The 288358-nt window shown below is 48.7% G+C and overlaps 1 protein-coding gene across 1 annotated transcript; it reads right to left on the minus strand.

Moving 5' to 3' along the window:
• Positions 1 to 19244: 19244 nt before the first annotated feature.
• LOC144791610 (matrix metalloproteinase-17-like) lies at positions 19245 to 237473 on the minus strand. The gene is made up of 10 exons (XM_078666338.1): positions 237301 to 237473; positions 94024 to 94156; positions 84237 to 84366; positions 58075 to 58358; positions 50191 to 50367; positions 36742 to 36841; positions 27938 to 28020; positions 26970 to 27122; positions 25411 to 25668; positions 19245 to 19582 (listed from the first exon to the last, which is right to left on the minus strand). The coding sequence occupies exons 1-10, from the start codon at positions 237421 to 237423 to the stop codon at positions 19251 to 19253; spliced, it is 1773 nt and encodes a 590-aa protein (XP_078522464.1). The 5' UTR covers positions 237424 to 237473; the 3' UTR covers positions 19245 to 19250.
• Positions 237474 to 288358: the final 50885 nt, after the last annotated feature.

Here is a 288358-nt window from a genome sequence, read left to right on the forward strand (position 1 = left end):
TTTCATCATATACCTGTAGGTGTTCAGGAAACACTGCATTAGACAGGATTAAACCATGTCACCAGACCAGAATAACCATTTCATCAAAGATCAGGCATCTTCTCATTAGGCAGGGGAATTAACATCTCATCAGGCAAAGCCAACATTTCATTAGGTCAGAATAAAACCTTTCATCTGGCCAAGATAGGCATTTCATCAGGCGAGAATAAACATGTCATTAGGCATATAAACCTTGGCTTAGGCATGGAACGTTTCTCTTTAGGCATAGAAAACTTTCCTTATACAAACAAAACATTTCCTTGGGGCCACTAAAATAGCCCAATACCAGTATCACCACGGCGTGTGGGGGGGCACTCGTGCACTTCAGGTGTCCCGCGCGAGCTCCGATCCCGGTCCCGGGCCTCCAGAGGCTTCCTGGGCCCAGGACCAATCGGCAGGCTTCCCTAGGGGGGGCGTGCCCGCGGCCGCTAATGGCAGTGCGGCCTGCCGGGGCGTACCTGCCTTCCTTCAGTCGATGTCAGCAAGGGCGGGGGCTCGTCCAATGACGAGGCCGGGCGCCCCGTCACGTGAGGAAGGGACGGTGAGTTCAGGCCCAGCGCGGACTACAGGACTGCGGCAGCCCTCCCCTGATTTCGGGGGCCTCCGCACTGGTACTCCTAGCAGCAGGCTCGTCCCACCCAAGCGCGGGGAGCGCGTCGAGGACAGCCAAGCCCAGCGCTGCCCACAGAACTCGGGGGCAGCAGCGGCACCTACGTTATGTGGCTCCGTGCCGCGGTGGTGAGTTCTCAGCAGCGCCTCAGCAGGGGGGCCCTCGGGGGCGACGGCGCTTCTAGGCACAGCGCGGGCAGGGCCCAAACAGCGCTCGGGGGACACAGCGCTCAGGGGAACAGCGTGCAAGGGCCTCGGCGCTGGGGCACACGTGGGACCAACGCTTGGCAGAGATAGCGCTTGAGGTAGATCACATCGCTCTGAAGGACACCACAGTTCTGGCAGTCTCTGGCGCTTCTCAGGGGCAGAACAGGAGAGTGCTGGGTAGGTAGGACAGACAGCTTAGCAGTCCAGACAGTTTTAACAGTGGGGATGAGGCAGGACAGCGCTGGGGGCACAGGTTGAGGCACGGGGCGCAGAGGTATCAAAGCCCAATACCTGGTTGATCCCCCAGTAGTCCTGTGGGCAGTTAGGTTTCTTCTTGGCGCTTGGTGGTTCCTGCGCCCTTAGTAGGTAGTTTCTTCAGGGGGGGTTGAGTTGGAGGCTGGAGGCAGGACAGTCTCAGTAGGTCACTGCAGGTGGTCCCTGGGTTCCCCTCCCGCCGGGCCAGATCAGTGGGCTAGTTCAGTGTTCCTCACACAGCTTGGTGGGCAGCGCCTAAACCCTGTCACCCCCAGTGGTATAGGTTCCTGACTAGGCCCTACCGCCTAAGTCTCCTGCGTAGGTTCCCCCAGGTCAGTGATGTCCCAACTGACTAAAAAGTTTCCCTCCCTTCTTTATATATGCCCAGGTCAGGTGACCACACTCTAAGGCAGCAAAAGCAGACCCCTCCCCTATTCTGGAAGGTTCCAGGAGGTTCCCTACTCTAGCTATGGGCAGGCAAGGCAGGCTGGTGTTGCAACAATGTCTAAGGGTCCCAGCCAGCTCCTGGCAACTAGGGTGCTACTAAAAAGACTACGCTGCAGTAGCAGGGGCCTGTGGCATCCATATTGGGAGAAGAGAGCACCTGCACCTTTGCATTGATTAGCAATGGGAAGGCACTCGGAGACCTAAGGCCAACCAAAACGAAGGTTGGAAAAATGAGGCAAGGGCGAAAAAAAACAGGGAAAGACCACCCTAGGGCTGACAGGTCTAACAGATCATTACAGGCATTGACTCACATAACGGCTACTTAACTTCTCATGGTAACAAATATTTAAACATGTATACCTGCTGCCGCTTTTCTTCAACTGCATAATATTCCTTACCTCAGCATATCCTGCCCTGGTGTGACTGTATTACCTGTGTCATTATGTTAAATTCTGCATGCATTCTATCTTGTTGACAGCATATTTCCTGTCTCAGGTCATTTGGGGTACATTCTGTCCCAGCACAGTGTATTCCCTGTCCCAATGTCAGAGTATTCTGTCCCGGCATCGGTGTATTCCCTGTCCTCGTCTCAGGGTATTCTGTCCCTGTCTCAGTGTATTCCCTGTCACAATGTCTGAGTATTCTGTCCCGGCATCAGTGTATTCCCTATCCCTGTCTCAGGGTATTTTGTCCCTGTCTCAATGTATTTCCTGTCTCATTGTATTATGTCCTGGTCTGAGTGGACTCCCTGTCTCAGAGTAGTCCCTGTCCCGGTGTTAATGTATTCCCTATCTCTGGGAATTCTGTCGGTGTCAGTGCATTCCCTATCCCAGGATCAGTGTACTCCTTGCCCATTTGTCATTGTATTCCCTTTTTCTGTTCTAGTGTATTCCTTGCTTCAGTGCTTTTACAGTTCTATTGTCATAGTACTGACTGTGCCAATGTCGGTGTTGGTTTGCCCCATGTCCCAGTGGCAGTGTTGGTATATTCCTCGTCCCAGTGTGTGAGAAATTGGGTTTTTGATTGACCAGGATAAAAACACTTCTCGAACAATAACCACCTTAATAGGGCGAACCACAAAAATCACTAAATTAGCCTGTGCTTAACCCTCTTGTAGCTGGGCATAAAAGCGGTCAGGCTTAACTTAGAGGCAATGTGTAAAGTATTTATGCAGCACTTCAAACAGCAATAAAATGAAAAACACAACACAAGAAACATTCCACACCAATTTAGGAAAATAGAGTACATTTTAAGAAATAAAATGACACCAGTCATTGATGCCAAGCATCAAAAAGACGAGAACAGGAGGTCGTTCCTTCTCCCTCCTCATGGCCAGAGCATGGAACACCCTCTGTCTCTACTTCCGACAGACACCAACACTCTCCAAGTTCTTGAAGGACCTCAAGACCTGGCTCTTCAACAAATCATCATGATCATCCAGGAGCTGCCACCCCCCCCCACCCCCCCCCCCCCCGCCCAGCGCCTTGTGATCCTTGAGGATGAGTAGTTGCGCTAAATAAACCGGTGATTGATTGAGTAAGACAAAACTCCAATCAGTAGAACTGGAGATATGCAATTTAAAAGTCTTAGATGGCTGACTGCGACGGAGTGAGGACCGAGTTCAGTCCGCCGGGCAATGAATCTGGTTGTACTGAGACTGAGATGTGGGGTTCTTGGGGATCAGGACTCACTCGAGCAGACATCATCAGCAGGGCACGGGCAGGCCTAGTTGAGTCTGGGCAGCTGAGCAGGTTCAGAACAGGTCTCTGGAGCTTGTTATGTCCCTGTAGCTCAGAACAGGAGGCCAGTCAGCTAGCCCTTGGAGTCACTATGGTAGTTCTGGGTGCAAGAAGCAGGTCCTATCTTCCTTCCTCAGGCCCAGAAGTGATCTGAAGAGTTGGTCTTAGGGTCCAATATTTATACCTGGTGCCAGCTTTCGAGTGGGAGAAACTTCTAGACTTCACCCAACATCTGGATTTGGAATTTCCTTCCTTCCCACGCCCTGGCTCCGAGAGGCGTGTGGTGTGAATATACAACTGTGAAATCCTTTGTGAGTGTGCTGAGGCAGCCCTTTTGAAGGGCAAATGCGGTAGGAGATAGGGCCATTTTGCCAACTTCTATTCCTCCTATTGTGTGGCTGTGTGGGAAGAACACACAAAGGAGAGCTGCCAACTACACCTAGTCATGTGACCCAGGTTACAGGCTGCAGCCACCAAATGGTTAGGACATGAAAATGCAAACTATCTAAAAGTGGGATTTCCAGAATTGTGACTTCAAAATCCAACTTTACAGTTAATGAGGGTTTTAAATTAGAATTAATTTGAGAACAAACTTGATATTCCTCCCTGCTCCCAGTCAAAATGTATCACTTATTAAATGTAATATGGTAACCAACCTTATCCTATAGGAGAGATAAGTCTTGGAGTAGAGAAAAGAAAATCGAATAGTTTTTTTCTACTAGGAAATGTAAAACTTACAAGTATATGTCTAACTTTTTAAATACACTGGCCCATGAATTATGGACTGGTTGGGACCTACTCTAGGGATGACTTATATGTATTAAAAAAGGAAGGGGTTTAGGCCTCGCAAAAAGTTTATTTTGCCAGGTTGAAATGGTATTTTAAAACGGACCACAGGTTGCCATGGCAGGCCTGGCACATGTTGTGAAGGGCTATTTAATGGGTGGTATGCTAAGTGCTATATATTTATTTACTTTTTAAAGTTTTATATAGCGCGAACAAGATCCCAGAGGATATCAGAGCGCTTTACATTAGGAAGGAAAGGAAGGACAATAATGCAAAAACAACAACAGGTAGGGATAAAAACAAGAATGATCACAGGTTACACTCAAAAAGCCACAAGGTGGGTACATTAAACAATAGTTAAAGGTGCATAGTATGTCGTAAGGAAGCGTAGTCATAAATTATGGTACCATGAAAGTAGGCACAATGTCATCGGGCAGGAGAGCATAGCCCACTTACGGAAGGAATTTATTCATGAGGAATCTTTTGACATCCAGTTTGAACACTGTGGCCTATTAGTAGTATTTAATTTACTGCCACTTTACTAGGGACTTACAAATAACTTAAATGCGCCATTTGGGTGTAAGGCACTTTTATAACATTTGAAAAAGTGAGCACAAGCACTTTAGCACTGGTATAGTGCACAGTGTCCTAAAGTCAAGCAAAACAAATTGTGCAAAACAGGGGTGAAGGCATCATGTTTGGGGTATTCCTGCATAGACGGCCAAGTCCAACAGTCCTTTCAGTGTATTCTGTCCCAGTGTTGGTTCCCCATCCTAGTGTCAGTGTATTATGCCCCATTGTTAGTGAATTCCATGTACTAGAGTCAGTGTATTCTGTCCCAATGTCAGAATAATATATTTTCCAGGGTCAGTGGATACTGTCCCAGTGTCAGTGTATTCTGTCCCAGTGTCCGTGTATTCTGTCCCAGTGTCCATGTATTCTGTCCCAGTGTCGGTGTATTCTGTCCCAGAGTCAGTGTATTCTGTCTCAGTGTCAGTGTATTCTGTCCCAGTGTCGGTGTATTCTGTTCCAGAGTTAGTGTATTCTGTCCCAGTGTTGGTGTATTCTGTCCCAGTGTCTGTGTATTCTGTCCCAGTGTTGGTGTATTCTGTCCCAGTGTCGGTGTATTCTGTCCCAGTGTCGGTGTATTCTGTCCCAGTGTCGGTGTATTCTGTCCCAGTGTTGGTGTATTCTGTCCTAGTGTTGGTGTATTCTGTTCCAGTGTTAGTGTATTCTGTCCCAGTGTCGGTGTATTCTGTCCCAGTGTCGGTGTATTCTGTCCCAGTGTCGGTGTATTCTGTCCCAGTGTCAGTGGATTCTGTCCCAGTGTCGGTGTATTCTGTCCCAGTGTCGGTGTATTTCATGTTCCAGTGTCAGTGTATTCTGTCTCAGTGTCGGTGTTGATAGATAGTAATTTTCCTGTTGCAGAATGTTCTAATGATGTTATGAATATGTTAGCCTAATGTGTCTAACCAATATGCAGTTACAGCTTATTATTCATGTGCTGCAACCCACTGAGCTATTTTTGTAATATGCAATCTTCAACTTCTCTCATAAGAGAGAGAGGCTTGTCTATGGCAGAGAGACTTCTGATGCTGACATTTGCTCTGCAGCTCCAATGTCTCATGGTACAGTTTTCCCCCCTCCCTTATGAGCAGAAAATCCCTGGTTTCAGCATCTCTCCCCTTGGGTATTTTTCTTGCAGAAATGTTTCCATGCTCTGGAGAAGCCGAGTCTCGGCTCCGTGGCCTTGAGAGAAAATGTGCTTTTGCAGGTGCAGATGCTTCTTGTGTAAGCCTATTGTTCGCCCTCTGCTGAGCCCAGTACTTTTCCAGTCTGGGCGTGTCCTTACCCTGCCATGCTATGTTATAATGTATTGTCATGATGGGATGGGTCAGTCCTCTCGGTGTACTCCCTGGGGTGTAGACCTGACGGGGCCCATCTGCAGATGAATCTTATGTCCTAATAAATATATTTCTAATTCTTCTCCACTGTCCGGCTGGCTTCTTATATGAGAATGATAGATGAGTGAAGTAAGTCGCTCAGGTGGATTTGAGCCACGCTTATCAGATGGCGCCCGAACAGGTACCCCGCGATAAGGATCTTTCTCACCCGTAAGTGGGTAGCAGAAGGCCGGGGACCCTCTGGTCGGCACAGTGGGTCTGGGTACCCACTTTAATGCCGAGCTTGGTTCTCGCAGCGCTGCCCCACCCTGCTGATCGGGAGAGGTCCCGGTTCATGATCCTGCGCCGGGGTCCGGAAGGCGGGACTTTGGAGCTGACCGTGTTTGTCCCAGAAGCCGGCGGTGGAGAACGGTGGATGTCGGTTCTGCGAGCGGGAGGTGAGTGGTCCGACTGGTTATTGAAGGAGCTAGGGTGCTCCAATGACTAGTGTGTCCCCAGTGGTTAAGGGAGCTAGTGTGCTCCGGGACTAGTGTGTCCCCAGTGGTTAAAGGAGCTAGTGCGCTCCTGGGGCTAGTGTGCTCCGGGGAACTCAGAGTGCAAGTGGCGCTCTGACAGACTATTGGTGATGAGGGTCTCGGGTGGATGTCTGTTTTAGAGCATCCGACAGGGTGGTACTGAGACTGGAGTGTGGCTCATCACAGTTGAATACTGGGAAAGGACACAAACCCCTAGTGTGAGTGGTTTGATGGAAGAGTCCCAGATCTTCCGGGGTAAAGTGCGCAACGGTCTGTAGTGCCGCCCGGGTGGCGGATGTGTCCTCCAACCTCAGAACAGTTAGTGTACTGTACGGTCTGCGGTAGGGTCCAGGTTCCCCAGGACTTGGTTGACGGGCCTTGTCCCATTATGGTAACACGTGTTTGGCAGGGACTCAATGCATAGGACGTGCGTGTGCGTGTGCGGTTGTAAGTGATTGTGTGTGGAGATAGTTGCTTGGTTCTTTTGTGTCTGGGTATGTGTGGGTTCTTTGGCGGTGTCTGATTGAGTGAGTTTGGTTGTGTTTGATTGAGTGTGCAAGATGCCGCGTTTCAGTAAGTTGCGATGTTTTGGGTGTTGCTGCAGTTCAACTGATGTCAGATTGGCCAAGAGCCAACCCGCTCCTGTAAAAGACTCTTTTAATTTTGAGATGTATGTGAATATGGATTTATCCCGATCTTTTTGTTTAATATTTTTGATGCAGCTAAGATAGATTACTTGCAGGAGAGATTGTTTGCTAGGCACAGCTGTCAGCGCATGTTTGATTCCTTAAGGTTGTGGCAGAAAGAGGTTCAGCAAAGACAGATAAGAGGATAGCCCAGAATATGGACAGATCAAAAGTTTAGTTTTAAAAGAAGACAAAATGTGTATATTTGGAATTTGTAGGTTGTTCCCATTTAAAGTTGCTTTTAATGGCTCATTGAGCCAATGTGAGCAGTGATTAAGAGGATGGGGTATGTATTTCATGTAATATGTTTGATTTGGTTATAATTGGTTTGGTTTGAGAGCAGTCTGTGGGCTGCCTTTTGTTTGTGTAAATGTTTGTTTGAATGAAGTGAGTGCGTCTTGTTGCATGAGTTAGATTGTCTGGTACTTGTGAGCTACCTGAGATGGTAGTGCCTGGCTCTCAGAAAAGAAAAGAATGAGAAGAAAAAAGAAAAGAAAAAAAAACACTGTGGCCTTTTAAAAAATAAAATGTGTTTGGAACTTATTTAATTTGGTTTCTTTCATCCCCTTAATTTGTGAACAGTAGAAGATGAAGAAAACAAAAATGATTTGATTACAGGTATTAGAATGTATATTAATAGAATGCAGAAAGAGTGTAAAGTTAGAAAGAAGTGAAAAAAAAGGGAATCCACAGATAATTAGAATTTTTTGCCGTGTGTTTTTCATGTAGTTTAAAAGTGCATGCAGAGCTGTGCTCTATGGAAAAGGGAAAAAAGGAGGGAAAAAGAGAAAAGTATTTGTTAAAATAGGGTTAATTATTGCATGTTAGAAAGAGTTAGGAAGGCTGGAAGGCTGGCTAGCAGCCCAGAATTCTTAGCTCTTGGAAGACTGTGAGAGTGAAATGCATTTCTGAACGGCAAAAGCGGGCCTCAAAAGGGGGTGGAGAGCAGGAGTTGTTTAGTTAGTTTTAAACATGACCTGTTGAGTGGATGTGTTTCAGTCCACAATAAAAAGAAAAAGGTTGTAGAGCTCTGGGCTGGTAAGGTTTAGAATAACAGTGTGTGAATATTATTAAGTTCTGGAAGGGTTAAATAGAAAAGAGAGAATGTGAGCAGAGCTAGGAAGATTATGTAGAATGGAAATATAGATGCTTGCAGACGCAGAGCAGAGCAGATGTGACCTTGGTGTGATAAGAACATTCCAAAGGCAGAGCACAGACAGCAAGAGAGAAGACAGGCAGCAGATTGTCAAGTGGGGGGGGGGCTAGGAGGCTCAGCTCTTGGCACAGACAGGCAGAGATACACAGTTGGAGCCATGTGAATTGTGAATTTGGAGCGAGTCTGCATAAATGCAAGTGCAAAACACTGCTGGTTTAGACGAAAGTATAATGCAGTTGGTCAGAACACATGTGATTTAGTATTAGGAACAAAATTATGAATAACTTTCAACAGATTATTGTATTTGGACATAGAGAATTACACTTTAAAATGGCCTAGTCTGAGAAAAGATGGATTGTTTTGAGAAAAATTAATTTACTGAATATGTTAGTGAGTGTTTCAGATGCAATAGTTTAAGCACATGTTACTCCTATTGTTTGAATAGTATTCAGAATAAGTGACTGATTTGTGTGCAGTTTAAAGGCAAAGAGAAAAAGAGATTTATTGGTTGTCTGTTGTGTCCAATATTTGTTGTTGATTTTTTTTGTTTCACTGTTGGTCCATGTCATAGTATAAACGTTTTCTATTTAAATAAATATTGAGTTGGGGGGTCTCTGATCGGCATACTGATTAGTGACTTTGCTAGTGGATCCCTAGTGGAGAGTACTGATCATGCGAGGGTAGGTAAATGCATAGCGCCTAGTAGGTAAAGAATATTGATTGTGTTGCTCATAGGAGCGGCCTGGTGGGAATGTATATATGTGTGTAACAGTATTTGTATGCAGTTTTTCCATGGGACACCATTGCAGTGGGCCCAGTGCCCCACCCGCTAAGTGGAGGTGCAGAGTGCGTGTTTTGTGCAAATGTCTGCTAGTGTGCACTGGAGTATTTAGTATGTTCTGGGGGGGAGAATATACCTTTGGCAACAGGATTAAATGTAGTGAGATGGCGCCCTTTTTGTTTAAAGATGAGAAATTGCATTGGTTATAAAATGGCCCATTTAGACAGCGAAAGATGTCTGTGCAGAAATATATTTGGTACCTTTAATAACAAGAATAAAATTTTTACGCAAATATGGAAATTCCGGGTTCATGACAAGTGAAAGATGTGAAAGTAAATGTATATCTTTTTCCTTTTTTTGATGCTGCATTAAATGTCATTACAAGATTGTCATGTGATTTTCAATGCTGCTAAATGTTTTATCTTTTTGGCTGACGGTTAAAAGAGGTTAGGTCTGTTTCTTGTCTAAGACAGCAGACAGGGTTTTTAGAACGGAAAGTGAACAGTTAGTATATATAGGGTGATGATAGATAATATAGATGAACTGGTGTGAATGAGCTCCAAGCATAGGTTTTAAAGTAAGTATTTGTAGAAGGTATTTTTACTAAGTGGTTGCCTTTTTGTCCAATATTTTGTGTGTTGTTGTTTTTTGTGGTTTGATTTGTTTCGTTTCAGTGCAATGGGAAATATTTGTATCTGTGTGTTACGGTGAGTATTGTTGCAGCTTTGTGCTAGACAGATTAAGTGTGCCCTGACACCGCATGATGCATGACACGCATGAGAAAAATATAGTCCTTTGAGTAACTAATATTGTGTTTTCCTTTTGTGGCCTTTGTGTTTGGTATATGTATTATTGCGTATTATTTTATGGTATACGCATGTACCTATATTGTGTGTTTTATGTTTTCTTTGGCTTATTGTGCATTGCGTGTTCTGTTCTGTGTGATAGGTATGCTGATCGATCTTAAGCCTGACAAATTAAGCAGGCCAGCATGCTGGGTTTTGGGCCGCAGGCTCACTGTGCATGAAATGTATGGCATTGTGTTGTGTGTCACAGCTCATTTGCATGTGTTACTGTGATTTGTCTTTGCTTTCTGTGCTTAGCACGGCAAGTATACCTGCTGCCTTGGTATGCTTGTTTTTATTTTATGTATGTTTCTGTTTTGTATTGTTTTGACAATTCTTTTTTTGGTACTAGTACAAGCTCCTCTGTGGAGAATTTGTTCTGGTCTCTAAATTTCACAGACAACACTTCAGCAGTGTATGTCTATTTGGTCAAATGGTATAGAAGAAAAATACAAGAGTTCTACGGTGTAGTCATGGTGTTGTGTCACAAGCCTGACCATCACGTAAGTAATTTTTGTTCTGTTATAGATTTTCCTTTTGCTGCCATTTCCCTAATGAATGTCGCATAGTGCCTAGTTATGGGGGACTTTAGCTGTGTCCCAGTCCCATTTCCTTTTCCTTACTCCTTCATGGGAATAAAAGGCCTCAAAAAGAAATAGTGTGTTTTGTAATAGATAAATAATGATAATGGATTTTCCTTAGTTACATTGTATTAGATATTAATAGGCACACACATCATTTTGTGGCAATGACATTTGTACATGTGCTAAAAGATGTTCTAGCCCTCTCAAAAGTGCTATGTATCTCCTAGAATTTTGTCTATGCTCAGTGCTACACCCGGGGGTTAATGGTGTTGACTGAAGTGAAATATGTTTCAGATTTCTTCCTGTCAAACTGGGGGAGGAGGCTAGCTCACCCCTGGAAGCTAGCTCCCTGCTAGCTCTCTTATAAATTAAAACTAGGTTACATGTATATTGCTCCCTCCTCTTCTCAAATTTTAATTAGCCTGTCTTGCTTTGATCTAAAAGGGGAATTAGATGTGGGTAGTTTTGTTCTACACGTGTTGGGTGATAATACCATTATTGTAGTCTTGCAAGTACATTGCTAGTTCTTTATTAGCTAGTCTGTGAAAATAAACTGATAGTCTTTATTAGAGGATTATTTTAATTGGATAGGGATGAAAGGGATGAAAGGACTGGTAGCCCCAGACTAGTGTTTCCTTATTTGACCTTTGAAGGGAACAGCCCAGACTAGTGTTTCCTTATTTGACCTTTGAAGGGAACAATAGGTCGGTACTTTTTTGTTGTTGTTTTGCTTCACATTCCTAGGTAACAACATCATTATTGTGCAGCACTAAGTAAAGGTGTACAAGTCTCTTATCAGTTAGCCTGTATAGTTGAGCTGACAATCCCTATTAGAGCTGGTGAACAGGTTTTCCCCTAAACAAAATGTTACATGGTCTAAATAGTGAGAAAGGTGAAAGATGCTTGTGTGATCCTCAGCAAAATATTTTTTAGAAATTAAAGCTTTGTAGAAGTTAGTTTCCTGCTGCATCTATAATATGTGAGCATGGTCATGAGCAAAAATATAGTTGTTTTGAGTAAGAAAAAGAATATTAGAAGTGTTTGAAGTTTTGCACAACAGTGAAGGTTCACAAAGTAGACGCTGTGTGCTCGCTATAGGAATAGCGGTTTGAACTTCCCTTTTTGCTGTTTCTCAAGTGCAAATGCGGGAATACAACATGTCTGTTTTGTTTTATTTTTTCTCTTCTCTTAGAATTCAGTAAATGCATACGTCCGTCCACTGGTAATACAGCGAAAAAGTCAGATATGTAATGTATTACCAATTGTCAGTGCACAAATTTATTGATAGGCCTGAGATGTGTTCACCTTCAAATTGACATTGGTAGAGCGATATGAAAGCACAGAATAAACCTCATTTGGTTTCTTTGAAATTGAATTTTATTCATATGCCTTGTCTAAAGATCTTTGTTCTGTTCATCAATAGAAATGTATCACACCGCCGGAGCCAGAGGGGACCCAAGCATCAGATCCAACTTCAAGACTCAGTGCAAGTCAAGTCTCGTCGTCAGAAGATACCAACGGAAGTCTTGCTTGGAGCCAAGGTACCGCTGAAGCTGCTGTAGGTGTGTGATTCCTGGGTAAGAAAAGGGCAGGCCTGACCGAGATGGAGAACTCACTTTTTGCTTTTGTGCCATTTCCAAATGGTTGGAAACAGTTTCTCAGAAATACTTGAGAGGGGCAGTTCCGTCTGTGCAAGAGGCTGCCGCCAGTTCTCCAGTGGTTATGCTTCAGGTTTCCCTGTTCCCATCTGTTTTGGAATCTACAGTTTTGTCTGCTGATAAGGAGGTACCTGGTCACACTTTATACAATCTATGGCCTCGACAGAAGAGCGGTGCACCAGGAGAAGAAAAGTAGGAGGTAGAGAGAGATTTTAGTCTTAGGGTACAGATACAGTGCTCTTAATATCTGTTAGATTCATATCTGGTGTACTGAGCGAGACACTGGACAGAATTTGTGGAGGGCACTACCTGGATTGGTGGTTGCTAAATTCTGCAAGAAAGACTTTGCATCATTGGCCAAGATTGTTTTCCATTTGAGTTGCTAGCAAGTGCAGCTCCATCGCAGATAATTATTGAATTTTTTGATGAGTTGCTAGCAAGTGCAGCTCCAACGCAGATGATTTTTGAATTTTTGATGGACAATAGGAGCCTGCCTGTGAGGCTCGGACGGACACAGGGAGAAGACTCCCCTCTGGCTGGCTGTGTTGCAGATTGTTTCCTTTAGATTACTTTGGACTTTTAGCTAGGAAAATGAGTCCCTTTGAATGTTCCTATTCCCCAGGAGGAGCAGCCTCTGCGGCTCCTTGTCCAGATGTCCCTGATCTCATTTGGTTCTCATGGTCTACAAATTTAATATTGTGTTTGTTTGTATCCTAACTATTGCTTTCATATTTCTCTTTAGAGAATTAGTTTCTTGTTGCTTGGCGCATACCCTCATGAGTATTATTCCAACACCACCTGAGAATGTCATTGGTACCCTAGCTCCTCACGAAGAGGAGCACTGGGAAGTTCATTAGGATGATGTAGTATTCAAATGTTGCACCTGACACATGTTATTTATAGTACTGCAAATTATTGGGTGTGTGGGTCATTGCCTTCATACACACACAGGGGTGGAAAACTGTTGCTTGTATTCTTGCCCTATGGAAGTAGCTGTGAGGGTTATTATACTTTGAGTAGTTTAGTAAAACACATTTCTCAGCCCGATACACATCTACTTCATGGATGTTAGATATAGGTCCTCGCTGATAATGCAAGTGAGCCCTCAGTATAGAATTCAATAGGGTTTTTTCCCTGATAATGACCGTTTGATCTTATTTGCATTAATTCCTGCTCATGACTTAAACTGTGATGTATTTTTAAGTAGTCTGATCATGACAGTGTTATAGAGAAATGGTACCCCGAGAACATATGCTTAGATTAGTCAAAAAGGAGGGTGCCTCACACCCAGAGAATAATTATTGTCTTAGTAGGTATTGCAGGGGTTGTTCTTTTACTTGTTGCCTCTGCATTTCCTGCCCTATAGTATGCTGCACTACTTCTGTGATCATGCTCATCCTAGTATTCCATTTCCCGATACCAGATATCTTTTATGATGATATACTATTGGTTATTCTTGTGTTTTTTTTTGTTTCCCTTTGATTGATGAGTAATGCCTTTAGAATTGTATAGTCCTTACCTTTAAGCAATAAAGGCTGCACTTATGTTAGCCACAATAGGCTAAAAGGAGGGTCTGATAGTTAGTAATTTTCCTGTTGCAGAATGTTCTAATGATGGTATGAATATGTTAGCCTAATGTGTCTAACCAATATGCAGTTACTGCTTATTATTCATGTGCTGCAACCCACTGAGCTATTTTTGTAATATGCAAGCTTCAACTTTTCTCATAAGAGAGGCTTGTCTATGGCAGAGAGACTTCTGATGCTGACATTTGCTCTGCAGCTCCAATGTCTCATGGTACAGTTTTCCCCCCTCCCTTATGAGCAGAAAATCCCTGGTTTCAGCATCTCTCGCCTTGGGTATTTTTCTTGCAGAAATCTTTCCATGCTCTGGAGAAGCCGAGTCTCGGCTCCGTGGCCTTGAGAGAAAATGTTGCTTTTGCAGGTGCAGATGCTTCTTGTGTGAGGCTATTGTTCGCCCTCTGCTGAGCCCAGTACTTTTCCAGTCTGGGCGTGTCCTTACCCTGCCATGCTATGTTATAATGTATTTTCATGATGGGATGGGTCAGTCCTCTCGGTGCACTCCCTGGGGTGTAGACCTGACGGGCCCATCTGCAGATGAATCTTATGTCCTAATAAATATATTTCTAATTCTTCTCCACTGTCCGGCTGGCTTATTATATGAGAATGATAGATGAGTGAGGTAAGTCGCTCAGGTGGATTTGAGCCACGCTTATCAGTGTATTCTGTCCCAGTGTCGGTGTATTCTGACCCAGTGTCAGTGTATTCTGTCCCAGTGTCTGTGTATTCTGACCCAGTGTTGGTGTATTCTGTCCCAGTGTCAGTGTATTCTGTTCCAGTGTCGGTGTATTCTGCCCCACTGTCGGTGTATTCTGTCCCAGTGTCGGTGTATTCTGTCCCAGTCTCGGTGTATTCTGTCCCAGTGTCGGTGTTTTCTGTCCCAGTGTCGGTGTATTCTGTCCCAGTGTCGGTGTATTCTGTCCCAGTGTCGGTGTACTCTGTCCCAGTGTCGGTGTATTCTGTCCCAGTGTCGGTGTATTCTTTCACAGTGTCGGTGTATTCTGTCCCCATGTCAGTGTATTCTGTCCCAGTGTCAGTGTATTCTGTCCCAGTGTCGGTGTATTCTGTACCAGTGTCGGTGTATTCTGTCCCAGTGTCAGTGTATTCTGTCCCAGTGTCAGTGTATTCTATCCCAGTGTCAGTGTATTCTGTCCCAGTGTCAATGTATTCTGTCCAAGTGCTTGTGTATTCAATCCTAGTATTGGTGTATTCCCTAACTCAGTGTCAGTGTATTCTTTCCCAGTGTCAGTGTATTCTGTCCCAATGTTGGTGTATTCTGTCCCAGTGTGAGTGTATTTTGTCCCAGTGTGAGTGTATTTTGTCCCAGTGTGAGTGTATTCCCTGTCCAAATTTCAGTGCGCTCAGTCCAGTGTTGGTGTATTGTCTGTCCCAGTATTAAATCATTCTATCCCACTGTCAGTGTATTTCCTGGCCCAGTGTCAGTGTATTTGTTCCAGGGTTTATTTATAAAGTTTTATATAGCGCGAACAAGATCCCAGAGGATATCAGAGCGCTTTACATTAGGAAGGAAAGGAAGGACAATAATGCAAAAACAACAACAGGTAGGGATAAAAACAAGAATGATCACAGGTTACACTCAAAATGCCACAAGGTGGGTATATTAAACAATAGTTAAAGGTGCATAGTATGTCGTAAGGAAGCGTAGTCATAAATTATTTCTACCATGAAAGTAGGCACAATGTCATCGGGCAGGAGAGCATAGCCCACTTACGGAAGGAATTTTTTCATGAGGAATCTTTTGACATCCAGTTTGAACACCGTTGTTGAGGAGATGCTGCGTGCTTCCGGAGGTAGCGAGTTCCATATCTTCGGGGCAGCGCCAGAGACGGCTATGTGACAAGTTCTCTTTTTGCTAAGGATAAGTGGTTTCAAGAGGAAAGTAGTGGTGCTTCTTGAGGCTCTTACACCACAAGATAGTTCAAGTTTTTGTCCCAGGTACCTGGGAGTATTGAAGTGGATGGCTTTGTGCATCATAACGGAAATCTTTAACTGAATTCGTGCTTCGTAGGGGAGCCAATTTAGAGATTTTAAGACTGGCGATATGTGCTCATTGTATTTGGTGCCTGTAACCAATCTAGCAGCAGCATTCAGAGATGCCCTTAGTGGAGCCAGGGTGAATTTGGGAAGGCCACAGAGGGTAGCGCTGCCGTAATCTAGCCTCGGTAGGACAAGCTCTTGGACCACCTGCTTGAAATCATTAAGTGGAAGGAAAGGTTTGATATTTCTGAGAGTCCTCGTCAAGTGGTTTGCACCCTTACATATATTGCTGATATGTTTTTTCATATTCAGGTGCTTGTCCATGGTGACTTCTAGAGATTTGGTTGTGTCTACGATGAGAGGAGTGCAGTTGAAAGCAATGGGGTGACTCAGCCAGAGGTCTATCTTGGGGGTGTGGTTCGGGGGAGATGAGCAGGAATTCCGTTTTTGAGGTGTTGAGAAGGAGATGGTTCTCAGTTAACCAGTTTTGAGTATACGTTAGGGTAGTGTTGAGTGAGATGAAGCTTTCCGGGGGTGAGGTTTTCAAATAGAGTTGTGTGTCGTCGGTATACATGTGGAAAAGAATACCCGTGGAGTTTAGTGAGTTTGACAATGGTTCCAGGAAAAGGTTGAGGAGGATAGGAGATAATGCAGATCCTTGGGGACCCCCATGAGAACTGGAGAGGGCTGGGTGAGAGAGGGATTTGCCTTGACTCTTTGAGATCTGTGGCGGAGGAAGGACAAGAACCATTGTAGCACCTGATCACAAAAACCCATCCTGTTTTGCAGAATGGATAGGAGGTTGTCATGATTGCCCGTGTCGAAAGCAGAGGAAAGGTCAAGGAGGATCAAGAGGCAGGATTCGTTTTGATCGAGCATTTTTAGAATGTCATCCATAACATGAGAGAGGGCCGATTCGGTGCTGTGCCCCTTCCAAAAACTGGACTGTTGGTGATTTCCCTGTCCCAGTGTCAGTGTATTCCCTGTCTCAGTGTTGGTGTATTCTGTACAAGTGTCAGTGTATTTTGTCCCAGTGTCAGGGTATTCTGTCTCAGTGTCGGTGTATTCCCTTGACTCAGTGTTATTGTATTCTGTCCCAGTGTCGGTGTATTCTGTCACAGTGTCAGTGTATTCCCTGTATCAGTGTCAGTGTATTCAGTCCCAGAGTCAATGTATTCCTTGTCTCTGTGTCAGTGTCGGTGTGTTCTTGTCTCAGTGTCAGTGTATTCTGTCCCAGTGTCAGTGTATTCCCTGTCTCAGTGTCGGTGTATTCAGTCCCAGAGTCAATGTATTCCTTGTCTCTGTGTCAGTGTCGGTGTGTTCTTGTCTCAGTGTCAGTGTATTCCCTGTCTCAGTGTCGGTGTATTCAGTCCCAGAGTCAATGTATTCCTTGTCTCTGTGTCAGTGTCGGTGTGTTCTTGTCTCAGTGTCAGTGTATTCCCTGTCTCAGTGTTATTATATTCTGTCCATGTGTTTCCTGTCCCAGTGTTAGTGTATTCTGTCCCAGTGCCAGTGTATTCTGTCCCAGTGTCAGTGTATTCTGTCCCAGTGTTGGTGTATTATGTCCCAGTGTTGGTATATTATGTCCCAGTGTCAGTGTATTCTGTCCCAGTGTTGGTGTATTCTGTCCCAGTGCCAGTGTATTCTGTCTCAGTGATCGTGTATTCCCTGTCTCAGTTTCATTATATTCTGTCCTAGTGTTGATGTATTCCCTTTTCCAGTGTAATTGTTTTCTGACTCATTGTCAGTATATTCTCTCTCAGTGTCGACGTATTCTGTCTCAGTGGCAGTGTATTTTTTCTCAGTGTCAGTGTATTCCCAGTCCCGGTACCAGTGTATTCTGTCCAAGTGTCGGTGTATTCCCTGTCTCAGTGTTATTATATTCTGTCCATGTGTTTCTTGTCTCAGAGTCAGTGTATTTCCTGTCTCAGTTTTATTGCAGTCTATCCCAGTGTCTGCGTATTCACTGTCCCAGTGTCGGTGTATTCCCTATCCCATTGTCGGTGTATTCCCTGTCCCAGTTTTGGTGTATTCTGTCCCAGTGTAGTTGAGTTCAGCCTGTCCCAGAATTCCTTGCATTACAATGCATTGACTCAATGCTCTGTTACCTCCTCAACTGGCGCTCTTGCTCCATCTTATAATTAATGTCAATACCTGCAGAGCGCCTCTTCTGGCTGTGGAGGTGAGCGCACTCCCAACAGCCCAGTATTATTTTCTGAACCTGGACCCAGGTGACCTGGGTAATGTGTGACTCTTACACGGATGGCAGAGTTTCTTCCGTATCATTGACTCCACTCTGGTGGGTTTCTATCCCAGAGCTCCACTCACCCTTCTCTGCACTCTGAGATGCAAACATTGGTGCAACCTCACGGTGTTGCACCAGCGGCTTTATTAAGAACTCAATCACACAACGCCGTATTCACTACCCAGTAACAGTGCCAAAACCTTATCACATTTGTACCTCTTACTCTCACTGCGCTTTCCTTAAGTTCTGTAGAAAGTTTACCTGAAAAAGGCTAAAGTTATGAGCTCCCCAACTTTTTGTAGAACGCCACCCCTGAACTGTAGAAGTTGTGTCAGAATATTGTGGACAGAAATATCAGCCTACAAAAATATTTTGCTCAAAATATCGACATCCAAAATATCAGAAATGTAAGCATAAATAGGCAGGCATAGGTGTATTATTCTTAACTCTACATAAACCTGCACCGACGATATATAGTCATGGTGCATATACTGAGTAAACCTAAACTACCTATATACTTACCTCCAAGACATTTTGATAGTCAATGTTTAAGCCATGATATTTTTGCATAACAATATTTCATCCACAGTATTCAGGTACTGTCTCCTGAGGAGAAGTAGGAACTGCTGTAGCTCCTTTGGGCATGATTCACAAAGGTAATCTTACAATTTTGTGAACGTTTACATTTTTTTTGCTATTCACAAACTATCAGTTAATAGAAAGTCTAGGACAGCAAAGAGCCCGCATTTGGGCAGAGAACTCGACACACAAAAAAGATAGGACAGTTCTCCGTCCTGACAGCATCGCAAACGTAAAAGTAACTCATAGTTTGTGAATAGCAAAAGAAATGGTTAACTTACACAAAAGTGAAAATTTACCTTTGTGAATCAGGTCCTTAGTGTGTAATAGTTGGTGGTAAATTGTAACAGACCAATCCAGTCTTACATATAATGTGCCCTTTATTTTACAAGTGCCTGTGAGGAATCACAGAGAGCTCACATATTTATATCTATAACAAAAAAACAAAATAAAACAGAACAACTCTCTCCCCCCCAAAGAAATAAAACCCCTGTAGTGCAGTCTAATTCTCATGGAGAATCTCTAATGCTTCCCTTCGGAGTCCTTGGGAAAGACCTGCGGTGGCGTCGTCTTGTGGTGTGAGAAGCTGGATTTGGCCCCAGAGTGTTCGAAGCCACAGTGAATGCCTCAACATATGTCATAGGGACCTTGTCCGTAGCACTGTTATCCACAGGCCCACAACCAGAGTGAAGCTTGGTGGCACAGGTAGCCACCACTCCTGCGGTCGCAGTGACGACGTGGACGAAGTGCAAGAGCAGACCTCGTAGGCATTTTCAGATCGACTCTGCTCGTGTGGCCCCTGTCGGCTCCGTGCCCCAACTCTGTTGTTCTCAGACTCTGGCGCATCTGACAGCATATCGCCACACATCAGCCAGTCCCTGGCGATGGATTTTGGGTAACCTAGCTCCACCTCCATGCTGCTGTCCACCACTTTCCAGTACTCCTTGCCTCTGAAGAAGTAGGTTGCCCCTGAAAGACATAAAGGAGTGAAAACATATTTTTTTATGAAGTACTGTAACAAATTATTCTGCACTTTTAAGTGGCAGTGCGTAGGAGATGTGGTATGTGTCATTTGTGGACCCAAAATGACTGTTATACCTTCTTGTGCTGTCTTGCTTCCAGGCTCTGTGCCTTATTTAGATCTCGGCGGATGGAATACTCCGGCACAAATACTATAGAATATAATGGGATCGTAATACGGCGGACGGGATCTACGTCACGTTTGTGACTGAGGATTCTCCTCTGCCAAGATCTAAATCAGAACTTCTGTCTTTACCCTTGCACCATGACTCTTGCAACAACAGGAGTGAATGTTGGCTGTATGGACAGGCTGATTATTCTTTTTAGCCTTTGATATCAGTATCTTGAAGGAACTCATTTGAACCACAATGTCCTGTTGGGGGTTATTGGGCATGTGCCTCGCTTTCAGCAAAATTGGATATGTCTACTTTCCTCTGCCCTAGAGATCTGTGTTATGCAAGAATCACATTAGGAAGAGCTCCAGCAACACCAGCGATTTCTTAACCCACACGTGATGTCCATGTTCGGGCCAGAGTTGGCCACCGGTGTGTTTTGACTGCATTCATAGCAAATGCAACCTTCCCATGCCACTTGCTGTGAGCTGCCACGGTTGAGGCACCATGTGATGTGTAACACACCTGGACTGAGCTTCTACCCAGTTTGTGCCAATGGACTGATTCAGAACCAGACCCAGTGGATCAATAACCTCTAATTACCTTGTAGGGTAACCTTTAGTAATCTTTACCACCACCCAGGGGTAAAAGGACCAAAATACACAGTGTAGCTCTGTGGTGTTGAACAAGTGAGATTTTTCTAATCTGAAGGTGAGTGTGTACAGTTCAGCTTGCCCCAAAAGCAGCACCTCTGAATAACCAGTCTAGTTCTACATGTCCTTTGTCTGATTTTACGACAGTCTCTGAACTGCATGAACAACCATCTTCTTCCCAGACGATAACATACACTCCACAGTGTCATGTTATGTGACATGTCAAGACACAAAACATTTCTTAGTGTGCCAAACTACTTATGTAGATTGAGTGGGTTGAATTCTGACCAGGGGAATTTATACAGAGGATTCCTCTCTTCATTTCTAGGGATTTTAGACAAAAAGTATGATCTTTATATATATATATATATATATATATATATACGGATGTGGTATTTGTATATCAATCAAAAACGGGGAGAAGGAGGATTGGGCTAAGTTCACTCGTATGTGTTCAAAGTGTAGCAAAAAGGATCTGTGGATGTCGGATCAAAAGAACCTAGCCAAGGACATACAGGTGGTTCACCAATTGGGTGGAAACCAACCTCTGTTAGCCGAAAAGAAAAATTTCTTTTCTTGAGTCCCATCACTCACCCAGGGTTGCCCCTAGGTGACATGCTTCATCATTGGGGCCATCCCAAACATCTACTGCTTGGGGCGTGCTGCGACATGTTTCGAGGCATCCCCTAAAGCTCTTCTTCAGGACAACAAAGGGATCAGCCCCTTGTGTACCACTCCGTGCAGGACCTATAGATAAGTGAAAATAAAGATAATGAATGCACACCGATTGTGTGAGCATTTAAAAAAAAAATACATACGGTTGATTCTGAACACGTAGTATTTGTTTTATGGCCAAATTGCGCCTTAGCAACCCTCCGTCAATACGACCTACTCGTTCCCAGGGTGGACCGTATCTTGTCGACACAATACTAGGGATTATAATTACATAACAGTTATTTTTCCCTTTTATTAACCCCTTTTTATCCTTGCCAACTGGGAGCTGGAATAAAACTTTGGCTCACTAGTTTGGTAAATTTTTAAATATCACTTACACCACTCTCCCTACACTGCACTACACATATCCTCACAAAATAAGTGGTCCTAAGTAACTCTGCAAGTCGCAGCACGCACCAGACAGTAGCTGTCTGGGATGGCCCCAATGATGACGCATGTCACCTAGGGGAAACCCTGGTGAGTGAGGGGACTCAAGAAAATACATTTTTTTTCGGCTAACATAGGTTGGTTTCCACCCAATTGGTGAACTAGCGGTATGTCCTTGGCTAGGTTCTTTTGATCCGTCATCCATGGATCCTTTTTGCTAGTATTTGTATAACACCAATGTAGCCAAAAAGCAGCGGAGCTCTGTCCAGGGTCAAAGACAAAGATGCAGTCAACAAGTGAATGGAGCAGTAGTTGGTTTTTTGGGAGCTGAAGTGAATTGTGCTTTAGTGTTGGGTTGTATGACAGAACCCTGCATGCATTTATCCTGCATGCCTTTACAACGCAGTCACTACCCCGACTGCGACGTTTCCAATGCGTTACTTTACCACGTAAGTCGTTGCAACAACTTGCTTTACGGGGTGCTGAACTTTGAAATAGTATAAACTTCTATTCCAACTCCAGTCTACACAACAGTAGGGAAGGTGTTGGACTTAAAAATCCAACACCTGTCCAACAACGCGCCACCTAAAGCAAGTCGTTGTAATGGCTTGCGGGTTAAAGGAAATTATGGAAATGTCGCAGTCGGGTAGTGACTGCATTGTAAAGGCTGGTCGTTATTGAGACTGCGGGGTAAGGGATGTTTCCCATAGTGTTTTTTAAGAAGTGGGTCTTCTTTTTCATAAATAAGGGCAGGATTAGGGTGGCCCTGATGGATCCACATGGATGTTGTTCCAAGAAATTCACCCATACTGGCTCGGCTCTCTACATACAGGGTGTAGAGGGGATGGAACACAATGACACATAGATCCACTATATTATTGATCAAGCTTTGTCGAGACCTACCCAAACTTCTGGTCTGTGTCACATCTTAAGAGTGGAGCATATCCTTGGCCTCGGGGAGCGTGAAGGACATTAAACGTATTGGATTGTATAGGGTCTGTGACACTCACTCTTTGCCTTCCTATGACCTCATAGACAACTTGGTGGGGAAAGTTCAAGATCCTATCTATACCGGTCACCTGCTAGATCATGAGGACTAGTGGTCAGCACCTACCAAAGACTAAAATAGAGAACTGCCTGGTGCCCAGACTCTCCCACTGATTTGGGTACCTGCTGCGATGAGCCAGTTTGTCTGCTCAGCTACTGCCCTCCTCCTGAATTCCAAGGTGCCAAGGCACAAACAGGTCCAGGGCCACTCCATCCAACGAAGTAGTTTGGAAGACCAGGTTCACTCGGGAAATAAATACTCGAAAGCAGCTCATGCTGCACCGATTGCCCATACACTGGCTCTTGCACTACTCATGTAGACTGTGCCATACTGAGATGACTGTTTCCAGGCATGATCTTACCAAGGCATGCACTACCGAGAGTACAGAGCACCAGCTTTTAAGTCAGCTTTTTGCTCCTCAAGCCCCCCAACCCAATCTCTTGAACCAACTCTAGGAACATTCAGATCCAAGGAGTCTTTTGCCTTCTCCCTTGCAAATCCTACCCGGCAGCCTGGCTACTGGCCAAGAGGTCCATCAAAAGGCCCTCTCCTGCTGTTAGGGCAAACCTGCGGTTATCTCACCTTCAACTTGCCGGGTGCAGCACTGCCAGCTAAGGAGGTAATATAAGCTTAAACATCAACCGCACCATCCCATGTAATGGCACTGTGACGATAGAGCCCCACAGAGGTAAACAACCTTTACAACGCAACTTTTACCACGCAGTGCCTTTACAACGCAACTTTTACAACGCAAACCATTACAACGCATTGCTCTGGAGGGCGCTCTAGGATAGGGAATATGTTTAATGTACTATCCAACACCTTCCCTACTATCCACGTGGGACTGGAGTTGGAATAGTAAATTAAACAATTCACTATCCAGCGCCTAAAAGCACTATGCGTTGTAATGGTATGCGTTGTAAAAATCGCGTTGTAAAAGTATGCGATGTAAAAGCATGCGTTGTAATGTCATACATCCCCCCACAGAGATGAGGCAAGCTTAATGCCCAGAGTTGCCGAGTGTGTTCCCTGGTTAGAGTAGGCACTGAGGCCAGAATTATCGAGTCCGTTGACCCAGGATCTTGGACCAGGGTCAACGGACTCGATAATTCTCGCCTCAGTGCCTACTCTATCCAGAGAACACACTCGGCAACTCTGGGCATTAAGCTTGCCTCATCTCTACAACGGCCCCCCACAGACGCCGGGATGCCTGGTTTCACCCTGGAGATACCCAGTAAGGGACCATCTCACAGGGAAAACCAGGACGGGTTCCCCAGAGGTCTACAGCGCCAGGACACTCGGTTAGAGTAACAGTGCGCTTTACAAGTATCCCACATTTACATTTAGAAATTATCTGCATTATTGCTGCACCTACTAACTGCACGGTTCAAGGGGCATTCCTAGGTGTTTGAGAACCTCTAGAACTCCTGGTCATGTTCGCTTTGCAAATACACACTCGCTAGCAGCTACACACACATGCAAACTGCAAATTCTGTAGTTAAATTAGTTTGCACCTCTCATTGATAACCTCTGGAGTCTTACCCCTAAGCCTGGAATCTAGGTTGAAGGCTTCCATTGCATGGCAGCAAGCTTCTGCATGATGAAATATTGTTATAAAGAGAGTACCTCTTTTTATTGCTGTGTTGCATGCTGGAGTTTTCCCTCTATCTTGTGTTTGTCATAACTTTGATAATTCTTGCTACTCAATCTGTTATTGGAGTGTGTGAATTGATATACTTGGAGTAGAGCATGCATGTCTTTATTCTTCATTTTTTTTTTTTTTTACGTTTTATATACAGCTGGCTGGACCCGGAGGTATCAGAGTGCTTTGGAGCATCACTGAACGAAGATCCATCAGAGATTTTGTACATTTCCTCTGGGTCACAACGGATCACAATGACCTAAATGTTGGACTTGTAAGGTCTTGCATCTTCTTTCAGCTATGATGCCCATGAAAGTGCTTGGGCAATGAGTTGGTGACATCTAAGTTACAGTCATGATCTCAGCAAAACGATACTCACCATCTGCCCACCGCATGACGCCGGGATGCCTGGTTTCACCCTGGAGATACCCAGTAAGGGACCATCTCACAGGGAAAACCAGGACGGGTTCCCCAGAGGTCTACAGCGCCAGGACACTCGGTTAGAGTAACAGTGCGCTTTACAAGTATCCCACATTTACATTTAGAAATTATCTGCATTATTGCTGCACCTACTAACTGCACGGTTTAAGGGGCATTCCTGGGTGTTTGAGAACCTCTAGAACTCCTGGTCATGTTCGCTTTGCAAATACACACTCGCTAGCAGCTACACACACATGCAAACTGCAAATTCTGTAGTTAAATTAGTTTGCACCTCTCATTGATAACCTCTGGAGTCTTACCCCTAAGCCTGGAATCTAGGTTGAAGGCTTCCATTGCATGGCAGCAAGCTTCTGCATGATGAAATATTGTTATAAAGAGAGTACCTCTTTTTATTGCTGTGTTGCATGCTGGAGTTTTCCCTCTATCTTGTGTTTGTCATAACTTTGATAATTCTTGCTACTCAATCTGTTATTGGAGTGTGTGAATTGATATACTTGGAGTAAAGCATGCATGTCTATATTCTTCATTTTTTTTTTTTTTTTAAGTTTTATATAGAGCTGGCTGGACCCGGAGGTATCAGAGTGCTTTGGAGCATCACTGAACGAAGATCCACCAGAGATTTTGTACATTTCCTCTGGGTCGCAACAGATCACAATGACCTAAATGTTGGACTTGTAAGGTCTTGCATCTTCTTTCAGCTATGATGCCCATGAAAGTGCTCGGGCAATGAGTTGGTGACATCTAAGTTACAGTCATGATCTCAGCAAAACGATACTCACCATCTGCCCATCTCATGGCGTCATCCAAGGTGCCCGGGATGCCCTTCCACAGCGTATTCTCAGCAGGATACCCCGGGTCCATCCTCCGATCGTGGTCATCAAAGCGCCAATAAAGGTGGTCTTTGAAAAAGTAGGTCTTCTCGTTGTGGGCCCAAGAAAACGCTGCATCAATTCCACCGAGGGGCAAGCCGAAGTCTGTGATCTGGCGAGGGAAGCCTTCTTCCACATTGTTGTCCTTAAATAACCAATACCGGTCTCCTGGTGGAGGGAGCCAAGAAAGAAAGAACAGGGCATTAGGACCAACCATGAGTAGGTCAAAGTCTTCGGAAACAGAAAGCAGACTGGGTCCGACAGCTGGCGGTTGTACGTCAAAACAGTGAGGTCAACAAAATCCCACTGCACATAGATTTAATCCAAAATCCTGACTAACAGCAAATTGTAAACATACTAAGGATTATAAATGTACCTTCTTAACTCCTACATTGAAGATATGTTAGATGTTAGTAGTCACCATTGTGGTGTCAGTATAATTGCAGGTTGATATCAAAAACAAAATATTTTGGTAGAATGCTCAGATTAGTTACCCAGAAGGCCATGGCCACAAGCTGAGTGGCCATAGACGTCTCTATCTATAGGTCACAGAGGCAGTCGACTATGGCGCCCCCTGCTGGGGCCATCTATGAACACCGATGTAGCTACATGAGTCTCCACAAAGGTGTTGCTTTAACAGTGCAGCTTGGCTAGGGGATCAAAATATCCAGGGATGGCCGTGACAGTGTTTGTTGACTGGTGGTTATGGATGGAACTAGCATGGGTTGTGGTGAGACTTCTAAGTCCAAGCCCAGGCGCTGGACGGTGTGATCCTGAGCAATACCAGTAGCGCCTATGACCCTATTTACTGAACTGAAAATTAGTTGCGTTTCCTAACATGAAGTGCTGTACATGTACCAATCGCGCCTTGGCTGGTGAATGCGAAAATTAAAATAAGGATGTGACCGGTGCATTCCCTATTAGAACAGTGAAAATGTTTAAAATCCACCCAGGAAAGAATGGTCTGTAAGTGAGCTTTTGTAAATAATAGGGTCAGCGCGGAGTGACCAGGGTCAAATGACCCTTTGGAGAGGCTGTCTGTCTTTTATCAGAAATGGAGATGGAGGCAGGGGTGGCTGTGGCCATCTTGGTATGGTACCAGAAAACCCTGACCACAATGCCACCTGACTGAAATATTGTGACCTAAACATCATTCCTGCAAATATCCCCATCAGGGTTAATTTTAAAAAACCCACCCCCAATAAGCTGATATTTTTGCCATGGTATTCTGGCATATGACTGTTGAAATGCAAAAGTCCAGGGAATGGCTATGCCTACCCACAAAACCACCTATCAGAAGGCTCGCCTCATGCGTTCATCAACCAACCACAGATATCTCTGGTTCCTATTGGGGGAACTATGGAGGTCAATGACTTGGCCAGGTGCCATGGGGTGGTCTTGTCAGAGAGAGTCATGATTGCCAGTCTATTCTCACAAGGTGAAAACCCAAAGCGGGAAGGAAACCTCACCTTTGAAGAAGATAATCTTGTGGTCAGTGGTCCTCTCGTAGACAGCATCCACGCTGTCCATGTTGGGGGGCAGACCCCTCCAGAAGCGGTGGATCTGTGCCGGCTGTAGTGACACTAGGTGCTTGTTACGCGTCAGTCGCCAAAAGTACTTGCCTAAAGGAAGAGGTGGAAACCACAGGTCAGTCAATCACAGTCAGAGCGGTGCTGCTGATGGAAACTGGAACTGCCCTGGCCCATAAAACTGATGCTTCTAGATGGAAGTTGCCTCTTTGAGGCAGTGAGTACCAACAACTACCTCTGGAAAAACTCTTCAACAGTGTGGCTGAGTCAGGAGAAGGTTAATGAGAAGCTAGCACCATCATGGAGCTGCTCATACAAGACCTGGCCTCCACTGTAGTGTGTGTTAAACATGACCACAGAACATGCTTAACTTCACAGGAACACATGCTAACATCTCTGCAGCACGTGATAACTATTATCATGGATACTAAGGTAAAAAAGACCAGAACTGCCCAAAGTCAGGAAGAAACCCCTGGGAAAAGGTAGCCCACCCCCAATTATGTCCCTCACCTGCAGGGCAATCAACATCCAACACCAACATCAATGCCACAATAAGATGAGGTGAAAAGCACAAGATGTTGTTGGTAAGTAGGCACTATTTAGATACCACTTATTAGCCCTGACGAGGTCGTTGACACCAACAGAACGCTGAACAACACTCAAGAGTTTTTCAGAGACAAGTCAAACACATTGCTGCCAACCCCTCCTGGCCTTGACCAGTGCTGACACAAGGGCACCCAGTCACTGACACCGCTGCACACTCAGTCACACCGCCGCCACTTCAGACAATCCCACCAGTGCCATTTGTTTGATAAACCTGGTACCACTGCATCGATCACATAGGTGCCGCGCCATTGGACCGCTAGTACCTGCGATGCACTTTGCCGGAGAGAAGGAGCCATCCTCACCTTTGAAGAAAAATGCTTCCCCTCTGATCTGGGCGACCGCATCGAAGTGAGTGTTGCACCTCTCGGGTTCATCCTTCCGGAGCCTGAGGACAGAGGTGTGAGGACATGTGAGGAACATTGTACCACCTACACTCAATCACCAGACCACCCCCGTGCACATGCTGGTATCCTCATTTGACCAAGTGAACCCTCCTGCTAACCTCTCAAACTACACCCACCAAAGACCTCCCATACCCTGGGGAACCCCACCCAGTGAGTTATGGACCCTCAAGTAGCAGCTAGACAACTCTTGACTAACCACTAGCCCTTACCGAATCATTCAAAAGACCCCAAATCGAAGGCCAGCACCCGCCCAATCACACCCCAGAACCTGGAGCCCTGGCTAGAGAGCACCTCTCAAAGTCTTGGACAGATCCCACCCAGACACACAAAAGACCTCAAAGTCTCAGCTAATCCCTCTGTATCAAACACCCAACTGACTTCAAAATCATGGTTACACTCCAACCAGCTCACCACAAAAATACCCCTAACTGTGGCTAAACCAACCTAACCAACGCACAGCCTAAATACACAGCTAGAGCTCGACCCATCAGACCTCCCCACACCTTGACTGGTAAGCAGCCAAATAACTTCAAGAAAGAGAGCCACTGAAACATTGAAGACACCTTGGGCCCAATTCACAGAACTAACTTAAAACAAAATCCTAAACTTACTACCACTTTGGTATTCACAGAAGGTACTTACTCATTTTGGTATTAAGGCACTTACTCATTTCGGTATTCACAGAAGTTAGGAGTCCTAACTTTAGGACTCCTAAACTGGGAAAAATCCTAACTTTAAGACTTTCGGTATTCACAGAAGGCATTTAGGAGTCTTAAAGTTAGGACTCCTAACTTCTGTGAATACCGAAATGAGTAAGTGCCTTCTGTGAATACCGAAATGGTAGTAAGTTTAGGATTTTGTCTTAAGTTAGTTCTGTGAATCGGGCCCCTTAACACCAAAACTAGATCTAATCCCGCCACTAACTAGATCAACCCAAACATCACCCATCTAGTGCAGCTAGATCTCAACCAGTCTCCCACCACTCGCAATGCAGTGTTTAACACCATGTTCGTCGGCAATCCACCCATACATGAACCACAGGCCCCATACCACTATTCACCGGAAGCGGAAACACAATCAGAGAAGCCGCTGACCTGGGCTCTGGTGCAGACAAAACAAGGACTCTGGTCTGCCCACACTGCCGTAACATATGTCTGCATCGTTCTGCCTGGCATGGCTTTACTCTTGTTTTTAATTAGTCATACAGTCACTTCCAAACCAGGCAGTATCTCGTTGAGACAGCCTTTCAGTCAGTTCGCTTTACATTGAGCCCTTGTATCTGTAGTATTTCTGGGAGGTTTGACAGTTAAGCTGCAGACTTCGGAAGTAGGATACGTAGGGGCTTATTTAAAAGTCCCTTGCGCCACTTTTGCGTCACTTTTAACATGGGAAAAGTGATGCAAAAGTGGTGCAAGGGGCTTGTAAATCTGCCCCGTAGTTTATATCCTGGCTTCTCCACTCAACGATACAGTGTGATCTTGGACAAATCAATTTATTCTTCAAGCTATCGGGCAAATCACTTAATCTCTCCTGTGCCCTATCTGTTAAACACTGAGAGCAGAGCCCCTGTGGGTGATTCAGTTTTCGGTATGTGCTACAGAAGAGCATTCACTCATTCTTTTTGTCAGTGCATGACTCAGTGCCTGCCTGCTGTGTGAGCAGATGTCTGTCCCCTTGAACCTGCCTGTCTTCTATCTTGAAGCCTATACCTGTGCTTGTCACCTCATCAAACAATGCAGCAATCTGAGCACTACTGCTCACGTCCAGTGACGGCACAAGTGATATATGAAGCAGTAAACCCTATAGTTGACACCGGGGTAGAGGAATACAGGGTGAGGGGCATCTGTGCTTATGTCCTTAAAGCCCCCCACAATATGAGCTCTGCCCTATGGCATCGACAGTCACAGCCAAGGCAGCAGCTTGGGCTGACGGTGGCAGGAACCGCGGTGTAACATGGGAGCCTCGTGTCATCAAGGGAAATGGGTATCCTACCCACAGTTTGGCAGTAAAACATGGCCATCATTGGGGTCCAGAGAAAGCCCCAACACCCCTGGGTCTCGGCGCCACTGCACCTTCTGCACTACTGTTAGCTACACATCTGCGTGGCACCTCAGCAGGGTCTCACACTGGTACTCAGGAGCTGCTGAGCTCTCCTGGCCAGTCAAGAACAACTGGAGCTCACCTGTAAGATCAGCAGCAGCTGGACCTCACCTGATAGATCAGCAGCAGCTGGAGCTCACCTGGTGGATCAGCAGCAGCTGGACCTCACCTGGTAGATCAGCAGTAGCTGGCCCTCACCTGGTAGATCAGCAGCAGCTGGAGCTCACCTGGTAGATCAGCAGCAGCCGGAGCTCACCTGGTAGATCAACAGCAGCTGGACCTCACCTGGTAGATCAGCAGCAGCTGAACCTCACCTGGTAGATTCGCAGCAGCAGGGCCACCCTTGGTATATCAGCAGCAGCTGTACCTCAACTGCTAGATCAGCAGCAGCTGTACCTCAACTGCTGGATTAGCAGCAGCTGTACCTCACCTGGTAGATATGCAGCAGCTGGAGCTCACCTGGTAGATCCGCAGTAGCTGGAGCTCACCTGGTGGATCAGCAGCAACTGGAGCTCACCTGATAGATCAGCAGCAGCTGGCCCTCACCTGGTAGATCAGCAGCAGCTGGAGCTCACCTGGTAGATCAGCAGCAGCTGGAGCTCACCTGGTAGATCAGCAGCAGCTGGAGCTCACCTGGTTGATCTGCAGCAGCTGGAGCTCACCTGGTAGATCTGCAGCAGCTGGAGCTCACCTGGTAGATCAGCAGCAGCCGGAGCTCACCTGGTAGATCAGCAGCAGCCGGACCTCACTTGGTAGATCAGCAGCAGCTGGAGCTCACCTGGTAGATCAGCAGCAGCTGGATCTCACCTGGTAGATCAGCAGCAGCTGGAGCTCACCTGGTGGATCAGCAGCAGCTGGAGCTCACCTGGTAGATCAACAGCAGCTGGACCTCACCTGGTAGATCAGCAGCAGCTGGAGCTCACCTGGTAGATCAGCAGCAGCTGGACCTCACCTGGTAGATCAGCAGCAGCCGGAGCCCACCTTGTAGATCTGCAGCAGCTGGAGCTCACCTGTTAGGTTGTTATGAAAGGGAACATCTTTCGTATGGACAAGTGAGGCTGATGAGGCATTCCAGACCCTGAAAAGAGCTTTCACCACCGCACCCGTGTTGGCACACCCTGTACTAAAAGTCCCTTCATAGTAGAAGCAGACGCTTTGGATGAAGCAATAGGGCCAATCCTTTCCCACAGAGATCCACACAAAAGTCAGCTCCATCCTGTAGCTTACTTGTCAAATAAATTGAGCCCTGCGGAGGTCAATTACACCGTAACAGAGAAAGAACTTTTGGCTATAAAGAGGGCATTTCAAGAATGGAGGCATTACCTCTGGGGGGCTTGTCATGCTGTGACAGTATACTCCGATCATAGGAATCTCCAGTATATGACCCCAGCGAGGCATCTGACGCAAAGACAAATGCGTTGGATGCTTTTCTTTTCTGAGTACAATTTTGTGGTGACCTTTAGACCTGGCATAGAAAACAGGAAAGCAGATGCTTTGTCTAGGCAAGTGCTACCTACAGAGCAGCATGAGGAAGAACCTCAAGCCATCATCCCCTCTGCTAAGGGTGTGTGTGTGGTTCGTGCTGAGAGATTTTTGGAGGAAGTCAAGGGCTCCCGGTCTTTGGTGTCTTGGGAACGTTGGGCTGCTAATAAGCCTGGTAGGGAGGTGAGACAGGGTTTGCCTTTTCAGGGGGAGTGTTTGTTTTTGCCTACCATTGAGATACGGAAGAAAGCCTTTCTTTGGTGTCATGTAGCCCCGTCGGCTGGACACCCGGGGGTTACCAAAACTGTGAGCCTGCTTAAGAGACACTTTTGGTGGGAGTCTTTGGTTAAGGATGCTACCCAATGGGTAGGGCGCTGTGAAGTATGTGCCAGAGCAAAGGGGGAGACTACCAAAAAGAGAGGACTATTGATGCCTATGCCCACACCTGATCACCCATGGCAGAACATAAGTCTAGATTTTATAACGGGCTTACCTTTGGATAAGGGGAATTCAGCTATAATGGTGGTGGTGGACAATTTAACGAAAATGGGACTATTTATACCATGTATAAATCTCCCCACGGCAGGCCAAACCGCCCAGTTACTGGCTTCTCAGGTCATACGGTTACATGGCATTCCTAGAGTAATCGTGTCTGATAGGGGACCTCAGTTTATCGCTCGTTTTTGGTGAATGTGGTGCAAGGCGCTGGGTATTGAGTCAGCGCTCTCTACCAGCTTCCATCCCCAGACAGATGGGCAAACTGAAAGACTAAACCAGACCTTAAAGAAGTATTTGCGCTGTTATTCTAAGGAAGCTCATGAATCTTGGGTGGAATTGTTATGGATGGCTGAGTTGGCCTATAACAATTCATGGCACAGTTCTACGGGTATGTCTCCATTCAAGGCTAACTTCGGCTATGATGCTAACACATTGCCAATCAATATCCCTGCTGATTTGAGTAATCAGCCTACAGTGAGGGAACACATTCAGGCTTTGAGGAAGGTGCATAAAGGAGTACAAAAACACCTGTTAAAGGCAAAAGAGGTATACAAACGATGGGAGGATAAACACCGAGATTCGGGTCCTCCTTTCAAGGTAGGGGACAATGTGTGACTCTCGACAAAGTACATTCGTTTCAAGCTGAGGAGTGTTTTCTACCCTCGCTTCATTGGACCCTATCCCATAGTGAGACAAGTCAACCCTGTGGCGTACAAATTGAAGTTGCCCAACACTTTGAGAATTCATCCAGTGTTCCATGTGCACCTGTTGAATCAAGCCCTCTCGTCTCGTAGAAAGGCACCGCCCCCTGTGGACTGTGATGGGGATCTGGAGTACGAGGTGAGGTCTATCCGTGACTCCAAACTACGTAGGGGGGGTACTTTAGTATCTGGTCTCGTGGAAGGGGTATTCGACCGAGGATGACTCTTGGGAGCCGTGGTATAACGTACATGCTCCTAGAGCGGTCTGTTCCTTCCACTTGAGGTTTCCTGCCAAACCAGGTCCTATGAGGCGCTTGGGAGGAGGGCATACTGTCAGGGTTTAGACACGGTGTGCGCCTACCTGGACTACGTTTCCCATGTTTCTGGGGCCTCGAACTACATTTCCCATGATCCCTTGCGGTACCGCCGGATATAGCGAGGCGGGACTGGGAGGTCGGGGCTCGTGATTGTGGAGTGTATGCGGGAGCGTCTTGTTCCCGATTCCTTTGGACCCTGTCTTGGAGTTGGCATGGACGAAAACGGATTCTGGTAGCTCAAGGAAGGACTCGCTTGGGGTAACGCTTGTTCGCGCTTGCCTTGCGCGTTTGCATTTGCATTAGAGTTGGCTCGGTGCAAGTTGCACGAGCCCGCCAGTTGCCTCGCGGCTGTGAGGACTGGATCTGAGTTGGACAAAGCACTCGTGCAGAGGGATCTGTTGTTTGGTCATCGGGGGTGTTACTTTCTAATAATCAAGTGGCGGAATGCAGGGGGAGAACCTCCGCATTGCCGTCATGAAGACATGACGAAGTATTGGTGAAAGTTACTTTGTGGATTACAAGTGCCAAAGCGGATGGCCGTAGTGTAGGAACTACACCATACCGTGTTTGGTTTGACATGGCTACCTGTTGGGAGGATTTGGGCACATTTGTAAATATTATAGCAGAGAAAAGAATCTGCTTACAGTGACTGAAGATTTCATTCTAGAACACTGTTGGTATTGACGATACTTTATCATTTCATTTTGGATTAAGCTCTGGTTTCCATGCCAGTTGGATTTGACTTCGGGGGTTTATCTTTATACCTTCAGGGTATGTATTTAGTATGAGCTTTTGATTTAGTAGAGCAGCGTTTTCATCATACATGTTAATAGAGCTCTTTGTGTTGTTTAGAGCAGGAGGGAGTCAGAATATACAGCTGTATGGAGTTTAAGACACAGACTTACTACAGGTGAATCCTTCTGCCCTCCTTTAGCGAGAATGCAATGAGAGTAGGGTTAAAAATATTATTAACCTGTTGTGTGCTTTCTTTTTCAGCTTCCTTGTCCCTGCTGTCCCTTCCATTTCCCTTTTCCCAGGTTTTTTCCCCTTTTGGGGTTTTTTCGCTCACCGTATCGCTTGAACACCCTGTGATACTCATTCGGGGTGTTCGGAAGGTCCGGAGGTGGAGCATTGCTGCTGCATGCGGATCCTGCGGAGAGCAATCCTGACAAGATCTGCAGCACCTGGAGCTCACCTGGTAGGTCAGCAGCAGCTGGAACTCACCTGGTAGATCAGCAGCAGCTGGACATCACCTGGTAGATCTGCAGCAGCTGGAGCTCACCTGGTAGATCTGCACCAGATGGTCCTCACCTGGTAGATCATCAGCAGCAAGACCTCAGATGGAAGATCAGCAGCAACCATAGCTCACCTGGTAGATCTGCAGCAACTGGAGCTCACCTGGTAGATCTGCACCAGATGGTCCTCACCTGGTAGATCATCAGCAGCAAGAACTCAGATGGAATATCAGCAGCAACCATAGCTCACCTGGTAGATCAGCAGCAGCTGACCTCACCTGACAGATTGTCAGCAGCTGACCTCACCTGACAGTTTGTCAGCAGCTGGACCTCACCAAAGAAGCTTGGCAGCCACTGGCTACCATAAGCCTTGGGGGGCAGCTAATCAGTAGACATGTCTCACCAGGCAACTCAGCAGCACCCGGGTCTCATCTCACAGATTTGCAGCAGCTGGATATCACCTGGCAGCTCAGTAGCTGCTAGGCATCATCCAGCAGACAAGCAGCAGCTGGACTGCCTACGTTGAGCTTGGCAGCTGCTGGGCCTCACTGGGGCATCACTGGGGCAGCTCAGTGGAGGCTGGGCCACACCTGGCAGCAGCTTGGCCTCACCTGGGGCTTAGGGATCCAGCTCAGCAGCAGCTGGGCCTCACATTGGCCTCACTGTGACAGATGAGCAGCAGTTGGGCATCGGGGGGAGCTCAGCAGCAGTTAGGTCTCACCTGGACAACAGTGTGGCAGCTTAGTAGAAGCTGGACCTCACTTTGACAGACAGGCAGCAGCTGGGCCTCACCTGTCAGCTGAGCAGCAGCTGGGCCTCACCTGTCAGCTGAGCAGCAGCTGGGCCTCACCTGTCAGTTGAGCAGCAGCTGGGCCTCACCTGTCAGCTGAGAAGCAGCTGGGGCTCACCTGTCAGCTGAGCAGCAGACGGGCCTCACCTATCAGCTCAGAAGCAGCTGGGCCTCACCTGTCAGCTGAGCAGCAGACGGGCCTCACCTGTCAGCTGAGCAGCAGACGGGCCTCACCTGTCAGCGGAGCAGCAGCTGGGCCTCACCTGTCAGCTCAGCAGCAGACGGGCCTCACCTATCAGCTCAGCAGCAGACGGGCCTCACCTGTCAGCTGAGCAGCCGCTGGGCCTCACCTGTCAGCTCAGCAGCAGACGGGCCTCACCTATCAGCTCAGCAGCAGCTGGGCCTCACCTGTCAGCTCAGCAGCAGACGGGCCTCACCTATCAGCTCAGCAGCAGACGGGCCTCACCTGTCTGCTCAGCAGCAGATGGGCCTCACCTGTCAGCTCAGCAGGAGACGGGCCTCACCTGTCAGCTGAGCAGCAGACGGGCCTCACCTGTCAGCTGAGCAGCAGCTGGGCCTCACCTGTCAGCTCAGCAGCAGACGGGCCTCACCTGTCAGCTGAGCAGCCGCTGGGCCTCACCTGTCTGCTCAGCAGCAGACGGGCCTCACCTATCAGCTCAGCAGCAGCTGGGCCTCACCTGTCAGCTCAGCAGCAGACGGGCCTCACCTATCAGCTCAGCAGCAGACGGGCCTCACCTGTCTGCTGAGCAGCAGACGGGCCTCACCTATCAGCTCAGCAGCAGACGGGCCTCACCTGTCTGCTGAGCAGCGGCCGGGCCTCACCTATCAGCTCAGCAGCTGACGGGTCTCGCCTGTCAGCTCAGCAGTAGGTGGGCCTCACCTATCAGCTCATCAGCAGATGGGCCTCACCTATCAGCTCAGCAGCAGACGGGTCTCACCTGTCAGCTGAGCAGCAGCTGGGCCTCACCTGTCAGCTCAGCAGCGGATGGGCCTCACCTGTCAGCTGAGCAGCAGACAGGCCTCACCTGTCAGCTGAGCAGCAGCCGGGCCTCACCTGTCAGCTCAGCAGCAGATGGGCCTCACCTGTCAGCTCAGCAGCAGACGGGCCTCACCTATCAGCTCAGAAGTAGGTGGGCCTCACCTGGCAGCTAAGCAGTAGACAGGTATCACATGGCAGCTCAGCAGTTGTCTGCTGAAAATGCTGGCCTGGTGCCAGGGCCCTCTCTAAGTCTGGACCACTCCTCCTCCACTGAGACCCCTCAGGCCTACACTCAGTTGCTGTTGCCAGTGCATTGAGCAGTGATCTGTGCCAACCATGCCCAGGCAGACCCACCATGCCAGGCTGGTAGATGTGGGATGACCTAGCTAGTGTTCTCAAGTAGACCACACCAAGGTGGGAATTCCATGCTAGGAGGAAGAATGCTGGGAACCCTAATTGGGTCAGTTGAGAGTTGTCTAAGGTGCACTAAAGGCATTTCCTAAAGATATCCCAGTGTGTGTCCTCCTTGGCATCCTCAGGACACCACAGCGGATGAGCCAAGAGAGAAGTAGAACTTACTGAGTGGTGGAGCGGTTCTGCGGCAGCTCGGGCAGCAACGGGTGGTCCTCGGGGCTGGTGGTATCCGGCCTGTTGGTTGGGGACACCGATTCCCGCACCCCTGTGACAAGACAAGACACAGCATTAATTAATGACATCCTATGGGTTGAGGTGGTAAGAAAATAACACAAATACATTAACATGATATTGTGTGTACCCTTTGTTTCTTATTGATTCTCTCTTTCAACCAATTACACCTGCACAGTGCCAAGACTCAAACAGTGCAACATGTGATGAAAAAGGGTGGTCTTAATAATCTTTCTGAACTCCAGCAGAGAGATGGAAGTCTTACTTCTTAACAAGGGGGTTCCACATACTAGTGGCCTGAGTTTCTTTAATTTATTGTAGGAAAACTCCCTGAAAACTCTGGTTCTTGGATAGCTTGAGAGACTAGAAACAACTGGGCAGAAGGAAGGAGCGAATTTGGAGAACACACTATGATCCTAAAAACAGAGGTTTATAAGCAAAAAAAACGCAAAATATAGAAGGATGATATTAGAAGAAAAGACTAAATAGTTTTCTAGTAGGATACTACAATCTAATAATTCAGCAAAGGAGCTGCTTAATATTGTAAAAAGCTTGGTAAAAATGCCTATGCCCAACTGTAACAACTTCAGTCAAAACTTTTGGAATATCTAAGCCAACTTTTTTCAATTAAAAGTAAAAGAAGTGTATGACTCGTTTGTAACTAATAATCAATCATCTAACGCTGTTTTGACAGGCAAGGAAGGGCAACCCACCCCTGTTTTTTTTTTTTTATTCTCCATGCTTAGTAGAAAGCAGGTCTCTCATCAATTAATAGCCATTATATCGAGATCTCCATTTGCTCCCTGGCCTCCAAAAATTACTCATCGTGTCCTGGAATTTCTAAGTACTCAACTGACTGGGATTTTAAAGAAAATAATCAGCACTGTCTATTTCCCCTTTGAATGGCAGAAAGCTTCCATTCTACCTTAAAACAAACGGCCTTGGTCCACAAGAGCCCAGTAGTTATAGGCCCATCTTGAAATTACTTTTTGCAGTCAAGGTACTGGAGAAAGCTTTGAATATGGAACTCATGTCATTCTCTGATACTCACATCTTGCTGGACTCCACTCAATATGGTTTCAGAAATGCACATAGTACGGAGACAGCGTTGGTTGCAGCTTCGGAGGAGCTGAGGTCAATCCTAGATGGAGGTTGCCGGATGTATGTTCCCGGCAAGGCCGCGTTGATACTATTGGATCTCTCGGCGGCATTTGACACGGTCGATCATACCATTTTGATTGACCAGGTCGCTGAGTTATGAATAAGCGGCCTTGCTCTCAGCCTGATGAAATCCTTTCTATCAGAGAGATAGAGAGTGCAGCACGTTGCATTAGGAGAGATCATTTCTAACCAGTTCTGCCTGCCATTTGGGGTGCCTCAGGGCTGCTCCCGGAGCCCTCAGCTGTTCAATCCCTACGTCACCACACTGGCCAGATTGATCAAATCATTTGGGTTCTCGGTGATGTCTTACGCCGATGATACCCAAATAGTGGTATCAATATCGAGCAACCCCGAAGACACCGCCTCTAGATTCAACGCTTGCATGTCTCGAATAGGTAACTGGATGATGTCAAATTGTCTAAAGCTTAACTCCAGGAAAATGGAGGTCCTTCTCTTGGGCTCAGACACTTGATCTTGGTCGCCAAGCTAGTGGCCTCAGGAAATGGGGGCTTTTCCCTCGCTAGTTCGGAAAGTGAAGAGCCTGGGGATTATCTTTGACAATAAACTTAACTTTGAAGATCAGGTCAATGCCCTTGCATCATCAGTGTTTTTCACACAAAAAATAACCAGGAAAAGTTGCCCCTTCCTACCCGCATATCTTCTGAAAAAAGTGATTACCTCTCTTGCCCTATCTAAACTAGATTATGGGAATGCCCTATACATGGGCATCCAGAAAAGATTTCTTCATAAATTTCAGATTCTGCAGAATACATTGACCCAACTTTTGTCAAGAATCCCAAATTATCAGTCTGTGTCTCAGGCCCTGATCAAGCGACACTGTCCACCAGTGACAAAGGTGATAAAGTTTAAGGCCCTCTGCTTGGCCTTTAAGGCTCTGCCCAACATCGGCCAAGGCTCTCTCCAGGAAATAATTATTTTGGTATGCTCCATCAAGAACACTCAGATCCTCATTGGCCAAGTGTTTAGTGCAACCAAGGACCAAGCGAGCATCTTGGGGAGGCAGAAGCTTTCTGCTGATGTTGGCAAAGTTCTGTAACTCCCTCCCCATGGCCCTAAAGAACTGCTCAGACCTTCTGGCCTTTAGGAAATGTCTCAAGACCTGGCTATTTAATCATTGAGCAGCACTGTTTTTAGGGTTCCCATCTACGTCATCTAGAGCACCAAGATGCCCCCTGGCATTCAAGCGCTATATAAAATAAAAAAACAAATCAAATAGAAAAGGAACAGCCAACCTTAGTGCCAGGGTTATAGTGTGGAATAATCTTAACATCCTATACAAACCCTACAAGCCTTCCCAAGGTCAGCATCTTTGATAACAAGTCCACAACCTCACCACAAAGGCATGTAGACCATTTTGGATGGAATACAAAGACCAAATCCTCATCATTGCAGAGTAACTCACGAACACTCACATTCCACCATAAGCAAGACTCTGAACTCAACTTTGTGGAACTTTAAGAGACCCAATGGGCTCATTACAGTTTCAAATATGTATGTTAAGATATATTAAGAAAAGAAAAGCAGATATCACCCTCCTGACAGAGACATATCTTTAACGACTAGAATCAGGGAAGTGAGACAAGTATGGGCAGAGGAAACAGGCCATACATTTTGTTAGGGGAAGTGTTTGGTACTTGTGGAGCAACTTTGTGCGTGCTGCTCTCTGATGTTCTAGAAATATTTAATAAATAGCACACTGAAATAGCATTGACACAATGTCCTAGACACAATTTACAAGAACATTGTCCCATTGGTTGCAATTTTTCTATTATTCACTCCAAATGGACAGTAATGTTTGTATATAATATTTGGGTCCCATTATTTATGTTGGATGATACTCTGACAACATTATTATGGTACCACACCAATCAATCACAAAAGGTTACAGTTACCTCCTAGGAAATTGACAGCAAAGGCTATATTTTACATGGCTAGTGTGGGACATTATTCCAGACAACCAATAACACAAAACACATTTGCTTTACTACCAGGAAGCCGTATTGGACATTTAACTCTGCCCACCCCCCCCCCAAGTGAAGATCTTTGAACTTATACTAGACTTTGTTAGACCTGACATCTTTGGTGTGGTATTCCCCCAAACGTGTTGCCTTCCCCCTCCTGTTTTGCTTATTTGTTTATTTTTGTTGGGTTTAGGACTCTGTGTACTTTACCACTGCTAACCAGTGCCATTGGACTGTTACGAGGACTCTCTGAGTAATATTTCATAGCTACAGCCCACTGGGGCATGATAGAGTGACTCCAAAATGTCCGAACACTACAATTATGATTTCCTGTTTATTAATAAAACCTTGTTTTTGTTCAACAGGTACTGATGCCATGAAAATGTACATATTTACATATGATGTATTATGGTGCTCCATGTCAAATGTATTTTATTTTCGCAACACCAATGTTATACAAACTGCGAGTTAAATATCTTTCACTCGTACTATTTATGTACTTTTGGAGTTACGAGATCCACTTCAAAATTAGGAAGCTTTGTTAGTCCTTTGTGTTTCACTGCAGCTGTTTTTTTTATCACAAAACTTTTGAAAGTTGGAAGTGGGTGGCACTCACCCACCTGTGAACAAGGTAACTTGCTCGCCGAAATGTGTCGGTTGTGGGTTGAGCCTTCCTATCCCTGATTTTGTGGTGATTATTAAAGCAATGAATTGTGGGGCAAGAATTTGGATTGTGTGTCTTCCATTCTTGCTTTGGAACTTGCTTGTGTGTGTGTGTGTGTCTCTGTGTGTGTAAATATATATATATATATGAATATATATATATATATATATATATATATATACACACACACACACACACATATATATATACACACACACACATTACCTACTGGCGGTCGCCAGTAGGTATATATAGTTAGGATTTTTTCTCTATGGGATTTTTGAAAATTCTATGTCTAATAACTTTGGCGTTTGTGGACGGAATTGGCTGAAATTTTCAGGAAAATGGCACATTTTGTTTCTGAGCAGCCCCTGAAAATTGGGGGGGGGTTTCGTCCAGGGGGGGTCGAGAAAAAAGGGGGGTCCCAAAACGTGTTTTTAACATTGAGTTTTCCAGAGGGCGGTTGGCCTCACTTTTAGCCCGAACGGCTGAATGGATTTGCACGAAACTTGGCAAAATTGTAGGGACTGGTAGCCCGATGTGCCTTTTGTAGGTCTCAATATATGTGCTCCAGTGGATTTTGAGAAATTAACGTTTAAAAAAAGATATATATCTGTAACAGCGGACCGGGCAGCGTCCCAGGACGCGTACTTTTCGCGCAACGGAGCTTTGTGAAGCGAAGCTGATTGGTTCTCCGGCGTCTGTCAACATTCCAAACAGTCCGTAGCGGCCGCCATCTTGTCTCTCGGTAGGATCGAGAGACAAGAGGAGGCGAAAGCGAAGGGGCAAATGACCATAAGGGGGAATAGTAGATCCTCGCTGACCCCCTAGGTTTGATGTGGAGGTTTTAAAAGGGCCCCGCGGGGCAAAAAAAAAAAATAATATTAATAATCGAACGGCTGAATGGATTTGCACGAAACTTGGTAAAATATTAGGGACTGGTAGCCCGATGTGCCTTTGCTAGGTCTCAATATATGTGCTCCAGTGGATTTTGAGAAATTAACGTTCAAAAAAAGATATATATCTGTAACAGCGCTCCGCTTCGCGTACTTTTCGCGCAACGGAGCTTTGTGAAGCGAAGCTGATTGGTTCTCCGGCGTCTGTCAACATTCCAAACAGTCCGTAGCGCCCGCCATCTTGTCTCTCGGTAGGATCGAGAGACAAGAGGAGGCGAAAGCGAAGGGGCAAATGACCATAAGGGGGAATAGTAGATCCTCGCTGAACCCCCTAGGTTTGATGTGGAGGTTTTAAAAGGGCCCCGCGGGGCAAAAAAAAATAATAATAATAATAATCGAACGGCTGAATGGATTTGCACGAAACTTGGTAAAATATTAGGGACTGGTAGCCCGATGTGCCTTTGCTAGGTCTCAATATATGTGCTCCAGTGGATTTTGAGAAATTAACGTTCAAAAAAAGATATATATCTGTAACAGCGCTCCGCTTCGCGTACTTTTCGCGTTACGGAGCTTTGCGAAGCTGATTGGTTCTCCGGCGTCTGTCAACATTCCAAACAGTCCGTAGCGGCCGCCATCTTGTCTCTCGGTAGGATTGAGAGACAAGAGGAGGCCAAAGCGAAGGGGGAAATGACCATAAGGGGGCATAGTAGATCCTTCCTGACCTCTTAGGTTTGATGTACCATTTTGCCAAGTTTGGTGTAATTCCGTTCAGCCATTCAGGCTGTAGACGTATGTAAATGTCCTATGGAAAATTGCATGGGGAAAACACATTTGAAAGTGTTGAAATTTAGAACCAATTAAAATGTTACTTTGGTTTTGTATTTGTGTGTGATGAAAGTTAATTGGTTATGTATATATGTCAAATGAGAGGAAACCACAGCCATTTTGTGATACTACTGTCTGAGGTACATTTGTGAGGAATTTTTGGTGGTGAATTTCTGGTGTTTGATTTACACAGTACTAACACTTTTCCTACTTTTAAAAAGGTGAGTTGTTAATTTGTAAGGGGAAATATGTTGTACACTTGAAGATAATTTGAAAAATGTTTTCTGTTATTTATTTGCAGTCCTTCTGTTATACTAAATACTTGATAAAGTTAGTTTTATATTATGTATTACTAAAAACGATAAATGAAAGTGATTATTTTTTTCTGCAATTTACAGCAAGCAATTTCAAAATAAAATGGCTCACAATGAAGAGACCGTGGCAATTTCTTTTGAATTGTCCACTACATTGATTGAAATTGAGAGCACCAATAATGAAATATTGTCACAAGGAGGACATGACTTGTATGATTCCATTAGATTGATTGAAATGGACAGCACCAAGAATGAAATATTGTCACAAGGAGATGACTTGAATGATTCCACTACGTTGATTGAAATTGAGAGCAGCAATAATGAAATATTGTCACAAGGAGGAGATGACTTGTATGATTCCATTAGATTGATTGAAATGGACAGCACCAATAATGAAATATTGTCACAAGGAGGAGATGACTTGAATGATTCCACTACATTGATTGAAATTGAGAGCACCAATAATGAAATATTGTCACGAGGAGATGACTTGAATGATTCCACTACATTGATTGAAATTGACAGCACCAATAATGAAATATTGTCAGAAGGAGGAGATGACTTGAATGATTTTTTTGATCAATCTCTTGATGGCGAATTTATCGAGTGTTTGGAGACCATAGAGTTACAAGAATCATTATTGCAGACTTTTCATGAGGACATTGCTGATGAGGACATGTTACTAGTTCTTTCAAATTTAGAAAATCCTGAAGAATAAATTTATATTTAGAAATCAAAAATTGTTTGAGACATTATTCATTTTTATTTTTAATTTATGAGGTTGTAGCGAAGTGATTGTAGTATAAAATGAGACTTATAGTATAGAGTGCAACATTTTTATGTTACATGGTAAGTTTACTCATATTTACTTCCCTTCTGCCACTATATTATCTCCAATGTGTATTTGACATCTCTTCTTCATCTCCGGCCTCCTTTCTCTCACTGTGTGTCTCCGATGCATCTTATCGCTGCTATTTTGTGTAATTACAGAAGAGAGTAAAATAAAATAGTTCGGAACGTGAAAAGGGGGCAAAGTAGAGTACTCCTCACCCCCTAGGCCTTTTTAGGCGGTCCCAAAAGGATCAGTTTCTGCTTTCCTGAGAGATTATGGTATGAGTTCCATATACCACAATAACTTGCATTACAACATGCAAGATATCTATCTCCTATTACCAACTTTTGGAGATGTTCGCGCTAAGCGCGAATATCTCCAAAAAGTAACACCTGCCCTGAGCAGTTCTTAGCCATGTTATCCAATGGGAGGTGGATAACATGGCTAAGAGCATTAGCTCGGTAATGTATGAATATCGCTGAGTTTTTAGCGATATTCATGCATTGCGGCTGTTTATTATCGCATTTGTGATAAACCTTGATAATAGCAAGGTTTATCTTCGATAATTTCTGACGATGCTTAGCGGTAAAAAATTCGTTGGTAAGCATCGTTAGCGATAAATATCGCTTAACTTTGGTAATATGCCCCAACGTCTGTTAACGTTCGATTCGAAGGAAATGAGGAAGTGTTGAAAAACATTGTCTGCGCCATCTTGCCTTTTTTGAAATGCCACACTTTTGTCGTGCACGGCAGCCATTTTAGATGCCTTGACCAGACCCACTCTCTGCACGCTGTTGATTCGTAGCATGGCTCCTCACCCTCGCAAGCATCTTCCCCAGGCACTGGTCACCCCCGCTCTCTGTCTTATGCATGGGCAATAAACCTCCCCCCATCTGCGCTGCTCTTCCCTGAGAATCACACTGTGCCCGCCCGACACCTCCCTTTCGCCCTATTCACTACTGCACCCTCTGACACTCCTCTTCCTCTGTGTCCGATTGTCCAGGCTATCAGCTAGCCCTGCAGATGTAGTTTATGGCCCCAGCTGTAAAGAATCACCCCTCTTCAAAGGAGTTATAGTAGATCAAGGCCCACACCCGATGAGATCCGTCACACCACACGTGTTCCTACTATCTGAAAACTATCCTGTATTGTGATTGGGGAGGGGACCGAGCCTGAAGCGGAAGATTCCAGGAATGACTCTTTGTACATCAAAGTTTTTACAATTATGTGTCACATTAAAAATATATAGCACTCCAACAAAGTAGTAGGAATATAAAACTTTAATAACATATAAATATATACAACAAAACAAAAACAGTAAAAACATTTAAACAACGAAGAGACCGTGGCAATTTCTTTTGAATTATCCAATAGATTTATTGAAATTGACAGCACCAATAATGAAATATTCTTGTCAGTAGCGGTCTGTTGTGCGAATAGTTCCAAGGCAGCAGAACGCGCTGAAATCTAGATGGCACGAAAGTGATGTCTAGCAAGTTGCCGCCCAGCAAATAACGGCGTGGGGCGCCGCGGGGGTGAGTGAGTCCAGTAGGCACCACAGCTATTCTTACCGGCATTGCAGAATTACTGCTGGGGACAATGCCTGTGCTGTAGCAGGGTCACAGCAGAAACAAAAAGGATTCTGTTGAAGATGTTGTTGGTTTTCAATTTGAAAACAGTTCTGGTGTCAACTGCTATGCTAATGTAGTGGTTAATGTTTTGTTTTCTCTAGAAAATGTAAAAGAGGGGGAGGCAGTCCAAAGTTCCGTTAAAAGGGCAAAGGAAAGGATCGGTGGTTTGAACTATCAGTCAAAAAGGGGAGGGGGTGCAACAATTTTTCCTACCGGGTCACACTGTGCTTTCACCGGAAGTGAGGTCTGCAGGATTCTAGTAATTCAAAGTGAGGCTGGCGCCGACGTCCCGCGGATACAGTTTCGTCACTCCACGGGTGATCATGGCAGTCATTCCCCATCGGGGGTCGGAGACTCCCGCGGCTCCTCTAGAATCTTCAAGGTCGTGGAGGACTACGGTGGTGGAGTCAACCAGTGACCGGGCCATTTCTTTATGCTGGGCCCGCTCTTGCCAGGTCGACCGCCATTTTGAGAGTTCGGTAGCTACTGGCGATCGCGGGGTCAAATGAGCGGACGGGCTCCACCCTGCCGGGCGAGACGTTGCAGCATGGCCACAGTGGAAGAACTCTTTTCCGGGCGCCTGGAGCGCTGAGGGTGCAGCTGGGAAGCCTCCACTGGGGAGGCGGGAGAGGCCTGTTCGCACCGTCTCTCCCTCCCAGTGCACCCCACGGCGTCTCGCTTGAGATTTGTTATGGCCGGACCAGGCGATGAGGACGAGGGGGGGGGGTCGGAGGCATGTGCAAGACATCCCCCCCAAGGGTTGTTGCAGCAATTATACAAGAAAGAAGAAGTGTCCCGTCCGTCTTCGGGCCGGGCTTCCGGTAGATGTCGGCCGGACGCCCCTGGCTCTGGCCCCATGAACGGGTTTCTTGGTTTATCGGCTGCAGCCGGATCCCGTCGGCCTCGGCCCCCCGACCGTTGGTGGCCGGACCGGAAGAGCATGTGGCGGGACTACCTGCAACTCTCAAGGGCCACCGCGGCCGGACTGGGAGAGAGAGGGGAGGGTCGAGGAGACATTCCACCCCCCTGCAACTGTTCAGCGTTGTAAAGGCAATCCCCTGGCCGGGTCCCGCTGGTCTCGGCCTCTCCTCCGGCTACACCCTACGTTAGGATCTCCTGGCCGAGGCGTGGCAGCAGGACCTGCCTTATATGGGCTGCTCCCGGCTGGGCGTAGCCGGAACCCTGCCCCACCTTGGAAGTTTCCAGAGTGGGGGCGGATGTTCTACTGACTTGCATTTTCCCTAGTCTATCGATTTTTTTGGCGTGGCAGGCGGTGGGACAGCGAGGGGTGATTTGGTTTCTCTTACTGTTTTTCTGGTCTCTCACCACTGGCATATTTTAACGTTTTCTTGTTTCTAGGACATTAATAGGTTTTATCATTACGTTAAGTTATCGTTTCTTTGTTCGTTGTTTAATAAAAGTTCATGTTCATCAGTGGCCTACTGATTTTCGATTTCCTATTCTTTTCTTTCCAGGTTGTTTCATGCTAAAGTTTCTGTTAACAGGATACAGTGATCACTTCGTTATTATTGCATATGTCCTTTTCACTAGGGGTGCTCTCTGGTCGGGCCAGATGACGTATGTCTAGTAAATGGTCCGGGTGAAACAGGTGCATCAATCAGTGGGGAGTAGATAGGCATGACAGATTACAACGGGGGAGAAAGGTCCGCATTACGTACCCTTTCACTACTTGCAAAGATTTTCCTACGTTTATTTGCAAACAGGGAATACCTCCAAAAAGAACTAATTCCCAAACAGTCAATGTTCGGACAATCAATCAATCAATGAGGAATGAAATAGGTACGACGTGTTAAAGGCTTGCGTTACCTACCCTTCACTATCTGCAAAGGGAGAGAGAATATTCCTATTCTTCCTCGTTTGCAGGCAGAGAAGATCCTTAAGAGAACCAACTTCGAACAATTCAATGCTCGATTCAAACAATCAACAAGGGGTACTGTGAACACAAATGAACGCCGCTTATGTACATACGCATTGCTATTTTCAACAGGTTGTTCCTAATGTTTCTATTTTAGCGAGGTCAAAAAGAGATCCCATTAGTGGCCTACTGATTTTGCTCGATTCCTTTTGTTTTTTTACACGGTTTTTCGCTATCTGCAAAGACTAAACAGAGTATTTTGACTCTGTGCTTGTTTGTAAATAGAGAATGAACGAAAGAGAACAATCAATCAAATGGAGAGAGAAGCAGGCACGACGGATTACAAAGGGGGCAAAGGGCTGCGTTAACTACCCTTCACTATCTGCAAAGAGAGAGTACTCCTAATAGAAATGAGGGGTGGGGGGCAGCATTCAAAGCAGATCAGTGTGCATAAACACGAAAATGTTTTTACTTACCACGTACTTGACATTCGACAGCTTATGATATTTGCTATTAAAAAACCATTGAAATTCACTGAAAAAACCATAGGTTATAGACCATATATAGTTAGGAATTAGCATTTACAAAACCTTGAAAATTCACTGAAAAAACCATAGGTTATAGACCATATATAGTTAGGAATTAGCATTTACAAAACCTTGAAAATTCACTGCAAAAACCATAGGTTAGAGACCATATATAGTTAGCTGGACATTTTATTGACATAAAACCAATGAAATTCCATATATAGTTAGTTGCACTAACTATATATCGCGCACCCGCAATCCACTGCTGATGATGTCACATATTACATCATTCATGACATGGTCAGTGACATCACTGATGACATCTCAAATGACATCACTGATGACATCACTGATGACATCTCATTTGACATCAATGACCACATCACTGATGATATCATTCATGTGACAATACAATGCATCTCCTCACATTTTAATATAACCTCTGTTTCACCCAGTGTTAAAAAGAGTATAATTTTTGAAACCATTGACACACCAATACTAGTTACTACATACGCACTCACTGATTGCTACGTCTACACACACCTTCACTCATTCACCCATACAATCATTCATACATACAATCACTCATCTTTACAACACTATCATATGCACTCATACACCTATACAGACACTCACAGTCTGCCACTCATCCATGGAGTTACTTACACACCTAGTCAGTCCTGTAAAGAATCAATGAGACTTCCATTTTCTTGTCTATACAGTTAAACATAGAGCACCTTACATTTTCAAACATGTACTAACACATACTTACTTTCTTATACAATCATTGATACAAGTACAGATTGATCTGCACAGAGTCACACACCTCCCAGCTAGCCACACACACACTCAGTCTCCCATACAAATACTTGGGCAATCAATCAATAACCCATATAGTTACTCATATAGCTACTGATCAACACATGCAGCAGTTTACAGAACAACAGACATAATGATGCACAAATTAAGACAGTTTAGTCACTAACCCATGCACTCAGTGAGACACATTTAATCACTCACTCATACATTCAGTCATGCACCTACTAAATCCTTCATCCAGACACTTATACATCCACTCATTCTTCAATATGTAAGACATATTTTAACTTTACAGAATTATACAGTCACTGGATGTAGTCATCAGTGATGTCATTTGAGATGTCATCAGTGATGTCATCAGTGATGTCACTGACCATGTCATGAATGATGTAATATGTGACATCATCAGCAGTGGATTGCGGGTGCGCGATATATAGTTAGTGCAACTAACTATATATGGAATTTCATTGGTTTTATGTCAATAAAATGTCCAGCTAACTATATATGGTCTCTAACCTATGGTTTTTGCAGTGAATTTTCAAGGTTTTGTAAATGCTAATTCCTAACTATATATGGTCTATAACCTATGGTTTTTTCAGTGAATTTTCAAGGTTTTGTAAATGCTAATTCCTAACTATATATGGTCTATAACCTATGGTTTTTTCAGTGAATATATATATATATATACATAGTACATCTATCTTTGTATTCTTATTTTCACAATATTGTGGTACTCACAAATTCTGGACACGATATTATTGCAGTGTGATATTGTGTCAGTCAGTATTGTGATGTACACTCAGACAGCAAAGTCTGAAGCTATTGGCGGAGTGATGTTGTGATGTATAGGCAAGGGGTGCTCTCTTCAGGAGGGGGAGGAACTGACTTTCATAATGAATCCTCTTTTCTAACATTTTTAGTGGTTAATCCTTTAACAAGTAATGCATTCTTGTAGCCCTGCTTCATTTAATCTATATTCAACTAATACAACTACATTCAATGATGCCTTACGGATACAAAAACAAAAAAACTACAGAACATAAACTAACAGCATCATTTTATATTGATAACAATATTGGTGTAGATGAGTAGTGAAGTATAATAACAATCACTTTGACTCAAATGGGGTGCCATGCTACATATTGTTTCCCCTTCTCCCCTAATGTCCTTTCTATATTTTGTCTCGAGGAGCCCCAAATTAATCTCTACCTTTAAAAGTGTTCTTGATCTGCCCTGAATCTTTTTTTTATTATAAACGTTAAACAATTGGTTCAGTTAAAGCATATAATCAGTACAATGATCATAACATATTCCAAATAATCCAATAAAGTCTGTACCATTCAAAGTTCACAAGCAGAATACATTGTTTTATATATATATTTTAAATTTCATGAAAATTTGCCCAGCACCCAAAATTCATAAAAATTCAATTGTTACTCGCAGCACATAATCTCAGTAATTTAGTCCGATAATTGCCCAGTGTATTGTATTGTGGTTTGATTTCTTTATTACATAATTTCTGCCTTTCCATGTTGGTGAAGTACAGCCTTAAAGTGATATTTCATTTTTGATATATCTATTTTAGAAACAATTTTTTCTCAGACTCAATTTGCAAACATCAATTAGTTGCCTCATTTTTGATTGCTTCATTTGCATTAATAATTTTTCCTCCCAGACCTATTTTTCTGAATCGGCTAACCAGTTGATACAGAATCCTTTGGTCTCCTAATCTATAAGCCATGTAACACTAGTTTGTAGTCAGTTTTCAAACTTTCCTCACAGAAGGCAGCACACGCACCCCAGAAAGCTTTCCCTGTACCCATGCAACATGATGATTTTAGGGAGCTCGTACTCACCGTAGAGTTGCCAAATCCTGACTTTGTCTTCATACGGAAGGTCATATTTCAGGGGGTCTCCCACTGGACCCTGGTAGTAAGGCCGCATGATGGACTCGATGGCAGAGATGTGCGTAAGTCCTATGGAGTGTCCGAACTCGTGAACAGCCACAGCGAACAGGTCCATCCCATGGGCATCTTAAAGAGAGACGTACCACATTATCACTTGGAGGGTGGAATATCTTAGGAAGAGTCCTACCATGTTATATCCTCAACAGAGAGCATCTTTAACAGAGACTAACCACATTATCACTTGGAGGGTGGAATATCTTAGGAAGAGTCCTACCATGTTATATCCTCAACAGAGAGCATCTTAAACAGAGACGTACCACATTATCACTTTGAGGGTGATATATCTTATGAAGAGTCTTACCATGTTATATCCTCAACAGAGAGCATCTTAAATAGAGACGTACCACATTATCACTTTGAAGGTGGAATATCTTATGAAGAACCCTGCAATGTCATATCCTCAACTGAGAGCATCTTAAACAGAGACGTACCACATTATCACTTGGAGGGTGGAATATCTTATGAAGAGTCCTGCAATGTTATATCCTCAACAGAGATCATCTTAAATAGAGACGTACCACATTATCACTTGGAGGGTTGAATATCTTATGAAGGGTCCTACCATGGTATATCCTCAACAGAGAGCATCTTAAACAGAGGCGTACCACATTATCACATTGAGGGTGAAATATCTTATGAAGAGCCCCACCATGTCATATCCTCAACAGAGAGCATCTTAAACAGAGGCGTATCACATTATCACTTTGAGGGTGATATATCTTATGAAGAGTCCTACCATGTTATATCCTCAACAGAGAGCATCTTAAACAGAGGCGTACCACATTATCACATTGAGGATGGAATATCTTATGAAGAGTCCTACCATGTTATATCCTCAACAGAGAGCATCTTAAACAGAGGCGTACCACATTATTACTTGGAGGGTGGAATATCTTATGAAGAGCCCCACCATGTCACTTCCTCAACAGAGAGCATCTTAAACAGAGGCGTATCACATTATTACTTGGAGGGTGGAATATCTTAAGAAGAGTCCTACCATATCACATCCTCAATAGAAAGCATCTTAAACAGAGGCGTACCCCATTATCACTTGGAGGGTGGAATATCTTATGAAGAGCCCTACCATGTCATATCCTCAACAGAGATCATCTTAAATAGAGGCGTACCACATTATCACATTGAGGATAAAATATCTTGTGAAGAGTCCTACCATATCACATCCTCAATAGAAAGCATCTTAAACAGAGACTTAACAAATTATCAAATTGAGGATGGAATATCTTAAGTAGAGTCCTACCATGTTATGTCCTCAAGAGAGAGCATCTTAAACAGAGGTGTATCACATTATTACTTGGAGGGTGGAATATCTTATGAAGAGTCCTACCATATCACATCCTCAATAGAAAGCATCTTAAACAGAAATTTAACACATTATCACATTGAGGATGGAATATCTTAAGAAGAGTCCTACCATGTTATATCCCCAACAGAAAGCATCTTAAACAGAGGCGTATCACATTATTACTTGGAGAGCGGAATATCTTATGAAGAGTCCTACCATGTCATATCCTCAAGAGAGATCATCTTAAATAGAGACGTACCACATTATCACATTGAGGGTGAAATATCTTATGAAGAGTCCTACCATGTCATATCCTCAACAGAGAGCATCTTAAACAGTGGCGTATCACATTATCACTTTGAGGGTGATATATCTTATGAAGAGTCCTACCATGTCATATCCTCAACAGAGAGCATCTTAAACAGAGGCTTATCACATTATTACTTGGAGGGTGGAATATCTTAAGAAGAGTCCTACCATATCACATCCTCAATACAAAGCATCTTAAACAGAGGTGTACCCCATTATCACTTGGAGGGTGGAATATCTTATGAAGAGCCCTACCATGTCATATTCTCAACAGAGATCATCTTAAATAGAGATGTACCGCATTATCACATTGAGGATGGAATATCTTATGAAGAGTCCTACCATGTTATATCCTCAACAGAGAGCATCTTAAATAGAGACGTACCACATTATCACTTGGAGGGTGGAATATCTTATGAAGAGTCCTACCATGTCATATCCTCAACAGAGATCATCTTAAATAGAGACGTACCACATTATCACTTGGAGGATGGAATATCCTATGAAGAGCCCTGTCATGTTATATCCTCAACAGAAAGCATCTTAAACAGAGACGTACCACATTATCACTTGGAGGGTGGAATATATTATGAAGAGTCCTACCATGGTATATCCTCAACAGAGAGCATCTTAAACAGAGGCATACCACATTATCACATTGAGGGTGAAATATCTTATGAAGAGCCCCACCATGTCATATCCTCAACAGAAAGCATCTTAAACAGGCGTATCACATTATCACTTTGAGGGTGATATATATTATGAAGAGTCCTACCATGTTATATCCTCAACAGAGAGCATCTTAAACAGAGGCGTACCACATTATTACTTGGAGGGTGGAATATCTTATGAAGAGCCCCACCATGTCATATCCTCAACAGAGAGCATCTTAAACAGAGGCGTATCACATTATTACTTGGAGGGTGGAATATCTTAAGAAGAGTCCTACCATATCACATCCTCAATAGAAAGCATCTTAAACAGAGGCGTACCCCATTATCACTTGGAGGGTGGAATATCTTATGAAGAGCCCTACCATGTCATATCCTCAACAGAGATCATCTTAAATAGAGGCATACCACATTATCACATTGAGGATAGAATATCTTGTGAAGAGTCCTACCATATCACATCCTCAATAGAAAGCATCTTAAACAGAGACTTAACACATTATCACATTGAGGATGGAATATCTTAAGTAGAGTCCTACCATGTTATGTCCTCAACAGAGAGCATCTTAAACAGAGGCGTATCACATTATTACTTGGAGGGTGGAATATCTTATGAAGAGCCCCAACTATATCCTCAACAGAAAGCATCTTAAACAGAGACGTACCACCTTATCACTTGGAGGGTGGAATATCTTATGAAGAGTCCTACCATGTTATATCCCCAACAGAAAGCATTGTAGTGTAGTTCCTATTTTCCCAATAGGCTCTGCGCATTGGAATAATATCTTCAAATAGTATAGACGTAGGACTGTGGTTAACTAGGTCTTCTACTGACGATATTAGACTTAAAGTTATGTGTGCCAGCTAGCTCAGAGTTCACTAGGAACTTTCTCGAATAGGCAAGGAGGAGTTTAACCTCCCTGGATAGACAAGAAGGGATTTAGTTTCTGACAACCATAGAACATGACAACTTTGCTCCCCCTAATCAAGAGTGTATCTCTAGAGTCGTGTGAAAACAAAAGACAATCATTTTACTCAGTCAGTACGTGCATACTTAGTTTCACCAGATTGTAGAGAAAAGGAAGAGACGGGCGTGTTCAATAAAAAGGTGTTATTTATTGATCAGTCTCTTTTCTCATACAAGAGAAATGAATCGCTATTATTGCAATACTTATAGTTAAGTAAAGTGCATACAGTAAAAGCAGGATTATAAAATAATACTGTAAAAGCATGGATATGGTTTCTTAGCCATATGATACTTAAAATGGATAAAAGATATACATACATATATACATTGACTAATCGTTCTCAACTGGTGCTTCTAACTACGCCTACCCCGGTGTACCTGACCTAAGCCTAATACGTGGGTGGGAGTAAATAAGTAGCAGTTTAAGTTAAGTTTGCTTTGCCAAGAATCTGACTCAAGAATTCTCTGTAAGGGGTTAGTCAGTTCAGTACCTGGGATTTAGAAGGCTGGAGGGTTGGTATCTCTGTCTCAGGACTCGGTATCCCAGTTACCCGCGAGGGCAAGCCAGGAACGCCGGAGGCTGGATTTCTCGGCAGGAGAAAAGGCAGCGTCTATCTCAGCACGTCAAAAGGGAGGGGCAGCTTCCGTGGGCTTCCTGCATCAGCTGGGCTCTCCGGCAAGTAGCGCTGCTCCAAGCTCGTCACCACCGTGTGTGTGCTTAGGGCAGCTTCGGTATATTTATACCTGAAAGGTGCCGAGTTTGACGTAAGGATGGACATAAGACGTCAGTAAAGAATGTCATAAGGACTGGTCGTTCTTACATTCTTTTCACGAGTTCTCGAACATAATCAAAACAATAGCTGCGGGGGATTTCCGAGGTCTGCTGGAGGTTTGATTTGTTTTGAGAACTCGGTGTGCTTTCTAGGTGGCTGGAGGATAGGGCTTGCTTAGTGACAGCATGCGCTATGACTTAATCTGAAGATGGGTTTCTGTGCCGTTGTATGGCCATTTAGTGAATTAATAACCGGACAAGGGTCAGAAATAGGAGGATCAATATAGGTACCTAGATAAACACACTACAGCATCTTAAACAGAGGCGTATCACATTATTACTTGGAGGGTGGAATATCTTATGAAGAGTCCTACCATATCACATCCTCAATAGAAAGCATCTTAAACAGAGATTTAACACATTATCACATGGAGGATGGAATATATTATGAAGAGTCCTACCATGTTATATCCTCAACAGAAAGCATCTTAAACAGAGACGTACCACCTTATCACTTTGAGGATGGAATATGGAGATACATCACTATTGTACTTTTAACAGGAGGTCATCTCTAGTATAGACATACCACTTTTGATCCCATGGTTGAGCATCTTAGAAAGAGACAATCAGCCAATAACAGACAGTCAATTATCTTGCTCAGAAATATATCTCTTTGTAACTGAGAGCCTAATATCTATGAGGGACTTGACTTAATGTCCATAACTTTTGGGCTACTCAAAAAGAGACACACCCCAATATGAACTTGACAGAGAACACCTTTCTAATAGACATACTAGTTTATGGCCTCGGACAGAGACCATCTCAAAAAGAGAAATATCATATTTTGGACACACCACTGCAGAGGGGGCCCCCAGAAGATCACCGGACTTCAGAGCTGCATATGAAGCTGCAGCAAATGAAACTCCACTGCGATCTCCTGTTGACAAACTTTGCAAGTCATTGCAAAAGGGAGGTGTGAATTTGAGAAGTAAATATTCAGTGAGAGTGATCGATGAGCCGGCACCGGCTGGATCCACCGTGAATCATGAGGGTTGGAACAGGGTCCAAGAAATGAATTATCGGTCCATAATTGCTGCCTGCGTGCACAGTCACAATCCAGCACGCGAGACGTGCGCGTCGCAGAAAATGGGATTTTAATCGCCTCCGTCTGCCTCATTTGTATTGTGTCTCAGTGTAAGGGTGTGAAACCAGGAGAGAGCGGGAGCGCAGGATGGCTCGATAATTTGGGTCAAATTCAAAAGGCATTTCTCTTCTTGGGTGTGGGTTCAAAGCAGGCCAAAATGGAGGAATGTATGACGTTACAAAGCATACATTTACAACGCATTCACTTACAACGCAGTTTTTACATCGCAACATCCACTACAACGCATTCTATTACACCGCATGACACTACATCGCATTTTTAAAAACTACCTTTACAACACATTCCATTACATCGCATACTACCTTTACAACGCATACCATTACATTGCTTTTAAGGTAAATATTGGATAGAATAGGGGTATAAAATACTATTCTAACTCCAGGGGGTGCAATAGTAGGGTAGGTGTTGGATAGTGTAGGGGTAAAAATTACTATTTTAACTCCAGGGGGGGGGGGCAACAGCAGGTTAAGTGTTGGATAGTGTTGGGGTAAAAATTAATTACTATTCCCACTCCAGTGAGTGCAACAGTAGGGTAGGTGTTGTATAGTGTAGGGGTAAAAATTACTATTCTAACTCCAGGGGGGGCAACAGTAGGGTACGTGTTGGATAGTGTAGGGGTAAACATTACTATTCCCACTCGAGTGAGAGCAACAGTAGGGTAAGTGTTCGATAGTGTAGGGGTTAACAATTACTATTCTAACTCCAATGGTATGCGTTGTAATGGTATGCGTTGGAATGCCTGTATTGTAGTGTCATGAGATGTAGTGTCATGCGCTGTAATGGTATGCGTTGTAAAGCCTGCATTGTAGTGTCATGCGTTGTAAAGGATGTTGCGAAGTTATGCCTGCGTTGTAAGTGTAGTGCGATGTAATGGTTGCGTTGTAAAGGTTGTTTCCCGAATGGCGCATTGGCCAAACTACATTCCCAGTCGGTACTGATTCAGGCTCCAAAGGTAAAGCTGTTGGTGGTGTTAGACCCCCAATGACAAGATTAGGCACACCGGTGGGTTACCAGTTAGACAATCACAAGAAAGAGGCCCCAGTCTGGACTTGCAGCAAAAACTCTTCCGCTGACTGAAGGGGATGCACGACACTGTCACTGAACCTATAAGGGCGCAAGGGGCGTCAATATCTGGTGTGGTAAGTGCAGGCACTTACATGAGCCGATCCAGGCGTGTTGTTGATGCACCAAAATACTAGCGATAGGGAATATGTGCTTCTAAGCCATGTAAAATTTATTGTAATAAATCATTTGCTGTGCAATAAAATATTGTTTTATACAACATATTGTTTACTGTATAAGGAACAAAAAGAAGTCTTGGAGTGTTATTAGCAATATTTTTGATCAGAATGATGGCATCACACGATTGAAGCAGTTGTGCCCTGCTGAAGCCCCATGAAATGATTATACAAGGTTGAAACATTGACAGTTTCAACTCACAAAGATTGACTCAAATTTGCATATTTTTGGCACTAGGTTGGACAAATGTCTGATCCATAAGATACTACTATACAAGCATCAACTGTTGAATTTTTGGTTGGTCAAAAGCAGGATGAATGTGTGCACTATAAACTGACATAAGCATTGATGAATCTGTGTTTCTGTCACTGCCTTGCTTATTTACAACCCCCTTGCAAATACGGTGCCTCACATTTAATGATGCTCAAATGGTGCAAAGTGCAGACCCATAGCTACAAGGCCACGCAAAGCCACTTTGTGTGGCTTTGTTATGGCCTCCTAGATATGATGAGAGGCAACGCAGTGCAAACCGCTGCGTTGCCTAACACTGTGTCAGGGAGGCGTTCCATGGGCGTTGTGGTGGAGGTTCACACACAACACCCACTGGTTTTGCTGCAGTCCCAGAATTACAAGGATGTGTACACCCGGGAATGTGTCAAAACCGTACCCCTCCCCAGGGGAAGCAAATTGAGGCGAAATATCTCCATTTCACCTCGTTTTTTCCTCTTTCATTCTGCAGCACACGTAGAAAGGAACACGCCGCTCAGGACTGCTTTTGTGACTCATCCTGCACAAAAACTCTGGTGCACTGCAGAGGTCACAGGGGCTTACAGGGGGGCCGATTCACAGAACTAACTTAAGATAAAATCCTAAACTTACTACTTTTGGTATTCACAGAAGTTAGGATTTTGTCTTAAGTTTGTTTTAAGACTAACTTAAGACAAAATTCTATCTTAAGTCTGTCTTAAGTCTGTCTTAATTCTATCTTAGGTCTGTCTTAAGTCTGTCTTAAGTCTGTCTTAAGTTTATCTTAAGTCTGTCTTAAATCTGTCTTAAGTCTGTCTTAAGTCTGTCTTAAGTCTGTTTTAAGACAAACTTAATACAAAATCCGTTCTTCTGTGAATACCAAAAGTAGTAAGTTTAGGATTTTGCCTGAAGTTAGTTCTGTGAATTGGGCCCAGGGTCACCAATGCCTTTGCACGTATAGTCAGGGGCTTTGCAATGTGCACTTGTAGTAACACACTGGCCTGTAGGTACCCATACTCTCGACAACTCGCGCGCGATAGAAAAGGATGAATTGGTTAATGATGCGATGCTGGGAGCTCAGTGACTCTTACCCGGACGTACCTGATGACCGGAAGGTCCAGGACTCTTCGTCGTCGAAGTGGGTGTCCCCCGCCGAGTGGTGGTCCCCGGGGAAGAATGCGTGCGCCACGGTGCCCCCGGGCCCGTCGAAGGGGTACCCGTCGTTGTGTTCGGCCCGCGAGAAGTCGATCTGGATGTCCGCGTTGTTTCCGGCCACCTCGTGGAAGTTGAGCGGCGTGATGTCACTCCAGACCTTCAGCGCGTAGTACATCAGGGCGCGGACGGTGTCGTGGCCCAGGTGTGACTCGCGCGGGAATGTACGCACTCTGCGGGAGCAAGAGCAAGCGGCAAGGTTTAGGGTTTTAATCCTGTTATTAGCATTTTTTATCATTGCACCATTAATTAATTAAACAGGTTCCATACTCACAACATTATTAGGTACTTTTCAAAGCATTTTACAGTCACACGGCTATTACACCTAATAAACCTAAGTCGAATAACACACCAGAATATTGGTAATATCATGTCAAGAGCTTGTTAATATCTACTGATCAGTGTTTTATCACAAGACTAGCAGCCCGTCCCAACGTTGTCCGGGTATGAATTGCTGCCGGCCAGTAGTATATTGTTTTGTAGGATTTTGTTTTGATAGCATTTCTTATCTGTGACAGGCCTGTGAAAAACTCCGATTCACAGTGCACTGCTGATGCACTTAAGAGTGCGCGTTCAGTAGTGTGTGAACTCGAGTTTCCCTACTTTATTTTTCCTTGAAATATTATATAGCGCAAACTCGACAACATGGCATGAGCACAATTTACATTACAGAAGAACACATTTATTTGTGGTAGGCAAGGGGAGACAAAGCGATTTGCCTGGCATCACAGGATGTTGAGCTGATGCCGAGATTCGAACGTAGCTCCCCAGCTCTAAAGCTCGCAATTCTAGAACTTGTGACAGGAGGTGTGTCTAAAAGTGTATGTCGGTGCTGGCCATCAATGAGAGAGATCTGTGCATTTTTCAAATGGGTCGGGAAAAAATATGAGTATGTTGCTGGAGATGTGGGCCGCCGTGCCACCAATGTACTTACCGGGGGAGGGTAAACACCCATTATTCCGCAACTTTCTTTCTGCATACCATCACTCCGCATACTTTCATTACGAAAGTACCATGACTCCGCAATGCCATTATAAAGCATGGCATTACATTTGATATGCTTTTACCACGCATACATTTACAACGAAATTCGTTGTAAAAGCATGAATGGTAAAAGCATGTTTTTTTTTTAATGTTTGGATAAGGTAAGTATGGGTATAGGGGTATATGTTTTGGGGTACTGAGGTATATGTTTTGGGGTGTTTGGGTATTTTAAGGGTTCAGATATAGTTTTGGGTTATGGGGTACAAGGGTAGTTTTAGGGTTTAGCGATAGGAATGGCTTTTGGGGTACAGGGGTATTTTAGGGTTCAGGGCTAGGTTTGGGTTTTGGGATATAGGGGTATTTTTAGGGTTCAGGGGTAGGTTTGGGTTTTGGGGTACAGGGGTATTTTAAGGGTTCAGAGCTAGGTTTGGGTTTTGCGGTACAGGGATATTTTTAGGGTTCAGGGCTAGTTTGGGGTTTTGGGGTACAGGGGTATTTTAGGGTTCAGGGGTAGGTTTGGGTTTTGGGGTACAGGGGTATTTTAGGGTTCAGGGGTGGTTTTTGGGTACAGTGGTATTTTTAGGGTTCAGGGCTAGGTTTGGGTTTTGGGGTACAGGGGTATTTTTAGGGTTATGGGGTAGGTTTGGGTTTTGAGGTACAGGGGTATTTATAGGGTCCAGGGCTAGGTTTGGGTTTTGGGGTACATGGGTATTTTTAGGGTTTAGGGATAGGTTTGGGTTTTGGGGTACAGGGTATATTTATAGGGTTAAGATGGGTTAGTGTTTAAGGGTGTTGCGGTATTTTAAGGAGTAAGGGTGGGTTATGATTATGGGGTGCAGGGGTATTTAAAAGGAGCAGGGTGGGATTAGCATACAAAATGAGACATGGCATGAAGGGCGGAACGTACCACACGCCCCCAGCATTTGTCACACCCCCAGCACACGCCCACAGCACAATGCAGACACGCCCACAAGGGACTACTTTGCTGGCACGGTTCTTTTACCTTTTAAATGTATATGGTGGGCATCTGCATAGCCTATGTCCTTCTGCTGCAACTGCCCTTTCCAACGGTTATTGGGTGTTGTGATTGGTGCTGTGGTTCCTGAGATTACCCGCCTCAAAGGTTTGGGCTCTCTCTTTATTACATTAGTATAGATATAGATTTCAGTATCGATGGGCAGAGGAGGCACATATCGGTTGGCACAGCAGAAGAGAGAGAGAGCAGTCATCCCGTATAAGAAAGAGACTTGTCTTTCAGTCCTTAGGGGCAAGGCTACCATTGGTGCGGCAGGTGCAGTTGCACCGTGGCCCACAGCCCTGAGAGGAGCACGAACCCTGACAGCCTGAGGCATTCTCGTGCCATCTCTCTATGGGTCTGCAGCAGAAAGCCTCAGCCTGGACAACTCGTGCCAGCACTCTGTCGGAAAGACGTCACCGACACGGAGGGAAACCCCTTCGGCTTTCAAGGGTGAGCCCGTCACGTGACTGACTCCTCCCAAAACATTCATTCAGCGTTCGATTAGCTCAGCGCCTCAACTTTTCCTCTCCTCTTCACTCTAACCCCAGCTTCAACGTTTTCCCCTTTTGATTAGTTTTACTGCTTTGAAGAATATAAAGACAATGCATTTAATCTCAATATTGTTTTTTTTCTTCATTTTCCCCTAAAACGAAGTTACCCTTTTGGGGCTCGTCGTTTTGGGTTCGTCATTTAGTATGTTTCTTTATTATGATTTCTTTATTTCCTTACAATCTCGAATCTCACATGAGCCTGACACTGTCCGAACCATACAAATATTCCTTTAGTTGCAGGAATACGTTGTCTGAATTTAGCAGAGAAAAATGTAATTTTGTTGCACCTGTTATGTGTCGAGATTTTAAATTATGAGGTGCCTATGACGCTGTACCCCCGCACCCCCTGCCCCTTCCCACACGCATCTCTAACCCCCCTACCCCCACCCGGCCTTTCTTTCACTTGGACTTCACCATGACATGGGACACATGTACACATTTTGCCTTATAATCCTCAACCATTCATTTTATAAATTCATGTAACCCCTGCGGTCTGTGTCGCTCTCTCCCTTGTGTGCTCCCCCCTACAAGCCACCAACCCCTGCGGTCTGTGTCGCTCTCTCCCCTTGTGTGCTTCCCCCTACAAGACACCAACCCCTGTGGTCTGTGTCGCTCTCTCCCATGTGTGCTTCCCCCTACAAGCCACCAACCCCTGTGGTCTGTGTCGCTCTCTCCCTTGTGTGCTACCCCCCTACAAGCCACCAACCCCTGTGGTCTGTGTCGCTCTCTCCCTTGTGTGCTTCCCCCTACGAGACAGAAACCCCTGCGGTCTGTATCGCTCTCTCCCTTGTGTGCTTCTCTCCTTCAAGCCACCAACCCCTGCGGTCTGTGTCGCTCTCTCCTTTGAGTGCTTCGCCCCTACAAGTCACCAACCCCTGCGGTCTGTGTCGCTCTCTCCCTTGTGTGCTCCCCCCTACAAGTCACCAACCCCTGCGGTCTGTGTCGCTCTCTCCCTTTTGTGCTTCCCCCTACAAGACACCAACCCCTGCGGTCTGTGTCGCTCTCTCCCTTGTGTGCTTCTCTCCTTCAAGCCACCAACCCCTGCGGTCTGTGTCGCTCTCTCCCTTGTGTGCTTCCCCCTACAAGACACCAACCTCTGCGGTCTGTGTCGCTCTCTCCCTTGTGTGCTTCTCTCCTTCAAGCCACCAACCCCTGTGGTCTGTGTCGCTCTCTCCCATGTGTGCTTCCCCCTACAAGACACCAACCCCTGCGGTCTGTATCGCTCTCTCCCTTGTGTGCTTCCCCCATTCAAGCCACCAACCCCTGTGGTCTGTGTCACTCTCTCCCTAGTGTGCTTCCCCCTACGAGACAGAAACCCCTGCGGTCTGTGTCGCTCTCTCCTTTGAGTGCTTCGCCCCTACAAGTCACCAACCCCTGCGGTCTGTGTCGCTCTCTCCCTTGTGTGCTCCCCCCTACAAGTCACCAACCCCTGCGGTCTGTGTCGCTCTCTCCCTTGTGTGCTTCCCCCTACAAGACACCAACCCCTGCGGTTTGTATCGCTCTCTCCCTTGTGTGCTTCCCCCCTTCAAGCCACCAACCCCTGTGGTCTGTGTCACTCTCTCCCTTGTGTGCTTCCCCCTACGAGACAGAAACCCCTGCGGTCTGTGTCGCTCTCTCCTTTGAGTGCTTCGCCCCTACAAGTCACCAACCCCTGCGGTCTGTGTCGCTCTCTCCCTTGTGTGCTCCCCCCTACAAGTCACCAACCCCTGCGGTCTGTGTCGCTCTCTCCCTTGTGTGCTTCCCCCTACAAGACACCAACCCCTGCGGTCTGTGTCGCTCTCTCCCTTGTGTGCTTCTCTCCTTCAAGCCACCAACCCCTGCGGTCTGTGTCGCTCTCTCCCTTGTGTGCTACCCCCCTACAAGACACCAACCCCTGCGGTCTGTATCGCTCTCTCCCTTGTGTGCTTCCCCCTACGAGACACAAACCCCTGCGGTCTGTGTCGCTCTCTCCTTTATGTGCTTCGCCCCTACAAGTCACCAACCCCTGCGGTCTGTGTCGCTCTCTCCCTTGTGTGCTTCCCCCTACAAGACACCAACCCCTGCGGTCTGTGTCGCTCTCTCCCTTGTGTGCTACCCCCCTACAAGACACCAACCCCTGCGGTCTGGATCGCTCTCTTCCTTGTGTGCTTCCCCCTACAAGACACCAACCCCTGCGGTCTGTGTCGCTCTCTCCCTTGTGTGTTTCTCCCTACAAGACACCAACCCCTGCGGTCTGTATCGCTCTCTTCCTTGTGTGCTTCCCCCTACAAGACACCAACCCCTGCGGTCTGTGTCGCTCTCTCCCTTGTGTGCTACCCCCCTACAAGACACCAACCCCTGCGGTCTGTGTCGCTCTCTCCCTTGTGTGCTTCCCCCTACAAGACACAAACCCCTGCGGTCTGTGTCGCTCTCTCCTTTGTGTGCTTCGCCCCTACAAGTCACCAACCCCTGCGGTCTGTGTCGCTCTCTCCCTTGTGTGCTTCCCCCTACAAGACACCAACCCCTGCGGTCTGTGTCGCTCTCTCCCTTGTGTGCTTCTCTCCTTCAAGCCACCAACCCCTGCGGTCTGTGTCGCTCTCTCCCTTTTGTGCTCCCCCCTACAAGACACCAACCCCTGCGGTCTGTGTCGCTCTCTCCCTTGTGTGCTTCCCCCTACAAGACACCAACGCCTGCAGTCCGTGTCGCTCTCTCCCTTGTGTGCTTCTCTCCTACAAGCCACCAACCCCTGCGGTCTGTGTCGCTCTCTCCTTTGAGTGCTTCGCCCCTACAAGTCACCAACCTCTGCGGTCTGTGTCGCTCTCTCCCTTGTGTGCTCCCCCCTACAAGTCACCAACCCCTGCGGTCTGTGTCGCTCTCTCCCTTGTGTGCTTCCCCCTACAAGACACCAACCCCTGCGGTCTGTGTCGCTCTCTCCCTTGTGTGCTTCTCTCCTTCAAGCCACCAACCCCTGCGGTCTGTGTCGCTCTCTCCCTTGTGTGCTACCCCCCTACAAGACACCAACCCCTGCGGTCTGTATCGCTCTCTCCCTTGTGTGCTTCCCCCTACGAGACACAAACCCCTGCGGTCTGTGTCGCTCTCTCCTTTATGTGCTTCGCCCCTACAAGTCACCAACCCCTGCGGTCTGTGTCGCTCTCTCCCTTGTGTGCTTCCCCCTACAAGACACCAACCCCTGCGGTCTGTGTTGCTCTCTCCCTTGTGTGCTACCCCCCTACAAGACACCAACCCCTGCGGTCTGGATCGCTCTCTTCCTTGTGTGCTTCCCCCTACAAGACACCAACCCCTGCGGTCTGTGTCGCTCTCTCCCTTGTGTGCTTCTCCCTACAAGACACCAACCCCTGCGGTCCGTATCGCTCTCTTCCTTGTGTGCTTCCCCCTACAAGACACCAACCCCTGCGGTCTGTGTCGCTCTCTCCCTTGTGTGCTACCCCCCTACAAGACACCAACCCCTGCGGTCTGTGTCGCTCTCTCCCTTGTGTACTTCCCCCTACGAGACACAAACCCCTGCGGTCTGTGTCGCTCTCTCCTTTGTGTGCTTCGCCCCTACAAGTCACCAACCCCTGCGGTCAGTGTCGCTCTCGCCCTTGTGTGCTTCCCCCTACAAGACACCAACCCCTGCGGTCTGTGTCGCTCTCTCCCTTGTGTGCTTCTCCCTACAAGACACCAACGCCTGCAGTCCGTGTTGCTCTCTCCCTTGTGTGCTTCTCTCCTACAAGCCACCAACCCCTGCGGTCTGTGTCGCTCTCTCCTTTGAGTGCTTCGCCCCTACAAGTCACCAACCTCTGCGGTCTGTGTCGCTCTCTCCCTTGTGTGCTGCCCCCTACAAGTCACCAACCCCTGCGGTCTGTGTCGCTCTCTCCCTTGTGTGCTTCCCCCTACAAGACACCAACCCCTGCGGTCTGTGTCGCTCTCTCCCTTGTGTGCTTCTCTCCTTCAAGCCACCAACCCCTGCGGTCTGTGTCGCTCTCTCCCTTGTGTGCTACCCCCTACAAGACACCAACCACTGCGGTCTGTATCGCTCTCTCCCTTGTGTGCTTCCCCCTACGAGACACAAACCCCTGCGGTCTGTGTCGCTCTCTCCTTTATGTGCTTCGCCCCTACAAGTCACCAACCCCTGCGGTCTGTGTCGCTCTCTCCCTTGTGTGCTTCCCCCTACAAGACACCAACCCCTGCGGTCTGTGTTGCTCTCTCCCTTGTGTGCTACCCCCCTACAAGACACCAACCCCTGCGGTCTGGATCGCTCTCTTCCTTGTGTGCTTCCCCCTACAAGACACCAACCCCTGCGGTCTGTGTCGCTCTCTCCCTTGTGTGCTTCTTCCTACAAGACACCAACCCCTGCGGTCTGTATCGCTCTCTTCCTTGTGTGCTTCCCCCTACAAGACACCAACCCCTGCGGTCTGTGTCGCTCTCTCCCTTGTGTGCTACCCCCCTACAAGACACCAACCCCTGCGGTCTGTGTCGCTCTCTCCCTTGTGTACTTCCCCCTACGAGACACAAACCCCTGCGGTCTGTGTCGCTCTCTCCTTTGTGTGCTTCGCCCCTACAAGTCACCAACCCCTGCGGTCTGTGTCGCTCTCTCCCTTGTGTGCTTCCCCCTACAAGACACCAACCCCTGCGGTCTGTGTCGCTCTCTCCCTTGTGTGCTTCTCTCCTTCAAGCCACCAACCCCTGCGGTCTGTGTCGCTCTCTCCCTTTTGTGCTCCCCCCTACAAGACACCAACCCCTGCGGTCTGTGTCGCTCTCTCCCTTGTGTGCTTCCCCCTACAAGACACCAACGCCTGCAGTCCGTGTTGCTCTCTCCCTTGTGTGCTTCTCTCATACAAGCCACCAACCCCTGCGGTCTGTGTCGCTCTCTCCCTTGTGTGCTTCCCCCTACAAGACACCAACGCCTGCAATCTATGTCGCTCTCTCCCTTGTGTGCTTCCCCCTTCAAGCCATCAACGCCTGCAGTCTGTGTCGCTCTCTCCCCTTGTGTGCTTCCCCCTACAAGTCACCAACCCCTGCGGTCTGTGTTGCTGTCTCCCTTGTGTGCTTCCCCCTTCAAGTCACCAACCCCTGTGGTCTGTGTCGCTCTTCCTTGTGTGCTTCCCCCTACAAGACACCAACCCCTGTGGTCTGTGTCGCTCTTCCTTGTGTGCTTCCCCCTACAAGACACCAACCCCTGTGGTCTGTGTCGCTCTCTCCCTTGTGTGCTTCCCCCCTACTAGCCACCCCTCCTGCGGTGGGTGTCGCTCTTCCTTGTGTGCTTCCCCCTACAAGCCACCAACCCCTGCGGTCTGTGTCGCTCTCTCCCCTTGTGTGCTTCCCCCTACAAGTCACCAACCCCTGCGGTCTGTGTCGCTCTCTCCCTTGTGTGCTTCCCCCCTACAAGTCACCAACCCCTGTGGTCTGTGTCGCTCTCTCCCTTGTGTGCTTTCCCCCTACAAGACACCAACCCCTGTGGTCTGTGTCGCTCTCTCCCTTGTGTGCTTTCCCCCTACAAGACACCAACCCCTGCAGTCTGTGTCGCTCCCTCCCTTGTGTGCTTTCCCCCCTACAAGTCGCCAACCCCTGCGGTCTGTGTCGCTCTCTCCCTTGTGTGCTTCCCCCCTACAAGGCACCAACCCCTGCGGTCTGTGTCGCTCTCTCCCTTGTGTGCTTCCACCTACGAATCACCAACCCCTGCAGTCTGTGTCGCTCTCTCCCCTTGTGTGCTTCCCCCTACAAGGCGCCAACCCCTGCGGTCTGTGTCGCTCTCTCCCTTGTGTGCTTCCCCCTACAAGTCACCAACCCCTGTGGTCTGTGTCGCTCTCTCCCTTGTGTGCTTCCCCCTACAAGTCACCAACCCCTCGGTCTGTGTCGCTCTCTCCCTTGTGTGCTTCCCCCCTACAAGACACCAATCCCTGTGGTCTGTGTCTCTCTCTCCCTTGTGTGCTTCCCCCTACAAGACACCAACGCCTGCAGTCTGTGTCGATCTCTCCCTTGTGTGCTTCCCCCTACAAGACACCAACCCCTGCGGTCTGTGTCGCTCTCTCCCTTGTGTGCTTCCCCCTACAAGACACCAACGCCTGCAGTCCGTGTCGCTCTCTCCCTTGTGTGCTTCTCTCCTACAAGCCACCAACCCCTGCGGTCTGTGTCGCTCTCTCCCTTGTGTGCTTCCCCCTACAAGACACCAACGCCTGCAGTCTATGTCGCTCTCTCCCTTGTGTGCTTCCCCCTTCAAGCCATCAACGCCTGCAGTCTGTGTCGCTCTCTCCCCTTGTGTGCTTCCCCCTACAAGTCACCAACCCCTGCGGTCTGTGTTGCTCTCTCCTTTGTGTGCTTCCCCCCTTCAAGTCACCAACCCCTGTGGTATGTGTCGCTCTTCCTTGTGTGCTTCCCCCTACAAGACACCAACCCCTGTGGTCTGTGTCGCTCTCTCCCTTGTGTGCTTCCCCCCTACAAGCCACCCCTCCTGCGGTGGGTGTCGCTCTTCCTTGTGTGCTTCCCCCTACAAGCCACCAACCCCTGCGGTCTGTGTCGCTCTCTCCCTTGTGTGATTCCCCCTACAAGACACCAACCCCTGCGGTCTGTGTCGCTCTCTCCCCTTGTGTGCTTCCCCCTACAAGTCACCAACCCCTGCGGTCTGTGTCGCTCTCTCCCTTGTGTGCTTCCCCCCTACAAGTCACCAACCCCTGTGGTCTGTGTCGCTCTCTCCCTTGTGTGCTTCCCCCCTACAAGACACCAACCCCTGCGGTCTGTGTCGCTCCCTCCCTTGTGTGCTTCCCCCCTACAAGTAGCCAACCCCTGCGGTCTGTGTCGCTCTCTCCCTTGTGTGCTTCCCCCCTACAAGGCACCAACCCCTGCGGTCTGTGTTGCTCTCTCCCTTGTGTGCTTCTATCTACGAATCACCAACCCCTGCAGTCTGTGTCGCTCTCTCCCCTTGTGTGCTTCCCCCTACAAGGCGCCAACCCCTGCGGTCTGTGTCGCTCTCTCCCTTGTGTGCTTCCCCCTACAAGTCACCAACCCCTGCCGTCTGTGTTGCTCTCTACCTTGTGCGCTTCCCCCTTAAAGTCACCAACCCCTGCCGTCTGTGTTGCTCTCTACCTTGTGTGCTTCCCACTACAAGTCACCAACCCCTGCGGTCAGTGTTGCTCTCTCCTTTGTGTGCTTCCCCCCTTCAAGTCACCAACCCCTGTGGTCTGTGTCGCTCTTCCTTGTGTGCTTCCCCCTACAAGACACCAACCCCTGTGGTCTGTGTCGCTCTCTCCCTTGTGTGCTTCCCCCCTACAAGCCACCCCTCCTGCGGTGGGTGTCGCTCTTCCTTGTGTGCTTCCCCCTACAAGCCACCAACCCCTGCGGTCTGTGTCGCTCTCTCCCTTGTGTGCTTCCCCCTACGAGACAAAAACCCCTGCGGTCTGTGTCGCTCTCTCCTTTGTGTGCTTCGCCCCTACAAGTCACCAACCCCTGCGGTCTGTGTCGCTCTCTCCCTTGTGTGCTTCCCCCTACAAGACACCAACCCCTGCGGTCTGTGTCGCTCTCTCCCTTGTGTGCTTCTCTCCTTCAAGCCACCAACCCCTGCGGTCTGTGTCGCTCTCTCCCTTTTGTGCTCCCCCCTACAAGACACCAACCCCTGCGGTCTGTGTCGCTCTCTCCCTTGTGTGCTTCCCCCTACAAGACACCAACGCCTGCAGTCCGTGTCGCTCTCTCCCTTGTGTGCTTCTCTCCTACAAGCCACCAACCCCTGCGGTCTGTGTCGCTCTCTCCTTTGAGTGCTTCGCCCCTACAAGTCACCAACCTCTGCGGTCTGTGTCGCTCTCTCCCTTGTGTGCTCCCCCCTACAAGTCACCAACCCCTGCGGTCTGTGTCGCTCTCTCCCTTGTGTGCTTCCCCCTACAAGACACCAACCCCTGCGGTCTGTGTCGCTCTCTCCCTTGTGTGCTTCTCTCCTTCAAGCCACCAACCCCTGCGGTCTGTGTCGCTCTCTCCCTTGTGTGCTACCCCCCTACAAGACACCAACCCCTGCGGTCTGTATCGCTCTCTCCCTTGTGTGCTTCCCCCTACGAGACACAAACCCCTGCGGTCTGTGTCGCTCTCTCCTTTATGTGCTTCGCCCCTACAAGTCACCAACCCCTGCGGTCTGTGTCGCTCTCTCCCTTGTGTGCTTCCCCCTACAAGACACCAACCCCTGCGGTCTGTGTTGCTCTCTCCCTTGTGTGCAACCCCCCTACAAGACACCAACCCCTGCGGTCTGGATCGCTCTCTTCCTTGTGTGCTTCCCCCTACAAGACACCAACCCCTGCGGTCTGTGTCGCTCTCTCCCTTGTGTGCTTCTCCCTACAAGACACCAACCCCTGCGGTCTGTATCGCTCTCTTCCTTGTGTGCTTCCCCCTACAAGACACCAACCCCTGCGGTCTGTGTCGCTCTCTCCCTTGTGTGCTACCCCCCTACAAGACACCAACCCCTGCGGTCTGTGTCGCTCTCTCCCTTGTGTACTTCCCCCTACGAGACACAAACCCCTGCGGTCTGTGTCGCTCTCTCCTTTGTGTGCTTCGCCCCTACAAGTCACCAACCCCTGCGGTCTGTGTCGCTCTCTCCCTTGTGTGCTTCCCCCTACAAGACACCAACCCCTGCGGTCTGTGTCGCTCTCTCCCTTGTGTGCTTCTCTCCTTCAAGCCACCAACCCCTGCGGTCTGTGTCGCTCTCTCCCTTTTGTGCTCCCCCCTACAAGACACCAACCCCTGCGGTCTGTGTCGCTCTCTCCCTTGTGTGCTTCCCCCTACAAGACACCAACGCCTGCAGTCCGTGTCGCTCTCTCCCTTGTGTGCTTCTCTCATACAAGCCACCAACCCCTGCGGTCTGTGTCGCTCTCTCCCTTGTGTGCTTCCCCCTACAAGACACCAACGCCTGCAATCTATGTCGCTCTCTCCCTTGTGTGCTTCCCCCTTCAAGCCATCAACGCCTGCAGTCTGTGTCGCTCTCTCCCCTTGTGTCCTTCCCCCTACAAGTCACCAACCCCTGCGGTCTGTGTTGCTGTCTCCCTTGTGTGCTTCCCCCTTCAAGTCACCAACCCCTGTGGTCTGTGTCGCTCTTCCTTGTGTGCTTCCCCCTACAAGACACCAACCCCTGTGGTCTGTGTCGCTCTTCCTTGTGTGCTTCCCCCTACAAGACACCAACCCCTGTGGTCTGTGTCGCTCTTTCCCTTGTGTGCTTCCCCCCTACAAGCCACCCCTCCTGCGGTGGGTGTCGCTCTTCCTTGTGTGCTTCCCCCTACAAGCCACCAACCCCTGCGGTCTGTGTCGCTCTCTCCCTTGTGTGATTCCCCCTACAAGACACCAACCCCTGCGGTCTGTGTCGCTCTCTCCCCTTGTGTGCTTCCCCCTACAAGTCACCAACCCCTGCGGTCTGTGTCGCTCTCTCCCTTGTGTGCTTCCCCCCTACAAGTCACCAACCCCTGTGGTCTGTGTCGCTCTCTCCCTTGTGTGCTTTCCCCCTACGAGACACCAACCCCTGCAGTCTGTGTCGCTCCCTCCCTTGTGTGCTTTCCCCCCTACAAGTCGCCAACCCCTGCGGTCTGTGTCGCTCTCTCCCTTGTGTGCTTCCCCCCTACAAGGCACCAACCCCTGCGGTCTGTGTCGCTCTCTCCCTTGTGTGCTTCCACCTACGAATCACCAACCCCTGCAGTCTGTGTCGCTCTCTCCCCTTGTGTGCTTCCCCCTACAAGGCGCCAACCCCTGCGGTCTGTGTCGCTCTCTCCCTTGTGTGCTTCCCCCTACAAGTCACCAACCCCTGCGGTCTGTGTCGCTCTCTCCCTTGTGTGCTTCCCCCTACAAGTCACCAACCCCTCGGTCTGTGTCGCTCTCTCCCTTGTGTGCTTCCCCCCTACAAGACACCAATCCCTGTGGTCTGTGTCTCTCTCTCCCTTGTGTGCTTCCCCCTACAAGACACCAACGCCTGCAGTCTGTGTCGCTCTCTCCCTTGTGTGCTTCCCCCTACAAGACACCAACCCCTGCGGTCTGTGTCGCTCTCTCCCTTGTGTGCTTCCCCCTACAAGACACCAACGCCTGCAGTCCGTGTCGCTCTCTCCCTTGTGTGCTTCTCTCCTACAAGCCACCAACCCCTGCGGTCTGTGTCGCTCTCTCCCTTGTGTGCTTCCCCCTACAAGACACCAACGCCTGCAGTCTATGTCGCTCTCTCCCTTGTGTGCTTCCCCCTTCAAGCCATCAACGCCTGCAGTCTGTGTCGCTCTCTCCCCTTGTGTGCTTCCCCCTACAAGTCACCAACCCCTGCGGTCTGTGTTGCTCTCTCCTTTGTGTGCTTCCCCCCTTCAAGTCACCAACCCCTGTGGTCTGTGTCGCTCTTCCTTGTGTGCTTCCCCCTACAAGACACCAACCCCTGTGGTCTGTGTCGCTCTCTCCCTTGTGTGCTTCCCCCCTACAAGCCCCCCTCCTGCGGTGGGTGTCGCTCTTCCTTGTGTGCTTCCCCCTACAAGCCACCAACCCCTGCGGTCTGTGTCGCTCTCTCCCTTGTGTGATTCCCCCTACAAGACACCAACCCCTGCGGTCTGTGTCGCTCTCTCCCCTTGTGTGCTTCCCCCTACAAGTCACCAACCCCTGCGGTCTGTGTCGCTCTCTCCCTTGTGTGCTTCCCCCCTACAAGTCACCAACCCCTGTGGTCTGTGTCGCTCTCTCCCTTGTGTGCTTCCCCCCTACAAGACACCAACCCCTGCGGTCTGTGTCGCTCCCTCCCTTGTGTGCTTCCCCCCTACAAGTCGCCAACCCCTGCGGTCTGTGTCGCTCTCTCCCTTGTGTGCTTCCCCCCTACAAGGCACCAACCCCTGCGGTCTGTGTTGCTCTCTCCCTTGTGTGCTTCTATCTACGAATCACCAACCCCTGCAGTCTGTGTCGCTCTCTCCCCTTGTGTGCTTCCCCCTACAAGGCGCCAACCCCTGCGGTCTGTGTCGCTCTCTCCCTTGTGTGCTTCCCCCTACAAGTCACCAACCCCTGCCGTCTGTGTTGCTCTCTACCTTGTGCGCTTCCCCCTTAAAGCCACCAACCCCTGTGGTCTGTGTTGCTCTCTCCCTTGTGTGCTCCCCCCCTTCAAGCCACCAACCCCTGCGGTCTATGTCGCTCTCTCCCTTGTGTGCTTCCCTCTACATGCCTCCAACCCCTGCGGTCTGTGTTGCTCTCTCCCTTGTGTGCTTCCCCCTTAAAGCCACCAACCCCTGTGGTCTGTGTTGCTCTCTCCCTTGTGTGCTCCCCCCCTTCAAGCCACCAACCCCTGCGATCTGTGTTGCTCTCTCCCTTGTGTGTTTCCCATCCTACAAGCCACCAAACCCTGCTGTCTGTGTCGCTCTCTCTCATGTGTGCTTCTCTCCTTCAAGCCACCAATCCCTGCAATCTGTGTCGCTCTCTCCTTTGTGTGCTTCCACCTACAAGGCACCAACACCTGCAGTCTGTGTCGCTCTCTCCCTTGTGTGCTTCCACTACAAGACACCAACGACGCTTGCGGTCTGTGTCACTCTCTCCCTTGTGTGCTTCCCCCTACAAGACACCATCCCTAAGGTCTGTGTCGCTCTCTCTCTTGTGTGCTTCCCCCCTTGAAGTCACCAACCCTGCGGTCTGTGTAGCTCTCTCCCTTGTGTGCTTCCCCCCTTGAAGTCACCAACCCCTGCGGTCTGTGTCGCTCTCTCCCTTGTGTGCTTCCCCCCTTCAAGCCATCAACGCCTGCAGTCTGTGTCGTTCTCTCCCTTGTGTGCTTCTGCCCTACAAGCCACCAACCCCTGCGGTCTGTGTCGCTCTCTCCCTTGTGTGCTTCCCCCCTTCAAGCCATCAACGCCTGCAGTCTGTGTCGTTCTCTCCCTTGTGTGCTTCTGCCCTACAAGCCACCAACCCCTGCAGTCTGTGTCGCTCTCTCCACCTTGTGGCCTCCCCATCCAAGGAAAACAACCCCACCAAGTTCCTTTCTCTCTCATGTGCTTTCCGCAACCCGCCCTTCAAATAGCCTTGTCAAGACAATAGTTCGAATAGGTGAGACCTATAGGCTTTGACATTGCTAGTTTTATTTATTTAAAATTTAATTTTTTATTTTATTTATTATTTATTTTGTATCACGGTCTTTGAGGATAACGCTTCTTCACCCCAAATGCGTCTCCAGTGTGGTGTTCCCCAGGGCTCCTCCCTCAGCCCTACACTATTTAATATCTATATGAGGCCTTTGGCTGAGGTGATTCTGCCCTGGGGAGTACAGCTGGTGACGTTTGCAGATGATACGCAATTGATCATCTCACTATCGTCTCAGAATGCCCCCTATAAAAATCTCTCCTCTTGTCTAACGGATATCCACGCATGGATGGAGACATCCTTTCTTAAATTGAACGGCGCGAAAACAGAGGTAATGTTACTGGGACAGAAGCCTCCGTCCACCATTGACAACTGGTGGCCACCTTGCCTTGGACAAGTCTGGCTCACTGGTTAGAGGAGAAGTGTGGCTCACTGGTTAGAGGAGGCAGACCTGGAAGCAGAGGTCAGCCCGGGACCAGGGTTCAATTCCCGGCTCGGGGGGGTCTTGAGTCCTAAAATGTCCACGGACTCGACAATTCTCGCTCCGGTGCCTACTCGATTCACGGGTTCACACTCTGCGACTCTGGGTAATAGCTTGCTTAATCTCCACAACGGCCCCTCGCGGCGGGATGCCTGGCTTTCACCTTGCGGATACCCTGCCGGGGTTATCTCTCAGGGGAATACCTGGACGGGTTCCCTAAGCAAGCGCTTAGAAACCGCTCGGTGATTTGCGCTATATAAATTCCTGTACATTTACATTTACAGCCCCCTCCACCAAAAAGCCAAATCAAGAGCTTGGGGGTCTGGCTCGACCCTGCCCTTAATCTTGGAGTACAGGTGCGCAAGGTAGCAGCGATCTGTTATGCCTTACTGAGACAACTGAGGAAAACCATTAAACTCCTCCCGTTCAGTTCCAGGAGAATATTGGTACAATCCCTGATATTATCGTGCCTTGACTACTCCAATGCACTCTATCTGGGAGCTCCACAAGGCGCTATTAAAATCCTCCAGACGGTCCAAAACTGTGCCGCACGTCTGTTACTGGACATCCCACGACGGACCTCCGCCAGATCTGGTTTGCGCCAGTTACACTGGCTTCCAGTGCAAAGGAGAGTGGAGTTTAAGTCCTTGACTACGGTACATAAAGCTTTCTACAAGACTGGCCCCGTACTAATTCAAGCCATGTTCTCCCCCTATTGCCCTCAACGGACCCTCAGATCTAATAAGAAGAATCTGTTAGTGGTCCCTAAAACAAAAAGAACACGTACAGGCGGGAGACGCTTTTCGCTACAGGCAACCAAACTATGGAATAGTCTTCCTGACTCCATTAGATTGGAACCCAATCATCAAAAATTCAGGAGGCTAGTTAAAACTCACCTGTCTGCCTAACTTTGTGAATGAATGGGCAAAGGGCGCCGGGATGCCTACGGGTAGCTGTGCGCGTAACAAATGTGTAATTCATTCATTCATTCATTATTTTCTGGTCCAAGTGGAGATTGCTAAAAAAAAATTAAAAAGCTAATTGCGCCCACATTCTAACGCATACCACTGCCTTTATTCTTTTTTAGCGAAGCTGTATCGACAAAAAGTATTGGTAAAGCCAATAGATCAGCAAAGGAAAAAACCACGACCTATTTGGTTTTGTCAGTGCGAGTGGCGTTTTAAAACCTATCAATGGAAACCGTCGTCTGTAGTGGTCAAAGGTTAACAGTGACACTCTGTACAGCTCAATCAACACTAGTTGTGGTAACGACCTAGACCTTTGTGTCTCTCCATCCACCTTGCCTGAAGCGACTCTGATTGCCTTTGCTGCTGTTGTTGATAAAATTGGCCAATTGCTATCTGTACCAATAAAGGGTCACCATGAACACCAACCAGGGTGGTTTTGATCAAGCTTGCTCAAAGGCCGGACGAGATCTAAAAAAAGCACTCAAGGCTACCCCAAGAGACCCTGTCCTTATTAAGTCTCTGAGATTTAACTACAAGACAGTCCTGGCAGCCCGGAAAAAAGAAGTAAAAGCTGGTGTTTGGGAAACTCTATGCGACCCTGCAATTTTGGGCAATAGCTCCAAGTTTTGGAGTATCGTAAATAAACCTATGTTTGATGTCCCATTAACCCTATGGCTGGGACTAACATACCCGAGGAAGAGTGGATATCACACTATAGTACAATTTTTAAAAGTGACAAACCACAAGCAGACTCTGTCTTTAAATCCTTCGATGAAAATGTGTTGTGCTTCACAGTGGGGGAGGTAGTAAAGGGGATCCAAGGACTAACCTGTAATAAAGCACCTGGCCCGGATGGTATACCACCCGATCTATTTAAATCAAATACCCTTTTATGGGCTCCAGTTATCACTGCTGTTGTAAATGCCGGAATCCTGGCTGGTTGCCCAAAAGCTTGGGGGTCCTCGACTATTGTCCCTGTTTTCAAGAAGGGCGATCGTGGCAGTGTTACATGCTACAGACCTATATCCCTGATTAATTCAGTTGCAAAGGTGGTGGGGGGCATCATTCTAAATAGATTAACAGCTTGGGCCAATGAAAATAACATATTGTCATCAATACAATACGGGTTCAGACCAGGCCACTCCACGATAACCCAATGTCTGAATCTATATTTAATAAACAGTAAATACACCCTAGCAAGAAAAGGGACGATCCATATGGCCTTTATGGATTTATCGTCCGCCTTTGACTGTGTAGACAGAGGCAGGCTTTGGGAGGTCCTGCTAAAAATGGGGGTGGAACAAAACTTGGTCAACTTTCTTGTTGACCTCCACTCGAACACAAGAGCAAATGTCCGCTACACCCATGACATGAAGGTAACAAGGGATTTTAGTATAAATCGAGGGGTCAGACAAGGGTGCATCCTCGCCCCCTTTCTTTTTAATCTTTACATTAATGAGTTGGAGGAGCACTTACTAAAAACCGGTACAGACTTTCCTTATATTGGTAAGAAGGGCATACCTGTCCTATTATATGCGGACGATGCCGTTTTAATATCCAGAACGGCGCTCGGTCTTCAAATCTTGTTAGACTCTTTTAATAATTTTATGAACTCCCGTGGCCTGAGTATCAATAACTCGAAATCTTTTACAATGATGACAGGTGTAACTCCTAAAAAAAATACACCCTCACTTTGTAAACGGGGACAAAATACCGACCACCAAGACCTTTTCGTACCTTGGTGTCCTTTTTGATCATAAATTAACCTGGGCACCAGCAATACAAAAGAAAAAGGGTGAGGTAGTGCGGGCCAATGCAGCAATACTGGACTTCTCAAAAAAAAATGGGCAACAGTCCGGTGGCTGCTGTCTTGAAGTTATATCAAGCCAAAAGCAGTGCAATCGCACGTTATGGTATTGAAATATGGGGATCAGAATCACTAGGTGCCCTTGAAGTTACTGAGAATAACTTCCTAAAACAGGTGTTACGGCTACCTAGGGGCACAGCCAACTTTCCAGTACATGAGGAACTTGGTACCCCATATCTAAGTGATAAGCTGGCTGTGAATCCTTTGCTATGCTGGCTAAATAGCTGGCTAAACTCAGCCATACCTCTTACTAGAAATATCCTTCAAGAGGCACTAGAGTGGGACGGTAGATTCAAGATCCCATGGTTAAAATATATAAGAAGATGGCTTTTTGAACTAGGCCGACCAGACCTATTTCTATCCCCTGAGACAATAACTAAAACTGATGTAACCTTTGTTAGGAACACTTTTATGTTGTCCAGGTGCATGGCGCGGGAGGGAAATGAGTACAAGAAAAGTAGTGTGAGACAGTATGTTCTAACCAAAACCTGTTTACACATGGAATCATACCTGGCTTGGCCTCTGTCCGGTTATGACCGTTTTTTACTAACAAGGTTCCGATTTAACATGTTCCATCTTTTATTAGCTGTACCAAGTGGAGCACATAGAGGACAAGTGTTGCCAGCTTGCGGCTGCGACAATAAGTCTCCGCAAGATCTGGCACACTTTTTATTTTTTTGTCAGTTTTATACACTCCCCCGTAATCTGTTTTTAAAACCTTTACTTAAACAGTTGAACTTTGTACAATTCAGACCTGCACTTTGCCACCTCCAAATGCTAAACAGTGAATGTACTATGTTTGTATGTAGTTTTTTAAAACTGGCAGTTAAACATAGAAAAAGCATGGAAGGGTAACTAATTTTGCTGCTGAATGTACTTTCATTCCTACTGTATTTTTATCTTTTTTAACCATATTACTGCTTTTATGCTTGTGATTGTTTGCTGCAATATCACTCTTCCTATTTTTATCTTTATTGAACGGATTAATGTTTATGAAATGCACTTTTATGATTGTTATATGCAAACAATCGAATAAAGATATTCTTATCTATCTTATCAGTGCGAGTTAATTTCGGTGTTAATGGAACACTTTTCGGTTTCTGGGGAAATCACAGATTTTCCAGCAGGCCTCTAGTTGGAGAGTAATAAAAATACCTACATCAAGCATAACTCCCCTCCTAGCGTTGCTCTATTAATAAGACTGTTTGATGTATAGACATGTATAGTTTCCATGTATTCATCCTATCACTGTGTGTTTGTCCGCAGCCGTCAAGAATCAACCGTGCACGACCGCGCCCTGGACATTGCTGCAGAATACCCACCCGCCGGCAGATGGCAGTCGTGCGCCGCGAGCGGCTCTTCTAGTGCTGCGGCCTTAGACAGTGGTGAATGCAGCGCAGAGAGGGGTTCTCATGGAAAGGCGCCAGCGCCTGGAAGCAAAGCCTCACCCAGAGAGCCCAACCCGCACATCACATGCTTTTCACAAATTGGAAAGAATACGTGCAGGGCTTTAAGTGGGTTTAAAAAACAAGGAGACAGGATTCTCTCCAAGGGGCGTGACCTTTGTAATAAAGAACGTGCCTGAAACGTGTGATGTACAACTCTCTGCTGCTTGACTGGCGTTTTACACCTCCCTTCCTTCTTCCTCTATTCTCACTCCAACCTCTTTCGGTCGTACTTCTCTCTGTCTTTGCTTTTCCGCCTCACCCTGTCCCGTTTTCCCCTCATGCCCAGTGTACCCTGTTAACACAAGGAGATGATTTTTTATTTTTTATGTAATGCGATTTTATATAGCGCGAACTTTACCCGAAGGTGTCAGAGCGCTTTACATAAGAACCAGTTTCAATACATATGGATTTAGATTACGTGCGTTACATAAAAGATACAAGCAGGAAAAAAATGCAAATGTACAAGTTGTCCAGTCACACAAGGAAGCGATACAAATGGACAAACTCTAAGCGTCACACAGGAATGGTAGAGAGTACAATGGTCTACTCTACAGCATATACTAGTGATTCGGATGGACGGAGCGCTGAAACTTTTCAGACACTCACCCCCATTCACAGATCTGGGTTGAATCCATCATCGTTCTTTAGCTCACTCCGCCACCTTAGTTCAGACCCAGCTATATGCAAATCAGTCTTGACCCTGTGCCTCATGGGAACAGTCCAGCCCGAGCTGCCAAGCCATGTCTTCCCTGGACCGGAAACAAGCATCCTAGGACCGGCTTCTGGGTAACACCCTTCATCAGCCAGGCTATCTTGAATCCAGTGGCAAAGTGAGCAAGGGGCCCACGTCTGGGCATACCCTGCCAATTTAGGGCGAACAAAGCAAACACAAAGAGATGATGGACGGAGCGCTGAAACTTTTCAGACACTCATCTCCTTGTGATTTCAGTGTACCCTGTAATCATATCTCTGTAATCCTGTTACACCCCAGTTTCTCGGTTATTCTCACAGCTTATACTTTATTCTCTCCCACTGCCCTCTCTCATTCCCTCACTTCCTTTGCTCACTTTTGTATTCAACACATGCACCTCTCGTTCTTGCTCCACTGTGACATTTGTACGGGCTGATGAGGGCTGAAAGCCCGAAACCGGTCCTAGGATGCTTGTTTACCGTCCAGGGAGGACCTGACCTGGCAGTTCGGCTGGACTGTTCCCATTGGGCGCAGCAGGGTCAACACTGATTTGCATATGGCTGGGTCCAAACTGGAATGACGTGGTGAGCAAAAAAACAATGGAGCCCAGATGTCTGTACTGGGGTGAATGAATGACATTGTTCTACATTCTGTCCATCAATTGGTCTTTTTCCTTTCATAACAGCATGTATGACCTCTTTTTAGCCAGTACAGTGCAATAACTGAAATGTAAAATTGACTGTGAGGCCTGAAAAGGGTCAGTCTCGCGTATTGCAGTCACTCGGATGGTGCATTTGGGTGTTGGTGGAGCTCACGGTCTGAGATCACTCAGATGGTGCATTGTGGAGTGGTGAGGTTAACTCTCTCAGACAGTGCATTGTAGAGTCGCCTGGCCTGCTGGCACAGTGCATTCTCAAGTAGCCAGGCTGGTTTATTTGGACAGTGGATGGATGGTCGGGCTCTCTTGGACAGCGCATTGGGGAGCGGATTGGCTACCTGTCTTGGATGGTGCTTTGGGTAGTGGCTGGGTTCACTCGTTCGGACGCTGCATTTTGGAATGGTCAGGCTCACCCTCTCGGCCCTTTTAGGGTGGATCATTGTGAAGTGGCCAGGATTATTAGGAGGCTACATTGTGAAGTGGTCAATCTTGCTTTCTTGGATGGTGCATTGTGGAGTGGTCAGGCTCACTGTCTTGGATGGTGCTTTGGGCAGTGACTGGGCCCAATCATTCGGATGGTGCATTGGGGAGTGGTCACTTTTGCTGTCTTGGATGGAGCATTGAGGAGTGGACAGGCCTACTGTCTTGGATGGTGAATTGTGGAGTGGACAGGCTCACTCGTTTGGATGGTGCATTGGGGAGTGGTCACTCTCGCTTTCTTGGATGATGCATTGTGGAGTGGTCAGGTTCACTGTCTTGGATGGTGCATTGGGGAGTGTACTGGCTTATTGTCTTGGATGGTGCATTGTGGAGTGGACAGGCTCATCCATTCAGACGGTGCATTTTGTAGTGGTCACGTTTCCTGTCGTGGGTGGAGCATTGAGGAGTGGACAGGCCTAATATTTTGGATGGTGATATGTGGAGTGGACTGGCTCACTTGTTCGGGTGGTGCATTGTGGAGTGGTCAGACTCACTCGGCCACATGCCTTATTGTTGCCGTTTGCGATTTCTTAATTGCTAAAATTAAGGAATCGCAATTATGAAATTGCAAACGGCTATGCATCAAGAAATCACAATTATTTTTGCGATTCCTTAAGTTTCCTTAATCGCGATTCACAAATTGCGATTCGCAATTAAGGAATCCTTTCCCATTGATTCCTATGGGCCTAGAGGCCCATAGGAATGAATGGGAAGTCATTCTCAATTTGCGATTTGCATTTTGCGAATCGCAAATTGAGAATACAATTTCAAAGGTGCAGGGGGGTCCAAAGGACCCCCCCTGCACCCCTGAAATATAACTTTAAGTGCATGTGTGTAAATTGAAACTTTCAAAAATGCACTTTTTTGCATTTTTGAAAATTTTCGCAAATTACCATGAAGGTCAACTTCATGGTAATTTACCTCTCCCTATTTGCGAATTCGCAAATTTAAAATGTTCATGCATTGCATTTAAGAAATCTGAAATTGCGATTTCTTAAATGCAATCGCAATTTTAGAAATCGCAACATGATTGCGATTCCTAAAATTGCGAAAAACATGATGCATCCCAATTCTGTCAACTGCATTCGCAAACCGGCAAAAATTGCGATTCGCACCGTTTGCGAATGCAATAGACAATGATGCATGTGCCCGACTGTCTTGAATGCCGCACTGGGTAATGGTCTGGTTCAACGCCTTGGATGGTGACTCACTCTCTCACACAGTGCATTAGGAGCGGCCAGGCTTCCTCTTTAGGGTGGGTCACTCTGGAGAGGCCAGGCCTGCTGTCTCGCGGGGTGCATTATTGCGCGGTTATGGTTGCGTGCTCCAAATGTGATGTGTTGCGTGGCCGACCTTGCTGTTTTTGATGGTGCACTGTGGAGTGTACAGGATTGCTGGCTTGAATGGAGCATTCAGGCTGTTATGAAACTATTTCTAGGGCTGCTTTTCGTGCCCAGTGTGGCACAGGGAGTTTACTACTAATGTGCAGACTCCTATTGGCTGCCAGAGTGTGGTAGCAGCTGGACATAGTGTACAAATGGTCAAGTGCTTGCTGTTGTAGGTCACAATTTCTGGTTCCTAGAAAGCTGTCTCTTACATTTAATACCATTTCATTGGGTGATAATAACACCTGTTAATTACTGCACTTAAGCACAGCAGAACAGTGGCACTAAGTAACATATAAAACCAAGCTGTTGGTGGTGGTGTGCAATTTTCTGAGGGCAGAATGCTTTCCTCTCATTATCTCTATTTTCTCTCTGTAATCCTGGCCTTTTAGGATGGTTTGGCATCATTTATACTGCTTTGATGTGCTGACATTTCGGTGAGTTAAATGGGCACTATTATTAGGTCTGGGAGACGTGGTCTGGGTTAGGACGACTTTGGCTGCCTACAGTACAGCCTTTGTAGAAGACAGAACTCTGGAACTGCAGGGAGGCTGGGTCACTACGCCACCACCAGCCCCACCCCACCCATGCCAGCAATCAGGTGCCACACACACTACGACAGGGTGGCACTGCGTTCGGTTGCTCGTGCCACAGGACACCATACTTCTAGCCTCAGATTTTCTCTTACACATCCTTGGTAACAGGTGTGAAAGTTCAGCAGAGTCAAATGAAGGGGAAACAACCTTTACAGCCAACTTTTACAACGCACTACCAATACAACGAAACTTTTACAACGCAACATCCATTACATCGCATGCCATTACAACGCAACCATTACAACGCATGACACTACAACGCATACCACTACAATGCATGTCATTACAACGCATACCATTACAACGCATAACATTACAACGCATAGTATCCTTACACTATCCAACACTTACCCTACTGTTGCACCCCTCAGGAGTTAGAATAGTAATTTTTACCCCTACCCAATCCAATACTTACCATACATGCAATGTAATGTTATGCGTTGTAATGGTATATGTTGTAAAGGTAATATGCGTTGTAATGGAATGCGTTGTAAAGGTAGTTTTTAAAAATTCGTTGTAATGGCATGCGTTGTAATGGAATGCGTTGTAATGGATGTTGCGTTGTAAAAAATGTGTTGTAAAGGTAAGCGTTGTAAAAGTATGCGTTGTAACGTCATACATCCAAATGAAGCAAACCAGAAGCCAGGTGGCTGTCAGATGGAAGCCCAAGGCTGGAAACATGGTGCCCTGACAATAAGTAGGGAGACGCCAACCCTACGGTGCCCTAACACGCGTTCCGGTGTTCGAGCTTCCGCTCGCCAACAGCACTTTCCACCAGCCCTAGTATATGGTGGTCACATCAAATGGATGAATGTGAAAATGAGAAGGTCCCTGTTCTTAGATATTACAGTCAGGATGCTGTAAAGAAATGTTGTCCAGAGGCCAAACTGACTGACTAGAGATGTGGAACGAGGAAAACATCAAATTCAGAAACCAATAATCACAAGTTTTAGAAGAAATATTGGCAAATCCAACTGCTGCACCAGAAGGTGTTCAGAAGATGAAGGGCCCGATTCAAGAAAGTAAACTGAGACAAAAGTCTAACTTTACGACTTTTGGTATTCACAAAGGGCATTTATGAGTAGTAAAGTTAGACGTTTGTCTCAGTTAAACTTAAGTTTTGGTCTTATGTTTACCTAAGATTAAAAGTATATGGGTCCAATTCACAAAGGTGAACTGAGACGAAAATCTAACTTTACGTCTTTCGGTATTCACAAAGGGCATTTACGAGTAGTAAAGTTAGACTTTTGTCTCAGTTAACCTCTTCGCTGCTGGCCCGATTCCCCCGCTGTGCTGGGGGAATGGGGGGGGCGTGCACAGTGCCCCGGTGCTCATGACGAGCTCAGCTCGTCATGAGCCACAGTTCTCGTGTGCTCATGACGAGCTGAGCTTGCCACGGCCACGCCCGTTTCAATAGAACGCTCAGCACAGCAGGGGAATTATCCCCGCGTGCGAGCGTTCTAACGGCCGTGACGAGCTCAGCTCATCATGAGCACACGAGAACCGTGGCTCATGACGAGCTGAGCTCGTCATCAGCATGGGAGGGGTTAAACTTAAGTTTATCTGAGACCAAAAAGTTAAACTTAAGACCAAAACTTAAGCTTAACTGAGACAAAAGTCTAACTATACTACTCGTAACTGCCCTTTGTGAATACCGAAAGACGTAAAGTTAGATTTTCGTCTCAGTTCATTTTTGTGAATCGGGCCCATTGTCTATCCAAGAGGATCTTATTGTTTATAATCCATCGTCATTATCCTACACATTATGTTTGTTTATTTAAACATTTGGCCCATGTTCTCTGGACCCCTGATAACGGTCCATCTTCCAGAACCGGTTTATGATGTAGAAAAACCCAGGAACAACTACGTAAATAATTATATGCCATTCCACTTACAAACTGTCCAGAACTGAAAAACACTGGCTCAAATTAAGCACTGGCTATAGGCCTTGCAGTGCTCGGAAAGAGTCTGTCATGTTAGGCTCGACAGGGATGGGTTGGAGTCAGTCACAAGGTCACATGGCTCTTATGTTATATTGATTATTTGTATTCTGTTTTATACCACCATTGGGTCGTCTAAAGAAGGGCAGAGGCAGTCACGTGTCCGGCTCGGCTGGACACATAGCATTAGTTTATATCTTAGGTACGGTAGGGCCGGGGCTCGACAGTGATACAGCCAGCGCTGTGAGACTATTGCAGGCGACTCTTGCAAAACTGAATAATAAACATAAAATACAATGAGAATGTGGCATGGAGAGACTGGTACAACCCTGGGGGCAGATGAAGAGTCTAAATATGACAAGAAGAGTGAGCGCGAGAGCATGCTGGGAAGAAGAGCAAGGGAACCTGGGGAGTGTAGTCCAGTGCAACTGTGAAGCCCCATCACATAGCAGACCGTGCCAGAGCACCAGACGGACCCATCTGCGACGTCATGCCTGGCTCTTTAGAGACAGACAACGCCGTGTCTGGTGTTTTAGTGGACTAATGCGCCCACTGTAGGGACCTGTGTGTGACCTCATGATCGGGTTCAAATACCAGGGGGGCCACTCAAACGTTCATCCTTCTGAGGTCGATAAAACGAGTACCATTGAGTTGGGTAACAACAAACATCTGTTATTCAGTGCCATGATACCCGTAGTGGTGAACGTGAGCTTTACAAAGAAAGGGGCATATTAGCAAGAACCTCGTTAAAATTATCACTGTTTTAGCGGCAGGAAACTGCCGCAAAAACGGCGATAATGTCCTGCACATCTAATCTGGGCTTCTATTGGAATTCTAGAACGCATATTAGCAAGCCCATTATCGCCGTCTTGCTAATATGCCCCACAATGTTATGGCCAGGTGGGAAATCTTGAAGTCACATGATAGCCGCGAGGCTCGGACTGGCCTGTGAGGACCACCGAGCCCCTCCCCCGCCACAGGACCTACCTCCAGGACAGGTTCCTCTTGCTCCACTTGGTGCCGGGGGTGGTGGAGCGCCTCCTCCTGGCGCCGTCGGACTCTGCCAGGTCAGGCAGGGAGCAGCGCGGCGTCTTCATCAACCCCACAGTCTGCTCATCTGTGTGGTAAGAAAAGAGCACGTCATGACGTCAGCCAGGAGGTCACAGTGTAGTGTGTTTATCTAGGTACCTAAATCGATACTCCTATTTCTGACCCTTGTCTGGTTAATAATTCATTAATATCCATACAACGTCACAGAATCCCATTTTCAGATTAATTCATAGCGCATGCTGTCACATTAAGCAAGCCCTATTCCTCCAGCCCCCTAGAAAGCACACCGAGTTCTCAAAACAAACCAAACCTCCAGCAAACCTGGGAAATCCCCCGTAGCTATTGTTTTGATTTCGTTCAAGAACTCATGTAAAGAATGCAAGAACGACCAGTTCTTATGACATCCTTACTGACGTATTATGCCCATCCTTAAGTCAAACACGGCACCTTTCAGGTATAAATATACCAACGCTGCCCTAAGCAAAGACACGGTGGTGATGAGCTTGGAGCAGCGCTACTTGCCGGAGAGCCCAGCTGATGCAGGAAGCCCACGGACGCTGCCCCTCCCTTTTTGACGCGCTGCGAGAGACGCTGTCTTTTCTCCTGCCGAGAAATCCAGCCTCCGGCGTTTCCAGCTTACCTTCGCGGGTAACTGGGATACCGAGTCCTGAGAGAGAGATACCAGCCCTCCTGCCTTATAAATCCCAGGTACTGAAATAACTAACCCCTTACAGAGAATTCTTGAGTCAGATTCTTGGCCAAACAAACTTAACTTAAACTGCTACTTACTTACTCCTTCCCACGTATTAGGCTTAGGTCAGGTACACCGGGGTAGGCGTAATTAGAAGCACCAGTTGAGTACGATTAGTCAATGTATATATGTATGTATATCTTTTATCCATTTTAAAGTATCATATGGCTAAGAAACCATATCAATGCTTTTACAGTATTATTTTATAATCCTGCTTTTACTGTATGCACTTTACTTAACCTTAAGTATTGCTACTGTAGCGATTCATTTCTCTTGTATGAGAAAAAGAGACTGATCAATAAATAACATCTTTTTATTGAAACACGCCCATCTCTTATTTCTCTACAATCTGGTGGAACTAAGTATGCACGTACTGACTGAGTAAAATAGTTGTCTTTTGTTTTCACACGACTCTGGAGCTATACTCTTGATCAGGGAGAGCAAAGTTGTCATGTTCTATGGTTGTCAGAAACTAAATCCCTTCTTGTCTATCCAGGGAGGTTAAACTCCTCCTCGCTTATTCGAGAAAGTTTCTAGTGACCTCTGAGCTAGCTAGCACACAAAACTTAAGTCTAATATCGTCAGTAGAAGACCTAATTAACTTCTGTCCTACGTCTATACTATTGAAGATATTATTCCAATGCGCAGAGCCTATTGGGATAATAGGAACTACACTACAACAGGTGCAGGCGACCAGAGAAATCGGGGTGAGACCTTATATTTAATGAGGAGGCACAAACCACTCATTCTGCATCCAATACATGCTTCTGGACTTGATTGTTGTAATTATATCTTCTTTCTAGCTCAAAAATCTAATCACTAAAAACATATCGATCCAATCAGCCTTTTGCATTTATAACAAAAAAAATGTTAACGTAGAAAAATACTGGTTTTTTTCAAGGAATTATTATTATATTGAACTACAAAGAATTATTATTAAACTGCACTAAATACAAAAGACCAGGGTAAACAGTGGAAAATAAACGCAATGTATTCAATCACACAAAGATGACAGACATCACATTAAAAACAGACTATCTGCAAAATAAAATATTCACAAAAAAAAACTCATCATAAAAGGTTTACACTAGTTGTCTGTTCTTTATCAATTTCTTTTGTAAGAAGGCATAAAAATGAATGGATAATTTTAATTTGTTTATTTGCAGGCAGCTTCAGAACCAGGCAAGTGCAAGGGGCGATCCTATTGATAAGAGGTTTCTTTATTAGGAAATTGCAAATATGAACGTTGTTTGTTGACCGTTTTTTGTTGTTGTGTGCACAGAAAATACATTCCTTAGAGAGAAGTCAACATGTTTTGACCCAGTGGTTCATTTGTCCGGTCTTCATCAGGGCCACAAAATGACCAACTGCTTGCTTAGATCGACATAAAAAAGCACCTAAAATATGAAAAAACTAACCAGGGCAGAAGGTTTGTGACATAACCAAGTGTTTCTGAATGTGCAGTTTTGCAGATCACCACTTTTACTGTGACCGATGGTGATTATCAGCTCAATCAACTTCCTGGGAGCCTATAGAACAAGTCTCATAAGTAGGAAGATCCTTCTCCTACCTAGCGGCCAAGACCTGGAACTCCCTCCCGACCCACCTATGGCTGACCCAGGACCATCTCTCCTTCAGGAAACAACTCAAGACCTGGCTATTCGAGCAGTAGCGGCGCCCCCCTCCCAGCGCCTTGAGACCCTAGCGGGTGAGTAGCGCGCTCTACAAATTATGTTGATTGATTGATTGATTGTAGGAAATCACAATTATTGTGAGGACATAGGGGTTCACCATTTTCATAACCGACCTAGGTCCACGTACAGTTAGGGCCCCTGTATCAGTTGTTATCATGTTATAGACCCTAAGGGCCGATAAAAGACTTTATCCAACCCTTCCTACAAACAACAGACAGTTTTGTAATATCCTACTCCAACTGGCTGATTCTAGGTGACTTCAATATCTGGGCCCAAAATCCCCTTCAAAGTCAAACAGGGGACCCCCCAAACGTATACGAATGTATGGGCCTAACTCAACAGGTCAGAGGTCCAACCCATGTATGTCTGTAGGCACCCCCTGGACCTAATTCTAGCTCCCCCAGACAAGATAGTGATAAATACCTATATCCCTGTCGATTGGTCAGACCACCATATGATCAGTTAACCCGTTGACAGCGGCGCAAATTCGGCCGCGATGCGGGCATTTTAATCAGTGGGCGGGGTTTGGACGGTCTCGTGGGACGGCCAGGGGCCGTTCTCAGCAGTTAAACTACCATCAAAAGTAAACAAGGAAAATAACATCCACAAAAATCTAACTCTAAAAAAGACCACGGGGCAAGCTAAAAAACCCTGGAAATAAAACAATATTTGATACTATAACCTGCTTTGTGGTCTCTACTACCCTAGAGGCGAACTACCCACAGTACAAAAAATCGATTGTAGATACCCTAGATAAGGTAGTCACACTAAAAAAAAATCAAGAACCAACCTAGGAATTATGCACTGTGGTTCACAGAATCCTCGAGGGAACTAAAGCTAAAATGCAGAAAACTGGAGAGACAATGGAGGCAATTTTATGAGGATGAGGACAAAATAATATTTAAACTGGCCTATGAGGAATATAAGATAAAAATAAGAAAGGCAAGATCCTCCTACCTCTCCTCCACTATTCTGGAAGCATCCAACAAATCAAATAACGTTTTTGAGTTGGCAAAAGAGCTAACCACCCCTGATTGTATAAAACAAAATATTATACCCTCACAAGAATTATGTGACAGCCTCTCAGATTACTTCCACGACAAAATTGATTGGATTATAACAGGCATACAAAATAAAAATCAATTTAACCAAAACAGAAAAACTGATGTAACGATCAAAAAGCCAGATCGAATCCATAACCGGTCCATTACAAAAAAAAAGCCTAGAAACAGTTGCCCGGTTAGACGAAATAAAGGTCAGAGACCCGGCCTTCTGAATCTCCTCAGGATCCCCTTTATACCCCATTCTAGTAGGGATATAGAAAAATAGAGAGAACAAATTTTTCCCTGCTCTTCGACTAATCTGCAGTCAATCACTCAGTACCGAGATGGTGCCAGCAGCCTGGAAGAAGGCACTGGTAACTCCACTCCCGAAGAAGCCCCTGGCAGATAGTTAAGAGCCAAACAACCATCGCCCTATCTCAAGGCTCCCCTTCCCAATCAAAATATTAGAAAAATACCTTAGTAAGACCATAGCTGGCTTCCTTGTAGAAAACAATCAATTAGAACCAGAACAGATGGGCTTTAGACCTGGCCATGGAACAGAGACTGCACTGATCATGGCCACGAAAGAAATAAGAATGGGAGTTGACAGCGGTCAAAGTACAGTACTGATCCTGCTAGACCTATCCGCAGCATACAACACTGCCAACCACCAATTCCTGATCAAACGCCTGCACTAGTCTGGTGCAAGAGGCACTATGCTTAACTGGCTGAAGTCCTTTCTAGCAAATGGACTACAGGAAATTTCATTTCCCCATTTACCTCGTACTATAAAGAAATTGAACCTTGAGCCCCATGCTGTTTAATATATATCTAAGACCACTCTTAAGACTAGTAAAATTGTTTGGAATATCAGTGGTAAACTACACAGACGACACACTATTAATAATGTCCCTGGACAAATCCGACCCTACCCAACTCAATAATCTTTACGCCTGCCTTAAACAAATGTCTGAAGGGTTGGATGACAACATGCTAAAATTTAATGGGGACAAAACTGAATTCCTATGCTATGCAACGGAGATTATACAACAACTGCCAAGCAACTTCTGACCAGAGGCAAACAACCCAGGCCTGGACACACCGGGACCAGTTTGGAACAGGGGTAGTCAGTTCGACAGCACACTCTCAATGGAATCCCAGGTCAACAAAACAGGAGGCACATGCAACGGACTACTTGGGAATCTGAGAAAAATAATCCCCCTGGTCATCCAACTCTACAGGAAACTTATGATGCAAACCTCAATATTGAGCAGACTGGACTAATGCAACCCACTGTTACTAGGTAGCCCAGATTATCTCCTCAAACAAGTCCAAAGGTTCCAAGTTCTTGCGGCCAAACTTGCTCTAAACAAAGAGAGAAGGGAATCCGCTACGAAAACCTTAAAATAATTACATTGGCTGCCAGTCAAAGAAAGTAGCATCTTTTAGGCCATGTGTATCACACACAGGATCATAAATAATATTGGACCAAAAGCCCTTCAATATATAATTAAACTATAAGTACCGGCACAACCTTAAGGCTGGTGTTATATCGATTCCACCGTTTAAAATATACGATATGGAGGCAGAACCTTCCAGGTCCAGGCTGGTCAACTCTGGAACAAACTCCCACCCTCCCTAAGAACAAATACTAATTTACTGAATTTCAAAAGAACCTGAAAACGTGGCTCTAACCCTGAAAATAGATGAATATCAGAAATGACTCACCAACTAGAACTGATAGGATAGTATAGGATAATATTTATAAAGCGCACTTATACCCAAGGGTGTCAAGGTGTTAAGTGAACAGGGAGGAGAGAGAGCACCAACATCCAGTGTGGAGGCAAATAACCAGGTCTTCAAAAGTTTCCTGAAGGCCGCAAGCGAGTCCACCGTGGAAATGGAACGGGGCAAGGAGTTTCAAAGTTCGGTGGCTGCAACAGAGAAGGATCGACCGCCCCATTTGGACCTGCAAAATCTGGGAGAAACCAGTTTTTTTAGAGAGGAGGATCTCAAGGTCCTCCCTGGAGTGTACCACTGAAACATGTTTTTTAAGTATGGCGAACCATTGCTATGCATGGCCTTTTGTACCAAATTCAGAACCTTGAAGGAAATGCGCTTTCTGATGGGAAGCCAATGCACGGCTCGAATTCCTTCCCTGACTAACTGATACTTCGGGATGTTAAGAATCAGCCTTGCCAAAGCGTTCTGTACCACCTGAAGCTTGTTCAGGGATCCTGTGTTGATGTTAAGGTGCAGAGCATTGCAGTAGTCCAGCTGGAAGGTGACTAGTGCGATAATAGTGGGCCGGTGTAGTTCCGATGGAATATACAGCAGTACTTTCCTCAGGATTTTTAAGATGTAAAAACAGGTACTGACTGTACGGTTAACCTGAGCATCAAGGGACAGGCCCTTGTCGAAGATGAGCCCCAGATTTTTTTGCAGTTTTGACTGGTACAGGAAGGGGACCACAATCTGCAGGCCACCAGGCATTAGACCAGATGGAATTCTATTGTCTAAAAACTAGCACCTCAGTTTCGTCCACATTCATTTTTAATGAGTTGTCCTTCATCCAGCGTACAATGCTGGACATACATTGTTTACACTTTTGGCCAACCGATTGCAAATCATTAGATATAGAAACAATGATTTGTGTGTCATCCATGTAGGAGAGCACCTGGAAACCGAACGATCTCACCAACTCTGCCAGGGGGTCAAATAGAGATTAAAAAGAGTGGGGCTAAGCGAAGATCCCTGGGGGACACCACAGGGAAGGCCAAAGGCCTTTGCTTTAAAGCCTCCACAACTGACGGTGTGAGTTCTGCCGGGCATGAAAGAGTGGAGAAGCCACAGGCCCCCCCAGTGACTCCTGCTTCCCGCAGTCGCTGAATCATGCGCACTGGAGAGATGGTATCGAATGCCGCCGAGAGGTCAAGCAAAATCAGCACTGCAGATCCGCGTTGGTCAACCTACGTGCGGATACAGTCAGTGGTAGCTACCAAGGCTGATTCTGTGCTATGACCGGCTGTCAAGGATTTCCTGGGATTCAATGTGTTTTATCAGCTCAACATCAATGAATTTTTCCAGGATTTTGGCCGGGACGGGAAGAAGGGAGATAGGTCGAAAGTTCTGCAACTCTGAAGGATCAGCCTTGTTTTTTTTAAGAAAGAGGTGAGACAATTGCTTCCTTCCAGGTGGCTGGGTAGTTGCCGGACAGTAGTGTGTTATTGAAGACCTTGCACAGGGAGTTGGCTATTAAGTCCGGGGCAAGTCTGAGTGTGGAAGGCATACAAGGGTCCGAGGGAGCTCCGGACTTTCGACCAAGTAAAAGTTCCTTGGTTTGTAGAGCTGCGATTAATGGAAAGAAGGACAGGGCATACTTCCAGAGAACCTGGCCAAGCTTCCCCTTAGATGGCTCTTCATTTTCCCCTATGGCTACCTCTGTGATCGGTCCATCCTCTGCAGTCGGGGTGAACTCATGAAAGATCTTAAGGACTTTCTCCAGGAAGTAGAGTGCTACTCTGTCACAGAAGTCTTGGCAAGGGTTCAAGAGCTGTGTCCCAGGGCTCAGTTATCTCCTTCATGACTTTGAATAGCATGCTGGTGGAATTGTCTGCCGACACTATCTTATCAGTGAGAAAACGGGATTTGGCCTGAAAGATGGCGTGTTTGTAGCCCTGCAGGAAAGATTTCTGCTTGGCTTTTTCCCTTGGGCAAGGGTCTGCAGGCCATTTCCGTTCTTGCCTACGGCATGGGCGCCTGATAAGAGGGAAACTTCCTTTACAACGCAATTTTTACCACGCAGTGCCTTTACAATGCAGGATTTACAACGCAAGTCATTACAACGAATTGCGCTGGGGGGGCGCTCTAGGATAGGTAATAGTTTAATTTACTATCCAACACCTTCCCTACTATCCACGGGGACTGGAGTTGGAATAGTAAATTAACTATTCACTATCCAGCACCCCCCAACGCAAGTCGTTGTAACGACATGCGTTGTAAATCCTGCGTTGTAAAGGCATGCGTAGTAAAAGCATGCGTTGTAACAACGTACATCCATGATAAGATGTTTCTTTAATTATCCACTGGCAGTTACCAGTACCAAGATGCCTGCTGGGTGATAGGTGCGCTTTACAAAAAAAAAGTAATAATAGAAATAATCTTCACAGTATCTTGCTTGCAGTGAAGTGGAGCCATTGGGTCAGTGAACAATCTTTGTAAATAGCGTCAGGCCCCGGGCATATCGGTAAGGCTCAGCCTTTAAGTGCAGCAGGATTGGTTTCAGTTCCACCCTTCTTAGCTCACACTGTCTGAACTTCTCTCTCTCTTTCTCTAGCTCCCTTCCTTCCTCCCTCTCACCTGTTTGACCCACTTTCTCGCTTTCCTTGCCTCTCTGCTTACCTGCTTCTCTCTTTGTTTATGCAGCATTATCTCTCTCTCTCTCATTATGTGTCTCTCCCTCTAAAGACCTTCCTGCCCCCTTCCCCTCTCATCCTCATCTAGCCCAGTCTTCAGGCTTCTGAGATAGCCTCTCTCCCCCTTCTCCTGTGTCTCTCTTGCTTTCTTGCTCTGGGATGGTCTTTCTCTCATGCTTTCCATCTCCTCCCCTTCTTCTGACATGTGTCTGCCTGTGTTTGTTCTGGGCAGGCCTTTCTGGGGTGAACTAGACTCAGCCATCTTTAGACCTTCAAAGATGATCCTGATTTGTCTTAATATGGCCCAGCCTCACCGGTCATTAACAGGAATGACCCTGCTGTGTGACGACTGTCCCCGCTCTCTACAGACTTACAGGTGTGATGGATTCTTCCCAAACGATGCTTTCCCTTACGAGGCACCGGTCTCCCATGGACTCTAGGATAGGCCAGTCTGCTTCTAAGCACTAGGTCATCCAGTTTGTACAACTGCTTACCATAACTTGTCAAAGACTCCCTTTCTTCCATACTGATCTTCCAACATGGCGGCATTGGTAACAATTTTTGACATGTCGGCAGGTAGACTGCTCTTCTGACATTGATGCCTGTACAGATCTTCCAATGTAGCAGTGCACGTGCCGCCCCTTCACGATGAAGGTGACATACATGGCAGTGGCGCTACTGATCTTCCAACCAGTGGCAAGACTACTCATTCTTCCAACCGGGCTGTGGGCTGATTGATCTTTCAACAAGATGATGCACGTATAGATCTTCTAACTGGTGGTTAGCGTTCTGATGTTCCAACATGGTGGCACACGTACAAATATTCCAACATGGTGGAGAGCGTACTTATCTTTCACCATGGTGGCACGCATACATACCGTTGCACATAATTGTGAGCGTACAGATATTCCAAAATAGTGCCATGCAAGGTGGCGTGGGAACGGATTTTCTAACAAGATGAGCCTTCTGATCTTCAACATGGTGGCAAGCTTACAGGTCTTCTAATATGGCGGTGAGCGTACTAATGTTCCAACATGGCAGTGCACGTACAAATATTCCAACATGGGGGCGTGCGTACAGATCTTCTAACATGGTGGTGAGCGTACTAATGTGGTGCATGAACAGATCTTCCAACATGGTGGCACACAAACATATTTTCTAACATGTTGGTGAGCGTGCAGATTTTCCAACATGGGGCCATGCAAGGTGGCATGGGTACAGGTCTTCTAACATGGTGTTAAGCGTACTGATATTCCAACATGGTAGCGCATGCACAGATCTTCTAACATGGTCAGCATGTCTACTGATCTTTTAACATGATTGTGAATGCACTGATCTTCCAAAAAGGTGGCACGCGCACAGATCTTCAAACATGATGGTCAGTCTACTGATCTTCCAACATGGTGGCTTAAATACATATATTCCAACGTAGGGTCAGTGTAATGATCTTTTGACATGTCGCATTCACACTGACCTTTCTACATGATGGTGTGCGTACACATATTCCAATAAGGTGGTGCATGTTTGGATGGTCTAACATGGAGGCGCTCTTCCTGCTCTTTCAACAGGTGGCATGTGTACATGTGTTCCAACATTGCCTTTCAGCTATGTGAGCTGTGTAGAGTTCAATCAGTATGAATTTGCAATGATCTGATCAGGGTGGGTAATCACCTCTCCCTTAGCTACCATTAATCTGTTGGGGGTCTGGGAAAATTGAATATAACACCATTTGGGAATGCCATGATTTAAGCATGGAAGGAAGACACTGGTGTACTTTTTTGCTTCTCACGGCTGTCGAAGTAAATCCCTTCTGAATCTTACCTAGCACGCCCGTCGCCTTCAGACCCCCAAACTGCTGCATGGCTTTGATGGCCTTCATCAGCTCCTCCTGCGTCTGCAGCCGCCCGCTGACCGGGTCCGGTGGAGGTAGGTATCCGAACCTTGCCAACCAGTCCTGGTGGGAACAAGGAATCAAAACTCACAGACATTAGTGCATTGCCAGACCTGCCATCATCAACACCATGGAAGTCCCACACCCTGTCTGCTCCCACTTGTCAAATTTACCAAACCCTGGTTGACTGTCCCGCCTAGCACTATGCGAATCATGAAACACGCTGCTCCAGTTGGTCCTCTCTTTGGCCATTTAGATACCCCAAAAATGACCCTTGCTCCAGTCACATATTGGTGAAATATTGACAGAAATGTAGTGGTGAAATGTGTTGCCTTCCATGGAGGGGGTGGACAGAGTATCATAAAGAGCCAGAACTATTTTCATTAAGTGCAAAATCATCTTCCCCAGGAAATGTTCAGGTAGTGAGTCGGGCCTTGGGCTCTCCCTCAGTAAAATGCAAGAAATATGGCACAAATTTGGGATTTTATGGCACAATTTTGCAATAAATTTGCTACAAAGCATTAATTTTTACATATTGTTCTGAAGGGGTACTTACTAAATATGTCTATTCGTTTATGGTGTGTCAAAGGAATCTGATCATGCCCAAAAGTGTTGGGGGGGTTTCTTAAAATGCGACTAGAACAACCCATTTCTTTTGTTCAATTTCCCTAAAAATTGACTTAAAAACCATAGGTCTAAAGGTGTCTCGAATCATTTAGATACACTGCTTGACATGGCCTCTTATCATGTTTAGTGACTTCTGCCTTCCACCTCCCTTTACTTTTCCATCCTGTCTTTATAAATATATTTTAGGTTCTAACTCTGAATCAACTTGAAGGTAAGACAATGAAATGCCACATGGGACCAACTACTTATCTATCAGTAGGTGTTATTTACACCTACGAATGGAAAAAACTCTTTTTGAAACAGGCCCACAGTGTCGCTCAGTTAGATATCGGAGCTATCGCTCTTTTTAGCCAGATATTACATGCTCAGATACTCGCACTACCATTCAGGTTACAGAGGGGCCGATTCACAGAACTAACCTAAGACAAAATCCTAAATTTGCTGCTTTTGATATTCACAGAAGTTAAGTTTGTCTTAAGACGAACTTAAGACAGACTTAAGACAGGCTTAAGACAAACTAAAGACAGACTTAAGACAAACTTAAGACAGACTTAAGACAGACTTAAGACAGACTTAAGACAGGCTTAAGACAGACTTAAGACAGACTTAAGACAGACTTAAGACAGACTTAAGACAGACTTAAGACAACTAAAGACAGACTTAAGACAGACTTAAGACAAACTTAAGACAGACTTAAGACAGACTTTTAGACAGACTTAAGACAGACTTTTAGACAGACTTAAGACAGACTTAAGACAAACTTAAGACAAACTTAAGACAAACTTAAGACAGACTTAAGATAAACTTAAGACAGACTTAAGACAGACTTAGGACAGACTTAAGACAAACTTAAGACAAACTAAAGACAGACTTAAGACAGACTGAGACAAAATCCTAACTTAAGTCTGTCTTAAGTTTGTCTTAAGACAAACTTAAAACAAAATCCTAACTTCTGTAAATACCAAAAGTAGTAAGTTTAGGATTTTGTCTTAAGTTTTTTTTCTGTGAATCAGGCTCACTGATCTTAAGGTTCAGACAGAAGAAATGCCCATAAGGCTGCATTAATTTTTTTTTAATTTATTTGTATTCTCTGTGTTAACATAAAGAAACAAACAGAGAAAGACAAACATTATTATTTATTTAAGAGATTTGTATGGCGCTAGCTAGACCCGAAGGTATCAGAGCGCTTTACAGCAGTAAATGTTCACATCAAAGATACAAACTCTATACAGAGCTCAATTGTAGGCATTAAGCGCAGAGCATCAATACTCATTTTGTACGAAACTTTTTTGTCAATTCCACCGTCTTCAAGTTGATGCAACAATGCAAGAGTGCGCCTCCATCCAGCCCGTAAGGCCAGGGTCTGCCATTTATAATCATCAAGTCGTTTTTCATGGTGTCAATACTATTAGCATGATGTATAGTTTGGTGGATGGGAATTTACCCTGTCGTTGCGATGGATGGAAGCACTCCATTGCTCTTAGCAAGTCATCGCCCGCCAAGCTGAGAGATGTTTGCCGGCCCAGACGAAGGAGGATGGGTGGTAGGGGGCAACACCAGAGACAATGGAAGCCAGGAGGGTGAGTGGGAGGGGAGGAAGGGTAGTGGTTGGAAAAGGGCAACACTATGGACAACAGAAGAGGCGGAAGGAGGGTGGGTGGGTGGTACATGGCAATGCCAAGGATGATGGAACAGAAGGGAAGGAGCGTGGGTGAGTGGTAGCGGGCAAAACTACAGCGAACTGAAGGGCAGGAAGGCGGGTGGGTCAGTGGGGGTAGCATCACAGGGAATGGAATGGAAGGAGGAGACGGGTGGGTTGGTGTGAGCGGCCAGCGGAAGGGAAGAATGACAGGTGGGAGGAACCTTGGAGTTGGTACAAGTACACCAGATGCACTTTGGTAGAGTCGATAAACACAAAGAAAAATTTGCACCTAAAATAATGACCATTGATAAGACACAAGTTAGGCATCTCTGCTCCAGTGTTGGGACAAGCACACAAAGAGGAAGGAAGCCTACTCAGCAGTGAACCAATAAGAAGCAAGCAAATGCGAGTGGCAATGAAGACAACCAATGGTAAGCAAAGGGTGGTCTCTAAGTCCACTAACAGAAAACAATATGTCTCTCCATTGAAACATATGCACTGCTTTAGTCGAGACCTAAAAATGGATTTAAAGCCATAGTTGTATTTGTGTGTAAGATTAGCACTAAAGAGCTGAAACACAGGTTCTGATGCTTTTGATTTGAAAATACCTTTTCATTCTAACCTTGCTTTTATGCATCTAGTTGGTGGGGTGAGGTTAATGAACATACATATAGGAGTACGGAGCAAGGACAGTTAGAGTCATTTCAAACCGCTGAATTATGACGGCACCACAAATTGACACAAGAGGGTGAACACCTAACGAGCAAAGTGTCATCTCAACCAGGTCATGGAATCCTTGCAAAGTTCTGTTTTTCACTTGGGATTAGCGCCGGGACGCCTCTTCGCTGGGGCAATTGTGCGCTCTATAAACCATATAACATAACATAACATGACTGGTATGATGCCGCAAAACTCTTCCGTTTTTTTAGCCTGCTGTTTACACATTCATGGCTCATTATTCAAGTGTATAACATCTGCATCTCAAAGCTCCCCAGGCAGAATCTGTGGGTGTTCCTTGCATTCCTGATTTTCAGATGGGCAGTTCTCCAATCCTTGGCACAGACAGGAATAGCAGTCTGTTTCAGAGCCTGGAGGTACTACCCATGGAGAACCAACCGAGTCGTTGGTGGGTGAATTCCCTTGGTATCCAGCCGTCCATCTACAAACATCCGCAGTCCTTCGAAAGCCACCATGGCTCGGAGACGACACCCATCGGGATATTGGCTTCATCAGGCTTGCCAAAGGATGATGGGAAGCTGGGTCCAAACCAAAATGCAGGGGGCCTCATTTATGAAAAGTGACGCATCGCTGCGTGAAAACAGCGATGCGTCACTTTTCACTGCGCCCTCCTTGCGAGACCAATGATGCATCATATTTACAGTATGACGCATCATGGCGCATGGAGTTACAGATACGTCAGTATTTCTGACGTATCTGTAATCGCAAAAGTCACGCATTGCTGCAGTGTGTCACAAAAGTGACGCAACTCCAGCAATGCGTCCTTTTACATGGGGAAAGCCCCATGTGAAAGTGCTTGCGTCAGTGTTACGCCTGCTGTGAGGCAGGCACAAGATTTTGACGCAACAGCGTCCTAAAAGTGACGCATTGATATCTCGTAGATTTCACTGCGTCACTATTACGAGGCTTTTTGCGGGGGAACGCCCCCTCTGCATACATTATACCTGGCGCAGGTAGAATGTAGCGCTGGAGTTTACAAAGTGACGCATCTGCTTAGATGCGTCACTTTGTAAATAGTGCGCAACAGGAGGCATGTTTTACGCCGCCGATGCGTCACAAAAAGTGACGCATCAGAAGCGCAAAACTGACGCAAGGCCTCATAAATCAGGCCCAGGGTCTTTTGGGTTCCTCTTCTGTTTTGGCCAGGTGTGATAAGTGGCACCTGTTTCTGGGTATTAAAAAAAATACTACAGGGAAAGGGAAAACTAAGCACCTGGTTCTGTCTAGTAGCCTGACCACACAAGCAGCCACATTACGAATGAAGCATGCAGGCTTGCTTGCATTAAAATCTATAAATATATGCTGCTGAAGGATAGCGTGACCAAGGCTGGCATTTTAAAAATACATCTTTGGAAATTATTTTAATGTATTTTAATATATTTAAATTAATTACATATTTAATTTAAAATTAAATTAGTAATGTAAATATATTACTACTGACATTTCGCATACAGGCAGAGCTCTCCACTACTGGAGCAGACATCTCCCTTTGGTAAAGTATAGGGAAATAAAAAAACAATTGTAAATAAACATTACAGTAAAATACGTTTATGTATGTGTTTATTTTAAATGTTGAACAAAATAAAAAAAATGCTACAGCACTAGTGACTTCATTTTGAATTAAATGCTAAATTAATTTAAATGTATTACATTCAAATTAGGATTAAATGTAATTTTAAAGATTTATTTTTAAAAATCCAATCCAAAGTACAATGTTTACATTTACTCATGTATTAAAAAGTCAAAACAATATGTAAATAATTCATTTTAAACAATGTGTTTCATTAAATTACAGATATTTTAAATAGAAAAAGGTTTTCAAAATATTTTACCATAAAATTATATTTATTTTGTATTTAGATATATATTTTAACATGAATTTAAATATATTTATAAAAAGTTGAAATAAATTCATTATTTTAACGTTATTGCTGATTGGGTATTATTTTGTGTCATTGCCTCATTATTTGTACGGGAGGGTGTTAAAGTACCAGTGTACCAAAATGCCTATGCACACACACAAAAAGTTTCTTTTACAGTCGTGTCTCCGTTTAGTGACACCCGTAGAAACGCCAAGGACAACAAAACATAATAATGCAATATCTTGGCGTTTGTTGATGTGTTTTCAGATTTTATTCCACAACCAGCCGACACGTGTTTCGTCGCGTGCAAACATTATATTCGCGACTCCTCTGGGCTATGATGCAGAAATCAAAAGATACAAGGTCGCACCACTGGTGATACTTCCGCCCCAGCGGGGCTCGTGACCAATACTAAGTAGTATCTTCGAGAGAAAACTAATTACGACAATACGTCCCGTGGATATGTGTTCCCAACGGAATGTATCCTCGTTGCATCAAGAAGTATAAGCGTGTCTCTCCTCGGAGATCGCACTGGAGATGTGTAGCTCCTGTGCAGTACGCCCGGGATGTGTGGCGAAACAAAGCCTAGAGTGGATAGCTCCGGAATTGTGTGTCTTGGATCAGACGAGTAGTGTAGCCGATCCGTTTCTTCCCGGGTCGCCGTGTTCCAAATTTGGACATTTTGGTATATTATGTTTTTGTGTATGTTAGTTAATTCTAGCACACTATTGGAGCGGTGATAGGGTCTTCCGCTCGCCAGTTGCACCACTCCCATTTCCTACAGCTACTACAAGCATTGCGCACACTGTAGGCAGAGCGCCCGAAAGAATCTGTGTATTAAAAACCCTTCCGTGTATATCTAATTACAGTACCAGTGGTTGGCCATGTGTAGCGGTGGACTTTCTCCAGGTCAGAGCTGGAGTACATTTACTCTGGTGCTGGGTCTTTTGGGCTGTAGTAACTTTAGATGTGCAGTTTCTGAATAGCTCTGGGCTTATTTTTTTGTGGGTTACTGTCTGTCCCTCCCTAAATACCTCCTTCGCCCTCACTATACCCTGCCTTACTCCTCCCTACACCTCTCCCCTGTAGTAGTAAGTATTCCTCTTTTTACCCCCACTACCCTGGTCCCTTCCACATTTACTGTTATGAACTAAACTTACAAGCGTGAGGCTCTCAGCATAGAAAAGATATAAGAAGTGGAAATTTACACTTGTAGGTTTGTGAATAGCATTTTGTGGAAAGTAAGTAGTGCTACTGTAGTACCAGTTTACGTACTACAAAAGGCAGTGTCTGGGTATGGCCGTTCGTTTTGGGCCCATATGTCCCGGCCAGGGCACAAGTCGTAAAAAAAGAAGTAGGGGGACGCTGTCACCGGAAGTGACGTCAAAACAGGAAGTGCCGTCACGAAAGGTGCTGAGCTCCTCGTCCCAGAGATGCCAAAGAGTCCAGCTGGTTGGCAGGGGGGATGGCGTCCCCACGGTAAAATAAGTGGGGGGACGCCGTCCACCGGCGTGGTACCCCGACTCGAGCCCCGGCACACAATGAGGCCGCGCGGCAGCTGCACGGCGCGTGCCAAGGACACCGGCCTTTGCCGCAGACGCCTCTACAAACTCAGTGAAGAAAATAAAAGTAATGATGAAAGCCAGTGAAACATTGTAGAGATGGAATGTACCATAAAGTTTTATGTTTCATTTCAAGCCGTTTAAAAAAAAAATCAACAAAAGAATAGTGGAGGCGCCCCCCTCCCCCCCCCCCCCCCCCCACACAGACCCAATAGGTGAGGCTGGGGCCCAGTCAGACATGAAATCCATTCCCAGCCACAGACCAGGAGGTCTGAACAGCCCTAATTGTTTTCTCGGAAGGTGACCTTGTCCCCCCCCCCCCCTGCCTGGTAGCAGCTCCCTGCCCCTCCCCCGCTGCCCCCAGGTGATTATGCGCCTCCATATTTCATGCTTGGTGGAATACCCATTTATTGCAAGTCTCAGACGCGTTCGTTTAGTGCTTCAGCGTGGAGCTGAGATGGCATTAGTCACCGGCCACCCGGGGTCCTTCAAAGAGCTTCAGCCACACAGAAAGACACACTGGTACACAGAGAGAGACACACCGGCACGCACACGCACGCGCAACTAAGCACACGGCTTCAACACACGCTGGGGCTTGCACGTTCTCACATACACAACCACACAGACACACCGGCAGGCACGCGCATGCACACTCACACACACAGCTTCAACATACACTGATTCTTACACGTTCTCACATACACAACCACACACACACACAAGAACACAGAAAAGGCAAACACACAAACAGCTATGCAGGCACACACAGCACTCACAGAGACTCACACAGACACACACTGACACACACATGGCACGCACATAACGGGTTGCATCCACAAAGGAAAATAGACAACAGCAAAGACACACTCAGACATAGGCAAAGTTGCAGAAATACAGGCACACACTCCTGAATGCACATTCAAATATCCAGCCACGTAGGCACAAACATTTTTAATTTTTTTAATTTTACAGAGTATTATATAGCGCAAACTTGACCCGAATCCGGTATCAGAGAGCTTTACACAGCACCAGTTACGTTACACAAGGACACATTCATTTTTTATTAGGCACGGGGAGATTAAGTGATTTGCCCAGAATCACAGGATGTTCAGCGTTTTTGCCGAGACTCGAACCAGGGGGCATATTATCAAGGGATTTATCTCCGCTTTTTTGGCTTTAAAAGCCAAGAAAGCGGAGATAAAATTATCTCCCTATCAGCAACAGGGTGCTACCACGCAAATTCGCATGTTAGCACCCTTTTTCTCTACGCTTCCCCTTGCATCTCTAATGAGATGCAAAGGGGGCGTTCCAGAGAAAAATAATAGGAGAAATGTTGTTAAGCGACATTTCTCCTATTATCAAGGATTTCGCTAACCCTGTTAGTGATCAAAAAAAAGCAGCGCTAACCGCGGTTAGCACTGCTTTTTTTACACCTGGTATTTTCGTGACTTAGCCATGATATCGTATGGAAGGTGGATATCATGGCGAAGTTTGTGAGCCCCTATCATCAAGCTAACGCCAAACTTCGAGAGATTATCGTTGGTTTTCCAGTGATAATCTCTCATTTGGCAATTAGCGCAAGGATTTTTATCACTTCCGAGATAAACCTTGCTAATAGCAAGTTATCTCTGCAATAATTTCCGGTGATGCTTAGCGTTAAAAAATTTGTTGCTAAGCATCGTTAGCGATAAATATCGCTAATCGTTGGTAATATGCCCTCTAGTTCCCCAGATTCGAGGTCGACCGCCCCAGCCGTTAGGCCAACTCCTCTCCCCACATAGTAACGCTCAGTCATACACCATACACACACCTGTGGACATATAGGTACATACATGCTGTAGGCCTGATTTAGAAGTCGGCGGAGAAAATACTCCGTCACAAACATGATGTATATCCCGTCCACCGTATTACGATCCCCATAGGATAGAACGTGATCGTAAAATGGCGGACAGGATATCTGTCGTGTTTTTGACGGGGTGTTCTCATTCGCCGAATTCTAAATCAGGCCCTGTGCCTCTGTCTGTCCGTCCGTCTCTTTCTCTCTTGCTCGCACACACAACAACAAACAAACAGAAGTGCACACACTGACACACAGACACACAGACTGGCCCAAATGAGGATGGAACAGTGCGTAATTTGAGCCAGTGGTTTCCAGTGTTCAGCAGCAGCACTTAATCATCAACACTGGCACTTTTCATGAGCACCAGTTAAGGACACATTCATATATGGGAGATTATGTAATTTGGCCAGTATCACAGGCTATTGAGCCGACCCCAAGACTCGAACCTGGTTCCCCAGCTTCAAACTACGCAACTCTGGCCGTTATGCCACACCCTCTCCCCACTTTCATGGTTAGTAGTTGGTTCTGTCTTAGGCGGCGCTAACAGGAGAAACGGGCCGGTGCAAGCTGCCTCCTGGCAAGACCCCGGCACTTACTGTTTTACAAATTAACCACGGGGTGGACATGTATTCATGGTGGCTTACGTAGAACACACACCTGCGCCCGTGCACAGGTACAAAGGGAGCACACTGAGACAGCTGTAGGCTTTCGCACACAACCCTATGCACACCTGCAAACACATGTGCACGTGTCTGTGCAAACACGCACAGCTGAACAAACATAGACGCAATCACCCTCCCTTGGCGTTTGTGGGGCCCTCACCTGTGACTCTCCTCACCTGTAACTCTCCCTCACCTGTAACTCTCCCTCACCTCTAACTCCCCTCACCTGTGCTACCAGAGGGCCGGCCGTAAATAAATGCTGTATAAATATATTGCCTGCACTTCTAGGCGGAGCTGCAGTACCCGTGCTTGCTTGCGCCATCCGCCGCGGCGCTTGTCCCCATCACATGTCCCGCCTCTGGTTTGCATCTGTGCAGAACAGACTCGTTGGGGGGGGGGGGGCATTAGACGTGTGAGGGCCCCTGATTGCTTCAGAGGAATCACCTGCCACACACGGGCCCCGCTTCGGCGATCGATTGGACGCGCGCAATAGCGACTAATTCGATCTAGGCGCTCGGCGGCTCCTGGCCGTCACTTGTCTCTTTATTTGTGGGGGAGGCTGCGTCGGGGGAGCGCCTGACAGCGTCGGTGTCACGCACGAGCGCCCAGAGGCCCCGGGGACGAGCAATGGAAGCCATCCATACCAACAGAGGCAACGAACCGAGGCGTCTGGGAGTCCGGGCCTGTGTGGACAGACCCCTCTCGGACAGGAGGGCCAGGGGCACTCAGAGGCCTGTCCCAAGGTGCACCCCTGAGACAGCTGCTCCCCCAGACCCCAAACTGTCACAGAAGACTTTACACTCTTCACTGCCCCTGTCACTCGCGTGAGGAAACACCACTGAGCCGGGGTCACTGGACCGGAACTGAAGGAACCCCCTGCCCTGACCACGGAGAGACTGGCCTGGTGTCAGCCAAGAGCCAAGACCCTTTGAGTTTACGACAACTACAGCTGTATATAATGCGGCAGAAAAGAATAAGACACAAATATACATTCTATAGCATGAAAATGTTTGGACACAAGTAAAAAAATGAACTTTACAACTACTTACCAGAACCCTTGGTCTTACACTGCATCAAATGTTAAAGGACTTTTTAGGTCTAGGTTTTAACAGCAAAGCCGTCAAATAGACTTTTTGTTAACAATGTGCGAAGAGTTGGTTCCACCTCTTTCATCTATTGGCTTTCTTTGACCGGTCTCTTTCAGTCAATGGCTGGAGACTTTGTCAATCAACTCTTGGCTTCGCTAGAAGGAGTATACACCTCCCACCTAATGCTATTGGCTTTGTGGGTGTAGCCTTCCGCCTCCACTCAAGTGCTTGCATTGAACTGCACAAGGGACTACTTTGCAACCATAGCTGTTTCTGTGCACTCCTGCTGGCTCCCTGCTGTGTGTCTCCCTCTAATGCGCTAACGCTGCACGCCTTCGCACATTACACACAGACCTGTTGGCTTTGCCAATGCCTATTTACCTGTGCAAACATTAAGGGGCATATTAACAAGGGCAACATCGCCGCTTTAGCGGCACTTTTTGCCGCTAAAGCGGAGATATTTATATCGCCCTATGAGCAAGCTGTCGCTAACAGCTGTTAGCGACAGTTTACTGGCAATAGCGCCTGTTTTTTTGCCACTTTGCGTTTCAGTGATATTTATCGCTTATGACTTGCAAAGTAGGCGTTCCTCATTAAAAGTAAATGTAAACAGTTGCAAAGACAAGTTCCCCCTATTACCAATGCCTGCGTTGCGATAATAAAAGTCGCGCTAACCGCGATTATCGCTGGTTCCTCACGCCTGATTGAAACCTGACTTAGCCACCTTTTCAATGGGAGGTGGATTGTCAGGCTGAGTCCACCTTGGCTTATTACCAAGGATTTCACTATCGCAGATATTTCATCCCTGGATTTCCAGCGATGATCAGTCATTTCGCCGCTATGGCAGGAATTTTTATCGCCTTGGAGATACGCGTTGCTAATAACGCGATATCTCCGCGATAAAAAACAGCGATAGCCGGCGTTAAAAAAATGAGCGCTAATCGCGCTTTGCAATAATTATCGTAAAGCGTTGCTAATATGCCCCTAAGTACTTTTTCCTCGGAGACGTGAAGAACGAAAGGCTGTATTATTAAATTATGTTTGAGATTCTTAACAGCCATATCATGCAGTCTCCTTCGTCGTTGGTAGAAAGGATTGACCCTTTTCGTCGTCTGCAGAATAAAGGCGCTAATGCCATAAGATCAGAAAAGAGAATCGCACTGATACTGCTACGGTCTGAATGTTTCCAAGTATTGCAGGTAAAAGATCCTGAATCTAGTTGCTTTAAGAGTATTTACACCCTCCCATGTGGCCCTCTTACCATCAGAAGTGTATTTATAAAGTGCCCGGTCACCCCGAAGGGCATCTCAACACTGAATAACAGAGGTGTATTGTTACCCAACAGAATGGTTCTCATTGTATCAACATCCGAAGGGTGAAAGGCGGATGGACCTGGTGGGATTCAAACCTTTCCCCATGAGGTCAGACACGGAGTCTATCGAGACATCAGAGGTGGGTTCTTGAGAGTAATAAGTTTCCTCTGAACTTTGGTCAAGGTCATTTGTGTGAGCTCAACATTGGTACCCAGATGCTTCAGCAAGTCCTTGCTTAAGTCCACAGAGGAGGATGCTTCAACAAGACTTGCTCTTAGGTCCTCAGAGAAGGATGCTTCGACAAGACCTCCACGTAGGTTTCTGAGGAGGATGCTTCAACAAGAGCTCTCCTTAGGTCCTCAGAGGAGGATGCTTAAACGAGACCTCCACTTAGGTCCTCAGAGGAGGATGCTTTGATGAGACCTTCGCTTAGGTCCTCAGAGGAGGATGCTTCAAGATGACCTCCGCTTAGGTCCGCAGAGATGCTGCGATGAGACCTCTGCTTAGGTCCTCAGAAGAGGATGCTTTAACAACACCTCCGCTTAGATCCTCAGAGGAGGTGGCTTCAACAAGACCTCGGCTTAGGTTCTCAGAGGAGGATGCTTCGATGAGGCCTCCGCTTAGGTCCGCAGAGAACGATGCTGGGATGAGACCTCTGCTTCGGTCCTCAGAAGAGGATGCTTTAACAACATCTCCGCTTAGATCCTCAGAGGAGGTTGCTTCAACAAGACCTCCGCTTAGGTTCTCTAAGGAGGATGCTTCGACGAGGCCTCCTTTTAGGTCGTCAGAAGAGGATGCTTCAATAAGACCTCCGCTTAGATCCTCAGAGGAGGATGCTTCAACAAGACCTCCGCTTGGGTCCTCAGAGGAGGATACTACGACGAGACTCCTGCCAACGTAATCAGAGAAGGATTCTTTGACAAGACCTCCGCTTGATTCGGCAAAGGCATGGCTGAGGCTTTTTTTTGCACTTCGCAGAGTTCTGCATAGCATAGCGGAACTCCGCGAACTACGCGCAGGCTTAATGCAGAACAAATCTAGTGCTGCACAGGAGTCTTCAGTACAGCGCCCTCAGCCCACCACAGATCACCATCTTTGGAGATAGTGACGTAAAGAAACAGTTTTCTTATTCTGAATAAAATGTCCCCTGTGAAGGTTCTGTGTGCCCTTTGACGTCACAGAGGCTCTGTGATGTCACTGACTCGTTCAATAACCATTACAGCCTTTTGTGTCCTGAGATATCACAGATCACTCTGTATTGTGTACTGTGATGTCACTGACTCGCCTTTTTATCAGCTGCTGGGGTTCGTTTAAAAACATTATGCTATGTTGCTGATGTCGTGAACAGCATTTTTATCCACTGCTGGAACCTTGTAACATTATGGATCACTCTACGCCATACATGACAATGCCGTTGACTTTCTCACTGGCTGTTACTCCCTCAGGGATTCTGCGACATCATAGTGTGCAGTGTGTCATACCTTACAATGTAACCATCGAATGGTTGCGGTGCTATATAAACTTTAACAGTGACAACTTTATGAATGTTTTATAAACAATTTATTATTTCATTATAAAACATTTATTAACCCAAACAAAATAGGATATTGCATATTTTTATAATTAAATAATAAATATGTACTATTTAAAATATATTTTTCACATTATTTTATATGTATCTATGTTTTTAACTATTTTAAATAATTCAGTGTAATTTAACATTATTTCCTATGGGGTTTCATTTTAAGTCCCTACCTCCATTTTTTTGCATGAGAGGGTTTTGTAGTACCAGTAGGTGGCCACATGTAGGGGCCGATTCACAAAACTAACTTATGATAACATTCTAAACTTACTACTTTTGGTATTCACAGAAGTTAGGATTTTGTCTTAAGTTTGTCTTAAGACATACTTAAGACAGACTTAAGACAGACTTAAGACAAACTTAAGACAAAATCCTAACTTGTCTGTCTTAAGTTTGTCTTACGTCTGTCTTAAGTCTGTCTTAAGACAAACTTAAGACAAAATCCTGACTCCTGTGAATACCAAAAGTAGTAAGTTTAGGATTTTGTCTTAAGTTAGTTCTGTGAATCGGGCCCAAAGTCTGGATTTACTACAAAAATGTAAATTACTACAAAAGTGTAATTTCATTTGTTGAATACTGATAAGTAGTAAACTTACTCAAAAGTGTAAACTTACTCAAAAGTGCAAGTTACCCTGTGAATCAGGCTTGGAGGTTGGATCTCTTGTGTATGTCCATCCATGAGAAACAGAGTTTCAGAACTGACCAAAACAATAAATAATCCTGTAGCATCACAGGACTGGTTTTTGGCCTGTACTCACCTTGCTCAAATAATGTGTAGGTTTGTCGGTAACAGTCCACCAAATTCCTGGCCCCGATTGGTATGTTTCCTAGGCCTGCACTTGTCCAGAGAATTTAGAGTATCTAAAACTGGGCTGTATTTGTTTCTAAAGTTGCAAAAATGTATCAGTTGGTCTTAACAGCCGTGCCATGTTTTGTGATGTCACTGATTTTCCTGCTGCAAATCATAGACCTTCACGCCTACTGGGGGGTCGGTGGCAACCTAGAGCACGCCCTGACACGCTTTGTGATGTCACTCACTGACTATAACTTAAGTGTAAATGGCTTCGGCTCAGGCCTTGACAGAGACTAATGCTCCCTTGAGAGGTCATTAACTGGTGGTAATTTACTGCCCCTCATGGAAGGGCACGAACCAGAGACAAATAGTGCATAATGAGTGAAAGGGAAATTAATGGCTATTAGAACATTGGAATGTTGGGAGCTCCATTGAAAACAATGGAGTGCTCCGGGCTTATAATGGCTGGTTTAAGCCTGGAGCACCAACATTTCAATGTTTCTTTGTTCACAGCTCTGGCTGTCAACAAAGGCTTCAGGGAGTCAGAGGGGATTCCAATCCCCTCACGCTCCCTGAAGGCATTTGTTTGAACATTCTGCCCTATAGTAGCAGAATGTTCTAATAGCCTTATAGCCCTTCATAGCTGGGCTATACCGGCTATTAAAGTCCCTCTCCCTTGTTAAAGGCCCTCCCCTTCCGCTCGGGCCTTTACCGCTAGAGAGGGCCTTTAATAGCTGGTATAGCCCGCTACGGCTGGCTATAAGGCTATATTAGTCTCCAACAGCATGTGAGTAAACACCCGCCCCTCTACGATCATGCCCACCTGCTCTGATTGGTTCATGTCACTGTCGTTGAACCTAGAATGCAGGCACTCAAAATCAGTTAATGCCACCATTGGCTGGGCCAATCTCAGCATTCCATTGAGGATGAGTGACATTGAAGTCTGCTGGGGACCCGTGTTTGCAAAAACGTCCCCACTGCTGGTCTGTTTCCATTGGATAAGACATGCCTGCGGCTCCTGGAAAGAAAAGAATGCCTTTTCTGTCACTATTTAACCATTTGTGTCGTGAAGACGCGGCGCATTCAGGAGCCCTGCAGAGAACGCTCCATCAATCTCCAAAAATGATGCATCGAACACCTTGTGATGCAGGAGCAATAAACCATGGCCGGAGTACGCCTTCCCAGAGCAACCCGCGCGGCAGTGACAATCCAGCATACTGACAATTGGCAATATTAGGAATCCACCAGGGGACCCATGTAATTAAAATGCTGGTTTTGTTTTGCAAGATGAATGTGACAAGGTAGGAGAAAAGCAACACAAACTCAATACCTGGGTGGCTGGGCCTACAAGTGCATCAATCTCTGCGGCCTCTGGTGACCTGCGGTGGGGCGCGCGTGCTGGGAGGGAGCGCAAAGTGGCAACATTTGTCTCCACCGTCTTTATTTATCTTATTCCGTCTTATTTTTTGATGAGAACAAATTCACTCATTAGTGGAGCAACAGATAGAAAGTAATGAGCTCTTGTGGAATACTTCTTTGCAGGCTGCACATAATGAGGTGTTATATCACTTGTCCACGTTCTGCCGCAACCCTCCGCGCCCCGCCTTGGCGGAAACATCTGCTCTTCCCACTGCACATGCAGGCTTTGGGTCAGATCTAAAGTTGTCCTCTCTTCGGCTTATGGTCTTAGATCAGGGTGGAGTAGCTGCCTTGAGCCCTCTCGATCTGTCTGCAATCTTCGACACGGTATCCCAAAAGATACTGATTACAAGGCAGCCGGAGGTAGGTCTCTGTGGACGACATTTGCAATAGGCTCCACCCTTTGGGCCCGATTCACAGAACTTACGACAAAATCCTAAACTGACTACTTTTGGTATTTACAGAAGGCATTTAGTAGGCTTAAGTTATGATTTTGTCTTAAATTAGGATCTTGTCTTAAGTTATGATTTTATCTTAAGTTATGATATTGTCTTAAATTAAACTTAAGTTTAACTTAAGTTTGTCTTAAGTTTAATTTAAGACAAAATCCTAATTTAAGACAAAATCCTAATTTAAGACAAAATTCTAATTTAAGACAAAATCCTAACTTAAGACAAAATCCTAATTTAAGACAAAATCCTAATTTAAGACTACTAAAATCATTCTGTGTAATACCAAAAGTAGTAAGTTTAGGATTTTGTTGTAAGTTAGTTCTGTGAATCGGCCCCTTTGTAACTGACTACAGTTGGGAAATTATGTGCTTCCTCTGTTTGATTGTCTTGTGGGGTTCCTCAAAGCTCCTCATTTAGCTCCACCATTTTTAATGTTTGGGTTGCCCCACTGGCCAAGTTTATCACCGCTCTGATACCCGATACCTTTGGGTCAAGTTCGCAATATATAAAACTCTTGGGGAAAAAAAAATGTGTCACACAGACCATACTCAGCTGATCATGTGAGGAGATGCCAGATCAAGGTGACCCAACAAACGTTTCAAACAAGTCTCACTGAAGCCACAAGTTGGATGAACAATAATTAACTTAGTTTAAATGCGGACAGAAGGGGGAGGTAGCTCTGACAGGGCCTTTCTCAGTCCCTGGCCTGATGGACATATTTCTTTGTTCCTTGACCTATCTGTTCTCCTTCAGTAGGAAATCTTGGCTTCTATTTAAATGAACTTTCTTTTAAACCCCAGATCATGAACATTCAAAAACATTTCCTCTGAGACATTATTCAGGTCTTTGTGGGCTCCCGCCTGGGCTGTCTTGGGCCTTCTATATCTTCCATCCCTTGCAATTGGCTCAGAATGCAGCGGCAAGACTGTTTCTCAAGCGCCCGCGCTTTTCTTCTATTTCTACACATCTGAAGCAGTGCTATTGGTTGCCTGTTGATACGCGTACCACATTCAAGTGTCTGTGCTTTAAAGCAGCGGTTCTCAACCTGTGGTCTGGGGCGTACTCGGGGGTCTGCGACTGCTTAAAAATTGCACAATACTAACAATTTACTAGTGTGTATATAAATAAAGAAGCAAATGCAAAAATAATGTTTAAAAGTATTTCATAAATGTGAAGGTATTTTAAATTGGAGGCTGAAAATTAAGTTGGTGCCCTCAGATTGAGTGCAACAAACAGAATATAGTATGGGTGACGGGCGGCCTGAATTTAGAAAATCCCCAACTTTCCTATTAAAATGCGAATTTTAACTCTTGACACCATTTGCTACTCCTTTTTCTTGTCATCTTAGAGGCAACGTGATAACTGCAATTGATGATATTGTTTTCTATGTGCTGCGATTTTTCAATAAAAAAGATTTAATACTAAAATGCGAATTTTAGTTTTTTATATTTATGAATTAAAAAAAGAATTTCTGTATGTTTGTGTATTGTTTTGAGGGTCAAATCACTGAAATTGTTTGAGGGCCCTGCTTCCAGCCATGACCCAGATGGGAACCCTGGATTCTATACTGACTCCCTGAGGGTCCCCGAATTCTCCGATAATGACACAGTCGGGGTCACTGGATTCCAGTAATGACTCAGTGGGGTCACCGGATTGCAGTAATGACTCAGTGGGGTCACTGGATTCCAGTAATGACTCAGTGGGGTCACCGGATTGCAGTAATGACTCAGTGGGGTCACTGGATTCCAGTAATGACTCAGTGGGGTCACCGGATTGCAGTAATGACTCCAACTCCAGAGAAGCTTTTACTGCTGCTCCTGTGCTCCCACCTGGTTTTATCCTTACCTCATGCTAGGGAAGCTTGCAGTGCTGCTCCCAGGGCTACCACCTGTGCTGTATCTGTTCCTTGTGCTAGGGAAGCTGGCAGTGCTGCTCCCAGGGCTACCACCTGTGCTGTATCCGTTCCTTGTGCTAGGGAAGCTTGCGGTGCTGCTCCTGTGCTCCCACCTGTGCTGTATCTGTTCCTTGTGCTAGGGAAGCTTGCGGTGCTGCTCCCGGGGCTCATGCCTGTGCTGTATCCGTTCCTTGTGTTAGGGAAGCTTGCACTGCTGCTCCCAGGGCTCACGCCTGTGCTGTGTCCGTTCCTTGTGTTAGGGAAGCTTGCAGTGCTGCTCCCGGGGCTCACGCCTGTGCTGTGTCCGTTCCTTGTGTTAGGGAAGCTTGCACTGCCGCTCTCGGGCTCCCAGCTGTGCTGTATCTGTTCCTTGTGATGGAAGCTTGCAGTGCTGCTCCAGGACTTCCATCTGTGCTGTATCTGTTCCTTGTGTTTGGGAAGCTTGCGGTGCTGCTCCCGGGGCTCATGCCTGTGCTGTATCCGTTCCTTGTGATGGAAGCTTGCACTGCTGCTCCCAGGGCTCACGCCTGTGCTGTGTCCGTTCCTTGTGCTAGGGAAGTTTGCACTGCTGCTCCCTGGGCTCCCACTTCTGCTGTACCCGTTCCTTTTGCTAGGGAAGCTTGCAGCACTGCTCTCGGGCTCCCACCTGTGCTGTATCCGTTCCTTGTGCTAGGGAAGCTTGCGGTGCTACTACCGGGGCTCACGCCTGTGCTGTATCCGTTCCTTGTGTTAGGGAAGCTTGCGGTGCAGCTCTTGGGCTCCCAGCTGTGCTGTATCAGTTCCTTGTGCTAGGGAAGCTTGCAGTGCTGCTCCAGGACTTCCATCTGTGCTGTATCTGTTCCTTGTGTTTGGGAAGCTTGCGGTGCTGCTCCCGGGGCTCATGCCTGTACTGTATCCGTTCCTTGTGATGGAAGCTTGCACTGCTGCTCCCAGGGCTCACGCCTGTGCTGTGTCCGTTCCTTGTGTTAGGGAAGCTTGCGGTGCTGCTCTCGGGCTCCCACCTGTGCTGTATCAGTTCCTTGTGCTAGGGAAGCTTGCAGCACTGCTCTCGGGCTCCCACCTGTGCTGTACCCGTTCCTTGTGTTAGGGAAGCTTGCAGTGCTGCTCCCAGGGCTCCCACCTGTGCTGTATCCGTTCCTTGTGTTAGGGAAGCTTGCGGTGCTGCTCTCGGGCTCCCACCTGTGGTGTATCAGTTCCTTGTGCTAGGGAAGCTTGCAGTGCTGCTCCAGGACTTCCACCTGTGCTGTATCTGTTCCTTGAGTTTGGGAAGCTTGCGGTGCTGCTCTCGGGGTTCCCACCTGTGCTGTATCCATTCTTCTTGCTAGGGAAGCTTGTGGTGCTGCTCTCGGGGTTCCCACCTGTGCTGTATCCATTCCTCGTGCTAGGGAAGCTTGCACTGCTGCTCCCGGGGCTCAAGCCTGTGCTCTATCTGTTCCTTGTGTTAGGGAAGATTGCACTGCTGCTCTTGGGGCTTTCAATTGTGCTGTGTCCGTTCCTTGTGCTAGGGAAGCTTGCGGTGCTGCTCTCGGGGCTCCCATCTGTGCTGTATCCGTTCCTTGTGATGGAAGCTTGCCGTGCTTCTCTCGGGGCTCCCACCTGTGCTGTATCCGTTCCTTGTGCTAGGGAAGCTTGCACTGCTGCTCTTGAGGCTCTCACCTGTGCTGTATCCGTTCCTTGTGTTAGGGAAGATTGCAGTGCTGCTCTCGGGGCTCTCACCTGTGCTGTATCCGTTCCTTGTGTTAGGGAAGCTTGCACTGCTGCTCCCGGGGCTCAAGCCGGTGCTGTATCTGTTCCTTGTGTTTGGGAAGCTTGCGGTGCTGCTCTCGGGGCTCCTACCTGTGCTGTATCCGTTCCTTGTGCTAGAGAAGCTTGCGGTGCTGCTCCCGGGATCCCACCTGTGCTGTATCCGTTCCTCGTGCTAGGGAAGCTTGCGGTGCTGCTCTCAGGCTCCCACATGTGCTGCATCAGTTCCTCGTCCTAGGGAAGCTTGCACTGCTGTTCTCGGGCTCTCACCTCTGCTGTATCCGTTCCTCATGCTAGGGAAGCTTATACTGGGGCTCCCGGGGCTCACGCCTGTGCTGTATCCATTCCTTGTGCTAGGAAAGCTTGCGGTGCTGCTCCCGGGGCTCACGCCTGTGCTGTATACGTTCCTTGTGTTAGGGAAGCTTGCACTGCTGCTCTCGGGGCTCCCACCTGTGCTGTATCCGTTCCTTGTGATGGAAGCTTGCGGTGCTGCTCACGGGCTCCCACCTGTGCTGTATCCGTTCCTCGTGCTAGGGAAGCTTGCGGTGCTGCTCTCGGGCTCCCACATGTGCTGTATCTGTTCCTTGTGTAGGGAAGCTTGCGGTGCTGCTCCAGGGGCTCACGCCTGTGCTGTGTCCGTTCCTTGTGTTAGGGAAGCTTGCACTGCTGCTCTTGAGGCTCTCACCTGTGCTGTATCCATCCTTGTGTTAGGGAAGATTGCAGTGCTGCTCTCGGGGCTCTCACCTGTGCTGTATCCGTTCCTTGTGTTAGGGAAGCTTGCACTGCTGCTCCCAGGGCTCCCACCTGGTTTGTATCTTTTCCTTGTGTTAGAGAGGCTTTTGCAGCTGCTCCAGGGGCTCCCACCAGGGCTATACCCGATCATCTTGCTAGGGAAGCTTGCGCTTCTGCTCCCAGGGCTCCCACCTGTGCTGTATCAGTTCCTTGTGCTAGGGAAGCTTGCAGTGCTGCTCTCGGGGCTCCCACCTGGTTTGTATCTTTTCCTTGTGGTAGAGAGGCTTGCAGTGCTGCTCCGGGGGCTCACACCTGTGCTGTATCTGTTCCATGTGCTAGGGAAGCTTGCAGTGCTGCTTCTGAGGCTCCCACCTGGTTTGTATCTGTTCCTTGTGTTAGAGAGGCTTGTGCAGCTCTTCTTGCTAGGGAAGCTTGCGGTGCTGCTCTCGGGACTCTCACCTGTGCTGTATCTGTTCCTTGTGCCAGGGAAGCTTGCACTGCTGCTCCCGGGGCACCCACCTGTGCTGTATCCGTTTCTTGTGCCAGGGAAGCTTGCCGGCCTCCCACTTGTGCTGTATCTGTTCCTTGTGCTATGGAAGCTTGCTGCGCTTCTCCCGGTGCTCCCACCTGTGCTATACCCATCCGTTCCTTGTACTAGGGAAGCTTGCACTGCTGTTCTCGGGGCTCTTGCCTGTGCTGTATCTGTTCCTGGTGATGGAAGCTTGCGGTGCTGCTCCCGGGGCTCCCACCTGTGCTGTATCTGTTCCTTGTGCCAGGGAAGCTTGCCTGCCTCCCACTTGTGCTGTATCTGTTCCTTGTGCTAGGGAAGCTTGCTGCGCTTCTCCGGGTGCTCCCACCTGTGCTATACCCATCCGTTCCTTGTGCTAGGGAAGCTTGCACTGCTGCTCTTGGGGCTCCCACCTGTGCTGTATCCGTTCCTTGTGATGGAAGCTTGTACTGCTGCTCTTGGGGCTTCCACCTGTGCTGTATCCGTTCCTTGTGCTAGGGAAGCTTGCACTGCTGCTCTCGGGCTCCCACCTGTGCTGTATCCGTTCCTTGTGCTAGGGAAGCTTGCACTGCTGCTCTTGGGGCTCCCACCTCTGCTGTATAGGTTCCTTGTGCTAGGGAAGCTTGCACTGCTGCTCTAGGGCTCTCACCTGTGCTGTATCTGTTACCTGTGATGGAAGCTTGCAGTGCTGCTCTCGGGGCTCTCACCTGTGCTGTATCTGTTCCTTGTGCTAGGGAAGCTTGCACTGCTGCTCTCGGGGCTCATGCCGTGCTGTATCCGTTCCTTGTGCCAGGGAAGCTTGCCGGCCTCCCACTTGTACTGTATCTGTTCCTTGTGCTAGGGAAGCTTGCCGCGCTTCTCCTGGTGCTCCCTCCTGTGCTGTATCAGTTCCTTGTGCTAGGGAAGCTTGCAATGCTGCTCTCGAGGCTCTCACCTGTGCTTTATCCATTCCTTGTGCCAGGGAAGCTTGCACTGCTGCTCCCGGGCTCCCACCTGTGCTGTATCCGTTCCTTGTGCCAGGGAAGCTTGCCGGCCTCCCACTTGTGCTGTATCTGTTCCTTGTGCTAGGGAAGCTTGCCGCGCTTCTCCCGGTGCTCCCACCTGTGCTATACCCATCCGTTCCTTGTACTAGGGAAGCTTGCACTGCTGTTCCCGGGGCTCTTGCCTGTGCTGTATCTGTTCCTTGTGATGGAAGCTTGTGGTGCTGCTCCCGGGGCACCCACCTGTGCTGTATCCGTTCCTTGTGCCAGGGAAGCTTGCCGGCCTCCCACTTGTGCTGTATCTGTTCCTTGTGCTAGGGAAGCTTGCCGCGCTTCTCCCGGTTCTCCCACCTGTGCTATACCCATCCGTTCCTTATACTAGGGAAGCTTGCACTGCTGTTCTCGGGGCTCTTGCCTGTGCTGTATCTGTTCCTCGTGATGGAAGCTTGCGGTGCTGCTCCCGGGGATCCCACCTGTGCTGTAGCTGTTCCTTGTGCCAGGGAAGCTTGCCGGCCTCCCACTTGTGATGTATCTGTTCCTCGTGCTAGGGAAGCTTGCACTGCTGCTCTCGGGCTCTCACCTGTGCTGCATCCGTTCCTTGTGCTAGGGAAGCTTGCCGCGCGTCTCCCGGTGCTCCCACCTGTGCTGTATCAGTTCCTTGTGCTAGGGAAGCTTGCACTGCTGCTCTCGGGGCTCTCACCTGTGCTGTATCCGTTCCTTGTGCCAGGGAAGCTTGCACTGCTGCTCCCGGGGCACCCACTTGTGCTGTATCCGTTCCTTGTGCCAGGGAAGCTTGCCGGCCTCCCACTTGTGCTGTATCTGTTCCTTGTGCTAGGGAAGCTTGCCGCGCTTCTCCCGGTGCTCCCACCTGTGCTATACCCATCCGTTCCTTGTACTAGGGAAGCTTGCACTGCTGTTCTCAGGGCTCTTGCCTGCGCTGTATCTGTTCCTTGTGATGGAAGCTTGCGGTGCTGCTCCCGGGGCTCCCACCTGTGCTGTATCTGTTCCTTGTGCCAGGGAAGCTTGCCGGCCTCCCACTTGTGCTATATCTGTTCCTTGTGCTAGGGAAGCTTGCCGCGCTTCTCCTGGTGCTCCCACCTGTGCTATACCCATCCGTTCCTTTTACTAGGGAAGCTTGCACTGCTGTTCTCGGGGCTCCTGCCTGTGCTGTATCTGTTCCTTGTGATGGAAGCTTGCAGTGCTGCTCCCGGGGCTCCAACCTGTGCTGTATCTGTTCCTTGTGTTAGGGAAGCTTGCACTGCTGCTCCCAGGCCTCCCGCCTATGCTGTATCCGTTCCTTGTGCTAGGGAAGCTTGCAATGCTGTTCTCGGGCTCCCACCTGTGCTGTATCCGTTCCTTGTGCTAGGGAAGCTTGCGGTGCTGCTCTCGGGCTCCCACCTATGCTGTATCTGTTCTTTGTGCTAGGTGCTAGGGAAGCTTGCGGTGCTGCGCCCGGGCTCCCATCTGTGCTGTATATGTTCCTTGTGTTAGGGAAGCATGTACTGCTGCTCTTGGGGCTCCCACCTGTGCTGTATCCGCTCCTTCTGCTAGGGAAGCTTGCGGTGCTGCTCCCGGGCTCCCATCTGTGCTGTATCCATTCCTTGTGATGGAAGCTTGCACTGCTGCTCTCGGGCTCCAACCTGTGCTGTATCCGTTCCTTGTGTTAGGGAAGCTTGCAGTGCTGCTCTCGGGCTCTCACCTGTGCTGTATCCGTTCTTTGTGCTAGAGAAGCTTGCACTGCGGCGCCTTGGGCTCCCACCTGTGCTGTATCCGTTCCTTGTGCTAGGGAAGCTTGCGGCGTTGCTCCCCGGCTCCCACCTGTGCTGTATCCCTTCCTTGTGCTAGGGAACCTTGCAGTGCTGCTCCCAGTACTCCCACCTGTGCTGTATCCGTTCCTTGTGCTAGGGAAGCTTGCGGTGCTGCTCCCGGGCTCCCACCTGTGCTGTATCCGTTCCTTGTGCTAGGGAAGCTTGCACTGCTGCTCTCGGGCTCCCACCTGTGCTGTATCTGTTCTTTGTGCTAGGGAAGCTTGCAGTGCTGCTCCCGGGCTCCCACCTGTGCTGTATCTGTTCCTTGCGATGGAAACCTGCAGTGCTGCTCTCGGGCTTTCACCTGTGCTGTATCCGTTCCTTGTGCTAGGGAAGCTTGCTATGCTGCTCTCGGGCTCCCACCTGTGCTGTATCCGTTCTTTGTGCTAGAGAAGCTTGCACTGTGGCGCATGGGGCTTCCACCTGTGCTGTATCCGTTCCTTGTGCTAGGGAAGCTTGCACTGCTGCTCTTGAGGCTCCCACCTGTGCTGTATCCGTTCCTTGTGATGGAAGCTTGTACTGCTGCTCTTGGGGCTTCCACCTGTGCTGTATCCGTTCCTTGTGCTAGGGAAGCTTGCACTGCTGCTCTCGGGCTCCCACCTGTGCTGTATCCGTTCATTGTGCTAGGGAAGCTTGCACTGCTGCTCTTGGGGCTCCCACCTCTGCTGTATAGGTTCCTTGTGCTAGGGAAGCTTGCACTGCTGCTCTAGGGCTCTCACCTGTGCTGTATCCGTTCCTTGTGCTAGGGAAGCTTGCACTGCTGCTCTCGGGCTCTCACCTGTGCTGTATCTGTTACCTGTGATGGAAGCTTGCAGTGCTGCTCTCGGGGCTCTCACCTGTGCTGTATCTGTTCCTTGTGCTAGGGAAGCTTGCACTGCTGCTCTCGGGGCTCATGCCGTGCTGTATCCGTTCCTTGTGCCAGGGAAGCTTGCCGGCCTCCCACTTGTACTGTATCTGTTCCTTGTGCTAGGGAAGCTTGCCGCGCTTCTCCTGGTGCTCCCTCCTGTGCTGTATCAGTTCCTTGTGCTAGGGAAGCTTGCAATGCTGCTCTCGAGGCTCTCACCTGTGCTGTATCCATTCCTTGTGCCAGGGAAGCTTGCACTGCTGCTCCCGGGCTCCCACCTGTGCTGTATCCGTTCCTTGTGCCAGGGAAGCTTGCCGGCCTCCCACTTGTGCTGTATCTGTTCCTTGTGCTAGGGAAGCTTGCCGCGCTTCTCCCGGTGCTCCCACCTGTGCTATACCCATCCGTTCCTTGTACTAGGGATGCTTGCACTGCTGTTCCCGGGGCTCTTGCCTGTGCTGTATCTGTTCCTTGTGATGGAAGCTTGTGGTGCTGCTCCCGGGGCACCCACCTGTGCTGTATCCGTTCCTTGTGCCAGGGAAGCTTGCCGGCTTCCCACTTGTGCTGTATCTGTTCCTTGTGCTAGGGAAGCTTGCCGCGCTTCTCCCGGTTCTCCCACCTGTGCTATACCCATCCGTTCCTTATACTAGGGAAGCTTGCACTGCTGTTCTCGGGGCTCTTGCCTGTGCTGTATCTGTTCCTCGTGATGGAAGCTTGCGGTGCTGCTCCCGGGGATCCCACCTGTGCTGTAGCTGTTCCTTGTGCCAGGGAAGCTTGCCGGCCTCCCACTTGTGCTGTATCTGTTCCTCGTGCTAGGGAAGCTTGCACTGCTGCTCTCGGGCTCTCACCTGTGCTGCATCCGTTCCTTGTGCTAGGGAAGCTTGCCGCGCGTCTCCCGGTGCTCCCACCTGTGCTGTATCAGTTCCTTGTGCTAGGGAAGCTTGCACTGCTGCTCTCGGGGCTCTCACCTGTGCTGTATCCGTTCCTTGTGCCAGGGAAGCTTGCACTGCTGCTCCCGGGGCACCCACTTGTGCTGTATCCGTTCCTTGTGCCAGGGAAGCTTGCCGGCCTCCCACTTGTGCTGTATCTGTTCCTTGTGCTAGGGAAGCTTGCCGCGCTTCTCCCGGTGCTCCCACCTATGCTATACCCATCCGTTCCTTGTACTAGTGAAGCTTGCACTGCTGTTCTCAGGGCTCTTGCCTGCGCTGTATCTGTTCCTTGTGATGGAAGCTTGCGGTGCTGCTCCCGGGGCTCCCCCCTGTGCTGTATCTGTTCCTTGTGCCAGGGAAGCTTGCCGGCCTCCCACTTGTGCTATATCTGTTCCTTGTGCTAGGGAAGCTTGCCGCGCTTCTCCTGGTGCTCCCACCTGTGCTATACCCATCCGTTCCTTTTACTAGGGAAGCTTGCACTGCTGTTCTCGGGGCTCCTGCCTGTGCTGTATATGTTCCTTGTGATGGAAGCTTGCAGTGCTGCTCCCGGGGCTCCAACCTGTGCTGTATCTGTTCCTTGTGTTAGGGAAGCTTGCACTGCTGCTCCCAGGCCTCCCGCCTATGCTGTATCCGTTCCTTGTGCTAGGGAAGCTTGCAATGCTGTTCTCGGGCTCCCACCTGTGCTGTATCCGTTCCTTGTGCTAGGGAAGCTTGCGGTGCTGCTCTCGGGCTCCCACCTATGCTGTATCTGTTCTTTGTGCTAGGTGCTAGGGAAGCTTGCGGTGCTGCTCCCGGGCTCCCATCTGTGCTGTATATGTTCCTTGTGTTAGGGAAGCATGTACTGCTGCTCTTGGGGCTCCCACCTGTGCTGTATCCGTTCCTTGTGATGGAAGCTTGCACTGCTGCTCTCGGGCTCCAACCTGTGCTGTATCCGTTCCTTGTGTTAGGGAAGCTTGCAGTGCTGCTCTCGGGCTCTCACCTGTGCTGTATCCATTCTTTGTGCTAGAGAAGCTTGCACTGCAGCGCCTTGGGCTCCCACCTGTGCTGTATCCGTTCCTTGTGCTAGGGAAGCTTGCGGCATTGCTCCCCGGCTCCCACCTGTGCTGTATCCCTTCCTTGTGCTAGGGAACCTTGCAGTGCTGCTCCCAGTACTCCCACCTGTGCTGTATCCGTTCCTTGTGCTAGGGAAGCTTGCGGTGCTGCTCCCGGGCTCCCACCTGTGCTGTATCCGTTCCTTGTGCTAGGGAAGCTTGCGCTGCTGCTCTCGGGGCTCCCACCTGTGCTGTATCCGTTCCTTGTGCTAGGGAAGCTTGTAGTGCTGCTCTCGGGCTCCCAGCTGTGCTGTATCCGTTCCTTGTGCTAGGGAAGCTTGTAGTGCTGCTCCCGGGCTCTCACCTGTGCTGTATCAGTTCCTTGTGCTAGGGAAGCTTGCAGTGCTGCTCCCGGGCTCCCACCTGTGCTGTATCCCTTCCTTGTGATGGAAGCTTGCAGTGCTGCTCTCGGGCTCCCACCTGTGCTGTATCCCTTCCTTGTGATGGAAGCTTGCGGTGCTGCTCTCGGGCTTTCACCTGTGCTGCATCCGTTCCTTGTGCTAGGGAAGCTTGCGGTGCTGCTCCCGGGCTCCCACCTGTGCTGTATCCCTTCCTTGTGATGGAAGCTTGCGGTGCTGCTCCCGGGCTCTCACCTGTGCTGTATCCGTTCCTTGTGTTAGGGAAGCTTGCGGTGCTGCTCTTGGGCTCCCACTTGTGCTGTATCCGTTCCTTGTGCTAGGAAAGCTTGCAGTGCTGCTCTCGGGCTCCCACTTGTGCTGTATCCGTTCCTTGTGCTAGAGAAGCTTGCAGTGCTGCTCCCGGGCTCCCACCTGTGCTGTATCCCTTCCTTGTGATGGAAGCTTGCGGTGCTGCTCTCAGGCTATCACCTGTGCTGTATCTGTTCCTCGTGCTAGGGAAGCTTGCGGTGCTGCTCTTGGGCTCCCACCTGTGCTGTATCCGTTCCTCGTGCCAGGGAAGATTGTCGTGCTGCACCTGGGATCCTACCTGGACTGCACCGCACTGGTGTAGCTATGCTGTGATAGTTATGGTTGGTAAAATAGTTTAAAGGGAAGGCTTGTTTCCTTTCTCATTGACTCAGTAATTACCCCTGATTTTTAACTTTACCAACTAGGGGCGGGAATAAAAGAGTGGCCCACTAGTTAGGTATTTTTTATTTAAATTTTTCCTTTTCCACTCCCCTTCACTTCCCTTAGTTTACACCAGTAAGTGCTCCTGCGTAATCGCTAGTCGCAGCACGCCTCAATCAGTATAGGACTGGGATGAACCCCAGTGATGAAGAATGCCACCTAGGGGTAACCCTGGTGGATGAGGGGCTCTAGAAAAAAAATATCTAGAAAAGCGATGGCAGCGGATTCTTGCTTTATCCTATCACAAATCCTTTGGGCAGGTTATGTTCGAATTATTAGATTTTTGTTTGTTACAGTACTTTAACTACAGCACATCTCCCTTACACACATTTAAACAGAACCACATTCACAATTGGAATATGCATCGATTTCTCTGTGTTCTCTGTAGAGAGGCCAAGGTTTGGATGAGCATTTGTTTTGAACACCTATTTTTGAGCCACGGACAGGTGCTGTGGGACACTTACACAGCCTTTTGCCTCAACTTTAGAGGTCTCAGAGGTGGGCCATTATAAACACCCAGTGCTAACTCAGTTGCACCTACAAGAGTAATATGCTACATGAAAAATATACAGAAAGACAACTTCCTGGAAACAGCAAACACTCCTAGGAAATTTATTGGAATAGTAGGTAAAATGTGAGATAGAAAGAGGAACTAAATCGCTGACATGTATTACCTCACTGTTTTTTACATTCATTGTTCAGAACATCGAATTTTTTGCCAGTAAAGTTAAGAAGATGAATATAGGGCCTGAAAGGGACCCGTTTCAATGTCCGTTTTTAATTACTACCGGGTCTGAGACCCAGAGGGACCCAGCCCACTTAAAGCTCAGCCAGGATCACATAAAGAGTGTCAGATGAAAGGGGTGACACATTTGCCACCAATTTGCTTGATATAACCGCGTTCTGAGTCAGCCAAAGCAGAAATAACATGGGGTATTTTAAAAATTTTGAGATTTTCCATCCATCCTTTTTAGTGTGTAGAAATGTCAATAACAAATGAAAACAAGGGAAAGCGAAAGCAGGAGCTGTGTGAGCATGTATATGTAAGAGCGTCTGCGCAAGCTTGTCTCAGAAGCGCGTCCACAGACCCCAATCGGCGCTTGCCCCGGTCTGTACCACTTGGCAGGCAAAGTCCATAAAAATAGATCTCGCTGGCGACAGCGCTTTCGCGCTGCATCGCCAGGCGAGACCTAACCAGTTATGTTGTGAGTAACGAATGACGCAAAAAGTGATTAGGTGAAAATGGCTAGGGCTGTGGGGAGCAAGAACTCCCCCAAGACTCCAGAGCGCGGGGCTCATCGTTCGATCCCCGTCACCAGCGGCAGCTAAGCTCAGCATCATGTGACTCTGAGCAGTAGCTCACTACTCTCCCAAAGCCCCCCAGTGCCTAGATACCTTTAAGGGTGATACGTTGTGCTTAACACATCTGGAACTAAGATATAGGAGAGCTCGACATGAATTTATTCCCAAAGACTTAGGCAGCCATGATTGTATCAAATTTGCCAAAAATGGTGACCCAAATATATGAACATATACATAAGGAACAGATGCAGCAGTGTTCAGCATGCTGGTTCTGTGTGCTCTATGCACAAGTACACGAAGTAAAAACACACAAAAACATTTTTTTTTAAGCCAAACAATCTGCTGGTATGGCATGTGGACGTTTCGGCCCTATGGCCAGAAATGAAAAAGGTCTTCATAAGGACAAACATATTCTCTGAGATATGGTTCATCAAACTGTTGTAGCAAGGGTTATGAAGAGGAGTCATGCATGATGTGATCCATTTGAAATGGATTATTTGAATGTATAAAACTCAAGTGTAGGAGTGGCAGCTCCAAATAGGAAAGGAATAGATAAAATGAGCAAAAACAGAGGCATAGAGAATGAAGCAAATAATGGAGAGAGACAAAATGAGAGAGAGAGACAGCAAGAAAAAGAGGATGGGGCAATGGGCAAGAGAGGAGGAACAGAGAAAGAAAGAAGGTAGGAGAGAGAAAAAAGAGATGGGAGCGGGAGCAGATGAGAGACAGAAAGAGCGAGACGAAGAGCTGGAGAAAGAAGGAGAGAGAGAAAAAATGGAAAGAAGGAGAGAGAGAGAAAATGGAAAGAAGGAGAAAGAAAAAGATGATAGGGAGAGAAAGAGCAAGAGAGTTAGGAAGGGAGAGAGAGAGAGAGGGGAGAGAGAGAGAGAGAGAGAGAGAGAGAGAGAGGGGAAAGTGAGAGAGAGAGAGAGAGAGAGAGCGCGAGAGAGAGAGAGAGAGAGAGAGAGCGCGAGAGAGGGGGAGAGAGAGAGAGAGAGAGAGAGAGAGAGAGAGGAGAGCGCGAGAGAGAGGGGGAGAGAGAGAGCGCGAGAGAGAGAGAGAGAGAGAGAGACAGCGCGAGAGAGAGGGGGAGAGAGGGAGAGAGAGAGAGAGAGAGAGAGAGAACCCACGTGTACAACTGTTAGGGTGGGTCACCGAAGGGGTTGTATCCGAGCCCCCGGAGAGGCGTGACGTAGACCCACTCTGTCGGTCATTAGTACTTGATAATGCCACTATTTTAAAAAACAACAGCACACATGCTTTTAATTTGAATGATTTAAATAACCATTTGGGTAAGTGCTTTTTCTGCCTGACTTCCCAGAATCCCACTTTCCTGTTTGAAGGCATTTACTCTGATTATCAAGAAATTATCTGCCAGGATTGCTGGCAAAAACAAGTTGTTTATAGGAGAATAAAACCCTCGATAAAGAGGTAATTCCTCTGATTAATGGAAAGCACCGAGTCCCAGCAGCCAGGTGTTTAAAGCTAAAACTTTTATTATTGGCCTCAGAAGAAGCTCTTTCCAGAGTTGGGAAAATAGAGCTCCAGGTTGAAGAGCATGTCATGCTAAATAATATTACAGAGCTGCGAGGCAGCCACCATTCGATGATAGCAAGTGCTAGATAAACAAGCGTTGGCAAAGCCAATTTTGGACCTATTGGCTTTGCTGTGCAGCTTGGCGAAAAGAAAAAAATGAAGAAAAACAAGCATTGGAAATGCAATAGGTCTCGCAGCATTAGAGTTAGTGCTTTTAGAATTGTTTATGGGTTTTTTTTGTAAATCTTTAGCATTTTTGTTTCCTGTAGCCAATGCTAAAGAATTACAAAAAAACACTCAAACCTAAATCTGATGGTATTTAGTAAGGTTTTGCTTCTATGACCGCTCAAATCTACAACAGAGAATGGTGCGGGAACTAACCCAAAATTCATGAAATATAGGCAACTATACCAGGATATTTTCCTCCTGGGAAAAAATAAAATTAACTAATGCACATTTCAGTAAACGTGCCCTTGTTTATTACTATCAAACCCCAGCTAGAGGGACAAGACTTACAGCTAACCGTCCATCATTATGGAGAACGCTTCTGAATTTAATAAACATGGAGGGCATGGACTGATACAGTGAACTACCAAAAGTACAGACTTTTCAAACCTCTGTGACAACAACGGCCCGATGCTCTACCATCATTCGGACTATTCCTCCGATGCTTCTGGGCCACTGAAGAACACAACACTAACAAGGTGAAAGGAAAATAACAAACACGCATCGAGGCTTTCAAGAGTACTTCCATTCGAGATACCCTCACAACACAATTGCCCAGTAAAATAACTGGATACCAATTCAGATAAAGTGCAATTCAAAAGACCACTGAGTCATCTATCTACCGTTAGATGGAGACGGGGCTGTCAAACGTATTCCACTGGGAATAGGCACAGAACCCAATACACTCTTGATATCCTGCTAAAGGGAAAACATGCGAAACAGATGGCAAGTCGCACTACAAGACCACACTAGTTTATTTCGACCGACAAAGCCTTTGTTATGCAACCTGTTGCCTTTGTAAACAAGGCAGGACGTGTCTATGAGCAGCTTAGAGGAACATTTTCCTAGTAACCCTAAAATGATGCTCAAACTGTATGCATATCACATGGATGGATGTGAAACACTTCTGATATTTAAATAGTTATTGTGCTGTGGAAAAGTAAATTTTGCCATGTTCTGTGTCCCTACGCCTCATCCATCATATGTTATGTGTGCATGACCAATATGCATATGTTATTCCCCATGTCCGATTAATGACGCAATTATAGTTGTGTCCACCTCTAGTATGCCAGTTTCCAGTCCTCGTGAATACTACGAATATCAGGCCTATGTAAAGTTATGTTGCCACGTTTCTCAGTGTGCACGTTATTCCATTATAAAGTCCCCGTTTCTAGGCCTCAAAAGGGCCCGGACATCAGATTCAGCTCCTGTCTCCTGAAGCCTCGCTGAGGAGCGATACAGCCCCCACCTGTATCCTCGACCCTTCACTTACTTCTTGCCTCGCAGTGCCCGGTGCAGCTTGGCTCTGCCTCTGAGTCTGCCAAAAGTATGTTATAGTTCCAGTTATCAGTTCAGTCCTCCTTCTCTACATTCCTAAGCTACTGAACTGCATCAATAGTTTCCGTCATTGTCTAGCCTTCTCGGCTCCATGTTAGAGAAATACTGCATTTACTGGTCATTTAATATTCCTCATCACGCATTTCATGTAGAATAATGTATGGTCCAGTCTTAGAATCAAGTTAGCTTTTCCCCTCATGACTCCTAGTTTATATCAACATATTCTCTAAACATCAGATACCAGATAGGGTTTAGGTACATGTCGCTCCGACCCTCCAGACTTTAGTCTCTGCTCCTAGCACAGAGTTCATAGCCCCCAGCTTCTCCTAGTAACACGTCATTGCCAGTTTTCGCGCACCACCAGATTAGAGGTCCCGGCTCCTTAGGTAGCCCCCTCCAATGTTTCCGCCCCATTCATGACATATTCTGTTACGTTTGCACCACATGTCTATGTATACGCCCAGTTACACCTACTTTCACTGTTATCTTTCGCGATTGCTACGCGTCACGCCTTCTGCTCCACCCACTGCTACGCCTACTGCAATGTAATGCTATGTGTTTGCGTTATGTATATAAGTTGATGTATTGTTATTAAAAGTTAGCGCGCTCATCCCAGACCTAGCCCCGGCAGCTGCCGGGCCCTGTCACTCTGTTCCTATGCAGGTTGTCCTGATCCTGTCCTTATGCTGTAATAAACCTGCAGAAACTCCTACTACCTCGAATCTTGACTCTTATTTATTGAGCTATCTGTTATGCTATATGCTTAGTCAAAAATAGGGTATTATTTATTTATTTACCACATAATGGCGCCCGAACAGGGACTTGAACCCTGGACCCTCAGAAGGATTGAAACCCGTTTCTAAAAACATTTCCCAGGATTTTAAAGACTGCCAAAATATTTCTCTTAAGGACTGTCCCGCAAAAGACATTGTTACAACCCCTCCCTTGGTAGAGAAAACTCCGCAGCAGGAGTATAAGCTAAAACTACGGTCTAGTAAAATAAGTCAGTCAGTTTGATTGTATAAGTCCTCCCCTAGGTGAAACGGTTAGACTGTTTCTGACATGTATAAAATAGACCCCCATAGTGAGAGAGTCAGTTTAAACGCAAACCGATGTATTGTTTTCCTGAGTTTCATATTATTCATCAGCATTATGATTTCCTGCACCAGCTATGCATTCTATCTGTATTTTCCAGTTCCTCATGTAAATATGTCTGCTAATGCTACAGTAGAGCACACGTTTAGTGATCTGCCTCCTCACGAATATTCATACCGCCTCGCTATGCGCAACAATTCTTTCATCCGTATGTTACATTACTCACACCAGACCAGCAATGCCACTAATTGTTGGGTGTGTGGTCGACTCCCCCCTTTCCAGACACCGAAGGGAGTTCTGCCACTTTTTCCTTATCCATTCTCACATAATGGTTCGTGTGGAGCATGGTCCACGTTAACGTCATCCTTAACAGATATGTCTTTTCTTAACAGTACATGTTTCCCAGACAAGCAAGGTCTCCCCCACAGAACAGGTTTAGATCTAGAGAATGAAGTTTATAATTTAGGTAATTATTCGTCGAATTTCATGGTCCTGAATGTTCAGTCTGATACTACTCCAGACTTACCTGCTATTTCAGTACTACCAGTCAAAGGTGAATTATGTGTCCGTAATTATGGTTCTGTACATGTAGGACATAGTGAATGTACTACTGTTGTCAAGTATAGTGACAGTAGGAAATCTATTTTTAAAGCTTCACGCCATTCTTATTTTATTTGTGGTCAAACTGCATATGTTCGTCTGCCCCTCGATTGGGAGGGAACCTGTTACATTGCCTTCCTACTGCCACCTGTTTTCCTAGCCCCATCTGATTATCACAGAAACACACATCTAGTACACATTAGACATAGAAGGGAGTCCCCAATTGTCGATTATACTGAAACTACTCTAGAACAGTATACAGATTTCAATAAAGGTTTCTTCTTCTTCGTAGGACCTGTCCAGAATAGTAAACTAATCCGTAGGTTAACAAGAACCCTTGAAGCTGTAGTAAATGAGACTGCCTCTGCTCTAGGTAACTTAACCGAAGAACAATCTGCTATGAGATTTGTCGTTTTGCAAAATCGTCTCGTCCTTGACGTCATACTGGCCGATAGGGGCGGGGCCTGTAGAGTCATCGGATCTAGTTGCTGCATTTTCATTCCAAATAACGCGCCGTCTGTTTATTCAGCTATAACCAGACTCCATAAAATTGCCCATCTGTTACACCAAGATCCAGGCACCTGGACATGGTCCGGTTGGTTCTGGAATATAATTTCCGCATGGGGATGGAAAGTCCTGTCCTTTCTAGGTATTGCAGTAGCGATCATATTTAGCTGCTGCCTCTGTATACAATGTGGCCCTGCGATTTGCGGCATTTGTGCTACCTCTTGTATTCCTAGTCCCAAGCCCCGTTCTAAATCCCGTTCCAAGACGACTCGAAACGAGCAAATGATACTGTATGAAATGATAGATGGTATCATGAATATTGATGTTTCCTGATGGAAACGTAGTGACAAGGAGGGAATGTGGAAAAGTAAATTTTGCCATGTTCTGTGTCCCTACGCCTCATCCATCATATGTTATGTGTGCATGACCAATATGCATATGTTATTCCCCATGTCCGATTAATGACGCAATTATAGTTGTGTCCACCTCTAGTATGCCAGTTTCCAGTCCTCGTGAATACTACGAATATCAGGCCTATGTAAAGTTATGTTGCCACGTTTCTCAGTGTGCACGTTATTCCATTATAAAGTCCCCGTTTCTAGGCCTCAAAAGGGCCCGGACATCAGATTCAGCTCCTGTCTCCTGAAGCCTCGCTGAGGAGCGATACAGCCCCCACCTGTATCCTCGACCCTTCACTTACTTCTTGCCTCGCAGTGCCCGGTGCAGCTTGGCTCTGCCTCTGAGTCTGCCAAAAGTATGTTATAGTTCCAGTTATCAGTTCAGTCCTCCTTCTCTACATTCCTAAGCTACTGAACTGCATCAATAGTTTCCGTCATTGTCTAGCCTTCTCGGCTCCATGTTAGAGAAATACTGCATTTACTGGTCATTTAATATTCCTCATCACGCATTTCATGTAGAATAATGTATGGTCCAGTCTTAGAATCAAGTTAGCTTTTCCCCTCATGACTCCTAGTTTATATCAACATATTCTCTAAACATCAGATACCAGATAGGGTTTAGGTACATGTCGCTCCGACCCTCCAGACTTTAGTCTCTGCTCCTAGCACAGAGTTCATAGCCCCCAGCTTCTCCTAGTAACACGTCATTGCCAGTTTTCGCGCACCACCAGATTAGAGGTCCCGGCTCCTTAGGTAGCCCCCTCCAATGTTTCCGCCCCATTCATGACATATTCTGTTACGTTTGCACCACATGTCTATGTATACGCCCAGTTACACCTACTTTCACTGTTATCTTTCGCGATTGCTACGCGTCACGCCTTCTGCTCCACCCACTGCTACGCCTACTGCAATGTAATGCTATGTGTTTGCGTTATGTATATAAGTTGATGTATTGATATTAAAAGTTAGCGCGCTCATCCCAGACCTAGCCCCGGCAGCTGCCGGGCCCTGTCACTCTGTTCCTATGCAGGTTGTCCTGATCCTGTCCTTATGCTGTAATAAACCTGCAGAAACTCCTACTACCTCGAATCTTGACTCTTATTTATTGAGCTATCTGTTATGCTATATGCTTAGTCAAAAATGGGGTATTATTTATTTATTTACCACATAATGGCGCCCGAATAGGGACTTGCCCTTTCCCCACGCGTCGGTGAAGCCACGCCGACCCCCTGACCCTCTGCAGTCGTGACGGAACTCTTCTGCGCAGTGGCAGATATTTCTGCTCAAGTATCCCTCAGGCCCACGGAGGAGACGGAGGAGGCGGTCCAGCATCCGAACGAGACGGTGGAGGAACGCGGCGAGTCCCGACCAGAGCCCAAGCCAAGAGTCCAAGGTCCGAGGTATCCGGAGGCCCACCCGTAACTGAAGTCCGAAGTCCGTCGTCGTCAGTCCAGTCCAGTCCGAGGCTTTCCGTTCTTGCTGCCCGGTGAGTACCATTGCTGGGGTAGTATCTAGACAGGGTCAGTCTAAATTGACTCTGGTCCGTGGGTTGGTGGTACCCAAGCCCACAAACGAAGTGTTCACCTAGGTGGATACGGGTCTTGATGCGTCCCTTTATGGGACCGGTATGTTCCGTACTGTTATAGCAGTGCATCCAGTAACTCTAGTCTGTTCCGTTCTCGAGAAATTCTTGTATTTCTGTTCTCAGTATTCCAGGTAATATTCTGTTCGAACTGTTATTTATAATGTTGTTCAATGTATTTCCAATGTCGTGGTATGCCTGAATTGTTTTCCCAATTGTTATTGTTTTTCGTGTATTGTATTGTGTTCCGATTCAAGTTTACAATGCCGCTCTTTTCAAGATTACGTCAGTTAAAAACTAGAAAGGGTTTATTAGAGGAAGCAGTTCCTGTCCCGCCCAGGGACAGTCCAGGTCATTTTATGTATCAGAAACATGGCATAAGCGCCATATTGTATCTAGATTTATGGGTAGAGTATACCAAACAGTTAGAAGAAAAGTATAGATGGCCCGTATCGGGTACATGGGATGCCGAATGTATCATGCGAGTAGAAGAAGCATTATGGAAAAAGAAAGCCAGACAGTCACAGAAAGATGCCATCGAGTTATGGCGTAAAGAAGCTCATAAAAGAACCGAAAAGGAAGTCAGAAAGTCAGAGTTAAGTAGAGAATCCCAAGAACGAGCCCAAGAAAGAGAATTAATCGAGATAGGTGAACGAGTCAAAGCCGAACAGTCAGACAGACAGAGGCATGCCCTTATTAAGGGTATGTATCCTCTTCTTGCCGAGGGCTTGCCAAAAGCGACCCCAGAGGCATCCAGTAATTTCCCGCCACCATTAGTTCCGACCAAGCTACGTCACAAACCGACCGCAGCTGATATTTTTATTTCGTCCTATTTGGACGACATAGTCCCTGAATATGCAAATCCTGTTCGCGCTCCGCCCGTCCCTGTAAATCAGGTAGTTCCTGCGCCTCCAGACACCGGGGTGCCCTTAACAGCTCCCCCGGGTCAGCCCGCCATACAAGTCCAGCCCACGTTACAATTACCGACCCTGCCAGGTCGGAAAGCATCAGTTGATGATACTGGTTTAGGGGCCGCGGGAGGAGGTCTTCCTCAAACCCCGCCGCCACACAAGCGTTTAACATTACTCGAATTACATGCTCAAGCGTTACAGCGTACGCCCAAACATCAGTCTGTTACAGAGATCAGGCAAACCCTTACCGAATGTGTCTATGATCCAGTTCCAGGCGAATATAATATGGTTTTATATTCCTTACGTGTAAGGAGAGTGACCGAGTATCTAGTCACCTTGCCGAATATGAAAGAATATCTAGACAGAATATATCGTTTCATCCGTACAGGGGATGATCCAGAAAGTATTAGTGATGCCATGTCTCAAAGGAAAGCCGAGATCCAGCTCATGATATTAAAGTTCCTGATCAATTGCCTAATAAGAGAACAAGATTACCCGTCTAAAGATCCGGCCGAAATGAGAATCCTGACAAGGTGGAGTGATAATATAGCCGAGGGTAAGCACAAGACCGTCAGTGCCATGGAAAGTATGTACAAAAAAAATCCGTAAAGAGATAATAAAGATACACGAACAGCGTAAAGCAGCACAAGTAAGCGAGAAAGAAAGTACCTCTGAACCTGAAGAGGAAGACGACGAGAATCCCGCCAGAATAGCGTATGTAGGAAAATCTAGATTTCCAGATCGCCATTTACGTCTAGAACCCAAGTCTATTTTCCATCATCAAGCACCAGAACAAGGTTCCCTAGAACAAGTATTTCAAGCTACCGATCACATTCTGAAATCACGAATCGGTTATAGCGAATTAAGTACTATGCATGAACAAGAACTAGTCCGATCAGCAGTCCGATGGATTACTGATTCTACCACTTTTCCAGACGAAATAGTGGCACAAATGTTTCTGAAATTGCCCCCAGCCGAGCAGCGACTGGTGGGTATGTATATGATCCAGCACCTCATTACTCTGTATGAGGGTCAACATTCTGATCCAGGCCCGTTACACGATGTCCTGAACGAGTTACTCCAGTATAGATGGAGAGGTCTAGGTACCGATTTAATTAGTGTCATTTTAGAACAGCGCCACAAATATAGAACGTTCCTGAACCCGCATTTTGTTCATGTCTCACCCCCAGAAAGTAAACCATTCTACATAGACAGACAGAATCCGTTACGAGAGGTCCACCCAGTCCAAGGGGCGGGTGGCGATATGCAACGAGTGTTTGTATACACTCCGATTTCAAAGATGGAACTTCTTGAAATGAAGAAATTAATTCCCTGTCATGACAAAGATCCAGCGGGGTTCCATAGAGAATTAAAAGACATGCTCCGTATGGGAGAATATACTTACCCAGATATCATTAAAATGTTAAAGGTCCTGTTACCCGCAGGGGTGTATGAAAAGTTAAAGGAAAAGGAATGGGAGGTGGGAGAGAAAAAGATCGATTGGGCAGTTCTAGAAGCTGAAGACAAGGCACGAGTACCAGGTACCGGTCTTGGAGATAAATGTAAAGATTTACCAGAATTATTGATTCAAGTTTTACCCAGATTATTGACAACGAGAAAAGAAGACTGGGATGCAATCTCAGCCTGTAAACAGAAACAAGATGAAGATATTAGTGATTTTTATTCTAGATTTGAAAAATGTTTCAGTATCAACAGTGGTCTCAAGACAAGTAGTGAGTCATACCCTCACCTTTTTGTTACTAAATTAGTCGAGAATTCAAGCCCACAAATTAAAAATCGAGTTTTGAAAGTCGAAAGCACCTGGCAAGCAAATACTCCGTCCCAGATGCTCCAGATGCTCCAGTACCACCAGAATAGAATCAGGGAAGAGCAAGAACACGAGAGAAAACGTATGAAAGACACGAAAATGAAAGTGCTAGTTGCACAATCTGTTCCACAAGACAGTCAGAAGAGGGGTCCAAATCAAGCCAATCAAGTCAGTCATCCTGCAGCTCCCGTTAAAGGGAATTGCAATTATTGTAAACAGCCAGGTCATTTTATAAACGAGTGTGCAGTTCTGAAACACAACATAGCTACTGGTAAGACTAAAGAAAGACCACGTCCGCCTAGACAAGAACAAGTTTCACAGATTCCTCAGCCACAGAATGCACAACAGACAGTTACAGCACCGCAGCCTATAGCTGCAACACAGCATGTCACATCGCAGATGTACCAGTATGCACAGTCTGAGTATCCAGAATATCAGCCATATTCGTGAAACAGCCTAGAGAGGGAGGTAGGCTTGCCTCTCATCGAGATACCTGTAGATCAAGAAGGTCCCTATGTTCACAGTCAAGTATTAGGGAAAGACAGAAAGTTTTTGATCGATACAGGGGCAAGTAGGACCACAATTAGTCATGCCGAAGTTCCAGGGGCTCCGCTCTCAGGCTCAAGAAATGTTTCCCTTGGATTTTCAGGAAAACCAATAGTTAACGAGATATCAAAGCCAGTTACTCTAGAAGTAGGTCCATTGTCCCGCACTACTGATCTGTTACTTACTAAGTCATGTCCAGAAAATCTGTTAGGCATTAAGACACTGAAAGAATTAGGTGCAGTCATATGCTGTTCCCCAGAGGGAATACGTCTGTTCCTACGTGACTTTAAGGGTCACTATGTATTACGAGATTTTGATTCCAGATTGTCTAATGTTCCGCAGCATTTATGGGCGCAAGGTCCAACTGATGTAGGTTACATGCAAATCACACCCCATCGTGTGACTCTCAAGCCAGGTGTAGTGCTACCACGAATCAGACAGTACAGATTGCCACCCGAGGCTGTAGCAGCCTTATCCAAAATTATTGACGAGCTCATAGCTCAAGGAGTAGTTGTAGAAACTGACTCCAATGTATGTAATTCTCCGATCATTCCAGTCATGAAACGTACTGATCCAAATGCACCCCCAGTATATCGATTAGTGATTGATTTACGAGAGCTTAATAAATGTATTATTCCGCAGTACCCAGTTGTCCCAGACATCTCTTCCCTATTGACAGCCATTGATTCCGAAGCCACGTTCTTCACTGTCATAGACCTCAAGAATGCATTTTTTAGTGTTCCAATTCATCCAGACAGCCAGTTTCTTTTCGGATTTTGTTTAAATGGAAGGAGCTATATGTTCACACGCGCTCCTCAAGGTTTCACAGAAAGCCCTAGTATTTACAGTCAAGCACTTAAGAGACAACTAGACAATATTCACATGCCAACTGACACTGCCCTGCTCCAGTATGTCGATGATCTACTGATCACAGCCCGTTCTGAACGTGCTTGCGAGCGAGCATCCCTTACAGTTCTGTATTTTCTAGCCGAGATGGGGCACAAGGTGTCCCCTTCGAAGCTTCAATTCTGTGTCCAGCAAGTGGTCTACTTAGGACACTTACTGTCCAAGAGGGGTAGGCAGTTGACACCAGACCGTATCCAGTTAATAGCGAGTCTTCCCCAGCCCAGAACCCAGAAGGAGGTACGTGCTTTTATCGGCCTTACTTCTTATTGTAGACAATGGATTCCCCAGTATGCATTTCTAGCCAAGCCACTGATACAGTTAACGACACAGGAGGCAGCCGTATCGACTGTCCTCCCTTGGACATCTGAACATACACTTAGTTTCAATGAATTAAAGAAAGCCCTATGCCAAGCTCCAGTTCTAGCTACACCGAACTACAGTAAGCCTTTTACACTTTTTGTTACTGAACGTGAAGGTACAGCATTATCTGTCCTCACACAAGATCAAGCAGGACAATACAAGCCCTGTGCTTATTTTTCGAGCACATTAGATCCAGTCGCCCAGGCGTTGCCTGCGTGCCTCAAGTCAGTTGCAGCCACAGCACTAGCTATCAGACAAAGTGATTCCATAGTTTTAGGACATACTCTGACAGTACAAGTCCCACATTCAGTAGAAGTTCTTTTAAACCGAACACAAACTCAGCACTTGACAATTGCACGTTTAACAGGTTATGAATTGACACTGTTCCAGCCACACATAGAAATTAGACGCTGCAACGTCCTAAATCCTGCTACACTGTTACCATCAGTTAGTTTGAATCCTGACCCCCATGACTGCGTGGAAGTAGTTAACATTACGACAAAGCCAAGACAAGACCTGACAGACATTCCGTTACCAGATCCTGACCTGACACTTTATGTGGATGGTTCATGTATGAGAACTAGTACAGGAGAACTAGTCGCCGCGTATGCAGTAACTACCGACACCGAAGTTATTGAAACACACCGTATTGATACCCTGTCCGCTCAAGCAGCAGAGCTAGTCGCTCTTACACAAGCTTGTATACACGCCAAGAACCTGAAAGTTAATGTGTACACAGACTCACGTTACGCATTTGGAGTTGTACACGACTTCGGAGTGCTCTGGCAGGAGAGAGGTTTCATGACTTCTCATGGAACCAAGATTCAGCATGGTCTCCTTATTCAAGCTCTGTTGGATGCCATACATTTACCGACATCTATCGCTATCATGAAGTGCAAAGCACATACGAAAGTCACTGACATTATTTCCCAAGGTAATGATCTAGCAGATCGCACAGCCAAGCTTACAGCACAGACTCCAGACGTTCCAGTTAACATGACACATACTCCAGATCTGACTACAGGCATGACAGTTAAGGACCCTACACAAGATGTCATAGATATCCAGTTACATGCTACTCCCGATGAAATCAAGAAATGGTCTGAACAAGGAGGGGTCCAGACAGATCAAGGATGGTTAACGAAGGGTAGAGCCACATGGTTTCTCCCCGACTCTATGGTTCAAGTCATTATCAATACCGCACATAGTCCAGCACATTTAGGAGAAAAAGCTATGTTAGACAGTATCCAGAACATTTGGTTCAACAAGCATTTACGAGCTGCAGCCAAGCAGAAAGTCCGTACCTGTATGATATGTTGTCAGTTTAATCCAGGTAAAAGTGTCCCGGTGGAACAAGGTGGTTTCCAGCCTCCTGACCACCCTTTTGAGGTCCTCCAGATGGATTATATTCAGATGGAGCGATGTCGAGGTTTCAAGTATGTCCTTGTAGTAGTATGCGCTTTGTCCAGGTGGACAGAAGCATATCCAGTCCCAGATTACACAGCCGCGACCACTGCCAAACAGTTGGTTCGTGAATTTTTCCCTAGATATGGACTCCCTAGAGTCGTATATTCTGATAACGGTCAGCCATTCTCATCTGAACTCATGAAGCACGTTTCCCTGTTGTTAGGGTACCAGTGGAAGTTTCATTGTGTACGCCATCCTGAAGCAGCCGGTCTGGTCGAGAGACATAATCAGACTCTGAAAATCCGTATCGCAAAAGTTTGTAAAGACAAAGGTGTGGACTGGCTAGTAGCTCTGCCAGTCGCTTTGTTTTATATGCGCATGGTTGCACATTCCAGATCAGGTCTGTCCCCGTATGAGGTCGTTTTCGGCCGCCCCCCTAACATGTGGGGTACTCCTAGACCCCGAAGTATTACCGATGTTTCATGTAATATGCTGACAGATTACCTAGCTTCCTTGATGTCTGCCCTCAACTCATGTCGTTCACAGGTTGCTGCCGCATTTCCAGACAATACCGAGGTGGCACCGCATGAAATCGTTCCAGGTTCCCTTGTGATGATCCGGAATTTTGACAGATCAAGTCCGCTGGAGCCCCGATGGAAGGAGCCCCGTCAGGTCCTCCTCACCACCCGTACCGCCGTGAAGTTGGAAGGCAGAAAAGGATGGCTACACCTTTCTCATGTTAAACTTTTTAAAGGATTGAAACCCGTTTCTAAAAACATTTCCCAGGATTTTAAAGACTGCCAAAATATTTCTCTTAAGGACTGTCCCGCAAAAGACATTGTTACAACCCCTCCCTTGGTAGAGAAAACTCCGCAGCAGGAGTATAAGCTAAAACTACGGTCTAGTAAAATAAGTCAGTCAGTTTGATTGTATAAGTCCTCCCCTAGGTGAAACGGTTAGACTGTTTCTGACATGTATAAAATAGACCCCCATAGTGAGAGAGTCAGTTTAAACGCAAACCGATGTATTGTTTTCCTGAGTTTCATATTATTCATCAGCATTATGATTTCCTGCACCAGCTATGCATTCTATCTGTATTTTCCAGTTCCTCATGTAAATATGTCTGCTAATGCTACAGTAGAGCACACGTTTAGTGATCTGCCTCCTCACGAATATTCATACCGCCTCGCTATGCGCAACAATTCTTTCATCCGTATGTTACATTACTCACACCAGACCAGCAATGCCACTAATTGTTGGGTGTGTGGTCGACTCCCCCCTTTCCAGACACCGAAGGGAGTTCTGCCACTTTTTCCTTATCCATTCTCACATAATGGTTCGTGTGGAGCATGGTCCACGTTAACGTCATCCTTAACAGATATGTCTTTTCTTAACAGTACATGTTTCCCAGACAAGCAAGGTCTCCCCCACAGAACAGGTTTAGATCTAGAGAATGAAGTTTATAATTTAGGTAATTATTCGTCGAATTTCATGGTCCTGAATGTTCAGTCTGATACTACTCCAGACTTACCTGCTATTTCAGTACTACCAGTCAAAGGTGAATTATGTGTCCGTAATTATGGTTCTGTACATGTAGGACATAGTGAATGTACTACTGTTGTCAAGTATAGTGACAGTAGGAAATCTATTTTTAAAGCTTCACGCCATTCTTATTTTATTTGTGGTCAAACTGCATATGTTCGTCTGCCCCTCGATTGGGAGGGAACCTGTTACATTGCCTTCCTACTGCCACCTGTTTTCCTAGCCCCATCTGATTATCACAGAAACACACATCTAGTACACATTAGACATAGAAGGGAGTCCCCAATTGTCGATTATACTGAAACTACTCTAGAACAGTATACAGATTTCAATAAAGGTTTCTTCTTCTTCGTAGGACCTGTCCAGAATAGTAAACTAATCCGTAGGTTAACAAGAACCCTTGAAGCTGTAGTAAATGAGACTGCCTCTGCTCTAGGTAACTTAACCGAAGAACAATCTGCTATGAGATTTGTCGTTTTGCAAAATCGTCTCGTCCTTGACGTCATACTGGCCGATAGGGGCGGGGCCTGTAGAGTCATCGGATCTAGTTGCTGCATTTTCATTCCAAATAACGCGCCGTCTGTTTATTCAGCTATAACCAGACTCCATAAAATTGCCCATCTGTTACACCAAGATCCAGGCACCTGGACATGGTCCGGTTGGTTCTGGAATATAATTTCCGCATGGGGATGGAAAGTCCTGTCCTTTCTAGGTATTGCAGTAGCGATCATATTTAGCTGCTGCCTCTGTATACAATGTGGCCCTGCGATTTGCGGCATTTGTGCTACCTCTTGTATTCCTAGTCCCAAGCCCCGTTCTAAATCCCGTTCCAAGACGACTCGAAACGAGCAAATGATACTGTATGAAATGATAGATGGTATCATGAATATTGATGTTTCCTGATGGAAACGTAGTGACAAGGAGGGAATGTGGAAAAGTAAATTTTGCCATGTTCTGTGTCCCTACGCCTCATCCATCATATGTTATGTGTGCATGACCAATATGCATATGTTATTCCCCATGTCCGATTAATGACGCAATTATAGTTGTGTCCACCTCTAGTATGCCAGTTTCCAGTCCTCGTGAATACTACGAATATCAGGCCTATGTAAAGTTATGTTGCCACGTTTCTCAGTGTGCACGTTATTCCATTATAAAGTCCCCGTTTCTAGGCCTCAAAAGGGCCCGGACATCAGATTCAGCTCCTGTCTCCTGAAGCCTCGCTGAGGAGCGATACAGCCCCCACCTGTATCCTCGACCCTTCACTTACTTCTTGCCTCGCAGTGCCCGGTGCAGCTTGGCTCTGCCTCTGAGTCTGCCAAAAGTATGTTATAGTTCCAGTTATCAGTTCAGTCCTCCTTCTCTACATTCCTAAGCTACTGAACTGCATCAATAGTTTCCGTCATTGTCTAGCCTTCTCGGCTCCATGTTAGAGAAATACTGCATTTACTGGTCATTTAATATTCCTCATCACGCATTTCATGTAGAATAATGTATGGTCCAGTCTTAGAATCAAGTTAGCTTTTCCCCTCATGACTCCTAGTTTATATCAACATATTCTCTAAACATCAGATACCAGATAGGGTTTAGGTACATGTCGCTCCGACCCTCCAGACTTTAGTCTCTGCTCCTAGCACAGAGTTCATAGCCCCCAGCTTCTCCTAGTAACACGTCATTGCCAGTTTTCGCGCACCACCAGATTAGAGGTCCCGGCTCCTTAGGTAGCCCCCTCCAATGTTTCCGCCCCATTCATGACATATTCTGTTACGTTTGCACCACATGTCTATGTATACGCCCAGTTACACCTACTTTCACTGTTATCTTTCGCGATTGCTACGCGTCACGCCTTCTGCTCCACCCACTGCTACGCCTACTGCAATGTAATGCTATGTGTTTGCGTTATGTATATAAGTTGATGTATTGTTATTAAAAGTTAGCGCGCTCATCCCAGACCTAGCCCCGGCAGCTGCCGGGCCCTGTCACTCTGTTCCTATGCAGGTTGTCCTGATCCTGTCCTTATGCTGTAATAAACCTGCAGAAACTCCTACTACCTCGAATCTTGACTCTTATTTATTGAGCTATCTGTTATGCTATATGCTTAGTCAAAAATAGGGTATTATTTATTTATTTACCACAGTGCAGTAGATTACTTAGCATAAAATATATGGCAGTGTTCATCAACAACCTTCTGAAAATAGATGCAAAATTGCTAGTTTTTGGTGAAACGGGGTACTTAGATCAAACGGGGCTCCCCAGATATGAATATACTTCTCCCAGGACACAAAGGCATAATTCAGGTCTGATTGGTCACATTCAAACTAGGTTATAGCTAAAATCAGTCACCTTTAACAGCCAAGAACGATTATCAATGGACATCCAACTGACATATCAATATAATAAAAGGGACAGGTGCAGTAGGTGTCAAAGCATAACAAATCAAATGATTTTTCCTATTCAATGTAGCCTTTGGTATACATTAATCCAGTGCGTCACTAGTTTAGGAGTCATGTCACAATCACGGTACAAAACTATAATTTTTGTTTTACAAGGTTCATTGGCCAGTACCAATGTAAATGGCCGCGAGTAAATATCGACGCTGCATTGTTTTAGTACAACTAAAAATAAAAGCTAGTAAGCTGATTGTGTCGCCGGTCGCATGAACAAATGCAGTATGGGGGTGGGGGGCATGAAGCTGGATGTGCAGCGCAAGTTGAGTAACGTACGTCAACACCGATCTATCCCTGAACGTGCTTAGATGTCAGAACGGCTATGGCTCCCACTGCCACGTTACCAGAGCACGAGGGGCTGTTACCAATGAAAACACACGAAAATCCGTCAATCATACAGAGAGCGGACGGCCTGAAAGTTTCTTTCCACTGCGGAGCCGAGCAGCGTGCCCCAGGCCCTCTGTTATTACCGTCAATGAATGGGCCGCAGTCAAATTAGAGCTGCCATTTTAGGTTACGGGTTAGAGAGCTTCTGTGTGCAAGGAAACAAACACATACCCTGCTCAGACACAGCAACACAACCGGAATGCGTATTTTACATGTGGCGATTATCTTCCGTTTCACACACATGAACAGAGAGAGAAGCAGATCTGGGAGAACGGGGACGTGGGACTATGCTGACCGGAGCCCCTTGTCTCGAGGCACCCATACTGCGGCCAGGCAGGCATTTCAGCTTTACGAACACACATTTACGGGTTTACCTAACAGAAAAGTAAATAAAGCGCCCTATTTCTAAACTGGAAGTGCTCGTATTAGGCAGGCACTTTAAATAACAACCATCAACTCGTACAGGAATGAGCCCTTAAGGAAAATATGTTGGTTTATTTTTGGAAGAGTCCGGCTGGGAAAAGGTAGAAGCCAAATGCTCCTTCTTTCTGCCTTTGTCCGTGGTTATAAATACTTGCTTTGGGAGAGAGTCTAGAGAAGCAGCTCAAGAAGCAGGGCACCCCACGTGAGATGATTAGCATTTGGGAACCCCTTGGCAAGGTGTTATCCTTCTCATATGGTGGCTGCTGCCCGTAGCTCCTTCTGTCCCTCGACTAGTGCCTGCCCTGAAGGAGCTGCGGATGGACAGGGCAGATCAATCAACGCACGTATGATAGCAACCCCATCCCCCAATCAAAGTCAGGAAGGGTGACTAATGGCCTCAAATCACCTGAATGGTGAACGTGCGCTGACCTCCCACTGTGGATGACGGCCCCCCACCACCTCAAGACTCGTTAGACAAGACGGAGGGAAGAGAGGGGAGGGGGGAGGAGAAATGCGTCTCGGCCGGAGCAGGGGGCGGAGCAGGGAGAGCGGGCTTTGGAATGTAATTGACACGGCCGGCCGGTCGTGAAACTGAAAGCATGGCCGGCCGGCCGTGAAAGCCTTTGATGCGGCAGGGGAAATGCGAGACGGCGGGAAGGGGAGGGGGCGGAGCGGGTAAACAAAGACGGACGTGCACGCGCTTTTAAGCTCAATGCGCATGCGCATTGAGCTTAAAAGTCACGGGCACTGCAAGGAATCGCCACGATTCCTTGCAGTGTGGATAAAGAGTGGATAAGTCCCAATACTCTCGCTTGCTCGATGCGCATGCGCATCGACAGGCGAGACCTAAAAAGGTGCAATGAGATGTTCACATGCGTCATCATGCATGTGCGCACCTACAAAATTACGTAGGCGCCATTTTTTTATTTACGGATCCATCTTGGATAATAATGAAATAGAAGTAGGACAAAATATATTAAGGTTGAGGGGCAGACAGCAATTTAATACCGGGTTCTTCTGGTGGACAAACTATTAGCCAATGGTAAAACAGAGATATTGGACAACTCTTTTTCTGCTCACTCTGTAGTTAATGTTAGGGATCACCCCGAAAAAGAAATCAAGGTGGCAGTTTGATAAATCTTTATTAGAAGATACTATTTGGCTGACAGAAACTAGAATCTTTATCACTGAGTTTTTCCAGTTTAATGCAAATACTGCCCCAATCTTTATGGTTTGGGAGGCATTTAAAGCCACTTTCAGAGGACAGACGATATCTTATAAGTCTAGGTTAAGTAAACAACGCAAGCAAAAGATCACAGAGTTACAAACCGCCGTTGAGAAAGCCGATGAGATGCAAATTTAACAGCCACAGCGGGACCATGTCAATCAGACTTCTGGATTAAAACTATAGGACCACACATTGAATATTTCATCTTGAAAAAGCCCTAGGCCAACTGGCCACTGGGTGAAATACGTGTCGGCTGTTTTTGTTCTTTGGTGTGATATCTATGTTGAAAAGAAACAAATAAAACTACAAGACATAACTCTTGGAAACTTTATTCCACTAATCTTATCAGATTAAGGGACACAGACCTCCAGCCATAACTCTTATCTATTCTCCAATGGCTCTTGGGTGTAGCTATTTGTGAGGTGCGTGCCATCCCTACATTGGGTGTCTACAACGGCAACGTGGATCCTAGATTTCTCCACCCATCGCAGCATCCTTAACACTTAACATTATGGAACTGGATTGCCTCCTCATGAATCGGGTGGGTGCTGATATGCGCCATAGACTAAGCCTCGAACAACAAGAATACAAAGACCTCGCCACCAGTTGTGCGCTCGCAGGACATAGAGCCACCATATACTGACTGTATGATGTGCAGAACAAGGTGGGGAAGCTCCTGGCCTGGCTGCACAAGAGGTACCAATCCCGAATCTGGCTGCTATGGGTTAAGAATGAGATGGGCGAGCAGGTCAGAGGGGGGCTGCATATTGCTGAAGCATTATTGCCTACTACACCCAACTCTGGGGCATATTGCCAAGCGCAAGTATCGCCGCTTTCTCGGCGAATTGTGCCGAGAAAGCGGCATTTTAAAGCCTGCCCCAAGCCCACTTTGCATGTCGGCGATAAACATCTCTAATGACATGCAAAGTGGGCGTGCCCCCGTCCAACCACATGATAAATGTGGTTGGAGGTGGGAACACCCTATTACCAAAGAAGGCGGTAGGAGGAAAAGACCTGCGATAAACTCGTTTTTCGCAGGTCTCCCAACGCCTGCTCTGACCAGGCGTTAGGCATTGATAACATGGGGGTGTGGATCATAAAGCTGAATCCACCCCCCCATATTATCAAGGCCCACATTAGCGCATGAAAACAATGTTTGTTTTCATGCGCTAATGTGCCATATCGCCGGATTTCTATTCGCCTGCCTGATGCGCATTGATAATTGCGAGCTAAAATGGCGATGAAATCCGGCGATACGGGAATGTGCGTTGTGCGTGTTCCAACGCACTCCTCGGTAATATGCCCCTCTATTCTTTGGTGGTAACCAGGACTGCCAAAGAGGTGGTTAGTTTTCTCAAGGACATCTGCAGCCCAAGACTGGCATGGGATGGTAGAGACTTCCTGCAGACTGAATCAGGGGTGGAAGAGATTGAGGAAGCGAAACAAGAGCTGCAGTCGGGGAAAGCTATGGGCCCTAAGGGGCTCCCAGTGCAGTTTCATAAGGCTATGGACACAAAACTTGCCCCTAAACTATTAACTATGTACAAAGAGGAAAGAGAGTGGGGCAGCCTCCCACAAAAACAGCAACTCACCCTATAACAATTCTTCACAAGAAGGGGAAACCTTCAGAGGACTATGTCTCATACAGGCTTACATCATTGTTAAACACAGAGGCCAAAATATTGGTCAAAATCATAGCTACTCGACAGAGAAATGTGATTCACTGTTTCAGGCTTTATGCCTCACTGAAGAACAAAAGACACACAATTGATGGACGGAATGCAGATCAAATCAAAATATTCACGCCCAGTAAAGAGATCTGGGTTAAATTCATCTCACCATGCCACCCCAGTTTAGACCTGGCCATATGCAAATCAGTCTTGACCCTGTGCCTCATGGGATCAGTCCATCCTGAACTGCCAAGCCAGGTCTTCCCTGGACATGAAACAAGCATCCTAGGACCGGTTTCGGGGTTTCACCCCTCATCAGCCAGGATAGCTTGATTCCAGTGGCACAGTGAGCCCAGGATTCACGTCTGGGCACACCTGGCGCACTTAGGGCGAGAAAGCAAAAGACACACAATTGATGGACCGAATGCAGAACAAATCAAAACATTTAGCCCCAGTCAAGAGATCTGGGTTAAATCCATTGTTCTTTTGCTCACCATGCCACCCCAGTTTAGACCTGGCCAAATGCAAATCAGTTTTGAAACTGTCCCTAATGGGTACAGTCCAGCCTGAACTGCCAGACCATGTCTTTCCTGGACCGGAAACAAGCTTCCGAGGACCAGTTTTGGGCTTTCACCCCTCATCAGCCAGGATAGCTTGACTCCAGTGGCACAGTGAGCCTTACTGAAGAACATGGCGTAATCTTTGGCGACTGTATAGAGTGCTGGCACAGAGGGAGACCCTGTGCAGAAATGCATTGGTGATGTCTGTGAATGCCAAGATGGCACATGATACATTGGAATGGGACTATAGCTTTGCAGTGCTGGACATATTAGGATTAGGGCCGCAATATAAGTAGTGGGTCGGCTTGCTCTACAGCGGCCCACTAGCCAGGGTCTGTAGGGTATTTTCATTGACAATCAGCCAGCGACGAGGCACCAGGTAGAGTTGCCCACTGTCGCCAATGAGCTTCGCTTTGGCACAGGAGCCACTGGATACCTGGGTGTGATAAGACCCGCTGGTCTGGAGACTAGGCTGAAGTGCTGCCTGGGAGGACAAAATATCTCCTCTCGTAGATGTTCGACTCTACATTACCGACCCGAAGATGACAGTGTCCGGAGTGATGTGATTGCTCACGAACTTGGCAAATACTCAGGGTCTGCCATTAACTGGTATAAGTCCCTATTGTACCTGCTAGTGGGTGGATTACTACCAGACTGCAAGATGACAACTGTACTAAGTGGATTTCGATACCTAGGTATATATGTTACAACCGATGCTGAGCTCTTCTAAATATGGCATTTGTTCACACTGCTGGAAAGACCAAGGGTCGGTATGTGACACTGGCATGCTCTGCCACTTCCCTTGTTGGGCAGGACCACATCATTTAAAATTATGTATTTACCACGCTTTTTATACCTTACGTTATACTATGTGAGTGTATAAAGTGCGGCTAATCATCCGTGTGTGTATCCATGCGCTGATATGCGCTCCAAAAACCCTCTACGAGGTCCCGAAGTCATACTTCAGAGGGACGGAGGCCAAAATTCGATTACCACTTTGGGATGACAAACTAGCAGGATCACCCTGTCTAAATTGACAAGGGGCGGATGTATGTCGTTACTACGCATGCATTTACAACGCATGCCTTTACCATGCAGGTTTTACAACGCAAGTCGTTACAACGACTTGCGTTGGGGGGTGCTGGATAGTGAATAGTTTAATTTACTATTCCAACTCCAGTCCCCGTGGATAGTAGGGAAGGTTTTGGATAGTAAATTAAACTATTCCCTATCCTACAGTGCCCCCCCGCGCAAGTTGTTGTAACGACTTGCGTTGTAAAAGTTGCGTGGTAAAAGTTGTGTTGTAAACGGTGTTCACCCAAGGGGCTGGCATGACGGGGTAGTTGTTCTCCCAGATGTCCAAAAGCACCAGGATACCCTCAGAGGTGATGATTAGTGCACTATACAAATCAACATACCATAACAAAGTACTACTGAGCTTCCCAACTGTTCATGGTGAATGTCTGGGACTTCCTGGCACAGACTGAAACACTATTACAGATGGACAGGTCTGTGGTGGGCAATAGAGGATACTCAGCATGCTATATGGTAGGCAACCACTAAGCGAGCTACCCTCTACCACCAACATGATGGTCAACATCTGGAAGGAGCAATGGCGTACCTAGCGTGCCACTAAATTTCAATATTTGTGCTGCTAAATTTGCTAATCCATGCCGCTATATCCTGGGGGGGTCTGCTTAATTAAAAGATGCTTAAAGAACACAAAATATGGAAGCAAGACAGCTCTTGTACTCTGTTCCAGGATGCAGTGGTGCTGACAGATATAGAGGGCTTGAAGGAATTCACCAAATGGGACATAATTGGCATCTCCACAGTGGGTGACCTGTGGGTGAGAGGAGACGTAGTTCCCCAGCCGGACTCAATGAGAGACCACCAGCTGGGGGCCTCCGAGACCTATAGATACCTGCAGGTTAGACACGCCCTCCGATCGATGTTAGCGAAGGTTACGGAACTGGAGGAACCCTCCCCTCTGGAGGACAGACTACTGGGTGATCCCATGCCTAAAAAAGCCACATCGCTGACATATAAAAAGATCCTCGTCACACCCCAGATGTTTTACAGCAGGTAAAGGAACAATGGGGGGTGGACAGGGAGGACAGAGAGTGGGAGCAGGCCCTAAGCGCCGCCAGGGAGGTCACCATAAAATCAGGGTTTCGGTTGGTGCAGCCACACATACTGTATGACTCGGTAACAAGACAAAATATTGAATTCAAAATATAGAATTACCAAAATATCGAAGTCAAAATATAGAATGGATAAAATATCGAATGGACACAATATAGTGGTGAAAAATATTGAATTGAAGGTAAGTAATTTAATATCGAATAGTAATTTTTACCCCTACGCTATCCAACACTTTCCCTACTGTTGCACTCTCTGGAGTGGGAAAAGTAATTTTTACCCCTACACTATCCAACACTTTCCCTACTGTTGCACTCTCTGGAGTGGGAATAGTCATTTTTACCCCTACGTTATCCAACGCTTTCCCTACTGTTGCACTCTCTGGAGTGGGAATAGTAATTTTTACCGCTACGCTATCCAACGCTTTCCCTACTGTTCCACTCTCTGGAGTGGGAATAGTAATTTTTACCCCTACGCTATCCAACGCTTTCCCTACTGTTGCACTCTCTGGAGTGGGAATAGAAATTTTTACCGCTACGCTATCCAATGCTTTCCCTACTGTTGAACCCTTTGGAGTGGGAATAGTAATTGTTACCCCTACGCTATCCAACGCTTTCCCTACTGTTGCACTAACTGGAGTGGGAATAGTAAATGTTATATTTATTATTACATTAATTTTAAATTACTTTTAAGACATTTAAAAAAAATCGATATTTTGACTAACTATATTTTTTAAAACTATATTTTTGATTCGATATTTTTGTACTTACCTGTTTGTAGATAGGAATTCGATATTTTTGCATTCTATATTTTTTCTTCGATATTTTGGTAATTCTATATTTGTGTATGCGATTTTATGTCAGTGATCCGTATGACTCATACTACGCTAGACTGACCCTCGGAAAACTGGAAGAGTCCCTTCCAACCTATATCTGTTGGGCTGTGGGCAGATCGAATCCTTCTTTCACATCCTGTGGACTTGCCCTGTGATGCAGGTTTTCTGGGTGAAGCTCACAGACTGCCTGGAGAGGGTGGGGGGGATGGGACTAAATGGCTCAGAAAAAAGGTATGTGTTCGATGTGTGGGGAGAGGCAGAGGCCCCGAAATATCAGAAAGTGTGGGCCACCTTGGGTCTTATTGTAGCGAAAAGGAATAATGCCAAAGCTTGGGGAGCTGGGATTCCCCCTTATCTGGAAACGTGATATGGACTGGTGCATGCTAGCAGATAAAAGTGAGTTATGGAGGCAGGGGTTGCCCCATGAAGTGGAAAAGATCTGGGGAAAATAGAACTCCTATCACGAGCTGGCATCAGAAGGGTACGGATCGATACCTCATGTCAAGGGACAAGGTACTTCCACTGCAAAGGGGTCCCCAGCAGAGATGAAAGGGTTGGGGTGGCAGGGAATTTTCAGGGGGGTCAAATCCATCCATTTATGCAAAGTTTTGTGTACAGGACAGCGAAAGCTTTAAAAGTTATTGAGCTCGCTTTAAAATCCTTAATTAAAATATCTTTAAAAAACACAGTGGGCCCGATTCACAGAACTAACTTAAGACAAAATCCTAAACCTACTACTTTTGGTATTCACAGAAGGCATTTAGTAAAGTTAGGATTCAGTCTTAAGTTTGACTTAAGACAGACTTAAGACAAACTTAGGACAGACTTAAGACAAAGTTAAGACATACTTAAGACAGACTTAAGACAGACAAGACGGATTTAAGACAGACTTAAGACGGACTTAAGACAGACTTAAGACAGACTTAAGACAGACTTAAGACAGACTTAAGACGGACTTAAGAGGGACTTAAGAGGGACTTAAGACGGACTTAAGAGGGACTTAAGACGGACTTAAGACAGACTTAAGATAAACTTAAGACAGACTTAAGTTAGGATTTTATATTCTGTATCTTCGGGGCTTTTCTTGTACGACTCAAGACGCAAGAGTGATGCAAACCTTAAGTAAGATTTATAAAACCACTCAAGGCCACTTTGCCTGGCCCAGAGTGGCTTCATAAATCTGGAGTGAAGCCATGCAGCGCAAATCACTGCGTTGCTTACTCTGTGCTGGGAAGTCTTTCCATGGGCGTTGCATGGGTGTGCCCAAGCAGCTCCCATGGTTTTCTATGCATTCTCAGATTTACGAGAACTGGTGCACCAGGGAATGCACCGAAGACATGAACATCCTCAGGTGAGGCGTACGGAGGAGAAATATCTTTATTGCACCTCGTTACTTCCTGCAGCTGAGGTTCCGTGACGATTTTACTCGTGTTTGTAACATTGTCGTAAATACATAATTTTGGTATCAGTGAACCGCAAATGATCCACTTAGTATATCCTGGTGTTTTCGCTATGCTACGAGCAAGAGCACTCCAGTTACAAACACATTTCTGTTCTACCCATGGCATCCATCTTAGAACACGGAAGCCATTTTGTATTCCTTGCCCTCACATAGTCAATGGACACGCAATGACCTCTTTTTCATCTAAGGACACGTAGGCTTTACCCGGCGATTCACCTTGCGAGGGACACGTGCACCTTAGGCCAGCAACGCTGTGGCAGCATGACTCGGCAAGAACTGCCTCCCCAGCCTGAGGCCAGTCCTGCTATACTGGTTCTTGTGTTCGTTGGCCTGATCATGATTAGGCGGCCGAAGCTGGTAACCGTGCCCATTTACGACCCACAAACATCTCTTATCCTGTCTTTCTATCTTCTGCACCTGGCTCTGCTCCTTTCCTTCTGGGCCTTTATTAGGGGGAGGTAACGAAATTTACGATGAGGCGGTCCGGGTCTTGAATGAGAAATTGACATGGGATTATGATGGAATAGTGGGAACCCCTCATTCGTAATGTTTTGACATCAGATACTGTTGACGATTCCTGTGCAACGCCAAATATTTATTGTTCAAGACACGAATGTTTAGAACTGTGGTAACATGTAAAGAATTTGCCCCGAGCAGAATATTTAGTATTTAAGGAGTAACCCTCTTTGTACAAATCGAACAGGCTCCTAGATACTGCCCATGTGTAGTTTCTGTGACTTCTGTGTCCCTGCAGTAATAAACCTTTGGTCTTTGACGCCACCATCGAGAAGCCCGTGTTTCTGTTTGTTTGTGCACCGAGACAGGTAGAACTCCGGGGTCTTCGGGTGTTATCCCTGACACCTCTGGACAGAACCGAAAAGTCCAGAACTCCAATTGGCGCCCAACGTTGGGCGACGTCATTCGGTACCGGTCCAAAAGCCTGAAGAGTTTGAGGAGCTTCGTGTGAAGATTTCAGAGGGAGGCGCCCCACTTCATCGATCCCGGCATATCGCAAAAGTGGCCCGACGTTCTCTTCCACGAGGGTTCCCGTTCAGACGGCTGCAGTGGTCCGTTGCCTTGACCGTCGCCCTGTCTTGGACCCGAGGTGCAGTCCTTAGTACGGCGAGACGTGACGGGTTTCTCCTTGGTGACGTCTTCAGTACCTCAGTTAAGTATTTTGTGAGGGTTGCTCCTGTTTGGATAATCCTTTTAGTTCTCAGTTCAGTTCAGTTCTGTAAGATTATCACTGGTTATTCTGGTTACGATAATCATTCGGTTCAGTTCAGGTATCGATACATTTATCAGTTCTGGTAGGCCTAAGTTCTTGGTTCAAGTGCGCACCCTTTTGTTTGTATTTTGTCTGTTCTGTGTTCCGGATTATAAAATGGTAAGTCGGAAAAATTGTATGTTGTCTTGTTTTAGTTGCAACAGTGATTCCCAGTTAGAGGACTCGTGTTTGGTTCCTCCGATTGGAACTCCTCTTTATGATCTATATTGCAAATTTGGTGTGGGCCCTATCTCTTATAACGAGGTATGGATCCACTATACAGAGAAAGATGGTGTCCTTAGTTGGCCACTACATGGTAGTTTTGAACCTGAAGTTCTCGATAATCTAGAAAGAAGGTTGTTTAAGAAGAAAGCCCGGCCGGCAATGTTTGATTCTTTCCGTTATTGGCGAAAAGAATCTAAACAGAGAGAAATTAAAAAGTTGAAGAAAGAACAGAAAGAGCAAGAGTTGACTTTAGAACAGTCTGCTAAGCAGCTGCAACTCAACGAGTCTGAAAAAGCGATGGAGGTGGCCAATAGAGAGCGTAATTTAGCGATAGACAAGTGCTATCCTGCTTTGCCATCGAGTACGGCTAAGATAGTAGAGGACCCTGAAAAGGATCCCCTGTTGTCTTACTTGTTACGATCACCCCCACCGTATGCACAGGGTGCTACGGCTCCACCTATACCGAATGTTCAATTACCGGTTGCTGGACAACCTGGTGTCCCTGTTCCCGCTCCCCTGAATCAAGTTCCTGTACCTCCTGTGGTCAATATTAATGTTCCTTCGACAACCCCTCTTCCAGGGTTGCCGGCTTCTTTACCTATGCCTGTGTCGCTCACACCTGCTAGTTCACAAGCTATTTTGCCTGCTACTCCTACTGTTCCTAATCTATCTGTTCCAACTGCTACTCTATTTACTGCCTCTGCTAATATTATGACTCCACTTTCTGTTCGTCGGAGAATCACTGATTCTGTCTCCAATATTCTATCTCCCTTCTATAAAACTCTGATTAAGACTCCTACCTCTGACTCTGTGCAGAGGCGTAGCCAGCTTCCCAGTACTGAAGAAAGAGGAATATTAGATTCCACTGCTCTTAGATGGGTTTCAAAAGTTGGAAGATATAATGTACAAGATGTATTAGATACATTTATGCAATGGAATGAACCGACACAACGATATGTGTTCGATGAAATGTGTTTCCTTCTACGTGAGGAATTGGAAGAGGATGACCCTGAATCAAATCTAGGAGAATTAATTAATGTTCAGAAAGAGTTTGCTGCAGGTATGATAGTCGGTCAAAATATAAAAGAAGCGATGGAACTGGTTCTAAGTTATAGGACCGACTCATCCCTTCGTTCACCGAGAGAGTTAGAGAAACGTAGTACGAAACAAAATCGTCAATACCCAATGAGAGAGGTTCCACCAATTTGGCGTGAAGCTGTGCAAGCTAATGCAAACCTTGGTATTGCAGCCGCTCCGGCCCAATTCCAGAGAGTATGGATACATATTCCATGGAAGCGAGCTGAAGTATTAGCAGTGAAACAGGCCTTGCCAGATCCGCGTAAAAATCCTGCAGGGTACTACAAAGAGTTGGCTCAAACAGTTGACGCTTGTGTATTGAATCTTGCTGACATAGATCTGCTATTTGGTAATGTAGTACCGCATCCAATTTGGGCTAAAATTCGTAAAGAGAATCATCCAGTTGCCCTAGGTGGTGACTGGGCAGCTATAATTGCAGCGGATGGTCAACAAATAGGTGGTTCCAAACCAGAACCCCTAATTGCTAATTTGCCTGGTAGAATAATCGATTTAATGAAAACCTTGATGCCAGCATTGCGCGTTAACTGGGACAAATTGTCCGCGTGCAAACAAAAGAAAGACGAAAGCGTCTCCGACTTTTTCACAAGATTCGAGGAGACTTTCGTGGATCATAGTGGTCAGGATATGAGCACAGAAGGAGGCCAGAGATTATTTGTTGATAAATTTGTGCACAATCTGTTGCCAGAACTTAGTGGTAAATTAAAGAATTCTGAAAGTGCGTGGGCTGTCTCTACGACTGCGCAAATACTTGCGACTGCCCAGTACTATGAAAATAGGGATAAAGAAGAGAAGGAAAAATCAGATAAAAAGACGAAAGATTTAAAAACTAAAGTACTTTTACAGCAAGCCTATCCGCCTCGCACGAATCAGACTAACATGCAGCAAGGGTCATATCAAAGAACGGATTATAATTTTCAAAGGCCACAATACCAATGGAATCAATGTGCTTATTGCAAAATGGAAGGTCTTTACAAAAATGAGTGTCCTGTTCGAACGCAAAATAATACTGCGGCTGCTCAGAGAGGTCGTGGTAGTTCTATGCAAATTTCTAGAGGTCGAGGAAGAGGTGCTATGCCTCCGCAGACGAGTGATCGCCCTTCTAATTATTTCGATCAACGAAATGGACAATCTGCCCAACAGAATAGGTCTCCACAGTATCATGTTGAAGACTATTATGAAGCTAGTGAGGAAGTTCAGCAAAGTGAGTACTAGGACAGCCATGGACAAAGAGAAGGAGTAGTATCAGTTCCAGTAGATCAGAATGGGCCTTATGTCGCAGTAGCAACATCAGGTATAGTCGAACCGTTTCTGTTGGATACTGGTGCAGCAAAAAGTTCTATCATACATGCGAAACTCCCTGGCGCACCTTTGTCTGGCTCAACAAACGTTTCAGTAGGTTTTTCGGGCGCCCCTGTTCATAACCCTGTTTCTGGTCCTTTGTCTATTTCTGTTGGACCCTGTCAATTGAAAGCACCCCTGATTTTGACGACAGGTTGTAACGAAAATCTGCTTGGTTTAGACTTGTTAAAACGCCTATATGCGACATTGTACTGTTCTCCAGCAGGAGTACAGCTTACGTTGGGTACAAGAATAATCTCTCCGATGTACTTGTCGATGGATGCGCTCCCACCAGAGCTGCGTTCACTCCCTGATACTCTTTGGGCGACTGGTCCTAATGATGTAGGTCTATTGGAAATTCCACCCTATATAGTAACTTTGAAAGCAAATGTCAAACTTCCACGAATTCCACAATACAGAATCTCTAGTGAAGGTGAGCGTGCGCTCCTACTGATAGTGCATGATCTGATTGAGAAAGACGTTATAGAAGAAACTAGAGGTAATGTCTGTAATAGTCCTGTACTGCCTATTTTGAAACGAACTGATCCAACAAAACCTCCAGTATATAGGTTTGTAATTGATCTTAGAGAGGTTAATAAAATTGTGATTCCACAGTTTCCTGTGGTTCCAGACATTACTGCATTGTTAACGTTGATTCCTGCTACAGCAGCATGGTTTTCGGTTGTCGACTTGAAAAATGCCTTTTTCAGCATTCCGATAGCCGAAGAAAGCAGAGATATCTTCGGTTTCTCTCTAGGAGGACGAAGCTTCAGGTTTAAACGCGCTCCACAAGGCTATTGTGAAAGCCCATCCATTTACAGTCAAGCATTAAAAGGCCAGTTAGATTCCTTCGTACTTCCTCCTGGTTCTGCTTTAATACAATATGTTGATGATCTTCTAGTGGCTGCTGATGACAAGGAAACTTGCAAAACAGCTACGATTTCTTTATTGCATCATTTGTCAAATTTGAATCACAAGGTGTCACCTTCAAAAATGCAATACTGCTGCCAAGAAGTGACCTACCTAGGTCATCTCTTGTCAAAGGAGGGAAGGAAGTTGACCCCAGAGAGAATAAAGGCAATTACACAGATGAATGTTCCTAGCACGCAGAGAGAAGTACGTGCTTTTTTAGGTATTACCTCATATTGTAGGCAATGGATCCCAAATTTTTCTCTTTTGGCAAAACCATTGGTAGCCTTGACTGGGAAAGGTGTTCCGAGTCCGGTACCTTGGTCTGCTGAATGTCAGCAGAGTTTTTCTGAATTACGAAATGCACTGTGTTCAGCACCTGTATTGGGTACACCCGACTACAGTAAGCCATTCACGCTCTATGTCCATGAGAGAGAAGGTTGCGCGTTGAGTGTGTTGACACAGAAATTTGGTGATAAACAACGCCCTTGTGCGTATTTTTCATCAACATTAGATCCAGTAGCTAGAGCGTTGCCTAGTTGCTTGAGAGCTACAGCCGCAGCTGCAGCCTCCATTCGACAATCTGCTGGTTTAGTAATGAACAACATGCTAGTAGTTATGGTTCCTCATGCTGTAGATACACTCATGAACCGAACCAAGACGCAGCACCTTACCAGTGCTAGATTATCAGGTTATGAACTGACACTGTTAGCGAGCCATATTCAGATCAAAAGATGCAATGTATTGAATCCAGCAACATTGTTGCCGACTAGCCAAGAGTCGAGTGATTCCGAACCACACGACTGTTGTTTCAAAACTGAGGAAGAAACAAAAGGACGAATTGATCTAAAAGACACTCCGTTATCAGATCCAGATGGAACGTTGTATGTTGATGGGTCTTGCTTCAAATTAGAGAATGGTGATGTGACTGCTGCTTATGCAGTAACGACTTTGAGTACGATTGTGGAGACTGCAAGAGTGAGTCAGAATTCTGCCCAGGCTGCAGAATTGATCGCGCTAACAAGAGCGTGCGTTTTAGCTAAGGGAAAGAGAGTGAATGTGTTCACAGATAGTCAGTACGCGTTCGGCGTGGCCCATAGTTTTGGCCGTTTGTGGAAAGAGAGAGGTTTCATTACGTCCCATGGGACTAAGATTCAACATGGCCAGCTAGTTAATGACTTGTTGGAATCTCTAACCTTGCCGACTGAAGTTGCGATTGTGAAATGCAGTGCTCATAAAGCAATCACGGATGATGTTGGTCGTGGGAATGCTTTTGCCGATGAGACTGCAAAACAAACAGCTAGAAATATGATGAGTAGAATGTATGTTGCAACGTCTGCAAGATGGATTTCTGAGTCTGGAATGTGTGAAGACACAGTGGAAAGCGTGAAAGAAATTCAGAAAGAGGCGACTGAGGAGGAAAAGCTTGCATGGAAAGAGAGCACGGGTAAATTGGACTCGAGTGGGTGTTGGATTGACTTGTCGGAACAACAGCGTTGGATGTTGCCTGATGCGTATGTGCTTGCAGTAGTGACGATGGCACATGGAGCAGCGCACATCAGTTCTAAAGGGATTTGTAAGATGTTGGCTCCAGTTTGGAAGAATGATGGGATTAGTAAGTGCGCAGAGAGAGTGGTGAGGAATTGTATGGTATGCTTGATGCATAATCCTGGCAAGGGAATCCCCACACCTGCAGGTCATTTCGCTCCTCCCTCCTGCCCCTTTGAAGTGATCCAGCTAGACTTCATTCACATGGATCGTTGTAATAATCTGAAATACGTCCTAGTGGTAGTTTGTGCTTTCTCCAGATGGATCGAAGCATACCCGCTAAAGGACAATACTGCCTTATCCACTGCCAAAATTCTTCTTAAAGAATACTTCCCCAGATACGGAATGCCACGGATTGTATGGTCAGATAACGGAAGTGAGTTCGTAGGGAAAGTTATGCAGAGTGTGTGTGCCGGCCTAGGGATTAGACAGAAGTTTCATAGTGCGAATCATCCCCAGTCCGCGGGTTTAGTCGAGGGTTACAATGGCACCCTTAAACTGAAACTTGCTAAGATACAAGCGTCCACGGGTTTGTCCTGGCCAGACGCATTGCCTTTGGCTTTGCTATCAACAAGAGCAACTGTACATTCTAGAGTAGGGCTTAGTCCATATGAAATAGTTTTTGGTCGTCCTGCAAATGTTTGGGGGGTACCTAGACCAAAAGAATTCAAGCAGCTGGAATACCCAATGTTAATTGATTACCTTTTCGACTTGACTGCTAAATTGAGTCTTATTCACCAACAGGTTTTCGATGCATTGCCAAAGCCACCGGAGAGTCCAGGCCATCAGCTGAAACCGGGTGACCAGGTGGTCATTAGAAATTTTGCAAGAACGAAAAATCTTCAGCCCAGATTCATTGGCCCTTTTCAAGTCCTACTAGCAACGAGAACTGCTATTCTTGTGGCCGGAAGGAAGAACTGGATCCATACGACACATGTCAAACGTGTGCCTCTGCCACTTCCTTACGACAACTGGGTAAAGAAAGGAATCGGTGCCTCTGAAACGGAACAAGTCCCCAGGTTCATACCTTTCAGCGATGCAGAACTGATCACGGATTCACCAAATTCTGACTCTCCTCCTGAAACTGCTCTTTTGAACCCTGAACATTTGCCATCTGCAAATGTAAACATTACAACGTCGGCTGAAAATACACTGTTTCCAGATCAGACAGCTCCTGCAAAACTGAGATACAACTTGCGACCTCGCAATATGGACAAATAAAGCAGGAAACTGCCTATTTTCAGATTTGAATTTTCTATACATTGCCTCCAGCCAGGAAGTTTGCTAATACTTTGTATTGTTTCTTTTTGTTTTAAAATTGCCTTGCCGTCTGGGTAGCCGTAGGGTCGTGGCTGTGTGCCTAGTTGAATCTGCGGGGGTCAGACACAAGGTCGATCTTTCTGTTAGTTCTGGGAACTCCCAGGGCTGATAGAGGCATTTTCATCTACGTACACATCATCAGTGGTCGCGGACGGTCGTAGAAGATGGAGCTTCCTGAGCTGCAAATAAAGAATGTAATTTATGTTCGCAGAAATAGACTGTACCGAATACTTCACAGCAAATGCTTTCTAATGCAATGTGCAGTTACGTTTTTAATCGTTTTGATAACGTTGGTGGGTGGAATCATCTTTGGTGTGCATTTGATTTTCATGCCGGTAACTACAGTACCTCCCCTTGATCCTACTACTTCTACGGTTTCTTCTATGCATTCTTTTCACTCATTTCCTGAACACGAACAAGCTCGACGCTCAGAATTTATTAACAATACATTTGTACAGCTCTTGCATCAACACCAACTGGTAGTTAATACTACAGACTGCTGGGTGTGTGGCTTGATACCTCACACTATGGATAAAGGCATTCCCTATCTAGTCTTGCCTTTTAGCTACAATGGATCATTTCAGGCCTTTCAGACCATTTTTTCATATGCCCTTGAGACCTATCCTCCGCGTCCACCACGGTCCACTAAATACAACTCAGCCAACAAAGCTTTAGTCCAGGGAATTATTGACATGATTAAAGACGTCAATAATACTCCATCTTACCCTAGAGATGAATTACGGGTGTATTTGAGTTGGAACTCTACAGAGTATCGCCTTAGTTTGGGAGAAAGCAAGCGTAAAAGCTCCACTTCAGTTTGGGTCGTGCCTCACCGAGGTCAGGTCTGTTTACAAGGAAATGGGAGAAATCTGAGAGCTCAGCTAGGGAGGAGTGAGTGCGTTGAGACTTACGTATTTCCGTCTAACTCCTCCCCTGCCTTCCTGACTGCTAGGGGTACCTACTTCATCTGTCAGGACAGAGCATATACATGGCTGCCTGCTGACTTTTCAGGTTCATGTTATATTGCTCGATTGTTACCTCCGACATACACTGCTTCTTCAGATTATCACAAGACCAGAGTAGCAAGAGGTGTCTTCAGCAAGGAAGATACCGCTGGTCAGGAAGCTGGAGACTTCTTCAAAGGTTTCCTTCCGTTTTGGGGGCCTAGTAGAAATCTACGTCAACTAACACGGGTAGTTGAATCTACTATTACAGAAACTGTTGGTGCCCTTAGTAACTTAACAGCTGAGCTTCAGGCGGATCGTCTCATGACGTTGCAGAACCGAATGGTTCTAGACGTAATACTTGCAGATCGAGGTGGGGTATGCAGAATGATCCAATCGAGCTGCTGTGTCTTTATTCCAAATAATGCTCCAACAGTCTATGAAGCGATCTCTAAGCTACACAAGATTTCCGACTCTATACACGTAGATAAGGGAAACTGGTCCTTCATGGAGTGGTTTTGGACTCTGGTATCAGCGTGGGGATGGAAGGTTCTGATGGTCATTGGTGCCATCCTAGTATTTCTGTTCTCGTGCTGCCTTATTATCCAATGTGGTCCCGCTTTGTGTAGTCTCTGTGCTGCAACCTGTTTCAGAAAACCACCTGCATTTGGAGAAAAGGTACGAGACAAGATGATGGTGCAACAACATGTCACTGACCTAATGAGCATAGAATTAGACTCTGACTCTGACATAGACTGAGTAATTGCCTATGTAAGGGCAAAAGGAGGGTCTGAGGTTCCGTGACGATTTTACTCGTGTTTATAACATTGTCGTAAATACATAATTTTGGTATCAGTGAACCGCAAATGATCCACTTAGTATATCCTGGTGTTTTCGCTATGCTACGAGCAAGAGCACTCCAGTTACAAACACATTTCTGTTCTACCCATGGCATCCATCTTAGAACACGGAAGCCATTTTGTATTCCTTGCCCTCACATAGTCAATGGACACGCAATGACCTCTTTTTCATCTAAGGACACGTAGGCTTTACCCGGCGATTCACCTTGCGAGGGACACGTGCACCTTAGGCCAGCAACGCTGTGGCAGCATGACTCGGCAAGAACTGCCTCCCCAGCCTGAGGCCAGTCCTGCTATACTGGTTCTTGTGTTCGTTGGCCTGATCATGATTAGGCGGCCGAAGCTGGTAACCGTGCCCATTTACGACCCACAAACATCTCTTATCCTGTCTTTCTATCTTCTGCACCTGGCTCTGCTCCTTTCCTTCTGGGCCTTTATTAGGGGGAGGTAACGAAATTTACGATGAGGCGGTCCGGGTCTTGAATGAGAAATTGACATGGGATTATGATGGAATAGTGGGAACCCCTCATTCGTAATGTTTTGACATCAGATACTGTTGACGATTCCTGTGCAACGCCAAATATTTATTGTTCAAGACACGAATGTTTAGAACTGTGGTAACATGTAAAGAATTTGCCCCGAGCAGAATATTTAGTATTTAAGGAGTAACCCTCTTTGTACAAATCGAACAGGCTCCTAGATACTGCCCATGTGTAGTTTCTGTGACTTCTGTGTCCCTGCAGTAATAAACCTTTGGTCTTTGACGCCACCATCGAGAAGCCCGTGTTTCTGTTTGTTTGTGCACCGAGACAGGTAGAACTCCGGGGTCTTCGGGTGTTATCCCTGACACCTCTGGACAGAACCGAAAAGTCCAGAACTCCACAGCACACATAGAAAGAGGAAAATGCCTCTCAGGATTGTTTGTGTGCAGGAAGGTCTTCCTTCCTGCACTCATGTAGTCGGCTACAACACTTTTTGCCTCCTGTTATGTTATGGGTATATCACCCGGGCGGGTGTCCTGCCCCTGAAGGAGCAGCTGTACGGCCCGATCCCGGCTCGGGGTTTGAGAATGGACACGTCTTCAGTTTCTTGTGGAATTCAAGAACGGGGGAGGCGGCTCTGGTGTGAAGGGACAGGTCATCCCAGGCGTAAGGAGCGAGGTAGGGGAAGGCACGGCCACCGGATCTGGTTCAGGGGTATGAAGTGCTCTATACGTGCAATTACAATATAATATTTTAGGTGTTCAAGGAAAAAACATGGGGCCTCATTTATGAGGCTGTGCGTCACTTTTACGACACCGGTGCATCACTTTTTGTGATGCACCAGTGGCGTAAAAAATGCGCCTTGTTGCGCCATATTTACAAAGTGACGCATCTAGGTAGATGCATCACTTTGTAAACACCTGCGCCACATTATACCTGCGCCAGGTATAATGTATGCAAGAAAGGGTCATGGAAGTGATGCAGTGAAATCTATAAGATTTCACTGCGCCACTTCTAGGACTCAAATGCGTCAAAATCTTGCGCCTGCCTCACAGCAGGCGTAAGACTGACGCAGGCCCTTTCACATGGGGCTTGCTCCATGTGAAAGGACACATTGCTGGAGTTGCGTCACTTTTGTGACACACTCCAGCAATGCGTCACTTTTGCACCTACAGATACGTCAGAAATACTGACGTATCTGTAACTCCTTGCGACATGATGCGTCATACTGTAAATATGACGCATCATTGGTGTCGCAAGGAGGGCGCAATGAAAAGTGATGCATCGCTGTTTTCACGCAGCGATGCGTCACTTTTTATAAATGAGGCCCATGGAATGCGATCACCACTCTTACAAATCCAGGAGGATTACGCAGAGCGTAAACTCAAGTGGAGAAAGGCAGAGGGCAGCCATTGCCTGTGTATCACCAGCACTTAAATGTGGATTTGAATTTGGGAGCTGTGCTTCAATTTGTTCAAAGAGGTACGTGTGTGGTCCCAGTTTCACTGTTCAGAGAAGCTTCTGGCATCCCTGCTGGCAGAGAGCAGGTCACCTGCACCAGTGACAGCGGGAGCCATGATTAAGATGTCCCCATGTCCAGAGTCCAGGGGGAGATAAGCAGGATGTTTACAGCCCCTGTCTGAGGCAGGTGTGGAGTGGGAAGAGGAGGCAGCTCTTGATTGCATTTATTGATCCTGTTTTTTATGGGACATTGTCACTGATTCTGGTTGGTTTCTAAGAAGACCAGAGTGGAGGGAGCGGGGCACTGGAGGTTCAGCTGGAAGCGGTAACACACCGGTCTTCTGAGGTGCTGCCCTTTGTCACTTGTGACTAGTGTGGGACAGCGGCGGGTCCTGTGGCTCACCAGGTGGGTGGTAGGGGTCAGCCACATCCGAGTGGTGGTTTGGACCATGTACAGCCAGGTGGTTGGTAAGGGTCAGATACAGTCAAGTGGCTGGTAAGAGCAAGTTAGAGCTAGGAGGCTGGTAAGGACCAGGTACAGATTCTGATGCGTGTTTCTTGGACCCCAAGATTCACAATCACATAAGCACTCAAGATCATTCCATTTACTCGATTTTCAAATAAAGGTGTTTACATATTTTTCATGCGTCATTTTCATTTATTTTCTCATCAGTGCGTCGTTATTCAATCATCATAACTTTCAAGGTTCATTTTACAATCATTATGCCCGATGCATTTCGAGCTAACTGCTCTTCCTCAGGGGACTTTTTCTCTTATGTGCTGGTCTCCTTCCTCCAAAAGCCCAGATGCCTAGAGCCCTTCTATTCGTTCCCTTACCAACGGGGCAATTTAGCAGGTGTTCCACCTACTCTTCAAAAAGCATAATCTGGCATTGTTGTCATTCTCCATTTCACAATCAATGATGAATCGTTCTGATACTTTAAGCGTCAGCTTTATTTTATTGATTAAAGCATAAGTTACTTCGTTACAGCATTGCTGTGTCAAAGGAGTACACGTTCACGTAGCAGTCGGTGAATGCACCCACTGTGATCACTCGCCCGAATTTAAGCGTGTTGTTCTTTCCTGAGTGTTTGGAGATCAGAAGAGGACTTCCCTGGTATTTCATATGGCTGCCATCTTACCAGTTACAGCCAGGTGATTGGTCAAGGTCAGATGCAGTCAAGTATTGTATTGTATTGTATTGAAATTGCATTTATATAGCTTACTACCCCTGATGAGGCATCAAAGTGATTTTTAGCAAGTAGCACGCTACTCAGGAACCCATAAAGGATTAGTAGTGAATTAGTATGGTGAAAATATGAAAGTAATTTGATTGGTGGATATGTTAGTCAGGAGAACACAGGTCCCATGTGTCAGTGGCTTGGGAATTCTGGTGCCACGTGCCAGTGGCTGAAGAATTCTGGTTCCCCAGGTGTATGTACACTGTTGTTGTCCCAATACCCCTCTTGTTTTAATAAGGTGGTTAACTACATGAATAAATTGAATGGAGTAGACTATACCAACCTTTTTTATCCACACATTTCCCTCACGCTCACTACTTCTCACTCTGGGGCCCTCACACCCACTCAATCAACGGCCAGGAACAAAAGATCTCCACAAAAGTGTAGCACTGCGTGCTACCCGTCAGGCATTGCAGCGCCGGCTTGACGTTGGAGCGGAAGCCGATGATGACACGAGACGACTAGCTGGCGATATGACAACAGCCATTAAGCCAGCCTGTTGTGTGAGGCATCCCTAGTTCCGAAAAGGGATACCCTTCCCTGTTTCACTTTGGTATACCTACACCCGTATATCCCATGGAGAGAGGAAGAAAGATTACTTCACTGCACTAATACCATTCCCCTGGGGAACTGTGTGCATCTTTTTGCTATATAAACTGATGGGACACGCACACTGGACCCCTATAAATATTGTCCTCCCAATGTCCCTCCCTGTTGTTTACTGAAGAATTCTGGTGCCAAATGTCAGTGGCTGGAAAATAGAAATGCCATGTGTCAACGGCTGGAGAATTCTGGTGCCACGTTTGGGTGGTGGGAGAGCACAGGTGCCACATGTCAGTGGCGGGAGAATTCTGGTGCCACGTGTCAGTGGCTGGAGAATAGAAATGCCACGTGTCAGCGTCAGGTTTTGCTTTGTTCGCCCTAAGTTGGCAGGGTATGCCCAGACATGGGTCCTTTGCTCACTTTGCCACTGGATTCAAGCTAGCCTGGCTGATGACGGCTGATTAGCCAGAAACCGGTCCCAGGATGCTTGTTTCCGGTCCAGGGAAGACATGGCTTGGCAGTTCAGGCTGGACTGTTCCCATGAGGCACAGGGTCAGACTGATTTGCATATGGCCATGTCTGAACTGGTGTGCGGAATGAGCTAAAGAATGATGATGGATTAAACCCAGATCAGATGACTGGGGGTGAGTGCTTGCAATGTTCAACACTCCGTTCATCATCCCCTTTGGTTTTGCTTTGGAGAATTCTGGTGCCACGTTTGGGTGGCAAGAGAGCACAGGTGCCACGTGTCAGTGGCTGGAGAATTCTGGTGCCATGTGTCAGTGGCTGGACAATAGAGATGCCATGTGTCAATGACTGGAGAATTCTGGCGCCACCTGTCACTGGTGGGAGAATAGTGGTTCCACGTGACAGTGGCTGTAAAATAGAGGTGCCATTTGTCAGTGGCAGCTTCTGATTGGCTGACAGGGAGTCCCATATGCGCAAGCTACATTACATTTATTACTCGGGCGGAAAGCGCTGGCGGACAGCTAGGATGGATGACTGTCAGGCCCAGGGGCGTCCAGATCGGATCAAGCCTCCGGCGCTCGCTGGTAAAGTGGATTTAAGGCGCTGTTTCCAGTCATCAGCGGAGGAGGGCGCCTAGCTTTGCTGAAACCTTATTCCCTGGGGTTGATGACGAAATACAGCGCCCAAACTGTACCTTTTCAGAAAAGTGCCCAGTGAGCTAACTTGGAGGAAGAGGAGGAGGGGGGGGCGGTTCGCGTCCAGCACTGGGCCTGGTAAGGGTGTGAAGGGGGTGGGGGTGACAGGAGACCCCCGTCTGAGGTGGCAGCATCCTTCCCAGCTGCCCCCCTGGGGCAGGTTGCCTTTTTCGCTGCAGTCGGGGCCCCCTCCTCAAGGGCAGCACATGTGTGACTGACAGACACCGCGTGAGCCACGTGAAAATTGTAAATTGATACTTGTATAGCGCACTACTCACCCGCAAGGGTCTCAAGGCGCTTGTACGAATATCGCTGTAGAACCCATCCTGGCTTTGCCAGTGAAGTGCCCACTCCTGGGCACCCCCAAGGTGGAGGCCAGGCATCCTTAGCGTTGTGGGGGCCGTTGTGGAGATTAAGCAAGCTATTGCCCAGAGTCGCAGAATGGGACCCATGATTAGAATAGGCACCGGGGCGAGAATTATCAGGTCCATGGAATTTTGAGCCCAAGACCCGCCGAGGCGGGGAATTGAACCCTGGTCCCGGGCTAGACCTCTGCATCAGGGTCTGCCGCTCTAACCATTGAGCCACACTTCTCCACCAGGCCCCACGTGCAGCCCCTCCTGCCACTGGTGTGTCCCCATAGGGCGTGGTGTAGGGTGCCTGTGATGGAGGCCGTTGTAGAAGGGGATGTAGGCAGCGGTGAAGGTTGGGGAGGTGTGTACATTGTAGAAGGCCTGGGTGGTGTCTAATGTAGTAGTAAGGGCTGTAGGAGGCGCACTCTACGTGGCTCTGTGATGTACAGTGGTTTGGTGCAGGATGTAAGTGCTGTGAAGGGTGCAGCAAGCCGTGCAAGGGTTGTAGTTTATTTATTTATGCGATTTTATTTAGCGCAGACATTACCCAGAGGTGTCAGAGCGCCTTACAATAGAGCGACAACGCTACGTGAGAAATTAAGAGTACGTAGGGGGCAGTACCTATAGCTACTACAGCTACTCATTGTGAGAGTTACGTATTTACAGGTTACATATTAGAAAAGTTCAAGTGATTCAGGTTACACAGATAAATATTACGGGGCGTATTTACAAGCCACTTGCGCCACCCGCACGTCACATTTTCCATGTTAAAAATGACGCAAAAGTGGCGCACGGGGCGTGTAAATCTGCCCCTCCATATTTAGAGAATTAACTTAACTTAAGTCTTAGAGATGCGTACTCGAGAGTGTTATGTAACAGTCAGGGTCACGCCATTAAATGGGCGCATGCCTGACAGGGAGCCTGCTGAAGAGTGCTATTGGGAAAAATGTCTTTGGAAGAGAAGTGTTTTGAGGTCCGTTTTGAAAATTCGGAAAGAGGCGGTGCTCCGAAGGTTTGGAGGTAGCGAGATCCATTTCTAGTCACATTACCTGAGAATGATTGCACCATTAATCTTTTACCTTCTGAAAGTTGGAGGTTCTGCTTAATTTGTAAAATCTGGAGTGCCAGGGCTCTGACCAGGAGGCCACTGCAGCTTGCACCGCCCATCGCCCCTGTCATCGCTGCCAAAACAACTACTAACCATCTCTCTCGCATGTAAATGTGACAGTTCAGATTATTCCAGGACCCCAAAGCTAAAGGAATGGCTAGGGAGGCAGGTATAAACCATTTTTTATTGCACATTGTTTTCCCAAACAACTGTTAGACTGCTCATCTCTAAATTACATGAGCAGCGCCACCTTGTGGCAGACTGCCCCAAGTGTGGTGTTGACGATTAGGTGCCAGTGCCGAGCACCAGAAACCAATCAGGTGCCGGTGCTCAGCACCGGAAAGCACCGGCTCAAATTAAGCACTGGAGGTTCAAGTCGCAGATTCTCAGCATTTCCTGATGTTCTGGTGTAGGGGCCCCCCATAACTTGGGTTTGAATCTGATTTAGATCTCGGCGGACGGGTTACTCCGTCACAACGGTGACGTACATCCCATCCACCGAAATATGAATCCCATTATATCCTTATGGATTTATATTTCGGCGGATGGAAATCCGTCACTGTTGTGATTAAATAACCCGTCCGCGGAGTTCTAAATCAGTCCCTTTGTTTCTAGGTACCGAGGGGTAGAGGTGTGAATGGCTTTACGGGTGATGCAAGCAGTCTTACGTATGGTCTTAGCTTCCATATGAAGTCAGTGAAGTGTTTCCAACAAGGGTGTGATATGGTCATCTAGTGACATGGTCTTAGTTGGTGAAAGTGCTTTGCTGGGTAAGGTGGTGGTGTCTGGATTCTAGGCACGTCCAGATGTAGGTTGATGGCGCGGGCTGCAGGGTAGGGCTTAGGGTGCATGTTGGGTGCTGTGTTGTCCTTCTGGTAGGATAAGAATAGTAGGCATTGCAGTTTTAAAAAAATATTAGGGTAAGATGTGGGGTAAATACAATGTGCATGTTGTATGTGTGCTCTGAGAAAAGCCAATGTGCTGAATGACAAATGTAATAATCTGTTTCAGCTTAAATATTTCATAAAACTTTTCCAAAATAAAAAACATTCACCAAGTGCAGTGGCGGCTGTCAGGGAACGGGAGTAGTGGTGAGGGGGTGAAAAAAAAAAACAACAAAATAAAACCACTGAACTCTTTGGTCAGCTGCGTCTCTCCTCTGCTTCCCTGAGCAGGAAGCACACACAGGCTCCCCTAAGCCAATCATAATGCTGCAATGCAGCACTGTGATTGGTCTGAACACTGTAGTACGGCGTTTAAGATTGGGACAGGGAGCCTGTGCATGTTCCCCACCAAGTTGTGCATTACAGCCTGGTGGGGAACATGCAAAGTGCGCATGACTGTTTGACCGGCCCAAGATGGCAGGCCAAGCAGTCATGCGCACTAAAGTGCATGAACCACTCCCCCCCCCTGTGATACCAGCCCCCTAACCCTGCCTGCAGCTACCAACAATAAAATGATATTTACAAAGTTATTACCATATTCTTTTTTCACTGCTTTGAAAGCAGTGGGGCGAAGTTCCTCCTCCTTAGATGAGGGGCTGCTCCTGACCAAGTATTAAAATTGAATTCAATGAAAGCCATTTATCTGAACATTGCATGCTACATTTATGTTCTTACTGAACCACATAAATCAGCATTTTCTTTTTTTCCTACTCACCTTCCTCACACATCACACTGTTGCTCCAGTGGGGGTACAGAACATAGAGTAGGGAGTATTGTCCTACAAAATATGGAGGTGTACCGTACTTGCTGCCGCTGTACCTCAGTACCTGGTGCTTTTGGTTGCTTTTAAAAGGTGTCTGCTGTTTGACTAGATAAATTATGGGAATGTAGAATGGTTTTAGCTAATTATGCACTTGTTTGAATAAATTGAATTCAATTGTATTGTATTGTCCTACAGAATATGAAGACCAAAATATCAATAAGGTAGGGCTATAGGTACTTATTGGTTTCTATATACTTACCTCCACATATATCTACCTCAATGAAATATTTATCTTCAAGCTAAGAAGCCAAGAGTAGTTAACTCCTTGACCGCGGAGCGAATTCCGCCGCGGGAGTTCTAATCAGTGGGCGGCGCTGCGTCGGCCAACGGACGTGCGCAGCACCAGCGAGGTAGTGCTCGCGACGGCCGTTGGCCGGCACGAGCACGGAACGGGTTATTGTGCACTTAACTATATGCGCTTACCTCCACCTTTCGTCCTCAATGCTTCACCTAGAATACCTTGGTAGAACAATATTCCCTACTCAATATTCCGGTCTACAACTATTGTGCCCGGTTTTATCCTCCCTTCCTTGGGATGAGGCAACCCCTTGAACCCATCCACCGATGTCCTTCTCTGTCCTCCCACCGCCCTCTTACTCCACCCTTTCATCCTCACTGCTCGAGGTGAACCTAAGGGTACAGAACTATGATTCAGAGTACAAATGGGGTGGGGGCCAGTCGGTGTGGGGACTGGGTCTCATGTGTCGCTAAAATGAATTAAATATTCTTTAACTAATTTGCTGCCTTTTCACGTACAGGTAACACCTGTATAAAATATAATGCACATACATGAAATGAAAAATGATTGCAGGTAAATTAATCTGTAGGAAATGTATTGTCCTGACAGGACAACTTAGTTGGTTAATATGATAGCCTCAGATCCCTGTGGGTGTTACTGGAGGGTCACTGATTTATAATTTATAATGACATGTATTTATAATGCTGTGAGGTCCCAGCCTGTGACAGAAAGTCCTATGCATATGTCAGTCATTACTTTTAAAAACTGAAGTCCACACAATATATGACAGGCAGTCACAGTTTAAAAAATCTATTACACACAGTAAGAACCAGGCTGCACACTGCCTAAGACAGGCTGCTGGGAGCTGTGCTAACGCATTCAGGTTTTTAAGTGCTTATAGTGCTTTTAAACGCTTTGTTTTTAGTACTACACAATCATACTGCATATAATGTAACCCATTTTTATAGGTTTCATTAAAAGGACGCATTCCAGAGCTGGTGACCCCCTTCCATTACCTCTCAAAAAGACTAAGGGGCCGATTATGATGGCGGACGGACCTGCGTCCGTCTGCCACCATAGAGAAGGAGGGACCGTCCGCTGGGGCAGCGACGGTCCCTCCGTGCAAATTAGGATGTGACCGCCACCCTGGCGGTCACATCCTGTATTTTTATCATTGCGGCGGGTGCTGCTTGAAGCAGCACCCGCCGCAATGATGAAAAAGTAAGTTGTGCTTTTGCATGCACAAAGCGGCAGGCACCTCGCGGTGCCTGCCGCTTTGTGCAGGCAAATGCAGGGGGGTACCATAGGTACCCCCCATGTGCACCCTCCACCCCCCCTTCACCCCTGGGGGCCCGCAACGGGCCCCCAAACACAAATCCGTATGCCTTTACACGGCAGAAATGCCGCCGTGTAAAGGCATCTTTCCGCAGTCATCCTAATATGGCTGGCGGTGTCTGATAGACACCGCCAGCCATGTTAATGCTTTTCCGCCGCAGGCGGATTCCGCCCGCGGCGGAAAAGCGGCAGACAGATAGTAAGACCCACCAGCCATCCTAATATGGCGGTGGGTCTTGCAAGGCTCCCCGGCGGATTTCCCGCATCCTCCGGGCCGGCGGTGGCTTCCGCCGGCCCGGAGGATGCAGGAAATCCGCAATCATAATCGGCCCCCAAGTGTTTGCCACCATGAAGCCTCAAATGCCTTCGTCAATTAAAGCCATGTCCTTGCTCCCAAGCAGCCTTTAGATTTTCTGACTAACCGCTTGCACTCAGTTAGATTTCTTTCAGGCAGCAGCCACCCTGGAGAGCAGGCGTGTTTCTTCTTAGCTGTCTGTCACTTCTCTCGCCTCACTGTCGAGGAGCCCCCCCTTTACCATTCAGCCTGAGGCAACTCAAGGTCAGAATCAACCGTTCCCAACAGTTCCCGCTCACTTCGACCTCTGTTCTTCTGCTCTCCTCCTCTCTATTGCCTTCTTCGTTTCTCTGTTTTTTGTCTGGAGGAGGTGTGGGCAACTTGCTCCTTATATTTACAAACCTATATTTGTGTCCCCCTCTTGTTGCTGAATGTCTTTTAGTCCTGCCTCTTGAGTTTTAGGCAACTCAACCGAAGCCTCTGGTTAGATTTTACGGGTGATGCAGGATTTTAACCGGCTTTGTGTTTGGGACACTCATGTGGTACTTTGTGGTGGAAGGGGTTAGCAGAGGAGGTGAAGGGGTTGCAGTTGCTGTAGGGTACAGGTGGTTTAGAGGATGATGCATGGTAAGGGGAAGGCATAAGTGTATTGACATAGATTAGAGTCTTAAAGCCTGACGGCCCGGGTAAGAGTGAGTTACAACTCGACCAGGCTGCAAGGCTGGGGCAGAGTCAGTCACATGTTCTGCACCGCCCTATATTCCAGGGATCAGAGTCACCACCAGACCCAATCCCATCTACATGTCTTCAAGTTATCTTGGAGGCTCCCATGCTGTCACACCAGGTGCCCCTGAGAGTCTGCGGCATCCGCCGGGCAGGGGGCGTCGGGTGAGAGTTAAGATGGCGCTGAAAAGCACATGGACCCGAAGACTACATGGGACTACGTGTGTCTCAAGGGCCAATGCCCAGGCTGTGGGAGGGCTGGCCGGATGAGATATTTGTTGCAAGCTGGTGGGTGGGTTGGAGGTACTTGTTGCAAGGGGATGGGGGGCTGATAGTACTTCTGCAAAGCGATGGGTGGGCTGAGGGCTCCTGTTGCAAGGTGATGTGTGGGCTGTGGTGGGTACTTACTAACAGGTGATTGGTGGGCTGACAGTACTTCTGCAAGGCGATGGGTGGGCTGGGGGTACTTTTTGGAAGGCAATGGGTGGGCTGGGGGAACGTTTTGGAAGGCAATGGGTGGGCTGGGGGAACTTGCTACAAGGAGATGGTTGGACTGAAGTTTGGGTGTAGTGGAGGTTGGGTGGGCTGGAGGCACTTGCTACAGGACGATGGATGAGTGATTGCGAGTCTCTACCTACATGAACATTCACCGGTTTGTGTAAACACGCTGCCTGGATATGGCACGGCGCAGTTACTTCTCCTTGATGGCGCCCTTATACACCATGCATATGTCAAGAGACTTCCGGCCGAAGCTTGTGACCTGGATCACTTCCGGGTCAGTGAAGTAACAACTAGCATCAGGGTGTTCTGTGTATGATTGGCTGCCCCCGGACACCAAAGGTGGCCACCTACGAGGGCGGCCACCCTTAGTGCCATAGGATGGCACAGACCCTGAGCGTTCTAGTGGTTGGGGCATCAGTGGTCCCCCCGTGATGTCACTTCCTGTGTCTTGGGGGGGAGTGGTGACTATATAGCCCAGGGGGCGAGGGTCAAGCGCCCTCTTTGTTTGATGGCCGCCGCTCGCGCTGACCCTCGCCCTCCTCGGCCTGGACCCTGAGCGGGTGACTGCCCGTTGCCTTTTGGGCTCGTCTGGTCTCGCGTCGGGTTTGTTCTGCTGCGGGTCTTGCGGTGAGTGCGGCGGGGTATGTGGCTTTGGGTGCCGAGTGGGAGGAGCAGTGGGGTCATGTCGGGCGGGTGTCGTCGCGCTGCCTGGAGGTGTCTGTTGGTGCATGGGGGGAGGCCCTCTCATTGCTGGTGTCGCGCTGTTCCGTTCCGTTCTTGGCGCGTTTCCCGTGGGCGGCGGGCGGCTGTGTGTTGGGATTGCTTGGCCCTGCTTCCCGGTGCACTCAGCTCTCCCGCTTGCCCGGTTGCGTCTTCCCCTGCCCGTCTGCCTCCTTCCAGCCGTGCGTGTCCCGTGGCCTGGTTGCCCTGCCGGGGGCCGGTGCTCTGCCTTCCTGGGGGGTGGGGCACGCTCGCTCTTTATGGGCTCTGGTGAGTATGGGTTTACGTAGGCTATTTTTAGGTCTCGTGACCTTAAATGCGCGCAAGCACATTGAGGAACGAGAATTCAAGTGCTCAAAATGCTCATGAAACCACCAGCTTTTTGCTGGCGTTTTCATGCAGTTCATGTGAACCACGTGTTCAAACATGAACGCGCATCAGCCTCCCTCCATTTGCCGCACAGCACATCAAAGGGCTTCGCCCAGAGTGCGCTCTGCGGCTTCTCAGCTTCTCCTCCCCTAACTTCCTTGCATTTCTCCTCCCTCTCCCCAGCCAGCTTCCCCCAGGCCGTGTTCCCTCATCCCTCGCACCCCCTCCTCCTTCAGCTTATCACATTCTTCAAACTTAAAATGCGTCCCCGCTTGTAGCATGCAGGGGCCTAAAGTGATTGCATTAACCAAACTAGTTTTCCTACCCAATTTTTTTTCCCGACAGATAAAGGTAAGTTGCATTTATATTTTCCATTTAAGGTATGTGCGTTGTATTGTGTATGTCTGTACGTAAACATCTACCAAAATCCCCCAGGATCAGAGTTCACTTACTTTTATTTATGCACTTTGACTGCTGCCCAGATCAGTGATGAGTGCTTGGCAAAGAATAAATAGTAATAATAAAATACATTTTCATGCAGATTTTAATAATGCTAATCAGTAAGTGGCCACATCAAAGGCTCTGTGCCACTTTCACCCACACAGCAACACTTACAGACACGCAACGCCACTCACACCCACGCAAGCCCGCTATCATCCACGCAACACCACACTCACCCACGCAACGCCACTCACCCAAACAACACCACTCACACACGCAACGCAACTCATCCACGCAACCCCACTCACACACGCAACCCCACTCATCCACACAACGCCACTCACACACGCAACGCCACTCACACACGCAACGCCACTCACACACGCAACGCCACTCACCCACGCAACGCCACTCACCCAAACAACACCACTCACACACGCAACGCAACTCATCCACGCAACCCCACTCATCCACGCAACCCCACTCATCGACGCAACGCCACTCATCCACGCAATGCCACTCACACACGCAACGCCACTCACACACGCAACGCCACTCACACACGCAATGCCACTCACACACGCAACACCACTCACACACGCAACGCCACTCACACACGCAACGCCACTCACACATGCAACGCCACTCACACACGCAACGCCACTCACACACGCAACGCCACTCACACACGCAACGCCACTCACACACGCAACGCCACTCACCACGCAACGCAACTCATCCACGCAACCCCACTCATCCACGCAACCCCACTCACCCACGCAACCCCACTCACCCACGCAACGCCACTCACCCACGCAACGCCACTCACCCACGCAACGCCACTCACACACGCAACGCCACTCACACACGCAACGCCACTCACACACGCAACGCCACTCACACATGCAACGCGACTCACACACACAACGCCACTCACACACGCAACGCCATTCACACACGCAACGCCACTCACCACGCAACGCCACTCATCCAAGCAACCCCACTCATCCACGCAACCCCACTCACCCACGCAACCCCACTCACCCACGCAACGCCACTCACCCACGCACAATGCCAATAGCTCAAACTCTCACAACTGCGAGACCTATTGCATTGAAAATTCTTGTTCTTTTCGGGGCAGTGGGTGTGGCTCATGTAGTTGCGTGCTCGCCTCTGTTCTTGGGGACCTGGGTTCGTATCCAGCGTCTGCGGGATTGGCATTCATGGCTTTACCTACTCTGGTGCTCTGGGCCACTCACACATTATGATTGGAATTTAAATTTAAATAAAAATTCGGAAAGAGGCGGTGGTCCGAAGGTTTGGAGGTAGCGAGATCCATTTCTAGTCACATTACCTGAGAATGATTGTACCATTAATTCCTTTACCTACAGTGCTTAATTTGTAAAATCTGAAGTGCCAGGGCTCTGACCAGGAGGCCACTGCAGCTTGCTCCACCCATCACCCCTGTCATCGCTGCCAAACCAACTACTAACCATCTGTCTCGCATGTAAATGCGACAGTTCAGATTATTCCAGGGCCTCCAAAGCTAGAGGAATGGCTGGGGAGGCAGGTATGAACAATTTTTTATTGCACATTGTTTTCCCAAACAACTGTTATACTGCTCATCTCTAAATTACATGAGCAGCGCCACCTTGTGGCAGACTGCCCCAAGTGTGGTGTTGACAATTAGGTGCCAGTGCCGAGCACCGGAAACCAATTAAGTGCCGGTGCTCAGCACCGGAAAGCACCCGCTCAAATTAAGCACTGGAGGTTCAAGTCGCAGATTCTCAGCATTTCCTGATGGTCTGGTCTAGGGGCCCCCCATAACTTGGGTTTGAATCTGATTTAGATCTCGGCGGACGCGTTACTCCGTCACAACGGTGACGTACATCCCATCCACCGAAATATGAATCCCATTATATCCTTATTATATCCTAACCCTTTGTTTCGAGTCGCGAGGGGTAGAGGTGGGAATGCCTTTCTGGGTGATGCAAGCAGTCTTACGTATGGTCCTAGCTTCCATAGGAAGTCAGTGAAGTGTTTTCAACAAGGGTGTGATATGGTCATTTAGTGATATAGTCTTAGTTGGTGAACGCGCTTTGCAGGGTAAGGTGGTGGTGTCTGGATTCTAGGCACATCCAGATGCAAGTTGATGGCGCGGGCTGCAGGGAAGGGCTTAGGGTGAATGTTGGGTGTTGTGGGCTCCTTCTGGTAGGATAAGGATAGTAGGCATTGCAGTTTTTTTGTAATATTAGGGTAAGATATGGTGTAAATACAGTGTGCATGTTGTATGTGTTCTCTGAGAAAAGCCAATGACCTGAATGACAAATTTAAGAATCCGTTTCACCTCAAATGTTTCACAAAAATGTCCAAAATAAAAAACATTCACCAAGCGCAGTGGCGGCTGGCAGGGAACGGAGTAGCGGTGATAGGGAGAGGCGGTGACCCTCCCCCCCCACTGACCTCTTTGGCCAGCCACGTCCCTTCTACGCTCCCCTGCCGATGACCAGAACGGAAGCAGGAAGCACACACAGGCTCCCCTAAGCCAATCATAATGCTGCAATGCAGCACTGTGATTGGTCTGAACACTGTAGTACGGCGTTTAAGATTGGGACAGGGAGCCTGTGCATGTTCCCCACCAAGTTGTGCATTACAGCCTGGTGGGGAACATGCAAAGTGCGCATGACTGTTTGACCGGCCCAAGATGGCAGGCCAAGCAGTCATGTGCACTAAAGTGCATGAACCACTCCTCCCCCTGTGATACCAGCCCCCTAACCCTGCCTGCAGCTACCAACAATAAAATGATATTTACAAAGTTATTACCATATTCTTTTTTCACTGCTTTGAAAGCAGTGGGGCGAAGTTCCTCCTCCTTAGATGAGGGGCTGCTCCTGACCAAGTATTAAAATTGAATTCAATGAAAGCCATTTATCTGAACATTGCATGCTACATTTATGTTCTTACTGAACCACATAAATCAGCATTTTCTTTTTTTCCTACTCACCTTCCTCACACATCACACTGTTGCTCCAGTGGGGGTACAGAACATAGAGTAGGGAGTATTGTCCTACAAAATATGGAGGTGTACCGTACTTGCTGCCGCTGTACCTCAGTACCTGGTGCTTTTGGTTGCTTTTAAAAGGTGTCTGCTGTTTGACTAGATACATTATGGGAATGTAGAATGGTTTTAGCTAATTATGCACTTGTTTGAATAAATTGAATTCAATTGTATTGTATTGTCCTACAGAATATGAAGACCAAAATATCAATAAGGTAGGGCTATAGGTACTTATTGGTTTCTATATACTTACCTCCACATATATCTACCTCAATGAAATATTTATCTTCAAGCTAAGAAGCCAAGAGTAGTTAACTCCTTAACCGCGGAGCGAATTCCGCCGCAGGAGTTCTAATCAGTGGGCGGGGCTGCGTCGGCCAACGGACGTGCGCAGCACCAGCGAGGTAGTGCTCACGACGGCCGTTGGCCGGCACGAGCACGGAACGGGTTATTGTGCACTTAACTATATGCGCTTACCTCCACCTTTCGTCCTCAATGCTTCACCTAGAATACCTTGGTAGAACAATATTCCCTACTCAATATTCCGGTCTACAACTATTGTGCCCGGTTTTATCCTCCCTTCCTTGGGATGAGGCAACCCCTTGAACCCATCCACCGATGTCCTTCTCTGTCCTCCCACCGCCCTCTTACTCCACCCTTTCATCCTCACTGCTCGAGGTGAACCTAAGGGTACAGAACTATGATTCAGAGTACAAATGGGGTGGGGGCCAGTCGGTGTGGGGACTGGGTCTCATGTGTCGCTAAAATGAATTAAATATTCTTTAACTAATTTGCTGCCTTTTCACGTACAGGTAACACCTGTATAAAATATAATGCACATACATGAAATGAAAAATGATTGCAGGTAAATTAATCTGTGGAAAATGCATTGTCCTGGCAGAACAACTTAGTTGGTTAATCTGATAGCCTCAGATCCCTGTGGGTGTTACTGGAGGGTCACTAATTTATAATTTATAATGACATGTATTTATAATGCTGTGAGGTCCCAGCCTGTGACAGAAAGTCCTATGAATATGAGTCATTACTTTTAAAAACTGAAGTCCACACAATATATGACAGGCAGTCACAGTTTAAAAAAGCTATTACACACAGTAAGAACCAGGCTGCACACAGCCTAAGACAGGCTGCTGTGAGCTGTGCTAAAGCATTCAGGGTTTTAAGTGCTTATAGTGCTTTTAAACGCTTTGTTTTAGTAATACACAATCATACTGCATTTAATGTCACCCTTTTGATAGGTTTCCATTAAAAGGACGCATTCCAGAGCTGGTGACTCCCTTCCATTACCTCTCAAAAAGAGTAAGTGTTTGCCACCATGAAGCCTCAAATGCCCCCTTCAATTAAAGCCCTGTCCTTGCTCCCAAGCAGCCTTTGGATTTCTGACTAACCACTTGCACTCAGTTAGATTTCTTTCAGGCAGCAGCCACCCTGGAGAGCAGGCGTGTTTCTTCTTCGGCTGTCTGTCACTTCTCTCGCCTCACAGTCAAGGAGCCCCCCCTTTACCATTCCGCCTGAGGCAACTCAAGGTCAGAATCAACCGTTCCCAACAGTTCCCGCCCACTTCGACCTCTGTTCTTCTGCTCTCCTCCTCTCTATTGCCTTCTTCGTTTCTCTGTTTTTTGTCTTGAGGAGGCGTGGGCAACTTGCTCCTTATATTTACAAACCTATATTTTTGTATTTTTGTCCCCCTCTTGTTGCTGAATGTCTTTTAGTCCTACCTCTTGAGTTTTTGGCAACTCAACAGAAGCCATGACCTGCACTCTGGTAGGATTTTATTTATTTATTTATTTATTTATAGTCTTGTATCGCGCTTGAATCAGCCCCGAAGGGGTATCTCCGCGCGTGGCTTCTGAATGAGTAATGCAAAACTATAAGTCGGAAAGGGCAAAGGGGAGGCTAAATTAGTCCTGTGTAAATAAGTAGGTCTTTAGTTTCTTCCTAAAGTTCAGAAGGTGAGGAATTTGTCTTAGCTGGGGAGGGAGTGAATTCCACAGCATTGGACCTTTAAGGGAAGGGGCACGACCACCCTGTCTTGCTCTATTTATTTTAGGTACGTGTAGCAACATAGTGTTGCTGGAGCGTAGGGTACGTCCAGGAGAGTAAGGAAGAAAGATATCTTTCAGATATTTGGGACCAGAGCCGTAGATACATTTATGCATAATGCAGCACAGCTTAAAATGAATACGCTGTTGCACCGGGAGCCAGTGAAGATGGGAGAGGAGGGGGCGGGAGGGGGTGCGGGGCGGAGCATTCATGATAAGTCTTGCCGCGGTGTTCTGTACCACCTGCAGTCTGCGAAGTTGTTCCTGGTTGGCAGAAATGAGTAGACTATTGCAGTAGTCCACTCGTCCAAGGACTAGTGCCTGAACCAGCGTCTTCCTATGGGTGTTTGGTAGGAGGGGGAAAATACGCCGTAAAAGACCAATTGTGCGGAAGCACGTTCCCGCAACCTGACTGACATGATCTTTCATAATCAGGGATTGGTCCAGGCGTACTCCCAAGTTTTTGATGGTTTGCTTAGGTGCTGGGACAGGACCGAGCTCCATTGGCCACCATTCCGGGGACCAGAGCAGGGATGCCCCTCCAAACAACATGACCTCAGTTTTGGTCACGTTGCATTGGAGGAAATTCTGGGCCATCCAACCTGCCACCGCTCTCATACCGTCTTGGAAAGATTGCATGACTGCAGGTGTAATGGTTTGAAAGGGGAAAAGCAGCTGAGTGTCGTCAGCATAAGAGATTGGTGAAAACCCGTGAGATCTAATGATCTCTGCCAGGGGGGCCACATATACGTTGAATAACGTGGGGCTTAGACATGAGCCTTGTGGCACCCCCTTGGTAAGCTTCCTGCAGACAGATTTATAGGAGCCTAATTTGACACCTTGTTGTCTGTCTCCGAGGAAGCTCTTCAGCCACGCAAGGGCGGTCCCTTCTACTCCTGCTCCCTTCAGACGGCCGAGAAGAACTTCATGCGACACCGTGTCGAAGGCAGCGGACAAATCCAATAGCACCAGAATCACTGAGCTCCCTCTGTCATTTTAACTGGCTTCGCATTTGGGACACATCCGTGGTACTTTGTGGTGGAAGGGGTGTAGGTTGGCAGAGGAGGAGAAGGGGTTGCAGTTGCTGTGGGGTACAGGTAGTTTAGAGGAGGATGCATGGTAAGGTGGAGGCATGAGTGTATTGAGATAGATAGATTAGAGTCTTAAAGCCTGACAGCCCGGGTAAGAGTGAGTTACAACTCGACAAGGCTGCAAGGCTGGGGCAGAGTCAGTCACAGGCTCTGCACCGCCCTATATTCCAGGGATCATGGTCACCACCAGACCCAATCCCATCTACATGTCTTCAAGTTATCTTGGAGATTCCCATGCCGTCACACCAGGCGCCCATGAGGGTCTGCAGCCTCCGCTGGGCAGGGGGCACCGTGTGAGAGTAGAGGTGGACCTGAAAACACATGGACCCGAAGAGGGGCTCATACACAGGATGTGGGAGGCTGGCTGGACCTGAGGTACTTGTTGCAAGGCGATGGGTGGGCTGGGGCTACTTGCTTCAAGGCGATGGGTGGGCTGGGGTATTTTCTTCAAGGCGATGGGTGGGCTGGGGGTACTTGCTTCAAGGCGATGGGTGGGCTGGGGTACTTGCTTCAAGGCGATGGGTGGCCTGGGGCTACCTGCTTCGAAGGCAATGGGTGGGCTGGGGATACTTTCTACAAGGCGATGGGTGGGCTGGGGATACTTGCTTCAAGGCGATGGGTGGCCTGGGGATACTTGTTGCACGGCGATGGGTGGGCTGGGGATACTTTCTACAAGGCGATGGGTGGGCTGGGGATACTTTGGGCTGGGGATACTTTCTACAAGGCGATGGGTGGGCTGGGAATACTTTCTACAAGGCGATGGGTGGGCTGGGGATACTTTCTACAAGGCGATGGGTGGGCTGGGGATACTTTCTACAAGGCGATGGGTAGGCTGGGGATACTTTCTACAAGGCGATGGGTGGGCTGGGGATACTTGCTTCAAGGCGATGGGTGGGCTGGGGATCCTTTCTACAAGGCGATGGGTGGGCTGGGGATACTTTCTACAAGGCGATGGGTGGGCTGGGGATTCTTTGGCCTGGGGATACTTTCTACAAGGCGATGGATGGGCTGGGGATACTTTCTAAAAGGCGGTGGGTGGGCTGGGGATACTTTCTACAAGGCGATGGATGGGCTGGGGATACTTTCTACAAGGCGGTGGGTGGGCTGGGAATACTTTCTACAAGGCTATGGATGGGCTGGGGTACTTGCTTCAAGGCGATGGGTGGGCTGGGGTACTTGCTTCAAGGTGATGGGTGGGCTGGGGATACTTTCTACAAGGCGATGGGTGGGTTGGGGATACTTTCTACAAGGCGATGGGTGGGCTGGGGATACTTTGGGCTGGGGATACTTTCTACAAGGCGATGGGTGGGCTGGGGATACTTTCTACAAGGCGATGGGTGGGCTGGGGATACTTTCTACAAGGCGATGGGTGGGCTGGGGATACTTTGGGCTGGGGATACTTTCTACAAGGCGATGGGTGGGCTGGGGATACTTTCTACAAGGCGATGGGTGGGCTGGGGATACTTTGGGCTGGGGATACTTTCTACAAGGCGATGGGTGGGCTGGGGATACTTTCTACAAGGCGATGGGTGGGCTGGGGATACTTTCTACAAGGCGATGGGTGGGCTGGGGATTCTTTGGGCTGGGGATACTTTCTACAAGGCGATGGGTGGGCTGGGGATACTTTCTACAAAGCGATGGGTGGGCTGGGGATACTTTCTACAAGGCTATGGATGGGCTGGGGTACTTGCTTCAAGGCGATGGGTGGGCTGGGGTACTTGCTTCAAGGCGATGGGTGGGCTGGGGTACTTGCTTCAAGGCGATGGGTGGGCTGGGTATACTTTCTACAAGGCGATGGGTGGGCTGGGGATACTTGCTTCAAGGCGATGGGTGGGCTGGGGATACTTTCTACAAGGCGATGGGTGGGCTGGGGATACTTTCTACAAGGCGATGGGATCGCTGGGGTACTTGCTTCAAGGCGATGGGTGGGCTGGGGATACTTGCTTCAAGGTGATCGGTGGGCTGGGTATACTTTCTACTAGGCGATGGGTGGGATGGGGATACTTTGGGCTGGGGATACTTTCTACAAGGCGATGGGTGGGCTGGGGATACTTTCTACAAGGCGATGGGTGGGCTGGGGATAATTTGGGCTGGGGATACTTTCTGCAAGGAGATGGGTGGGCTGGGGATACTTTGGGCTGGGGATACTTTCTGCAAGGAGATGGATGGGCTGGGGATACTTTCTACAAGGCGATGGGTGGGCTGGGGATACTTTCTACAAGGCAATGGGTGGGCTGGGGTATTTGCTTCAAGGCGATGGGTGGGCTGGGGATACTTTCTACAAGGCGATGGGTGGGCTGGGGTACTTGCTTCAAGGCGATGGGTGGGCTGGGGTTCTTGCTTCAAGGCGATGGTGGGCTGGGGATACTTGCTTCAAGGCAATGGGAGGGTTGGGGGTACTTGCCAACAGGTGATGGGTGGGCTGGAGCTACTTGCTAACAGGTGATGGTTGGGCTGGCGGTACTTCTGCAAGGTAATGGTTGGGCTAGGGTACTTCTGCAAGGCGATGGGTGGGCTGTGGGCACTTGCTTCAAGGGGCTGGGTGGGCTAGTGGGACTTCTGCAAGGTGATGGGCGAGCTGGGGGTACTTGTTGGAAGGCAATGGGTGGGCTGGGAGAAATTGCTACAAGGAGATGGTGGGACTGAAGTTTGGGTAAACTGGCGGTTGGGTGGGCTGGAGGTACTTGCTAGAAGGAGATGGTGGGACTGAAGTTTGGGTAAACTGGCGGTTGGGTGGGCTGGAGGTACTTGCTAGAAGGAGATGGTGGGACTGAAATTTGGGTAAACTGGCGGTTGGGTGGGCTGGAGGTACTTGCTAGAAGGAGATGGTGGGACTGAAGTTTGGCTAAACTGGCGGTTGGGTGGGCTGGAGCTACTTGCTACAAGGCGATGGGTGAGTGATTGCTGAGTCCCTACCTACATGGACATTCACCAGTTTGTGTCTGTTGTAAACACGCTGCCTGCAGTAGCAGCCGGTGTTGGGAGTGCTGCGGGTCGGGGGTGGAGCAGGGTGGGGGGTAGTAAACTATTGAATATGGCCCACCGGAGGTAAGTAAACAAATAAATAAATAATACAAATTTAGTTACGCGCGCTGCATCGCATTTGGCAATGCAGTGGGCGCAATGACATTCGTTTTATTTATTTATTTGTTTACTTACCTCTGTTCAGCCCTATGCAGTAGTTTTCTACCCATTATATCCAGTGGTGCACTGCATTCTGGGACTTGTAGTTTTGCTTTCAGTTTTGTTAGTAGAGGTTTAAAAATCCCAACATGCAAAGTGTTGTCGCTTATAAATTCCCGGCTAGGGGAAGTTGTCCTTCATGACATGGGGCCAGGGTGGGGACTGCGTAGAAGGCAGCCAGCGGCGCCGAGAGGACATGTTATCACAGCACAGGTCTGTACAAGGAACAGGGATTAATTTGAGCAGGTGGCTGCCAGTGGAGGCCACTAGCACTTATTTTTTCTCATCAGACATTTACTGAGAGCGAGAGAGAGAAAAACACAAGGGAGAAAGAAGAGCTAAGAGAAAACCTGAAAAGCCGTGATAAAGGGACCAGGCAGGGACCTGCAAGAGTGAGATAAAGGGGCAGGGAGCTTCTGATAACAGATGAAAGAGGAACGAGGTGCATTCACGACTAGCAGCCTTGGTAGTCGGCGCCGACATTTAATAGCACCAGCCGGGGGCTCCTGAGCACAGCTTTTTGCAACGACAGACATTCTTTTGCAAATTAAGCAGTGGCGGCCGGCACAGATCTGGTGTAGCGAGGCAAGGGGTAAAGGGGTTAAGGGGTTGTAAAAAAAGAAAAAGACACTTACCTCTTCGCTGCTCTCTCCCACGTTGTCATTCTTCCGCGTCGGCCGAACAGAAAGCATCCAGGCTCCCCTGAACCACACACAACGCTGCAATGTAGCGTTGTGATTGGTTGAGTGCCGTGGTTCGGCGCTAAGATGGGGGTTGGAGGCCGGAGCATGCTCCCCACCCAGGCTGTTAGACAGCCTAAATGGAGAACATGCTAAGTGCGCAATACTGTTTGGCCGGCCCAAGAAGGACGGCCAAAGTGTCATGCGCACTTCAGTGCGCCCAATACTCCGCCCTGCTCTGTGAGCAGAACAGCCCCGCCCCCATGCTACCATCGCAGGAACGAATACAATTATAATAGCATCAAAATATTATTATTTTATTTTTCCTTTCTTTCACTGTTGCAAAGCAGTGGGGCGACGCTCCTCCGCCTTTGCTGAGGAGCCGGCACTGAAATTAAGTGCTGACAAGGAAGCACTATACACTCTTACCTTTCACCTTTTATAAACCATAGGTGAAAGATTCCCAGCTATAAGTCAAAGTTTTAAACCTGTGTAACAAAGCGGTTATTTACCAGGAGAGGGAGGGAGAAGGATCTGTTCAGTTTGACAAGCCTCCTTTTCCAGATCATGTACGAAGGCTTCTAGGCGCTCAAGAAGGAGCTTAGGCAGTTCATCCATCTTCACTGGAAGGCTCCTCAGGTTATGAGATGGAACAGTACTTTTCAGTGCATTATGTCTCTCTAATTACCCCGTGGTAAGAGCAGACCTGCCAACACACACAGGGTGCCGCACAATTTCGGCTCCCTTCACACGGTCACCCAGTGAGGAGTCAAAATCACACAGTGGCCGGAAAATGAGCTAAAAACCGCTATAAAGAGTGGATTTCCCGGTCGCTTTTAGAGTCTGCAAGCAGCCGATATCCATTAAGAGGTGTGAAAACACCCCAGGACATTGGCGACAGCCTCAATTACCCTTTGTGTTTTTTTGGGGAGAGGGATTGGGGGGCTTGGTGAGGGACTGAGTGCCTCTTAGCAAGCTCTCTGCACGAGGCCCTGCCCCCAACAAGGCCACCCCCCTCCTCACAAGGTGAAAATTCATTGTAAGTTGGCCGGTATGAAAGAGCGTCCTTTTAATGTGGGCGCCCTGATGACCAAATCAGATATTAACCCGTTCGCTGCGGGTGTCGGCCATCAGCCGTCGTAAGCACTACCTCTGTAGTGCTGCGCACGCCTGTTGGCCGACGTGGCCCCGCTGATTTATTAGAACGTTCCGCACTGGCGCGGAACGTTCAAAGCAGTTAAGGCGTTAAGTCTGTCTTTTACCTGCCCGCGGAGGCTTGCTTTCCAGATGTAGTAAGATTTGTTTGGGGTTTCAAGCACAGATTTCTCACATCTTAGCACATTCCTAATCAGATGTTCTAGCTGGCCACGGCCTCTTCCCGTGTGTTTCTGGCCTCACCCGGAGTGAGAGAATGTGTGGACTTGTTAAGAGCTGTTGACATCAGGAAGGCGATGAGAGAACCTTGAGTGGAGGCTAACACGGTATGACTTGTCCCTACTTTGTACAAACTGACCTCAGCGGTAGACCATTGTGGTCAGCCCAGTGAAGAGGTGGTGGGTTGTCACGCCTCCATAGGTTTCTTCGGTGCCAATCTCATAAAGTTCCCTTGCTCACTGTGCCATTGGATTCAAGCTAGCCTGGCTGAAGAAGGTTGACATACCGTGAAAGTTTCCAGTCCCAGGATACTTTTTTCCGGTCCAGGGAGGACCTGGCTTGGCAGTTTGGTCTGGACTGTTCCCATGAGGCACAGGGTCAAGACTGATTTGCATATGGCTAGGTCTAAACTGGGGTGGTGTAGTGGGCAAAAGAACGATGGATTTAACCCAGATCTTTTGACTGGGGGAGAATGTTTGCATTGTCAGCCTTCCGTCCATCATGTGTTTGCTGTAACACAATCTCATAAAGATGGCAGCTAAACTCTGCGCTGTAAATGATTTCAATCGAGAGTGCCCCTCCCAGATTCATCACACGGCCAATGCCAGATTTTAACGGCAGCAACAACAGGGATGGAATGCTTGAATCAATCTCAGCCTCTGGCAATCGCTTGTGCTGCATTCCAGTCCATTGTTTTTCATATATAAAGGCCTGCCTTGTGCAAATCAATACTGACCCTGTCAAGGGAGCCATGGCTGGGCATACCCGGTGCACTTAGGCCATCAACTACAACAACAACAACAACAAAGTATAGGATGAAATGCTTGAATTAACCTCAGCCCCCTGGTATCGCTGAGGTTGCATTCCAGTCCATCGTTTTTCACCCACCATGCCACTCTAGACAAAGACCCCTTTATCCAAATTAATACCGACCCTGCTCCTCATGGGAGCAGTCCATCTCGAACTGCCAGGCTGTTTACTTCAGCGTGGTGCCCGAAGAGCGATGGATATGCCCATCTCTCGGGTCCGTGCTCACCGCACCCGTGGAACTAAGCTGCACCCAACTGAGAAGCCCCAATCCGGGCACAACCGCTCCTGGGGTGCTTGTGTTCTGGTTCAGAGAGGACCTGACTTGGCACTTTTGGATTGGACCGTTCCTATTGGAGAGGATCAAGGCTAATTTACATATGGCTGGGACTGATATGAGGTGGCATTGTGGGCAAAAAAACAACGGACTGGGATGCTGCAAGAGTAGTTACCAGTGGCTGAGATTAATTCAACCATTCCTTCCATCATTTTTTTGTTTACTTCAGTGTAATGCCCTAAGTGAGATGGGTATGCCCAGAGGTCGGTTCCGTGCTCTCTCTGCACTGGAACCAAGCTGCAGCCACCTGATGTGCTCCAATCCGGGTGAAACTGGTCCTGGGTTGCCTGTGTTTTTGATCAGAGAGGACCTGGCTTGGGATGGACTGTTCCAATTGGAGCAAAACCAAGACGCATTTGCTTATGGCTGGGTCTAATCTGAGGTGGCATGGGGGCATGGTGTGAGTGATGGAGAAGGGGTGGATGACTTGCAGAGTCTGAGTGATGTTTAATAATGATAATCCAGTATTTGTAAAGCGCAAACGGGTCTCAAGGTGCTGGGGGCTGTTGTAGAAATTAAGTGAGCTATTGCCCAGAGTCACATGGTGCTGAGCTGATCTGCCACCGGAGCTGGGGATTGAACCGTGAGCCCTTTGCTCCGGAGTTAGCTGCCCTGGCCGCTGCACCACACCTCTCCACTGTTTGGGTTGTTTCAGTAATACAGACATTCAGTCTCTATCGCCAGCTTCTAGTAGAGAGTTGGGCTTGTCCCCTGGTGCTCCAGAAGGGATAGATTTAACAACATTTACATCAATGCTGACTGTATGCAGGTGTGCAGCGCGGAGGGAGGTTATGCAGGTTTCGTCAGGAATTCTAGACCGTGCTCACATATCTGGGCATAGTGCTTCGAGGCACGATCACTGATTCTTTAGTCGCGGCATGTCAGTGGTTTACATCATTAATAATGAAAGCGCTTGATGCAGGACAGTTCTTGGAGTCTGAGGCCTGTTTCTACCCTGCTGGAAAGGCAGTAGCGTGCCTGGGGCCAGGTGTGTTGGACTGCATTGCTGCTCCTGTGAGGTACTGGTCTTTATAACAAAGCTGCCTTTCACTCAATCAATCAGTGCTTGTTAAGCGCAGCTATTCACCCGCAAGGGTCTCAAGGCGCTAACGGGTGGGGGTGGCGGCTCCGTTGAGTGCTGGGGTCATCCGAAGAGCCAGGTCTTGCGTTTCTTCCTGAACTGGAGCAGTCTTTAGCGCTCCCCAATTCCACTGGTAAGCTGTGTGTCCTGGTTACCAGTCCCTGTTAACCCCTTCGCCGCGGCACAAATTCAGCCGCGGCACGGGGGGTTTGTGGGGGTGAGCGCGATGCTTCCCTGCTCGTGACAGAACCGCACTGTCATGAGACACAGGTGGCGTGTGCTCATGATGGCATGGTTCAGTCATGACCACGCCCGCTCATCAATTCGCCCGCACAGGCAGGGAATCAGTGCCGCATGGGCGGATCGGCCGCAGCAAGATGGAACTACGCCTGCATGAGCACACCCTGCCCATGTCTCATGACATGGTTCCGTCATGACCATGCTCGCTCATCAATTTGCCCGCACAGGCGGGGAATCAGTGCCGCGTGGACGGAGCGGCCGCAGCATGACAGAACTACGCCGTCATGAGCACACACTGGCCATGTCTCATGACGGCATGGTTCCGCCACGAGCACGGAAGAAGTTAACCTTCGGGCTGCAGGCAGCCCCTGGCTTTAACCTTTCCCATGCATCAGACGGCTCCCGGCCATCTGACGTCACGGTGGGCGTGTGTGTCGGACGACTGCACATGCGTGGAATTCGCCCGCACAGCTGGGAAATGTGCGCCGCATCGAAGCGGATATATAAAGGTTATTTTTTAAACGGCTACACGTCCCATCCCTGAGGTCAAAGGCCGCACTGGGTTGTGTGATGTCCTATTGGTGCAAAGAGTATGTGATATCACTTCATTTCCACTTCCCTTATGATTCTAGTGAAATATTGCCCCTGTGAAGGTCTGGGAATTTTAGATAGATTAACAATTAATTTTTTAAGTTTGCTTTTATTTTAGAATGACATGCATTCTAAAAAGAGGCACTATGTCAGAGACTAAAGCGAAAAGTTTGAACGTTTTAGCATTTGAAATATGAAACACGTGAACACGCTAGGTTGACCTCTAGTGAAATCTGGCTGCTTCATTTATAATTTACCCAAAGAACCCAAAATGACGTCAGACTAGATTTACATGTTTGTTTCATCCAGCAGCTGCAGTTACATTGGTCAGAAGCCCCTGATTTTTTTTTAACACTTAGCATATTGCTGCTGTTAATTATGCAAATGATCAGCTGCTTTGCATCTCTTTTGAACTTGAATCACTCCCTGCGGTTTTGCATGTAAAAATACATATTTATCTCTCTCGACCCTTCAAACACAAGACACTTCTTTTAATGAAAGTGGAGAAGTTTTTGTTTTAAATTGTATTCATTCAGTCCTGTAACAAAAGAGGTGGAATCCATCTTGTGCTGACACGGCGAGGGGACAGAGGAGAGGGGAGAGGCAAGCGTCACGAGGACAGAAGAGATGCAGGTGCTGAGGATTACAAGGTTGTAAATGTAAATGTAAATGTCATGGTACTTATAGTGCGCACTGTCACCAGACGGTCACCTTGTGGTGTTGCCTTTGTGGCTTCCTGGCGCTGATACTCATACCGCTGGGGAACCCCTCCTGGCTTTCCCTGTGAAGTGTCCACTCCTGGGCACCCCCAGGGTGAAGCCAGGCATCCCAGCGCTGCTGGGGCCAGTGTGGATATTAAGCAAGCTATTGCCCAGAGTTGCAGCGTGGGGCCCGTGATTAGAATAGGCACAAGGCGAGAATTAACAGGTCCGAGGAAATTGAGCCCGAGACCCCGCCGAGGCAGGAATCGAACCATGGTCCCTGACCAGAACTCTGCATCAGGGTCTGCCGCTCTAACCATTGAGCCACACTCCTCCTCCTATTAAGGTTTATAATTCGTGGGGCTTGGGATGAAAAGGCGGACGGTGCTCTTAAGGGTGGGAGTGCAATATTACAATTAATGTCTCACCGTGGTAGAAATGTGGAAAGACATGTTGAGAATAAGAAAGTAGATAGCATCACACGACATCCAGGTGAAAAGACGAGTACGTAATTCCTACAGAGTTTAGCCATAGGCAGTGCTTAATTTGAGCCAGTGGATTCCGGTGCTTGGCACTGGCACTTAATTGTCGGTGCTGGCGCTTGTGACAGTCTGCCACAAGGCGGCGCTGTCTGGCTAATGTAGAGGTGACAACAACAACAGTTGATAATTGATTCAATGTACATGAAAAACGACTATGACCAGCCGCCCAAGCCGTTCTTATAGCTTTGGGGGCCTGAAATAGTCTGAATTGCCACACTTTTAGGTGTGTGATGGTTAGTAGTTGTGTTGGTACTGTCATTGGCAGCGCTGGCAGGAGCAATGTGTGGTGCAAGCTGCAGTGGGCACTTGACATTAGCCCTGGCACTTTTACAAATTAAGCACTGGTGGATAATTAGAGACCAGCTCGCCGATCACTGGAAAAACCAATTAATGATAAATCCGGAAGCTGACACACAAAATGGAAATTGCATATTCGATATCTAGAGACAGAGACCCTTGCCATCAGCAGGCACCTACTTTGGAAACAAGCTATAGAAGCGTCATCCTGTAACCGATGTAAGTATGTATGCACCCAGGACCGGCTCTAGGCCGGTGCGACCGGCGCAGAGCCTACGGAGAACCATGTTTAAAAATAACACGGGTTCCTAAAGCACTTGCTGCAGAGTTCCTTGTGTTTCCAGCAGTTTTCAGGCAACAATAAAAATGTCAATATATATGTTTCCATTCATCTTAAATGGTTAATATGCCAGCTGCAAAGAACATGTACCACACAAATCACCCCACTGTGTTTTATTTGGCTAGCTCAGTCGGTTACTGCTTTTGTTACAGAGATTCTTTTGTTACTTGCAGTTCATAAGTTATAACCCGCATAGAGCACAGTGAGCTAAGAACCGGCATAAAAGAGCTGCATGCAGACTGCATGATATAGGTTAGTACATTGTGCTTCCCCCAAGTCTTTCATTATACTAATGTTTCTTAAATGGGTTCATTTGAATAGAAATACATTCTTATTATTAAAGCCAATCCCAACCACTGTGGTACATTTTAAATCCTGAGTTTCTGCTGCTCTAGAACAAACACTATTAAAATATACTGCCTACTAGTATCTGTGACATGTGACTCCTACACCTTGTCGTCCTCATTGCCCTATGTACTATTCCTATAGAAAGATTTACACCTGCATGATTCATTGCCCCTGTATAATGTGTGTGTGATGTAAAGTGCCTTGACACCCTACACTGGTATGAGTAGCGCTATAAACCAAATGAAATGCATGTGAAAGAGGGGCTATGGAGATATGAGGGGCACTGTTAGAGGGTGGTAGTGTGGGAATCCATAGAGAAGATGGTTTTTGGGGGGAGGCACCCACAAAGATTGTCGCGCGGGTGCCCCCAGCGCTAAAGTCAGCCCTGGTGGTAACTGTCCACTCCCAACACCCGCAGCAAACAGCTAGAATCAGGCAAGAGCTCAGTATCTCCCCATCGACTGGTTCATGCCACTTTAAAGCGACTCGTTGAATGCAGGTTACAGTTACTGTTAATACACCATGGAATTATCTGTGCAAATATCTCGCTGACCACCCGGCATCTTTTTGCAACAACACGTCCACATCTTTATAATTCAAAACACCTCACAGATATCAACATGTGTCAATCCTGTAAAATACCCCTTATTGCTGTCTCATTAAATACACCACACAACTTTTATAATCCCATTAAACATAGCATATGAATGATGTTCAACATACTTTAAGTCCGTAAAACACACGTCTCATTACATTCACCACACCACTGTCTCATTAACCAGATTTTATAGGAATCTCATTAAAAACAACTGATACCTATTATGTTCAGCATACTTTAAATCTTGCAAAAAAATGTACAGCTCATGTGGAGAAGTGTGGCTCAATGGTTAGAGCGGCAGACCCTGATGCAGAGGTCTGGCCCAGGACCAGGGTTCAATTCCCTACCTTGGCGGGTCTTGGGCTCAAAAATTCCACGAACCTGATAATTCTCGCCCCGGTGCCTATTCCAATCATGGAGTCCCACTCTGCAACTCTGGGCAATAGCTTGCTTAATCTCCACAACGGTCCCCACAATGCTAAGGATGCCTGGCTTCACCTTGGGGCTCCCCAGGAGTTGACACCTCACAGGGAAAGCCAGGATGGGTTCCACAGTGGTATTCATACAAGCGCCTTGAGACCCTTGCGGGTGAGTAGTGCGCTATACAAGTATCAATTTACAATTTTTACATTAAATGCAACACACCTCTGTATCCTAACGAGATTGTGTTAAGAATCGCATTAAAACACAACTTATACCTATCGTGTTCAACATACTTTAAATCCTATAAGGCACACCTTACAGCTGTTTCATTAAAGTCATCACACAGCTGTCTCATTAACCAGATTTCTTTAACATTCCATTATACACAACTTATACCAACTTAATTTGTTGCTACTAATTTCAAATTCCTTCACATTTACAGATGGTTTTAAAATATTCTGTTTTCCAATTTGCTTCTTTATTTATATGTACTTTATTCATCTGTTAGTATTATTTTATTTTCTAAGCAGTTGCTGACCCCCTGAGTAGAATTTGTGGACTCCCGTTTTGTGCTTTTTCCCTTTGGTTTTTCTCCCCAGTCTTTCATTATCCTAATGTTGCTGAAAAGTGTTTTTTTGAATAGAAGTGCATTTTTATTCGGAAAGCCAAGCCCAACCACTGCAGTATGTTTTAAATCCCATTTGTACTTCTTCAGACAAAACATTCTTAAAATATGCTACCTACCTGCGGATGACATACGATTCCTACGCCTTGTAATCCTCATTGTCCAATGTAACATTTCCTATAGACTGATTTACACATGTCACATGTATGATTCATTGTCTCTGTGTAATGTGTGAGATGTGAAGTGCTCTGACACCCTACACTAGTATGAGTAGCGCTATAAAAGAAATGGAATGTATGTGAGTGAGGGGCTTTGGAGAGACGAGGGGCACTGTTGGAGGGTGATAATGAGGGAATCCATGGAGAAGGAGGTCATTTGGGTGTATAGGTGAGCATGCAGCAGGAGAGGTGCCTAGTGCCTGGTCGGCGCAGCCAATGTGCGGAGTTGGATGTGAGCAGGCAGTATGTGCGGTGCCTCGGTACAACCACTGTGTGGAGTAGGGGGAATGGTGCCTCCCGGTAGTAGTCTACTTCCTGAGGTGGAAGGCAGGACCGGACTGGCAATAGCAGGCACCGGGTGTTTCCCCAGCTGGCCGCTAGGGTGGGGGGCGATTTTGGGCCCTTGGGCCTTTTTTGCAGCACAGCTGCAAAGTCGGCCCTGTAACAAAATCGGCCAAAACCGGCCCAGGCAAATAGCTCGGCTGCTTCCAGGGCGGGGCCGGCTGAGCTCTTTGCCAGGGCCAGTTTTGGTTCCCAGTCCGGCCCTGGTGGAAGGGCCCAGGTGCAGTGACACCTAAGTGAGTGGTTCATGGTGGCACACGGGCACAGGCAAGGAGTGCCGGCCAGCTCATATGGACATGAGAGACTGCATGTGCACCACTAACCATCACTTACCTGCCCCTGACTGGAGTGGGGGGCAGCACTACATTAACACACGCCCCACTGCCTCTTGCCCTCAACAGGGCATGTGCGGCACAACACTGTTCTTAAGGCACCCAGTGCATGGTCAGTGCGTCAGAGAGGGCCTTAGTCCCTTCTTCTTTTGTACAAAAATAAGTCGCAGGACCCTTGTCTGGAGGACACTGACGCTTGCACCGCTCATTATCTATATTAGCGCTGCCAATGACAGTACCCACACACCTACTGCCCATCACACTCCTGCAAGTGTTACAATGCAGACTAATGCTACAAGAATAGCTTGACGGGCAGGTATTAGTCATTATTTATGTATTTTAAATGAATGACTGTTGTTCTGCTTATGTCTAAATTAGACAAACAGCGCCACCATGTGGCAGACTGTCATAAGTGCGGGTGTTGACAATTTAGTGTTGGTGTTGAGTACCAAAACCACCGGCTCAAATTAAGCACTGGCCTTAGTGTTGAGGTTGCAGCAGGGTGCGACCCGAGCCTGGCAACAACTCTCGCAGTTGTCGCTGAGAGAGTGAGGTTGGTGGCCTTTGGCAGTCAAAAACCGGTCCACTGAAGGAATACCCGGTACACGGAGTGGAAAGTCTGTGGTGCCCTCTTTCAATCAATCAATCAATCAGGGTTTATAAAGCGAGCTACTCTCCCTTACATGCAGCACAGGCAAAGTGCAAGCTTCCGTCACAAAAAGAGCAGGCACACTAAAGACCTCCCTTACATGCAGAACAGGCAAAGTGCAAGCTTCCCTCACAAAAAGAGCAGGCACACTAAAGACCTCCCTTACATGCAGAACAGGCAAAGTGCCAGCTTCCCTCACTCAAAGAGCAGGCAAACTAAAGGCCTCCCTTACATGCAGAACAGGCACAGTACAGACTTCCTGTACATGCAGAGCAGGCACAGTGCAGGCTTTCCTCACACAAAGAAACAGCGGCACACTACAGGCTTCCCTTCCATGCAGAACAGGCACAGTGCAGCTTCCCTCGCACAAAGAGCAGGCACACTAAAGACTTCCCTCACATGCAGAACAGGCACAATACAGGTGCCCCTTCCATGCAGAGCATGCACAGTGCAGGCTTTCTTCACACGTGGAGCAGGCACAGTACAGACTGCCCTCTCGCAAAGCAAGCACAGTGCAGGGTTTCCTCACACGCAGACATTTTTAGGGTCCCTGTGTTTTGAACAACTTTGAATTTTACTCTCCGTATTATGTTAATTGAATAACGAATGGTACCAACAAATGTTGAAGTATATGCTTTAGAATTCGGGTCACGCAAAAACACCCCAGTGGGCAATTGGCAACTCCGACCCTGCCTTAAATGGTCCCTGATTCTGATTAGTGCACCCAAGGCGACTAGATTAAGGAACAATGAGGGGGTGGGGGCAGATATGCACCAACATCAAGGCCAAAGTTCAAAGGTAAGTAGTGGGGGGTCAGCCCTTGCCTCATTTGCAGATCTTAATTCTGCAAAGAAGACCCCTTCCCCCACCCCTCCACCCGTCGGGCCAGTGTGGGTGCATCTGTGTGTCCAAGATTAGGGCAGGGTGTCTAATGCACACCAGGATATCCTGGTAGGACCTGCTTGTCTGGATCCATTGCAGCTTTTCAGAATAACTACTAACTGGCAGATGCATCAAGCAAAATACCTCCCGGTAAATTAGCGATTCGGTAAAACAGGCCGATACCGAACGCAAAACCTGAAAATGCAATGCATCAACCCCAATTCCTTTAAAAGTAAAGAATTGCGAAATAACCCCAGCGGAAAATTACCGAATCGCAAATTAGCCAATCGGCAATACCGAGAAAGAAATCAGCCTCCGGAAATACAGAATCGCTATTAAAGAATCGCAACGAAATGCATCGAAACTCACAAATACCAAAAATGGCCAAAATCGCTATTTTGCATGAGCAAAATAAGGTGAGTCACAAACTGGAGGTAAAGTTATTGGAAGGTAGAAAAAAAAAAAGAAAAATACACAGGTGCAGGCAATCAGAAACCCTTCAAATATGCCTCTGGAGACCCTGTATGTCTACCAAAATGGCTGCCCCCTGCGTGCTTGTTAAGAGGAGGAGAATCAACGCTCTTGCACAGCGCAGGAGGATGATCCAGGACAGAGTCTTCAGGGTGCGCATCACATTGCTGGGCCAGACAGAGGAACTGATCTACGTCAAGTACAGGCTGAGCCGGGCTATGATCATGCGCCTCATTGCTGACCTGGAACCACTACTGCAGCACCAGACCCGTAGGACCAACGCCATCCCAGCCCATGTCCAGGTCCTATGCAGCCTGCACATGCTGGCGTCAGGATGCTTCCAGGGGGTCATAGCAGAAGCTGGAGGCGTGTCGCAAAGCGCACTTTCACGCTTCTTCCACAAATTCCTAGATGCCATGCTGACATTGATACATCAACACATCACCTTCCCCACAACCCCACAGCAGACGAACCGCACCAAACGGGAGTTCTACCAGGTGGCACAATTGTCCCATGTGATAGGATGCGTTGACTGCATACATGTCCTCATCTGTCCCCCCTCAGCCAACGAATACATCTTCCGCAACCGGAAGTCATATCATTCAATCAACGTGCAGGTCATGTGCGATGCCAAGCTCATCATAACGGACATCGTAGCCCAATTTCCAGGAAGCACACACGATGCATGCATATTCAGACACAGTGGCATCCACAGGCGTCTGATCAACAGTGAATTTGGAGAGGGACACTTACTAGGTACATATAACTGCCTCAAAACTAACTCCATCCTCACATATGTAAATGTATTCATGCTGCTAACCCTTTGCTCTCCACCCTGCAGGTGACAGCGTCTACGCCTTGCGTGAATATCTCCTCACTCCCTACCTCAACCCTGCAACACCTCAGGAGCAGCGCTACAACACAGCACACATCAGCACCAGGAATGTGGTAGAGCGAACCTTTGGCATCCTCAAGAGTCGCTTCCGGATACTACAGAAGACAGGAGCTGCCTTGCAGTATGACCCAGTGACCTGCTGCTGGATAATAGCAGCCTGTGCCATGCTGCACAACATTGCCACAAGAAGGGGGATACCAATAGAGGTGGACGGAGAGGATGACTTACGTGCACAGCAACCCCCCCCCACAACACCAGCAGGCACAGGTGCCTAACACAGCTGAAGGCCAAAGGAGGCGGACATACATCACACGACATCACTTCTGAGACAGGTATGAAAGAGCCATCACAACATGATCTTGTTTGCAAATGTTTAATGCACATGAGCACCTGTCAGGTGCATATAAATGAGACGCCAACATGACGCAGAATCAAAGAAAAAATGGGATACATGTCCGTTGTCATCACAGGTGTATCATGTGGCAGTATAGTTGGCCCATGGTTACGTCACCACGGCCAGGGAGCCAATGGAACATGGCTATTTGAGCTTGCCCCGTACCCCCAGCCTCCTGTCCCGTGACTCCTCCACATCGCCGTGATGTGTGTCAGTGGCTGTGGCGCTGCGCGCACTGTGCCTCCTCTCGCTGGCCTCCGGCACAGAGATGCTGCTCACGCTTGAAGCAGCCTCACTCCCCTCCTCCCCTCCCAAACTGCTGCCACTGACAGTTCCAGACAGCAGATGCTCCACTGCAGTGGTCACTCTCTCCAAGAACTTTGCCACATCTCCACAATCATGCCCCAAGTCAACCTGCAGGGACACAGACCTGCGTGAAAGCACAGCTGTGCTGTTGCACAGCTTTGTGATGGCTCTATTGGTGGCATTAGTACGGAGCATGTTCTGCCGATGCCTCCTGCGCTTGCTCTGTTGCCCTGCAATGACAACACGTGTGAGTTCCTGCAGGCACAGTTTGATGTCTCTGTTGCCCTCAGCAACGGCTGTGGTCATCTCACGCACAGCGTTGGTAATGTTGCCAATTTTGTTTGACAATTTGGAAATGTTAATGTTAATAGCACCCATGTGTCTCCCCTGCAGGCGCTGGACATGCAGCATCCATTTGTCAACCACTCCGTACCCGTGTGTTGGATCCTCAGATCTCTCTGCAGCTCTACCCAGGGGCCTGGCCCGCAGTCGGACTCGGACACGTGCTGGTGTTTGGGCGGGCAGAGTAACGACTATCTGCCATGGAACATTTGTGGCAGCTGGCCTCTGCTCTGTCTCCATCACCTGCAGGGAGGGGACTTTGCCCTGCGGCTTTGTGTAGTTGTCCGAGGTGGTGGTGGTGGTGGTGCGGTTGTCAGCGGTGGTGGTGGTGGTGGGGTTGTCCGCCGTGGTGGTGGTGGTGTTGGTGGTGATGGTTGTGGCGGTGGTGATGGTGGTGTTGTGGGTTCACGTCCCTGCAGGGTCTCAGCATCGGTCACCCCTGGGGTTTCAGAGATGACGAGGCGGCTGCTGTCATCTGAATCAAGGGGTGATGCATCTGTGTGTGAAACAGTGCATAGTTATTATTTTGCCATGATGTTTCTGTTTTGCATACTTTCATCTACATAAAGGACATATTGGACTGACATTTGGCCCTGTGCTTCTGGTCTCATTTCATTTACATCAGGGGTCAGACGTGCACTTTCATGATATGACTACAACTCCCATGATGCAACACTCTGGTGAGGGGATATGCGTTAGGCACGGCTACATATGCACTGTGTTTGGCCTGGGGGAATGGGCAGGGGTTGACAACACGCTGCATATCTGCACTGGCATGCATCTTACCTTCTCCTCCTGCTGCAGCACCGGAAGTGTCCAATTGGGTGACCCCCACAACAGCTTCTGGTTCAATGGTAGCCTCGACAAGATACTTGAGGGCTGTGTTTGGTATGACACTGGATGTTCCGCCTACTGTGCCAGCTGCATCCTTCACCCTTTCTGCAAACCTCTCCTTTGCCCTCTTCCTGAGGTCATACCACCTCTTCTTCAGCTCGTCTATGCTGCGGTGGGTGACTCCTAAGGCATTTACTCTCTCCTTGATGCGCAGCCAGATTTTGTGCCTCTCTGCCTCTGGCACCTTTAGGGACAGCTTGCCAAAAAGCCAGTCATGTTTGCTGCTCACCCCCTCGATGAGTAGTTCAAGTTCTTTGTCAGAAAACTTTCACTTCCTCTTCCTGGGCGTGTCCTTGTCCTGGGGTGCATCCTTCTCCATCCTGGATGTCTGTGCAATAGCTGGTTTGTGCTATCACTGTCTCACTCCTCAGCTCCTGTGCTCTGCCTCCTCCTCTGAGCTCCTCAGGGCACTGAATGAAGCATGGGCTGTGTTACTTCCTGCTTGTGATGTCATCAACCTGCTTCCAATGCGACGTATATTTTTAGCGAATTCGCTAATACCGAAATGGCAAATACCAATTCGGTATTTGCTACTTCGGTATTTGCTATTCTTTGATTTGGAATCTCGCAATCGTGTTTTCCGAATTAGTTAACCATTTTCTGCGATTCGGTATTTAACCGCATCAGCGCGGCGCGAATTTTCGCGCTGTGCTGAGCGTTCTAAGAAACGGGTGTGGTCGTGACGGAACGGTTCCGTCATGAGCACAGCTCAACCGTCGCTCATGACGGAACCGTTCCGTCATGAGCATCGAAGGGGTTAATACCGAATCTGTTGATGCATCGCGGTATGCGACTCCTTATTAGCGATTCCTTATTTTTCGCTAATAAGGACTTGTTTTACTGAATTTTGATGCATATACCCATAAATATGTAAATCAGTTCGCTTTAGGCAAATGTATTTAATATAGCTGTCCTGGTACTCAGGTGTGGAGGCGGCCCTCCTGGACCACGCTGGACCCCCCTGATGTACACAGTGAGCTGGGATGAGGGCAGACTGAGAGTGGGGGGCACCGGACACGCCCCCACCCCTCACATCATCCAGCAGGTGCAGGGTAGGTACCCTCGGATGTTTCCTGCCCTGTGGCCTGCTCTTGACGCCTGGAGATGTCACCCTGCCGCATCCGGCTGGATCCAAGCATCCTGCCAATGAAGCCTGGCAGACCGCCCATCCCCACCGGAAGTGTGCGGCATTTAATGTCCGCCCGGGCCCCCGGACACTGATGCAAGGTTCACATTAATGGCCCGGACACTGGCCGTTAAACCCAGCAGGGCCGGCGAGAGCCGTTATGGACGGCAATGCATCATTTTACAGGCGCCATTCTTTTCTCTGGTGCGTGCTGGCACATGGGGTGGGGGCAAGAGGGGAGCCCTGTCCTTCCGGCAGACACAGCTCCGAGACCCAACACTCTGAAGTCGAACACAGCAGTAAACTGCACCTCAGAGGAGCAAGACAGGCGCTATTTACAAATCCAAGCATTTTTCATTTCACCTAAAAAAAACGCGCAATGAAATAATCACCACCCCCACCCCCCAGTTAAGTTGTCAGCAACCAAGGCACGAGTCGGGGTACCTACGCGGGTGGACGGCGTCCCCCCACTTATTTTACCGGGAGCTCAATAACTGGAGCAAATGGAGCCACACATTCACTCTTTGGCCTCTCTGGGGCGAGATCGGAGCTCATTCAGATCGCTGCTCACGCGCTGGCTTCTCTGATACAATCGCATCTAAGGGGTGAGCGAGGGGAGGCAATGAGTCTGATGGTGCAAGCCACCTCTCGTGAAGTCACTTCCTGTTTTGACGTCAGCGCCCCCCCCCACTTCTTTTTTTAGGACTTGTACCCTGTCAACAACTACAATGGACAGAATTTAAAATGACACCACCACAGGTGAGGTACTTAAACACGGATACAATGGAAGGAAAGATGATAGTTTTGCATTTGGCGGGAAAGAAGTGGCTAAGGGAGGGCTGAGGTGGGAGAGAAGAAGGTGCCACATGCCACGTGCCAAGAGCCTGGCACGGGGCCACCCGTTCACATAACAGGGGGGGTCCAATCTTAGGAGACCAGAGAGCCATGACGTAGGGTCTACAGTCTATAATGGCAAACTTCAGTGGCATAATGAAACTTGAGGGGGCCCCCCTGCAAAGTACATGGAGGGGACCAGACTTTTCTGACCAAGCCAGGAGCTCTCAGACCAGGGGCCCGACGCCCGTGCACAGTGCCACCTGAAGTTCGGGCCCCTCCCCTGCTCCGCAAGGGCTTCGGAGGCTAATGTTACACCACTGACCACCTCGTATTTGACCCCAATAGTGGTAACGAGCCCTTGACAACTAAAGACTGTTGGGGTGGCGGCAGTGGTCAATTTATGCCGGTGGTTCCCGGTGCTCGGCGCCGGCACTTAATTGTCAACACCGGCACTTATAACATTCTGCCATGTGGTGGCACTGATTGTTCAGTTTAGAGAGGAGCACAATAACAGTTGTTTCTTAATTCAATAGACATTAAAAACGACTAACACTTGTCGCAAAATCAATTTGTATAGCTTTAGGGCCTGGAATAGTCAGAATTGTTACACTTGTAGGAGTGTCATGGTTACTAGTTGTGTTGATACTGCAACGGGCAGTGCCGACAGCGGCAATGGGCAGTGCAGGAGACAGTACTCCCTTGACAAAGGCCCTTGCATGTATTTTTTTTGCAAATCAAGCACTGGCGACGGCCTGCTATGGGTGGCTGGTCTCAGCATTTGAAGACGCGCACCCTGCACTCGCGCGAGGCTATTCATCAGAGACGGGAGAACCCCTTCGCTGAGCCACGTGCTGTAAATCCGTACAGGGCCGGCCTTAGGCATGTTGAAGCTGTGCACCTGCGTAGGGCCGCCAAACCCCAGGGGCCGCCACGCCAATATATATCCTTAATATAATAATCCTCTGAGGATGGATACATAGTTGTGTGGCGGCCCCAGTGGCAGGGATTTGGCGGCCTCTGGCTCTGTTCCACTTCCAAACACCCTGACCCCCTTCCTGAGCTCGGGGGGGGGGGGGCTCCGCCCCGCCCGGACCCCCTCTTCCGGGGCCCCCTACCTTCGCTCCCAGCCCAGGGCCACCAGGAGCCTAGAGCCGCCCCTGATCCATATTATGGCACGAGGCAAACACGCTGACCCCCCCATGAGGAGAGGTCTTTGTAACCCCTGGCGTGTGTGCGTACATGAGCGTCGCGCTGGCGGTGTGTCACTGTTCTGATATATACAATCGAGCAGTCCCTTGGGGTAAATTAATTCAACGAGCGACACACCGCGGATAATCAGTCACACTGAGCTGTGCTAGTCAAGGGACTTGGTCAAACTGAAAGGCCAATGTTTCAATAAATGTTGCATTATTCAAATATCATAAGACATCTGCCAATCAATAGTGCATGTTAAAAATGACGCAAAAGTGGCTCAAGGGGCTTGCAAATAGGCCCCTTTCTGTTTACGTCTGTCAGATAGCCACAGTAGGACATCCACCAGGTGTACCATAAATGCATTTACGACTATACGGCGTATGCTGGAACTGCGCACAACAAGGCAGGAGTAATCTCTTCGTAAGGGGTGAGGAATAGGCAGAAAGACCCATGAAGTTTCACAAACGGTGCAAGGTGCAATAAAGTGCTCAGTGCGTGATTGTATTTACATGTTTACATACCAACCAGAACAACAAGGTGTCATACAATAATACACCAAGCAGTACAGCGTCCACACAGAGTCGTCACTTACCGTTGATATAGAAGACAACCCGGTCAGTGTGTCGACATTTCGACCCAGGCTGAATAAATCAACGGGTCTCCTCAGGACGGCTGCGGCTGCCTCTTGTCTCTTGCGCTTACACTCCATGATTGACGTCATCTTCCCTATAATTCGTAATTTTGTGGCAACGTGTGCAAATTCCGCGGACATTCACGGACCAGCAACCGGATGGCAGCTTTTGTTTTACGTAATTTAAATAATACAATTAATTCATCCAAACATGGGCCTTTGTGTTTGACTACGTGTGACTGAATATCTGGGGCCTTATTTATGAAGGACTTGCGCCGCCGGTGCATCACTTTTAACATGGGAAAAAGTGACGCACCGGTGGCGCAAGTCCTTCATAAATAAGGCCCCTGGGGTGTGTAGATCGTTGAATGAATTTAACCCGCGGTACAACTAAGCATTGATGAAAAGCAGCTGTGCTGTGCAATTGCACATTGTTTTGTTTTTGTGTTTTTTTCCCGTGAGAACATTATTTCCCTACAGAAACCCCCTCCAGAACCCCCCCGGACACTTCGGGGTGTTTAATGCTCTGCACATCCTTCAGTGGCGTTTACTCCTGCTCTTTGAAGTAAGCCTTCGACAGGTTCTAGGGTGGGCAAGTGTCGGAGAAGAGTTTGTGAAAGACCACCAGCTCAAGAGTTGTGGGAGTTTGGGAAGCCTCAGGGGCCTTACTGCCTTATTCTCCCTATTCCTCACCCCTTACGAAGAGATTACTACTGCCTTGTTGTGCGCAGTGCCAGCATACACCGTATAGTCGAAATGCATTTAAGGTACACCTGGTGGATGTCCTACTGTGGCTATCTGACAGGCGTAAACAGAAAGGGGCCTATTTACAAGAGCCTTGTGCCACTTTTGCATAATTTTTAACATGGTAAAAGTTACGTACAGGTAATAAGCTTCAAAGAGTTTGTCCGCAGAGGTGTGGCTGTGTGTGTCCGGCCCTGCCGGGCACACACACAAACATGTTCTGCTTCCTCTGAGCACAGTAGTGATTCTTGTAGGCGCACACACATGGCACTATAGGGATAGCCCCGAGTAGTATCATCATCCGTTGAACTACCACCCTGTCTTTCTGTTACTACACCAGAGTACGTAAACACCGTGTGAGGTCGCATCTCACCAGCCACCAGCGCTGGCCACGTCTGTTTTCAGAACTTTGTTGCTTTTTTCTTTTTTTATACTTTATACTAGCAGCCCGTCCCGACGTTGTCCGGGAGCAATTAGGCTTCAGGGCCCCCGCCCGGCCCGACGTTGTCCGTGGGTCCCCCGGAGCCTTCCTCCATATATTGCAGTATTATACCTCTGTTTACTTTGTACGCTTTTGTAACCTGCACACGTCACTTTTTCCTCCTGTAATGCACCGTTTGGCACACTTTTGTAATGCACCGTTTGCTTGCTTACTTTGTACGCTTTTGTAACCTGCACACGTCACTTTTTCCTCCTGTAATGCACCGTTTGGCTCACTTTTGTAATGCACCGTTTGCTTCCTCTTGTATTTTGTTGGCTCACGATTGTCATTTTTGCTTCATTTAATGTAACGTTTGCTTTTGTATTTTGCCACCGCTCACCGCTCCTAAATAAATAAATAAATAACCTATATGATCCGCCGCTCACCGCTCCTTCCCGCCTGTCCGCCGCTCCTCACCGCCTGTCCACCACTCCTCACCGCCTGTCCGCCGCTCCTCCCCACCTGTGCGCCGCTCCTCCCCGCGCTCATGTCCACCGGTCCTTTTCGCGCTCCTGTACGCCGCTCCTACCCACGCTCCTAACGTCAGCACGCACGTCACGGCCGGCGCTTCTTCCAAGGGACTACTTTGTTTGGGGGGGTAAATTTTTGAAATTACGTATATTTATTAAGTTTATATAGCCTATGTCCATCTGCACACCCTGACGATTACAACGATGTATCGGGTGTGTGGATTGGCGCTGTGGTTCCCGAGTTTACCCGCCTCAAAGGTTCAAAGTTCTTCCTTTATAATAGTAGTATAGATTTGTAGTGGTGTATTGAAGTACGTTAGAAAGACATAAATCTGGCTTCTAGGGTAGGGTGACCAGATCGTGCGATCCAAACACCAGGACATTTTGCAAAAATGGAGAAAGGGCTACAATTTTACATCAACAAAGTGGCAAAGAATGACAGCTCATCAACATAGAAACACAGAAGAGGCACCAAGAAAATGAATAAAAGTTGATTTTTAAAACCAGCACACATGCCTCCTAATTAAATTGCTTACTCAAAACCGCTGCTAACTAAGCCTGCTTTGGAACACCTAAAAAAGTGCCTCTCACTGTTTTCCGTTTACCCTCTCAAAAAAAACTGTACATGAGCCAAATGTACTGAAATCTGCCGGGACAACTGTTGAAATCCGGGACTGTCCCGGAAAATCCGGAATGCCTGGTCACTCTACTCTAGTGAGGGGATGAACTTTTATGCTGCAGTGTATCTGAGGCCAGCACTTCCTGAAATAAGCATTGGGTCTTTGCTGTTATCCACCCCAATGGTACTCATTTAATCGACCTTGGAAGGATGAAAGGCTGAATGGAACCGCTAGGAGACGGGCCTGTGGCCATCGACCCGAACAGACATTCGTGCAGCAGGTGCAGCAGCCCACAGGGGCACCTGGCCTGGAGGAACCGCTTACCAGCCACCCCCTTTCTTTTCCAGCAGAAAGATGACCCCGCCCCCTCCCGTAGGTACAGCGCCGGTGCTGTCCTTCCGTGTCACTGCCCTTCGCGCCCGAAAGTCCTCGGCTGCGGCTGATGCCCCCTCATGTCACACGGATTCCCTCTCCTTGCAAATACCGGCAGCAGCAGAATAAAATAATATATTTTTCTGCAGCTCTGCCAAGTGCGCCAGGTGGCGGCGCGAGCTTGGATCCCATTACAGTGCCTTAATGGGATTCTGCGTGTTCTCTCTCCCCCCAGCGGCCCTCCGAGGTGTCCGAACACGCTTACTCCTATTACCCAGCGGTGGCTGGTTGCTACATTTGCCGCATGGACGGCGTTTGCCTAACTTCACTGTTAGTATAAAGTAAGGTGGTCCCAGTATTACAACATCAAAACAGCGTCAATGAAAAGGATACAGTAGTATTTAAAATAGAAAATCCAAAAATAACTATACTGATGCTACAATGTTATTTAATCACATTGAACATAACTTCCAATTTGTAGGAACAATATTTTAGAGCAAAAAACATTTAAGATACATCAGAACCTGGGCTTCTATGGGAATTCACTAGGGCATATTATCCAGCCCATTATCTCCGCTTTAGCTGCTGTTTCCTGCCGCTAAAGCGGCGATAATTTTAACGCAGTTCTTGATATTATGGCCCATAGCATTTTAAAACATCTCACAGGGCTAAGGTGCATGCTGTAGAGAGGTTTGTGTGCCTAGCAATATCAAAGGGGATAATCATAATAATGGTAAGACAGCTCGAGTGGTTAATGCACATGCTGGATTCATTTGTCTTTTCTCTAGTTATAGTTTTGAATCATCATAAAGTAGCACATAGGGCTCATCTAGCTGCTGGGAAGCACCACGTGTAACGCAAGGTGTCATCACAGAGGTATATGTATGAGGATAGCTTAGTGGGTTGCTGCTACTGTCACAGAGATCCTTTTGTGAGGCCTGTTTGTTGGGTCAGGTGGAAGTGAAAATAAGAAGCCCCCCTCACCCATAGCAGATTGCTGCTCTGAAGGGACCGCAGACAAGCACGGGCGCTGCTGCATGTGCTCAGCATATGCCACTGGGGCCGGCAGGAGCCCACACATATCTTGCGCTGATTGGCTGACAGCAAGCTGCTTTCATTTCACTTCAACAGCTATCCATCTACTGCTTCACACGTTCAATCTAAGGCCCAGATATACTAAGACTTTGTGCCGACGCGAAATGATGAAAAGCATTGCAAAGTGACACATTGCTATTTACTTTCCATCGCAAAAGTTTGTTTTTTTTACTGGAAAGGTGATGTTTTCTCAGAGCACAAAGGGGTTTGCGCTGCTTTATGTTGGTTTGTGTTACTTTGCATCAAGGGGGCGTTACTGTGGTGTTACTCGGGTGAATCTGCACAAACACACAAAGGTTTTGACCCAAAGCCCCATCTACACACGGCGGCCTGGTTAGAGTACCATCGCAGGTGAAGACAGCAAGAGCAGGCCAATCCTAATAGACATGGCTCATGCGTGTGCACTCAAAGGAGCTGATGTAGATCTCGGTGGCCGGATACTCGCCCACAAAAGTGACGTATATCCTGTCCGCTGTATTACAAGTGCCAGAGGATATAATGCACGGCGAACGGGGCGTCTGTAATGTTTGTGATGGGGCATCCCTTCCTCCGAACTCTAAATCAGGCAAAAGTGTTGCAAAAGAATATATTCCTGAGCCAGCATGCATAGATAAAAGAAGTTGTATGGTGATATCGCTGCTTATAGAGCATAACTTCTTCACATACATTTGCACACAGCTAGGCTGAAAACACATTTGTGAGTCGGTAGGGGAAGGGGAGTGGACATAACCATTTCGAAGAGGCGAGGGTTGAGGGCCCAATAGAACCCTGAAAGAGAGGGTGCGGCACACAGCGGCCTCGGAAGAACACGGTTTGGTATTCCTATAGCACATATATTGACGTTATCCACCTCACTCTAGCTTGTTTACTCTCAAATCATGGCAACTACGGAACAAGCTTGAGTACTACGTGTCTGTGATTGTTAACACCTTGCCTGCGTCGAACATTCCGCTCCATGGCTGAACGTTCGAAAAACGGGTGGGGCACCGTCGGCCAACGGACGTTTGCAGCACTACCAAGGTAGTGCAAGTGACGACCGTTGGCCGACTGCAGCAGCCAAGGGGTTAAAAAACATCTGCGAAAGATGCTTCCGTGTCTGCTCTTATAAAATTACGACACACAAGCCTTAATCGTTGCTTGTAATTGTGGGAAACTGGTGTGCAAACCCACAGCTTCTGGGGGTGCCCGGGGGTGAATATCCCTCGACTTAGAGCTGCAGGTTTGATGGCTGGGGTGTGAGAATAGTGTATGCTCTGTAGATATGCTCTATCCACGTTAGTGACTTTTAGGAAACCTCTAAAGACCTGGCTATTTAAAAGAAAACATTTGCCCTGCAGTGCCAGTACTGCCCTCACACACTAACAGCAAGGGAGTAGCCAGAAAATTAAAACACCTCCCACTTTGAACAACACCTCTGATGGCACCCAGCAAGCGAAGCAAGCGAGCCCAACCATCCCTAGAAGAGCTCCCTTGTCTCGTCCATCCAATCACCTGTCCATTCATCCTTTCACCCTTCCATCAACCTGCTAATAACCATTATATGTTTACATCCTATCATCCATTAATTCCTTCATCCATCTTTCAATCTATCCCTATTCCATTCATTCATCAACTCTGCAATCGATTGGTCCGGCTGTCTGTCTGTCCATCTGTCCGCCCGACATCCATCCATCATCCATCCATCCATTCGTCCACCCACCCACCCACTCATCCATCCACCCACCCACCCACCCATCCATCCATCCACCCACCCACCCACCCATCCATCCATCCACCCACCCACCCATCCATCCATCCATCCACCCATTCATCCATCCATCCATCCACCCATCCATCCATCCACACACCCATCCATCCATCCATCCATCCATCCACCCACCCATCCATCCATCCACCCATCCACCCATCCATCCATCCATCCACCCACCCATTCATCCATCCATCCATCCATCCATCCATCTATCCACCCACCCACCCACCCATCCATCCATCCACCCACCCATCCACCCATCCATCTATCCACCCACCCACCCACCCACCCATCCATCACTTTAATCTGCCATCCTTTCACCTGCCCACTTACCTATCCACTCACTCATCCTTTTACCCACTTATTCATATATCCACTCATCCACTCATTCATCCATCCTTTCAGCCTTGTTTCATCGTCCTCTCTTCTGTGTACCCATCTTTCGTTGCTCGTTGTTCATGCTTCCTCTTGACCCACAAAGATCACCCTATCTCCCCCCCCCCCCCCCCCCCCCCCGTAGCTGCTCAAGCGAGGCGTCACGACACCCTTATATCTTCAGCGGCGAAACCTCTGGTGACGGGCGCTTCAGAAGTGCACATCACATTAACTTAAAAATATGTTCATGAAGCTGAAAACACTTTGTCCACCAGAGGGAGCCCGCGCTCCACCAGCAGAGCTTCTCCAGTGGGAGGGGAGGGAAGGATGCTAAATGAGGCAGCAATGCTAACAATGTAACCTCAGTAGAAGCGCTCGTAGTGTTATCACTACTACAGTGAGGTGGCAAGGGCGCCCTGCACCCTTGTGGCAAGTGTAATGCAGGAAAAATGGGCTGGTGGGCAGCTTTTTGGGTGATAATATACAGCGCTAATATTAATAAATTATATAATGTTATATAATATTGCACCATAATATTATTATTATATTATTCTTATATTATATTAATAATATTATATAATATTAATACAAAAAAGTGTAAATATTCAGCGGGCCCCTTAGGCTCTCGGGCCCCGGTGCTCCTGAACCTGCTGCACCATTGACAGCTACGCCCCTGCCTGCTACTACTACACAACTCCAAGAAATGTGTGTGTGTGTGTGGGGGGGGGGGGGGGGGACGCAGAGCAGCTCTTTCAATAGTAGGGGATCTGTGGTTTCCCGTGGAAGCGCCCTGAGCGAGAATGAACGTTTAGAAACACACACGCAGATGCAAGCTTCCCTTAGCTTCCAGGGGCAGCGGGGGCGTCCGATCATCCGATGCAGGGGCGGCCTTAGGCATGTGCAAGCTGTGCACCTGCACAGGGCACCAAAACCCAGGGGCCACCACCCCAATATATATCCTTAATATATTAATCCTCTGTGGATGGACACATATTTGCGTGGCGGCCCCTGGCAGGGATTTGGTGGCACCCGGCTCTGTTCCACTTCCAAACACCCTGACCCCCCCCCTCTTCACCGGCCTCCACGCTCCGCCCCGCCCAGATCCCCTCTTCCGGCCCCCTACCTATGCTCCCTGCCCAGGGCCGCCATGAGCCGAGAGCCGCCCCTGACCGTGAGCCAGAGTAGGCTATTGGTAGGAGTCAGTGTGAAGGAAGGAGCAAGGGTGGAAGGGACGTGCCTTACACCAGGGAGCAGAGCCCTGTCCCTCCAGCACGGAAAGGCACACTGAGGCACGTGAAGGGAGGGCCACACCGAGCCAGACACTGGGGGGCTTATATACAAGCCCCTCGCGCTGCTGCTGCGTCACATTGCGTGATGCACCGGCTGCGCAAACAGCTACATGATATTTACAAGCACACGTAAAACCACCCTTTCTTAACTTTGTGTGCTTGTAAATATCACCCCTTTTTACGCAACTCTTTGCGTGTTAGGGGCTCCAGGCACCACATAAATGTCCTTTGTAATTAATGCGCATCGATACTCCCTTCAGTGAGCCTTCTAAACGCGCCATAGATTTCGCCTCCAGGTCCCCAAGTACAACAATAGATGGATTAAAATCAGACCTCAACACCCCCTGTCCCCTTTCAAGAATGAGTTGACACTCCTGAGACCACCCACGCCCTGTCTCCACGCCCCCACCCCCCCCCCCCCGGGCCCCACCCGCCCCCTCATCCGTCAGTCTTGGCCACCAGGACCTCTTGACCCAGTTAGCACTGGGATGAGCTGGAAGAAGTGCAGAGAGCTCGGATATATGGATTTCCTCCGAGATAATCCGATTGTGAGAGCCTTGATTCATAAATCATGTGTTAGGATTGTCATATGACGTGGGGGGTTGGGGGGGGCGCGTACGGGTCCCAGTGAGGGGGTGATGAGATTGCATTTGTTTTGGAGGCCTCCCCCATCAGTGCGGGAGAGGCGCAGCCCTGGGAGGTGGGGCAGTGGAGCGGAGGCTGCTGGGAGGGAGGAAGCGATTGACTCCCCGGAAGGGAGGTGTTCAGAGGTGGAAAGGGTTTGAGGCCACGTGGGCCAGGAGGGGGCGCTGTGGGCTCAGGAGCAGGAGGTGCCTGGAGGCAGGGCTGGACTCCAGGTGGGAAAGGAGGGGGTCTGGTTGGTGGAGCAAGAGTTTATTTATTTATTTATTTACTTGAGTTTTATATAGCGTTGGCTAGAACCGGAGGTATCAGAGCGATTTACATGAGGAAAGTTACATCGGTTACAAAAAAACATTGTTACAAAAAAATACATAAGATTACTAGTTACATATGTGTAGTTTGCTGATATAGTATTGACTGTGTTTCAGGATCTGTTAGATCACAGCGCCAGGATGCCCGTTGGGTGACAGGAGCGCTTTATAAATGTGTTATACGTACATACATACATCTGTGGGGAGGAGGTAGGACTTGTTTAACGTGGGTCAGAGGTGGACCTGGGAGTGGAGCGTGAGTTGCTGAGTGGGGTGTATTCCACCTGGGACCGAGGAGGATCTGGGTGGTGGATCGGGAGCTGGGGGGAGGTAGGTAGAGGCTGACTCCATTTAGGACAGGAGTAGGGCCGGGGTGGTGGAGTAGGATCTTTTGGGAGTTAGGAAGTGGTCAATTTCATATAGGACAGGAGGTTGGCCTGGGCCGTGGAGCGGTAGTTGTTGGACGGCAGGAAGAGGTTGATTCAATGTGGGACAAGCGGTAAGTCTGAGTGGTGGAGCAGAGCCGGTGGAAGGGAAGTAGTCAATTTCACGTAGGACAGGAGGAGGGACTTCTCAGAGGAGCGTTAGCTGTTGGGTGGCAGGAAGAGGTTGATTCCATTTGGGACAGGCTGTGGGCCTGGGTGGTGGAGCAGGAACTGTTGGGAGGTGGGAAGTGGTCGAATTCATGTAGGCAGAAGGCGGGCGTGGGAGCTTTTGGGAGGTAGGAAGTGGTCGATATCATGTAGGTCAGGAGGTGTAATTGGGTGGTGGCGAAGAAGCCATTAGGAGGTGGGGAGTTGTTGTTTCACCTATGACAGGAGTAGGGCCTGGGCGGAGGACTGGGAGCTTTTGGGAGGTCGGACATGGTGGATTTCACCGGGAACAGCGGTGGGCCTGGGAGGTGGTGCAGTAGCTGTTAGGCGGTAGGAACAGGAAAAGGGGCTGGGCGGTGGATTTGTCAGTGTGTGTGTGCTGCATTTGTGGTAGTTTTACTGCATGTTTTAAAGTTGTTTGATGGTGTGGTGTGTGATGGTGCTGTTGAATTGGCAGCTTTTTGAAAGTTATGGGGCTTTGGTGACAAGTTGTCCACATGATGATGAAGGGGTCTAGCATTTATAACCATCTGTAGGTGAGAATGGGTGTGCAGACAGAAAATCGAGTTTAAAATATTGAGTTGCACAAATATCGAGTCAGAAATATTGTGGTTCAGAAATATCAACAGCAAGAATATCGTGGCCAAGAATATCGACTTAAGGTTGGTAATATCGATTTTAAAAATATTGAAGTGTTTACTATCGTTTGCAAGAATAAAGTTGTTAAAAATATCAATTTTTTAATTAGTGTTAGGTGTTTTAGTGTATGTTTTAAATGTATGTGATGTATTTTTTTGTATAAGAATTGTTTGTATTTTTAATTATATATGCGTTACATTTTTAGTCGTTATTATTATTTTTATTTTTTATTTTGCGTTTTTAGTTCCGTAGAGGGTTGGGGATTTATAGGGGAATAGGGTGGGAATGTATTTAATTATATTAAATTGTTTAGTTTTTATTTATTAATACTTGTTTAATTGAGATGTGATGGTGTTAAATGGGAAAAGTAATTTATTATGAATTATTTATTAGTTGTTAATTAATATTAATTATTTAATGTGATATTTGTGTACTTAATTTTAGGTGTGTGTTTTGGTGTTTATAGGCGTAAAGGGTGGAAAGTAATTTATTTTTAATTGATGAATTAATAGTTGGTTGTTAATTATAATTAATTAATTGGTAATTAATTATGGTAATCGTGTAATTAATTTTAGGTATGTATTAATTGGTAATTATGGTAATTGTGTAATTCATTTTAGGTGTGTTTTGGTGTTTATATGTGTAAAGGGTGGGAAGTAATTCATTTTTAATTGATGAATTAATAGTTGGTTGTTAATTATAATTAATTAATTGGTAATTAATTATGGTAATCGTGTAATTAATTTTAGGTGTGTGTTTTGGGGTTTATAGAGGTAATGGGTGTTAAGTCGTTTATTTATAAGTAAGGTTAGGGTAGTCCAGTCAATTGAACTGATTGAATTACCTTCCGGACACCTTGACAAAATATAGATATGTATTATAATGTGTACAGCCATCTTATGTCATGAGAGATTCTTAGTCAGTATTTTTGAGGGGCAACATGGTTATTGAAGCGTTACAGCCACAAGAAGGAAGAACGGTACTGGTGAAACACAAGGCCTGAATTTAAGTTTGGCAAGGGAGGAAGTCGAAAATATGATGAATGTGGTGGTTCTTGATCGGGGTTACAGAACCTGTAGAAGTTGCACAGTGGGTATCACTTAAGGTCATCACAAAAAAAATTAGACAATAGACAGGTTATGTGTAGACCTTGTCTGTGGGAATTACATCATAGTTTTGGATAGCTGACATTTATATTTACAGTGATATAGCGCCCCTGAGTGTGACAGGAAGCACTTTGAATATGGAAGTCAATAATTGAAATGAAGGAATTGCTTACAACATACATATGCTTCTGCAGTTTAAAAAATGTATTGCACATAGTATAGGATATGCTATACATAATATAAGACCGGCGGTCCAAAATGTGCAAAACTATTTATTGTTTAAATACTTTCAATGCTTTCAAAAATTATTTCTTTTAGTAATGGGAACCAGATTGGATCAATTTCACAACTTTTTTTAATATACATTTCCATTAAAAGAGCACATTTCAGGACTGGTAAAAGTCTTACAGTGCTTCTCAATAACTTTACCTCTTTGATACCGTGAAGCTTCAAATGATATTCTGTACTAGTTCCCAAGCAACGTTTAGATTTGCAGATTGGCGATTGCACACATTTACATTTATCAGGTAGGAGACACCATGGAGAGAGGTTTGTTTCTTCTTTAGCTGCCTGCCCCTTCTCTTGCTTTACAGTACTGGGACTATTGTGATCCCTTTTTGCCTGAAGCAACTCAAGGTCAGCATTAATTGTTTTTTGTTTAAAAATAGTAAGGGAATTGTTTTGTTAAAATTTTAAAAAACGTTTTGGGACAAGTTAGCAACAGATCCTGCACACTTCATCTCTGATTTTTAACTATCCCTGTTCGGCCCGGGCACAAAATAGAGCCGGACGTAAGAAACTTGAATTTCCTGTGATGTTGCTGACTAGACTGACACTGCATAGGCCACATGTTTCGAACTTTTCCAATACACACATGCTGCTCTGCAGGCAGGAGCAGCAGGCACCGCCAGCTGCTACACATCTGCCCTGCCTGCCACTGCTTGTCCAGGCCCATGTACAAGAGGCTTGCACGTTCCTGAAAGGAGAGCCATGCAAGAAAAGCAGAGCGCCTAGAAGCATTGACAGTACAGCACCAGTATCTGCCCTTGAGTGCCACCGGGCAGAGGCTTCAACTGCCAACCATGCTATGGTCTTCTGCGCCTGAAGCTTCCACTTCTACTTTTGGCAACAGTTGGGAATCAGACAGGTGAGCAGGGTGACTGTGAACCTTCCCTGATTTAGTCTGTACAAAAGGGGGTGGTGATAGATAGAGCATCTGGACCAATCAAACACTCACACTCAGTCAAAAGATCTGGGTTTGATCCATCACCGTTCTTTGGCCCACTCTGCCACCCCAGTTCAGACATGGCCATATGCAAATCAGTCTGACCCTGTGCCTCATGGGAACAGTCCAGCCCGAACTGCCAAGCCAAGTCATCCCTGGACCGGAAACAAGCTTCCGAGGACCGGTTTCTGGCATTTCAGCCGTCTTCAGACCGGCTTGCTTGAATCCAGTGGCAAAGTGAGCAAGGGACTCACGTCTGAGCATACCCTGCCACACTTATGGCGGCCAAAGCGGTACAAAAGGGGGTGGTGATGGACGGAGCATCTGAACCAATCAAACACTCACACCCAGTCAAGAGATCTGGGTGAGTGATTGGTTCAGATGCTCTGTCTATCACCACCCCCTTTTGTATCGCTCTGATCTAGTCTGGGCTGTTGTGGTTCTACAGTAGATGATGACTGGCAAACCCCACCCTGCTCCAAAGCAGTGAGTGCTGCAAATATCTGATAAGAAATAAAATGCTAAAAAAAAAAAGAATATTTTCCTTTGTCCCTTTGGTTTCTCTGGGCATGCACTAAAATATAGAACAAACCCATAAACATTGTGATTTGCTGACTTTGAGAAAGAAATTAATCTAAAAGTCTTGGTATCCAAATGAATCACGCATACAAACTATCACAGGTTGGCACAGGGTTATCAGATTACAGACAGCCACGCCACAAAAAGATCCTATATTTCAAGTACTGAATAATGCATCCGTTCATGCATAAAAAATCTGCTTTATGGTTCTTTTCTGTCTGACATCGAACAGCATCTCCCGGCCCCCTGTGCCACCATCAGATTTGTTTCATATGTGGAAGGATAACAGGTTCAGCAGTGGGCATCTTTTTTGTGGTGTCACTGAACACAAAGTAACAACATTGTTGTAGGAAGAGTCAGCTTTCAGTAAAGTCATTGTGCCTGAATTGCAGATTACTTCAGGGAGGTGGGTGGAAAATTGCATGTCTTACTCCACTTGTGGGTGGCAAGTGCCACTTTTTTGTGATACCTACAAATATATGCATATATGTGGTTATGTGGCTTGTGGTTGTGCTGGCAGAAATCCAAAAAGAACATCAGAAGATATTAAATTCTTGTGTGAATAGTGTGATGGGTCTGAGTCAAATAATTTGGATCAGACACAGAATTGAGGACCACGAAAGAGCTTGACGTGTCCTATCGTGACGCGCAAACTGTGTGTCGCATCCGTGTTTAGTTCTCCTAGTGATGAAAAAAAACATTATTAGTGTCGCTGTAGGTGTAATATAGAACAAGTAACAAGGCAAGGGTGTAAACTACCGAGAACCTGCCCCTTAGTGGTGTCACTTAGTTATGGAGAGGGCCACTTGAATTATGCGATTGTGTGCCCGAGGCAGTTTTTGCATAATTGTAGATTTGCCGCATTTGCCACGTAATTTATCATCTGCATAATCTGCAGATTTTAACAAAATAAAAATGTGTTTATACCTCAAACCATTAAAACGTTTCTATAAATGCAGCTGCATGTGTTGCCGCGGAGGGGAAGGCCTTTTGCAACGGTTGGCTGGTCATCGTTTTGATGCTTATTGCTATATTTGGGGGTTAAACTGGAACTAATGAGGTGCACCCAATGCCCAGACAGTGTTAACAAGAGTAAAAAGTAGAATATAATGAAGCGATACTATTAAAAAAAACTGCTGCATAATTTGCTTTTTCCGACCACACAATTTACGGGAAACAACGTTTACAACGCAGTCATTACATCGCACTACCTTTACATAGCAGTTATTACATTGCAACATCTTTTACATAGAATGTAATTACAACGCAGCCATTACTTTGCATGTCATTACAACGCATGTCACTGCAACGCAGGCATTACATCGCAAGTTATTACAATGCATACTATTACAACGCATAGTACCCTTACACTATCCAACTCTTACCCTACTGTTGCACTAACTGGAGTAAGAATAGTAATTTTTGCCCCTACGCTGTCCAACACTTACTTTAAATGCGATTTAATGGTATGCATTGTAATGGTATGCGTTGTAATGGTATAATGCTATGTAATGGAATGTGTTGTAAAGGTCGTTTCTGAAAATGCGATGTAATGGCATGCAATGTAAAAGAATGCGTTGTAAAGGATGTTGCGATGTGAAACTGCATTGTAAAGGCATGCATTGTAAATGTATGCCTTGTAACATCATACATTCATAATTTATTCAACCCTGCCGCAAAATGTGGCCCTCTCTCGCCTAGGGTGACCAGACGTCCCGGATTTCCCCGAACGGTCCCGGTTTTCGGAGCAGTGTCCCGGTGTCCCGACACTGTGCTTCAAATTACAGAAATGTCCCGGTTTTTGTGCAGTGTCCGGGTTAAACAAAGAAATGTCTCGGTTTTTAAATAGTGTCTTGCACTATTTGAAAACCGAGACATTTCTCTGCTTACTAAGCACAGTCGCTGAGATGCGTCTCTATTGGGCTCTCCATTTTTGCCCTCAGAATGAAAAAAAATCTTAGGGTGCAGCAATAATGCCCTTCTCTGCCTTCAAAGAGACCCGTTATAGTTCTTTCACAGTCTCATCATTTCAGAACTGAAGCATTTTCAGTGTTATGTACAACGAAGCCAAAGTTGTTGCTTATTTATCTTTATCTTTGGCTTGGTAGTTTGGTCTGCCCTGTTCCCATGATGCACTGGGCAAGGGACAGACTAATTTGCATATAGCCAGGTTCTGAACTGGGATGGTGCAGTGAGCTAAAAAACGGTGATGGATCAAGCCCTGATCTGTTGACTGGGTAGGAGTGTTCTGATTAACTCAGATACTCTGTCCATCACCACCCCCTTTTTGTAATTATTTTGGCCACCATGAGTGTGGAAGGGTATGCTCAGACATGAGTCCCTTGCTCATTGCACCATCAGGATTCAAGCAAGCCGGGCCGAAGACGGCTGTAATGCCAGAAACCGGTCCCCGGAAGCTTGTTTCCTTTCCAGTGAAGAATTGGCTTGGTAGTTTGGTCTGCCCTGTTCCCATGATGCACTGGGCAAGGGACAGATTAATTTGCATATAGCCAGGTTCTGAACTGGGATGGTGCAGTGAGCTAAAAAACGGTGATGGATCAAGCCCTGATCTGTTGACTGGGTAGGAGTGTTCTGATTAACTCAGATACTCTGTCCATCACCACCCCCTTTTTGTAATTATTTTGGCCACCATGAGTGTGGAAGGGTATGCTCAGACATGAGTCCCTTGCTCATTGCACCATCAGGATTCAAGCAAGCCGGGCCGAAGACGGCTGTAATGCCAGAAACGGGTCCCCGGAAGCTTGTTTCCTTTCCAGTGAAGAATTGGCTTGGTAGTTTGGTCTGCCCTGTTCCCATGATGCACTGGGCAAGGGACAGACTAATTTGCATATAGCCAGGTTCTGAACTGGGATGGTGCAGTGAGCTAAAAAACGGTGATGGATCAAGCCCTGATCTGTTGACTGGGTAGGAGTGTTCTGATTAACTCAGATACTCTGTCCATCACCACCCCCTTTTTGTAATTATTTTGGCCACCATGAGTGTGGAAGGGTATGCTCAGACATGAGTCCCTTGCTCATTGCACCATCAGGATTCAAGCAAGCCGGGCCGAAGACGGCTGTAATGCCAGAAACCGGTCCCCGGCTGTAATGCCAGAAACCGGTCCCCGGAAGCTTGTTTCCTTTCCAGTGAAGAATTGGCTTCGTAGTTTGGTCTGCCCTGTTCCCATGATGCACTGGGCAAGGGACAGACTAATTTGCATATAGCTAGGTTCTGAACTGGGATGGTGCAGTGAGCTAAAAAACGGTTACTGCCCCCTGAAGACAGGCACGCCCCAAAATACACTCTGGGAAATGTTTTTGAGCACTATGATGTCATGGGTTTCATCACAGCAAAGAATGGATGCATAAGCAGTGCCTAGAGATGTTTTTAAAACTGCTCAACAGGAGACACTTATGTACGACAGCAGCGTGCACAGCGCGGACATCACCAGTAACATACTGCATCTATTTTAGAGTTAGCCTTGTACCTGGGAAATGCTACAGTTCCCCACCTCCCTCATCTCAGAGGCACGGACAGGCCTATGGCCACAGCCCTTCCCACACCTCAGAGGCACAGACAAGCCTTATCACAGCCCTCCCCTCATCTCATCTCTGAGGCACAGACAGGTCTTATCACAGCCCTCCCCTCATCTCATCTCTGAGGCACAGACAGGCCTTCTCCCATCCTTCCCCTCATCTCAGAGACACAAACAATCCTACCTCCTCAGCCCTTCTCGCATCAGAGTGCCTTTTGTCTCCCTTTCTATTCCTTCTTTCCAATACCCATCCCAACTTCTGGCATGGGGCAAGCTCTTTAGCCATGTTTGCAAGTTACTCGTTTGGAGGCTGTATTGGCATTGTTAACCCCTTGGCTGCGGGGGTAATTTCCCCGCTGTGCTGGGGGGAGGGGGGCGCGCACAGCGCCCCCATGCTCATGACGAGGTCAGCTCGTCATGAGGCACAGTGCTCGTGTGCTCACGACAAGCTGAGCTCGTCATGACCACACCCGTTTGTGTGGAACGCTCAGCACAGCAGGGGAATTAGCCCCGCGTGCGAGCGTTGGAACCGTCATGAGCACACGAGCACCGTGGCTCATGACGAGCTGAGCTCATCATGAGCATGGGAGGGGTTAAAGCAAAAACCCAACATCCCATAATGCACATGCTGTTAGCTTAAAAACCCATTGCTGTCTGTAGCACACATCTGATTTGTCGTCTGTAATTCTTCATCTGTGTCTGTGGAGGCAGCTGTCAGTGTTGTCATTTTTCTATGTCTATGACAGCTGTCAAATGGTCCTACTTTTATGCCGATGGCTACTGCAAAATGTAGTCCTACCTCTATGTCTATGAATTGTCCCGTTTTTTGTTTTGAGAATCTGGTCACCCTACTCTTGCCACATAATTCTAGGGCCTCTGGTTATGGATGACTGTGTATCCTGCAGTCTCCAAAAGGGATCAGGTCAACCAGGGCTCGAGTCGGGGTACCACGCAGGTGGACGGCGTCCCCCCACATATTTTACTGGGAGCTCGATAACTGGAGCAAATGGAGCCACACATTCACTCTTTGGCCTCTCTGGGGTGAGATCGGAGCTCATTCAGAACGCTGCTCATGCGCTGGCTTCTCTGATGCGATCACATCTAAGGGGTGAGCGAGGGGAGGCAATGAGTCTGATGGTGCAAGCCACCTTTCCTGATGTCACTTCCGGTTGTGACGTCAGCGTCCACCCACTTCTTTTTTTAGAACTTGTGCCCTGAGGTAAACTCAAAGCTGTATCTTGGCCCCTACCTGGTGGGGGCCCTGACTCACAAAGATTGAATCCACCAACGACCCATGCCTCCTGTTCATGCTCTCATTACTGGGGGTCAGACCCTCTGAAAGAAATACTCCTGCCTACAGCCCTGACCATCCCCCGGCTGTGACCCGGCAGTCCTTCACTACTCTATGTGTGAAGACGTCACTGGCACAGAACACTTCCATAGGAGTAACAAAGTATGTGTTCCCCATTGCGCTTTTATGACGCCCCAATATGGCTGATCAGGGGCTTAGGAAAACCTTTTGCCCCAGGACCTTTCTGCTTTTTTTGTGGGCGGGGGGGAGGCCAATGGTCGGTGGCCATGTGCCCTCGTGAATTTCAAAAGCTGTTGCAAAACACCTAGAATGGATGCATTCATATTGTGAACTTTGGCATAAAGAGAAATCAGTTGCCTTTGTTGAAATGTCAGAAGGATGTAAAACAAAGCAGTATGGAGGAATAAATCACTCTTTTTTTCCGTCTAAGACATCATTAATTACCCTGACGTTCTCAATATTTTATGTGGCTACAAATACTCATAATTCTATTGGGTACATATACCATTAGGCAGGTCTCTGGCACATCGATTGATTTAACATGAATTAATCATAAACATAAAAAAAAAATTAAAAAAATAAAGCATTGATCCATTTCACAAACTAACATACAAATGCTCATATACACAACATATACAACATATACAATACCCTAACAATTACGTATACTCATGTACACTCGTCAATCTGAATGATACAATCTGAGGCCGTCCCCTTCGCGCAAGAGGTATCACACCTCCCTCTCATTTAATTATGTGCGCCTCTAACTTTTAACCAAACTCAAATTAATTGGACTCCTCATATAATTGTGGACGCGATCGCGTTTCAGCCGTCAATTTCTTCCGGCTTCCTCAGGACAAGGGTACACAATATCTGGATTAATATCCTAGATCTCTAGGTCAAAACGAGTCCACTTCAGAGGGGGTACGTACTCCCCACGCATATGATGACGTTTTCACACATGGTTCATTCTTCAACCTGTCTCGAGTGAAAGATTGGCTAGGTATTTTGCCACACGGTCATACCGTCATCCAGCTTATCACATCACTTCCCACACAGAATAGATTCATTATGTGTGCGTTTTTTTCCAGATGTCCAACCTGTTAGGGTTGCCTTCACCATGATGGGTGGAATTTGATCGAGAGTTATAATAACCATATAGCGACGGCTGCCAGAACTCATCAGAACCAGAGGGGATGATGGACGGAGTGTTGAACATTGCAAGCACTCACCCCCAATCAACTGATCTGGGTTTAATCCATCACCGTTCTTTAGCCCACTCTGCCAACCCAGTTCAGACACGGCCATATGCAAATCAGTCTGACCCTGTGCCTCATGGGAACAGTCCGGCCGAACTGCAGAGCCATGTCTTCCCTGGACCGGAAACAAGCATCCTGGGGCCGGTTTCGGGCTAATCAGCCGTCCTCAGCCAGGCTAGCTTGAATCCAGTGGTAAAGTGTCCATCAATTGTGTGTCTTTTGCTTTCTCGCCCTAAGTGCGCCAGGTATGCTCAAATGTGGGTCCTGGGCTCACTGTGCCACTGGAATCAAGCTATCCTGGCTGAAGAGGGGTGAAACCCCGAAACCGGTCCTAGGATGCTTGTTTCCGGTCAAGGGAGGACCTGGCTTGGCAGTTCGGGCTGAACTGTTCCCATGAGGCACAGGGTCAAGACTGATTTGCATATGGCCAGGTCTAAACTGGGGAGGCACGGTGAGCAAAATAATGATGGATTTAACCCAGATCTCTTGACTGGGGTGAAACATTTGCAGCACTATAAACAATTAGATGGATGAAAGGCTGAGCAGCTCTGTCACGAGGTGAACCTATGAAGTTGGCCCTTAGACGACTGCAGCAGGCTCCTTGACCCACTGAACAATCCTATGCCCCCTCTCACTGTCTTCTTTCCCTGTGTGTGTCCCTGCCCCGACCGGGTGTGAGTCCGCCTGGCACGGCCGGGTCCCTCTGATACGCATCTTATCACCGGAAGCCAGGACGCGGCGCTTTCTCTCGCGCGCTCCTCGCTAATGGGTTTTGTGCCCGGATCTTGGCCTTTCGTGAGATTTAGTGAGCGTCGCGGGCCACGACGAGAGGAAAAAAACGCGAAATCCCTCCGCCTGGCTTTCCATCGATTTGCCGTGAAATAAAAGAGATTTCTATCGCACAGAAGCAGCTTCACTCGAGGGAAAAGAGGCCGTGCCAGGCCAGGGTCTTTATAGCTGGGTGGGCACAAGCGGGGGGGGGGGGGGGGGGGGAGGGGGGCACCGGGGGGTTTCCGCTCTGCCCCTCCCACTCCCGTTTCCCCTCGTGTAGGCAGTGCTTTAAATGGGCCGGTACTCACCGGTACTGAGTACCGGCACTTCTGAATTTTTAGGCCCTCAGTACCGGCACTTTTCTTGGATCAGAGAAGAGTACCGGTACCCTCATGGAGAGCACAGCAGGCTCCGGGTAGGTATGTCCTCAGCTCAGGGCAGACACCGTTCAGCTTCGGAGGAGCTGGCAAATCACTGAGCCCCTCAGTGCCCTTTTGCAGAGTCACTGCTGGAGATTCCAGCAGCGCCCACTTGAATGGCCCCAGACTGCAGGGGGTTGAGAGGGCTTGCTTGCGTCACGCTGTGATCAACAGGACAGGGTCTAGAGAGTAGACAGACCCTGCACTGTCGATCAGGTGTGAAACGGCTATTAGCCTTAATGTGTTAAGGCCCCCCACCCCTTCCCTCCATCAGCCGTGTGATATGGGCTGGGGCTGCCAGTCAGTAATCCTGTCCCATTTAGGGGAACGCACTGGTCGTGCTAAAGTGAGCGGCAGCGGCACTCAATCCTCTACCTTCCCCAAAGCCGTTTCTTTTCATCTTTTTGTTCAGCGCAGAGGCTGCTTTCCTTTGTGTGCCCCCCCCCCCCCCCCCAACACTAATCACTGCCATTGCATGACAACATGACTGACCTCGGTACTGGCTCCATGGGTGTTCAGTGCTTAATTTGTGCCTGTAGTTGCCGGTGCTCAGCACCGCACTTATGTTTGAGGGCGGGCACTACGGCTGTCTTTTATGGGGGGAGCTGTGGTGCGGAGCATTTTTAAAAGAGGAATGCACGCAGCAGGTTTGCTGTAATTTCCTAATTCATCTTCCGAGCTGCTTTCACTTTTGCCCTTTAGTCAAAAGGCCTGCACCCTGCCCGAGCCTCTAATTGGGTATAAATATTGCTAGGGGCTGGCTCGTGGCTCAGCTGGGGCGAGGCAAGCTTGGAAACAGCAAGCCCAGGACGATGAAGGAACGTGACAAACACACGAAAATGTGTACATCACGCTAGCCTGTGTGTTTAGCACCTAGCAATAAAATATTGCACAGAGGCCTAGGGCTGTGTCTCCCCAGCTAAGCCGGCAGTAGGGCGGAGCCCACAGTTCTTCTCACCCCTCAGACACTGCCTATCATGAGTGCTACAGAAATGTACGTAGTGGGTGAGGGTAGGTAGATAAATATCACTGCGCCTTCTTTTTTCAATTACAAATTATGCCTCAACTTTGGACCTCTTGTTTCCTTCGCCGTCTTGTGCAGTGGTGACCTGTCATTGCATATATTTAATTCCTGGGACAGCCTCGTGGGCACTTTGTTGCCGGAGCTGGGCTCGATGGGACCCCTGGGGTGCACTTCACTGTGAAGCTGCCAGTGAATGCCCGTCTCTGCCTCCTCCTGCACCCGGCCTTGTTGAACTTGCTCGGCTACACAGAAAGAGAGAAGCCTTTCATTAACTAATTATTGTCAACTTAGCTCCGGTAACACATATGTGCGTGTTTTTTTAACATTCAAGACAGGCCCAGAGAGCCATCTTCTAGGCCCACACTACCACCACAAATCCTATCTCCAGTGCTTAATTTGAGCTGGTGTTTGAAGGTGATGCACAATAGCACTTATTTTTAGGGATTGGGTCAGAACGAGAGCGAGAAAGGTACAAATGGGTAAAGATGCAAGAAGGCAACAACTAGAAAATAGAGACAAAGGAAAAAAGTAGGAGTGAAAAGTAGCAAAATGGAGATGAAGAGGGAGAGAGTTTCTGGTGGTAGATGAAACAAATGTCAACCTCGTATTCGGCAGCGCTGGAAAAGAGGTTCTGAGATAAAACTATGAGCCTTGGCACTTATTTCTTTACAAATTAAATACTGGCCTTTACCATCGAGAAATGAACTGCAGGGAACGCTGCAGCACTCCAGGAATGAGCTCCAGGACAACTGGCACATGGATTTGTTTGAGGGTAAGTTAAGATGAACACAGAAGGAAGGGAGAGGATAAATGTATAGAAGTGAGGTGACAGATGACTTTAGGATTGACACTTTTTTCACATAAAAATACCAGATGTTGAGTTCTGAAATCACGAATGAGCTTTGAAATGGTATTTTAACACAAATTTGTGTACAGTCAAAAATCCTGTGCATTTCTTGTTAACTTTAATAATCGTTTAAACATACAAATTTATATGTCTGTGTGCTTGCCGACCTGTGTGCGCCTATTTTTGTGTGAGAGAAAAGAGAGAGAATCAGGGAGAGAATCAGGACACTCAGGAGATATTTTAAAGGGAATGGGTGGAATGCTTTTGTGTTCATCTCAGCTTGTTTCGCTCTCTGTGTGTGCGCACGCTTGGGAATATATAGGGGCATATTATCAAGCATGGCATTATAATTATCGCCACTTTAGCGGTAGAAAACTGCCGCTAAAGCAGCGATAATGGGCTTGATAATATGCCCTGGAGAATGCCCATAGAAGCCCACGTTCTGGTGTGAACCTGGGCTTCTATGGGAATTCTCTATGGCATATTATCAAGCCCATTATCGCCGCTTTAGCTGCAGTTTTCTGCCGCTAAAGCGGCGATAATTATGACGCCGTTCCTTGATAATATGCCCCTAAGTATTGTGCCAAAGAACAATAAATAACATATGGCATTAAGAAGCAGCAAATATTAACAAACAAGGAAATGTTAACATATCATCCTGTTTGGCTTTCATTTTGTGTAATGGCTTAACCTGATTTGTTTACATAAACGCATTTCTCATGCGTTTTGATACATGCTACAACTGGTTCAGAAGTTACCATGTATCATCATATCTTGCCCTTAACCCCGCCCCTAACCCCGCCCATTTGCCACACCTCTAACTCATTTTAATGAGTACCTGCACTTATTTTTTCCCATTTAAAGCACTGCGTGTAGGGGCATTCATCAGGGCACAGGGGATTCATTCAGGGCTCGAGTCGGGGTACCACGCGGGGGGTGGACAGCGTCCCCCCACTTATTTCACCAGGAGCTCGATAACTGGAGCAAATGGAGCCACACATTCCTTCTTTGGCCTCTCTGGGGCGAGATCAGAGCCTATCGGAACGCTGCTCACGCGCTGGCTTCTCTGATGCAATCGCATCTGAGGGGTGAGCGAGGGGAGGCAATGAGTCTGATGGTGCAAGCCACCTTTCGTGACGTCACTTCCTGTCGTGACGTCAGCGCCCCCCATTTCTTTCTTAAGGACTTGTGCCCTGGATTAATGCAGCTAATGAGGGTCAGTTTGGGGGCAACTCGGGGGTCTTTGAGCGACTAAGAGGCCCTGCTGTGTGGGGCAGGAAGGAACCCCGTGGGGGCAGGGTGGGGGGTACTGCCAGGCCTCTGGATTGAGGCAAGCAGGGGGCACCCACCCCTCCCCTCTTACCACTGAAGACCTGTTCAGCCCTCTGGTACAGGTGGCCCCCCTGAACCAGCATTACCAGGGCTGGGGCAGAGTCAGCCACGGGGCGGCCCATGTCTGACACGTGACGCACTCCACAGACCCCTAGTCTGGGACTACAGACCACGGGACATTTCACCAGCACTCTCACATCGCCCCGCCTTTCTCACTGAGCTATCTTTCAATTCCAGGCCACTTTTCTCAGATTCGCTTTCAGCCCATTTGGCCTCTGAGCGCACACGGAAAAGTTTTTAAAAAAAACCCACAATTGATACTTTTATAAGGAGGAAAAAGGAAAGAAAAAACAATCTCACTGAACTTTCCATTGTCGACCTCTGAAGGATGAAAGGCTCAGTCAGGCAGTCCTGACATTGACTCAGCTCGTGCCCTCGTGACCTTTCACACCAAGGAAGCATGGAACCCAGCAGCCTTCGGGTACTCTAATAGCGCACACCTTTGGATGCAGGGCTAATAATCAGACGAATGGCCCTTGTGGGCATAGCAACAGAAATACATATTTCATTGGCGCTTGTAAAACAGGACAGCCCCAGATTCTTTTTTCAACGCTTTCTTACATGAGATGTGGCCTAACGTCCAGGGATGCCGATTTTGGAACTGGAAAACTTTCCAATCCCGGCGTCGGCTCAACATTCTGGGCACATCACTTATGTTAGATCACTGCCAGGGCAGAATGTACCTCTGCTCTCGTCTTCTCGGGTCTCTCTCGTGGTTGAACACCGACAGGCGGCGCCCTCTCTTGTTCTAACTCAAAATTGAGACATTTCCCTCTTGTGCACCGTGTTGTCTGTATGCAGGGCTGCGTGTTTCTAGAAGAAGGTCACGGAAGTAGGGGGCTCAGAGCACAGCAGGGCCTGGGAGGCACCCCAAGAATGCAATACTCAGAATATTCTCGGGATAAGCAGAGCTCGGAAAGCACACTGTGGAAGCAGGGCTCTGAAAGCACACCATAGAAGCAGGGCTCTGAAAGCACACTGTGGAAGCAGGGCTCTGAAAGCACACCATAGAAGCAGGGCTAGCACACCATAGAAGCAGGGCTCTGAAAGCACACCATGGAAGCAGGGCTCTGAAAGCACACCATAGAAGCAGGGCTCTGAAAGCACACTGTGGAAGCAGGGCTCTGAAAGCACACCATAGAAGCAGGGCTCTGAAAGCACACCATAGAAGCAGGGCTCTGAAAGCACACTGTGGAAGCAGGGCTCTGAAAGCACACCATGTAAGCAGGGCTCTGAAAGCACACCATAAAAGCAGGGCTCTGAAAGCACACCATGGAAGCAGGGCTCTGAAAGCACACCATGGCAACACGGCTCTAAAAGCACACTATAGAAGCAGGGTTCTGACAGCACACCGTGGAAGCAGGGCTCTGACAGCACACCATGGAAGCAGGGCTCTGAAAGCACACCATGGAAGCAGGGCACTGAAAGCACACCATGGAAGCAGGGCTCTGAAAGCACACCATGGCAACACGGCTCTGAAAGCATACCATAGAAGCAGGGTTCTGACAGCACACCGTGGAAGCAGGGCTCTGACAGCACACCATGGAAGCAGGGCTCAGAAAGCACACCATAGAAGCAGGGCTCTGAAAGCACAACATGTAAGCAGGGCACTGAAAGCACACCATGGAAGCAGGGCTCTGAAAGCACACAATAGAAGCAGAGCTTTGAAAGCACACAATGGAAGCAGGGCACTGAAAACACAACATGTAAGCAGGGCACTGAAAGCACACCGTGGAAGCAGGACTCTGAAAACACAACGTGTAAGCAGGGCACTGAAAGCACACCATGGAAGCAGGGCTCTGAAAGCACACCATAGAAGCAGAGCTTTGAAAGCACACCATGTAAGCATGGCTCTGAAAGCACACCATGAAAGCAGGGCTCTGAAAACACAACATGGCAGCAGGGTTCTGAAACTACACCATAGAAGCAGGGCTCTGAAAGCACACCATGGCAGCAGGGCTCTGAAAACTCAACATGTAAGCAGGGCACTGAAAGCACACCATGGAAGCAGGGCTCTGAAAGCACACCATGGAAGCAGGGCTCTGAAAGCACACCATGGAAGCAGGGCTCTGAAAGCACACCATGGAAGCAGGGCTCTGAAAGCACACCATGGCAACACAGCTCTGAGAGCACACCATAGAAGCAGGGTTCTGACAGCACACCGTGGAAGCAGGGCTCTGACAGCACACCATGGAAGCAGGGCTCTGAAAGCACACCATGGAGGCAGGGCTCTGAAAGCACACCATGTAAACACGGCACTGAAAGCACACCATGGAAGCAGGGCTCTGAAAGCACACCATGGAAGCAGGGCTCTGAAAGCACACCATAGAAGCAGGGCTCTGAAAGCACACCATGGAAGCAGGGCTCTGAAAGCACACCATAGAAGCAGGGCTCTGAAAGCACACCATGGAAGCAGGGCTCTGAAAGCACACCATGGCAACACGGCTCTGAAAGCACACCATAGAAGCAGGGCTCTAAAAAGCACACTATAGAAGCAGGGCTTTGAAAGCACACCATAGAAGCAGGGGTCTGAAAGCACACCATGGAAGAAGGGCTCTGACAGCACACCATGGAAGCAGGGCGCTGACAGCACACCATAGAAGCAGGGCTCTGAAAGCAGACCATGGCAGCAGGGCTCTGAAAGCACACCATGGAAGCAGGGCTCTGAAACCACACCATGACAGCAGGGCTCTGAAACCACACCATGGAAGCAGGGCTCTAAAAGCAAATCATGGATGCAGGGCTCTGAAAGCACACCATGGAGGCAGGGTTCTGAAAACACAACATGTAAGCAGGGCACTGAAAGCACACCATGGAAGCAGGGCTCTGAAAGCACACCATAGAAACAGGGCTCTGAAAGCACACCATGGAAGCAGGGCTCTGAAAGCACACCATGGCAACATGGCTCTGAAAGCACACCATAGAAGCAGGGTTCTGAAAGCACACCATAGAAACAGGGCTCTAAAAAGCACACCATAGAAGCAGGGTTCTGAAAGCACACCATGGCTGCAGGGCTCTGAAAGCACACCATAGAAGCAGTGTTCTGAAACCACACCACAGAAGTAGGGTTCTGAAAGCGCACCATGGAGGCAGGGCTTTGAAAGCACACCATGGAAACAGGGGTGTGAAAGCACACCATGGAAGAAGGGCTCTGAAAGCACACCATGGCAGCAGGGCTCTGAAAGCACACCATGGAAGCAGGGCTCTGAAAGCACAACATGTAAGCAGGGCACTGAAAGCACACCATGGAAGCAGGGTTCTGAAAGCACACCATGGCTGCAGGGCTCTGAAAACACTCCATACAAGCACGGCTCTAAAAGAACACCATGGAAGCAGGGCTCTGAAAACACAGCATGGCAGCAGGGCTCTGAAAGCACACCATAGAAGCGGGGCTCTGAAAGCAAAGCATGGCAGCAGGGCTCTGAAAGCACACCATAGAAGCAGGGTTCTGAAAGCACACCATGGAAGCAGGGCCCTGAAAGCACACAATGGAAGCAGGGTTCTGAAAGCACACCAAAGAAGCAGGGCTCATAAAGCACACCATGGAAGCAGGGCTCTGAAAGCACACCATGGAAGCAGGGCTCTGAAAGCACACCATGGCAGCAGGGCTTTGAAAGCACATCAAAGAAGCAGGGCTCTTAAAGCACACAATGGGCGCAGGGCTCTGAAAACACATAATGGGAGCAGGGTTCTGAAAGCACACCAAAGAAGCAGGGCTCTTAAAGCACACCATGGATGCAGGGCTCTGAAAGCACACCATGGCAGCAGGGCTTTGAAAGCACATCAAACAAGCAGGGCTCTTAAAGCACACCATGGATGCAGGGCTCTGAAAGCACACCATGGCAGCAGGGCTTTGAAAGCACACCAAAGAAGCAGGGCTCTTAAAGCACACCATGGACACAGGGCTCTGAAAACACATAATGGCAGAAGGGTTCTGAAACTACACCATGGAAGCAGGGCTTTGAAAGCACACAAATGAAGCAGGGCTCTGAAAGCACACCATGGCAACAGGGCTCTGAAAGCACACAATGGAAGCAGGGCTCTGACACACCATGGAAGCAGGGTTCTACAAGCAAACAATGGAAGCAGGGGTCTGAAAGCACACCATAGAAGCAGGGTTCTGAAACTACACCATGGAAGCAGGGCTCTGGAAGCTCACCATAGCAGCAGGGCTCTGAAAGCACACCATGGAAGCAGGGCTCTGAAAGCACACCATGGAAGCAGAGCTCTGACAGCACACCATGGAAGCAGGGCTCTGAAAGCACACCCTGGAAGCAGGGCTCTGAGAGCACACCATGGAAGCAGGGCTTTGAAAGCACACCCTGGAAGCAGGGCTCTGAAAGCACACCATGGAAGCAGGGCTCTGAAACCACACCATGGCAACAGGGCACTGAAAGCACACCATGAAAGCAGGGCTCTAAAAGAAGAACATGGAAGCAGGGTTCTGAAAGCACACCATGGAAGAAGGGCTCTGGAAGCACACCATTGAAGCAGGGCTCTGAAAGAACACTATAGAAGCAGGGCTCTGAAAGCACTCCATACAAGCAAGGCTCTGAAAGCACACCATGGAAGCAGGGCTCTGGAAGCACACCATGGAAGCAGGGCTCTGAAAGCCCAGCATGGAAGCAGGGCTCTGAAAGCACACCATGAAAGCAGGGTTCTGAAAGCACGCCATGGAAGCAGGGCTCTGGAAGCACACCATGGCAGCAAGGCTCTGAAAGAACACAATAGAAGCAGGGCTCTGAAAGCACTCCACACAAGCAAGGCTATGAAAGCACACCATGGAAGCAGGGCTCTGGAAGCACACCATGGAAACAGGGCCCTGAAAGCACACCATAGAAGCTAGGCTCTGAAAGCACTTCATAGAAGCTAGGGTCTGAAAGCACACTATAGAAGCAGGGCTCTGAAAGCACTCCACGGAAGCACGGCTCTGAAAACACAGCATGGAGCAGGGCTCTGAACGCACACCATAGAAGCAGGGCTCTGAAAGCACAGCATGGCAGCAGGGCCCTGAAAGCACACCATGGAAGCAGGGTTCTGAAAGCACAGCATGGAAGCAGGGTTCTGAAAGCACACCATGGAAGCAGGGTTCTGAAACCACACCATAGAAGTAGGGTTCTGAAAGCACACCATGGAAGCAGGGCTTTGAAAGCACACCATGGAAGCAGGGGTCTGAAAGCACACCGTGGAAGAAGGGCTCTGAAACCACACCATGGCAGCAGGGCTCTGAAACCACACCATGGAAGCAGGACTCTGAAAGCACAACATGTAAGCAGGGCACTGAAAGCACACCATGGAAGCAGGACTCTGAAAACACTCCATACAAGCATGGCTCTGAAAGAACACCATGGAAGCAGGGCTCTGAAAGCACACCATAGAAGCCGGGCTCTGAAAGCAAAGCATGGCAGCAGGGCTCTGAAAGCACACCTTGGAAGCAGGGTTCTGAAAGCACACCATGGAAGCAGGGCTCTGAAAGCACACAATGGAAGCAGGGTTCTGAAAGCACACCAAAGAAGCAGGGCTCTTAAAGCACACCATGGAAGCAAGGCTCTAAAAGCACACCATGGCAGCAGGGCTTTGAAAGCACATCAAAGAAGCAGGGCTCTTAAAGCACACAATGGACGCAGGGCTCTGAAAACACATAATGGCAGCAGGGTTCTGAAAGCACACCAAAGAAGCAGGGCTCTTAAAGCACACCATGGATGCAGGGCTCTGAAAGCACACCATGGCAGCAGGGCTTTGAAAGCACATCAAAGAAGCAGGGCTCTTAAACCACACAATTGACGCAGGGCTCTGAAAACACATAATGGCAGCAGGTTTCTGAAACTACAGCATGGAAGCAGGGCGTTGAAAGCACACCATGGCAGCAGGGCTTTGAAAGCACATCAAAGAAGCAGGGCTCTTAAAGCACACAATGGACGCAGGGCTCTGAAAACACATAATGGCAGCAGGGTTATGAAACTACAGCATGGAAGCAAGGCGTTGAAAGCACACCATGGCAGCAGGGCTTTGAAAGCACACCAAAGAAGCAGGGCTCTGAAAACACATAATGGCAGCAGGGTTCTGAAACTACACCATGGAAGCAGGGCTTTGAAAGCACACCATAGCAGCAGGGCTCTAAAAGCACACAGTGGAAGCAGGGCTCTGACACACCATGGAAGCAGGGTTCTACAAGCAAACCATGGAAGCAGGGCACTGACAGCACACCATAGAAGCAGGGTTCTGAAACTACACCATGGAAGCAGTGCTCTGGAAGCACACCATAGCAGCAGGGCTCTGAAAGCACACCATGGAAGCAGGGCTCTGAAAGCACACCATGGAAGCTGAGCTCTGACAGCACACCATGGAAGCAGGGCTCTGAAAGCACACCCTGGAAGCAGGGCTCTGAAAGCACACCATGGAAGCAGGGCTCTGAGAGCACACCATGGAAGCAGGGCTTTGAAAGCACACCCTGGAAGCAGGGCTCTGAAAGCACAACATGGAAGCAGGGCTCTGAAACCACACCATGGCAACAGGGCACTGAAAGCACACCATGGAAGCAGGGCTCTAAAAGAACAACATGGAAGCAGGGTTCTGAAAGCACACCATGGAAGTAGGGCTCTGGAAGCACACCATTGAAGCAGGGCTCTGAAAGAACACTATAGAAGCAGGGCTCTGAAAGCACTCCATACAAGCAAGGCTCTGAAAGCACACCATGGAAGCAGGGCTCTGGAAGCACACCATGGAAGCAGGGCTCTGAAAGCCGAGAATGGAAGCAGGGCTCTGAAAGCACACCATGGAAGCAGGGCTCTGGAAGCACACCATGGCAGCAAGGCGCTGAAAGAACACTATAGAAGCAGGGCTCTGAAAGCACTCCACACAAGCAAGGCTCTGAAAGCACACCATTGAAGCAGGGCTCTGGAAGCACACCATGGAAGCAGGGCTCCGAAAGCACACCATAGAAGCTAGGCTCTGAAAGCACTTCATAGAAGCTAGGGTCTGAAAGCACACTATAGAAGCCGGGCTTTGAAAGCACTCCATGGAAGCACGGCTCTGAAAACACAGCATGGAGCAGGGCTCTGAACGCACACCATAGAAGCAGGGCTCTGAAAGCACAGCAGGGCAGCAGGGCTCTGAAAGCACACCATGGAAGCAGGGTTCTGAAAGCACAGCATGGCATAGGGTTCTGAAAGCACACCATGGAAGCAGGGCTCTGAAAGCACACCATGGAAGCAGGGCTCTGAAAGCACACTTTGGCAGCAGGGCTCTGAAAGCACACCAAAGAATCAGGGCTCTTAAATCACACCATGGAAGCACGGCTCTGAAACTACACTATGGAAGCAGGGTTCTGAAACCACACCATGGCTGCAGGGCTCTGAAAGGATACCATAAAAGCAGGGCTCTGAAAACACAGCATGGAGCAGGGCTCTGAAACCACACCATGGAAGCAGGATTCTGAAAGCACAGCATGGCACAGGGTTCTGAAAGCACACAATGGAAGCAGGGCTCTGACAGCACACAATGGAAGCAGGGCTCTGAAAGCCCACCTTGGCAGCAGGGCTCTGAAAGCACACCAAAGAAGCAGGGCTCTTAAATCACACCATGGAAGCAGGGCTCTGAAACTACACCATGGAAGCAGGGTTCTGAAACCACACCATGGCTGCAGGGCTCTGAAAGGACACCATAAAAGCAGGGCTCTGAAAGCACAGCATGGAGCAGGGCTCTGAAAGCACACCATAGAAGCAGGGCTCTGAAAGCAAACCATAGAAGCAGGGTTCTGAAAATGCATCATGGCAGCAGGGTGTGGTGCTGAAACTACACCATGGAAGCAGGGCTCTGGAAGCACACTATGGAAGCAGGGCTCTGAACGCACACTATAGAAGCAGGGCTCTGAAAGCACAGCATGGCAGCAGGGCTCTGAAAGCACACCAAGGAAGCAGGGTTCTAAAAGCACAGCATGGCACAGGGTTCTGAAAGCACACCATGGAAGCAGGGCTCTGCAAGCACACCATGGAAGCAGGGTTCTGAAAGCACACTTTGGCAGCAGGGCTCTGAAAGCACACCAAAGAAGCAGGGCTCTTAAATCATACCATGGAAGCAGGGCTCTGAAACTACACCATGGAAGCAGGGTTCTGAAAGCACAGCATGGCAGCAGGGCCCTGGAAGCACACCATAGAAGCAGGGTTCTGAAATCACACCATAGAAGCAGGGCTCTAAAAAGCACACCATAGAAGCAGGGTTCTGAAAGCACACGATGGGAGCAGGGCTTTGAAAGCACACCATGGAAGCAGGGCTTTGAAAGCACACCATGGAAGCAGGGCTCTGAAAGCACACCATGAGAGCAGGGCTTTGGAAGCAAACCATAGAAGCAGGGTTCTGAAAATGCATCATGGCAGCAGGGTGTGGTGCTGAAACTACACCATGGAAGCAGGGCTCTGGAAGCACACTATGGAAGCAGGGCTCTGAAAGCACACCATGGAAGCAGGGTTCTGAAAGCACACCATGGCAGCAGGGCTCTGGAAGCACACCATAGAAGCAGGGTTCTGAAAGCACACCATAGAAGCAGGGGTCTGAGAGCACACCATAGAAGCAGGGTTCTGAAAGCACACCATGGGAGCAGGGCTTTGAAAGCACACCATGGAAGCAGGGCGTTGAAAGCACACCATGGAAGCAGGGCTCTGAAAGCACACCATAGTAGCAGGGCTCTGAAAGCAAACCATAGAAGCTAGGCTCTGAAAGCACACAATGGAAGCAGGGCTGTGAAAGCACACCATAGAAGCAGGGCTCTGAAAGCACACCATAGTAGCAGGGCTCTGAAAGCAAACCTTAGAAGCTAGGCTCTGAAAGCACACAATGGAAGCAGGGCTCCGAAAGCACACCATGGAAGCAGGGCTCTGACAGCACACCGTGGAAGCAGGGCTCTGACAGCACACCGTGGAAGCAGGGCTCTGAAAGCACACCATGGAAGCAGGGCTCTGACAGCACACCATGGAAGCAGGGTTCTGACAGCACACCGTGGAAGCAGGGTTCTGACAGCACACCGTGGAAGCAGGGCTCTGACAGCACGCTGTGGAAGCAGGGCTCTAGAAGCACCATGGAGGCAGGGCTCTGACAGCACACCATGGAAGCAGGCCACTGAGAGCACACCATGGAAGCAGGGTTCTGACAGCACACCATGGAAGCAGGGTTCTGACAGCACACCATGGAAGCAGGTTTCTGACAGCACACCATGGAAGCAGGGTTCTCAAACCACACCATCGCAGCAGGGCTCTGACAGCACACCATGGAAGCAGGGCTCTGACAGCACACCATGTAAGCAGGGCTCTGGAAGCACACCATGGAAGCAGGGTTCTGACAGCACACCGGGGAAGCAGGGTTCTGACAGCACACCGTGGAAGCAGGGCTCTGACAGCACACCATGTAAGCAGGGTTCTGACAGCACACCATGGAAGCAGGGTTCTGACAGCACACCATGGAAACAGGATTCTGACAGCACACCGTGGAAGCAAGGCTCTGACAGCACACCATGGAAGCAGGGCTCTGAAAGCACACCATGGAAGCAGGGCTCTGAAAGCACACCATGGAAGCAGGGCTCTGAGAGCACACCGTGGAAGCAGGGCTCTGAGAGCACACTGTGGAAGCAGGGCTCTGGAAGCACACCATGGAAGCAGGGTTCTGACAGCACACCGTGGAAGCAGGGCTCTGAAGGCACACCATGAAAGCAGGGCTTTGAAAGCACACAATAGAAGCAGGGCTCTGAAAGCAGGGCTCTGGAAGCACACCGTGGAAGCAGGGCTCTGACAGCACATCGTGGAAGCAGGGCTCTGAGAGCACTCCGTGGAAGCAGGACTCTGAGAGCACACCGTGGAAGCAGGGTTCTGACAGCACACCGTGGCAGCAGGGCTCTGACAGCACACCATGGAAGCGGGGCTCTGGAAGCACACCATGGAAGCAGGGTTCTGACAGCACACCATGGAAGCAGGGTTCTGACAGCACACCATGGAAGCAGGGTTCTGACAGCACACCATGGAAGCAGGGTTCTGGAAGCACACCATGGAAGCAGGGCTCTGGAAGCACACCATGGAAGCAGGGCTCTGAAAGCACACCATGGAAGCAGGGTTCTGACAGCACACTATGGAAGAAGCAGGGCTCTGAGAGCACACCGTGGAAGCAGGGCTCTGAAAGCACACCGTGGAAGCATGGCTCTGAGAGCACACCGTGAAAGCAGGGCTCTGAAAGCACACCATGGAAGCATGGCTCTGAGAGCACACCGTGGAAGCAGGGTTCTGACAGCACACCATGGAAGCAGGGCTCTGAAAGCACAGCATGGCAACACGGCTCTGAAAGCACACCATGGAAGCAGGGCTCTGAGAGCACACCGTGGAAGCAGGGTTCTGACAGCACACCATGGAAGCAGGGTTCTGATAGCACACCATGGAAGCAGGTCTCTGAAAGCACAGCATGGCAACACGGCTCTGAAAGCACACCATGGAAGCAGGGCTCTGAGAGCACACCGTGGAACCAGGGCTGTGGGAGCACATCGCAAAGTGGAGTATAGAGGCGCACTCAGTGAGCGCTCACTCAGACCCTCCCTCCTTCAGTACCACCCTCAACCAGCCCCCCATTCACTCCCCACCACACCCCCCAGCCCCCCACTCACTCCATCCACCCCTCAACTTATAGATTCATTTAGAAGCCGTTACGTCATCCGCGTGGAGATGTCCGCGGCAGTGCTCAGCTGGGTGCCTCGCCTCTGTCCCACTCTCTGCCCTGTCTGTCCGACACCCGGCTCTACCCTGTCTGGACGACACTCGGCTCTGCTCTGTCTGAGTGACACTCGGCTCTGCCCTGTCTGGGGTGACACTCGGCTCTGCCCCGTTTGGGTGACACTCGGCTTTGCTCTGTCTGATTGACACTTGGCTCTGCCCTGTCTGAGGTGACACTCGGCTCTGCCCTGTCTGAGGTGACACTCGGCTCTGCCCTGTCTGAGTGACACTCTGCTCTGCCCTGTCTGGGCGACACTCGGCTCTGCTCTGTCTGAGTGACACTCGGCTCTGCCCTGTCTGGGGTGACACTCGGCTCTGCCCCGTTTGGGTGACACTCGGCTTTGCTCTGTCTGATTGACACTTGGCTCTGCCCTGTCTGAGGTGACACTCGGCTCTGCCCTGTCTGAGGTGACACTCGGCTCTGCCCTGTCTGAGTGACACTCAGCTCTGCCCTGTCTGGGTGACACTCGGCGCTGCCCTGTCTGAAGTAACACTCGGCTCTGCCCTGTCTGAAGTGACACTCTGCTCTGTCCTGTCTGGGTGACACTCGGCTCTACCCTGCCTGGGTGACACTCGGCTCTGCCCTGTCTGAGGTGACACTCGGCTCTGCCCTGTCTGAAGTGACACGCGGCTCTACCCTGTCTGGGTTACACTCGGCTCTACCCTGTCTGAGGTGACACTGGTCTCTGCCCTGTCTGAGGTGACACTCGGCTCTGCCCTGTGTGGGTGACACTCTGCTCTGCCCTGTCTGGGTGACACGCGGCTCTGCTCTGTCTGAGTGACACTCTGCTCTGCCCTGTCTGGGTGACACTCGGCTCTGCTCTGTCTGAGTGACACTCTGCTCTGCCCTGTCTGGGTGACACTCGGCTCTGGCCTGTGTGGGTGACACTCTGCTCTGCCCTGTCTGGGTGACACTCGGCTCTGCTCTCTCTGAGTGACACTCTGCTCTGCCCTGTCTGGGTGACACTCGGCTCTGCTCTGTCTGAGGTGACACTCTGCTCTGCCCTGTCTGAGTGACACTCGGCTCTGCCCTGTCTGAGGTGACACTCGGCTCTGCCCTGTGTGGGTGACACTCTGCTCTGCCCTGTCTGGGTGACACTCGGCTCTGCTCTGTCTGAGTGACACTCGGCTCTGCCCTGTCTGAGGTGACACTCGGCTCTGCCCTGTCTGTGGTGACACTCGACTCTGCCCTGTCTGTGTGACACTCGGCTCTGCCCTGTCTGAAGTGACACTCGGCTCTGCCCTGTCTGAGGTGAGACTCGGCTCTGCCCTGTCTGAGGTGACACTCGGCTCTGCCCTGTCTGAAGTGACACTCGGCTCTGCCCTGTCTGAGGTGACACTCGGCTCTGCCTTGTCTGAAGTGACACTCGGCTTTGTCCTGTCTGAGGTGACACTCGGCTCTGCCTTGTCTGAGGTGACACTCGGCTCTGCCCTGTCTGAAGTGACACTCGGCTCTTCCCTGTTTTAGGTGACACCCGGTTCTGCCCTGTCTGGGTGACACTCGGCTCAGTGTCAAGGCCTCACGTGCACGCCCGCCCCCCTCTACATTGCCCCGTTTCTCACTGGGGCTCAGATTTCCTGGGGTTGCACCCAGGGCCGGCCTTTGCTAATATAGCGCCTCGGTGTGGGCGGAGAGAGTTTTGCCGCCGTCTCTGATGGTGGTGAATGAAAGGAGGCCGCAGGGGGTCCCTTGCGTGTTCACTGGGCAGACCCTGAGCAGGGAGGGACTGCCCCTGGACGCAAACACCCCTCCCCCCCTCACCTCAAGCACCTGCTGCTTCATGCAGGTGATGGTTTTGTTGTGTGCCAGCAGGGGGCAGAGGGTGAAGGAAGGGGCAAAAACGGGTTTTAAAAAAAACCCCTATGACAACAAAGTACTAAAACAACATTAAACAGGCACATCAGACAGGAACGAACAGGCAGGGACAATGACCGGGTCGGAGCAAGAAGAGACGGGCGCTGCTCTTGGCATAACCTTAAGGCACCCAGCTCCAGGCGCCCCTCAGGAACTCGGCGCCCTGGGCCTGGGCCCAGCTCGCCCATACTAAGGCCGGCCCTGGGTGTACCCCCTTCAAATGGTCACCGCGTTCAGAGGCCGCGTCACAGGTGTACGCATGGTGCCCACGCGCCTTGGAGTAGTAATGTGGGCTACTGAGGGCACGTAAGGGCTAGTGCAGACCACTGCTGGCTGTGGGGCTCTGGGGGCACGTGAGGACTGGTGGAAACCCACGCGAGCCACCGTGGGCGAGTGCACGCTAAACTGGGCTACTGTGAGCAAGTCTGCACTAGTGCAGGCTACTGGGGGCTTCTGTGAGTTGTCGTGGAAGAGTGCAGGCTAAGGTGGGCTACTGTGAGCCACCGTGGGCGAGTGCAGGCTAAGGTGGGATACTATGAGCAAGGCTGGACTAGCGCAGGCTAAGGTGGGCTACTATGAGCAAGGCTGGACTAGTGCAGGCTAAGGTGGGCTTCTGTGAGCTAGTGTGGGCTAGTGCAGGCTGAAGTGTGCCCGGTCATGCGTTGTGGGCTTGTTCGGGGTAAGCTGGTTCCCTGGTTAGGCGAGGGCGGGATAGGTGCAGGATAGCCCAGGGGGTTTCAAGTGTGAGTGGCCTCGTGCAGTGGGCACGAGTGGGCTGGTGCAGGGGTGCGCGCCTAGTTCAAGCTAGTGCTGCGTGGCTAAGTGTAGCAGTGCAGGGGGGTCTGGTTTAAACTAGCCTGGGCCAGTGCATCCTGGCCAAGTGGCCTAGTGCAGGCGGATAGGCGTCTAATTTACGGTACCATAGGCTAGTGACGTCAGCTGTGTGGCGGAAGTGGGTCTAGTTCCAGCTACCGCAGCCTAGCGCTATGACCGACAGGTGTGCGTCTGATTCGAGGCGCTATAGAATGATGTGCAATGCTTAGTGTTTGTAGGTCCGTGACGTGGGTGCGTGAGCTGGGTGGGGGCTTCTTTGGGCTAGTAAGGTCCTGGTCAGCCTCGTGGTGGCAAGTACGGGCTAGTACAGGCTCATTGAGGCGTCTAATGCAGCAGGACACTGCGGGATAATGTGCACTAGAGCGGGCTAGAGCGGGCTAGCACGGGCTAGCACGGGCTAGAGCGGGCTAGCACGGGCTAGAGCGGGCTAGCACGGGCTAGAGCGGGCTAGCACGGGCTAGAGCTGGCTAGCGCGGACTAGAGCGGGCTAGGGCAGAATTGGGCACCCTTGGCAGGTGCTAGCAGAAAGAGACTAGTGTGAGGGCTCGTGCAGGCTAGCATCGGCCACGTTAGGACCGAATGTGATGACGTTCACTAGTGCAGGCTTGTAAAGAGTGATCTTGCGTGCACGAGCAGGTTAGTGTGGGCTTCTGTGAGCTAGAACAGGTTAGCGTGGGCGTCTGTGAGCTAGCGCGAGCTCGGGAAGGCTAGTGCAGGCTTGTAAAGAGAGCTATTGCGAATACGAGGCCAGTGTGTGCTAGCGTAGGCCAACAAGTACTAGAGCAGACTATTGCATGCTAGTGCAGGCCAGTGTGGGTAGTGTAGGCTTGTGAGGGCTAGTGTACTCTAGCGTGGGCTAGTGCGGGCTAGTGTAGGCTAGTGTGGCTTGTGTAGGTGAGTGCGGAGAGTGCAGGCTAGTGTAGGCGAGTGCAGCTAGTGTAGACTAGTGTAGACTAGTGTGACTAGTGTAGACTAGTGTGACTAGTGTGGGCTAGTGTACGTGAGTACTGCTAGTGTAGACTAGTGCAGGCTAGGTAGTGAGTGCGGCTAGTGTAGACTAGTGTGGGCTAGAGTAGACTAGTGCAGGCTAGTCTAGGTGAGTGCGGCTAGTGTAGACTAGTGTGGGCTAGTGTAGACTAGTGTAGGCTAGTCTAGGTGAGTGCGGCTAGTGTAGACTAGTGTGGGCTAGTGTAGACTAGTGCAGGCTAGTCTAGGTGAGTGCGGCTAGTGTAGACTAGTGTGGGCTAGTGTAGACTAGTGTGACTAGTGCAGACTAGTGTAGGTTAGTGCGGCTAGTGTAGACTAGTGTGGGCTAGTGTAGGTGAGTGCGGCTAGTGTAGACTAGTGTGGGCTAGTGTAGGTGAGTGCGGCTAGTGTAGACTAGTGCAGACTAGTGCAGACTAGTGTAGGTGAGTGTGGCTAGTGTAGAATAGTGTGGGCTAGTGTAGGGGAGTGTGGCTAGTGTAGACTAGTGTGGGCTAGTGTAGGTGAGTGCGGCTAGTGTAGACTAGTGTGGGCTAGTGTAGACTAGTGTGGGCTAGTGTAGACTAGTGCAGGCTAGTCTAGGTGAGTGCGGCTAGTGTAGACTAGTGTGTGCTAGTGTAGACTAGTGTGTGCTAGTGTAGACTAGTGTAGGTGAGTGAGTGTAGACTAGTGTAGGTGAGTGCGGCTAGTGTAGAGTAGTGTGGGCTAGTGTAGGTGAGTGCGGCTAGTGTAGACTAGTGTGGGCTAGTGTAGGTGAGTGCGGCTAGTGTAGACTAGTGTGGGCTAGTGTAGGTGAGTGCTGCTAGTGTAGACTAGTGTGGGCTAGTATAGGTGAGTGCGGCTAGTGAAGACTAGTGCTACTAGTGTAGACTAGTGTGGGCTAGTGTAGGTGAGTGCGGGGTAATGTAGACTAGTGTGGGCTAGTGCTGCTATTGTAAACTAGTGTGGGCTAGTGTAGGCTAGTGGGGGTATAGGGTAGGCTAGAGTGGGGCGTGTAAGCTAGTGCGTCCTAGTTTAGGCTGCTGCCTGCTAGTGTAGATGAGTGGGGGCTAGTGTAGAGTAGTATGGGCTGGTGCGGCTAGTGTAGACTAGTGTGGGCTAGTGGTAAGCTAGAATGGGGTAGTGTAGGCTAGTGCGTGTGGTGTTAGTTAGTGCGTCCTGGTGCCTGCTGGTGTAGGTGAGTGCGGAGTAGTGTGGACTAGTCTCCTCATTCGTGCTAGTTAGTGTAAGCTCGCGCAGGCTCGCGCGGGTGGTGTGAACTGGCGCCCCTCTCCGCCCAGGGTCCACTCTGCTAGCGCTTGCTTGCAGCTGTGCATAAGAAGGCGCGTTAGAAACCCCCGAAGTGCCTCAGATCACACGTGCATACTCACGACGCCCAGCAGCAGGTCCTCGGCGGAGGGGGCCGGCGCCCCGAAGGCCTCGTGTAGGCACATCACCAGGGCCAGCAGCAGCACCTCCCGGGGCAGCGGCTGGGCAGAGACGGCCAGCACCATGCTGGCCTCAGAGGCGCCCTCCGGAGCTGTGCGTCGGGGTATCCGCGGGATCAGGGGGGCAGCGCCCCAAATATCAGCCGCATCCCCGCTGCTGGACCCCACAGCCACGAGGCATCGAAAGAAGAGTCCCCAAAACCACAAATCCTTTGTCGAAATCCAGAGGCACTCACAGTTCCATCCAACGGTCACATTTCACTCCAATGGTCATATTTCCCTCCAATGGTCACATTTCCTTCCAGTGGTCACATCACCCTGTATTCTCAGCCCCCCCCCCTCCTCCTCCCTTGGAGGGATCTCACGTGGGAACAGTGGGCGCAGGGTTCAAACGCCCCCCAACAGGTCAGAGGGTGGAGACAGACCACCTCAGCGAGAGGCTGGTACCCAGGAAAAACCCCAAACCGTGCTCCCAAAAAGTGCAAATCCAGGCGAAGAAACGACCTCCGAGGCGACCCCAAAATCCAGGGGAAAGTTGCTGCCCTGTTTTCTTAGATATGAGAGTCCGAGGTGAATCCGTGGGCACCAGGACGGGGGCAGAGAAACCCTTCACCCCCGAAGCAACGGAGACAGCGGCTCCTCTTAAACACCCAGGGATGCAGAAGAGAGAAACATGTCTTCACATCCGGGGGGGGCGGGGGGGGGGGGGGGGGGCAGAAGTGTCCCCTCACATCTGGGGGTGCAGGAGGGTCTCCTCACATCTGGGGGTGCAGGAGAGCGCCCTCACATCCGGGGGTGCACGAAGCAGGAGTTTCTCCTCACATTTGGGGGTACAGAAGGTAGGAACGTCTCTCCACATTCGGGGGGACAGGAGGTTCTCCACATCCAGGGGTGCAGGGGTGTCCCCTCACGTACAGGGGTGCAGGGGTGTCCCCTCACATCCAGGGGTGCAGGAGTTTCTTCTCACATCCAGGGGTACAGGCGGCAGGAACGTCTCTCCACACCCAGGGACGCAGGAGGAAACGGCGCCTCTCCGCATCCAGCGGTGCCAAACCCCGGAGTCCACGGCACGATCCCGGGGTACAGGAGGCGCGAGCGTCCTTTCACACCCAGAGGCGCCCAGATCCGGAGCCCGCAGCACCGTCCAGAGGCCAGCAGCACCCGGGAGCACGGGAGTTCACAGCATCCCTGGCAGCGCCAGCGGTCCCTGGCACTGCGAGAGCGCAGGGGAGCGCAGCGCGCCTCGCATCCAGGGGCGCCAAAACCCGGAGTCCACGGCACGATCCCGGGGTACAGGAGGCGCGAGCGTCCTTTCACATCCAGGGGCGCCCAGAGCCGGAGCCCGCAGCGCAGTCCAGAGCCCAGCAGCACCCGGGAGCGCGGGAGTTCACAGCATCCCTGGCAGCGCCAGCGGTCCCTGGCACTCCGAGGGCGCAGGAGAGCGCAGCGCGCCTCGCAGCCAGCAGTGTCGTGCGCACGGGCATGTCTCACATCCGGGGCTGCAGCGGCTCAGACAACCCTCTGCTGGACGAGGGGTGCAGCAGGATGCGGCATCTGCGTGTGTGCCCGGGAGCCGCGGGCATCCAGGGATGCGGGAGAGGACCAGGACAGAGAGGACCCCTGCCTATCCAGGGATGGAGGAGAGGGGAGGACCCGTGCCCATCCAGGGATGCAGGACAGGAAGAAGGGCAGAGAGGACCCCTGCCTATCCAGGGATGGAGTAAAGGAAGCAGGGCAGAGGGGATTCCTGCCTATCCACGGATGGAGGAGAGGAAGCAGGGCAGAGAGGACCCCTGCCTATCCACGGATGGAGGAGAGGAAGCAGGGCAGAGAGGACCCCTGCCTATCCAGGGATGGAGTAAAGGAAGCAGGGCAGAGAGGACCCCTGCCTATCCAGGGATGGAGGAGAGGAAGCAGGGCAGAGAGGACCCCTGCCTATCCAGGGATGGAGTAAAGGAAGCAGGGCAGAGAGGACCCCTGCCTATCCAGGGATGGAGTAAAGGAAGCAGGGCAGAGAGGACCCCTGCCTATCCAGGGATGGAGTAAAGGAAGCAGGGCAGAGAGGACCTCTGCCTATCCAGGGATGAAGTAAAGGAAGCTTAAAGGCAGAGGCCCCCTGCTTTCCTCTCCTGCAGAGCGGCCTCCCTGGCCCGGGATGCAGGGACCCTCGTCTATCAGGGGTTGAAGGCGAGGGCTCCAGGTCTCCACAGATGATCGAACTGGCGGGAAATGCCGCTTCACGTGTACATCCGGGGATTCTGAAGATGGACCTGGCAGAGCTCACATGAGGAGGACACCCAGGCGTCTGTCCTTCATAGCCAGGGGTGCAGGGCACAGGCGTCTGTCCTTCACATCCAGGGGCGCAGGCGCCTGTCCTTCACATCCAGGGGCGCAGGCGTCTGTCCTTCACATCCAGGGGTGCAGGCGTCTGTCCTTCATATCCATGGATACAGGGTCCAGGTGTCACTTTCACATTCAGGGGTGCAGGCGTCTGTCCTTCACATCCAGGGGTGCAGGGTCCAGGTGTCACTCTTTCACATCCAGGGGTGGAGGGTACGGGGTCACTCTTTTATATCCAGGGATACAGGATCCAGGTGTCACCCCTTTAATTTGAGGGGTGCAGGGCACGGGACAACGTTTTAATATCCAGGGATGCAGAGTCCAGCTGCCACTCCTCCATATCCAGGGGTGCAGGGTACGGGGTCACTCTTTCATATCCAGGGAAACAGGGTCTCGGTGTCACTCTTCCATATTCAGGGGTGCAGGGCACAGGGTCACTCTTTCATATCCAGGGATGCAGGGGTCACTCCTACATATTCAGGGGTGCAGGGTACGGGACACTCGTTCACGCTGAAGGATACAAGGTCTAGGTGCCATCCTTTCACATCCAGGGAAGTAAGGTCCAGATGTCACCTTCTAATTTCCAGGGGTGCAGGGTAAGAGGTCACCCTTTCATATCCAGGGGTGCAGGGTAGGAGGTCACTCCTTCACATCCAGGGGTGCAGGGCACGGACACACTCATATATTTAGGGATACAGGGTCGATGTGTCACTCCTTGAAATCCAGGGGTGCAGGGTAGGAGGTCACTCTTTCATATCCAGAGATACAGGGTCCAGGTGTCACTCCTTCACATCCAAGGGAGCAGGGTACAGGGCCACTCTTTCACGTTCAAGGATACACGGGACAAGGGTCAGTCAGTCCTTCACATCCAGGGGAGCAGGGTACAGGGCCACCCTTTTATATCCAGGGATACAGGGTCCAAGTGTCACTCCAGGTGTGCAGGGTACGGTGCCCCCCTTACTTTCAGGATCGTAGCTTACAGGTGTCCCCCATTCATATCCAGGGATGCAGGGTCCAAGTGTCACTCCAGGGGTGCAGGGTACGGTGCCCCCCTTCACTTTCAGGATCGTATGTTACAGGTGTCCCCCATTCATATCCAGGGATGCAGGGTACAGGCCACCCTCTATCCGGGGACAGTGGTTCCAAGTCCCTCGTTCATATCCAGGGGTGCAGGGTACAAGAGTCCCTCCTTCACATCCAGGGGTGCAGGGTACCGCCACCCTCTATCCGGGGACAGTGGCTCCAAGTCCCTCGTTCACATCCAGGGGTGCAGGGTAGGCCCCCCCTTTCATGCTCGAGGGGTTCGCCGGATCCTTGTTCTCCCACCGAGACTGAATCAGTGCAGCTCGTGAGCTGCTTGAAGGGGAGAGATGTTAATGGAGTCGGGGAGGAGGGGGGTGGGCGGGGCCTGGGGAGAGCTGGGGAGGGGGTGGGGGGTCCCCGTAAATGGGAGGCCGCAGCCTGCAAAGGGGATTATATGGCAGGTCTTCGAGGCAGGCAGGAGCTGTGGGGCTGCAGATGGAGACAGGAAGGGGTGGAGAGGAGGCGAGGGGGGGGTGGGGGGGAGGGAGGTGTGGGTGGGGGGGGGGGCTGGCTGGTGGGAGCTGGCTGGAGCCCTGCAGGAGAATGGTGCTCACTGGAGCAAGCATATGTTGGGGCGACAGAGAGATGACGGAGAGTGTGGGAGAGAGAAGAAGAAGCGAAGAAGGAAACGGAGAAAATGAGGAGCAGGAGGACGAGGAGAAGAGAAAAGAAGGGAGATGGAATTTGGGGAAGAAAGGACAGAAAAACGAGGAGAAGAAAAAGGAGGGGAGGAGAATATGAAGGGAAGGAAGATGGGAAGGCGGATGAGAGGAGGAAGAGGAAGATGAGCAGGAAGAGGAGAAAAGGAGGAGTAAGAGGAAGTGAGAAGGAACGAAGGGGGGGGTTGCAAGGAAACAGGAGAGAAGAGGGTGGATGGTAGGGAGAGGAAGGACAGGGGAGAGAGACAAGGGGAAAGGAAGGGGCAGAGGGAATGAAAAGGGGGAACAAGTAAGGGGAAGTAAGGAGGAAGAATTTGGGAACTGATTGAGGAAACGAGAAAGGAGAAGACACGAAAGTAGGAGCAGGATGACGTGGAGAAGACACACCACGGGAGAAGAGAAGATATGGAAGAGGAAGGACAAGATGAAGAGGAGGCGAGGGAAGAGAAGGAGTCGAGGGGAAGAAAAGAAGGACGAAGATGAGAAGAAAGATAGTAAGAGAGAACCAGGTGAGAAACGGAAGAGGAGAACATGAGGAGCAGAAGAAGAGAGAAACAGAAAGAGAGAACGCGAAGAAGAACAAAAAACAGAGCAACAGGGCCGAAGAAGAGCGAGGACAGGAAGGAGAGGAGAAGATGCGGAGCACGGGCAAGAGGGCAGGAGGAAGAGGAGAAGAGGTGGAGCACAGGCAAGAAGGCAGGTGGAAGGCGAGGCAATGTGAGGTCATAAGAGACAGGAGGAAGAGGAGAAGATGCGGAGCACAGGCAAGAGGGCAGGTGGAAGGCGGGGTAATGTGAGGTCATAAGAGACAGGAGAAAGAGGAGAAGATGCGGAGCACAGGCAAGAGAGCAGGAGGAAGGCGGGGCAGTGAGAGATCATAAGAGACAGAGAGAAGAGGAGAAGATGCGGAGCACAGGCAAGAGAGCAGGAGGAAGGCGGGGCAGTGAGAGATCATAAGAGACAGGGAGAAGAGGAGAATATGCGGAGCACAGGTAAGAGGACGAGAGGAAGAGGAGAAGAGGCGGAGCAGAGGAAAGAGGGCAGGAGCAAGGCGGGGTAGTGAGAGATCATAAGAGACAGGGAGAAGAGGAGAAGATGCGGAGCACAGGTAAGAAGACGAGAGGAAGAGGAGAAGAGGCGGAGCACAGGCAACAGGGCAGGGGGAAGAGGAGAAGAGGCGGAGCACAGACAAGAGGGTTGGGGGAAGGCGGTGCAATGTGAGGTCATAAAAGACAGGAGGAAGAGGAGAAGATGTTGAGCAGGCGGTAGAGAAAATAACAGAATACAAGGGGAAGGAGAAGAGAAAGGATAAGGGGAGAGGAGAAACCGAACAGGAAGAGGAAACATATCAAATGTGTAGCAGGAGAAAAGATGAGTGACGAGAAAGGGTAAAAGGAAGGGGAGAGCGATGAGGAACAGCGGAGGAGCGTGTGGAGGGTGCGGGGGGGGGGTGCAGGGGGCGCCACGCCCTCTCACCTTGAGAGAGCCTTTCTCACTCTGGTCAGAGCTCCCTGGCAGGAAGGGGGCAGGGAGGGCAGCTGGGCATGTACACCCTGTTGAGATAAAGACGAGCCCCGGAGCGGGTTTGGGGGGGGGGGGATTCTGAGTGCCGGGGCTCCGATCAGGGGGTGCGGGAACATGGTCTGATTAATACAGGGGGCCAGCTGAAGAGGCACCGTGGCGACCAGGGCAGGCTGTGGGCGACCAGGGCCGGCTGTGGGCGACCAGGGCCGGCTGTGGGCGACCAGGGCAGGCTGTGGGCGACCAGGGCAGACTGTGGGCGACCAGGGCAGGCTGTGGGCGACCAGGGCCGGCTGTGGGCGACCAGGGCAGGCTGTGGGCGACCAGGGCAGGCTGTGGGCGACCAGGGCAGGCTGTGGGCGACCAGGGCCGGCTGTGGGCGACCAGGGCAGACTGTGGGCGACCAGGGCAGGCTGTGGCTGACCAGGGCCGGCTGTGGGCGACCAGAGCAGGCTGTGGGCGACCAGGGCCGGCTGTGGGCGACCAGGGCAGGCTGTGGGCGACCAGAGCAGGCTGTGGGCGACCAGGGCCGGCTGTGGGCGACCAGGGCCGGCTGTGGGCGACCAGAGCAGGCTGTGGGCGACCAGGGCAGACTGTGGGCGACCAGGGCAGGCTGTGGGCGACCAGGGCCGGCTGTGGGCGACCAGGGCAGGCTGTGGGCGACCAGAGCAAGCTGTGGGCGACCAGGGCAGGCTGTGGGCGACCAGGGCCGGCTGTGGGCGACCAGGGCAGGCTGTGGGCGACCAGGGCAGGCTGTGGGCGACCAGGGCAGGCTGTGGGCGACCAGGGCCGGCTGTGGGCGACCAGGGCCGGCTGTGGGCGACCAGGGCAGGCTGTGGGCGATCAGGGCACGCTGTGGGCGACCAGGGCAGGCTGTGGGCGACCAGGGCAGACTGTGGGCGACCAGGACAGGCTGTGGGCGACCGGGCACACTTGACGGCCAGGGACCAGTAGGCAATCGTCCACCAGCGGCGACGAGGCACCGGGATCGGCCGGGGGCAATTAGGCGACTAAATAAATAAATAGAGGTGAGAGGGGTCATGGGGTCAGGGGCAAACAGGGGGGGTCATGGGACCAGGGGCAACCAGGGGGGTCATGGGGTCAGGGGCAACCAGGGGGGTCATGGGGTCAGGGGCAACCAGGGGGGTCATGGGACCAGGGGCAACCAGGGGGGTCATGGGACCAGGGGCAACCAGGGGGGTCATGGGACCAGGGGCAACCAGAGGGGGTCATGGGACCAGGAGCAACCAGGGGATCATTGGGTCAGGGGCAACCAGGGGGGATCACGGCCCCAGGGGCAACCAGGGGGGTCACGGGACCAGGGGCAACCAGGGGGATCAAGGGACCAGGGGCAACCAGGGGGATCAAGGGACCAGGGGCAACCAGGGGGGTCATGGGGTCAGGGGCAACCAGGGGGGTCACGGGACCAGGGGCAACCAGGGAGATCAAGGGACCAGGGGCAACCAGGGGGGTCATGGGACCAGGGGCAACCAGGGGGGTCATGGAACCAGAGCACCAGGGGAGATCATGGAACCAGAGCACCGGAGGGATCATGGAACCAGAGCACCGGGGGAGATCATGGAACCAGAGCACCGAAGGCGATCATGGAACCGGAGCACCGGGGCGATCATGGAACCGGAGCACCAGGGGCGATCATGGAACCAGAGCACCAGGGTCAATCATGGAACCAGAGCCCGGGGGTATCATGGAACCAGAGCACCGGGGTCATCATGGAACCAGAGCCCCGGGGGCGGTCATGGAACCAGAGCACAGGGGGCGGTCATGGAACCAGAGCACTAGGGGCGGTCATGGAACCAGAGCACCGGGGCAATCATGGTACCAGAGCACTAGGGTGATCATGGAACTAGAGCACCGGGGCGGTCATGGAACCAGAGCACAGGGGGCGGTCATGGAACCAGAGCACCTGGGGCGGTCATGGAACCAGAGCACCATGGGTGATCATGGAACCAGAGCACCAGCGGCGATCATGGAACCAGAGCACCAGGGGAGATCATGGAACCAGAGCACCAGGGGCGATCATGGAACCAGAGCACCGGGGGCATCATGGAACCAGAGCACCGGAGGGATCATGGAACCAGAGCACCGGGGGCGATCATGGAACCATAGCACCAGGGGCGATCATGGAACCAGAGCACCAGGGGAGATCATGGAACCAGAGCACCGGGGGCATCATGGAACCAGAGCACCGGAGGGATCATGGAACCAGAGCACCGGGGGCGATCATGGAACCATAGCACCAGGGGCGATCATGGAACCAGAGCACCGGAGGCGATCATGGAACCAGAGCACAATGTGGGATCATGGAACCAGAGCCCCGGGGTCATCATGGAACCAGAGCACTGGGCGCAATCATGGAACCAGAGCACCAGCGGCGATCATGGAACCAGAGCACTAGGGAGATCATGGAACCAGAGCACCAGGGGAGATCATGGAACCAGAGCACCAGGGGCGATCATGGAACCAGAGCACCGGAGGGATCATGGAACCAGAGCACCGGGGGCGGTCATGGAACCAGAGCACCAGGGTAAACATGGAACCAGAGAACCGGAGGGATCATGGAACCAGAGCACAAGGTGGGATCATGGAACCAGAGCACCAGGGCAAACATGGAACCAGAGAACCGGAGGGATCATGGAACCAGAGCCCAGGGGTCAATCATGGGACCAGAGCCCCGGGGTTATCATGGAACCAGAGCACCGGGGTGATCATGGAACCAGAGCACTAGGGAGATCATGGAACCAGAGCCCCGGGGTCATCATGGAACCAGAGCACCAGGGGCGTTCATGGAACCAGAGCACCGGGGTGATCATGGAACTAGAGCACCAGGGGCGATCATGGAACCAGAGCACCGGAGGCGATCATGGAACCAGAGCCCCAGGGGTTATACATGGAACCAGAGCACCGGAGGGATCTTGGAACCAGAGCACCGGGGTCATCATGGAACCAGAGCACCAGGGGCGATCATGGAACCAGAGCACCGGGGTGATCATGGAACTAGAGCACCAGGGGCGATCATGGAACCAGAGCACCGGAGGCGATCATGGAACCAGAGCCCCAGGGGTTATACATGGAACCAGAGCACCGGAGGGATCTTGGAACCAGAGCACCGGGGTCATCATGGAACCAGAGCACCAGGGGCGTTCATGGAACCAGAGCACCGGGGTGATCATGGAACTAGAGCACCAGGGGCGATCATGGAACCAGAGCACCGGAGGCGATCATGGAACCAGAGCCCCAGGGGTTATACATGGAACCAGAGCACCGGAGGGATCTTGGAACCAGAGCACCGGGGTCATCATGGAACCAGAGCACCGGGGTCATCATAGAACCAGAGCCCCAGGGGTTATACATGGAACCAGAGCACCAGGGGCGTTCATGGAACCAGAGCACCGGGGTGATCATGGAACTAGAGCACCAGGGGCGATCATGGAACCAGAGCACCGGAGGCGATCATGGAACCAGAGCCCCAGGGGTTATACATGGAACCAGAGCACCGGGGGATCATGGAACCAGAGCACCGGGTCGATTATGGAACCAGAGCCCGGGGATATCATGGAACCAGAGCACCGGGGTCATCATGGAACCAGAGCCCCGGGGGCGGTCATGGAACCAGAGCACCATGGGTGATCATGGAACCAGAGCACCAGGGGCGTTCATGGAACCAGAGCACCGGAGGGATCATGGAACCAGAGCACCGGGGTCATCATGGAACCAGAGCACTGGGGTCAATCATGGAACCAGAGCCCCGGGGGCGGTCATGGAACCAGAGCCCGGGGATATCATGGAACCAGAGCACCATGGATGATCATGGAACCAGAGAACCGGGGCGGTCATGGAACCAGAGCACCTGGGGCGGTCATGGAACCAGAGCACCGGGGGTGATCATGGAACCAGAGCACCGGGATCATCATGGAACTAGAGCACCGGGGGCGGTCATGGAACCAGAGCACCTGGGGCGGTCATGGAACCAGAGCACCATGGGTGATCAAGGAACCAGAGCACCAGGGTCAATCATGGAACCAGAGCCCCGGGGGCATCATGGAACTAGAGCACCGGGGCGGTCATGGAACCAGAGCACCGGGGGCGGTCATGGAACCAGAGCACCAGGGTAAACATGGAACCAGAGAACCGGAGGGATCATGGAACCAGAGCACAAGGTGGGATCATGGAACCAGAGGCCCGGGTCGATCATGGAACCAGAGCACTAGGGAGATCATGGAACCAGAGCACCAGGGCAAACATGGAACCAGAGAACCGGAGGGATCATGGAACCAGAGCACAAGGTGGGATCATGGAACCAGAGGCCCGGGTCGATCATGGAACCAGAGCACTAGGGAGATCATGGAACCAGAGCACCAGGGCAAACATGGAACCAGAGAACCGGAGGAATCATGGAACCAGAGCCCCGGGGTCAATCATGGAACCAGAGCCTCGGGGTCAATCATGGAACCAGAGCACCGGGGGCGATCATGGGACCAGAGCCCCGGGGTTATCATGGAACCAGAGCACCGGGGTGATCATGTAACCAGAGCACCTGGGGCGATCATGGAACCAGAGCACTAGGGAGATCATGGAACCAGAGCACCGGGGTCATCATGGAACCAGAGCACCAGGGGCGTTCATGGAACCAGAGCACCATGGGTGATCATGGAACCAGAGCACCAGGGGGGATCATGGAACCAGAGCCCCAGGGGTTATACATGGAACCAGAGCACCGGGGGGATCATGGAACCAGAGCACCGGGTCGATTATGGAACCAGAGCACTAGGGAGATCATGGAACCAGAGCACCGGAGGCGATCATGGAACCAGAGCCCCAGGGGTTATACATGGAACCAGAGCACCGGGGGGATCATGGAACCAGAGCACCGGGTCGATAATGGAACCAGAGCACTAGGGAGATCATGGAACCAGAGCACCGGGGGGATCATAGAACCAGAGTACCATGGGTGATCATGGAACCAGAGCACCAGGGGCGGTCATGGAACCAGAGCACCAGGGTCAATCATGGAACCAGAGCCCGGGGATATCATGGAACCAGAGCACCGGGGTCATCATGGAACCAGAGCCCCGGGGGCGGTCATGGAACCAGAGCCCGGGGATATCATGGAACCAGAGAACCGGGGCGGTCATAGAACCAGAGCACCTGGGGCGGTCATGGAACCAGAGCACCGGGGGTGATCATGGAACCAGAGCACCGGGGGCGGTCATGGAACCAGAGCACCGGGGTGATCATGGAACCAGAGCACCGGGGGAGATCATGGAACCAGAGCACCAGGGGCGATCATGGAACCAGAGCACCAGGGGCGGTCATGGAACCAGAGCACCAGGGTCAATCATGGAACCAGAGCCCGGGGATATCATGGAACCAGAGCACCGGGGTCATCATGGAACCAGAGCCCCGGGGGCGGTCATGGAACCAGAGCCCGGGGATATCATGGAACCAGAGAACCGGGGCGGTCATGGAACCAGAGCACCTGGGGCGGTCATGGAACCAGAGCACCGGGGGTGATCATGGAACCAGAGCACCGGGGTCATCATGGAACTAGAGCACCGGGGCGGTCATGGAACCAGAGCACAGGGGGCGGTCATGGAACCAGAGCACCTGGGGCGGTCATGGAACCAGAGCACCATGGGTGATCATGGAACCAGAGCACCAGCGGCGATCATGGAACCAGAGCACTAGGGAGATCATGGAACCAGAGCACCAGGGGAGATCATGGAACCAGAGCACCAGGGGCGATCATGGAACCAGAGCACCGGAGGCGATCATGGAACCATAGCACCAGGGGCGATCATGGAACCAGAGCACCGGAGGCGATCATGGAACCAGAGCACAAGGTGGGATCATGGAACCAGAGCCCCGGGGTCATCATGGAACCAGAGCACTGGGCGCAATCATGGAACCAGAGCACCAGCGGCGATCATGGAACCAGAGCACTAGGGAGATCATGGAACCAGAGCACCAGGGGAGATCATGGAACCAGAGCACCAGGGGCGATCATGGAACCAGAGCACCGGAGGGATCATGGAACCAGAGCACCGGGGGCGGTCATGGAACCAGAGCACCGGGGGCGGTCATGGAACCAGAGCACTAGGGATATCATGAAACCAGAGCACCAGGGTAAACATGGAACCAGAGAACCGGAGGGATCATGGAACCAGAGCACAAGGTGGGATCATGGAACCAGAGGCCCGGGTCGATCATGGAACCAGAGCACTAGGGAGAATATGGAACCAGAGCACCAGGGCAAACATGGAACCAGAGAACCGGAGGGATCATGGAACCAGAGCCCCGGGGTCAATCATGGGACCAGAGCCCCGGGGTTATCATGGAACCAGAGCACCGGGGTGATCATGGAACCAGAGCACTAGGGAGATCATGGAACCAGAGCACCGGGGTCATCATGGAACCAGAGCACCAGGGGCGTTCATGGAACCAGAGCACCGGGGGGATCTTGGAACCAGAGCACCATGGGTGATCATGGAACTAGAGCAACAGGGGCGTTCATGGAACCAGAGCACCAGGGGCGATCATGGAACCAGAGCACCGGAGGCGATCATGGAACCAGAGCCCCAGGGGTTATACATGGAACCAGAGCACCGGGGGGATCATGGAACCAGAGCACCGGGTCGATTATAGAACCAGAGCCCGGGGATATCATGGAACCAGAGCACCGGGGTGGTCATGGAACCAGAGCACCTTGGGCGTTCATGGAACCAGAGCACCGGAGGGATCATGGAACCAGAGCACCGGGGGCGGTCATGGAACCAGAGCACCAGGGGCGTTCATGGAACCAGAGCACCGGAGGGATCATGGAACCAGAGCACCGGAGGGATCATGGAACCAGAGCACCGGGGTCATCATGGAACCAGAGCACTGGGGTCAATCATGGAACCAGAGCCCCGGGGGCGGTCATGGAACCAGAGCCCGGGGATATCATGGAACCAGAGCACAATGGGTGATCATGGAACCAGAGAACCGGGGCGGTCATGGAACCAGAGCACCTGGGGCGGTCATGGAACCAGAGCACCGGGGGTGATCATGGAACCAGAGCACCAGGGGCGTTCATGGAACCAGAGCACCGGGATCATCATGGAACTAGAGCACCGGGCGGTCATGGAACCAGAGCACCTGGGGCGGTCATGGAACCAGAGCACCATGGGTGATCATGGAACCAGAGAACGGGGCGGTCATGGAACCAGAGCACCTGGGGCGGTCATGGAACCAGAGCACCATGGGTGATCATGGAACCAGAGCACCAGGGTCAACCATGGAACCAGAGCCCCGGGGGCATCATGGAACTAGAGCACCGGGGCGGTCATGGAACCAGAGCACCGGGGGCGGTCATGGAACCAGAGCACCAGGGTAAACATGGAACCAGAGAACCGGAGGGATCATGGAACCAGAGCACAAGGTGGGATCATGGAACCAGAGGCCCGGGTCGATCATGGAACCAGAGCACTAGGGAGATCATGGAACCAGAGCACCAGGGCAAACATGGAACCAGAGAACCGGAGGGATCATGGAACCAGAGCACAAGGTGGGATCATGGAACCAGAGGCCCGGGTCGATCATGGAACCAGAGCACTAGGGAGATCATGGAACCAGAGCACCAGGGCAAACATGGAACCAGAGAACCGGAGGAATCATGGAACCAGAGCCCCGGGGTCAATCATGGAACCAGAGCCTCGGGGTCAATCATGGAACCAGAGCACCGGGGGCGATCATGGGACCAGAGCCCCGGGGTTATCATGGAACCAGAGCACCGGGGTGATCATGGAACCAGAGCACCTGGGGCGATCATGGAACCAGAGCACTAGGGAGATCATGGAACCAGAGCACCGGGGTCATCATGGAACCAGAGCACCAGGGGCGTTCATGGAACCAGAGCACCATGGGTGATCATGGAACCAGAGCACCAGGGGGGATCATGGAACCAGAGCACCGGAGGCGATCATGGAACCAGAGCCCCAGGGGTTATACATGGAACCAGAGCACCGGGGGGATCATGGAACCAGAGCACCGGGTCGATTATGGAACCAGAGCACTAGGGAGATCATGGAACCTGAGCACCGGAGGCGATCATGGAACCAGAGCCCCAGGGGTTATACATGGAACCAGAGCACCGGGGGGATCATGGAACCAGAGCACCGGGTCGATAATGGAACCAGAGCACTAGGGAGATCATGGAACCAGAGCACCGGGGGGATCATAGAACCAGAGTACCATGGGTGATCATGGAACCAGAGCACTAGGGAGATCATGGAACCAGTGCACCGGGGTCATCATGGAACCAGAGCACCGGGATCATCATGGAACCAGAGCACCGGGGGCATCATGGAACCAGAGCACCGGGGGCGGTCATGGAACCAGAGCACCTGGGTCATCATGGAACCAGAGCACCAGGGGCGGTCATGGAACCAGAGCACCGGGGTCATCATGGAACCAGAGCACCAGGGCGATCATGGAACCAGAGCACCGGGGGCGATCATGGAACCAGAGCACTAGTGAGATCATGGAACCAGAGCACTAGGGAGATTATGGAACCAGTGCACTGGAGGGATCATGGAACCAGAGCACCGGGGGGATCATGCAACCAGAGCACCGGGGTCATCATGGAACCAGAGCACCGGGGTCAATCATGGAACCAGAGCACCGGGGGCGATCATGGAACCAGAGCCCCGGGGTTATCATGGAACCAGAGCACCGGGGTGATCATGGAACCAGAGCACCTGGGGCGATCATGGAACCAGAGCACCGGGGGCGATCATGGAACCAGAGCACCGGAGGCGATCATGGAACCAGAGCACCGGAGGCGATCATGGAACCAGAGCACCGGGGTGATCATGGAACCAGAGCACCGGGGTGATCATGGAACCAGAGCACCAGGGGCGATCATGGAACCAGAGCACCGGAGGCGATCATGGAACCAGAGCACCGGAGGCGATCATGGAACCAGAGCACCAGGGGCGATCATGGAACCAGAGCACCGGAGGCGATCATGGAACCAGAGCCCCAGGGGTTATACATGGAACCAGAGCACCGGGGGATCATGGAACCAGAGCACTAGGGAGATCATGGAACCAGAGCACCGGGGTCATCATGGAACCAGAGCACCAGGGGCGATCATGGAACCAGAGCACCGGAGGCGATCATGGAACCAGAGCACCGGAGGCGATCATGGAACCAGAGCACCGGGGGCGATCATGGAACCAGAGCACAAGGGGCGATCTTGGAACCAGAGCACCTGGGGCGATCATGGTACCATAGCACCATGCGTGATCATGGAACCAGATCACAAGGGGCGATCTTGGAACCAGAGCACCGGGGGCGATCATGGAACCAGAGCACAAGGGGCGATCTTGGAACCAGAGCACCAGGGGCGATCATGGAACCAGAGCACCAGGGGCGATCATGGAACCAGAGCACCAGAGGCGATCATGGAACCAGAGCCCCAGGGGTTATACATGGAACCAGAGCACCGGGGGATCATGGAACCAGAGCACCGGGTCGATTATGGAACCAGAGCACTAGGGAGATCATGGAACAAGAGCACTAGGGAGATCATGGATCCAGTGCACCGGGGTCATCATGGAACCAGAGCACCGGGGTCATCATGGAACCAGAGCACCAGGGGCGATCATAGAACCAGAGCACTAGGGAGATCATGGAACCAGAGCACCGGGGTCATCATGGAACCAGAGCACCAGGGGCGATCATGGAACCAGAGCACCGGAGGCGATCATGGAACCAGAGCCCCAGGGGTTATACATGGAACCAGAGCACCGGGGGGATAATGGAACCAGAGCACCAGGTCGATTATGGAACCAGAGCACTAGGGAGATCATGGAACCAGTGCACCGGAGGCGATCATGGAACCAGAGCACCGGGGGATCATGGAACCAGAGCACCGGGGGATCATGGAACCAGAGCACCGGGGGCGGTCATGGAACCAGAGCACCTGGGTCATCATGGAACGAGAGCACCAGGGGCGGTCATGGAACAAGAGCACCGGGGTCATCATGGAACCAGAGCACCTGGGGCGGTCATGGAACCAGAGCACCATGGGTGATCATGGATCCAGAGCACCAGCGGCGATCATGGAACCAGAGCACCGGGGGATCATGGAACCAGAGCACCGGGGGCGGTCATGGAACCAGAGCACCTGGGTCATCATGGAACGAGAGCACCAGGGGCGATCATGGAACAAGAGCACCGGGGTCATCATGGAACCAGAGCACCAGGGGCGATCATGGAACCAGAGCACCGGGGGCATCATGGAACCAGAGCACCGGGGGCATCATGGAACCAGAGCACCGGGGGCGGTCATGGAACCAGAGCACCAGGGGCGTTCATGGAACCAGAGCACCGGGGTCATCATGGAACCAGAGCACCGGGGTCATCATGGAACCAGAGCACTAGGGGCGGTCATGGAACCAGAGCACTAGGGGCGGTCATGGAACCAGAGCACCTGAGTCATCATGGAACGAGAGCACCAGGGGCGGTCATGGAACCAGAGCACCAGGGGCGGTCATGGAACCAGAGCACCAGGGGCGATCATGGAACCACAGCCCCGGGGTTATCATGGAACCAGAGCACCGGGGGGGTCATGGAACCAGAGCACCGGGTCGATCATGGAACCAGAGCACTAGGGAGATCATGGAACCAGAGCACTAGGGAGATTATGGAACCAGTGCACCGGAGGGATCATGGAACCAGAGCACCGGGGGGATCATGGAACCAGAGCACTAGGGAGATCATGGAACCAGAGAAACCATGGGTGATCATGAAACCAGAGCACCGGAGGGATCATGGAACCAGAGCACCGGGGGGATCATGCAACCAGAGCACTAGGGAGATCATGGAACCAGAGCACCGGGGTCATCATGGAACCAGAGCACCAGGGGCGATCATGGAACCAGAGCACCGGAGGGATCATGGAACCAGAGCACCAGGGGCGATCATGGAACCAGAGCACCGGAGGGATCATGGAACCAGAGCACCGGGGGGATCATGGAACCAGAGCACCGGAGGGATCATGGAACCAGAGCACCGGGGGGATCCTGCAACCAGAGCACTAGGGAGATCATGGAACCAGAGCACTAGGGAGATCATGGAACCAGAGCACTAGGGAGATTATGGAACCAGTGCACCGGAGGGATCATGGAACCAGAGCACCGGGGGGATCATGGAACCAGAGCACCAGGGGCGATCATGGAACCAGAGCACCGGGGGCGATCATGGAACCACAGCCCCGGGGTTATCATGGAACCAGAGCACCGGGGGGGGTCATGGAACCAGAGCACCGGGTCGATCATGGAACCAGAGCACTAGGGAGATCATGGAACCAGAGCACTAGGGAGATTATGGAACCAGTGCACCGGAGGGATCATGGAACCAGAGCACCGGGGGGATCATGGAACCAGAGCATCGGGGGGGATCATGCAACCAGAGCACTAGGGAGATCATGGAACCAGAGCACCGGGGTCATCATGGAACCAGAGCACCAGGGGCGATCATGGAACCAGAGCACCGGAGGGATCATGGAACCAGAGCACCAGGGGCGATCATGGAACCAGAGCACCGGAGGGATCATGGAACCAGAGCACCGGGGGGATCATGGAACCAGAGCACCGGAGGGATCATGGAACCAGAGCACCGGGGGGATCATGCAACCAGAGCACTAGGGAGATCATGGAACCAGAGCACTAGGGAGATCATGGAACCAGAGCACTAGGGAGATTATGGAACCAGTGCACCGGAGGGATCATGGAACCAGAGCACCGGGGGGATCATGGAACCAGAGCACCGGGTCGATCATGGAACCAGAGCACTAGGGAGATCATGGAACCAGAGCACTAGGGAGATCATGGAACCAGAGCACTAGGGAGATTATGGAACCAGTGCACCGGAGGGATCATGGAACCAGAGCACCGGGGGGATCATGGAACCAGAGCACCGGGGGGATCATGCAACCAGAGCACTAGGGAGATCATGGAACCAGAGCACCGGGGTCATCATCGAACCAGAGCACTAGGGAGATCATGGAACCAGAGCACCGGGGTCATCATCGAACCAGAGCACCAGGGGCGATCATGGAACCAGAGCACCTGGGGCGATCATGGAACCATAGCACCATGGGTGATCATGGAATCAGAGCACCAGGGGCGATCATAGAACCATAGCACTAGGGAGATCATGGAACCAGAGCACCGGGGTTATCATGGAACTAGAGCACCAGGGGCGATCATGGAACCAGAGCACCGGAGGCGATCATGGAACCAGAGCCCCAGGGGTTATCATGGAACCAGAGCACCGGGTCGATCATGGAACCAGAGCACCGGGGGGATCATGGAACCAGAGCACCGGGTCGATTATGGAACCAGAGCACTAGTGAGATCATGGAACCAGAGCACCGGGTCGATTATGGAACCAGAGCACTAGTGAGATCATGGAACCAGAGCACTAGGGAGATCATGGAACCAGTGCACCGGGGTCATCATGGAACCAGAGCACCGGGGTCATCATGGAACCAGAGCACCGGGGGCGATCATAGAACCATAGCACTAGGGAGATCATGGAACCAGAGCACCGGGGTTATCATGGAACTAGAGCACCAGGGGCGATCATGGAACCAGAGCACCGGAGGCGATCATGGAACCAGAGCCCCAGGGGTTATCATCGAACCAGAGCACCGGAGGCGATCATGGAACCAGAGCCCCAGGGGTTATCATGGAACCAGAGCACCGGGGGGATCATGGAACCAGAGCACCGGGTCGATTATGGAACCAGAGCACTAGTGAGATCATGGAACCAGAGCACTAGGGAGATCATGGAACCAGTGCACCGGGGTCATCATGGAACCAGAGCACCGGGGTCATCATGGAACCAGAGCACCGGGGGTGGTCATGGAACCAGAGCACCTGGGTCATCATGGAACCAGAGCACCAGGGGTGGTCATGGAACCAGAGCACCGGGGGGATCATGGAACCAGAGCACCAGGGGCGATCAAGGAACCAGAGCACCGGAGGGATCATGGAACCAGAGCACAAGGTGGGATCATGGAACCAGAGCACTGGGGGCAATCATGGAACCAGAGCCCCGGGGGCGGTCATGGAACCAGAGCACCGGGGGCGGTCATGGAACCAGAACACCGGGGGGATCATGGAACCAGAGCACCAGGGGCGGTCATGGAACCAGAGCACCAGGGGCGGTCATGGAACCAGAGCACCATGGGTGATCATGGAACCAGAGCACCGGAGGGATCATGGAACCAGAGCACCATGGGTGATCATGGAACCAGAGCACCAGGGGCGATCATGGAACCAGAGCCCCGGGGTCATCATGGAACCAGAGTACCGGGGTGATCATGGAACCAGAGCACCAGGGGGGTCATGAACGCATGCACTGGGGTGATAATTGAAGCATGACACCGGGGCGATCATGGAAGCTTGGCACAAGGGTGATCATGGCAGCATGCACTAGGGCAATCATGGAAGCATGGCACTGGGGTGATCATGGAAGCATGCACCAGGGCAATCATGGAAGCATGGCACCGGCATGAACATGAACATGAAAGCATGGCACAGGAACTATCATGGAAATATGGCACTAGGGTGATCATGAAAGCATGGCACAGGGGCAATCAGGGAATCAGAGAACCAGGGGGGACATGGAACCAGAGCTCTGGGGGCATCATAGAAGCATGGCACTGGGCTAATCATGGAACCAGAGCACCAGGGGGGTCATGGAAGCATGCAGTGGGGCGATAATGGAAGCATGACACCGGGGCGATCATGGAAGCATGGCATAGGGGCAACCATGGAAGCATGGCACAGGGGCGATCATGAAGCATGGCACGGGGCGATCATGAAGCATGGCATAGGGGCAATCATGGAAACATGGCAATAAAGTACAACAGGCCATCAGGGCCCCTGTGGTAATGAAGTCACCAGGGTCGCAGGGTGGAGGCAGTAGGGGCACTCCGGGTTCTAGGAAATCAGTGACCAGTGCCCCAGGGGCAGACCTGGCATCACAGCACCCGGAGAACAGCCCACCAGGACAGGCGAGAGCCCCTGATACAACTGGGACTCCGGGCCGATCACAGCACCAGGGGTTATCGAGACACTAGAGCAGGCGAGGGTGCCAGATGCAACTGGGATACCGAGCCGAACACGGCACCAGGGAGCCTAGGGCATCGGGCACCAGGCGTGATCGAGGCAGCAGGGGCAGAGGGTCGCATGGGGTAGGCATGGCAACCAGGGACTGTCATATTGAGGGGCCGAGGCACCAGAACCCTGCACCGGACATAACCTCCGGTCAGAGAAGGAGACGGGGAGTTCGAGGAGACCAGAGAAGTAGGAGTACGTGCCTACGAGCCGAGAGCACAAGGAATGAAGAGAATGTAAACACCTACTTGTGTCCTGCCATTCCCTAGGGCGTGGGTCAGGCGCGCAACACGACATCTGGCCACACGAGGGGGCAAACGCACCAGGATGAACAGGCAGGGGGGTAGGGGGTGGGGGGGGCTACCAGTGGGTGCCAGGCAGGGGCACCCACAGGTAGGAAGAGAGGTTATAAGGAGTTAGGAAAGTGGGGGCCAGATGGATAAGGCCAAGAGAGGGGAGTCTAGTCCCATTATTGGCAACACACCACAACACAGTATGCATGCATGAATACATACACAACACAACTTTTTGTTTGGGAAAAATATTGCTGCGGGTTTATTCCATACAAAAGTATGCAAATACGGTGGGTTATCTTACGGGCGATCCAAGGGCAGGCAGCTGTACCAACCTATACTGCCTTGCCCGCCTGATGAGTCAAGCACTGTGGAGAGTTTAAGAGCTTGTGTACAGCCCACAAGGCCATCTATGGGCTGGCCCCTGCCTATATCAAAGAGCCCCTGGAGGTATATACCCCCAAACGAGCTTTGCGGTCCGCCGATTCTCAGCTCCTAGTCTGCCCCCGCTATAAGTTAAAAACTAAAGGAGGCAGGTCTTTCTCGGTTCTGGTTCCGCAGATCTGGAACAACCTACCAGAAACACTTCGGAAAGAAGCGAATCTTCTGCGCTTTAGGAAGCTGTTAAAAACTTTCTTGCTTAGGGAGGCTCTCGACCCAGCTAAATAGATCATATTTCTGGTCCCCGGACCACTTCATTTCTTATGAATCGTTGTTGCTGGTTTGTTTCCAAGCGCCTAGAGACCTGTTGGTGAGTTGGCGCTATAAAAGACCAAGTTAACAATAACAATAACAACCCAATCAGCGCTACCCTTATAGGGGTGATCCCCTTACTGGATCACGTGACACATTGGTCCCTTATTACTCACGCCCCTTTCAGGGCAGAGTGTAAATACCCTCCCCGAGCCGGAAGTGACATGCTTAGTGTGCCCAGAAAAGTGGACTCCTCCGTGAGTCCCAAAATTAGGAGGGTGGTGGGGAAGTGCCCAAATGGCACTAAAGGCCCAGCCTTTTAGGGTGGCCCTCTGTGGGGATGTGGGTAGCCGCATTTCAGAGAGGACGGGAACCCTAGCCATGACTTCTGCTGCTCTGCTTCAGCGTAACAGTCTTCGCCCTGCCCCCCCCACCCCCCACCACCCATCACACACACTGCGCCCTCCTCGGGGAGGGGGGGGCGGCAGGCGGCTCCCCCAGTCGAGGCACATATTGACACCCTGGCCACAAGAACGACGGACTGGTGATTTCTAAACAGCGCCGTGAGCGGCGAGGCATGTTTCATGCCCCCCCCCAGCCCCCACTTTTCTGCTCCCCACCCCGTGTCCGCTCTCGTCCCACCATCGCCGCGTCGATCCTAATAGAAAAGGGAAAAAGAGCCCTAATCGCACCAGTAATATTATTACCTGCTCCGCACAATGCGTCTGACAACTTGACGGGGCTCTTAAGGGGGAGGAGGGGCGTGCGCACCCGCCTGACTGCGCACACGTGCGGATGTGCATGCATGCCGCGTGCACGTGCATGCACGCGTCCCTTGGGGGGAGGGGGTGTTTGTCCGTGTGTGCATGTCTTTGTTTGCGTGGATGTGTGTGTGCGCGTGTGTGCGTGTGTGTGTGGGTGCGTGTGTGTGAGCATGTAGTGCGTGGAGCCTGCATCCTCCTGACATCAAAGTCTGAGTTAAACACCTCTTGTGAGAGGACCCAGCGCCTTGCACGGTCTGCGCCCTGGTGCATACGGTGCCTTGAAGTGTATGATATAAGATTATGAGTTATATATAGTTCTCCAGTTTACCTACTTGGTGCAAATATTATCCAGAAAGGTCACACTACAGGTGGCCTGGCAAAGGCTACCTTTAAAGGCAAGTGGAACTGTGAAAAAGGACCCAGCCCTCTTTGTTTTCAAAATATATGAACTGACAAGCCTGAATCCTGGAGTGTAGATTTGTTATTTGCTAACAAGGGAGTGGCCAGCAACCCCCCCCCCCCCCACACACACTTAAACTAAACGTGTAATGACTCAGAGAGAGCGAAGCAAGCAAGCCCGACCCTTCCGAGAATTGTTCCATTCACGCTTACAGACCCTCATCTATTCATTCATCCCTCCACCTTTGCATCCGCCCTCTGCTCTTGCCACCCTTTCACCGTTCCATCCATTCATACTTATGCCCAAACAACCACCATTTCATCAATTACCTGACCATTTCATTCATCCATTCTTTTACCAAACCATCCATACTTCCACCGTTACATCTATCCAAGGGACATTGCGTTCGTCCATCCGTCCGTCCGTCCGTCTGTCCGTCTGTCCATCCGCCCGTCCATCCGTCCGTCCGTCCTCGTCCGTCCGTCCGTCCGTCCGTCCATCCATCCATCCATCATTGTTTTACCCAGTAATCCATATCTTCACCGTTACATCTATCCAAGGGACAATGCATTCATCCATCCATCCTTCCGTCCTTCCGTCCGTCTGTCCATCCATCCATTCACTCATCCATCCTTCCGTCCATACGTCCGTCTGTCCGTCAATTCATCCATCCACCCATCCATCCATTGTTTTACCCAGTCATCCATACTTTTTTTTTTTTTTTTTAAACATTTTATTAGAGCAAAGTGACGCAGACCATAGTAATACAACAGACAAATTCTGATCAAAGCGTCCAAATATGCATATTCAAATCAGGTCCGGGAACATAAAAGTGACGCTAGGAAAGTAAACAGTTAGGTCGCATCATGGAGCAAAACCAATGTCACAGTAGTAACATTTTCTGATAAGCAACTGAAATGCAAAGCAAACATAAACAATAGTCCAAAAACTCAAAAAAAGGAAGAAAAGGGATATCATGCAGAGGTAACAGATTGCGAGACCAACACATTAGTCCGTTCCGTATCACAATAGGAGGCATCACAGACAGTGACCACAGTTCATAACAGCCAGCATCGAATCATCCCACCCGGGAGGAACAGGAGTAAAAACAGGAGGCCACAGAGCGCCAAAATGCCTGGGGAACCAAGAGTAGGGTAATGCAGCGAGACAAGGGACCTCCCAGCCCCACGTCATAGGGAAGCAGCGTGCTGTGGCAGAAGCCCTAACTGATGGAGTGCAAAGTGGGCTCCCCGAGGCCTAGCCCACCCCAGTAGGTAAATTGGGGTGTAAGGACTGAGATGAAGCTTCCTCCGCCCTCCCCGCAATGTATTGGCGATATGGATCCCAGATGTCCGTGGGGCGGGAGGATGCCGGGAGTTGGTCAGAATATTCCACACTATTGACATTGCAATAAGCCACACTTCGCAGCCAAGCGGCAACCGTGGGAGCACGCCTCGAGCACCAGTGCAGTGCTACCTCTCTCTTGGCCAGAAGGAAGCAGATCGATGCCAATTTACGTATCTTGCGGGGAAAGTTGGACATGTAGCCCATCAGGGCAATCTCTGGTAAGACTGCCAGTGGTAAGCCTATAATCGCACCCAGTGTGTCATGTATAGCAACCCAAAAGGCGTGCAGCTGTGGGCATGTCCAGGAAAGATGGGCAAAGTCCGCATACGGGGCGTTGCATTTAGGACAGGTGTGGGGGCGCGCAGGGTCGATTCTGTTGGCCATCGCTGGGGTGTGGTAAAGACGACGAAGGAATTTAAAATGAATGAGTTTGTGTCTGCTATTCATCGATACCTCCCTGGCCGTGGCACAGCATGCGTCCCATTGAACGTCAGAGATCTGGGTGCTCAGATCCGTTTCCCAAGCGGCCCGGACCGCCTCGTCAGATGATGGGAGTGAGAGTAAGCATAATTTGTAAAGTTTTGACACTACATGGGCCCCCGACGTGTTCTGGATAATGGAAGTGAGTGCAAGAGTCTCATCCGGCAGCAGCGGGAAGGTGTGGAACGTGGTACGCATCAGCGCCCTGAGTCTAGCAAACACAAAGGTGTCCATGAATGTGCGTTCCGAGAAGTGAGGGTCCTCGGAAACGGAAAGCGCGTGGCCGTCGGGGAACAAGTCACCGATCGTAGTCAGATGGTATTTAGCTAGTGTACGACAGATCAAGGTTTCGCCAGTTATGGGGAGCCAATGCGGGTTGGGTAGTGGGATGGCCCGTGAGTACAGAGTGTCAGCACGCAGTAAGCGCCTAAGTTTGTCCCAGGCCCAAGCCGTGGTGGCAAGAGGAAGTATGTCATGTGGATCGCAAGGAAGGCCCCTTAGGGAGCACATTGTCCAGAGATACAGGGAGTGCGGCGTCCGCCTCAGGTTTCAAGTGTTGAATCCTGGCATCCGGGTGGAACCAGGAGTGGGCATACGAGCACTGGGCAACCAGGTAATAGAGGTAGAAGTCCGGGACCCCAAAGCCTCCTCTCTCATATGGCAGTGTCAACGCGCTCCAGGCCAGGCGAGGGCGCTTCCCACCCCAAACCAGTCTCAGCAGGGCCGTGCGCAGTTGCGTGAAGAAACCCCGAGTAAGGGGGATGGGGATATTGTTGAATAGATATAAAAACCGGGGCAGTACCACCATTTTCACTATGGCAATGCGCCCAGCCATCGACAGGGGAAGGCGAAGCCATCTATCAGTGTTATCTTCCAAGAAATCGAGGGCGCGACCATAGTTCATGCGAATGATAGCCACGGTATCCAAGTGGATGTGAACCCCTAGGTATTTAACGGAGTCCTCGCACCATTCCAATGGGAGGGAGCAAGGCCATCTCGAAGTGGCAAGGGTAAGGGGGAACAGCTGTGATTTGTGCCAATTAACCCTGAGGCCATGGTAATCACCAAAACGCACAATCTCCGACAGCAGAGGTTGCAGGTTGGTTTCTGGAGTGCGGATGTACAGAACCATGTCGTCCGCGTAGAGCGATACAAGCAGAGGTCCCGTGCGGAACTGGAGTCCCCTGTGCAAGTGTTTCTCTTGAAAGTGACGGACCAGAGGATCCATAGCCAAAATAAAAAGTAAGGGGGATAAGGGGCATCCCTGGCGGGTGCCTCGAGACAGAGTGAACATGTCGGTGATAGTACCATTGAGGCGAAGACGAGCCGTGGGAGCCGTGTACAGCAATTCGACGGTCGCCACAAACATAGCAGGCATGCCCATTCTACGCATCACGTCCAGAAAAAAGGGCCACTCCAAGGTGTCGAATGCCTTCTCAGTGTCCAAAAAGACCGCAGCAGCTGGAACGGATGGGTCAATTCTATGCAGGACCGAGAAGACCGTGCGGAGGTTCAGGGAGGTCGACCTCTGGGGCACGAATCCTGACTGAACTGGCGAAATGATAGAATTCACTAGCAGCGCGAGCCGCAGAGCGAGCACCTTGGCAAGGATTTTATAGTCTAGGTTTAGGAGTGACAGCGGGCGATAGGAACCGCAGACCGTCGGGTCTCGGCCAGGTTTGGGTAGCAAGACAATAACTGCCTCACGGAGCGTGGGAGGGAGAACACCGGACTCCAGGGCTTCAGCGTACACCTCGACCAGGATAGGAACCAACTCCTCCTTGTACGTTTGGTAAAAATCGGCTGTGAAACCATCCAGGCCCGGCGCCGAGGAACCCTTCAGTGAGTCTATCGCCTCTGCGACCAGGTCGGGAGTGATAGGGTGCGCCAAAAAGTCTTGCATGTACTTTTCCAAGAATACCATGGCTATTTTGTTGATGTAGGGACCCGGGTCGCGCTTGTCCCCGGTAAGGTCAGATTTGTAGAGATGCTTGTAGTAAGACAAGAAAGTGTTGCAAATGTCAGGCGTGGTGAAGCGAGGTGTGCCATCTGCAGCCACTATCCGTGTGATGTACGCCGCCTGCCGGGGGGGGCGCAGCAATTGCGCCAATAACCGTCCCGGTCTGTCCCCCTCGCCATATTGGCGGGCCGAATGGTACTTGCCTAAGTATTTCAGTTCCCTGTCCGCCGTGTCTCTGAACTCTAACAGGAGCTCGATGCGTTTGGCTTCGTTGGCAGGGGAGGGGTCAGTCAGGATCCGAGATTCAATGGCTGATAGGTCAGTTTCAAGGCGGGACAGGGTGGACCGTATCTCACGCAGCGCCCCCACATGCTTGGTTATGCAGACCCCCCTGATTGTCGCCTTGAATCCCTCCCATAGTGTGGCCCACGCAGTCACGGAGCCAGTGTTGAGGTCAAAATAGTCCTCAATCGCCGAGCGGATCTCCTCCGTGAAAACCGAGTCCGCCAGTGCGCGCCCAGGGAATCTCCACTGCCTCTCATACCCACCCAACCTTGGGATCGCAAGCGCCAGAACCACCGAAGAGTGGTCAGATATGGTACGTGGTAGCGTGCGCAAATCAGTAACCCAACCCGCCAAGCCAGGGGACAACAGCCAGTAGTCAATCCTGGTGCTCGTGTTGTGGTAGCCAGAGTGGTGTGTGAAGGACGGGGAGGTAGAGTGCCGGGTAGCCTCAATGTCCTGCAGTGCAAAGTGGGAACATAAATCCGCCATCGCCGCGCGGGATAGTGGTTTGCGGTCAGGGGAGGGGGATGTGCTGTCCCTGCCGGGGTTCATCAACAAGTTAAAGTCGCCCCCCAACGCCAGAAGGTCAATATCTGCGCGCACTAGCGACATGTGCAGGTTCGCAAGGCAGGCCGGGGAGTCGACATTAGGGCCATAAACCCCTACAATGGAAACCTTGTACCCAAACAGCAGCCCGTGTAGAATCACATAGCGTCCCTCCCCGTCCACCTCGCTACTAGTCAGGACAAAGGGTAAGCGTTTGTGAATCAAGACCGCCACCCCTCGAGCATATCTACTGAAGCTAGAGAACACTCTGTTCGCGCCCCAGCTCCGTGCAAAGGAGGGTGTGTCTGACTGAACCATGTGTGTTTCCTGCAGTATTAGAATATCAACATTATGCCTTGCTGCATACTGTAAAACCTGTTTCCGTTTCCGGGTGGAGTTCAAGCCCCGGACATTCCAGGTCATCAGCTTTAGAATAGAAGGGCCAGTCTGCAATCCTACTCGGGCCATAGAGTCAATTCGAAAATCGTGGGCAATAAGCGCCCAGTGAACAGACCAGTGCCAGATGTCTCGCGATCAATATAAAGGAGAAGAAAACAACACAAAAAATACAAACAACCCCACCCCCCCACCACCCAGCCTCCCAACTCCCCATGAGAGGAAGAACCCCCCCATTCGCAAATCTGAAAGGCAAAACAGCAAGTGCAATATGGGAAAAATTTGCAAAAAAAGGAACTCTACACATGCTAGAAACCCCCAGAAGATGCAACTAAACATATCAGCCCGCGCTAGGGGGGGAGGCAACGCTAACCCCCGGGCGGGCAATCCAACGGAACATTGAGAATGTCATAAACGGATGGGTATGTAGGAACTTTAGCCACTCCCGCTATAAAGAAAGGAACCAAGACTAAAGCGGAGTGAGCAGTCAGCCCTGTCCAGCATCTGTGAACAGGTCAGCACTGACCTGCGTATCTGACTGCGGGGGAGAAGTGGGCCCAGAGCCGGGGTCCGATCCAGGCCCAGACTTATAAGTGTGACAGAAGTCCTGAACCTCCGCTGGAGAGTCAAAAATGCGATACCGGCCATTGATGTCCACTTTCAGTCGGGCTGGGTAAAGCATATTGTATTTTAGGCCCAGGTTTCGGAGAGCCGCCTTGACGCTGGTGTATTTTCTCCGGGCCTCCTGCACCATGACTGTGTAGTCGGGGAAGAAGGACAGCTTGCTCCCCTGCCATCGCACCTCGCCCATTTCTCGCGCCGCCCGAAGCGCGGATCACGGTCTCTAAAGTTCATAATCCTTGCGATGATGGGCCGGGGCAACTGTCCCGTGCGTGGTTTAGGCCCCAACGATCTATGTGCCCTCTCCACAACAAAAACCAGCCGTAAATGTGTCTTTACCAAACAATTCGATGAGGAGATTTTCCACAAAGGTGTCAAATCGGCCAGTGGCAGTTGTCTCCGCCACGCCCAGGATTCTGATGTTATTGCGTCTGCCTCGCGCTTCTAAATCCTCGTTTTTAATGGCAACTTCCTTTAGAATTTTCTCCACCCTCTCGAGCCTCTTTCGGGTTTTGGAGGAGTCGTCATCAAGGTCGGATATTCTAGACTCCGCCAAGTCCAGACGCCTATCGTGGGCTTGTACGGTTGAATTGATGGCGGACAGCTTCTGCTCCAAGCTGTCGAACCTAGTATCCAGGGCTTTGAAGCCAGCCCGCATCTCCCCCATCATAGTGGCCATCATGGACGCCGCATCACCAGCAGAAGCACCCGGAGGGGGATCCGCAGCAGGGAGAGCCTTGTCGAAATTGAGAGTCTTTTGGGCCGGATCCTTCTTCCCCATCGTGGGGGATGTGTGGCGTGGTCGCAGTCTCTGCGACAGTGGAGGTGAGCGGGGATCAATGGCAGAAGCAGGCCGGCCCCCAGTGACCAGCCGCGTGGACAGGACAGCAGGCGAAGGTCCAAGCCGCAGTCAAGGTAGCAGGGATGCAGGTGGCCGAGGAGCTCAAAATGGCGCCGCGAGGAGCAGTAGCAGGCCTCCCATCCGAGGCGTCAACAGCAGCAGCTTTGCTGCGGCGACGGAGGGTGGCGCGGTGTTCAGGCGCACGGCGGGGCTGCCGCGTGTCATCAGGTAGCGCCCCTGGTCCGACCAGCAAGTCCGCACCCCCTTCCCCCCCGGACCCCTGAGCGCGCCCGCCGCACTCCCCCCCAACCCGGCCCGGAGCCCAAATCCAGCCCCCGGCTCTACCCCCGGAGCAGGCCAAAAATAGCAGCCACACCCGTGAGCCCGGAACCAGGGGCAAGACGGGCCGAGCGGCCAGGGGGAAGCAGCGCGCGAAAGCGCCAGAGGCAGGGGATTAAAGGAGTAGCGGCGCGGCCGCAGTCCGCCGAGGCGCACTCACCCGGCTCTCCAGTGTTGCGGGGAAGATGGCGCCAGGCTCCGGCGGTCTCAGATCCCCTCCATCGCGGCCACTGCAATTAGCTGCCCCCGCGGCTCAGGAACGCCTCCAAGGCTGCCCAGGACCATCAGGCGGCCGTACGGTGCAGTTAGGGATGGCAGGGATGCGGACTACATTCCTTATTGTCCGAATTGGGCGCCCGCCCGTAGGAGCTTCACGGCAAGGCGGCCATCGCGGTTGCCGCCGTGGCCACGCCCCACCCAGTCATCCATACTTCCACCTAAAATTACATCTATCCAAGGGATGTTGCGCTCATCCATCCACCCATCCATCCACCTATCCATCTCCTTTCCTGCCTTTGTTCTTTTTACTTTTCCTGCTTTCTTTTCACCGTTCCTTCTTTCCTAGTTCCATTCTTCGCTTTTATATTTTCTTACTTCTAACATTCCCTTTTTCTTTTCCCCTTTATCCTTCCGGCTTCCACTTCCAATCCTCCTTTCTTTTTTCATCTTCTTTTTTCTCTCTTATGTTTCTGCCTCCTCTCCCTCCATTCCCGCCTCCCTCCTTTTTCCATCATTTCTTTCTCAGTCGTTTTAAACCAACTTGCTTCACTTAGGAGCTCTTGTCTCGTTTCCGATCTGGTATTAACGCGCAACTTTTGTCTGCAGAATTAAAAAATGCAACTTATACATTTTTAGAAGGACGATTTATCAGGCTATGGGCGCAGTGATAACCCCCACTTTAGTTGCTAAAGTGAGGGTTCACGATACCACGGTTTGCAGATATTTACATGACTCCTGGTCTAGTAAATTATGAGTGGGGCTCCTGGTTTTATGGTATTTATTTTTTTGACATTTCCGTCTGTATTTATCCATATTTATTTTTGTCAAATTTATCTGAATTTATCGATATTTATTTTGGGCTTTGTGAAAAAAATAAAACTGAAAATAGTATATTTCCACATTTATTTAACCAATAAATATAATCATGTTTGAATGGTAAACATCCTTTACAACACAACTTTTACCACGCAAACTATTACAACGCATTGCTCTGGGGGGCGCTCTAGGATAGGGAATAGGTTTAATTTACTGTCCAACACCTTCCCTACTATCCACGGGGACTGGAGTTGGAATAGTAAATTAAACTATTCACTATCCAGCGCCCCAAAGCACTATGCGTTGTAATGGTATGCGTTGTAAAACTCGCGTTGTAAAAGCATGCGATGTAAAAGCATGCATTGTAATGTCATACATCCGTTTGAATGCCTGCCAGGTTTCAGTGATATGAACACCCGTAGAAGATAAATCAATGCACTGATATGAAAATATGCACATTTCAGTATCAGCCTTGTGCAAATCTACTGCTGTTTAAGCCTCTTTACTAAAATTCCTTTCTTTTTTAACAACCTTACCTGTTAATCCTCACAGTTATTGTCCTGATGCAGTCATGGCAAAGTGTGTTTAGAATCACAAAAAAATCACCAAATTTCCGTTTTTATCCACATTTAAAAATAAATACAGATAAGAAAATAAACGGTTTTCTGTCTATTTATCTGTACAAATCAGTAAAAACGGAAAACAGGGAGCCTTAATTATGAGATATTCGCAAAGTCAATGGAAAACAAATTCACGTACACAAACAATATCCATCCTATAAGTATTGTCTTATTGATGGCTTTAAAGTCAGAATTGGTACAAGTGGTTACAGGAAAGTGACCTTGTTACAGCCAATGAGAGTACAGAAATGCTCCCAGCTACACCTGTGATCCGCCTCCCTGGCGTGAGGCTGTTTTCTATTGGACCAGGTTTACACCGCCTGGCATCAGTCAGTGGCCGACTCCACCGGGATTGGGTGGGCCTCCTATGCAGATCTAAAGCACCAAGAAGTCCACTCTAGAGATTGTGGGAGCGCTATCTCTTAGATAATTTATATCATTTGGGTACCCAGATTGTGGTGCGGTAAGTGTCGATCAAAAAAGCATTTTCAAATGCAAAGATTTGGAAAGGACAGGCTCCAAAAGAGAGTTAGAAATGAATCAGAAATGTAGGAAAACCACGAATGTTTATTAAAAAGTGCAATACAGAAAAATTAAAAATGCAAATAACGCAGCTGTGTTATTGAATAAGTTAAGTACAGGGAAATCAAGTAAATCTCAAATATGCAGCAAATCAATGGAGAATCAGGCAACATCACTAGTGGAACAGGAGGTCTCTGACTCACCCCAAATGCCAGAGTTTATATAGCAAATTTCACCATAGAAAATGAGGGAATATATAAGGTCAGCATAACGTGAGCAAAATGTTCTACTTATTGATAAATCAGAGTACAGTGCTTTAAAACAATATTTCAAACCTATCAAACTGGGACCAAAACTTTTTGATCCTCAAAAGGTGTTTGAAGTAAGACAGGTTTTTGTGTTTCAACTCTCTTGCAAGATTCCAGGCAGTACTTTTTTTTTGCTGCTAATGTCGATGCTTTGTACCCATAAAAGGGCTGATTGGACGGATTGAGGCTGTGTGAGGTTCAAAGAACGAGAGACCTAGGCATAAAGTGCAAAGTGCAAAGTGATATGAAAAATCAGAGAACCAACACAGTGAAGTCCACACCGGAGTATCCTGAGTGAAAAATCTATACCGGACTAAGGGGCCCATTAGGATGTATGGCGGATCGCCACCGTCATGCGGGCGGTGGCGATCCGCCAGACATCCATACCCTCCCGCCACCCATTTACCCCCCGCCATATTACTATGGCGGGGGGGGGCCGCGGCGGACGGAAAGACCATTCGGCGCTTTTCCGCCCCGGTTGCCTTGCGGACGGAGCGGAAAAGGTTTAATATGGTGGCGGTGTCTATTAGACACTGCCAGCCATATTAGCATGGGCTAAAACAGATGCCTTTCCGTGGCGCGATGCCACCACGGAAAGGCATGCGGTCTTCACTTTGGGGGCCCCCTGTGGGCCCCAGAGTGAAGGAGAGGTAGGGGGTGCACACGGGGGGTACCTGTGATACCCCCTTGAATTTGCATAAACAAAGCGCCAGGCACCGCGCGGTGCCTGCTGCTTTGATTATGCAAATGCATAAGTGCATTTTTAGCATTGTGGCGGGCAGTGCTGACAGCACCGCCCGCCACAATGCTAAAAATGCAGGATGCGCCCGCCACAGTGGCGGGCGCATCCTAATAACCCCCCCCCCCCCGGGAGCCCTCCCCTTATGGCAGGCGGGCCCAATCCCCGTGAGGATGGCGTGCAGGCAAAGTCCGCCCGCCATCCTAATGACCCCCTAAGTTTCAGTACAATGAAGGTTTATTTAAAATGTAGTACTCGTTACAGTAGGCAAAAGGTAAATGGTCAGTCAATTAAATAAAAAATATTCAACATGCAAATAAATGTGAGCTAGCATAGGCAAGCGAAGCAGAGCCCTATTCTCGTTAATAGCCAGAATCAAAAATAGTCTAGCACAAAGCAAATAATGAGTCAACAAGAACATTGTCATCGGGTCTACCCAGTTAAAAGACAAGAGAGAACCATGAAAATTACCTAAACGCTGAATTAATAAGCAGACTAACATGGAGTCTGCCATGTATTCAGTATTTTATTTATACCTTTTCGAACAGAGAAATCATACTGTCATCAGGGTGTGAATTAAATGAAACATTTAAATATCCAATGACAAAACCGAAAACACATCACGTGGAAAATAACAGCATTATTCTGCATAAATAATAAGCAGGGAATTTTACCCTAAAAATGAATGAATAGCAAACAAGGGCACAGTTGAAATTACAAATGCAAACTTTATTAGCCATAGGAGGTGGCCTTGTAAAGATACACTCGGGCTCTGCTGCTTCCTTCGGGCACATCTGGAACAAGAAAAAGAACACAATTTATGCTGCACCAGAACAAGACCGTAAAACCGCTTGAATTATGAATGTTTTCGCAAAATGCTGAAGGACATATATTTTATCTCGAGCTGCACAGACAGTGAATCAAGAGCCCATGTTCAAAGTGTGCAGAGTACAACACATGCAAATGGATTTAGGTCTAGTTATGTCAACTTTAAAAGCTCTGTAAGGCCAAATACAGTCCATTTACATTAAACAGGACTCATTTTTGTTAATGTGACACACTTAATTTGTTAATTTTTAAATTCGCTCCTACAGCACTGAAGTAAATATACCTATAGTAGAAGCCTTAATTGAATTAAGAAAAATGCTCAAAAACTATTTGAATTGCTTCTCAAGTATGTCCCGGAAGTAGGAGCAGTCTGACACTACTGTTGTGTAGTTGCAGAGGCCCTGGGCACTTACACTTCCATTTTCACATTAAAAGTTTTTTTTTGTTTATGTTTCCAAAATGAGTTTATTTGACTCCTTTCTCTAGTCTTATCGCAGAATATGCTAGAGTCTGTAAGATGATGTATTTATTTATATATTAATTCATTTATATTTAATCATTTATACTGATATATGAAGACACCGGTGTCTAACTGAGACTGACCTGTATTTTTGTTGCTCATAGTTATAGATTTTTTTTTTAGCTTTATTTATTCTATAAATCACAGACCATTCATTAGAATCACAGAATTTTTTTTCCAAAAAAGGAGAAGACAACCATTAAAGAAAAAGGTAGTGTCGTGACAGTTCATAATTTAAATGCCATAAGTAGGCATCATGTAGAATATAGTTCCTAAATATTTAGGGGTGGACAGCTATACCTAAGTACAAATATAAATACAATGCAATAAATAGATCATGGAAACGTGCAGACAAAATCGTAAGTTCTTGTAGCTACGATCAGTTACTAAGAGGTACCTGCAGCTTTGATTTTATTCTGCTCCCCATATTTGTGCAAATTTCCGGATAGCCCCTATCCTGAGTGAATAACGTTTTTTTCTTTCTTTCGTGTTTCTCATTTCGATTACCCATTGTGCGTGTTTTGGTGGATCCGATGATTTCCAATTTTGTAAAATCAAAGAGCTAGCTATTCGTTAAGCATTAAAAACAAATAGTTTTCGTCGCACCGTTAAGGGGGTGTTAGAGATCCCAAATAAAATTACCATTGGGTTGGGGTCAATGTGACATTCGAGTTGTTGACTAACAGACTAAAAAACCCTAGTCCAGTCGACGGTCACTTTCGTACAGGAGAAACACACATGGAACCAGTCCCCTCTTGAATGATTACATCTAGGACAATCCGATGATGTTTCTGGGAACAATTTGTGCAATGTAGCGGGGGTATAATATAATTGCCATTTTGAGAAGAATGCCATTCGTTTATAGTTCGCCCTGCGAATGGCCTTGGTGGACCATGTATGATAGTCCTGCCATTGGGTTGCCACTATGTGACAGCCCGTAGTCTCCTGTATTTTTAGAAGGACGCTCGGGACTAGGCAATCATAGATATGTTGCTACAAGAGGTGGTACGAGTTCCAGATTCCCGCCATTTATTTGATATACAATGCATAGGTGACGGCGTCGGGAAGTGGACCCTCCGGGAGTCATCATTTCTTAACCAGGCTCTAAATTTGAAGATAGGAAAAGAGGGTACGTTGATTTCCCTATTCCCTTATTCTCTATTGTCCTGTTGTTGGTCTTGATTATCTTGGTGGCCTAGAGTTCCTGGAGCCTTCAGATCTTTAGATAAAATGCTGGAATCAGCTCCTACTGAGGGTGTTGCATCCATTGAAAGGCTGTCCTTATTGATGTTTTTAATCAGATCCGTTTTGATCTTCCTAACCCGCAGAGCTCTGTGGATGATCTGAATGAGAGATGGAGGAGTGGAGTAGTTGGAGGAGCACGATTTGATGTCTGCAGTATTTTGTTTAGAATGCAATTTCCTCCTCCTTGCGATACCTATTTTTTTTTGTTGCTGCTGACAGATCTCATGATATGAGCTTCATTAGGTGCACGTTGGAGTGTGTTGTTGCTACTTATCGTAGCTTTTCTTATCTTGTAACTATTTGATGAGGGGGAGCATGGAGTTAACACAAGCTGGTCACAAGCTGGTCACAAGCCGCATTCGCAGTAGGCGAACCGCTTCCGCAACCACCTTGACCTCCTCCTCCCAGGGGGAGCCTAGAGCTCGTTCTCTGAGGTGACTGATCCCCTTATTGATGGTTTCCAGTTCTCGGCCCCCTATATTCTTCTAATCCTCCGTTATACCAGAGCCAATTTGAGATGATTGATTATTGATTGAGTATTGCTGGAACAGCCAGCTCTAACCCCCATGGAGGGTTTTGTCTTTTTTTCTTCACTTCCCTCCCCTCTCTGTGCTGTTGAGCTATTTTGCTGCTGAGTACTCATTAAATTTATATGTGGTATAGCAGAGCACAGGCACTGGTCACTCGGCACAGGGCATAAGTGTCTTAAGAGAGAGGAGAGACAACCCCTCCCCCCCAAAAAAAGTAAGAGACAGCCACATATGCTCTAGCCACGTTGCATAGCTAAGATTCACCGCCGGACGCGTGTGCAGGACACAAAGGGGCTCATTAGGATTGCGGTTAATCCGCATCCTCCGGGCCAGCGGAAGCCACCGCCGGCCCGGAGGATGCGGATTAACCACTGTGGACTGAAAAAAGACCCACCGCCAGATTAGGATGGCTGGGGGATCTTTTTTCCGTCCGCCGCTTTTCCGCCGCGGTTGCCTTCCGTCCGCGGCGGAAAAGCTCTAACATGGCTGGCGGTGTCTATCAGACACCGCCAGCCATATTAGGATGTCAGCGGTGCTATGCCTTTACACGGCGTCATTTCCGCCGTACAAAGGCATACGGACTTTTCTTTGGGGGCCCGTTGCGGACCCCCAGGGTGAAGGGGGCTGGGGGGTGCACATGGGGGGCACCTATGGTACCCCCCTGACTTTGCGTGCACGAAGCGGCAGGCAACACGCGGTGCCTGCTGCTTCGTGCACGCAAAGGAAAACATTTTTTTAACATTGCGGCGGGTGCTGCTTCAAGCAGCACCCGCCACAATGTTAAAAATACAGGATGTGACCGCCAGGGTGGCGGTCACATCCTAATTTGTACAGAGGGACCGCCGCTGCCCCTGCGGATGGTCCCTCCTTCTCTGGGGTGGCGGACGGACGCAGGTCCGTCCGCCATCCTATTGGGCCCCAATGTCCGCAAGTGCGAGTTTTCGGGCGGGGTAAAAATGGTGCTGACCATTTTCTGAAAGCAAGTGCGGCTACGGCGGGGGAGGTTACGCTGCTGACAATGGTGCCATACTGAAGACCAAAGCTAAAGCTTAGGGCTAAAGGCAGCACAATGAGGGAGAAAGAAGGAAAAAAATAAAACAGGATCAGCCTCTCCCTCACTGTGATTTGGACTTTGCTTTTATTTAACGGAGGTACAAGGAGGTACAGAGGAAATGATGCCTGGATTCAATCTGTGATCCTAGTTTTAAGACAAACTTAAGACAGACTTAAGTTAGGATTTTGTCTTAAGACAAACTTAAGACAGACTTAAGTTAGGATTTTGTCTTAAGACTGTCTTAAGTTTGTCTTAAGACAAACTTAAGACAAAATCCTAACTTCTGTGAATACCAAAAGTAGTAAGTTTAGGATTTTGTCTTAAGTTAGTTCTGTGAATCGGGCCCAGTCTGTGCAGGCAGGTGCTCCTTCCCGCCCAAAAAACAATCCTGCATGCAACGGAGGCACCACTGTACTATGATGCAAGTCTGCCTGTGTTTGTGCTAGGCTGTCAAAACGGCACCAGTGCAGGGAGAAAGGACAATAATTCACTGTATTGCATAAACACAGTGAATTCCTGCCCCTTCATTTTGGCTTAGGGGAGCACAGAAAGGTAACTTGCCGCGCTGCCCTCACTCCATCCTGATACCCACGTCCCACTCACCGCTTGTGACAGGTTCTAGGCGCTAGCTAGAAGGGGCAAGCCATATCTCCAGTGCGGCAACGAGACTCCCCGCCTGCCACAGTGACATCCTCGTCACGAGGGTCACCTTCAACAGTCCCGGCTCTTTTGATTTTAGCTTGCCTCGCTTTGCATGCTGGGAGATATAGATTTCCCTTTGTATTCTAATGATTGTACTATAACGTGCATCTTGGAACCGCTCTCTGCTGAGATGCCAGGGCTAGATGAAGGGGACCCTCCCGGCTGGAGGTCAGGAGTAACCTCTGACCTGTGCGAGCTGAGACCTTGATTGGCTGAACCCCACCTGGGCCAGACCATCTGCTTCCCTCTTCTCTCCTGTTGACTTTAAAAGCCCTAGATCTATAAAGCGCTTGTTTAACTTCAGCGTGGCATCCTGGCACTGAAATACTAGGGGTTTATAATTACCCGACTCATTAGAATTCATTCCAGCTGCCTTAGAAGGATGAAAGGCTGAATGGATCTGCTAGAATTGAAACATTAGACCTTCAAATTACACACAGGCTTGTGAAAAGAATGCTTTAATCCACTGATGTTTCTGGCCGCCACTCACGCCTTTTTGCCACTTCTCCCTCTCTTCACTCCCGCCTCTCTGGATGGACACACGGCAGTGCTCAGTCTGGACCAGAGATAACAAGCTTCCATCGAACAGCACACCTTTGAGGCCCGGCCCGCACTGAACTTTATCACAGCGCCTCGTGGACTGTAGCACCATGTGCGGTTGAGGCGCTGTGGGTGGAAGAAGCCAAGAGTTGTTGGTGACGTTGGATTTGGCACACTCCCAGAGCTCGTGCGAGCTCTCTAGAGAGGAACACGTTTACCATCCCCTCACCCTCCATCTTCATCGTCACAGCCCTTGTTCAGAGGGGATGAGTTCTCACCAGGGTCGGATTGGTAACGCGGGCACTCGGGCAATGCCTGAGAGGCCGGTATCTGAAATGTAGTTGTGAGCTGCTTTTCTGAGCCTGCTGGGGGGCTGATGTGGGTGGTTTCTGCGTTGTTTGGATGCCGCCAGTGGCCCAGTGGGTGCCTGAGTGGCCTTTTTGGGGATGTATGACATTACAACGCATGCTTTTACATCGCATGCTTTTACAACGCTGTTTTTACAATGCATACCATTACAACGCATAGTGCTTTTAGGCGCTGGATAGTGAATTGTTTAATTTACTATTCCAACTCCAGTCCCCGTGGATAGTAGGGAAGGTGTTGGATAGTACATTAAACACATTCCCTATCCTAGAGCGCCCCCCCAGCGCAATGCGTTGTAATGGTTTGCGTTGTAAAAGTTGCATCGTAAAGGTACTGCGTGGTAAAAGTTGCATTGTAATGGATGTTCCCCCTTTTTGGTGGTAGATGGGCGTCCATTACCTCCCTTTTATCAACCGGGCAGAGGTGTCACTCCCTTAGTGCCAATATCAGTTAGACTCCTCATCCCACATACAGCATTATTATTTGGAAATAAACCACACAACACCTTGTTTGTAGAGAAAATTGCTGCAGGTTTATTTGCATAACAAATATGCCAACATGGTGGGTTATCTTACGGGCGATCCAAGGGCAGGCAACCCCTCCGCCGCCTGCCCACCTGATGAGCCAAATTACACTGTGGCCATCGCCAATCGGTGCTTACCACTTACACCGTGGCCGTCGCCAATCGGTGCTTATCAATTTTGGGGGAGGGGCTAATCCCTCCCACTGGTGGACCGCCAGTCCACCCCCTCACTCATGCCCCCGAAGGGGCGGAGCGTTCCAGGCAACCCCCGGTTGCTCAGGTCCACAACCGCCTGTAGGACTAACGGGGCGTCGTCGCTCATCCAGGATCCGACACGAGGACCTCCCTGGGGATAGTTGGCCTTTGCACCCTTGTTGTGCTCCTGCGGAGGGTACCCCTCTGAACCTTACAGCACCTGGATCGCCCTGTAACTCTGCCTGCAACACAAAATAACAAGTTAGAACACTTCTCCCCCCACCCTTGCACTTACGCCGGGTAAGCAGTAGGAAGGGAAACAGCGCCAAGGGCAGCGGCAAAGAGGCCGCCAGGTAGGAGGGGAGAGGCCCTTATATCTCATCCCCGCCCACTCCCTACCGAAAGTGACACTACTCACCGACCCCTAAGGGGGGGGTGGCCCACATGCTAGACTGTTTCGTGTGCCCTCATGTGGCACTTATTCGGCCTCCCTCTTATGAGGGCCCCCTTCGTGGACCACGAGCAGCCCACAAAGGGCCAATAGCAGCTAGACTCCCCATCCCACATACAGCAATATTATTTGGAAATGAACCACACAACACCTTGTTTATGGAGAAATTTGCTGCAGGTTTATTTGCATAACAAATATGGGCAACATGGTGGGTTATCTTACGGGCGATCCAAGGGTAGGCAACCCCTCCACCGCCTGCCCACCTTATGAGTCAAATTACACTGTGGCCGTCTCCAATCGGTGCTTACCACTTACACCGTGGCCGTCGCCAATTGGTGCGTACCAATTTTGGGGGAGGGGCTAATCCCTCCCACAAATGGACTGCCAGTCCACCGCCTCACTCATGCCCCTAAAGGGGCGGAGCATTCCAGGCAACCCCCGGTTGCTCAGGTCCACAACCGCCTGTTGGACTAACAGGGCGCAGTCGCTCATCCAGGATCCGACACGAGGACCTCCCTGGGGATAGGTGGCCTTTGCACCCTTGTTGTGCTCCTGCAGAGAGTACCCCTCTGAACCTTACAGCCTCTGGATCACTCTGTATCTCCGCCACAGCTCTGGGTGTGGCCACCGTCACAACCAGGGCCCCCCTACCAAGGTAGGCATCTTTACCTACATCCTGCTGATTCCAGGGCCTCCCCCGGGTCCAGCAAACAAGTCCATGCCCACTCTGGACAAGAGCACCCCGTCAAGGGCAGCGGCACAGAGGCCACCAGGTGGGCAGAGAGAGGCCCTTATACCTCATCCCCGCCCACCCCCTACCTGAAGTGACGCTGCGCACGGACCCCTAAGGGGGGGGTCTCACACGCTAGACTGTCGCGTGTGCCCTCATATGGCACTAAGGCGGCCACACTCTTATGAGGGTCCCCTTCGCAGACCACAGGCAGCCAACATTCTCTCGCTGGGCCGGCACATTAATGTGTGCATATTGAGCGGGGGCGGGGGCCCTGAGCAAAAGTGGCCTCACTTGTTTTCAGGTGTGTTTCAGCAGTGCAAAATAATACGTGCATTATTTGTATCCACCCCCCTTTTTTCCCGTAAAATTTCGCCAAAGCAGTGTTTTGCGGAAAAGCAAAATGCAAATGTGGCCACTTTTATTTTTGCGTGCCCAGGACGATTTTTAATCCCAATCAAACCCTGGTTTTCATCAAAGAAGAGACGGGCCACTCCGACTCCAAGCGGAGCAGACGACTTCTTTGAACCTCCCAGAACGGAATCCCACCTCTCCCTCCACGAGCTCTTTCTTGCTTCTGCCCTCCCTACCCTCACCTGCCCTCTCCAGCCGACCCATCCCCTGTCCTTGTCTCCCCCTGGTACGTCCACCGGTTGGGATCACCGAAAAGGGGGCAACGGGCACACGCCTATTTGTTAATAAAACAAAGTAAACCCCCCGTTTCTTGTTTCTTATTGGTGCAGTCTGTGTGACGAATGCCTGCGTACAAATAAAGGGAGCAGTGTCTAATTGGTCCCAAACAGACTTATAGAAGCTCCTTGCACAGCTCAAGGTTACAAACTCACTGCTCCTTTTTTCAATCTTCGTGTCGTAGTATGAAATTCCACAGGAGGCCAGGTTGTGGTTCTAAGTAGTAACTTTATTCAGGTACAAGTTACAGAAGCTTTAGGTTGTAGTCAAGATGGTAAGTAGGCCTGTTTGTACGCCCCACCAGGAGCAGCCTCCCAGCTGCTCAGCCTGCTGACACCAACTGACTCACATCAGACATTCAACATTCCATGACCGTATCTACATTCCACACATACTCAGCCTGAACATCAAGGGGGAACATCAAGGGGAAATAGTGAACACATAAAGAACAGGAACATTCACCCTACTACACTTATTCAAAAGATACTAATTACAAATGCCGATTGTTGTTGGTATAATTGCTCTGACATTCTTACTTTGCCCGCGGATCACTTCCTTACAAAGCTTTAAAAAGTCAAACACCGACTCCAAATCACAGTTCATCGCTCGAGCAGTTGTGAAGTGACAGCCAGCCGAGCGTCTTTGTTCCTCCCACACACAAAAACACACGCGCACTCGCTCTCTCCTCTCTGTTTTGAAGTTGTGGAACAATCTTGGTAACTTTGAAAAACATTGTGTTTTAAGCACTCCTAACAATATGCACTGCACCTCAACGCCCCCTCATGCCCTGCTTCTCATATCATGTATTTTCACAAGATATGCCAGCGTGATTGTTGGGAAATGTGGGTGGCCGGATCCCAGATCTGACTGTGTACATGCCAATGTTGGCAGCTCCCAGCACTGGCTCTGCAGGATTGTGGTTCCAGATGTGGTTGGCCGTGCAGCCAACCTACACTGGCCAAAATGTCTGAGTATATGTGACGAGTATCACTAGAGTGACCACCTCCCATCAGATCATTATAGACGCTACCTCCAGCCCTGAACTTTTCACTTGTAGACCATTGACTTTAGGTGGGGTGGTCTAATCAGGTCACCTTAGCAAAGCAAGACTACAACACCCAGAATGCATTAGGATTTCACACAAAGCCCAGGACTAGTGGCAACAATGTCTGTTGGACATGGGGGTCTCTAGTTGGCAGAGGTAGGTACCTTTGTCCAAATATGGACTCTTGCTTCTAGTCAGGGTAAGGGGGATACACTCCTAAATAACCCCTGCTCACCATCTTGGTAGCTTGGCATGAGCAGACAGGCGTATCTCAGAGGCAGTATGTAAAGCATTTGTGCACACATACAGTAATACAGTGAAAACACTACAAATGGACACCACGCCAGTTTAGAAAAAAACGTAATCTTTATCTAAACCAGAACAAGACCAAAGAACAAAAATCCACAATCAGTAATAAAAATATGACTTTCAGATGGTAGAAATAGTTCAGTTCAAAGCAAATTGCAGATGCGACACTTTTCACACAAAGTACCTTGGATGCGTCACGCAAACAAACAAAACAGGCAGCAGAGAAGGTGATGTGCCGGTTCCTTACACTCAGGTAAGGTGATGTGTCGGTTCCTTGCTCCGGGGGAGGTGATGCGTATGTTCCCTACTGCAGCGCAGGGGAGGTGATGCATCGGTTCCTTACCGGAGAGGACGTGATACGTCAATTTCTTACTGTGTGGGGAGGTGATGTGTTGGTTTCTTACTGCGTCCCCCAACGATGCGACAGACTTGGCACCTCGATATGATGCGATGATCCGGGACGATGCGTGGATTCTTAGAACCGCACAGCAGGGCTTGCATCTGAATCAGTGCGGTGATCTCGAACTTCGGAGATTTCTCGTGCTGCGATGCGTCGGAAACCGGTACAGATGCATCACACTTTCGGTGTTGTGTTGATTGTTTAGCTCCCAGTGTAAAACAGTCTCTAGAGGTCCAAAACAACAGCATGCACCACTTTTCAGGTCAGGACTCCCAGCAGAGCAGTTCAGGGGAGCTGGTGGTGAACTCTTTGTGTCCCTAAGACTTCAGAACAGGTGGCAAGCTAAGTTTAAAGCCCTTGGATATCTTTTCTTCAAGCAGGGGACACAGCAAACAGCAAAGTCCTTATCTCCTTTCCTTGGCAGCTAGTAGCCACTGCAGGCCAATCCCAGACAGTGCAGGGGCAGTTTTTCTTGATTCCCAGAAGCGATCTAAAGCTCTGGGGTCTGGGACCCTCTTTTTATACACCAAAATCCTTTGTTCTCTGAAGGCTTAGAGTGTCTGTACCCAGCCAAACCCAGTTCTGTCCTCACTGGTGCAGCTTCCTGGCAGAAGGTGGAGATAGCATTGTTGAAGGCAGACCAGGTCCATTCAGGTGAAAGGTTATCTCCTCCCCCTACTCCTTATGCAGCCCATGCCCTGACTCATCAGGCTCTCTGGGGCCATTCCTCCTCCCCAGCCCCTATCATCCAAAACATGCAATACACAAACCTAGCAGAGGCACACTAGATTGCTAAGAAAGAAAATACCCACTTTCTAAAAGTGGTATTTTCAAACACAGAATGTAAAAATCACCCTCACTGAAAGATGCATTTTAACATTCTGAGTTCAGGCATATCAAACTTAATTTTCCTACCTTGTTCCCAGGGGTAGTTATGTTTATAAGATGTTATATGTAAACTCCCTATTCTATCCTATGGGAACAGGTAGCCTTGCAATAGTGAAAAACAAAATTGGCAGTAATCCACTATTAGGACATGCCACACACACACCAGGGCATGTCCTACTTTTCACATACACGGCACCCTGCCCACAGGGGTACCCTGGGCCTACCTTAGGAGTGACTAACATGTAGGAAAAGGGAAGATTAGGGCCTGCAAGTTGGTGCATTAGCCAAGTTGACATGGCAGTGCCAGACTGCACACAGGCTCTGCAATGGCAGGACTGAGTTACATTTACAGGCTGCTACTGTGGGTGGCACAATCAGTGCTGCAGCCCACTAGCAGCATTTGATTTACAGGCCTTCGGCACAAACGGTGCACTGTACTAGGGGCTGACTAGTTAATCAAATATGTCAATCATGGAATCAGCAATCAATAACAATAATCTTCAGAGGGAGCACTTGCACTTTGGCACTGAACAGCAGTAGCAAAGTGCCCAAAGCATCTAGACCAGCAAAACGGAGTCTAACACACAGTCAAAACACAGGGTCAAGGCAAAAAATGCAGGCGAGACACACGCCAATGATGCCAGGTCTAACAGTGTCCATAAAGAGATGGAACTTAGAGCAGTCGAAGTGTCACCCTCCTCTTCTTTCCCGTTTCTACTGTGTAGTTACCAGGAAGATGCAAGTACTCGTGGTGCCAGAATAGAGAGGTCTTGAGTGGAAAGGGTGAGTGACTATTTCACGTCCATGAAGCGGATCATGTAAGAAAGACCCTTTCATCATGCGAGTAGGAGATGTGGTCTTTGAAACACAACTAAATAGCTAAAACTGATTACATGTAATTCGAGATAAAACACCACTATGGTTATTACATAAAAGAATCCTGAGGTTATTTCATGGTAGGTCTGTTAAAGTGCTGAAGATGTTAAAGTTTCCAGGTGTAGTCTGCACTTATCCCAACCAGTGATCCCTACCTTGACTTCTTGACTTCTTTGCTTTTTTGTGTTTAGTTGCTTGCCCCCTCCCCCCATTACCTGTAAACATCCCTTCGCCATTCTTGCTTTCCCACCTTTTAACCCTCTCCCATTCCTGGCAGCTTTTTTGCTCCCCCCCACTTCTTCTACCCCTCCTTGATGACGTAGCCTGCCAATACGAGTTGCATAGTATTGATGACGAGCAAAGTCTGTACCCATGTTACTGGTACCCTGTAGGCAACACCCTGACAACACTGTGCAATTATGTGTTAAACTCCATGGAATAGGGAATAACTGTATTTTTACTGAGTGTAATACTGCATGAAATTCCCAGTTCAGCGGGGTTTAATGCCCACATTTACCACCTTCTCTTAGCTTTTAGCAGATTGGAGCAGGGGCTTCTGTGTCGGTCGAGGGTGGGGACAGGAGGGGAATACGTTCATGCTCCCTTTGTGGGAAAAAGAAGTATAGGGGAAGGGGGGATTTAGGGGGTTGTGGGGTCAGAGCTTAATTTGTCCTGGTGTTTACGGTGCTCAGCTCCAGCATTTATTCCTAGACACCGGCACCTATCATGGGATTGACCCTAACACAATCACAACTTCCAGCTACAACTTACTTCTTCCCCCCGTGGGGATATCCGATGTGCATGATCTCCCACCAACCACTACTTCAATTCCATGAACATGATACTAAATGAGGTAGCCCCCCTCCAATTTAAGAGTCTCCACAAAAGACTCTAAGCCATGGTACAGCAGAAGACTCAACGAGGACAGACGATCCCTTAGACTATTTGAATGCAGATGGAGATCAGCTCCATCCGCCAATCACCTCAAGACACTAAGAAAGAAAAGAATCGCATAAAACAGGAAGATCAAGCCCACTAAAGCAGACTTCTTTAGCTACCAATTAGACCAGGCAAAAAAAGTCCCCAAAAACTTTTAGAATTAATCAAAACTCAATCTAAGCATGTACCTCACCGACTCCAAGATAAATTAGGCCCACGACCCAACGTTGAAGAATTTGGGGTCATATTAGCAAGAACCTCGTTAAAATGATCACAGTTTTAGCAGCAGGATCCCCGCTCCCCTAGATCAAGAAACACGTCCTTCTGTTTTGGTTTTTAATGAAGGAGAAGTAGAGCTAGCAATTATGCAAATGACTAGTAATAAGGCCCAAGGCCCGGATAGTGTCCCAGCTGATTTGTACAAACTGAATTCAACTCTCTGGGCAAACATTTCAGCTAAAGTTTTTTTTTGGGCTGGTCAACCAGGATTTCCGAGGTCCTGGTTCCCCTCCACCAATATTCCGGTTTTCAGAAAAGGCGAGAGAGGTGACCCATGCTGCTATAGGCCTACATCCCTGATTGATTCTGCTGTAAAAGATCTATGGAGAGTTATTCTTAGCAACATTTCTGAATGGCTGGATGATAGTGGTGTACTGTCAAATCTCCAATATGGTTTTAGAAAAAGAAGGATTACACTAGACCAGTGTCTAAATCTTCACTTATTAGCTGGGAAATATAAAGTGGCCAAGGCTGGGACATTACGGTTGGCCTTTATGGACCTGTCCTCGGCGTTCGATCTAGTTAATAGATCGAAACTCTGGGCTTTATTGATTGATATGGGACTGGATCATGCATAGTCAACTTTCTGGCTGACCTACACAGGGATCTGTTTGCGAGGGTGAGAACTGATCAAGATGGAAAATGCACTAAGCACTTTCGTATTGGTAGGGGTGTCAGACAGGTTTGCATTTTAGCTCTACACAACAACAGTATCTAGGAGTCAAGTATAAAGCTCACCTGTGGACACGAACCCCAGCAAAATACAAATAAAGAAACCCAAAACAATATGCCGTATGGTAAACACTCAAACAATGGGCAATTGTTCCCATCAGTAACCATTCGATAACGCCCTTTTTAACATCATTTGGGTTCTCCTTGCCCAGGAGACAAGACAAAACAACATAGCCTACTGATGTTTTTCTAGGACTATGTGTGATGTTGAGTAAACGTGTTAACAAAGAGGGTGGTGTATTCAAAGGAATATATTATGTTTGTGGTTACTGAATAAGCAGTGCAAAAAAAGTGAATCAAACAGTAAGCGTAAGTGGATAAATAAAATTGGATCAGTTGAGTAGATTTATGAATTTAATGATATCTCTCATATGTCCAAATGTTAAAAGAATCGTGAAAGTACAGATTTAACATAATATCTGTAAGCAATATTGGTCGACATGTTTCAGCATTTTGAGATGGAATAGTTCCTATGCTTTCTTCAGGACCTGATGGAAACTACTGCTTATAAAGTGAGATTTAAAGCCAATCACCTGTAATTTTCAGGTTTCGTGATCAACCACATACCATTTGTAGTGATGATGGCGCTTCACCCCACCTGGCTGCAGCTCAGGTAAAAAGGAGCACCGCTCTGTCCGTCGGTGTCTCCGCACTCTCGTCTATGCTGACTCAACACAGACGAGAGTGCGGAGACACCGACGGACAGAGCGGTGCTCCTTTTTACCTGAGCTGCAGCCAGGTGGGGTGAAGCGCCATCACCACTACAAATGGTATGTGGTTGATCACGAAACCTGAAAATTACAGGTGATTGGTTTTAAATCTCACTTTATAAGCAGTAGTTTCCATCAGGTCCTGAAGAAAGCATAGGAACTATTCCATCTCAAAATGCTGAAACATGTCGACCAATATTGCTTACAGATATTATGTTAAATCTGTACTTTCACGATTCTTTTAACATTTGGACATTTGAGAGATATCATTAAATTCACAAATCTACTCAACTGATCCAATTTTATTTATCCACTTACGCTTACTGTTTGATTCACTTTTTTTGCACTGCTTATTCAGTAACCACAAACATATTATATTCCTTTGAATACACCACCCTCTTTGTTAACACGTTTACTCAACATCACACATAGTCCTAGAAAAACATCAGTAGGCTATGTTGTTTTGTCTTGTCTCCTGGGCAAGGAGAACCCAAATGATGTTAAAAAGGGTGGTATCGAATGGTTACTGATGGGAACAATTGCCCATTGTTTAAGTGTTTACAATATGGCATATTGTTTTGGGTTTCTTTATTTGTATTTTGCTGGGGTTCGTGTCCACAGGTGAGCTTTATACTTGACTCCTAGATACTGTTGTTGTGTAGAATGTTGATGATTGGGGTATGTATCTAGTTGGGGTCGTTAAATCTACCCTTGGACCCTCTTATATATAATTAACTGGTTCGTGTTGCATTTTAGCTCTCCTTCTTTTCACTTTATATATAAACAATCTGGACACCTCCCTGTGTTCTGCCTGCAAAAATATTCACCGCGTAGGGGACCGGGCTATCCCTGACCTCCTAACGCAATATTGCTAGCTCGCACAGCAGTAGGGCTCCAGAGGCTTTTGGATTCTATTGGGTGTGCAGTCGGCTGGTCGCACGAGAGAGCAGCAACATGATCATTGAAGCGGGTCATCTTGGATCCCACAACCGGTGAATCCGCTCACAACCAACAAGACACTTACGAGTGTCAGGGTTCCAGTAATACGGGAGCCACATGCCTTAGAAGCGGATAAGATTTCTAGGGCTCTGCACTAGACAATCCAGTCTCCAGCACACTGTCCCCTTCAACGGCAGTAGTCCTCCATGTGCACAACACAGTCCTCTAGTAGTGTGCGCCATGCAGTCTGGGTTCTGGGTGCTTGCTCTTTATCTGTTTGACTCTAATTTCGAACTGTCCCTTGCCAGTACAGAAGAGTTCGGACACCGACTCGATCAGGGTTTAACGTTTTGGTAGTCTTCTGTTACATTACTATATGTCCCTGAGAGTCCTTGATGGGTTGAGGACATGGCTATATATTTATTAATCTACCATCATGACACATGACCATATCCATATTCAATCTAGGGTGACCGGTTCTAAGAAAACGATCTCTATTCTTTAGAGAAATGTGCGTGCAGACATCTTACATGCTTTCTGTTCTCAAGTTTAGTAATTGCACTAATAACCTTCTAGTGCTATAAGAAATCGACAAATTCCCCCTGTGGGGATGATACATTATATATGATATGTGGTGTGTGTTGGAGTGGTGGTTGCTCATGCAGTGTATCAGACAATTGGACTATGTATAAAACGTATAGGGTGAACAATGCACCATAATAATTAATGTTCTGCTGTACTTTGTTCCCCTTTTCAGAGCGGTGCCTCCTTTATCCTGAGCTGTTGCCAGGTGGGGTGAGGTAATTCCTCCATACTTTTGAGGTAAGGCTCGGTGGATGAGTGCCCACTATGAGGGTTAGTCTGACAACTAACTATAGTTGCATAGGCTGTATATAGGACATTCATACTGTTATCCAAGACTCTTCTATGTTTTCTGTACCTTTTCTGTATTTCTTATAGATCCTTCAAGAGATACGAGGATTGTGATCTGTGAGAACCAAGCTGTAAGGTTGTATTGTTCCACAGTGTATCCTTTATGGTACTATTTCACGTTTTGTTGTTAGAATCACTTTTCACTATTGCAGTAGCATTAATACTAAATAGGTCCTGATGAAAGCACTTGGTGTACATCTACCTCAAGGTGCTGAAACATGTTGACCGATTATTTATGGACAGCTATCTGTTGAAACTGTTCTTATGCACTGTTTTTAACCTTTGATTGTATCAGACAATGATAAATTTGGGGTCTGATTACGATTCAATTTTTAAATCTCACATCATTCATTGCACTGTACTTTCCCTTACACTCTCTAAGAACATTTGCTCACATCTGTATTAACACCCAAAACATCCTTGGGCTCCTCCATCATTAGGGTGGAGTTGAAGCCCTATTTAAGGAGACCCAGATGATGAAGCATGTCACCTGGAATGGTGAGTGATGGGAATCCATAAAATGTTTGTATATTCCATTAGAGTCTTGGTCAGTTGTAGTATTTGTGTTCCTTATCCCTAGACCCCGGGATATATGTTGGATTTAAAATATTCCCTTACATTTTTTAGAACTGCAATTAGAATAGTAAATATCCCTCTTGGAATATTTGGGGGAAAGTTGATCAAGGTCTGGCACTTTAGTCCTTCTTTTATTTCAATACCTCAAGAGTAATGACAGAAACGAGGTTTTGACCGCAACCACCTCAAGGACAGTGTTGCCATATTGGGCCTCTTCATGTACAAATGGGTCATCTTTTTCCCAGCTGTGCAAGATAAAACTCTGATGGTGGGTTGGCTAATTTTGGACTTATGTTTGCCCTGTGTGTGCTACTTTTGGGTGCGGTGCCACCTGCCCTGTCCTTGCACTTATTACAGGCTCATCTTGTGAGCTACATTCTTTGGGATGACCTCCGTCTGTGGTTGAAGACCACCTCATCTGCCCCCTTGACTGCTGCCATCCACCCACACGGCATCCAGGCAGCACTGTGGTGGGGTTGGCGAGCACTGGACAGAAGCACGTCACATAGGGTAACTGCTGACAAAACGAGCGCACTCTCAGGCCTCGCTAACATTTATCTACCTGGTGACATCACAGCATACAGTCACCACACGTCACAGTGCTGTACGCAGTCCTGGGTGACGTACTACATCTCTTAACAAGTCTTAAGTAAGGGGCATATTTACAAGCCCCTTGCGCCACTGGAGCTGCTCTTTTTTGATGCCCCGTTGGATTGATAGAGCAAGATTTCGCATCGCGACTTGCTCGAGTCATGAACCTCGAATCTGTTGTAACCCCATAAACAAATTGTACGTGTTACTAATCTCTTTTATTTTGATATACATGTATAATAGTGAAGCTTGCCTATGTGGTTTACTAATACGAGTAACCCTTGTAAATAAAAATGGCCGCTGCTTGAAATTTGATTCTGCGCATGCGTTAGACATAATCACGTGACATGACGCAGTCACAGTTTGGAGGGAAAAGGTGTGCATGCGTAAAAGCCATAAAATGGCCGCGCTTTGTAATAACGAGGTGAAGCTTGTACCGCTGCTCTTGTGATACTGTCTGTTGCACTTACCCTTAATCGCATAGCATATTTTTATAATGATAAATCTGAAGTGCGAAATCATGATATGTAATATTTTCATTTATTTCTATGTTTTAATTTGTTTTCGCTTACTTTTCATGTATCCTCGGCACGGAGGGGTGATGGGGGTTTGTGAATCCATTTTGGAGTGCGATACTGCGCAGGATCAGAAGTAGCGAGGTCACGTTGACACAGCGCCAAGAGAAAGTCGCTGCCAAGATGTGCGTGAGAAAATGCACCTTCACCCAGCCAGCGAGACCAATTTGTGCTACATATAATACAATGTATTCTTTCCCATTGTATTCAGTGCAACTTCTCATGGGAACCCCAATCTTGCTAGGCGGTACCAAAAGATGTAAATAGGGCCTTTAAAAAGTCTGTTCTGATTGGTGTGTTAACCCATCCTACCTTAGGACCAATCGAAATTGGGGATTCTGACACTTTGCAACATTTGGGGGTGGTACACAGACCCAAACACAGTATAACTAGCCTAGGTTCACCTAGGGAATTTGTCCGACTTGTCCGAATAGCTGACCTGTCACTGACCCAACGCACTCAATAGGTGACTTGATACAGAGGTGCTGCGGAGCTCTCTGTCCGAAATTTGACCATAGACTCTGAAGGTTTTACTGAACCTTAAGTGCTAGCGGAGCACTTTGCTGGAAAATTCGCTGACCCAATCGGGGTCCTGACTGATAGCTGCAGAGAGGGTGGAGCGCTGGCGTTGCTTCCAAACTGCGGGTGCTGGTCGTGTCCTGGTGGTCCTGTCCTGATCCTAATCTGGTTTTCCTGTCCTGTCCTGGGGTGTCCATTCTGCACCTGCTGTCCCATTGAGGGTTATCCTTCCTTGAGGGTTTTCCTGTCCATAACTGACCCGTGGCCAGGGTTGGTTTTCACACCAGTCTAGGTAAATATCTTGCCGAAACTCCTAAAAACTGCACCTTTCT

This window comes from Lissotriton helveticus, chromosome 11, assembly GCF_964261635.1.
Source record: "Lissotriton helveticus chromosome 11, aLisHel1.1, whole genome shotgun sequence".
Taxonomy (NCBI): Eukaryota; Metazoa; Chordata; class Amphibia; order Caudata; family Salamandridae; genus Lissotriton; species Lissotriton helveticus.

Excerpts from the sequence above, each read along its gene's own strand:
- LOC144791610 (XM_078666338.1), bottom strand. The coding sequence starts at position 237,423 with ATGGTGCTGGCCGTCTCTGCCCAGCCGCTGCCCCGGGAGGTGCTGCTG. Across the intron at positions 27,123-27,937 it reads GGAAGCATTTTTCTTCAAAG|GCAAGTACTTTTGGCGACTG; the intron begins GTGAGGATGGCT and ends CTCTTCCTTTAG. Across the intron at positions 19,583-25,410 it reads CGCCATGAGATGGGCAGATG|GGGCAACCTACTTCTTCAGA; the intron begins GTGAGTATCGTT and ends TATGTCTTTCAG.